General features: G+C 42.6%; 2 protein-coding genes across 2 annotated transcripts; one reads left to right on the plus strand and one right to left on the minus strand.

The window, feature by feature from the left end:
• The first annotated feature begins 8,592 nt into the window (after window positions 1–8,592).
• On the plus strand, window positions 8,593–39,441 carry ESCO1 (establishment of sister chromatid cohesion N-acetyltransferase 1). Its single transcript, XM_084260433.1, has 11 exons — window positions 8,593–8,694; window positions 8,863–9,061; window positions 9,620–10,979; window positions 11,637–11,748; window positions 13,027–13,090; window positions 15,213–15,327; window positions 26,310–26,441; window positions 33,713–33,802; window positions 36,123–36,266; window positions 37,187–37,374; window positions 38,443–39,441. Exons 2-11 carry the CDS (start codon window positions 8,865–8,867, stop codon window positions 38,588–38,590), a joined length of 2,550 nt encoding a protein of 849 aa, XP_084116559.1. The 5' UTR covers window positions 8,593–8,694; window positions 8,863–8,864; the 3' UTR covers window positions 38,591–39,441.
• Window positions 39,442–40,082: 641 nt separating this feature from the next.
• Window positions 40,083–184,595, minus strand: GREB1L (GREB1 like retinoic acid receptor coactivator). The gene is made up of 34 exons (XM_084260386.1): window positions 184,401–184,595; window positions 120,410–120,513; window positions 105,242–105,401; window positions 104,829–105,026; window positions 95,223–95,399; window positions 92,391–92,567; window positions 90,253–90,375; window positions 86,808–86,942; window positions 84,718–84,855; window positions 84,244–84,363; window positions 82,387–82,524; window positions 80,309–80,494; window positions 76,734–77,060; window positions 75,740–75,868; window positions 75,129–75,263; window positions 72,465–72,662; window positions 70,088–70,268; window positions 68,590–68,782; window positions 67,033–67,166; window positions 65,269–65,608; window positions 61,047–61,162; window positions 60,479–60,723; window positions 58,661–59,223; window positions 58,087–58,189; window positions 54,365–54,520; window positions 54,025–54,164; window positions 51,837–51,998; window positions 51,306–51,510; window positions 50,442–50,607; window positions 49,278–49,505; window positions 47,391–47,532; window positions 46,172–46,372; window positions 44,848–44,986; window positions 40,083–42,957 (listed from the first exon to the last, which is right to left on the minus strand). The coding sequence occupies exons 3-34, from the start codon at window positions 105,396–105,398 to the stop codon at window positions 42,794–42,796; spliced, it is 5,916 nt and encodes a 1,971-aa protein (XP_084116512.1). The 5' UTR covers window positions 105,399–105,401; window positions 120,410–120,513; window positions 184,401–184,595; the 3' UTR covers window positions 40,083–42,793.
• Between the last annotated feature and the right edge of the window lie 39,217 nt (window positions 184,596–223,812).

Consider the following 223,812-nt stretch of genomic DNA (forward strand, 5'->3'; position numbering starts at 1 on the left):
ATGAAGTGTTGGAGGTGTGAGAAAAATCACTACTTATCGATGTACTGGGAGGATGGAGTGTAAGGCAAATTAAATTCCCAGTCACAAAGGTTGCAGACACCTCTTAAAAAAGCTCTGTTCTTAGTTAAAAAAAAAAAAAAAAATCACACAGTAGCTGAAGTTGGAGGGGACCTCTAGAGACTGTCTAGTCCAATCCCCCTGCTTCAAACACTGCATATTATGTGGGCTCCAGAACACCCACCTCTTCTCAATTTGCTTTTTGCATCAATGCAAAGTACCATTCTTCTTGTCTATGAAGCTTTCAGTCAACCTGTGACCTTACCTGTCTTGCTACCAGATAAAGACCAAGACTTTAAGGTCCACTCTTGTCAAACGGACTTAGAACACCCAAACATTTCAAACAGAAACAGAATTCTATGAATACAGAGAAACCAACCCGTGGCATATATTTCACACTGGACAGGAGGAGGATTAATGCTCCTTTTAGAAACAACAGCACAGTTTACAAGAATTTGCAGAATGGGCTATGGAGAACAGTCTACAACTCTATACAGGAGTTGGTATCCAGAAGATGTCAGTAAAAACTGGTGATGCCAGGCAGGTCATCACGGTCATGTCAGTATGGCACCAAGTATCATGGTTCAGGCATTAATGTGCTGATTGTTGAAGAGTCCAATCACTCTGACTGACCAGGACAGAGGCTGGAAGAGGGCCCAATTTTCAACAGTCACTCCCCAGTCATGGTTTAGGAAGCTTCTCCTTGCCTTCTCCCTGCTGCAAGTTACCATTTCCAACGGAGATCTGACAGTCAACTGTTTCTGCTCTTCAAGAAAACGGAGCAGCTTGCTTATCTCAGCAGTTCCAAGTGTTCCAGACAACAGCCCCCTTTCTCTGTCATTATCTGGGTCCCTAAACAGCACTCATGTACATACACACCCACTGTCTGTCCAGGCCCCAAATCTCTGCAAACCAAGTCCCAGCCTTCCCTCCAGATGCAGGTATCTGCAGGCCTTTCTATCCCTCCTCCCCTCATCCCCCCAAAAAAATCTCATATTCAGCATGTGAGAAAAACAGAGAAGTCCCATCCTAGGGGTTTTTTTCCCGAAAAAAGAAAAAAAACACCAAAAGACTCAGACATCCCCCCACACACCTTCAATGCTGGCCCCTGCTTTCTTAGCTAGATAGATCCTCTGCAAAGCTCTTTAACTCCAGGAGGGTTCCAATCCCTCTCATCCCACATGAGATCTACACCAGGATTTCAGAGAACCTACAGCCTCTTCCACCCACAGCTCCTCTGGCTACCTGGCTTGGACCTGCCAGGAAGAGGACTTTTAGCCCTGCACTCGTGAGCAAGCACATCCGTGCTCCCCCAGGTCACTTCAGGTCAATGTGCCATTGCCCTGTGGGGAAAAAAAAAGGAAAAAAAAATGTTCACATTCACTCCCTCAAGTTGCCATCCCACACAGGCACCCCTCAGCCCCAAGCTGGGTGCACTGGTACTCAGCCTTGCATGCTAGCTGGTCACAAAGGGCCCAGTAATGCCCAAGGCAAGGAAGAAGAATGAGGAAGGTATAAAAAAAGCCAAGAGAACCTTCCTGGGGGCTTCAGATGCTCTATCATGCATGCTAGACCCCCACCCAACAACAGGATAGCTGTAGGAATTATTCTACTAGCCAGCAAAATAATACCTGTAGCCAGTCTGCTGTGGAATATATTGGGGGTGGGCGGGTGAGGGCTGTTGGGGGTCTTTTGTTGGGTTTTTGTTTAAATTTCATTCCAACAAAAGAAAAGGAAAAATCTGCCAGATACACCAGCAGCCACAACAGCTCTTTGCTGGCAAACGCCTCTTCCTCTGAGAGATCAAATTCTCCTGTCTCTCTCTTCTTACTGGAAACACATAAATCAGCCTCTCCCTTCTTCCTGGATGAGGAACTTCTTGACTCTGCTGAGTGGATGGACATAAGGACCCTGTACTGCCTCAAAGGCTCTTCCAGTCCCTTAAAGAATCTATACATTCAGTGATCAGAAAGCCACTAGTTTAAACCAGCTTCACACGTGCCCTTAGCTAACCTGTCCCAGGCATTCTTCAGACGTACCAGGAGTGCTTGTGGGCTTAATCAGCTGAGAGGTTTTAAGCAGCTGCTGCCTCTTGGTTGTCAGTCACCACATCCTTGATATCTCCATCGGATGAGATGCCTGATAAGCAGTAGGGCAGGTTGGAAGTGTGCTAGCATGTCAAATGGGGCTGAGAGGTCTCAGTGCTAGCAGGACTGCTGGCATCCAGCTTGGGATCAAGAGCTGAGTCCTCTAACTACATAGCCTGTCCTAAGGCTGCAGTTTCACAAGCTGCTGCCAGTGCTAACAGCTCCCTCGTGCCAAAAGAAAGGCTTGCTCTTCCTTCTGCCCTGCCTTTGCTTATCCTCCCCTAATCCAGTCACATGGCCCTCAGCTTTTCTTGCCCTGGCAGAAAATGATCTAGTTTTTCCTCTGTGTCATGGTTTCACTAGTTCACCAAGTTAAATTTGCTTGCTTAGAGTGGTCCCTCACGTGCTACAGGATGGGTGACACGAGGTAATGAGTTGGAGCATGCTGCTGAGAAAGTGGAGAAAACAGTGAGACATGCTTCCCCTTTTTGGTGACACAGCTGTTACACTGGGTCACTGCACGTCCCAAAGCTGTAGCTCAACAGGGCACTCTCTGCAACTAGTGCGATGATCCACGTACCTGCCGAGTTACTGCTCCTGTGAGAAAAGGCATCACCTAAAAGCAAGTCATTGTTCACTTAGTCAGCATTACAGTAGTGGTAAGCAAGGCTAAACAAACACAGAATCCTTTTGGGGTTAAATCTGTCTACCCACATACTCCACCTATGTGAATGCAGTCCCTCCCCCTTTCCCAGGCGCTGTAGATGTACAGTAAATCTCTGCCTGAGCACTCCTGTTCGTATTCACCACGACTTGTGAGTAAGTTTCTGTAGGGTTTGTGTTCTTTCAGCAAAGCGTCTTTTGCCAGCAAGTTCACACTGGCACCATTGCTTCAAAATGCTGCCACCTTCTGTGGAAAGCTGGAAATGTAATCATATTCTTCTAATTGCTTTTTTCCAAGTTTGGGAATTCAATACTTGGTAAGAACGCCTGTTTCTTTTTCTACTTCCCTATGCACAGGAAATTACTATTCCATGGAGTGATGTGAGAAAACTCTAGCTTTACTGGCCAGATTACACCTAAGAGGGGTGGGGAAACATCCTGTTAGATTTACAGAGTTAGTGATAACATAAAGAAATGCTTTTATCAACGTCCAGGAAATTTACAGGCAACACAGTGATTAAAGTATCCTTCATCTGGAAAGCATTCTGCAGGTTACCACAGGAGAGCAGGAGACCACATGTTGCTGTGTTCGTTGTAAAGTCACTGCAGATTATCACACAGTAAAGAGGAGCGATAGTAGAGAGTTACAGTTATTTATAACATCTCCTCCTATCAGCTTTTAAAAAAAGACTGCAGCTGCTAAAAATTTCCATTTGTCTAGGACAAACTGTGCTGCAATTAAGTGTGTCCAGAAAGAGGATTTATCAGGGAAGGCACTAGTTTGCTTCAGTTAACAAAGAGACAAAAAAACCCTTACAGACAGAACAAAAGATCTGCAGGTAATTTCATCTCTATATAAAAATAAAATTTAATGGTATTCAGCAACTTGACTGCAACATCCAGCAGTTAATCTCATCAATGTGATAGCTACGGAAATCAATAACATGCTTAGAAGATTATAAAAAAGGTCTAAAGAGTTTATTATAGAAATAATCACTTTTTAAATACTTCAAACATTAACAAAAGAGTATTTGCAGAACCTTTAAACTGTGTAGCTTCCAAGTACTAAATTAATTGTGTGGTCTCTGTTAGGTCAGCAAACTATTACCAAAAATCTATACAAGAAATCAGAAGCCTCTGGGAGAAACCCTGTCACATGCCACCACTCAAAACCCCCCAATTCTAGCATCTTTCATGGCTGTTTATTGGCTAACCCCAAGGTTCATCGTGCTGTTCCCCAGTTCTTCTCATGTAATGATGTATACCCATCACCATGTAAATCTGCAATCAAATAAACCAAAGCTGTCTCTATGGTAGCAAGTAGGACTCACTGATAGGAGTGGACAGGCACAGCAAAAAGCTTCCTAATGCTGAGATCCTGACACACATATTATATGCATCTCAGTTAGGGCGTATGTCAGGTTAGCTGTAGCCTGGTAAAATGCTTTGAACACACCAGGTGTACACGAGGTAGCTCAACATTAGTATTCTAGTTAGGATCAGGAGCACAGTTTTGAAAGAAACCTTCTGACTGCTCCCACTTGTCATGGCAGGTCTTCAAGTGTGCGCAATGGATTCCTTTTGAAGGAAACCAAACCCACAGAACACACTCAATGTGTTCCAACCTTCGCAGTCGCTGCATCCCCAGGACTAGACCAAAGTTGGTCTAGACCAGCACATCAGCGGTGTGGATGTCAGATCCTCAAGTTCCTTACTCTGAATGCCTCTCATTACCTGTCAAACCAGGAAATACCCTGAGGCAATGAAGCCATGAGGTCAGAATAAATGAGGCACAAATCCATTACATAGTGTGGTAGTGACTAAAACATCCCAGAAGATGGGGAGGGGGAAATCACAACTACATGGTTATGCTACAGAACTAGAAGTAAAACACAGCACAGAATGCAACTTTTAAAACAGCTAGCTGGCATCTGTAGGGTTACTACTCAGGTTGGGAAAGCAAAGCTTTTGGGAACTCACTGCCCAGGACCAGGACAGACAGCAAGGCTCTCTAGTCTCCGAGACACTGACGAGCACCCGTCCTGCTTTTACCCTCACACCACACACACCTGCACAACGCCGCACCGCCGCTTAGGAGCCCTACCCCCTGCCTGCGCACCCGAAGCGAGCTCATCAGCGGGGAACCCCCAGCCACCCCAAAATATACCTCTGCGCCCTCAGAAGCTTCCCAAGGCCGGCGCGCGAGCTGAGATCGCTTCCCGAACAGCACCAAAACCAGTCCTCAGAGGGCCTTCCACACACACCGGCTGTCAGCCGCCCGCTGACACCTCGGAACCGCCGCGGGGAGCGCACGACTCGGGGAGACCTCGCATTGCGTGCCCGGCCGCGCCCGCCGCCAGGCGCCACGGACACGCTGCCGGCCACCGCCTCAGCCACGGCCACCGCCTCAGCCCCCGCCAGCCCCGTCCCGCCGCGCTAACTGCCCCTCGGCTCGGGAAGGGGAGGAGCCCAACGCCGGAGGTTAACGGCCGGCGCGAGCGGGCCGAGCCGCTGGGACAACGCCGCCAAGGCGGGCACGGGCAGCGCCCCGCACCCGCGGCCGTGGGGACCACCCGCCCGCCCCACAAGCGGCCCCTGAGGGCGGGCGGCTGGGCGGGGCGGGGCAGCCGGGGCCCGACCCCCACGGCCCGCAGGTACCGCCCCGCCGGGCGCGCTCGCGGCAGCCCCCTCACGCACCTCCGCGAGACCCGTTGCGCGCACGCGCGCGCGCGCACACACACACCAGCGCCCGCGAAGCCCGCCGGAAGAGTCTCGTCTCCGACGGGGCGGGGCGGGGCGGGGCGTGGCGTGGCCGCCGCGGTGCCCGGATGTGGGCAGTGCTGAGGGTGGGGCTCGCCGCTTGCGCGCGGGGGGGGGGGGGGGGGGCGGGTAGGAAGGGGGCGCGAGCCACATTGACCTGGCCGCCGCAGCGCGCGCGCGCCTCCGCCCACCTACCCGGCTCGGCCCCGCGCGCGCGCGCGCTCCCTCCCTCCCTCTCCCCCCCGCCACCACCCGCCGGCACCCCGTCGCGCGCCTCCGCCCCGCCCCCTCCTCCTCCTCCTCCCCCCCCCCCCTCCCTCCCGCAGCTGGCAAGCCGGGCGAGGAGGGCGGCTCGCGCTGCCGGCACGTCGCTGACACCCGCGCGAGGTAAGCGGCCGCCTTGCGCCCGCGGCGGGGGGGGGGTGGGGGAGGCGGAATGAGGAAGTTTGCCCCCCTCGCCCCGCGTGTCAGCGGCTCCCGCCGGCCTTTCGTTCCCCGCTCCGTGGCTGGTAGCCTTTCCCGGCGCAGAGAGGTGCCGTCTTGCCCTCGCCTCGGGGCCGAAAGGCCGGCATCTCCTCCTCGGGCCTGCCTCGCCGGCCGCGGCTCGGGCCTGCCCGCGGCCGCCTCCGTCTCCGCGCTGGCGGTGGGAGCGAGCGGCCGATACCCGCTCGCCGACTCGTCGCGAGTGGGAGCTTGGGGGAGGGGCGGGAGGGGGCTGCGGCGTACGGCTGCTTCTCCGCAGCCCCCGATGTGCCCCCTCGGTGCCGCTTGCCTTGGCCCGAGGGACGCTCGGCCGGGTTCAGGGGCTCCCTGCCAGGCCGTGCTCCAGAAGGGTTGTCACGGCGGGGCGCTGAGGCGGATGACACCGGGCCACGCTTGGAGGCCTTCCCTTTTCTTCGTTCCTCTTGAGTTTGTCGGGGGGTCTCGGCCGGGAGCGGGGGTCTCAACCTCGTGGCAGTCAGGAAGGGGGCTTGTGCCTGAGCCCCCAGTGCTCTGTCAAGCAGGTGAGCCCCCAGTCTTAGCGGAGACCAAGGCTTCCCCCCTGCTTGAAGGACTCGAGGGTGTGGGAGTTCGTGTTTCTGTTTTTGCTCTACTTCTCTCACCAAAGCCTTTGGCTGTTGTGAAGTCTGTTCTTACTCTTCTGTGTCTTCCCTTCTGCCCATAACCTGGCTTTTTCTAGAGGGGACTTCTTCAGGGGAGAAACTGCCGGTTCTTGAATGACTGGAAAAGTCTTTGCTGTGCAAAGTATCAGTAGGAGAGAAATTGCTCTTAAAGAACCAGTTCTCTTTGTGAGAGGAGAGTGTATTTGTCAGTGTCACAAGAAGCAGTACTGGTGAGGGAAGGATTGTATTTTCCATTTTGTACTTCAAATTGAGTATGTCATGTCATATGGATGAGAGTGACAGTGATGTCTGTGTATGTCTGGGGAAAAAATAAGAAGGTCAAGGTGTATGCAGCATGTGTCACAGTGTTCTCAAATTCTGAGAGTCAGTAGTGTGCTCTAAACCAAGAGAATATAAGACTGAAGACTACAGGAACTAGGGTTGTTATTTTCAGTGTGAGTGGCTGTACAGAAGCTCTGACAGATAATTTTTGACTAGTGGAAACCCGTAGGCTTGTTAAGTGTCATGGAGCTCATAAGCCATTAGAAGTAAGAAATTGTTACCTGCTCCTTAGTAAGATACATGGAAATAGCACTCTGAAAAGTACCGTTAGAGATTTCTTTCCAGGATATGTTCTCTATTTTTATGTCAAGTGAGTTGCTGGTCATGCAGCTTCTTTAAAGGAGAAAGTCAGAAGACAGCACTGGTGTCTGGAGTTTGAGCATTATCAATGTTGTGTGGTTAAAAGTGTCTTCATAAAAGAGCAGATAAATGAAAGTGGGGTTAAGGGCAATATAAAGTCTGAAGGAAAAGAAAAAGTATAGCTCTTGACTTTTTGTTTTTGGATAATGAGTACTTATTAAAAGGAACTTAATTGAAGTATCTTTCAAATTGTTAGAGGAAGACATGCATTTGTTAATACTGGAAGGCTTAATGTAGTTGTAATGAAATTAAAATATCTGGTCTGTGTGTGTAACTGGTAACTTAAAGTTCCCGCTTGACCTCTGAAATCTGTCAGATTTAACATCCAATTAGTTAAGGTTTGAAAAGTAATACAATTTTGTTACAGAAACATTTCTTTGTCAGTCATTGGCAAAAATTAATAGCTAATTCTTGACCTAAAAAGGTGATATGGAAGTTATGAGCACTGAGTCATCCAGTATGTTTATTTTTTAAAAGAGATTAGTGAAACTTTGCTGAATAATTATTTCTTATGGCATAACGCAAAAACCAGTGTCTTCAAATAAGAAAACTTAAGGATTTCAGAAGCCACACATAGATGTGAAAGGTGTGATCACCTGAATCTGTGCAGACTGAGGATCTCTGCTAGTGTTCAGACTCTTGTGCGAATTAACCTCTGCATCGTTAACATCGTTTGGATTCTCATGAAGACATCATTCTTGAACTGCCCAAGGCAAATGTCTCAAATCTTGCTGCTTTCTAGGCTTTCTGACTCTGACCTGAAGCTGAAGGCATATTAGAAGGAACAGTTACAGGCGATTGCTGATGTCTCTGGACTTCTGTAATAGCAGCCACAAAACGTGGTAGAGTCTAATAGGTTTATTTGCTGTTGCTGTGAGGTACAGGCTTGACAGTGGGCCTGCTTTTTTCACTTCTCTTACAAATGAGCACAGCATGCTATTTTCTGGAAAAAATGCAAAAGGCTAAGAAACTTCCTTTGAAATTGTTCTGTACTTGCCACCTTTTGAAAGGTGAAAGGGTAATGTTTAAGACAAGAGAATGCCAAAAATTACTTGGTATCAAAATAAAACTTGTAGGTTTTTTAATTGATTGTTAAAGAAACTTTAAAGGTAAGCATTGTTTGAAGGGATGGAAGAGGGTGGTGGGAGTGTCAAATTCGGACACTGACAAGGAAGTTAGTAAAGTGCTTATCACATAAATGTTTTGTGTTTTTCATAGGTGGCATGAAACATCCTGTTTGCAAGCATATACATAAGGAATGCTTTTGGCACACCTTGATAAGTTACTTTGGCCTAAACATCGATTGCCTGTTGTAAAAACCTGTAAGTAAAATAAAAGCAATTTGGGATTGTTTTGATTATTTGCTTTACAATCACAGTTAGCATGTTACCTTCTTTTGTAAAATGGGCAAATCTTCAGTTATATCAACTGACACTGTAACGACAGCCGCCAGAGACTCTAAATGCTGAATCAATTATTGTGCTTTGCAGAAATGGCAGCTCAGAAAAGGAAGTCTGTGTTAGTAGAGCCTTCTGCTAAGCGTCCAAAGCTGGACAAGAACAGCAAACCATCATCAGTGAAGAAGGAAAAAGAGGTGTCAGATACAAAACATGCCTCGAATAAAGCAAAGCCCAGTCAGTGTGCCGTGCAGGAGAAAACTGTGCTCAAAACCTCTGTCAAATCAAACAGGTCAGTGACAAAAAACAAAAAAAGTAATTGCTCTGTGTTACCTTCCTAGACTAAATTAGTGCAGAAACAGTCTAAGCAGAAAGAATTTGGGTTAAAGATACAGCTAAACAGCTAAATAGTACTAGTAGGATGGTCATGCTTAAATCATTAAGTATGATATCTGCTGCATGATTGTTCTCTGGAACTATATTACTGTCTTGAAATGCAGAAAGACTTCCTCTAAAGAAGTTGCTGAAGTGAAAATAAATCTAATATTATGTAAGCTAGTACTTCATTTGAAAGCCACAAGTGTCTGTGAACGATTAAAAGTTGCTAAATATTCCAAACGTCATTTATCTGTGCGGTTCATAGTTCAGTCTTGCATTAAGTGCTACACTTCAGAGTAACCAGGTGGTTTAAAAACGATTCTAGAGAAAATTCTTCTAAAAGTATTGAGGGTGTGAGGTCTGGTGTTTTAAGAAAGAGGAAAGAGAAGCAGGGGTTATTAGGAATGAGAAGAGTCTTATGACAAATTCTGCTTTCTAGATGCTGTAAAAAATAATTGTTTTAATATTTCAGTGACAACACAAATGAACCTGAACTAGGAACGCGCATGACTACAAGATCATCAGGACTGAACTTGAATAATAAGACAATACATGAGGGAAAGGTCCAGCAGCAACCTAAATCAACAAAAAATAAGGAGGTATGCCAGAAGAAACCTGTGCAAGAAATTCCTAAGTCGAAATGTGCAGCTGCGCCAAGTGAGCCGGTAATGAGGAGATCACAGAGACTGCAGCAGTTAACACATGTACATGTACCAGCAAGATCCCTGCGCAGCAGAGAAGTTAAAGAGGAAAAAGCTTTGGAGGTTAAACAAAGTAGCCAGGCAAAAAGACACGCTCACAGTGTTGCAGCAAAAGTAAAATCTGCTGGAGAGAAAACAGAACAGAAAAAGACAAAAATAAAGCCACAGGATACAAATGTGGATAAAGAAATATGTGTAGAAGTGACCAGCTCTCTGAAAGAGAAAAAATGTAAAGCAGACAATAAAAATGATAATTCCAACAGCTTTCAACACAACCTTCAGGGATCATCATTATGTCATCAGAATCTTGAGGAAGCTAAGAAAGACCAAACAGGCCCTGTGTCTCCTATTCCTAGCAACACAAAGAAAGTGGAAACGGATTCTCCTAAGCCAAATTCTAAGACAGTGACTAAGGAAAAGCAACAAACGCAGCAGAATGTAAAAACCAGCACAAAACCACAAAAGAGTTCACAGCCACCTGTAAGTGAAACAAATGTGGCTGATCAGCCAGAGAACGATGCGAAATCCAAAAGAGTAAGCATCCTTGAACTTTGTGAAGAAATTGCAGGTGAGATTGAGTCAGACACAGTCGAGGTGAAAAAAGATTCCCCTAATGCTGAGTGTGGAAAAACGGAAGAAAAGCAAGCAGACACACAGCTCCAACAAAGTGAAATGCTTACTCAGAAAGAACCTAGTCAAAGTACTCAGTGCAAGCGTTTTTTCCCTAGCAAAAAAGGAATGCCTGTCAAATGCACTCTAAATGGTAGAAATAACTCTTCAAACAAAAACTCTAAATGGACCAAAATTAAGTTACTGAAAGCTAGTAACATGAAGCAAAGTAACTTAAATTCTACAAATACCCCCAAACTTCCTTTGCTAAAGGATTACTCTGAAGTTTCAGAAGCAAGTCCAGTAGCCACAGAAGCAGAGCTTCCGAAGGCACAAGGCAAGCTGTCAGTTACAAGACTGTCTGAGAACGAAAGTGCAACTTGTGTGCAGGAGAAATCAGATCCTTTATCTGAAGGAGCTAAAGAAGTGACATCAGAAATGAAACAGACCACAAAGAGAGGTGCAGAAAATGGTTTGTTGCCTAATTTGACAAAACATTTATGTGAGCCAAAACCAGACGAGGTAAGTCTTTTTAATTATGGTGTGCGGTGGGAGGGTGTTCTAAAGCTGGTCTGTTTTCTGAGGATGCCATGCTCAGAAAGTTTAACAATGACTTCATTTTACAGTAACTTCAAATTTTCAAGTGCATTAAAGATCCTTTACTGTTGTGTTGTCATAGATAGGATGATAGTCAGCTGGAAAATTAATCTGTTCCACTGTCCTAAGTTGTACAGTTGCCCAAATGTTGATCAATGAAGTTTCCTGCTGCAGCCAGAGGTTGCACAGATTCGTATGGGCACTTCTGGATGACTTAAGCTTGCACAACTGTTCTGTTCTGAAAAGGTGTAATACAAGAAATGAGAGGGGGGAAAAGTGTTATCTATCTAAATGAGCTTCTATTAAAATTGAAGATTTTAAGGATAAAGGTGACCTATGGGAAGTATTTTGCAAGTTTATATGTAAACTGAAAAGATGGTGGTTTTTTTTCAAAATTAATACCACAAAATTCAATATTGCCTAGCTTAAATAAATGTAGGAATCAAATGTAGGAAAACTGGTGCTGCATTCAATATGTTAATACTTAGTTAATACTTAGTTTAACTGAGTGGTTTTGTTAATAGGTTAGAGGTATTAAATAGTTTGGGGTTTTTTTTATTTAATGTTTTCTGTTTTGTTTAGAGCTTTCGATTAAGTTTGGAGTCGAGTCCAGAAAGTTCTCCAGTAAAATCTGTTACAGCTCCTAAACCACCAAAACAGTTAAAAAAAGAACCGGGAGAAAGTGAACCTCAAGGTAACTGTTTACTACTAAATTTTCTTCTGGTCAGTTATGGAAAGTGTAAGTCTTCCTTTCAGAAGAGTGTTTTGCAGAATAAGGTATAGTTGGTGCAGAACTAAACTTCTGGGGTTGGAACTGGTTGCCAGGTTTTTGTTTTCCTTTGTGTGTCACTCCCATGGCCACTTTGGCCACTTTAATAGCAGCAAATGTCCTTTTAGTTCCAGGCTCTGTAGTGGGAAAGTGAGGTGTCTGTTTTTCTACCCAACTCTGATTGTAGTGCATCTTTGTACTTCATGCATGAACATTTTAATCCTTAAATATGCTCTATTTGAGTAAAAGTGAACTTTAAAAAATAAAAAAGAGCCATAAAGAAACCCAGAAGAAAACATAACCAGATTCTTTAATTTTCCATGTAACAAAGTCATAAAACCATATTTCAATTGGTTTCTTCTCTTGGATTAGTTTCTGTTTTGGAGTGTCTGTTTGTTACTACTTCCTTTGAATAAGTATCTGTGTTTCTTTCTCCTAAATTGCTCTATTTTATCTGGACCAAATTGAGTATTCGCTCTCCTGTTTTATTGCCCAGCTGTCATTTATCAGCCTGTGAATGATGAGTGTGATGTGAATATTTTGACTTGGGTATATTTGACTAAGAAATACTATTGATGGATCACTAACATATCTCTTCATTAACTTCCCTTTCAATATTTCATCCTTTTGCTTTTAAGTTATTGGTTTGTTGGTTTTTTTTGTTTGGTTTGAGGTTTTGTTTGGGGTTTTTTTGTGGTTTTGTTTCATTTTGGTTTTTTGATCTGAAACTGATTTTGAGTGTTAACGACTTAGCTTTGCTAAATAATTATTTTTCCCTGCCCTGTAGGGTATTTTTTGAAGGGCAAAATACTGTAATAGTGGTGTTAGAGAAGATACAAAATGTTTTTTCCTTCTTTGGTATTCCTGATTGCTTATTTTCCAGCAGACTTCAGGTGGGAGCATCCTGTGTTTCTAATACCATACATAGAGCTATTGGGTGTTGGCGTAAACGGATTTACAGTTTCATTACTGGCCTTGTTTAGCTGCTGGCAAACTGCTCTGCAGAACTGCTTTGAAAACGTTAAAGAGAATTGCATACATTTTTTTAGGAGAAACATCTGAATAGTGTTTCAAGATTGTATCTTCTTTATTGGCACTGAACAAACTGCAACATTGTCTTGAATATGTTATTGCAAATCACTGTTCCTGTAGCTCAAATTAGCTTTGCAATATAATGAAGTTATAATCTTTGGTTAATTGTAGATTTGGCTCCCAAGCAGTTGACACAAACTTCATCTACAAATCAAACTTCAGAAACTGAGAACAGGTACAGTACTTCATACATTATGAATTTACAGTAACCTTCTATAGAACTATGAGAGTGTTTATTCTAAGATGGTTCTGTTGTGTCTGAGCCTCAACTTTCCTTTTCAGTTAAGTGGCTTGTACTTTATTAAAGTATACTTTCATTTCACCCAGTTATTAAGGGATGCTTTTATTTTGTTAAGAAAATTATTAAGCAAGGTATTTAAGGATTGAGAAAACAATTCTCATGCTCTCTTCCTCAAACCAGATGATAACCAGGGAGTATGGGAAGGGTTTACAACGTGACTTTCTCTTACTGAATTATTTCACTCATTTCTGGAAGAGTTTTCTAATCCACAAATGATGGGAGCTTTGTATATATGAATTTTTTTAGGTGGGGAAGAGGGGATTTAATTTTGGATTGTTTTGTTATTGCTGTGAAATGAAGGTGTCAACTGCCATATAAAAAATATTCTTTTTCTTACAACTATCTAAATTGTTCTTGCTATCAACAGTTCAAACTTAATGCTTTATCCTTGATCATGTTGACTGTTGTGGTTTTTGAACAATTCTGACATAGTCCCTGATTTTACCCAATTACAAGTTAAAGATAATAATTTCTTCTTACCTGATACCTTGAACAGCAACATAGCTGGCACAGTGGTTATTATATTGATACTGTTTTCTGTATTTGTAATGGAGACAAGAAGAAATGATGCAGTATATTTTCAGTGCATCTATCTGAGACTAGATTAACAATTCTGACTAACCAGCCCTTTTGTACATGTTGAAAAACTCTACTACTATGGAATTATATGGAAGGTGTGTGGTAAGGTAGATGTAAAATTAGTTACATTAATATTTTTTTATATTTTTCAATAAATACTACAATTACTTGGATTTTTCATATCATCATTCTCAACTGCCAAACAGTTTTATAGTATCTACTCAAATTTATTAACCTAATTAGCTGAACAAGCCCATGTTGCTTTACTGCTACTTGATATAGATTTTTCTTGAGAGAGCCTTCTTACCCTGTGTTCCATATGCTGTCCAAGATTTAAGCTATCATTCTTTCTGTGATACTCCTGTCATAACATGGAGTAACGTGCATATCACCAGTCTAGCTCTCTTTTTTTGTAAGAAACACTGGGAAAAGACAAATCTTGAAGTAGCCACCTAAAGAAAATTTTGGGCCATGTGACACGAATGAAAAAAATCTCTCTGATTTAGCATAGAAAGTGATTTTTTTAAAATGTCCTGCAAGAGGATTTTTTGTTTTGTTTTGTTGTGGGTTTTTTTTTGAATACTCGCTGAATTAGCTTGCTCCAATACTACAGCAGCTGCTGCAATTAAGTGTTTGGACCTATAACCTTTGTTTGCTCAGAAACAGAAAACATATGAACACCTAGTTGAAGTATAAATATTTTTGTGTGTGTTTTGCTTTGGTGATCTCCACAAGTTCTATCCATACCTGGAATTAACATGAATATAGTAGCAAGGACATAGACTAACTTTGATGTTGATGTATTATAGCACTTTCCAGTATTTCTTTCAGTTGTGGTAAGAGGAAACATAAACTGAGTGAGAGAGATTCCAGTGGTATCCATCCACTTAGTCCTTCGGTCTTCTTCCCATCTCCCCTTCATCACCAGACGTTAGAAGAGAATAAGTTTGCATTGAATTTGAGAGATTTATGACCTCTCTTTTATATTGGCCACTTATATTTGTGGGCATATTTACATCTGCTTTAGCAGCCTCATGTATGATACCTAAAACTAGCCTAAAGTGGGAAAAAGAGCATTGGGCACCACCAGTCGTGTTCTGAAAATGTCTCAATTAAATGTTAGTCTTAATGGTTGTGACTAACTTGCCCCACTTGATTCTCAATTTAAATTTTTTTTCATTAAAAAAAATATTGCCATTAGGCTAGACAAAAAATATATTTTTTGTTTAATCCTTTTATTTCCTTATTTTTCCATTTGAATTAGAAATTAAAATATATAGGACTGTGCTTTGGGGTAACAAATGTGGATTTGCATCTTGTTAAAGCTTAGTTATGCTAATCACAACAGCTTTGAGTGTATAGGATGACAAGTATAAGCAGTCGTTTTTTTTAACATGAAATATATTTATATTTCAAGGGTTCCATTGTCAAATCCTTCATTAGCATCAAAATGCAGTAACTTCCTGCCATCTGACGAACATATTCAGAAGCTAAAAGAAGCTGGAAAAGATGGTGATAAGCAGCTGGTTATAGTAAGTAATACCCTTTTAGTAAGCCTTACAGTTTCTCCAAGAAACTACTTTTGAATTTGCATTGCTGTGCTTTTATGAACTTGTCTAAAAATCATTACTTATGCGTACTACTATTATGCTTGTAAATTATTTCTGGAAGTAGAACATGTACTAGATTGTCATTCACTATTGATGGAAAAATGGTGGCAGATTTAATATTTAAAGCTGTTTGTTGTTAAAACAAATTTCTGCATTTTTTTTAAGATAATGGCTAATCAGTAAAAATCCAGTTGTTTTAGGGAGAATGAATTTGCCTTATGTGAAAAACCTAAGTTTCTTAAAATTTCAGAATTATAGGAGGTACATCTGACAGATTGTGTAGAAAATTAGTATCAAGAGATTTATTCCTGCCTGATGCAAATATCCATTGTTTTGAGGCAAACAAAGATTTTCCTGTGGATGCACTCACTTTCCCCCTAATATTTAAGCAGCAGTACTAGCTGGGTTATCTGTTCTTAACCTTTTTTGCTCTTAGATACCAAATGCAGGAATCTCTTTTAAAACAAAAAAACACAAGATGAGAAGGGGGTGACACACAGCTGCTTCCCTATCTTGTAGAACCACACAACTCGATAGTGAAACCACTGGAGGTTTTGGTTGTGTTTTGTTTTGTGTTTTTAATAACTCACATGCCAGATAATCCCTGATAAATGAAATGCTGGAGCTGGGAACCTACAGAGGGAGAGGAATCCAGGCCATTAGGAAGGACTCTCTAGTAAGCTTCTTACGAAATTACCTGTCTCACATATATTGCTGGTGGTCTTTCTAAATTGCAATTTGGATTATACACATGCAAATATTAACTAAAATAGAACCAGGTGAATACTGAACACTCTTACATCTATACTGAACTATTTTAAAATCAGAGTTTCTGAGAACTGGTAAACATACCCTAGATTTACCTAAAGTGATACAAATCTGGGCACTTGAATGCTCAGTCACAGGATGATAAATGAACTGTTACCTTACATTTAAGAAGTACTACAGCCATTGCTTCTTTGAAACTCATTTTACCAACAGAGTAAAAATTCTCAGTTAAATATCTTAACTGTATTAAGAAGACTGTAAGAATATTTCTTTTCCTTTCAGTAAAGCTAACTGATTTTTTTCTCAGACAGTAATAAACTTGACTGAAGAGTTACTAGGACCATTGACAAGAAGGAATACATAGCTTTCTGGTTAGCCACTGAAGAGAGGTCATGTAACTGTCCTCTAAAGCATTAATTCAAAGAGATTTTTGCAATTTATTGACTATTCTGGTAGTATTCTTGTTTTCAGCCCAAATTAGGGGAATAATATTTTTTTTCCCAGGTATTGAACAGTAAAATTTTAAATTACTTATCTAGCAAAATTTTAGAATGTAAAGAATGGGTCAGCAATAAAACACAAAAGGGGAAGTAGGAGAGACCTAGTTTCTTGTTTTCTATGTGCATTTCTGGAAAATACAAGTAAACACTGTATTTAATTTAATTTATAAATGTGAAAGTAACAGATTCATAATACCTAATATATTTCAGCACTCTATACAAATGTAATTCACTTTGATTTCATTGAGTTCAGAGTTGGCTTTTTATTGTGTTGAAAGGGCATTTTGGTAATGCCTGTAGTTCTCCTTGCCAAGAAAGCATTAGGTACAGTATTGCTCTGCTGTTCTTTTACCAGACTGGGGGGGAACTGCTTTTAGCATTGTCAAAACATATAGAGAAACCCAAATATTTGTTAAGCCATTTTATATAATACTATCCTTGACATTAGTTACTGTGGAGACGAGACATAGTTATGTCTAGAATAGTTTGTGCTAGCATCTGTAGGGGAAAAATTGCTAAATTGACTTCTAAGGTATCAGACTTTGCTCCTGCAATTACTCAGAAGTTTGGGAGATTGGGGATTAAGTGCATGTAATAAAATAAGGCACCTGTTGCAATTAATAGTGTTTGTAAACTCCTGATGAATTTTTTTTAATGTTGATTTTTAATAGCTTAATTTTTTTTTAGGAGATATTGGCAAATATGTTTATTTCTGTAGTGATAAAGGTTGTGCTTTGAAAGTTGTTCAGGAGAGTGGTTTTTAGTACACACAGCCAATCACTTCACTTGGCATTTAGAGTTTATGTAAAAAAAATGTAGTTAAGACCTGCAAATATTTTTTTAAATTTATTTCAAGTTTCTGTTACGTCATATTATGTGAAGCAGCTTCATTATTCCTCTTTGCCTTGAGCAAAGTCGGGAAGTCACACTTTTATTCTTAGCATGGAACATTTTTACCTTGCACTTTGTTACAATTTAAAAAAAAATAATTAAATGCTGGAATGTTGGGGTCTCCACTGTTAGACCTGATTCTTCTGGAGATCTGTCAAGCCAGTCCATCTTAGTGTATGTACAGAACCCTTTTTTTTTCCTTTTGTAACCAAAGGGGGAAAATCTAGCTGGGCTTAGTTTGACTCACCACATGATACATTATCTTTGTTTTGCTGGCTTTTTGCTGCTGAATTTTCCTAGTGTTTTTTTATGTAAGTTTGACACCCGTCCTTCAATTTTCTTTACAGTATCTGGGTCTCAGAGGCTGGGATGTTACAGTACTGTTTGTGTATTCTAACCTTTTCATTTCCTGAGCTATATTTAGAGAGCTGTTATGGTAAAAATAGTCTTTGTTTTCCATAGCATTGTTTATTTTTTATATGTATTCCTTTAAGCTGTATCTTACCTTCTTTCTCCCGTATGATTGTTATAATGAACAGATTAAATTTCTGTTTTTCTTAAATAATGTAGTCTTTAACAATCTTTAGGGATGTATGACTGTAACAGAAGTCTGTTTGTAGAAGTAGTATTTAGTAGCTGTACTTGCACCATTCTTTTTCTTGGTATACATCATCTGCTTATCCGATCAGCTTTCAAACAAAATTATCTTCATTTTGTAGAGGTAGAACTAAGACAAAAGATGAGTTGTTTCTGTTTTCTTCAGATTTCCTTGCTGTCACACATCTTAAAAAGCAAGTCTCTTCAGTGTGTAGAACTTCAGCTGAAAACAGCAATTTCCAAAAACAAACAGGAAACAATGGGCTTTGAAGTAATGTGCAAAGATTTCAGTTCAGACCTCGGAAATCATAAATCATAGAATCATAGAATTATAGGGGTTGGAAGGGACCTCAAGAGATCATCGGGTCCAACCCCCCTGCCAAGGCAGCTCCCTAGGACATATCACTCAGACAGGCATCCAGATGGGTCTGGAATATCTCCAGAGAAGGAGACTCCACCACCTCCCTGGGCAGCCTGTCCCAGGGCTCCATCACCCTCACTGTGAAAACGTTTTTCCGCATGTTGGTGCGGAACTTCCTGTGCTCCAACTTGCAGCCATTGCCCCTTGTCCTGTCCCCACAGACCACTGAAAAGGGGCTGGCTAATTCCCCCTGCATCCCCTGCTTAAGATAATTATAGACTTTAATTAGGTCCCCCCTTAGTCTTCTCAAGGCTGAACAGTCCCAACTTACTCAGCCTTTCCTCGTAGGGGAGATGCTCCAGACCCTTAATAATCTTCGTAGCCCTTCTCTGGACTCTCTCCAGGAGATCCCTGTCCTTTTTATACCTCTTACTATTAACGTATCTAAAAAAACTCTTTTTATTATCCTTTATGTCCCTTGCCAGCTTCATTTCCAAGAGGGCTTTAGCCTTCCTAGTTTCATCCCTACAGGCCCTGACCACATTCCTGTATTCTCCCGAGGTGCTCAGACCCTTTTTCCACAATTCATAGATCTTCTGCTTCTCTTTGAGTTTACTCAATAGCTCCGTGTTCATCCATGCAGGCCTTCTGCCTCTCTTTCCCAATTTCTTGCTCAAAGGGATGCACCTATCCTGTGCTTGGAAGAAGTGCTGTTTAAATGCTACCCAGCTCTCACAGGCTCCCATTCCTTCAAACAGTGTAGCCCACGGGATAGCCCATATTAAGTAGCAGAGGAGATCAAAGTTAGCTCTTCCAAAATTCAGGGTAGCTATCCTACTTTTTGGCTTGCTTCTTCCACCCAGGATCTTGAACTCAACCATTTCATGGTCGCTTTGTCCTAAGTTGCCCCCGACCTTCACTTCCCTGACGAGCCCGTCCTTGTTAGAAAGAACAAGGTCCAGCACCCGCCCTCCCCTTGTAGGCTCCTGCACCATCTGCAGCAGGAAATTGTCTTCAACATACTGCAGAAATTGTCTGGACTGCATACGACTGGCCGTGCTGCTTGCCCAGCAAATATCTGGATAGTTGAAGTCCCCCATAAGGATCAGTGCCCGGGATCTTGAGGCTGTTTCAGACTGCTTATAGAATGCATTATCAACCTGCTCCTCTTGATCAGGGGGCCTATAGCACACTCCCACAACAATGTCACACATACCAGTTTGACCCTTGATTTTAACCCACAAGCACTCGACTGATGGTTCATCTTTCCCCAGGTGGAGCTCAATACATTCCAGCTGCTCTCTAACATAAAGAGCAGCTCCTCCACCTCGCCTCCGTAGCCTGTCTTTCCTGAAAAGCACACAGCCATCCATGACAGCGTTACAGTCGTCCAGGCTGTCCCACCACGTCTCTGTGATTGCAATGAGATCGTGGCCCTGCGACCGCACAAAGATCTCTAATTCTTCTTGTTTGTTCCCCATGCTACGTGCATTTGTATAAAGAAAGTATTATCTGCTTTTTTGGAGCAAAGAAACTGAGGCTTAAAATATGTTGCGTTCCAAATTCATGACTTGGTGTTTAGAGAAGTAGTCTGTTCTGAATAGCTGGGAACTGCACCCTCCTACACTTCATTGCAGGGTTCAGTTGGTAGCTTGACAGGTTATGTGAAGCTCTGTATTGGCAGGTTTAGAGGGTAAAATTGTTTGCACTAAAATGGTTTATTGCTTTTCAAGTACATGAATCTTACATGCAAATATGATAACTTGAATATGAAATAATCTTTTCCTTTAACTTCTGAAATGGAAAGAAATACAAATGTGCAAAGCATGTGTTTTCAATTTTCATAAAGAGCTATGCTTTACATCCAATACAAGGAAAGTCAGTTGTTTGCTTCTTGTAAAAATTTGCTTGCCTGACAGATCTAGGACAAAATTTTTTGATCATAAGAATCGGAATTGAAAGAAGCGTTACTGCTACAAAGTAATGTTTGAAATAATGACCTGTGAGGTACAGGGATACTTCTTCCATTTTATGCCACTAAGGAGATGTGTTCCTTTGAAAATTGAGCTAGTCTTTGGAAATGATACTCATCAATTCTAGGAAAGAACATGTAAAAAGAATGCACAGAGAAAGAAAACAAATCACTGAGGTGATAAAAACATGGTATAGAGCTAGAGGGACTTTTCTGCCTTTCTAGGGATCTGAGTTGGTGCCTGGATGCAAGCAAACATGATTAAATGTAGGTGATACTTACAAGTATCAGCAAATGCATGGATCACGATTGCTTGATGGACAGTTTTTTTGATTCAGAAGTTTGAATTGGTGCTATATGTGGAACTGATGTGCACAGTAATTCATTTTACACATTAGGAGACCATACTTGAATTTTTCCCTACATATTTTTTTGGCTAAACTTGAACATATTTTCCTGTTTGACAGAAATAAGTAATACATGAAAGAAATATTTTGATTTAAGATGAAAACACAATCCTCAGTGGAAATAGTAAGTGTCAAAGTCGTTTCTTATGAGCTTGAAGAAAGTTGCATAGGCATCACTTAAAGTTGCTGTTTTCTTAAATTGGTATAGTCCAGTTGGCAATTTCTCTGGAGAAGTGGTGAATGGCTTTTGGGCAATCTTTTGTTGTTCACATAAGTTAAGTGCTCCTCTTTTCTTTCCTGTAATCCCAGTAAAAACAAGGCAGTGGTAGGGAGTCTGGTAGTTAAAAGCATTCACTCCTCCTTTTTTTACCCTCTGGGACAGCCCTGCTCTTAGAGGGACAGGAATGGTCATCCTTTCTTACTACCACTCCTTCCCATGTCTACTTCACCACAGCAGCCCCGCTTTCTCTAGCAAATTCAGGTGGGTTGTGTTTGGTGTCTTTTGTCCTGAAGGTGAGAATGTTTTGTGAGGGTAGCTGGGTGCCTGGTACAGGAATTCAAGCACTAGGGCTACTGACATTGTGTTGTGGGTTAACCTTGGCAGGCAGCTAAGCACCGTGCAGCTGCTCGCTCACTCCACTTCCATAGGGTCTGGGAGAAAACTCCTGGGTTGAGATAAGGACAGTTCAGTAGATAAAGCACAAGCTGTGCATGCAAGCAGATCAAGGCAAGGAATTAGTTCCCTGCTCCCAAAGGCAGGCAGGTGATCAGCCATCCCCAAGAAGTCAGGGCTCCTATCGCATCTAGAAGCTGAGAAAGCAAATGCTGTAACTACAAATGTACACCCCTTCCTCCCTCTTTTCCTCAGCTTTTATTACTCAACATGATATCATATGGTATGGGATATCCCTCTGGTCAGTTGGGGTCAGCTGTCCCAGCTATGTTCCCTTCCAACTTCTTGTGCAGCCCCAGCAAACTCACTGGCCCAGCAGCATGAGAAACAGAAAAGGCCTTGACACTGTGAGCACTGTCCAGCAATAGCTAAAACGCCCCTGTGGTATCAACAGTTTTGGCCACAAATCTAAAACATGGCACCACAGCAATTACTGTGAAGGAAATTAACCTTATCCCAGTTCCAACCAGTACATGTTGGAACACTCTGTAATATACTTGAATTATGTTTTCATACGGGTTGAGAACAGATTAATTGTGCCTTGTAAATATTGTGCAGATTTTTCTTCTTAACTTTGTATTTCTTTCATATTTCATTACCTAAAGATTGGTGAGGACATCACTTTGTGATGGGTAATGACCCTTCATTTTCATTTCCCAAAAAAGTTAAATGAAATCAGATGCATCAGAGTTCTGAAAGGATATAAATTATCTGAAAGCTTTGGCTAAAGTAATTTTTCAGTAAAATGGGTACTGGTGATGGCAGGGTTTTATGTTGATTATTTTTTGTTTGGTGGGATGTTTCTGTGGTTTTGTGGATTTTTTTAAGTTCCACAGTCTTCATTTGGAGTAAAAGTTGTTTCTGACTTGGGTCATGTCTTCTGATCCTCCTGGTCATCTACCCACCAGCTTCAGTCTTGAACGCAGCTTTCGTTGAAATAGCATTCTTTGACCTTTTCATTTTTTTGGAGAGCCCAAAAATCTGTGTTGTTTCTTCCTGCTCTTGTATTTCCTTTCCAGCCTGCCTGTTTCTATGGCTGGGTTTTATTCTTTGTTCTGTGAAAAGACTAGAGGAAAAAATAATCTTCCTCTAACTAACACTAGGTAATCAAGAAGGAGGTGACATAATCTGTGCCTGAAGAGAGACAAAAAATAAAAAAGGGGGCCCCTTTTCATCTCCTACAGAGGCATCAAATGCCTTTTTTGCTTGCAGGGCTCCTTATTCCACATATGGAGGATCAGCAGACATGCACCTTCTCAAAGAAGATATTGGTAAGACTTTTCTTTCTGTCTAACACAGATCTAAGAAAACACTCTGAAGATTAGGACAACATTGTTGCCCTGTTAGCCTTGAAACAGTGGATCTCTTATATCCTGTGCCTGTGTAGTAATGAGGATTGCCTGAGATGTTGGGAGGGCCTAAATGCCTTCTACACATGCAGAATTTGCTTAGGAAATGAACATTTCCTTACTCTTTATTGTTACTGTTTAGAAAAATGAGTTATAAATAGGGTAACACATTTATCTGCCTGCAACCACACGGTTTCTTAAATATTGCTTTGAAAAACATTTCTCAGAGTCAGACCTCTTACATCTTTTTCTGGATGTGGCATGTCAACAGTTTATTCTCAATACCCAGTATGTGATGTTTGCTGAGAAGATCCCCCTCTCCCTCCTGCCCCCATCCCAGTTTTTTGCTTCTTCTCATCTTCTTGGTTGTACTTTTTCCCTTCCCTCCCCATTAGGAAGGGCTAGGAACCCTCAGTTCACTATTATTGTTTGTGAGCACTTTTTTACTGCTGATGCATGACCTTTCTGCTTTTGCTTATGCAGGGACATCAGGTTACAAACAGTCAGATTCTATGGATGTTTTGGTAAATTACAAAAATGCATTCTTCAGAATTCCCAACTTTATTTTGCACGTCCTGTTTCTTGTTTGTTTTTTTTCCTTGTAGTCTGCATTGCATTTTCAAAGCTGCCTTTCCCTCCTCCCTGGCCTGCCTTTGAAATAGCCTTTCTGTGTAACTCCAGTAATACCTTCTCTACTACCCTCAGGATAGTGTAAAATACTGTAAAATACTTGCTAAAAAGTATAGTCAGCACCTGTTGGATGATGAGGTCAAAAGATTGCTTTAGATACTACAGTGTGGGGATGTTTTCCTGATACTCATATAACAAGTTTTTAATATTAACCTGTGTGTGTAGCACACTGATAGAACTGAGTGCATGTAAGGATAACCACATCAGTTAAATCTTTAGAAAACAAAACCAAACAAAAAAATCCCCCAAAACCCCCAAACCAGCAACATCCAAGGAAGTCAAACTGCAAAATATGATACGGCTGCACTATTCCAGGGAGATAATCTCTTCCTGGAGGCTTGAGAAACAGCATATGTATTTACAAGGCAAGAGTGGATGAGCTAAGGAGCCTGACAACTTTGAGCATATCCTTGTCCTAGATTTTTTTATGACCTCCTACAGAGCTAGGCTTTTTTTTTTTTCCCTTGAGATTTTTAGTAGTAAACTAATACATATTTTAGATTAAATACTGTAGCTTCTTCAGAACTTAAACATAAATTGCTTCACGAGACTTACTGCAGTATTGATATGTGTTAAATATGTCAAGAGATGTTTTATGTAGTTGATTTTCTAGTTGACATGTTTTTGGGTTGGGTTTGGGGGTTTTGCTTGTTTGGTTTTTGTTTCTTAGGGGTTTTTTTTAAAGTATATTCCAAGCATCAAAATAGACTTCCTCTTCACTTAGCCTACTCTAGATACAGTGGGTATGTTCTGCATCTTCAAGATAGGAACTACTAAGTTCAGTTTAAGTGGTTGTTCTTAAGATAATTGTCATACATCACCCTTCCTGCTGAACTGTCTTGTTTCATATTTCACATATAAACCCTTGAAATGCAGTATATTTTGGTGGCAAGATGGGGTACCTTGTTTTGAACTATACTGCTGCTTTAAAGGAACTCTGCAGGTAAAATAAAATGTGTTGGATTTAGTTTTTACACCTTTAGAAGCCTCATCTTATTCCGACTTTGCAAATTTAACTTTCCTTTTTCCTTCAGAAAATAAATGTACTCCTGTTTCTCCTTCTGTATACAGTAGGAATGTATAAATTGATGTACCATTAAAGCAGTGACATCTGAGTCAGCTCCTTTCTTTTGGCTGAGTTCCATATATGTGCTCTTAAAGTGAAGTTCAAATCTGAGTTTGCCTGGCTGGTTGTACCTTTAGTCTCTCCTTGGAAAGAATCCACTATCTACCTTTCAGTTTTCACTAATGAGCCCTTGAAATAAATTGCTGTTGTGTAGAAAATTGAGCTGTCATCTAGCTTTTAGATGTAATTAAACGTATTTTAGAAGATGGAAGGAGTAAGAAATTATTTGTAAACACTTCTGCTGTGTCGGAAAATGCTTGCTTTGGAAAAGTAGGCTTTTTTCTATTCGTGTTTTCAGCTCTTAGAAAAAAAATTACTTCCAGGTGATCTATTTTCTTTCAAATTGTGCACTTTGAATTTGCACACAGATCGATTTCCTTTTACAAACACCCTCAAGTCTTCTCTTGCTTATATAGTGTCCTATTTTAGAGTATAAAATAAATTGTTGTTTTTCTGTTCTGCATGATACATGTTAAAATAGATTAAAAGTGACATTTATTGCTGCTTACATAAACTCAATTTCAAAATGTAGTTAAAGAAAAAAGATATGTATTTGAGCATTAAACTGTAACTTAAAACATGCCTTTTGGGCTAATGACTTCAATCCAGGCTGTGCACAACCCTGCCATTTGGATACTTCACTCTATATTAGGCACTGACTCCTTAACCTGACCATAATTTTAAATTAATAACACTGTTTTAATGAATAAAGAGCAAAGCAATAGGTATTGAGTAGCACCCCTAATTTGGCAATGGTTGGTTGTAGGGTAGAAGGATAATGAAAAGCATCCTGAGTAAAATGGTATGATTTTCCATTTGCCTTGTAGCTGCTATCCAGTGTCTGAATGCAGACACTGTGCAGTTAAGATAGCACATCAAACATTATTATTAGCTGCAAGAGTTAAGACTGAAGTCTTTGAGAGTATATTAAAGGAGGCTTTTAATCAATGAAGAGACAGGTAAAAATACTATAATGCTATTTGATTGCCTTGAGATATTTGTTTTTTGTAAAAACTTAAAAGGGGTGATCAGCTTTTGCAGATGTAGTGCTGATCTTCGTAATTACATCCAGAACTTTTGGGTTTTTTAGTATCCTTCCAAACATTCAGGAGAATAACTTGCCTTTGGTTGCCTTTGGCCTGCCTCAAAGCAACTCACAACCAACAGACAGCAGCAGAATTTTAGGAAAAACAAATAGTGTGGGGCTGGATTTGGAAGTTTTCTTTGTGCAAGAGGATTATATTTTCTGCAAATAGGGTAACAAAGGAAGAATTCTCTATCCTTTGTCTTTCATTAAAGAAGTAATTTGTTCAAAACTAATGGGAGGGGAGCTAATTTTAATGTTGGGTAGAGTTTGCTCTGTGATTGATGCCTGTGCCTTTTAAGGGTGTGTGTGGTTTTTCTTCTGTACTTGTTTTCTCCTGTTTAGCTGCATTTTAGCCTCTGTGTTGAGTTTCCAGAAGATAAGTTATACCAGGCATGTCTGATTAGATGAAAGTTCTGTTAAACCCTATTTACTGTGTTTGCAATTGACAAATGCCTTTTCTTTTCCTTTTTTCTTTTTTAATAGGATGCAGGACAGAAGAGATTTGGTGCTATTTCCTGTAATATTTGTGGAATGCTTTACACTGCGTCAAATCCAGAGGATGAAACCCAACATCTGCTCTTTCATAACCAGTTCATAAGTGCTGTAAAATATGTGGTAAGAAAACCTTATCTTTTCTAAAGACATAAGCATTACTTTTCGTTTGCTGTGTATTAGTTACAACTCATAGTACATTAAGTCATGTCTCAGTAGATTAGTATCACAGTAGGCCATGAATAATCCACTTTGGGAAACAAGTATCGTTAAGAGCCATGGTAGACACATTATGTGTGGTGTGTAACAACATTTAGTAGGATCGTGGTGCTTCATTGCCATCCTATAACTTTGTGTTACAGTTCCCTAAGCTTTGGGGGTGGTGGTGAGGGTGGTGATAGGAAGCACAGGTGTCAGTACAACTGGTGTTTGCAATGGTTGGCTTAGTAGTCAGCTACCAATTTTGTAACTGTGTAGTCTTAGGTATCTTCTTAATTACGTGTAATTTGAAGAGAGACTGCCTAGGAATGCAGTTGATGCAACTTCATAGTATATAGCAACTTTAATGAATTTATAATATGGTGATAATCTTTAAATACAAAAATCCAATTTATTATTACATAACTTTTGTATGTGCTGTATCTGAGTCTATCTCATATTAAAGCTCAGATTTGAAAATTTTGTACAATTTAAAGTATATTGTAAAATCAGCTACTTCACACTAACTGGTATGACAAGACTTACAGGAAATAATCTGTTCACATGTCTGAAATCCAGAGTAGAATCCACAGTCTATTTTCTTTATCACACATGTTACCTTCAGTACTCTACACTCGAGTAGGTAAGACCTCCAGGATAACTGAACTGAGGCCACCAATTCATTTCACGTAGGTACCAAATAGCTGTTGGGCTACTCTTAAATCTCAAGCTCAATTTTATCTCACTGTCTACAAATATAAAGATGTTTCTTCAGAGCTAAAGTGTTTGAAACCATCTGGTAAATAGTATTTTGCTCTGTTCTTGGTTAGTTTTTGCTGAATAACCTTGAAAGATCTCTTGATTACACCTTGAAAGATCTCTTCTGATAGGCATTAGGTAGGTTGTAGGGTGCGAGTGGGCAGAAAGCATCATGGAAAGCAGTATGTTCAAATAGCAGCATATGTTTCCTTGTTTCATTTCTCTTTCTCCTTTTTGGGCCCCCCAAGTATTTTCAGATCTTGAATGCTCCCGAAGATGGTGTTATTTCTATTGGATAGAAGCTGGCAGATGAGTTCAGTTGTTACTTACAGTTGCTATGTTCACATAGGTAGAAAGCTGCACTGAAGTTTGAATATCTTGGAAGTTGAAAGAGCTGAAATTTCTCACTTGTGTGTATGTCTAGAGTAACAACATGGTTAACACAAAGTGAAAGATCAGACACGCTTAAACCAGTTGTAAATAACTATGTATAAAGTTATGTATGCTTTTAATTTGAGAAAAACCTTCCCTATTGTTTTCTGAGTTGCCAGGCATCTTTTTAAAGCTTCACACAGTGTGTACTCAAGCCATTTGTATTTGTCAGTTTAGTAAGTAAACAGTTCTACCTGTGAAAACTTCTGCAGCTCTGGCTGTGTTTTGTGACAGTGCAGATGGGTATAGAGCCTTAATTTAGGTGGTTGTTCTAGAACAGAAACTGTAGACTAAGAGGCAAAAGAAGGAGTCTCATGAAACTTTAAATTCCCCTCTGATTTTTGATTGACACTGTTTTCTGCATGGGTAGATAGCTTTTGCCATGCTAAACAGGGAATTCTCTGACCCTAGTCTTTGGGCCAGTGGTGGATTGTATTGTGGATTATAGTCTGTCCATGATAGAAACATCCTCAGCTCTTCTTAGACAATAATCTGAATTTTAGATAAACTTTCTTGCCAGTGAATTAATACACCAAGTCCCTGCTTGTTAATCCCGGATTTGCTAGGCGGTTTCGCTTGGGGATTGTTGGGAGGATGGCTTGGAGATGTGCTATGCTTGGTTTCTAGATACTTGTATGTAGGTGCTGTGCTGAAACTCCATCTGCCTTCCTTTCCCTAACAGAAAGTATTAACTGGACAGTAGCATCATGGGATTAAAAAAGTTGTACTAGAGAAATTCTTGGTAACTTCTTGGTTAGACTTTCTGGTCCAGGAACATCTGGTCTGGGTGACCTTGGTACATTACTTTATTAGCTCTCTAGATACTCAGTTAACATATTTGGCATTATTGTTGATTTGGAGGATGTGATAAGGTATCTTAGAAGCATTTTTCATTCTCTTGTCATTCACATTCTTCAAGCCCTATGATGCAGTCCCAGTCTGACTTGAGACTTTTCTCAGTTTTTTTCCCCTTTTGAGTGTCTCTTGCCATGTGCCTTGTGGTTCTGTTGAGGGTATATTTCATGGAATCACAGCAAAGAAAGCCTACATACAGTGTATGCCAGAGCTTCCTGCTGCACACTGTGAAAATGGACATTGTTGTTAGTGTCTTACCTATTTCCATGCAGCTGCTTTGGGGGGTTTTAAAAGTACTGAGTAGCCAGAAGATAGTTTGCATGCAAATAATGAAATATTTACTGTCTGCAACAAAACATAATTTTTTTTTTTTAAGTAAAAGTAAAAGTTTATTTTTTTAGGTCTCTAGAGCTTCCAATGATGCCCCCAGAAGTAGGACAGGCTAACAAGGAGATGGTATTGGGATACTTGTTTTGTGCTGGATGGCTGATAGAGACAGTAAGGAAGTTGCAGGCCTTGTGTGGAGAGAGAAAGTTTGGCAAGTGTAATGGGATTCTCTGGATTTGGGAACAGAAGATTGGCAAGGGCTGATAACGGGTTTTCTGAAGGGTGCCTTTTGCTGTTAATAGAAGTGTCCAAATTGTATCAGCAAGAAGGTAAGGTGGTCATGGGTAGTACTGGAGCAGGAATAGATTAGTGTGGGGATGTCCCCTGCAGTGGGCAGGCGTAGGAATCTCTCTTGCTGTCCTTCTGGTTTCAGACATCTGAAAGTCTCCAGGAAAAATACACCGTGTGCTCATTGTTTGGGTGATGATTGACACGTCAAGCGTTAACTGCAGTGGGATGGGTAACCTTGTGAGGTGTATGTGTGGATCAGTTTTATGGAATCCTCTGGCTGTGATACCACACAATATCAACTCTGTACCCTCTCTGAGTCTGCAGCATCAGTTCAGCATTTCTGCATTTTTTTTTTTCTAAGAGCAAGACATGATTTTCATTTTTTATAATGATGGGTTTTAAGTTTGCAAACCCAAATGTTTAAATTAGGACATGCTGGTGGATTCAGCTGCCCTATGTGGATGAAATTAATGTGCTTGTATTTCAGGCTCATCCTCTTAGTTAAGAATATCTTGGGCTGCAGAAGGTAGAAGAAGCTGTGATTTGGGCTAATTTCTAATCTGAGAAGTTCAGAATAACTGTTCTGTTGTAAATGCATCCAAGCCCATCTGTGGGGAAACTAGATTTTCAGGTTAACAAAAAATACACCCAACCTCAAACCCAAATATTTGGCTTCTTGGAACCTAAGGTTAATAGAATATTGGTATTGAAGATGGTTATGCACTTTGTGTCATTTTAGAAAGATTTCATGTTTATCTTGATTTGCATTAATTACAGAAGTGATATCATCTGCGCAATATAAACTCAGTATTTTGAATAAAGTTCTTACCACTAGCTATCTTTTAAAAGAGGGTAGTATTTAATAAATGCATCTGATGATCTCAATGTGTTCTACAGTCAAAACCTCATTCTTCAGATTATGTTCATAGGAAAGAGAGGCAGAATATTGGTAATCTGATGAAGGAGTCAGGCAGTAGACTGATTTCTCTGCTACAAGTTATCAGGGAGAAGAGTCCTCAAAATTTTCTGCTGAACTGAGTGATTTAGTGGAAAATTTCATAAATGCCATTCTTAGTAAAGATCAAGAATTACACAATATTAACCATGTTGCCCTCACTACCTCAGTGTTTTTGGGGAAGAAACAGTATAAGAAAAGCACATCTGTTTTCATGTATTTGTGTTCATTTAAGAAATAGGGAGACAAGCCAGAGCTGACGTATATAGAAAAATACCAGGTTTGCTGTCCCATTTCCTACTCTTACATAAGAACTCTTTAAACTATGAGGAAATGCAGGGGAAGCAGTCTATTGTGTCCTCTAACTTGTGCTTGCAAAGGCAAATCTACATCAGATGTTACTTAAACTGTAAGTGGAACATAGTTCATGTGAAATTGAGCACTGAACACTTTGGCTGCAGTGCCATTGGTGTTGGAGCCATCTTTCCAGCTGTGTTCTCAATCATCCATCAGATACATCTGTAATAGCCAGTGAAAGCAGTGCACTGCACAGTGCATTTGTAATTACCATCCATACTACTATTTCATGATGCACTAGTGACTGCTTGTGGGTATCACCCTTTAAAAATTAATTAATTTTTAAAAATCTGGTTGCCTTAAAAAGCAAGCAGCAACAATCTTTAATCTTGCTTGAATTGGGAGAATTTAGAGGCTGATTAAAAATGACTTAGCTGTTCTTCACAGAATTGCCTTATGTTCTCAAAAGATGAGAAATGCTTGTAGGATAAATAGATGTAAAGCAGGGAGGGAGGGTACAGCAAAAATTATTACACACCGTGGGTCTCCTGTACAGCACCAGTCTGCCCAGGTGCAGTGGTGAAGCTATACAGGCCTTGCTGCTGCTGGCTGTGGGTAATGTGTTGTTAGACTTCCAGTATCAGGGAGGGGTGATGTAATTCCACTCTTCTATTCCAGGCTTTGCAGAACATGCATCCTGGTGGGAATACTGCTTTCCTTTTAACTTCTTTCAGTATCACAAGCAGTGTAGATGAGTGTTTGGGCATCTCATTCAACAGTAAATAAATCTTGGTGCCATAAAATAATGTCAATTAGAAGGAAAGGAAAAGGAAATTTTCTGATATTCTGATTTGCTTCTCCCTGTAGTGAGGTGTTCTTGCCATCTGCAGTTCTCAGTGACTGAAACAAAACACAGCAGTCTGCAAGGTGTTTTAATAGTGTTAAAATAGTGGGGGTTTGTTTAAAAATAACCAAACCACATTAATAAGGGAAATCTTTTTCAGACCACATGGCAGATACTGGTCCTGAAGCACATTATGGGTACCACAGGTATCTAACAGGGTCAGTCCCAGCTGAAGCTATAGAACATTTTCCTTAACAGCTTTGATGGAGAGCTGTGACCCATCTTGTGTGTTACTGCCATTTGATGCTTCCTTGCTTACTAAGGCTGGGCAGTAAGGATACTGACAGTGCAGCTGCTTGTGTGAAATGTTAGGGTTTCTTTTAGAAGCTCTTAGAGCTGCTCTGATAGAAAAGGAAGGAATATGACTTTAAAATGTCTGCTCTGATTTAAACCAAATGAATGAAAAATCTTGGATGAATTTAGAGTCTGCAAAAACTTTTTGGAAAGCTTAATCTAAAAGTTGTATTTTGGAATAAATTCCAAAATACTTCAATTTAAACTAGCTCTCCTGTGAATATTATCCACATGAATGTTCCCACATTATACCAACCTTTTAAGAAAATTAATAGGTAGGCAGTAATGAAAATAATGAGATTGAAATATTAGAGAGTCAATTGTTGCATTTTTACAGAATTACTTTTAGTCTTCTGGTAATACTCTGTTCCTTAGAAGTGCATTGGCTGCAAGCTGTTCAGAAATGTTTTTTCCCATCAGATTTCAGTTGGTTCAAAATACCTGGCTGTTAGGTTAGCTGAACACCTTAACCTAAGATTCAGGGTTGGATTTTCTGCAGTGTTCTGGCTGCTGTCGTGGTAGGATTATCAAACACATTGCATTTGTCTGCTGAGTGATGGTCACAGTTGGTTTAAAACAGGCTGTAGGAAGTTTTTGCAGGGCAAACAGGTAGCCAAAAGGCAGCAAAAGACACAAGCCTGAGGGAGGATGGAGTTTGAGATGTAATTCTTGCTTGAATTTTTGGACACCTAAGAGTCTCAAAAGTCATGTCACAAATGGCAGTTTCCTGCAGATGTTGTGACACTGCTGTTTACTGCCCTTGTGTTGAGGCCATACTATGCATAAATGCAACTAGGATCTGCATCTGTGTTGGTACTCAGGGCAACAACTACTGAGAAGAACAGGACACAGGACTGCAGCATGCAGATTGTCTGTGTGGCAACCATTGCCATGCTGAGTGCTAAACTCATACTTGGGTCGTTCCAGGGCTACCAGCAAGTAGATAGATTTCTAAAATTATCATCTTCATGTCTTGTTTGGGGTAAGGGAGTTAAAACCAGTGTGATTAAAATGAGGTACAGATCAAGTATTATAACACCTAAGCTTGTCTCTTTTTTTTTTTGTGGTAGTATATATGGCATTCCTTCAGTGCCAAAGTCCATCATTTGGTCTTTAGTTGAACATTATTTTGTGGGAAGGTACAGATTTCAATGAGTTACTCCATCAATATTGTTTCTTCAAAGGCTTTTTTATTTAAAGTTGCTTTGAGTAAGACTCATAGATCAGCCTTTTTAGTGGCTGAAGTTACCGCTGCATTCAGTATTTTTAGGTCCCATCAAAGCAACTCGAGTTCTAATATCTACCAGTCCCATCTTACTAGATTTAAGTGGCTTTTTTGTTTTGTTTTTTTCCATGCAGGTACTGCTCATTATTCACCACGAGTGTGGATCTGAAGAAGAGTTAATTACCTCTATTTTTTTGAGTATGTTTATACTTCAGATACACACAACGTAGCCTCCTTCCCCATTAGATTCTTAGAAGGTAGTTATAAAATTTTTTCTAGTATCCTTCTTGTGGCTTTAACAGTATGATCAGTAACAAGATAAACTATTCCTTACATTTTGGGCAACTGCATGCCAATCAGTTCACTTAGAACCTCCTGGAGGTCTTTCGCATGCCAGACTTTGCAACTGAGTGTGTATTTGTGGAGGTAACTATGTTAAAAAGAAAGATTTTATTAAAACTCAGGGCTTTTCCCATTCACTGGACCTTGGAAAATAACTATGATACGTAGGTTTGGAAATCAGTTATGTGAGCTGAGTTTGCTGCTTCTATTTGAAAATTCAGTTTGCACTGCAGTCCTGGGGGAAAGAAAAAAAACAAATCTTAGTTGGGAAATTATAAGACACTTTCACAAATTGTTACTAGATATAGTTAGGCTGCTGTAGAAATTACTGTATAAATAAGATCATATTGTATCTGTTGTACTCCTTTTAAGAAGCTAGCTGAAGTTTCCTTCTCTAGCAAAGCAACTGCTACATAGTGTGAAGTCTCTGCCTGAGTCAAGTGTCTAGAAGGATAATATGCAATTTCTGTTTGTACGTCGTGTGTATGGTTTAGATAAGTGTTTCTTTTATTTAGGGCTGGAAAAAGGAGAGGATTTTGGCTGAATATCCTGATGGAAAGATAATAATGGTTCTTCCTGACGACCCGAAGTATGCACTTAAAAAGGTATGGAGAGAAGGACTGGAGCTGCATATCTTACCTGCCTTGATATTTTAACATAAGGGGTGAGAAGAGTCACAGATTCTTGTGTAATTCACGTGTGGGCAGTTGAAGTCAGACCTGCAGAGGTTCTGAGCTTCTGTAGCTTTTTACACAAACGGGGGAGACCCCTCACATCCAGGCTGTGCTGCTCCCTTCATGGGGAGGGTGGGTCTGAGCAGGGGTGGGAGCAGCATCAGCACACTGAGTGTTTTACGGTGATTTTTAATGTACTTGGTTAACGACTGCCAGATATTTTGTGTAATAGAAACTTCTTACTGTACTTTAAAGTTTAAACTGCAGTGTACTGACATGGTTACACAGCACGAATACGGCACCGTTCTCTGAACAGTTCTTGGGTTGGAACAGATTTAGGGGAAGAGTGGCCTCAGAGCCATTCTCAGTCCATTCTCATGTCCAAAGCGGGATCATCTGATGATGCATCCTACAACTTTCTAAAACTTCTCCACTGGAGGTAACCTCTCCAGAAATGTGACCTCACAATGCAAATCGTACTGCCACAGCTGTAGAAAACAGCCCTTGGTCCTCTTTGCAACAGCTTTTTTTGTGCCTGAACCAACTCTGACCTAAACCCCGTAAGAAGATGGACAGGATGTGCTGGTTTTCAGTTTATACTCCTAAACAATGTGTTACAGAGACCTGACTGTTGTCACACTCTCCTCTAGGCTGTTTTCAAAAGAGCTGAGAGACAGGCCACAAGTGGAAAGCAGCGGGGTACTTGGGTGTCCCGCTGGCTCCCCCGTGTTCCTGCACCCTAATAGGGTGATACATTTGTGCTCTCAGGAAGATGGCACTGGGTCTGTGTGTGGCTGGGGATTTGGGGTGACTTAAGTGGTACTTTTTTACAGTATCACTGTTGCAGGATCACGGGGTGGTTGGGTTTGGTTGGGGGGTGCTCTGGAGGCTGAGTTGCTGCCCCAGGCGGCTCTTTCTGATGGTGTGACTGTGGTGGGATCTCTTGAGCCTAACACAGAATTGCTAAGTTACTGAATTGAAAAGAAACCATGTCCTTTTTACAACACTTTATGTGGGTAAGTTTGTTTGTGATGGTTTGTTTCTCTGGCATCACCTTCCTTTTAGTATGTTCCTCACACGTTTCCTTTTCACTGAAGTGGCTGAAGACAAAAATTACTGAAAACACTTAAGCAGGGCAGAGGAAAGGAGGGCTGCAGTAAATGAGGTCATTTAGGACAGAGTTGTCACTAGTTCTGTGTGGTTAAAGTTGAGAGAATCTACAGCTGCCACCACAGTGGGTGACTGGCTTCAGGAGTGGTTAGTTAGGGTTTCAAATTGAACCCGTCGTTAACGGATTGGCACCCGAAGGTGCCATGAGAAGCTGGAGAGTAACTGGCAGCCCTGCCTTTCCAAAGCTCTTTTAATATCTTGTTTTCAATGGCATTTTCATTCACTCAGTACTAACTTCATGTATTCTCAGCACCAGTAATTCTGGTTTTGCTTTACTGGAGTAACCACAATGTGCGTTAATGCACTGCACAGGAAAGGCCACCCTGTTCTGTCTTGCATGAGGTGACAGAGGGATTGGAGGGGCTGTGTCAGTGCCCAGTTGTGGGTACAAGACTCCCCCAGTAAAACCTCAGCTCATGGATAAGCTTTTGTTTACATTCAGCTTAGAATCACATACGGGTCTGGGTTGGAAGGGACCCCAAGGATCATAGAGCTCCAACCCCCCTGCCACAGGCAGGGCCATCAACCTCCAGGCCTGGATCTACACAAGGTTGCCCAGGGCCCCATCCAACCTGGCCTTGGAGTTCATGTTGGAGTTTATGTATTTCTTCTTACTCCTTGAAAGCTAGTGGAAATGCAGAAAGCTCGAGGGCAACAGTCCTTCATTCCTTTACAACAAATACATATGTTTTCTAGCTGTTTTGACACAGTGCTTGCTGTCATCTGCTCAGAACCCTTAATGTATTCATTCTTTCAAGACTTAAAATATAACAGACAGAAAAGCTTCAACTAAGCTCGTTTAACATTTGGCATAGATCTCTCTACTTCTAGAGTATCAGATCCTGGGCTTTGGTTATCAGTTCTCACTACTGGCTTGTGACTAATATGAAGCTGACTTAGAGGTCTCCACTCTTCCTATTTCCGGCCAAGTATTGTGGACTGATGTGTTGTGGGTTACTTGGGCTAATCCTTAGCTTCTGGAATAGCTTTTGGCATTCTCAGGACCTTAGTGCATTGCTGTATTTGTACAAATGTCTATTCCCACATGTTTCTCACCCAGCCTTTGAATTTGTTTTGACAGGTGGAAGAAATAAGAGAAATGGTAGACAATGACTTGGGATTTCAGCAGGCTCCTCTCATGTGTTACTCTCGAACTAAAACTCTCCTCTTTATTTCTAACGACAAAAAGGTTATCGGCTGCTTAATTGCAGAACATATCCAATGGGTAAGTCGATCAAGTTGGAGAAAGGCAGTCTGTGCCAGTGCCTAGAGGCTATGTTCTTCAGACAGCCTGAGATAACAGAATTATCTGGGAGTTTGGGTCTGGGAGTTTGGGTCCTGCCATTTAGCCAGTAAGTACCATGTGTGCCTTCTCCACAGCAGCAGTTTTGGTGGTTGACCATCCTGAAATGGAGTTACTTGTTTTTGCCTAGTTGTCACTGGGCTGACACATGTATGGTGTCATGCTTGGCTCAGACCTGCTCATCTGAGAACCTGGACAGCTGAAGGGTGGGATTTTTCTCCCTCTGCTGTTCTTACACTAGCTCTGGCTCTCCTTGCTTGTTGGCAAGTGGATCCAGCTCCTTGCCCAGCAGAAATCCAGCATGGATGAAAACACGGGCACTCGGTAGGACGGAGCTAAATCACTGCGAGGGCCAAACAGCTCTGCAGCTAACAGAAGCACAGGGGGCAGAGCTGTCCCTGGTAAGCAGGACATGAAGCTGCCTGCCAGCTGCAGTGTTCAACACCTGATATCAGAACTTTGTCACATCTCTGTGTGCTCCCTGGTAAACTGTGGCGTCTCCTCGCCCCTCGGGAGCAGCGCACAAGGGCCAAGGTGATCCCAGACAGTCAGAGAAGTGGTGCAACCACTTTAACACAGGTGTCATAAGGATTGGATTACCTGGTGCTGTTACTTTAAAGCGGGTGAGCTTTAGAGGGGTTTTGGGGTTAATCCTGTATCGCCTGCTCCAATATCGAAACTGTTAAGGGAAGCCCTGTGAGACACAAATAGGCAGCCTTTTTGGTAAGGGGCTTTAACGAGTCAAGTACGTTCAACTGAAATAAAAGGCATAAAGGTTCTTCTGTTCAGGCATTGGTAATGCTTGCGTAAAATGACATGGGGCTTTTTAACATCACCTGCAGGGCTACAGAGTTATAGAAGAGAAGGTTCCAGAAGTCAGCTCAGAAAATGAGAAAGTCATATTTGAAAGGCAGAAGGCTTGGTGCTGTTCGACTTCCCCGGAACCTGCTATCTGTGGGATCAGCCGGATATGGGTGTTCAGCATGATGCGGCGGAAGAAGATTGCTTCTCGGATGATCGAGTGTCTTAGGTAATATCACAAAGGTTCCTCGGCTACACGTGCCTGAGGTAACGCTCAGTCTGAGGCGTTCATGGTTTGTGTGGCTCAAGCCTGTCTTTTCAGTTGCTGGTGGTACTGGGAGGGTAGATTTGAGCACAGCTGACAGTGGAGCTCAGTAACTACCACCAGGACCCTGCAATAGCTCCCCTTTAACAGAAATCTTTCTGCCAAGGGCCTCTGTAACGAGCCCCCCTACCAGTGAGCTTGGGTAAAGCCTCTGTGGTAGGAAGAGCGAAGGAAAAGGGGACTGTCGGTGGTCAATGTGTGAGATTGCTCAACTTTAATGGGTGTTCCTTCTGTTTCTGGGGATAAATGTTGCCTCCTCCTTCCCCTGATTGAGGCCTCAAAGCTTGAGATCACGCTTCCGAATCTGCTCACGTAGCCAGCCAGAAAAGCACAGAGGTGTCCCGTGCTTCTCTCCTCTTTCTTCGAGTGAGAATGAAGCGCGCACAGAGTGTTTTCCTGACAAGTAAATTGGCTCTTCCTTTTCATGCAGTTATTACTGGAAGTGTATCCCTTCAGAACTGCACCTTGAGGCTGTTCTCAGATGCGCTGAAGGAATCCCAGCCGCGCTTTCATCCCAGCGCCAGATTTCTTGTTTTCCTCAAATCGGGAACTTGAAATTCCATCGGGTCCTTTCAGCCCCCCTGTCCCCGCCTGAGCTGGGTCGCAGCTTGTGTTTTCATTCCTGGGGATTACAGTCACTGTCCCAGCGGTCTCTTGGCTGTGAAGAAGTAGTTGGAATGTGTCCAGACTCAAAACTGACGTTGAGGTCCTGAGGCAGCTCACAGGCAGTGCCTCTGGGCGAGCAGTTCTAAAACACCCAAACCTTACGCAAACCCTCCCAGAACACGTGATGCGCCTCGCTCTTTGGGGGGAAGGAGGTAAATTGCTTATGTAGAACTTTCTCCTCCTCCCAGAGCTGCTGCTATTTGAGGGGCCGTGCCACTTAGTGGTTTGTGGCCTAATAGCCTGAATATTCCTGTTTCATTCCCTCAGGGAGATTATTTTAATTCCTTTTTTCTCCCTCTTAAACAGGAGCAACTTCATATACGGCTCATACTTAAGTAAAGAAGAAATCGCTTTCTCTGACCCCACTCCTGATGGGAAGCTCTTTGCCACGCAGTACTGTGGCACCGGCCAGTTCCTGGTATACAACTTCCTCAACGGGCAGCACCAGACTTAACTGCTCCCCAAGGAATTCGGTTCGCGGTGGGAGACTCCTCTGCCAGGAGGCAGCGGGCGGGTGCAGACCTTCAGCAGCAGCCAGGGCCATTTTTCTTACAGTGAACTCAGGACCGGTAACAACCGCAAGGTTGTGCTGTTTTATTAAAATTGTAAACAATGCAGTAATAGGCTAACTTTGTTTTTTTAAAAGAAAGATATTTTATTAACTTTTACAAAAGTTTGATTGTATTTTATCTAGTTAGTCATGTTTACATGCAGCAGGAAATTGTTCATAGTGGACTGTAAGCTAATGCAAAGACTCCGGTCTCGCTGACGAGTACGCGCTGAAGTTCCTAACGCGGTGATATACCAGTGCTGCTCCGTACGCGCACGCTCCTCTCTGGGCGCTGGCCCCACCGCGCTCCGGGCTGCGCTCAGCTGCATTGAGGCTTCTGGTGCAGCCGTCAGGGGTGGTTATGGCCCTTGCAGGCTTTGGGGCAGCTCCTAAGGGGTGAGGGGGGGCCGCAGGATGACGGCAGCATCAGAAGTGTGTTCTGGCTGCTGCCCTCTCCTCCCCTGGGGGAGCTGTGGGGCGAGAGGGAGGATGCAACCCCCAGGGCTGCCATGCTCACCCTGTCTCTTTCAAGTACTGTACTGGGTATATGCCTTTGTTAGCGGACTTTGCTTTACTACTTGTCACTCCTTCGTAACTCTCCTCTTTTAAAGGGTTTGTATGTTGAAAAACTGCTGTGGCCTTTCTCAATCTGTACATACTGTAGATAGGTTAAAAATAAAATACTTGATAGCTTTTCTAAAGTTACTCTGCAGCGCTGCCACGTGTGAGTGAACCTTCAGTGTCTTTCATACTGCTGGGGGGGAGATGGGCCGTGGTGGCCAAGGGCAGGGTGTGTTTTGACACCATCTGCAGAGCACACTTGCAGCTGCGTTTGTACCTGCACTTGTATCACAGCTCCGGGTTGATACCCACCCGATACAGGGTTTACAGCGAGCGCTGATGCCATCAGACTCAAGTAACAGCTTAAGACCCAGATGGAAGGTAGGGAAGATGTCATTAAAGTGGGGTTAATTCTGGAAGCTGCGTGCAGTGGGGACACACATGTTCACCCTGTGCTGGCCTTACCCTGGCAAGAAATGCTGGGGTGCCTTCACTGCTCTTAAATTCGTGCCTGAGCGATACTGAAGCAGCGCCAAACCCAGCCTGTTTTTCAGTTCAGCTTAGCCCCCTCCCACGGAAGGGGGCTGCAAAAAGGTACCTGCAGCACACGTGTGTGTGTGTGTGTGTGTGTGTCCCAGCCCCATCCACCTGCAACACAGCTGCTCTCGCAGGGTGCAAGTGCCCACTCTGAGGGAGCTGCGGGACTGGCTGCACTCATCTGCCCTCCCTGCAAAGCAACAGGCGGGATGGAGGTCAGCAGCAGGCGCTGGGCTCCTCAGGGATAGGTGCTCCTGTCCTGTGCAAGCGCCAGTGAAAAGAGAGGCGGCCTCCAAGGGTAACTTAATATATTCAAATTTAATGAAAGCACATTATAAACGGACCAGAGCCACAACTTCAGACGGTTTCAGTTCATAAACAATAACATGAGGTAGACTGACTAGTGAAGCTAAATTCACCGAGTTCTTGGTTAAGAAAACTTTACACTAGGAAAGCAAACATCTTTTTTTAACCCCTCTTCCAAAAGTCACGAAAAGCAATTACATAAGTTAAGCAAAAAAGCATCTGCATATGATTCTTTAAATCTCAGTTTACATTCAAACGTAGTAACCTGGGAGTAGCCAAGAACATCGACAGGTAAAGGAGAACGCCGGCCGCTTTAATACATTCAGGAGACGGGCCGGGGCTGGCGAGGCTGACACCCGCAATGGGATAGCAATGCTCCAGAGTGACGGTGGACGACTGTCTCCTTCCCGGGAGCGCGCAGGCAGCCAGGTGACGTGGTACAGGCCCACGCTGGCATGCTCAGGCCAGAGCCTGACCGAAGCCCTTTGCTTCCACGTGGCAGGAGAGGTAAGGAACCGGGTTTGCAGTGTTTGGGGAAGGCAGGTGGGTACGCTGACTTTCTAACCTTGGCGGCGCCCTTCGGGGCAGTTTTTCTCACTGCTTCAGCAGAGGGCTAACTCCTCCTAGTAGTCTCAGCACCTGGAATTTTAAGGACTTAGTGCAAACATCAAATACACAAAGAAAAAGGAAACCGGTTGTGAAGAGGTGATGCCTGAAACGCCTACTACCACACTAGGCCCCTACATGGGGGGGTCGCCCTTCAGCCCTTTGGGCAAAACCAGAACCATGGGAACACATCCGGGTGCGCAGCAAAAGCTCCACGAAGTGGCTCTCGTACACCCCTGCTGCTTCTGCACGTTAAGGTAGGTAAAGGTGGGTTGTGTCTGAGGGTGACTAACACACCGCAGCCTTACAGAAATGGGTTGTTCTTCTGGAATGGGCTAAATGTACAGCATCAGTCATGCTACATCAACACAGAGACATGCAAACCATTTCCCTTGAGCCTCCGTCGAATATATTATTATTATTATTACCTTTTTTTTTTTTTATTTACTTTTTTCATCTGTAAACATCTCTCTTCACAAGATTAAAAAAAAAGGAAGTTGCTTATTTAACACTATGTGTATTTAAAAAAAAAAAAAGAAAAAAGAAAAGAAGTTCAGGGCAGCTTTGGCAGGTCCTTCTCCGATGAGCTGAGGGTCAAGTAGAAAGACGTGTTCCTGTCATTGCTTTTGGGGGGGTACGTTATCATCCCTGAATGGCTTTTACACGCGCGCTGTGTTTTGCTTTTCGCGAATGGGGTCACAGTTGTGGGAAGATTTTTATGCTTGTTTATTTTTCTGGAGCCCTCAGTAGGCTTAACCCACTCTAAGGGCAGGAGTAGAGCAGAGTACCACTACGAGTTAGCCCTGACAACCCAAAGCTGCTGCACCGAGTTCATTCCGGAGCAACTTACCCAGGATCAGTAACACGCCTGTAAGGAGAACAACGCGCGACTGCCGCCATGACCAGTATTTACAGAGGTTAATCAAAACAAAGGGCTGATGGCCTGAGGTGACGCACTCAAAGCTCTGCACTGATGCACTGAGTCTCTCCTGAGCAGTCCCAGCTCCCCGGGACATCTCCCCTGCCTCCCACCCCGAAAGCTGCTGTAAGACACCTTCTGTTCCACTTAGCCACGTGGGTTCAGCCTCTCAGATCTGGCTCAGGCATCGGTGCCAGCCTGCAGGCTTTCCAGCCTGTCGTGTCACATGCGGGTCCAACTCGACAGGACTCTGCAGCAAGCGGGAGGCGAGTGAGAAGGACGTGGAGAGCAAGCTGCCCACGGCCACCACGAAGGCACGGGACGGGCAGTCGGCATTTCCATCAGCAGAGGAGGACAGAACCGTGGGGTTTCGGATGCTGACAAGAGTGAGACACTGCAGGTGTTGGGCTGGGAAGTTCCTCTGGCCTCTAGCTGAGGAGACAGCGTCTCCGAGAAGCCGCCCGCTCTGTCCCTGCAGCGGAGGAGGAGGTACCTGATGGGGTGAAGGAGCGGTGCTGGGAGAACCTGGGCACACGGTGCCTGCCGTCCGCGCGCCCCTTTGTTCAGGTTTAAGCAGTAAACTCAGAACACCTGTGGAAATTTTGCCAAAGACAGTTTCGATACGCACACGGCCACAAACGTTAAACTAACACTGCACAGAGAACAAGGCTATTCCTTTTAATACAAATATCTACGCTCTAGTGTAGTTTCAAAGCCCTGAGTATTCCTGTACCGTGGTACAGAGCTGAAGAGACACGCTGGGCTCTCCTCCGCAATAAATTCCACGTGCTGCCTTGCATTTCGTGTGACACATTCGAGAGCAGCTCCTTCCCCGAGCTCAGCTGGGTCTAAAGAAAGGATTCTTCTTCAACCAAATGACGTCCTTGTCCTAGATCCTGCAGCTTCCTTAGCTGTCTGGTTCGTGTCGGCGGGTTGCGACCAATGGGAGAATAACTGGACTCCGGGATGCTTTGAATCAGAACTGATGTGGTCATTTTATCCCTAGAAACCAAGCCTACTTCTGGATTGTGGAGAATCCTTCAGAGCAGTCTAGATAAATATTGGTTGCACTTTGCTCCACAGTGATTGTACTTTTTTTTTTTTTTTAAAAAAAACACCAACAAACCAAAAAGTTCTTTTTCTTTTCCTTGGTTAGTGGTGTCTGAACGGAGCTGATGCTATATGTGGCGCCCGGTGAGGAAATAGAGCGGTTTGTCGTCACTGCTGTTGGCAGTTTGAAATTCATCCCGAAGCCGGAACTGCCACTCATCCTCCAGCTCCAGCCGGACTATCGTCTGCCGTAACGAGCTTCTGTCTTGACATATGACACACAGGGTGGCACCTTCGATTGAAAAGTACGTTAGAGTCTCAGGGTACAACAACAGCTCTGCTTCACTCATTCATTTTCCTAAGATATTGTGAGGAAATCACATTTTTTATATAAAACCAAACACACCGAAGTATTAGCAAAGGTCTACGGACGTCTGGCCAGCCTGGGCTCAGATCAGTCCCAGGAGCCCCAGGACAGAGGCGAAGGTGTCAATGTGCAGGCAGGGAGAAGGAAGTGGGGTCTGGGGTCTGCTCTGTGCCACAGGACGTCCCTGCCTGACTGGTGTCACCAACTGCAGCAGAGAGTGGAGGTTTAAGGATCTTGTATGCAAGATCACTCCTGATAATTATGCCAAAAGAACAAAGCCCACTTCTGGTTTTGGTTTCACGGAACATTTGGGTTTGTACAAGGTCAGTGATGAAACTCCACTAAGCCGAACCAGGCCCAGCACTGACTCCTGAGAAAGTCTGCTATAACCTCCCGAAGAATGAGAGCTTCCCTTGGGAAAGTGCTCTAAGAGGCGCTGCAAACCAGATCCCTCACTTCCCTGGCTCAACAAACTTGCCAAAGCTTCCTTCCACCTGGCGTCACCAGACTGCACCAGGATCTAATGAGCAGGAGAGCTGGACACCTTCAGAGCTCCTTCTGCTCTGTGCTCCCGCCCACAGACCCCTCACACAGCGAGTTCAGGTTCAGATCCCTCCTCTGCTGGATCGTGGCAGGGGAAGGCGCTTCCCCCCTCCCGCTTTTGGGAAGCCATCGCCACTCGCCCAAGAAATGGGCAGCAGTGGCACGGCCCCTCCAGCCGCATTCGGCCCACATCCAGCTGTGGGGCTTGGCGCCGGCAGCCCCCTCCCCAGCACGGTGGCTGCACGGCCATGCCTTCCCGCACTGCCCCTGCCCTGGGGCACCTCAGCAGGTGCAGGCGCAAACTCTGAAACAGGGGTTTTGGGACTGGCTGAGGGTCACCCCCACTGCCGCCCTGTCCACGTGCACCAGCCTTGCTCAGTGCGAGGGGGAAATGGATCGGCAAATCCGCTGGAGCTCCATAAGGCACTGCAGCATCACTGAGTACCTCTGGCTATTTGTTAGTGTTGAGATAAAACAATGAGAGCTTTTAATGAGGCTTACAAAGTTCTCTGAGGGCAGACCCCATCACCCTCCAGCTAAGAGCTGCCCCACCTGCACTGCTGAATGTTTACTGACACCATGGGCAGAGCACTAGAGTGGAATTGCTCATCTGCAGCAGCAGCAGCACCCAGGCTCGAAGCTCACGTGCTGCCTGCACCAGTCACTGACTGTGTTCCACCCATCCCTGCTTCTCCACACCTATTTCCATTTCTTGTCACTTCCAAAAAGTAATTCAATGAATGTCATTTATCAAGGTTTATTTACCTCAGGTAAATACTTACTACCAACACTTACTACCAACAGGGATAGAAGTTTGATGCACCCCCAAAAGAAATACTCCACTCCCATCTACTTATTTTTTTTAAGACAATGGCAGCACTAACTATGCAAATAATGGAGCTGTCTAATGAAGCTGGTAACTCTTCCAGTGTGGTATCAGACAGGGAACGGCATAAAACTGTGACAGGGGAAGTTTAGGATGGATTTTAGGAAAAGGTTCTTTACTCAGAGGGTGGTCAGGCACTGGAAAAGGGTCCCCAGGGAAGTGGTCACAGCACTGAGCATCTGGACGATGCTCTCAGTCACATGCTCTGACTTGGCTGGGCCTGTGTGGAGCCAGGAGTTGGACTCGATGATCCTTATGGGTCCCTCCCAACTCGGGACATTCTATGATTCTATATCAATTCTATGATTCTTCTACCTTTCCCTTTTCCTCCACACTATTAGATGTCAGGACAGCACCTGGGATGCTCGGCAGAGCCAGGAGATTACCTTTCAGGAACCTGAACCTCTTGAGGAGGTCTGCGCCGACGAAGGAGTCGCAGAGATAGAGCAGGAGCCCGCTGAAGAACACCCCCTCGCAGTTGACGTTGACGGAGTGCGGGCGGGAGCTCACGTAGCAGATCGCCACCTGAAACACAAGGGGGAATCCAAGTCCCTGTTAGAACATGCCCATGCCAGACCTCAGGTGGGGTGGGGATGTAACTCGGTGAGAACAGGGGCGTCAGCTGGTGCTGGTAAAGATGTGACCCAACAAAAACGTGGCACTGAGCCATCTCCCCCTAGGAGACAAACCCCTAAATCCAGATGTGGCCACCGAGTCTGCTGCACTGTATCTCAGGGCTGTCTGTATTGCAGCTTGATTTTCGGCTTCTCTGGGCATCACCTGCTTGTAAGGACTGCCAGGGTAATTTAAGATGTTCTAGCAAGGACTCATTAGTCACAGTAAGCAGCTCCATGAGTACCAGAACTGCTGCAGCTTGAGCTCCTCTGCACTGCTGCACGTCTCTTTTTGACCACAAGTATCAACTAAGCAGTTCCCAGCACCCAGGCTGGGTGCCATCACAGCTGTCCTGTATCAACGGGTTTCTTCCCTATCTTGCCACTGACCTCCATGAAATTTGTCCAAACACCCCCCTCATTAAGACTTTCACCCCACTTCAGACCCAGGTCAAACTGCCCAATGGGCTCAAAAATCCCGATCTCCCCATCTACAGACATCTAAGATGTACTTGGGAAAACCCAGCTCCCCATGACACCCACAAGACAGGCTCACAAGAGAAAGGCATCTAAAAGGGGAGCTGGGATATGAGGGATGAGCTTGTCCACCAGTGAAGCAAGACCCCAGACAAGGGTCGTATCAGAAACTCTCTCGACCAAAACAAGTTTGTTGGAAGGACAAATCAGGCAAAAAAGCTGTATGACAGAACAGTGATCTAAAAAATGTATGTGGTGGTAGTTTATGTACAGACTATGCAGCACCCCAGGTTCTGTCAGAGAGTGGCAGTGCTTTGGGGGCTTCATATGAAATATTATTTCAGACTGACATGCCCAACCCCTTTGCAAATCACACCTCTCCATCGCAGACCTCTGGTCTCTACCCACACCAGCCAGCTCAGAGGCTTTTTGTTACCACCAGCTCTTCCAGTGGAATTGGCCCTTTAGATCCAAGAGCAGCGCCTCACTGTTTGAGACCAAAGTCTGCAAACCCTTGACGCTGAGGGTTCACAAAAGAAGTTGTTTTCACCACAAGAAAGATGTTGAAGTAAAATGTTTGTGTTTACCAGACCCCATTACCCCCCCAAATGTTCAGTACCTCAAGCCCAATGTTCAGGTAGCAGTCAACAGCCAGCACCGGGTTCTTGAAGTTATGAATGGCCTTTGGGAAGAGTTTGTAGGTCGCATGTTGAAGGAACTTCTCCAGGAGGAACTGAGACGGGGCTGCCAGCAACGTGTGCTCGCTGTCAGGGGCGCAGACGTACTGAAGAGGCATTATTGGTGCCAGGCTGTCCGAAACCTGCAGTGAAACCAAAAGGAGCCCCTTTTAACCCATCTACTCGGTGTATCTTCTCTGCAGGAGTTCCTCTAGCAGGGGGAAGGATCACCAATGACAGGGCAGGGGGAGAGAGAAAGCTGGGGGAAAGCATCAGATTTCCCCGCTCCGTTTTGTCACAGCATCAGGGCACAGAAATAAATGAATTATTTGCTCTGCAGCTGCTGGGCACTTCTGTGGACATCTGCTCACCTAAAGAGGGGACAGAAAATACGGAGTTCAAACTGTCACAACGCCCTTCATCCTGCCTTACTCCTTGGCAGGGAGGGGAAATTGCATCCTCCTTGTGCAGAGTTGCCCACAGAAAGTACTTTCTGTGGAGCTTTCTCATAGGCCAGTCCATCATCACCACAGGTTTAGAGACTTCATCAAAAGACTCCAAGCCAGGGTTTGGTCAGTTGGATCTGGAAGGCAGGGGTGAGTTTTTTTAAGAGAGGGATGGTGCAGGATTCATCCAAACCCACCAAGAACAGAAAGGAGAAGATTCCTAGAATCAAACCAACTCTTGGAAACACACCTTCACTCAAAGCAGGCACAGGTGTAACATACTCTGTATGAAATGCCTGGTACCTCCCCCACCATTTCCCTGAACAGTCAGAAGGCTGCGATCTTCAGCCCCTCACTTCAGGTCTCTCTTAGTCAGCAAAAGCCACCAGCCATGACAAAGCCATTCAAGCCAGCCCAGCACAACTGGGCCTCTCCTGATCCGAGCGTACAGCTGCCAACTCTTCCTCCATCAGAGGTAACAGGGAGCAGCCAGGACAAACTCTTTCCAACCCCAGTCCACCTCCTAAAGGATCAGGAGTGTTACTGTTAGTTTGCAGTCATAAAAGTATTTTTTATTTTTGGAGGAGGCCACTAATGCCAGATATCAGATAAGCACAAAAAAAAGAGTCTTAAGGGCTGGAGAATTCAGTGTTTCTAGGAGAAAGAGGTCCTGGTTTTATCCTTTGCATATGTCAGAGCATACAGCCACACTCACCATGATTTTTGGCTTAACGACGAAGTCCTTCTGCCCCCCAACCTGAATGTGCTTCTTCATGACGCTGAAGGTGTTGAAGCGGCAGATGAGCAGGCCGCTGCTGTTCGTCCGCAGGTTAAAATCCACATCTTCACAGAAATACCTGGGCAGCAAACACAAGACTGCTGAACCAGCTGAGCTGACGGTCCCACACCCGCTGCTGAAGTGCCCCAGAACGTGGGCATCTCGTAGAATCATTATAGAATGGCTTGGGTTGAAAGGGACCTCAAAGCCCATCTAGTTCCAACCCCCCCTCCCATGGGCAGGGGCACCTCTACTAGACCAGGTTGCCCAAAGCCCCAACCAACCTGGCCTAAAACACTGCCAGGGAGGGGGCAGCCACAGCTTCTCTGGGCAGCCTGTGCCAGGGCCTCACCACCCTCAGAGTACATAATTTCTTTCTAACAGCTAACCTAAACCTGCTCTCTTTCAGCTTGAAGCCATTGCCCCTTGTCCTGTCACTGCACTCCCTGGTGAAGAGCCCCTCTCCCACTTTCCTGTAGGCCCCCTTTAAGTACTGGGAAGCCATAATTAGGTCTCCTCTCAGCAGAGGTTGTTGGAGACCATCTCATACCATGTCTATACAAATTCTCTATGCAGCTCTGAAGACCCTTTCCTTTAATGTGCTCCTGGGTGTAGGAAAGCAACTTCTGGTCTTCTTAAGACCAAAAGGTCTTCACTTTTCAGCACATTGGTATGGCATCAATCATTTCTTCCCCACCCTTTCTTTTTTTTTGTCCTTTTTAGTTCTCCCTTTATACATATTTCAGGACTGAGAGAAGCTCTCAGCAGTGACCAACTTCCACTTCTGAACAAGCCAGTTCTATATGACATAATTTCAATGAACTCGAATCAGGGGCTAAATGTGGCTTTGACAAGTATCTGGCCAGGGGAGACAAAGCAGCTGAGAAGTGATGTTTATCCTGAACTATCTGTGCTGTCATTGCTCACTTCCGTGTGCTGATTCCCATCCATCTCTTGATTCAACCAGCTGGAGAACATGAAATCAAGAGCTCTGGAAGTGACACCAGACCCCAGGCTTGCACCAACAGGCTACATACCATTCCTCACTCAAACACACGGTGCTGCAACCAGCACCAGAAGACCTGGGTGAGATGCCACAGGGCTGGCAGAAACAGGGTTTATTCTGAACATACCTGGCCAGGGTGCTTCAAGTCTGTGATGAAAACCAGGGGTAAAGCCCCAGGGTAACAGTGGTTTATTGCAAATGCTTTAGGATGGAGTTAGGTGAGGAGGAGAGCAAAATAAAAGAAGGAAATACTGAAAAGTCATTAACTCATCTGTTTTTACTGCAAACCCAAGAGGCAACAGAGAGGAAAGCTCACTCCAAAGGAAAGAAAGAATCCCTCCTCCCTCCTCACAGCATTTGATGTAGCAATGGCTCAGCCATTACCTATGCTCTTGCTCTTAGTCATGCAAGAGGCTCCTGCCTCTTCCAGGGGCACTCGGGAAGCGTCACCCTCTTCCTGCAACCGATGCGATTTTGGTTTATTTCTTCTGGTTTTGGTCTCGTGGTTACTTGTTTCTCCTGAATTTTCATCTTCCTCTCCCCTACCTTTTCAGTCCTCTGTAGCCCACTTCCTGCCCTGGCCTTGTGCTCTGTGTCCCCTGGCTCTTCTGGCTGATGCTAAGCTTATTTTGGTGCCTTATTCATTTAGATGCACATCCCTCTGAGTTTTATTTCTGTGATTGCAAGCTCCTTACCTCCGACAGCATCTTCCTATTTATCTCAACAGGATTTTGAGATGCAGTGATAAGATTCTGATCACAACAGCACGTTACTTTACCATGTGTATGTGTGTGTATAGATATATATACATTTCCTACCTGTTTAGATCATATTGCACGTTCTGGGTCAGGTCTATGTTGAGCAGAATGAAATCACGCACGTGGCACCTGGAGAAGGGAGCCTTTGGTTTCCTGGCGTTCAGCTTGCTGTTCCACTTCTGGACACCCAGTATTGCATAATGAACAATCTTGGGGGTGGCTTCGATGTGCTGGAGGACGCTCTTGAGGGACACGTTCTTGCTGGAACACCCAGGCTCCAGGGACTGGCTGCAAAACGCCATCACACACCACAGACAAACGCAGCTCGTTAGCTTTACCTAACGCACGCTGCGTGTACATACGTGTATGTGTACACAAAGGACTGAGCAAATCCACTGACAGCTGAGAGCATACACTCCTGATGTTGTAAAGATGGACTCAGGCTTATAAAGTAACAGCCAACTCATCTTAGCCCATTGATTTTGCTGTTATAAGAGAATGGGCCTTTCAGGAGAATGGCTTCTTGCAGAGCGATTTAGAGAAGGAAAAGGAACAGCCCTACGGTGTGTGGCTGGGTGGCTATTCTCTCTGTAATGGACAGTGTAAGCCCCAAGAAGAGTCAGAGCTTCATACTTGCCCAAAATAAACTGTTTTCACTGAGAAACAGAAGTTGAATCTAAACAAATCAGGGAAGTCCCATATTGAGGAATCACTCGAATAGTCACTGAAAGCAAGAGCGGCTTTAGGCAAAGAACAAGCACAAGCAGAGATCTGTTGGTGGTACTGACTATAGGGCATGGATGTCAGGGTAGAGCCAGGTGGAAGTGTTCAACAGTAGGAGGTTGGGTATTGGTAGTCAGCAAGGCAAACCTACAGCTTTCCTATGGCACCGAGTGAAAGAGCTGGGATTTTTCTGCATTTTACACACTATCCCTAATGTCCAAGATGTCCAGATGCACATTTCCTAGGCTATCTGAACTATAATTGGGTGAATAAGGATCTCTGTGAGGCCCTTTGGACAGGCAGCCTGATGTTATTACATCAAGGCCACAGCCAAAAGCTGGTTTTGCTTAGCAATATTTCGAGTACGTTACCAGCAGCTCCAGCTCTCCAACTTTTCCAGTTGTCTGGTCTTTCACAGCCTGTCAGGTGAGCCTGAGTCACAGGAGTGCTGCTGCCTGTGCTGGATGAACGCAGGGACCCCAGAGCTGGGTGGTTACTTACCTGGACTGTTCATGGACACTGTGCATGTTCCACAAGACGCAGGAGTCGTCCATGACCACGATGAACGGCCAGACGCACTGGCGCTTGACTCCCAGTTCCTCCAAGCGGTTTCGCTCCAGTTCTAGGTTGTGGTAGGAAAGCTCCTTAATAAGAAACCTGGCAGCACCTGAGAAGATACCATAAGGACAACATAGGGAGAGCTTTATTAGACTTTATCACTCTTTCTTCCCAGAGAAAGGCTGTATGGACATCTGCAGCCATTCCCCTTTATGAATCTAGTCTCAAAACGTCTTAGTTTATAAAAAAATCAGTATGACCCTTTTCCAGTGTGAGTAAGTCTGAAAGGCAGATACCAAGAAGACTGGACCTTTTAAGAGACTCTGCAGAAAGTGATTTTGTGGGCATTAGTAAAGTAACTTGAACCATGTAGGGGCTGAGATTCTAGAACTGAAGCTGCTTAAGCTTTTTTGCAGGAGAAAGCATCCAGGAAAAGTCTCAAAGTTCAGGTTCCCCGTGTCTGGCCACAATTAATAATTAGCTTCAGCTAACTAAAAGGGTTGCAATTTGAAAAAATCACGTGCAAAATGTGTAGCATGAGATTTCATACTGCACTGCTGAGTGAAACGAGTAAATGTGGCCTACAAACCACCAGATTTTAAGCTGGGAAGGTGGCGGTCAGTACAAACATACACCCCACATCCCTAACAGTGGTTCTTACACACCACTGGATTTTACACAGGTATCGCTGCTATGACCACAGCGTGAGCATGAGGTGCTGCTGCAAAATCTCCTTCAGCAACACAATCCACATTGTCCAACATGGACTTTGACAGCCTCCTACGGTGCGTGGATGGTGCTTCTTACCAACGCCAGCGTTGTTAAACATGCCTGGCAGGACAAGCATGATGTGGTTGGGCCAGTATTTACGGTAGAGCGGCATTTCGTATTCCTTGACCACAAGGAGGTGAAGGTGGCTGATGCCTTCCATGGCATGGTAGAGGTTCAAGAGGCCATGCTCATGACGTCCACTCGACGGAGTGAAGATAGGACTCTTGACTGCATTCAAATTCTGCTGGAACAGGAGATATTTTGGCAAGATGAGGTAAAAAGAAGGTTATTCGTGACACATATTCTATGTTATTGTTTACACTCAATTTCAATATTATTGATCATTGTAACATGTACAAACTGGAGGCTAGGAATGCAAAGAGGGGTGATTATCCTCAAAAACTCCTGTTCTAAGGATAACCAGGCAAGAATTATGCAAAGGGATTGAAAACAAGAAGAAAACAGGGCAAAAAACCCAGCCAACCAACATTAAGTTGCAAACACATGTCAAGTTGATTGCGTTCAGCACATGTAGCCAGCAGATGGGTAAGGACAGCACACACACACCTTGTCAGAAACCAGTGGGAGCCGCATGCTTTCCAGATGTTTCCCCTGCTTGCTGAAGACAAAATGGTTCTCTTTGGACTTGGGGATTATAAAATGCAGTTGAACCTCTTCTCCTAGCATCGAGGACGAAAACGTGAATGCATGCAGAGTGGAGTCAGATATCTGCATACAACAACAACAACAAAAAAAAAGCAGAAAGATAGATTTGCAAGCAGGGAATCAGGAATACATGGCAACCTGCTTTTCCAGTCATGATACCAGAAGCCATGAGAGAAGAACATCCAAAACATACTCTTTCAGTAACCAAACTTAACTCTATTACATTGTGATTTTCCTCTACCATTTGAGCAGGAAATTATGTACCCATACTTAGAAGAAGTGAGAAATACATGTACTAGGAAACAAACTGTCCAAAGACCTGTTCCCAAAAGATTTGCAAGCAGCACAGTGTGCGGGTGCGCCTCCACAGCACAATGCCCTGCGGGTCTGACACCTCAGCAACAGCACCGCTGTGTTAGCATGGTGTTCTTCCTGTGGCAAGACCCTTCCACCCTTCCAAGCAGCTAGGTAACCAAGGCAGACAATGTCATTAACAAGGCCATGAAGAGTTCGAGTTAAGGTCGCACAGCGCTTCACTGAACCGTGCAAGCGTCAAAGCGCCTACGGATCTGATAAGGTTTTGTCCTACAGTAGCACCTGTCTTGCTACAAGGTCAAATAATTTACTCTTAGCTGTCATCTTTCTATAAACTTTACTAAAGATGTGAAATATTCAGCCGAAGTAAAGATGGAAAATGAAAGGGGCTTTGTTTAGGTTCTGAGAAGGCACTGAAGAATCTCTCTGCCTTCATGCTTGTGGATCCAAGTGGATACACGTATTTATTACTAGTCACAGAATAACAAGGTTGGAAAAGACCTTTGAAGATCATCAAGTCCAACTGTTCCCATCCTATGCTAAACCATATCCCTCAGTACCTCATCTACCCTTTTTTTGAACACATCCAGGGATGGTGACTCAACCCCCTCCCTGGGCAGCCTGTTCCAGGCCCTGACAATTTTCAGTAGAAATTTTTTTCCTAACATCTAATCTGAACCTGCCCTGGCACAGCTTCATGCCATTTCCCCTTGTCCTGTCTCCTGTCACCTGGCTGAAGAGACTGTCACCCACCTCTCTACAACCTCCCTTCAGGTAGTTGTAGGTGGTGATAAGGTCTCCCCTCAGCCTCCTCTTCCCCAGACTAAACATCTGCAGCTCCCTCAGCTGCATCTCATATGACTTTCCCTCCAGCCTCTTCACCAGCCTGGTTGCCCTTCTCTGGACTCGCTCAAGGACCTCAATGTCCTTCTTATGGTGAGCAGCTCAGAACTGGACACAGTCCTTACACCTCACCACATACACAAAGATGAGTGGAGGGACCAGCGATGTCCTTTGGGAGGATCTGATTCTGCCAACATACTCAACGAAGCACAGGGCTTAAATCAGACCTGCTGGTGCTGCTCTGAGGTAACTGACATTGTGCATTGCCAGGGAAGTGTGCCTACACTGTGTTGGGTTAATAGAAGCTGCTGGGAAAGATTGGCATGCAAGGAAAGAACTACCTGAGGTAAGAAACCTTCAAGTAAACTATTGGTGGTGGTGAAGAAATAATGTCTGAGCTATTAACCAGGACTAATCCTACCTACACAGCCTCCTGCAAGCATAACTGTTTTAGAGATCAAAAGTTTTTTAACTCAACAGTTAAAGGTGAGCATTTTTTGTCTAGTCACTCACAAGCTCCTGCAGGCAGAGTTACATAGAAAGGGAGGAAGATGTCAGCCAGCCAGTCTCCCACCACATGTGTGGATGGCCGGCATTAAGGCAAGAGAAGCGTCTCTCTTCATTTTACAGTACTCTCCCGTGAGACACTGTGACCCCTCTGGGCAGGCTGAACACTGCTTTGGCCTGAGACAACCAGCCACAATATTCCCCCTTTGTCAGAGGCAGCTGGAGAGGAGAACCACTCATGCAGCGGTTCTGGAGCATCAACTGTGTTGATGCTCCAGGGCCTGTAGCTCAGTATCTCCCCTGAGAACGGAAGAATTAAACAATTCCATCTCATGGAAGGTGAAAGCATGAGACCAGAGTGGTATACCTGGAGAGACTGCAATAAAATTGAGGATGCAGTTTACCCCTGGACCTTGACACCAACCTGTGTGGCAGGATTAATGTCCATATACTGATGGCACTGCTCACAGTGATGGAACGTATTGTAAGCTGCAAATTTAGTCAACATCATGGACACAGTCTCCCTTTTCTTAGGTTCTTCTGATTTTGTTTCTTTACTTGCTTCTGTGCACAAAGAAAACAGATTTTATGAACGTTAGAAACAAAGACTGTGATCCTAGGAACAATTGCAACGAACACACAGATTGTTTTGTTGCATTTCACTTTGGAGATTAAAGGCTCCTGTGAGCTCCTGTTTGATTGAACAATCAAACCAGTAAGACCTGATTCTTTGTAGGGAACTTGTCCTCAAAAGCTCCACTTACCTTGTTTCACTCTTGACAGCTGTTCTGTGTAAACAGGGCTTATCGTTCTGTACTTGGGGTCGTGCACGTTCAAGTCAAAAGACATTTTGCTGAAGATCTCAATATCCGGCCAGTGGTCATTGCTAGACTGAGTGACCTCACTGCTTTCTGTGTGACCTGCAACAACACACCCCAGGTGAGCAGCGTCAGGCACCCGCGGAAGGGAACGGTGTTGGTGTGACGTCTGATGATCGACAGTTGCGCAGGAACTCACACCGACGTGCACGTGCACACACACACACACACAGAGACATCTTTGAACATCACCAAGACTATAAAAGAATGAAATTATAATCCACACAAAGCCATCCCCCCAATAAAATGGCAGTTCCTTGCAAAGTGTGAGCGGGTGAAGGAGCCAGATGGGTATCTTTCTGCTCTGCTCCTCATCCATTTGCTGAGGTGTAATTCACTCTGGTTTAAGCATTGGATGCTCAAATGCATGAGGCTACCTGTGCAGGAGATTCAGGTGTGGTTGAATGCCCCTCTGTGGTGGAATGAGGAGCCCTGGGTCAGCAAGAAGCAAAAGTATCCAAAGGCAGAAGGATGAAAGCACGGAGAAAGAGGCTGTATACATTTATCAAATAATAGTGGCACATAACAAAGACAGTGAAAGACACGTTCCTGTTACAGAGTGGGATGTGGCCACCAAGGATCAACCAGAGCTTCTTTGCTTTGATCCAACAGAGACAAGTCTAAAGTAGAAAATCAAGTGTAAGTAATGGGATCATTAGAAAGCACCAGCCAAAGAAAACAGCTTTTGACTGCAGCTTGAACATGAGTCAATTCAGTTAAAATGAGATGGAAGAACACGCAGAAGTAGGTGTGTAACTGAGGTTTCTCATTTTAGAAAAGCAAATTCAGATGAAATGAAGGTTGGGTCTGCAGACAAACACATGCTCACCATACCCTGACTGATCCAATAGGATGTGAGTAGCTTCAAGACCAATAACCTCACCATCACCATGCTATGCTCAAAGTAAGATACACTGCTGGGCAGGTGAGGTCTATCTGTTTGTCCACACAGACAAACCCTGAGGAAGCTTGCTCCATAAATCAGCTGGCCTGAGAAAACTAGGGACTTGCCTATGAAGAAGGCTTGGAATTTCTTGGAATCGCAGTTGCCAAACAACTAGTAAGCAGCACACCAACCATAAAAACACCAGGAGGAGGGGGTTCAGAGGGACTACATCAAAAAGGACTCTAAGAATGAAAAAGGTCCATGAAGAATCAAAAAAGCTCACTGGTGAATGAAATTTTGTTTTAAATGTCAGCAAATGTAAGAAAAAAAACCCCACCTTTAACAAAAGTCAAGCTGAGGTCAATCTCAGAAAAGCACATGAAAAAAAAACAATTTTCTTTGCTCTATCTCCTTAAATATAGAAATTACTATTATTTTTAATCTTCTTTTTACTTTTACGATTATGTTTTCAAGGTTTGCTATTAGCCAAGACGGAAACAGGACTCTAAAAGCCTGACACACACTCAAAACAGAGTGACAGAATAATCTCCATGTCCGATTTCAATACAAGCACAGTGAATATTGTTATCACCATTTAGGAAGAGGTACAGCAATCTGTGGAGCTCTGGGCCCATTACTTTGTCCTTGGTAATATTCAAAACTTGGGGAAGGTGAAGGAAGTAACATCGTTGACGAAAGAAATCCTGCATTACTTTCATTATATCTGTTTCATATATCTGTTTCTCTGAACAAAGGAAATGTAACTCATCTGTCTGGACTTAAGTATCTGATAGGATACTCTGACAAATGATTAACACACCTGAAGAAACTGGACACAGTGAACGGTCTGTAAATATAACAAGTTGATTAAACAGAAGATGGCAGCATGTAACATCAGAAGCATCATTAAGGCAGATGGAGATTATAAGTGAAGTTAAAAGATCAGGAGAGGGGCAGAGTGTTTCATATTTTCACTAATGTCACCAACTCAAAAAAAGAAAAGAAAAAGAAGACTTAAGTTTGCTGGTGGCACACTCTTAAGAGTTATTGTCCAGTATGGAGAAGGAATTGAAGATCATCATCCAGAAAAAATTCAATGCACTAAGCAGAGATCATCCAGAAAGAATTCAGCACACTTGAAGATGAACAACAGAAACTGGATGACACTGAACAGAAACAATACGAGTCATATGTAACATCAAGGACTAGGAACAGGCATTTCTACAGCAGGCTGGGAGCACCTGGGTTGGATACGACAGGGTTACAGAGGAACCCACGAGTACAAGCTACGTATTGGTGCCAGTGAAATGGGAGAATAGAAGAGATGAGCATGATCACAGGCTTCAGCAGTCTTTCAGTGGGGGCAGGGGGACACAAGAGCTGCTATTCCTGGGTTGGTTAAACATCCTACAGAACACCATGTTCAATTCTGGTCACTTGTGTACCAGGAGGATAAATTGAAAATAGAGACGTGCAGGCAAGAGCTACTAAGCCAGAAAGGAGACTAAAGAGACTGTAATTGGTGAGATCCTGTAAGAAAATTCAGGCTACCTAGATAAACACTGAGAGAGGTTAAAATTCCTACCTGACCACACCATAGAAACAAACATCAAAGAGGAGAAAAGGTGTTTTAATTTACATTAGCTTTTTCTTTGGTCCCAAAGAGAATGTTTATACCTGGGACAGGTCAGAGAATGAAATAAGACTTTCAATCATCAGAACACTAGAGAAAAGCATTCCAATAGAAGCAGTGGGAGCAAAAAAGCCAGAACAAACCCAAGCAAACCCAAACTGCTCTTGTGATGGAGTTCCATGCATTCCTGGCCAGGGGTGTGACGCATTGCTGTGATCACAGCAGGCCAGACAGCAGAAGAATGCAGAACGTCTCTTACATTCTGATGCATCATCCTAAATTCCTGGGTTACTTTAGTTCAGATGATGAGAGAATAATAGTCCCCAAAGCTCTACATCAAAGGCAAAATATATTGTCCCCATCCCCCCATAATAGCACTTTCTGAGCAGAAACACAAATTAATCTTTTCAAGGGTTTGCCAACGACTACATTTTCAGGATGCCAGTCTGAGGGTCATGAGATTTATGCCCTGTGGAGTTATCACCACTACAAACCCACAGACTTATGTAAAAAAAAGCCCAAAGAGGACTCATTTCTTAAAGGGTTTGTGCATCCCCAGGCAAAGTCCTGCCAGAGCAGTTAATGGATCTGTGAGATCCAATCTCAAATCCAAAGAGGCTCCCCTTTTTCCTCAGCACAAGATTCGGAAACTGTAGACAGTCTTAGTGAAAATTGGTATCTAACTTATAATTAAATAGCAGCAATGTTTTGGCCAGAAACAAAATGTTCTTGAATGTCTTGTCTGCTGAAAAGCGACACTGCTTAAAAACTAGCAAGGAGAGAGAACACAGGCAGATGTTGCCTATTCACAGCTCTGTGTTCACTTTCACTTTAGTGCTATTCAAACCTATCAATCCAAGACCTATTTAATAGTTCTCAGCTAAGTACAACATAAAATTTACACTTTCTATTACTCTATATTTAAATATATGCAGACACCTTCAGTATGTCTAGCTGCACACTAAGGGACAGGACAAATAGGGGGTGTAATTTATACCCATTCCATGAGCTTGAAAATTTGCTGCTGCTGAGTAAGACATAACCGAGGCCCTTTATAATGCATATTAAGAATGACTACTAAATACTTACTGGCGTTAATCTCCTCTTCATCATACACATCTACTTCCAGCAACCGGATTAGCATGCGGAAGAGAATCCTTAGGAACTGCAAGTATGAGCCAGTCTTTCCCACCTGAGCCAGAGATGGAAAAAGCAGTACAAATCCCAACTCAGACTAATGCAAAAGAAGGCTACGTTTCAGATAAATGCCTTTGGGCTTACCCCATCCTACCTCAGCCTGAAAACATGACAAGAGGGAATATTCCCAATTGCAAAACTGATCTGTGAGCAAAATCTGGAGTCTCTATCAGTTCTGTACGCTGGGAGATTGGCAGTGATAACCGCTTATCTGCTGGTATGTTTGTGACAATTTGATGCCCAGCATCATCCACATGTATTTCATTTAGGCTAAACCATTTCCATCACCTTTCCTCTCCTTACCACTCCCAGCATGGACTTAACTTTAAAATTTGACTGATTTCTGACCTCAAAACACATCACTGCATGCGACCTCGCAGGGGGCCTTTACAGTACAACCTGCAGACCTCATCATCGGTCCTCTCATCCTGCTAATAAAGGCAAGAGGAAGCAACTGTTCTCTTACTTGTGGTGGTCCTGTCAAAAGCAGCCTCCTGGGGTGAAAACTCCTCGAGCCAGACGTCTCACCCTGATTGCTGAAGTCTGCGTGTTGCTGCCGGGCCGTCGTCCACTGCCTGTAGTAGAGAGACTGCTCTTCGCTGCTCATGTCCTTGTGAAGTAGAGGCCTGAGGGAGCTCAGCCATGACACGTCAGCATGAGGAAGGAGGGAAGAGGAGGAAGGCAAATTCCCGCTTTTCTGCGAGCTCAGGAGACAGTAGGCAGCTTTGGAGAGGATGACGATGCGCGGCAGCGCAGCGCGGAGGGCCTTGCTGTCCTTGGCCGAGTGGGCGGGCCACCGAAATGTCTGGGAGGCCGAAGACAGGGAGGAGAGCTTCGACGTGGTGCTGCTCGCCATCTGGTTACCCAGGGAGTCGCACTCTTGCTTCAGGGTCTCTCCGGCTGCGAACCCGGGGTACGTGCCTTCATCCACCGAGCTGTGCACCGCAGTCTGAAAGTTAAGCGAGGGCGTTTGCTTCTGAGACTTGTCTGCAGCACTGGAGGAGCTCACGCCGTTGTCTGCCAGGGAACCTGCGCAACCCGAGAGCAGGAAATGAACAGCTACTGGTTGACATCAAAAAGTTTGAAGAAATCATGACCTCATTTGATGTATGGGACAACCCTAACCCCCAAATACTGATGTTCCGTGAGTGCTGCTGGACGAGCTCATCACGCGGCTTAGGTCAGTGTTTCACCACTTAGAAATCAACACCCGTCTGTCCCTCTTGCTGGAAAAGCAACAGCCCTTTTGTTAGGGTTCAGACTCCAAACACTAGTGTCTCAATCCCAAACGAGTGCTATGCTCTGCATATTAACCACCATTCCCCATCTAGGATTCAGAATTTGACCACCGAATCGTTTAGGTTGGAAAAGACCTGTAAGATCATTGATTCCAACCCTCAACATAGCACTGCCAAGTCCACTGCTACAACTTGTCCCTAAGCACCACATCTATTGTCTTTTAAATACCTCCAGGGATGGTGACTCAGCACCTTCCCTGGGCAGCCTGTTCCAGTACTTGACAGCTCTTTCAGTGAAGGATTTTTTCCTAATATCCAATCTAAATCTACCATCCAATGATGGTACAACCTTCTGAAGTTTTAAGACACCACTGTATGCATAGATTTCTTTTACATTCCTTCCAACAGGGAACAGAGCATTCATTTCACTGCAGCCTTAATGTGGACTGGACCATGCTCTCTCCACAATACCTGTCAGGTTTAGTACAGGAAGGTCTGGTGCATGGCAAGGTACAGTTCAGCTGTCTTAATACCTCTAAAATAAAAGGGAACAAAGAGAAGCACCCAGCAGTGCCTGAGGAATTCAAGGAAAGGAAGGCTTGATGGGAGATGAAGCTCCACTGATTCCTAAGAGTTAGGGCAAGACCCAGCCATTCTGTTGGTCTTGGGTAGGAATGAAATACTCTTCCTCACCCATAGCTATCACTTCAGTTGCAGATCATTTTTCTATTCCTAAGATTTTGTGCTGTCCATTTCTACTCTGGTCGTTAAGATCTCTTCAGGATCTGCCAGGCAAAACAAGCAGCAAATGTGGAATATAACTTTAAAAATGAGTATCACAAGGGACCCTTAGCTATGGCATACCATCCTCCCCTTGCAACACCATCCCCTGTTAGCTGCAGACAGGAAACTTGCTCTAACATTTCACTGCCCAGCCTGCAGCAAGAGACAGCTGAGCAACCCACCTTCATCTAAACATCTCACTGTTTGCATTCAACTCCCAGTGACATAGAATTGTTTTTCAGAGCAACAAGGGAGTAACTGACCTGAGGTTCCAGTGACAGCGCTGCTATTGCTCTGGGGTCGGTCCAAGTCTATCAGCAGCTCATCAGAGTCGTTCTCACTACTGTTGGCTTTCTCATGCTCCTTCTCACTAAGGTCAAGAGCCACAATAGGTCCTTGAATTGCCTCCTTGGAGACGTAGCAGCACGCCAGGCCTACTTCTTGCTCTAAGGCAGTTCGAGTTAAGTAGCTTGAGTCAATTAGTCGAAGGTCACAGTATTTCAACGACCTAGAAAACCCCACCCAAGAAAAAAGGGAAGTTTTGTTTTCTCTGACTTTGAAGAATACTCCCTAATTGCTTATTAAATATTCACGAACGATTTTATTGGCCAGAAAATACATAATTATTTTTAAATATTCAGCACATAAGTTATGCTCCTTGGTACTTTGCACAAATACTCACTGACACACACAGTATGGGAGCTTTACTTTTCACAAACAGCACTTTCCAAAATTTTAGACAGTTTCCAAGTTAAGCCAAACCACTTACCCGCCCCCCAATTTATCTAAACATGTTGGAGAATAACCATATTGCAAGAGTAATAACAGTACCTGGGGAAAGTTTCTCCTAGAGGGTCCTTGCCAGTTAGAATAACAATGCAAGGTAGACCTTCCAAATCCTGATAGGTGCGAGGGATCCAGTCATCCTGCTCATTTCCCCTCCAAGCCTGTGAACAGGGAAACCCCTAGTCACATTTAAATTACACCTTCTAAACCCTTAAACCTTTTTTATTGTTTTTTTCTCTTTTTGTTTTTCAATTCCTGCTTGTATACAGAGTTCACTTACTCAGCATCCAACAGGAAGGAGACCTTAGGTATGAGCATGCATTGTTTTCTGGTAGTGAAGTGTAAGCCAAGCATGAAATGCACAGAGGAAGGATGCACAGCATATGCTGTTCAGTGCTGGAAACATACACCTGGTGTGGTATTACTGTGGTTTGTCAAGGGAAAAATGCAGTTGATGCCTTTGATTTCAAGCTGGCACAGATAACATTTCTTTGAAATTCATGTAAAGCTCAAGTAAGACCTTCAAGTGGAGCATGAAAATGATTCCATGGTCCTCAAATATCTGCTTAATTATTCTGTACAAGGAAAGACTATATGAGAGAAAGCTTCCTTTTTACTGGAGCTAACCCCACATGAAAGGGCTCCTTGCTACAGTCTGCCAAGGCCCAAGACCACAAAACTATCATTTTCCCTTCACACTGGTAGTGTCAGTCCCAAGCCCCTACACCCATCAGTCCCCTTGGTTCTGCAGAGCTTACTGAACCTGGCTGAGGTTTGTGATCTCCATGTTGGATGCAGCTTCCTAAAAATATTGCTCTATCTTGAGCAACAGTGTCTCTCTTGCTGTGTTGTAGAGTGCCCAGACCTCCAGATGATACATCCAGTATGTGATCAAGACTGGCATGGGCAGCCTACAGCAGCTCCTGAAAAAGGTGAAAGCCTCAGAGATTGTCCCTTAGAAAGGAAACCAGCCATTCTATCTTTACAAACACTGGAATTGCATTATAAAGCTGAAATGCAAAAATGCAGCCCTTCCTGTCAATACAATATGGGTACTGCCAGGAAAAGTGACCACACAGATCACTGACCAGTGAAGACTGAAAGTTCAGTGCAGAAGCTCTTTCCCTATAACCCAGGAACTTCACATCTCCATGCTAATCGACATTAATGTCTATCCAGGCAGGGAAATTAAACTCTAATGGTTATGGCATCATCAAGCATTTGAACTGCAGCACATCGCCCTGCTGGAGAAAGTTTTTCCTTCTTTATTACTAGTAACAGACAAAAGTCAGTTCTGGAGAAGACTCTTATCTACCTGAGGCACAGAATATACTTTGTTGAGTCATAAGGAAGCCAAATCATTCAAAGTGTCCATTAAAGATAACACATATATATATAATTAAAGTGACAGAGCAGCAAGACTTATGCAAGCTTTGTGGATAACATACCTTGCAGGAAGAACCCTATCTTGAATTCACCCTTGGTTCTTCTAGTCTCAACCTGTACCCTTGATCTGTTCTCTCCTTACCCTTCCTCTTCCCCAGACAGGCCATGTTTTATGAAGCAATCTTCTCATGCAGATGAAGGGGATTGAAAAGGAGGACTCACTAGCAGATCAATGACTCAGCATGCCATTTGACCTTTTGAAAATTTCCCCTGAAAACCCCTATGATTATTTTTTTCTTAGCTTAGGAAGAGCACAGTTTGGAGTAATATTCCCCCTTTCTGCTACAGCTGTAATCTCCCCAGTACTGAACTTCTTTCTCCTGTTAGTCTCAGCATTCTCTGTACAACATGTTCACAGAAAAAAATATTTCTCTAACTACCCAACATCATCTACTGGGCCAGCAAAGCAGCCTTGGCAGCAGAGAAATATGTTCTGGCTCAGCAGGGTTGGTCTGGCCATGCGTTAGGCTGCCTCTCCAACAAGAGAAGTTTCTGTGAAAGCGCGTGGGTAGAAAAAGAAACAGGGGAAGAGAGATACAAAGCTGATTTGTTTTTTTTTTTCTGTTAGACTAGGGACTTAAAAAGAAGCCTGAATGTCTTTGGCCCTGAGCTGTAAACCTGCATAAAGACGTATTTCTTGACCATCTTACACAGGAGGAGCAGCAAGCTGCAGCCCTCTGAGCTCCTCACTTCTAAATGCCTTCCAAACAGTTTGATTCTGGTTACTCTTCAAGGGTATGCCCTGACAGCATGTCTGGTCAACAAAATAGTTTTAAATTATTTTCTATTTCTTCTTTCATTCCATACCCCTGGGTGTGCCATCCCCCTTGAAGCCTGGCTCCCTGATGGAGAGGACTGACCTGTCTGGCTGGCCAGAAGATTTGTCTGACAGAGAGGAGAAGGGTCTGGCGACCAAGACTGCAGAGATGGTCACCCACCCTCCCTGCCCTGCCATGGCACCACAGACACTGCTAACACCCTCTTATGGAGAGGCTAATTTAAGTCAAACTTTTAAATTGGAACCACTAAAAGCTACAGAGTTTCCCTCCCTGCTCCTGAAAAAAAAATAAGGATGAAGCCTTATCCTCTCTGCAACCAAGAGTAGTTATTGGTGGGATGAGCATTTCCAGCCTCACCAGAAAGCACTCAGTAGCTTCATGTTGCTCTCCCCTCAAAAAAAACCCAACCCCCAAAAATGGCTTGGGTGCTCACAGTGGAAGTTTGCAGCAATCAATCAGTTCTCCCACTTGCCCTAGTCCTCCACCTAATCTCAGGAGAAAAGCCAAGCAGCATGGAGTTTAAATAAAAATTGTCAGCAATAAACTAGACTCAGTGGTAGCATGGCTGACAAATTTTATAATGGGAATCAGTTGCTCAAACACATGCTTACACCATTTCAGATACTCCACATTATCCCAGGCACCAGATTGCTCAGTATGGAAGCCCAGCACAAGACTCATGGGGGACCTTCATCATTCTGGAGTGCCACTGGGCTAACACACCTAAAAAGACACTACAGGCTTCTTTTTGGGCAACTGAATTTCTCCCCTCATTCCCTCCATGTGCATGTTTCAGAGTTGAGTGGGTTTTTTTGTCGTGACTTACAATGAAAGAAACAAGTCCATAATCCTACAGATTTGTTTACTCCAAAAAATAGCATCTTATGTTGTGAGGGACAGGGGTAAGAAGAATGATTCAGGAGTTTTTCATTCTCTGCCTGATTGTTATCTTCTGTTCACATCAACGACCACATTGGTATTCAGCTGCAACAGCTCTCACACTTGATCCTGATCTACACCGAAGACCTCAGGGGCTGCTCCAGCAATATTTAAGAGCTGCAGCCCTTTACAGCAAAGGACAATGAAGAAACCCTCATGGGACAGGACTCACACAGCAGAATGATTTAAGGTTGGAAATAATGCCAAGCCAAAATAAACTGCAGGACAGAGCTGCTGCCTCACATGCTGCTTTCCCTCCCTAACCACTCTGTTCCACTCTCCTCCCTCTCCTGCTGCAGACAAGGTTTGAGAAGCAAAAGTTGTAGCTTCTTTAAAGGACATTTTCTCTGCTTTTTGTTGTAGGCAAGCTTTTTAATAAAGGCTCACTAAATGAATTCCTTTTCTGTGTAGTTTTGAACATAGTGTGTATAACTCATAGCACAAAAAGAAAATTAATCTGTCAGTGAGACTTTGAGCATGGATCAGGACAGGTAACCAGAATTACTTTCATGCTGGTACCTGAGGCAGGTTATCCACTTCCCTTTGCTTAATGTAATGAGGTTTCTTCAGCAAGTGGATTTGGCTAGCTGAACCATGCTCTAATACATGCAGAAGTTTAGCTTGGTGCATGTGTGCTGGGCAGAAGAGGCTTTCAGCATGCAGTAGTTTGAGAAAAGAAGTCTGTGACAAACAGCATACTTTACCAGTTATCATCAGAAGGGCAGAAGATGGATGGACAGAGCAGACAACAGATACACTAGACAGACAGATAAGTTGGTGGAAAGAATTAGTTTGTCTGAGGAGATCTGAGCTCTGCTTTCAGAGTTTCAGAGACAAAGCCTAACTGGCTAATGCCATTATTCAACTTTAACAAGCGAGGTAACAGCCAGTGTTGGGAGCAGCAACAATTCGGGCTTTTTCCGAGTTTCTAAATCGCTTTATGCTCATCAGAAGTAGCGTACCCTTCCACAGAGGCAGACACAGAGCACGCACCTGTTTCCTGTGGAACAGTTACACTGGGAGCACGTGGGAATGGACACCAGGTGTGCAGACAGTCAGGTGGCAAGGACGGCCGCGCAGAGAAGTGCTTAGTTTGCGCTCACCTTCAGCCGCGTCACGAAGTGCTTGGCGACGGCGAGCTCCGACGCGGGATTCCCGAGGAGGATCTCGAAACGGTACTGCAGACCTAGCTTGTCCCTGACTTCCTGCAGCCTCTCCTTGGCCAGCATGGCTAGCTGCACGGACGGCACCCTAATGACCAGCATGTGGCCACAGCCATTCTTGTCCTTTCCGGGAGAAGTGATGAGGTCATCCATTATGCTGAGCGTTTCGGGTGTGCTGTGATCTCTGAGGGAGTCCATGGTTGTCAGAGCCATCAGAGCCTGGGAGTACTGCTGAATGAGAAGGTAGCAGCGAATCACCATGCTGTGCAGCCGGGGGTACCTTGGAGGAGACACAGCTCTGCGTTAGCACGTGCAAAACCACAGCAACTTCCGAAAGTTATCAGCGACCATGTGGCAGAGTAGCACCCATCTTTTTCTGCAGCGTCTGAAGAATGAAGCCTTTGGTTTTCCTGGAAATAATTCTGCACAAAAATCTAACTGGGTGTTTTAAGTAAATGCGTATCACAGGCCAGAACATACAGAGCCAAGTCCTGGGCTCAGTAAGTGGAATTATAAACTTCCATTACCTTCATTTGGACCAGAAGTTCAGCTAAAGATCTTTAACTTGATGGAGAGACACATCATCTCAGATCTGGTTCACTTTAAAAGCACAGCTGTCCACAAGTTTTTTCTTCTATGATTCTGGAGGACCATTACTGCTTCGACTGGTTTGTTGTAATTTCGCACCTCTCCACATCTCACCAGAAAGCCAGACTTACCAACAGGGATTGCTGGCTCTGAACCAAATCTGAACACCCATTTCACCTTCTATCTTACGTAGACAGTGTTTATTTCTATCTCTCTCCTTACAGCTGCATGCAGTGACAACAGTTACACACTCACAAAGTAAGATGCTAAGAGGAAAAAATAATTAAAACATAATCGAGCAAAAAAGAACTCCATTCCTAGACATTCTCTGAAAGCTCACTCACTACCATAATACAGAAAAACCCCATACTATGATGCCTTGAGTGCTAGTCTTGTACCACACAAGTCCAAATGGCTAAAACAACTCAAAGTTCCCAACTTCTCTGGTGTCTTATTTAGTAGATGATATAGGATCCATTTCAATAAAATTTTCTGTCTGTCTTTAACCAGTAGGTCCAGTGGCTCGCTCTGTACACCATAACCAAGTCATTAAATCAATTTTTAAACCACTTTTTACTCCTCTCCACTGCACTTCTGCTACTAAAACAAAAGGAGCCTTTCTTACAATACCAAAATGTCTGCAATGTTTTCAGGCTTCTAAACTTGTATGGCTCACCCACCCAGATGGAAGAACCCATTTCCTTGGAAACAGAGGCTAATTCGATAAACTTTGATGGATGAAATAACAAAAACAGGTTTTTGAAAGGACATCACTCACCTGGGCTACCACTAACAAGTCTGTTGACAGCCTCAACAAGGGAGACATCAGAAGTGGTGAGGTATGAAACTTCTGGTACCCTTTTTAGCTTAGTGAGGACTGAGCCAAAAGAAGAAAGGAGCACAGCAAAGCCTGGACTGCTGCTGAATGGGCCTAATCTCTGCTATAAACAAATAAAGGATGGATATCCCCTCCTCCTTCAACAGCACTGGCTTTGTTACAAAAATTAAAATGGCACATCAACATCAAAGGTGTCTTCATCCCCCTGTGATGGGGCTCATAAATGTATCTTAAGACCCCAATGAAGCAGATTCCCAAGCTCCCATGTTACTATTTACCTTTCTAAAAGTGTGTTGACCATTTTTTCAAAGGTTTCATCACATCTCAGAAGGGGACTTGTGACTCCCCATTGGAGGGATTTGCTGTATTCATTTAAACCAAAGTACAGCTTGTCTTCACTTGCTGCATCATCCTGTTACACACAGAGACAGCAAAAACAAAGAAAACTGGAACCAATTTTAATTCCTTTTGTCATTTAAAAGATAAGTGGAAAGTATTTTGCAAAGCAAAATCTCAATCTCCCTCAGTGCTGATATTTGTTTGTTTCAAGGAGTACAATAAAATGTACATTGTTTTTAATTTCACTTTTTATTTGTCTACAGCTAGGAAAGGCAGATGTAGGTCCCTGCAAAATTTTTAATACATCTCCAACCTGTGATTGTAGGGGTTTTCTAGAACCCTGCTAATTATTTTCTGACTCCCTATTTCTGGCTTTATACCTACCGACAACTGGCATGTCTATTTAAAATAGAACCTGAAAACAGAAGGATTATTATTAATTTCCAAAATTCTTCCTGCTTGTCAGATTAGACAGATCTCTGATGGCAATCAGAAACTAATAATTTCTTTGCTGAAACGTAAATCTTCAGACAGCAATCAGAAAGGCAGAGTATTTGCTGCCTCAAATTTCAGGAGGCCTTTGCTGGAAGCACAGCATGGTCTCCATTGCACTTATATCATCAGTAATCACTAGGAAGATAATTAATCACATGTGGTCTCCCCTGGTTTGGTGGGTTATTTTTTCAACTAGAAGACTGAAAGTTGTTGATTTTTTTTTTTAACTTTTGGAAAACAAAAAATTGTCTAGACCATTTTACAGAAGGCCACCACAATGGCTTTTACTACCAGTCCAGCAAAGAAGCAAACTTTGAATATTCATTCACTCACTCATTTCCACTCTTTTCTTTGTTTAGCTATTCTTTACAGCTGGCAATTTAAGACATTTTACAGAAACAAATGGTCCGCTCAACACAGCAAAGTCAAACTTGATATAAATACACCAAAAAAGGAGTAGGAGAAAAGGCTGTTTTTTTAAAGCAGGTTTGGCCAAAACATCCTCAGAACGAGGCTTTAATGATGAAAAAAAAGCTAATGGTCCAGAATGTCCAATATACCTTCTTCTCTGCACAGTGATGGCACCTACTACACCGTAACTTGTTAACCTAGTTCACAACTGTGATTAGTTCCAGAGAAGTAATGAACAGACCTGACAGGCTGTGTGATATACAACTTAAAAGTCAAAAGCCAGACTGTTTGCAAATGGAAAACCAGCTCCAGACCTTTATGGTATGTCTGTGTAGCTTTGTCTGACCAGAGCCTAGAATGCAATTTCTCACATTACATGGCTGGAAAAAGAAATATGTGCAGTTCCTGGGCCTAAATGTCAATACTGCTTCTACCATCAGCAGCATCCCAGGGCTGTATATCTGGGCCCTGAGAGAACAAGCTTCAGAAGAGAAAGAGTTCCCTCTTAACATCTTCCCTTGTAACACAGGCATCTGCTAGGTTCTGTCCACATTAAAATTCAGAGTTGAAATTAACGATTACACACTTACCACAGTGTCAAATTGTATCCAGTGTACCTCATTGCTAGAGCTGATCCTGGACTGCTGCGTTTGCAAGGCATAAGGAAAAGAGCTGACCTGAAGAACAAGGAGGTTGAATGCTTCAAGGACCTCCCTGCAATTAATAACTCTATCAGCCAGACCATGACTAGGCTCACCATGTGACAGGGAACTTGAAATGGCACTGCAGAAATAAGAATGCAAAGAATTGCCTTACTGACATCCTCAGATTCAATGGATTACTCTCTTCCTGAAGAAAAAATCTCCAAATGATCACTGAGAATCACAGTTCAAAACCCTCTTTGGTGAAAGATGTCAAAACCATTGCATGTTCTCTGTGGGTAGACTCAGGCAACACGGGGTGAGGGGGGGAAAAACTAAATAAAGGACCAAAATCTGCTGACAGTGAGAAAGTGAATTAGTGTGCCAATTTAAAAGAGCATGGGATGGAGGAAACTAAAAAAGCCAAAACCTGATTAATTCCCTCTGCAAAACACTGTTACACGAGCTGTGGGATTAGGATACAGTAACAAGTTTATAAAATCCTGTGGATTTTCCTGCCCAAAACACCGTATTCCTAGAAGACTGGGGAACCAGATAGCTTCCCAATGTTCCAGCTTTCAACTCCTGAAATTATCTTCACCTCCAGGATATTCAGGAATTCCAAAATCAGTGTACAGCAAAGACAGTAATAAAACATGGTCATGGGGATAAGGCAGGAAGAACATGGCTTTTGTCTATTTTCACCTGTCCCTCAAGTCAAGTATTTACTTATCACTCTGATATTCAAATGAATCCCACAGCCATACACACCATGTCTAAATCACATTAAGATTTTTCTCCTCAGTTTCCTCATGGAACAAGAGCAGAATAATTAATTTCTGTTATTTCTTTTTCTGTAGTAAAGTTGTTATTCAGTGTGAAGAAGTATTTCTGCATACACATGCACGTGGTGGTGTGCTGAGACCTGATGCTGGCCAAATCCGTCTCAGCTAGTTCTTAAATCTGTTTCTTACAGTAGCTGGGGCATTTTTCAGGTGATGCAGAGAGTTCAATGTCTATAAGCCCCCTTATATTATAAACAACACTATATTCAAGGATAAAAACATGAATTTAAACATGAGTGGCTTATGAACATGGGACAGATTTGGATTTGAGTAGGGAAAAAGAGATGGAATAAGAAAAACACAAGAGGAGCAAAAAACATTGCAGCGTTCAGCCCTTTTCCTGGGCTGTAATTCCACAGCATTTAGTCCTACAGTCTCAGTAGGGATCCAAAAATCTGAAAGCCGTCTCACCTCTCCTCAGCTGAATCAGAATTAGTTAGTAAATACGATGGGCCAGCTAAAAGGTGGTTTCTGATTTTGAGGCACAAAATGCCTTAGACCTAGAGAAAGCATCGGTTGTATAAGATGGTAAGTCCTTTGAAAAAGCTAACTGCAGGATACTGGAAGAGGACGATTTTCCTTTGGTAGATTGAAGCAGTTACCTTGTTAAATCCACGTGGGCATTGTCATGAACCAGCACAAACAGAGTATAGGGATTCTGCTTCACTCGTCTCATAAAGACTTCAAACTTGGTTTGAATCTCATTGTCTAGCCGAACCACATATTTCTCGGCTCTCTGATAAGCTGTTCCATTGTCTTCTAGGCCCAAGTCCACAAGGACACCTGCCAGAAAGAAGAACGTCACAAAAATCTTTTCCTTTGAGTACACCCAAAAAATGAAGTGTCAGCAGTAGGTTGCCACTTGCCCACCAATATCAGGACTTAGCCAAATCACTGATACACCCTAGTAAGAACAGGATTATCTCATAGAATCATCGTGGTTGGAAAAGGCCTTCAAGATCATCAAGTCCAACTGTCCAACACATTTTCTCTCACAATGGGGACCGAAATGCGCTTCTTGGCTTCCAGATTTCCTCCAAAAATTGCCTGAACACCTTTCAAGGACTTCTCACACTATCAAAAAGGTAAAAGAAAGATTAAAAAAAAACAGATGTCCACAAAAAATTTCCAGAGCAGTGCTCGGTTGGCTATGCTCAATGATCCTAGGCCAAACTTCCCCACATTTACCTATTAATCTTGCTTGAGTCAGTAAAAGTTATCCTGACCTTTCCTTTGCAAAAATCAAAAATGTATGGAAAACTGACTCAGTATATAATTTTTTTTCATGCCCTGCTTCAATGTTTTGTCAATACAGCTACTCTCTAGCAGTCTTTGTAATGACAGATTGCCATCATATTCATCAAGTAGGCATGATGGCTATCATAGTATATGGCTTTGAATACCATTTAAATTAAAGAAGAAGCAACAAACTACTGTGAAATATGGGTCAACTATGTATTTGCCAGGGTCTTAATGATTAAAAAAAATACTTTAGAAAGTAAAGTAAAAAACACATTCTATTAAAAAAAAATGTGAAACACTGTTAACAGATACCAGGAAACTTCTGGTTAGAGTGTAGTAGTAAATCAAGAAAATACAATGTCTAAATAAACAAGGAATGGAACAAAACCACCATGAAGTTATGCCTGAAAGGAAAAGAAACTTCAAGTAATCTATTTTATGCTCTTCATGTAACTAGTATAATAAAACCAAGCAGAGAAAAAAAAAATACAAAGTTGGACCACAATACTGAGCAATATCAAGACATATCTACACAATCAAAGTGTGGAATTGTTTAGTTCAGAAGAGGGGGAAAAAGGCAACAGCTACCCAAAACCACACATTATACCAAAAGCTCATATTCATGTTTTTTGTCAAATGTAAATGCAAAGTATTATTAGATAAAGCTGAAGGCCTAAAATAAAATGTTCAGCTGATAAAAAAAAATTAAAATCCTAAATACACAACTCTTCTAAGGACTTCATTACTCCCAGGTATTAGAGATCAAGAGCTAAAAAGGACCAAAGATTTACACAGATAGTCCTTAGTTCAATAGATAGTAATTCTCCCCACGGAGAAACTCTTAGGCTTTTCTGGATACGTGTCAGTCACAAACAGAGCAGGTTACAGAGGTCATTCTCAAGATGGGCACATTTCATAACCTGTCCACTAAACCTTCTTGTTCCTCCTGAATCATTTGGCACCAGCTACGGTCAGACACAGAACCCCCGACAAGCAAACTCACCACCCGAATCAGCATGGCCATTATTGTGTGCCAACACGCATGTACTACTCAGGAGTTTGCCAACATAATGAGAGAGGCTTCCTGCACATGTGTCTGTGTTAATACATGTGTGAGCACACACACAGACATGTACTCAGAACAAATGGCACCAACAGCTCTCAGGGGTGAAAGATCTGAGCAGCCGTGTCTGTTCATGCCTTCCCTCTCTTGACAGCTGAATGTTTACTCAGATCATACCTTTCTCAGACCTGCATGAATATGGACATTTCTATAGCCACTTCTGTGGTGCAGCTTGGGCCCACACTGTCATAAAGGAATCATAGAATATACTGAGTTGGAAGGGACCTGTAAGGATCATAGAGTCCAACTTCCCCCAAGCAAGGTGAGCAAGGCAGATGAGTGATGGGACCAAATCTGTGGAGAGCATGACCCGTGTCCCTGTTTGGCTGGCAGCAATACCACTGCCCTGCCCCTGAGATGTTGGGGCAGTGTCCACACCTGGGGACCACCAGCCTTCCTGAGTGCACCAACAGGCAGGCAAGTCTTGGCATCAGAGGCTGCTTTAGAGAAGGTAGGAAGCTGGAAAAACGTGTACTGATAATTCATCTATGATACCAGCCAATGGAGCAGGACACGCAAACTGTATGTTGGAACAACTTGCTTCTCTGTTTGTACCAGATACAATTTAATAGCAGTCAAATACTTCAGTTTGATTTCCCTCCCCTCCCTTTTACCTGATTGTCGAATCCGTTGAAGGGTCTGCTGCACCAGGACTTCTGATCGGGGAACTATAACGATGAAGTCCACTTTGCTGAAGTGGCCCAGATCCAGGGTCTGATTGCCACTGTCTGCAATAGCACAAACCTGGGACAAGAGCTTTCTGGCAACTGTGAGCTGTGGCTGGTAAATTTGGAAGGTATCAACATCCAAATCTAGAGTGTGTGTGTTTGAAAAAGAAAACAAAACACAACAAGAAACATGTTTACTTTCCCACCCCCCCAATAAACATGGCCCTCCAAACAGCCTACCCACTATTATTAGGAAAAAAATTAAAATTAAAAAAAAAAAAAAAACCCAAGTCAATCATCAGAATAAATCTCAATGCTCTGGAGAGCTGGGTCCAGATCACAAACATGAACTTTCTTTTTTTGATCAAACTATGACAATGTATCAGATGACCACAAGTACAGCACTGCCCATTTCTTAAATGCCCTAAGCATTTTGAGGATTTTTAACAGTGCAACCCAAGGGAAACCTCAACACCAACTGAGTGAAATGCATTCCATGAAGTGAACCAACACAGACATAAATGCATGTTTATATACATATTTTTAAATAGATATGCATATACATATATATATATATATGTATTTCACCAGCTCAGGTGCTGAGGTGGTTGTGCTCAGAGCACGACAGGATGAGAGCCAGCATGGCTATTAATCTAAGGAAACTGAGCCTGCACTGGTAATCCTGCCAAAACCACTCTTAACAGGACAGTAGGTCAGCTGGGAATTCATTTGTAGATCAGCTCTGTTCTGAAGTACCAAGCCCCACTCTAAGTCATGAGTGAAGCAGCCATACGGTCACACACTCACGGACAGTAATACATGCTGTGAAGGAAAGATGAGCAATACACCTAGGCAATAAAGTTCAATTACTGGAGGGGGAGAGGGGGGGGAAATTAGTTCTTTGGAGGTTTCTTGATTTTTAACAAAATTTTAGTACTTAATTTATCTGAATTTGATAAACGTCAACATAACACTAGCTGCAGAGAACCAAGAGGCCAGAGTTTTACTCTCTATACAGAGGCATCATCCATGTTTCCTCAAAGAAAAAGCATGTTCCTGCATTTCAGTATTTCCTGTAAGTAAATTCTATGCCCAACAAACAATCTGTGTTTCACTAGCCTCTGAATATTTTCAACTTGCAGGTTGCCAAATTAAATCCTATAATGCCATCACATTTTTATTTAAGTTTTTATATTTCAAATTAAATCCTGATCAATGGACTGCTTAACATAAAAATGAGGTAGGGCAACTTTCTTTAAAAAAACCCCCAAAAGACCCAAAGAAAAAAATTCAAAACTCTTGCAAGCTCAATACACAAGAACTGTTGTTGCTTTTTTAAGTCATAAGACACTTTATACAATCTGGCAATTTACACAAGAATTCGGGCTTGTTTGGGGAGAAAACCTGGAATGTTAGTTTGATGTAGACGTGTGTGTGTGTGTGTGTGTGCACTTACCTCCTGCTCAAACCTGCCTCAGTGTTCATTTCAGGAGATCTACTCTGGGAGAAAGTTCCCTCTCACTCAATCATTGTGCAGCCATATTTTAAAGACAAAACTAGCTCAGAATCATGGTTCAAGAAAACACAAAGATGTAAAAAAGCACTGCTGCACATCATTACACAGAAAGAACAACAACAACAAACTCCAGAATCCAATGATCGTTCTCCCTCCAAATTAATCCTGTGAGGAAGCTCAAGATTTGTCCTTCTGGGGGTGCCAGAACAAAGTACTTCCTGACTGGCTCTTCTGATGCATGTGGAGACTATAAACCACCTTACTTTCACTCTGATTTAACAGTGAGCAGACTAATTTAAGCTAACTAATGTGAGTCGAGAGCATACCTTTCTTTCACAGGGAAAAAGTTTGATCTGAGGTTGAATTTGCTTTGATACTAGACCTAAAAGAATCTCAGCAGTCATGACAGCTCAATGTATCTTTTACAAGACTGTCACATGAAGGAAAGTATCGTTCAAACTCTAATGAAAGAATTCCAAAGTGAGGAAAAATGGTAATTTTCAGACAGACAATCATGGCTCTTCTTTGGCACCTAAGTATCCCAGCACATAACACTGAAAAAGACACATCTCAATTAAGCAAATTGTAGACTCCATTTGCCTTGTGTTTTCAGGCCAAGATCTTAAAAAGCTTTCTCTAAAAGTTTAAGCCTCAGGGCACAAGTGTGTAGTCTCCCTATTATTACCATTTTACATGTGGAAAGTGAGGAATGTCAAAAGTTCAGATACACATGGACACCTGGGGAAATCAGACCAAGAAAACAGCTCCCCTCTGCCTTAAGCTCAAGGTTTTCTAGGTGCAAGAGGGAGAGATGAGTCCACCCTGCCAGTGTTACAAAGCAACTTCTTCTGTATTCTGCTTAGTGCTAAATGGAAGACCACATGGTTTATCTGAGGAATTATAAAACGAAGGGGAAAATCACTGCTGAAGATTTTCTGTCTGCGAGAGACGCTTCTGTATTGCTACATTCAGCTGGCAGTATTAATATTTGAATTCTGGCACTCTGACTGCAGCTGTGTCCCCAGACTCTTCTGGTTTTAACAGTTTAACAAAATGCTCATTTATTTCACATCTTGCAGGTCAAAAAAATTTACCTGGTTCTTGTGTAGAAACCATGGCAATTGCCTCCTGAGACGACACACACTCGCTAACATCTCCATTGAAAGGGATAATGACACTTTCCCCTCGCTGCTGCAGCATTTTCTCCAGCAGCTTGTCCAAATCATCACCTAGATAACAATTAGCAACATCAAATTACCTGTGAAGGGGCAAGGGGCTGAAGATACAGGCATGAGAGGGAAGGAGAATATTTTTCTCTTTTGTTCACTGATTTGCCAGTTGAATACATTTTTTTTTTAAATAGAACCCCAGCTGCATAATTCAATGTCTGTGTCTTTAGAGCCAGCTGTGACATCTGATGATTACAAAGAAAGGCACACTACAAAACAACCTCTAAAACAAGGAAAGACTCATGCACTTACAAGTGCTCTGCCACCACACTCAGCAGTACAGTGTTAAAAACATTTTGTCTCAGGGTGAGGAGATGAGCACTCCTTTATACCCAGTGAATGGAGAGAAGGCAGGAATGCCTCGGTGGGGAGGGAACTGCTGAATTCATCAGTGCTTTAACTGTTGAACAGAAGACACACCAATGCTTAAGGAAGTACTGTCTCAGCTAGAGCTTCAGTTTCTTTGGATGACTTACCTAGAGAGGTATTTTTGAAATGAGATGCCAGGAAACTGACTTTCCCGGTGATGAGCTCATAACTGATCTCTTTTAAGAACTCACTGGTGGTGAGCATGCTTTCTGCAAGTGCCCTAGATTGATATTGACCTGGAGAAGAGGAAGGAGAAAAAAAGCTAGAGCAATTTTTAACTCAGTGCACAATCAGCAAAACCTTTTCATCCTAGAGGGGTGGGGCACACTGACATTCAGTCATGGATCTCTGCTGACTCTACTCAGTGGACTGGGAGAGGAGTCTCAAGTCTATTTTGGTAGTGACAGAAGGATTAATTGTATCGCTTTAGCACATCTGTTGCAAGCTGTTGCCTGTAGCTTTGCAAAATTGGGTGACAAACAGCATACAAAATAAGCATTTGTACCATAGATGGAATAGAGGATTCTGGTTAAGTATGAAAATGTAATTATCCTTAGCTTGCAAAACAAGTAACAAACCAGTAATGTCAATTTTTCTGCCTACAAAGGGAAGATGACTAGTCTAAACTCACTTCCACCCAGGCACGCTCGTGCACACAGAAACATCACAGCCAGTCACCAATGTGGAATTTGTACATAAACACAGTAAAAAGGATAAAAAAGCATGTTCTGTTTTACAGTGGTCTGCAGAAGACCGTGGTCGATCCAGTACTGCCATGGGAAACAGCACAGCTGGCACACAAACCAGAGAAAGACAAAATGACTCTTGTCACTGGGTCACTTCAAGGTATTTTCTAATAAACAGCAAGTTTCAGGCCTCTTGAGGAGTGGCAAAGACTAGCATGCAGGCGTTCTTCTGGATTCTCATGGACATCAGTATTCCAGGTCTTGATGGAGAAATAGTAAACTGTGACACTGCAGTGTCACAATACAAAGGGGAATCAAAAGAACAAAAGGGATTTAAAGGCTTGAACAACAACTCAAGCAGCTTAATTCAGCAAACCTGCATCGATAACCTGAAGCGCATTGCAAATATACTCACCCAGGACGACCACGCAGAATTCATTTCCTCTTATCTTTGATGCACAAATGGCAACAACATAATCTGGTAGCTTCTGCTGATGTTTCATTTCATTGAGAGACCTCAAGGTCTCTGAGATGCCCTCTGCCAGTGAATTCTGGGTCACAACCACGTGCACGAGGTCCCGGGACACGCTAGCGATTAACCTAGCAAGCCAAGGGAGCTGACCCGGTGACACAGAGATACACTGAGCACTCATTTGCAAGGATCGCTCTCTCAGAGTGAACTCCTGCATAGCTTTCAACATGATCTGCTCAAATTCTTCCCTCAGGGGTATCTGGTCAGGACCTACATTGAAAACAAACAAACAGAGGAGTATCTCGTATCAAAATGTTATTGAACCCCGAATAATCACGTCTGCCTTGATCTGAGAAGCTCCTTCACCATATTATTTTTTATACTCACAAAACTCATTCAATACTCAGTGGATATCTGCCCAGATGGCATATTCTCGTTTTTTTTTCATATTAGAAACCTCTCTCTCTCCCACCATATCCATTTTTTTTTGGTTTTATTTAAAGGAGGTATTCCACCTCACTCCTAGCTTTTCTACCTTCAGAAACTGGGGGGGGGGGGGGGGGGGGGAAGGTGTGGAAAAATATGTGCCTTTTGCCTGAAACAGAAGGCTTACTCATGTAGCCGCAATATGTTCTTACAGCAGAACACCCAATGCTTATTCTTGCAATCTACTTGCAGACAGGCAGTATGACAAAGACTGTCAAGTGGTCTTCATTTTGTTTTTTCTCATCATGTATGCTGGTAAACTAAGCATGAATGTGAACTAGCATATTTAATCTCCTCTTTAATTTATTTAAATTAGTTCAGCAAATCCTCAACCTTCTGATGGTACGTTCCCCAGACATTGTGAACTGTACTGTGAACTTGAATTGGAAAACAGAAATACAAGCCATCCTATCTTAGCATCGTGTGGTTGGCTTGCAGCCCAGAAAGCCAACCAGATCCTGGGCTGCATCAAAAGAAGCATGACCAGCAGGTCAAGGGAGGTGATTCTCCCCTCTCCTCTGCTCTGGTGAGACCCCACCTGGAGTACTGCATCCACCTCTAGGGTCCCCAGTACAAGAAGGACATGGAGCTCTTGGAGTGAGTCCAGAGAAGGGCCACAAATATGACCAGGGGGCTGGAGCACCTCTCCTATGAAGACAGGCTGAGAGAATTGGACTTGTTCAGTCTGGAGAAGGATCCCGGGAGATCTTACAACAGCCTTCCAGTATGTAAAGTGGGCCTACAAGAAAGCTGGAGAGGGACTGTCTATAAGGACATGTAGTGACAGGACAAGGGATAATGGCTTTAAGCTGAAGGAGGGCAGGTTTAGATTAGATGTTTCAAAGAAATTCTTCACTGTGAGGGTGGTGAGGCCCTGGCACAGGCTGCCCAGAGAAGCTGTGGCTGCCCCCTCCCTGGCAGTGTTCAAGGCCAGGTTGGATGCGGCTTTGGGCACCCTGGTTCTGGTGAAGGGTGTCCCAGACAATTTCTGAAAACACAACAGCATTATCCTACAATTACTAACGTCATAAACTTATAGGAAAACTGAAAGGAATTCTCAGACATAGGATGGTTTTTCAAAAAAGGAGCAATTTCATAAATAATATTCTTATGATCTGCGATCAGTCATCTGCAAACCTATTATGTACCAGTAGCGAGATCTGAAAAAAAATTAGGTAAGTGTATTTCATTCTTCTGGCTGCTTTTTGTCTTTGCCTTTATTTAACTCTTTCACAAGATTCTTTGGAAGCCAGAATAACTTTTCACCCTATTTTCTCAAGAAAAAAAAGAGGCTTGCATCAATAAAGTGTTAATTTATATGTGTATTCTTCTCTTCTCCTCAAAGCCTTTTGAAGCTGGCTGGCCTCCAGTCACCTTTAATCTTCTTTAGAGAATGGGATGAAGGCTACAGTTCAGCACAACTGTCAGAATTCCAACAGTTTTAAATTTGTAGCAATATTCAAACCAGCAACACGTTTTGATGCTCATGATCTGAAGAATGTTTTTACTCTTCCCCTCTCTTGGTTCTTTCATCTTTCCGTGCTGGCGCCCATCTCCACATTAGGCCAAATGGAGAAGTATCCAGCTTTGCAGAGCTAAGAACAAAAGCCAAACCAAACACCTGCTAGTTAAGGGAACTTCTTCATGCTGAGGGCATGGCTCTCACTACACACAGCTCAGCTCAGCTCCAGAAGCTTTACAAAAAGCCTCCTCCAGTTTGCAGCAAGGACAGACTTGTTGCATCCATCTAAGGTTGGATTTGCTTCTGGAGTGAGGGTTCACAGACTCAGTAAGTTTCAATAAATCATTTATTTTTCATCAGAAATGTTATATCAGCTAGCTGCATGGCTCTTTAAAGGAAATTCACAAGCTACCCAATAAGAACACAGAACTCTGCAAAGCAGTTGGTTTTAACAAGCAGACTCTACAAACTTTCCAGTGAAGATGAAAAGCTCAAATAACAAATCTAAGCCCGCAGGGGGAAGGATAAGAGAAAACCAGAAAAAAAAACCCAACAAAAAACCATCTTTAACATGGCATCCAATGGACTACTGAGGGAGAAAACGATAAACAAAGTGAACGGGGCACTTAGAGAGTCTTACAAAAGGGAAGATGGCCACCTTCCTGTCTGCAACAGCACTACACCGAGGGAGAAGAGCAAAGAATAAGGACCCATGGGAGAAACCTGCACAGAACACGTTTGCTCCCCAAATTACAGGGTTATCACCAGTTGTGCTGCTTTTGAAGTGTCTGCACATTTCCCACCATTATGTGTAACAGATTCCCTAGCAGCAACTCAGCAGAAGCAAAGCAGCACACTCTTCCCAAAAGTCCTTTCACACTCCTCTCTGACAAGCTGCCTCACTTCAAATACAGAAGTCAAAACCGAGGCTGCTGTGAGAATTTTCCCAACCCTCTCCTGCATTATTCTTTTACTTCTAAACCCTGAGTGTTAACACTGCTGCTTGCTTTTTTCACTGTGAGGTAGGGAAAAATGTCTGGACCCCAATAAAAGAAAGAAAATGTGACTTGTGGGTTTGCTCTCAAACCTGCAAAGTCCATTTCAAAAACATTTATAAGAATGAGATAGTCACTGAATCCCTTGCCTTAGTCTGAATAACAAATGTGGTTTTCATGTTAACGGTGCTGTCACCAAAACAATGATGACCATCACACATCTGCCAGCATTTGTCAGAAAACTGAATAAAACAGACCGAGCGCCCTTAGAAAGAGCCGTGATAACGGATGGTTTGATACCCTAAGCAAATGAGTTATCTGCATTGCAAATCCATTTGCACAAAGGTGACCTGGTCAATCCCCATATGGAGAGCAGAAGCAGGATCGGCCTTCTTCAGTCCGATGAGCAAAGCAGCGAGGGCGCACACACTAGGTGGAGCCACTTACCTCTTCCAAGCGCAAAAACAGCCAGAAAATCGGCTCCGAAATGAATGTCAGGAGGGTGGGGAGAGAAAAAATAAGGCAGTCACAAATGAAACAAATCATAAACGAAACATCTATGACAAACAGCTTACCTAGCTGTACAAGATACTGAATAGTTAGAAGTATCATATTCTCCACACTTAGCAGCTGACTGCTGCTCAAACCCAAGAGGTCCAAATCTTTGTTTTCCAGCTGTGGAATCTTGTAGCAATTCACCAGCAAGGGACTTACAACAATATCACCAACATTTCCATAGAAATAAGGTAAAGTGCCATAACCTTTGACAAAAGAAACAAAAATCCCCTTCAGAAATTCACAAAATAGGCCACTACATGAAATATTACCACGGTTTATACATGACCAAACTTCTTAATGTTATCTTGCAAAATATTCTGCATCAGTAACTGCTCTTGGCATTACAACTGCTTGCCAAATAAACAAGATAGCCCAGCGATCCTTTGCTGTATTGTACAAGTGATCACATAGATTTGGAAAAAAAAGTAACAATAATCACATACCAGCAGGAGAGTAATTATTGTTATCCAAATACAAATGAGAATATTATCTATTTGGGTCTTACCCTGACCTTTAAATACAGATTCTCCATACTATAGCACACAAAAAAGAAAAATCAATGGAAGCAAAAGTACATTGATCTTAACATCATGAAAGCTGCCTAAGTCACATTAGCATTGATTTGGGCACCGCGGTATTGCTGGGATTGATCCCACTGGTTTTGCCACGTTTCCGTCCTGTTTTCATAAACAGGTTAAACAAACATCAACAACTAAATGTGACGTTCTGTAAGGTAAAACCCACGAGCACAGGTTAAGTCATTTTTGCCTTGAGAATGTTTTAATTTATTAAAAAAAAACCTACCATAAAAATGTTTCACAGAGTTTTTGCCAAACCCACCCGGTTGGGTACATCTGGTTCTGTACTATTAATAGGACTCTGCTTCTCAGGGCCACTAACATCTAGCCTAACTGAGGACTTCACTGGCAACTCTCCAAGAGCCTAAGGGCTGCATTCAATTTGCACTTAAGCTGATGACTGTAGCCACCCTCATCTTTAATAAGGAAGCATTTATCTGAAAGCCGTTAAAGCACCGTGCTAGAGCTTTAGAATCAGCTTCCAGAAAACACCACTGAGCCAAACAAACCCAAAGAGGCGTAACCCTGTCCTGGATGGTTTTACTAGCACATGGCCCTGTTCATTCTCTGAGAGTTGTGTGTATTAGGATTATCTGTGCAAGTGAGGACTTGGAGGACTTCTCCATTTCTTCAGGAATTATGAATTATTCCATGGACTGCATTCACAGGCACACTCTGCTAACACTAAAGCTACTTTATGCAACCATCTGTATGATGCTGGACTAAGAGTTTTAAAGAGTCCAAAAATCACTCATCAAAATTTTGGCAGTACTACCCAATTCATCTTTGTTACATAATATACTCAAGTAGCTCAGTTTGAAAGGGATAGTCACATCATGAGTCATACTTTTAAAGTAAAAGCAACGTGATTTAGTCTAGGTGATCCTGCTCTGGCAGGGGGTTTGGACTAGATGATTTTCAAGGTCCCTTCCAACTCCTAACATTCTGTGATTCTGTGCTGCTGTGACTCTTCCTAACGGTTACCAACGTACTTTATACAGCTAACAGATTTTAAAAGCCTGATCTGTTATGTTAGCTGCTTACAAGCAGCATGGACTATAAAAGACAAAAAGTTAGTATGATTCACTGCTAATTAGTCATTTCAAATTAATTTTCTGGTTCCCATACAGAATCCCCTGGCTTCAAGATCTGGACTACAAATGCTGCAGGACAGATTTGCTTGTTGTGTAAGTTGTTTACACTGGAAACTTCTTTTCTTTACAGGGAAATATTTCTATTCTTGGATTTTACAAAGATCTTACTTGCACGAAGCTTCAGTTTGGCTAGAGTTTTTGTTTAAATTTGACCCAGTTGTGACCCATTTGCAAATCAGGTTCTCCAGAAATCACTTAGCTTCCAATTTTAAGCATTGAGCAACTAAAGCAAACTATCCATGACACACTGACTGGTAGTGTACTGAATCCCAGAACCAACAGAAAGAAATCAAAAATCCCTTTCTCCAGGGGAGGGCACATTAATTCAAAACACAGCATTTGATTCCTCAGCATAAGACTTACCTATCAGAATCACTGGTCTGACTCCGGAGTTATTCAGCAGGTTTTCAGGAACTATTACAGTCTCCCCTGCTGGGATGGGTTGAGGCTGTAAAATTCCAGTTAACATGGATTGAGGAACTGGGACTGACAAAAGAGGCTCTATAAAATAAAGAAAAGAGAAGCTTCCATTACTAAAAGGCTCATACTGTGATTTGACCGTATGAACAAATAAAAAAAAAAATTACTGCAGATCACTAACTGTAATAAAATTCAAAAGGTCTCTGCATTTCCTGCTATAGTTTTAAGTAATTTAAATTAAGAGCCCATATCCTCCTGTAGCCCCACCCCTAAAATAAAACTTCTTCTGACCACTGTATTGTTGGTGGGAATGACAGAGGAAAACACAGGTTTGAATATGCATCTTTAAACAAAGCCAAGTACTAAGCCAAAAGGCCACCTCTATGAAGGAGGCTACAGCTCAATACTGCCTCTCAATACAAGGGAAGAGACTGCTCCAACTTCTGACCTCGAATATACCTAGATAAGAAAAACAAATACAGGCCAAAATCTCAAAGCTGTCCTTAGATAGTTGCTAGAAGCATGAAAATTAGGCTTTACTCACGAAAGAGCAAGAGCAGCTTTCGCAAGGAACAAGAAACAAAGTGCAAGAATTTTGTAACCTGTAATCAGGCTTCAGCCCAGGTTCTGCTACAGCAGCTTTCCAGGCTTCGTTTGGTGGTTCATAACTGACTTTTCAAACAATGCCACCAACCAAAAAGCACCCTAGGCAGTATGACTGAATGCATGCACACACAGGTTTTGGCTGTGGAATCTGTTTCTCCAATAGAGAAAAATACTACAGAAGACTCATGGAAAACAGGAGCACAAGCAGAGGTAGTAGGTTAGCAGAGACAGACTCAACAAAAAAGAAATTGTCTTATGATACATAACCTCAGCAGGTATCTGAAACTGGAAATCTGTAAAAGCTGTGATTGATCTGAGGTACTCAAGTAGGCAGGCCTGCATTATCATGTAACCCTTCTATCCATGATAAATATCTCTGAAAACCAATTCCAAAATATCTCAAAACCAGGACCTCTAACACATGTTGACAATTTTTTGTTCTTCCTTTTACGTTTATTCTCCCACTCCACAGAGCCAGGAATAAGGAATTGAATATTCCCCTTTACAAAGTATTCTGAACCCCTCAAGTGCAAACAATCAACAACTTTGTTGTTCATACAGCTACTACCTATATGCATACTGATGAGTATTCACAGAAACTCACATTTAATCCTATTTCCTATTTCATATCATGATGTTACATACTACTCTTACATCTTTTCCATGTACAACAGATATTTCACCTCAAAAACTTTATGCTTTTCACTGAAGATGACCTACTGGACATTAGTGTGCTTTGTTAGGCCAAAATTATATAAAACCCTCTTTCCTGTGCAGGAGCAGAGTGTACTGTTACTGTAGCATGCTACACCAGACTGAGACACAACACTCAAGGTCAAGGCTAACAGAAATCCTTCAAATATGTTCATATTTCCATGCATCTGCACAAATTTAGAAGAATTGAGTTACATCAGGGGATTAAGATAGTTTTGGATTCCTATTAATATTATTCACATCTTCCTTTCTTCTTTCTCTCCCAGTAGTTTTGCTCTCCCCTTGTCTCATCTTAGATTATAGCAACAAGGACGAGGCAATCGTGTGCTTTTCTGGGGCATATGAAAAACCCCCCATGGTGTCCTTAACAAGTAAGCTCAGTTACCTTTTCTGCTCAACACTTAAGAGAAGCAGCACAGGGCTAGCTGTCTGGCTCAGTACCACTTTTTACAAATGAAATCAGTGTGATTCAAGCTTTACCTGTTCTTGCTGAAGGCCGAATCGTTGGAACAGATACTGATAAACCAGAAGGAGGGACTGGGGACCCAGGAGACCATCCCCGGTGACGTTTCTTTGGTGGTCCGGAACTGGACATTGATGCTAGGAAAGAAAGCCAAAAAACCAGTTCTAAATCCCATCCTCCCAAATGATCAGATTCCAGCCCACATTTCCATTTCTCATTGTTTTTGAGCTGGTATCATGCCACTGAGAGCCAGAGGTTTAACACCTAAATTTACACGAAGCCAGACAATGATGTGAAAGATGTTGTTACCTGTGTCAAAAAGTACAGCATCGTTATTAATAGTCATGCCAAAAAACAAATGGATCTGTAAAGTCTGAACTGCACATACAGCTACGATGGGAACAACAGAATAATGAATTTCAGACTCTACAGCCAGTGCAGCTTAAAAAAAAAAAAAAAAGAAAAAAAAATCACAGAGAGGTTTTCTTTACCTTGGTCTCCAGCTGCAGAGCCAGGGCTTGGAGATGTCAAGTGAGGCATTGGCCGAGAGACTGTAGAACTCAATACATTATTTCTTCCTCCATTAGCGTTTCCATTAGCAACATCAGTGGCACGCAGTGAAAGAGGAGCTGGGTATAATAAAATACAGAGTGTGTGGCTTGAGACAATCTTCAAAACAAACACACAAAATAATATGGCCCATGCAGACACAAAAGAACAGGGCAAGATGTGTGACCGTAAGAAACATACTCCAGGGAATGCATGAAGTGTGCTTGGCAGAGAATAATTTGGGCACAGGCTGCAAAATCCTAACTTTGAAACAGAGTCTCCAGATCTCAGGGTGGGGAGGATAGGTGGAAGAAAAAACCCACAAACACCCCCAACAAAATAAAATAGAAAATTATACACCAAAAGAAAAAAGCTATTGGGACGTTAGTGTCATGGTTTTTTTCAGACACTGAAAAATTAAAAAAAATGCACATCATGAACTCAGTTTGCAAAGATTTCTAAGTCAATTTGGTGTGTATCTATCTTCTACCCTAAGTGATCCACGTGCCATACCAGTAACTCACTCAGGGTTCTCATCTAAAGCTGTAGCAAAGGAGATAGGGCAGGGATGGTTTGCTGTAAAGTATACACAATCTGAGCATTACTGAGGCAAACTGTGCTTAATTTTGGTACCACTGCCTAAGACAGTCCTCTGTTCGCAGCAAGCCTGACACCCTGGCAGGACCCCACTATATCCCAATCATGAAATGAAACTACTACAACAAGAAATTATCCTCACACTTCTGGGCTCCTTCTCATTCTATTTCAGAGCCTAATTTGTTTTTTTTTTTTGGGGGGGGGGGGGAATGGCATAACCTGCACAGAGCAGACATGGAGCCCAGTGCAGACTACTGCTCCTTGCCATATCTGCCAACTCCACAAGGATTTAGCTCCTAGAAGCATATTCCAGGAACAAGAGTGGGACATGGTGCTGCAGCTTGATGATGTCAGTTGCAACAGAAAGAGTTTGAGATCACAGAATTGTAGGGGTTGGAAGGGACCTCAAGAGATCATCAAGTCCAACCCCCAATGTGAGTATTAACAATGGAAAGGGTTGCTCTCCAGCTGCAGTCATCCAAATAAATTCAGGCACAATATTCTCAGGTTGCCAATTAGCAAAATGTGAATGACATCACTTGCCCATCATGAGCTTCCCTCTTTGCACTGTGAGCCAACACTTTGTTACACACAGACATGGTGTACACAGGTCAGTTACAGAAGTGGCTGAAATGGTGGAAAGTCATTTCAGTGCATGATAAATTCTCTCTCATACACAAGTATGGAGGGAAAAAGAGTATTTTACACAAAAAGTTGTTAATGATTCATTAGATATAAGATAATATGTATATATAACAATATATTATAAAATAGGAGGTATAATACATCATGCATGTTCATATGCACATATAAACCAAATAAAACTATGCTTTTTCTTATTAAAGCATACTTACCTGTAATAAATGTGATTTTGGGGTTGGATTTTTTTTTCATTGCTGTCCCAGGTTAAAGGACTAACTAGCTAAATTAATAAACAATCAGAATATCACAACCAAGTACCAGTAAGGGAACTGAGATGCCACAGTTTACGGTGGTTCTAATTTATTAAACACACAGTCCTTTAAATGAGACTAAATGCTATTAAATTTATCTTACAAAAATGAGCTCTGAAGGAACTATACCTGTTACAAATGCAGAACCACACACACAGCTCTCAGTTACTCAGGTAAAAATCAGTGTCTCATGAAGAGGTGCTCTATGCTTTCTCAGAGATCTTAGGAAGTCCAAAGAGGGATACAACATGCACTTTTACTAGAATGTCAAATCTGAAAGCCAAGGTTTCAAGCTCAATTTGGGGCTAGTAATGGCCATGAAAAACATCTGTGCAGACAACTGCAAGGATATGAGAATTCAGGAGAATGGTAGTGAATGTTTCCCTTTCCTTTTTTCCAATGAAAAGATTATTCCCTTATTTCTTGGCTGTTAAGCTGATGATTCTCCTGTCTCTCAGCTATCCTGGGAAGCAGAGCCATACCTGCAGCAAATGCCTTTCCTACGAGCTGTACCGACAGCGCCAGAGGTTTCACAACACTCTTGTTCCGGGATGGGTCTTGAGTTCCACTTAAGTTAACAGCAGAAGATGATTTTGCTGGGCTGAATACTGAAGAATCTGAGAAAATAAGTTGTTTCCTTAACTAATGATTAAAAAATCATATATTTATGATTTCTGTACTATTTATACATAAATAGTCCTATACATTTATCTAAACTTATCTCTGCATAACATGCAAATAATTTTTTCACACTTCTAAGAAATCACCATGTACTGGTATCTTTTAGGAGTTGTATAAAACATTTAACTGGGCATTAAATGATGTTTTATAAGTCTGGGAAAGAAATTAAGAGTATCAAAATACCCCTGTGGGATAGATAAGTAAACACAGCTATCCCACATTACAGATAAGAAAACTAAGGCAAAGATCTTATATGACCTGACCCCAGAAAGCACAGGGAACAAGCGCTGTAATAAGTTGCCCAAAAAGGTTGTGGAATCTCCATCACCTGAGATTTTCAAGAACAGGTTACTGAACCTTTGTCAGACACAGCTGAACTTGACTCAGGGCAGGAAAAAACATCAAATACATAATCTCCTCAGGGTTCTACTGTCCATACATCTATGGAAAGTGTACGTCTAATTGTAAGTTTGGGTAAGAAATTAAAAGTATCTGTGCCCAAACTCTTTGCATGAATTCACAACCAGCTCCTCCTTAGAACACATTAGCAAGGCTGAAAAATATTAGCCCTATTTTAGAGATGGATAAGCTGAAGACCAAATACTTGCCGAGTATAAAACTATAAAATCAGAACTGTCCCCAAACCTCTGAGCCCCTCGTTTAACATCTGACATTCAATACCTGCAATTTACTTTAAGAAAAATTCAACATTCTGATGCTAATACACTGACAAATCCAAGCTCTAATAACTGGGGTGAAAGATTATTCATGTTTGTCCTCAAAGTAGTTTGCAACAAGTAGGCTAAGTTCACCGACAGATGTCCTAGCAAAACAACCAGGGAAAGAAAACAGAAGGCAAAGACCAACTTGCTCTGCCAAATACATTCACCCCCAGGCCCCACACCATTTGGCAAAAAAGTCTCTTTTGGCCAGACAGAGTAATTGGGGTGGGGAACAAACACAGAAGCCTCTGCTGACGCTGCTCCAGCAGAAAACCTTGTCCACGTTCACAGAAAATGTGCTGAATGGCTAACAAAACAGACCACCAGGTCAGGGGATTTGGAGGAGAATGTTGGTCTCCCACTATAAATGATGTAGGAAACACGTAGCCTTAAAGTTTTCCTCACAGAAAACTGTCCAAAAACTACGTTTGTGGGGAGGGGGCTTGTGGGGTTTTTTTCCTTCTCTGTAGTTCTAATATATTTTCTTGACATTTTATCTATGAACACAGATGTGGCTGTTATATATTAAAAACATCACACTAGTACCTAAGCAGAACTTGTAATACTACCAGTTACTAAAATAGTTCATCTTATTGTAAACCCCTGTTTGTAGCTGTCTTTTAACACCTGAATTTCCCTCTTTTGTATCTGGCTAAACTGATTTGTTTATTCTGCTCAAGGTTTCAGGCATTTTTGTACTGCCAGTCGCCTCTCCTCTGCAACAAGACTGCACATTCCCATGCCGTTTTGAGAAGAGGACCAGACATCTGACTGCCTTGTAATGCCCACACCATAGGGTCAGCTTTAACTACAGCATTTCAAAAGCCTCTTCTGCTCTAACATCTATCACAAAATTACCATTTCAGGGCAGTGCTCTTGAGTGTACGTGTGCCTTTTAGAACTTGCCTGTTCAGAACAGAGCCATTTACACAACTTCAAAAAGAAAAAATGGGTACAAGTTGACAATAAACAGAAAACAATTTCAGAAAGCAACTTGCTAGTAAGTACCCCCATTTTAAAACAACTGAGAATTCAACTGGAAGTACAGTTAGGCAAAGCCCAGGAGAGGCTAAGTCAGATCTCCATCACAGGCGACACATGTCAGAATTCACGCCACCAAAAAAAAGGTGCCCTCCCTTTTTCTCCCCCTCGCAGGGGATTCATATGTATGCATGTGACATTATCTCCACTAGAAGATAAAGCAGAAGGAGATGAAAAGGTTTTGACAGCCATGACCTAAGAGTACAAACAGTCACACACAGAAACACGGAGCAGACTGAAAATTGCAGCGAGTGATAAGGAGAAAGCAGTATATAAAAGGTGTATCTATTAACTTGGCAGGTACAATAGGAGACAAAGCTGTGTAAATATTGGATCACTTGTCATTTCAAATAAATAGGTTCTCATGCATCTGCACAGTTCTCATGCCATGATCTGGAAGCCGAGGGATCACATGCAATGAAATGCAGATGCCTAAATAACACTGTGATTTCATTTTCATCAAAGCCGAAAGCGTCCGGCTTCCTAACCAGAGACAGGGGTGACCAACTGGGGGAACTGTCTCTGAACATACTGATCAGCGATTACAATTCCATAAGAATGCATATGTTCAGCTTTTGTTTGCTATTCCTTTTTAACATACTTTGTAAGCAGAAGTAGTATTTTTAAAATCTTGGGGTTTCATCTGCATTTCATACTCGTCCAGAAAAATACGTATGTTCTGGGACATACATATCAATCAATTACACTGACTAACAGGAAGCATTCTCCTGTTCTCAGTGCTTCAAGAAATAGCACAGACAGACAGACACAAAAACACAACAGCACAGATGAAGCTGCAAAGCAACAAGAAAAAAGGTCACAGAAAAGCACACTGGCTTTTTGCAAAAAATAAATTAAAAAATGAAATAAAGATGCTGCTTCTTTGTCAGTCAACGTCCATTTTATTTTTATAGCTTCTCCTTGTTTAAGTATGCCGTTAATGGCTTTCAAGAACAGTTATGAGATGCCTGCTAGCTCACATAACACAAAACCACTGGATGCGTAGGGGGAAATTGCTATTCTAAGTACACCCTTGTGTGAAATAAAATTTAAAAAAATAAATAAGCAAGCAAATAAATAAAAGCTGTCCCCTTAACCCCAAAAGGAGATTATTTTTCTTTTCAAGACAAATAATGTAGTCCATATTCTAAGTAAACACCTCCCTATAAATGCGTAATTCAAGTTTTTAAGAACCACAAAAAATGAAACAAAACAAACATAAGGAGACACAGAATCAAATAAATGAATCCAAAGAACTTTTAATACTTTTTAATTGACTTAGTTCTTATGAGGACTAAGCTAACCTTCAACCTCACACAGCTCTTAATCTTTCACAAAGCAAATTTTGCAAGGCATCCTCCCTGCTGTAACCTATACACAGCTTGAGGGCAATACCCAGTTGTTTACAGCATCCCTGAACCAACAGCATCTGAGGTAACTTACCACCCCCAATGGTTATCTTTATAGCACTTTCAGCTCCTACCTGTCTGAGTGAACCCTGATTTGTATCCATTAGCTGATCCACCCTCTGGGGTCGTGGACGGTGACACCGAAGAATTTGGCTTAGCAGAGAGGCTAGCAGCAGATGATTGCCTGCTTCTACATTCTGCAAACGAAGCAGCTACAGTACATATCAACAAGGCCTGCCTTCCAGCAGAGAAAGTTCAGCAACACGGTGGCGAAAGGTGGCAAAATGTGCAAAGCATACATACAGCACGTACAGCAAACAGAGGCAAACGGCAGTGCTCAATGGAAACAGAGCTCTCACAGTTTAGTCAACTTTGTCTTCTAATTAGGAAAAAAAAAAATTCCCTGGGGGCCACTCAGAGGGCCAGGCAAATACAGACCAGATGCTGCAAAATGGCAAGAGCCCTCAGCTTGCAGCTTCCAAGAGATCTGAAGGGATTGGACAGATCCCAGGAAACACTCAGCGACTTCTGTGGCACAACCTTTATACAAACCGTCGTATGTCGCCCTTTAAAAGGAGAAATCGTGCTGAAACCCAGATTCTTAGTATGCCTCCACAAAACCTTCAAGGAGATCTCAGTGCTGTGAGTGTCTCTTTGGATGAAAACTGAGTTGAGGGAGGAGAAAGTGACCTTAAAAATCACACATTCATCTATTTTTTAAACTGAGATCTAATCAGGTTTTGTTTGAAGAGAAAGGGGTGTTTAACAGCATTTCTCTTCTTCTAATTACAACTTTAATGTAAGTAAAGGGTGAAGGGTTACCAGATGGAAGGTTATCAGTGTGTGGATAGTTCCTATAAAATAATGCCCATGAGGTCAATTCTTAGCCAATTTTCTAAACTTTCATGGGTGCTCAAAACACTTGCATTCAGCATATAACCAAAAGTGACCCAAATAACTCTCTTCTGCACCTTTACATTTGTGATCAGTAGGTTTAAAATAGTTTCTCACGTGCATTACCCTGACAGTGTTTACAGGGCACACCCCAGCCTCAACTCCATAAGCATCAGGCAGAGGGTTCAGAACAAAGATTCTAAAATTAAAATAAGGTTCTCTACTTCTGTATTTGGAACTTCAAAAAAGAGACTACCAAATTAAATCTTTCTCTAGTTTTTTTGTGAAAAAATGCAGCTGAAAATCACATCCACTCTAAAGCAGTAGTTAATTGTAACTGAGAAAAACAGCTGAAACCAGGATCCCTTTGAACCACAAACTGATACAGTACTATAATCACTCATACAGCTTGGTGATAACCATCTCTCTCTGGTGTCATGCTGCCATTCGCATGAGGATGTGACTCTTCAGATGCGTGTCAGTCCTCCTGTGGAGCTTCTCCTCTCCTCACATCACCCTCTTTGGGACAACAGGCACCAGATCAAACTCAGTCTTTACTGAGTGAGACCACAGCCTGCATATACACCAGCTTAGCAGACAGCAAAGTAGGTAAACCATTCTCAAGGATCCTGGAGTCTTTGCATGGGTCTAGCCCCAAAAAACTGCATCCTCACACAACAGACCCCATGACCACCTTGCCTTGCAGTCACAAATGCCATCTCTTTAGCACACAACAGTATTGCAGAGGCAGCACTGGCAGAGGGTAAACCCAGTGTGAAACACACCTTAAACAGCAAGAGAATACAGAATTTCTCTTCTTTCCCTGAGACCAGTGACCTAAGCTTTCTTAATCTTACGGTGTGCTAGCTATCCTCAGGCATTGGACAGATTGAATTGCACCTGCTAAGATGAGTATCGGTGGAAAGTCAGTGTTGGAGCCCTGGCTGTGAGTCATCTTGCTTCAGGCACAAAGAGAATCAGCAGGCTGAGCAACCTTATTACACCAACCAAGATGACTGCACAGCCTAAGAAGGGCAGATTTAGGACACCCACTGAAGGATTGGGGGGACAGAGGACAACTGTTTCTGAGTGTGTCATTACTGTTAACAAATAAACCTCTTTGGCAAAATCCAGACTTCAGTGAAACCAGCAGGAATTTTTCCTTCAAGCAGTAAAGAAAATCATCTTCTACAGTTCCTTCTGAGTGCATGCATTTCCTACAGCAACTTTCATTTTCTACAGCAACTTTCATTTTCTCATTCAACATCACACTAGATTAATAAAACAGAAAGGCTAAGTGAGTATACACCTTTATTACCTTTCCAGCAAATAAGGGGTCCCTTTGACAGTACACCTTGGGAGCTTCTTACTAGGTAGTACTTTAAGTGCTTCTGCTTCTTTGGCTGAGTGGTTAATTTCAGGTTGATATGATTGGAAAACTCTGTGAAGTACCGAAATCCTCTTTCTCCACAGCCTATACAATTCCCAGAAAATCCTGGAAGAATTAAGCAGAAGATATACATACAGATCAAATTACTTGTTCTATCTCCTGGGAACAAGGGTGTTTTAACCTACATGCACACCCAGTTCTGAGCATCTGGAGGCCTGCAGACAGACAGCTTCTGTAGATGTCCTGCTCAGCACACGTGTGTCAAGAAGCAGCCAAACACAGGCAGATTTTAGTCTTAACTTTTCTGAAATTCTTCCTTCTTTCTAGGTCATACTAATTTATGCCAAAATCCTACCACCATTTTCCACTCTGCACAGAACAGAGAGGACTAAGTACTTGGCAGGGCAAGAGCTCTGATGCCAAGCTAGGAAATTTCCATAAAGAAAAAAAAAATTAAATCTTTTTCTACATTAAAAAACCACGGGTTCCAGTCTGCACACACCTCTCTCCCAAAACACTGCCTAATCCATAGTAGCCACTGTAACTTCTTGTCACTAAAATTCACCTTAATATCTACAATTTTTCTCCAAGACTTTTTATATAAAGTACTTTCTAAGTAAGCTGGACCTTACAGTTTATTAAAATCTTAAAAGCAATCATTTGATGACAAGATTTCATGGCAGTGCTTCAGAATGCTTGCAAGAACCTACAACCTCTCATGAAAGTAACAGGAAGACTTCTTTTCTGCAGTGTTCAACATGGCTTCACAGAAGGGGATGAAACGCTGAGCTGAGCTCTAGAGGAGAAGGTCTAGACTGAGGATTATAAGAACCCTTGATTTCCAGTGCCATTTACAACTGTGCTAATGGGAATATTACATAGAGATGACACTGGTCTAACATCTCCCTGAACAAAGCACATAGGGCATATTGTGAAATGGGCCTGTGCCTTAAAGTCCTCCTTGGTTGAATAAGCCCTCTATCATCTAATGCTGAACAGTTAAACTCCTCTGGCTTACTTGCTACTCCACTCACCTCTGCATTGCTTTAAATCCTTAATGAAGAAATGCTTTCTATTCTTTCTGGACCATCAATAACAATTTTTAATAGTGCTGGGGAGATTAATACCTAGTAGAAATGCCTTTCCCCCCCCCCCCCCCATTTATTAGTTCTGTATTTATCAGACCTGTAACAGAAACAATTTTTTATCTTTACTACTATTATTTTCCACAATTTTATGGAAAAGATACCCATTCTTTTTGAGAAAATTCATTTTCCATAAAACTCTTATTAGTAAGGCCATTGTCTTTAGCCTTACTGTGCCTCATTATGATCTTTTACCACCATGTTACTGAGGATGCCAAGAGGTAGATTTCTTCATCCTGTTACTCCTGGCACTGAAACAGTCCTTCTCCTTTGCAACCCACAGGAGCTATCGGTGCATCTCAACAGTTGTCAGAAACAGTCATCAGGGTGACACAGAGCCTCTGAGTCAACCCCTTCCTCACAGGTACCAGTTACCCAGGCCTAGATCCATTTAAATATGTGACATCAGCAATGCCAAAGCAGAGCTGTGAGTCACCAAGCTCACTATCAAATTATATCAGAGATGATGGCTACAAAGCTGGGGGGGGGTGGCTTACCAACAAAGACAAGTACCACATTTAATCAGTCTAACCACCACCTAGCTTTTACTGATCCACTCTTGACGTTTCCCCTGCTCAGTGGTGGAGCAGCTCCTCAGAGGATGGCAATATACACCAGAGGACCCCACAAACCCACATCCTCAATCATACCCAGCAAGGGCTCATCGCACAACAGCTCCCATCTTACTCAGGCCAGCAGGATTTCTGACCTAGGTCCAAAAGTTTACGGTGTGTTTAGCATATTAAGTGGGTTTAAAGGGAAAATAATATTAAGGCACATAAGTACCAAACCGAGGTGTTTTCAACAGTTATGCAAAACGTTACTGGTCTGGACCAGAATTTGAGCAGTGCGGTTAAATAAGGGTATTTATGCTTTATTGTAATTTCTTCCCTGTTGAAAGGTCTTTCTGAATATATTCTGGGCAGCACAATGACTGGAGGGAGAAATGAGAGAGTAAATTCAAAACAGGCTGAAGGAGCCAAAATACATTAAATCACTTTTACTGGCCTGTTAAAATGTGTACCAGTTACGAGCCAGGCAGGAAATCTAAGTGCACATATGCCTGTCTTCAATCACCAAGAAGCATTCTTGTATTAAAATTTTAAAGCTCATAAACATAACCAATTATGATGTAAGTGTTTGGGTTTGCTTCCCCTATATATTACATTTTTAAGAAACAAACTGCCTGCAGCGCTGCTATTGAGAACAATGGTCCTGGTGGAGCCAAGGGTAGAATTTATCCCTCAAGCCCCAGGAAAATAGATAGCTCATCTTCTACAGTTGCATGAGCATATTTCTTCTTCAATGAAAACGCTGGAAGCATCAGTAGAGATAAAGAGTATGTGGAAAGTTAATATTTAGAATGTCAGGGCTGCAATTGACTTCTGCCCACACAGAAATGGCCAAGCTTTGATTGTGGTTAATTGTGGAATCAGGGACTTGTTTCAAAATGGGCTTTTAAGGCAGGTTTAGCTATGGATTTAATTTAATTAAAACAACCCTCTCCGCAACGTATTTCCAATAGAAGGTCATTAGCTGAAATGACTTCGGATAATTTTGAACTGACCTTTTTTCTCTGAATTACTATGGCACAAGTAAAAATTAAAAATCTTACCTAAAAGTGCATTTTTTCCATGATCATCTGGCAAAAACCTCTTGTCAACAGCGCAGACTAGAATGTGCTCAGGAAGGTTAGGAGATTTGGCTCCTACTAACAGGAAGCCTGCTGGGATATCAATTTGCTCCATGCACAGAGATACCAACCGTAAATCCTTGCCTGCTTGACAAAAACCTAAAAAACAAACCAAAACAAGTGATAAAACTTCACAAAGATTTCATTTCATTCTCTTCTTTTTATCAGTTACAAAAGCAGATGGGGCTTCACAACTTGATGCTGTAACCGTGGGTTTTAATATATCCTTTGCAAGGGAAAGAGAGGAAATGGAGATAGCATCTCATCAGACTCACTAGCTGAGGGTTTCAGAGAACAGAGATAAACATTATTTTAAAAACATCCCTAACACATTCAGGCAGAGAAGAGACCTAAGTCACTGAAGACTAAACACCAAATGGCTCAGAAACTCAATGTTTCAAAAGCATTCAAAATAAGGAGGAAAGTTTCTGATAAGAGGGAAAAAAAGCTCTTAAAATATGCCAAAGAATATTTCTTTTCCTTTGCCAAATTTTAGTCTACGGTATTTTCAAGGGAAACAATTTTGTCCTTGTTGCTTGGAACACGCTGGCATTGGTACATAAACATTACTGAATAATACAAAGGAATGATAATAATTGATAGCTGAACTTTAGTACCAACTACTAAAGGAAAACTATTTTTAAATCTAATTTTTAACTTGTCTATACATTTTAGGAATTCCAGCAAGTGTAATTCACTGGTTTTAGAGTTGTATACCATGTTTTCTGTAAGTCTCCAGTTGACTTCTTCAAGTCTCAATGGACTGCACAACTTCAAGTCTCCAACTGGCTTTTCTTTTCCCACCCAAATGCATATATGTACACAAAACAAGAACATAACCTTGGTTCCTTGTTCATTAACCTACTGGTCAATGTAGGGCTACAGCCAGTGGCTGGAGCGAGCTTCTGCAGCTCCATGTCCTGCAGTGAGCAGGTAGCAGGCTGGGACACACAAAAAAGAGGGACAGGATAGCACAGAGCTCTGGCCAGCCACTGCAACAGGCCTTGAGGAGCTCAGGATTCCGGGTGAGTGTGGCTGCCACACACCAAGCAGCCACAGTAGGGATTTTTGAAAGGTTGGATAGGACAGCTTACAGCAATTATTGGACCTCTGCAGGTCAAATAAAATCACAGAATCTCCTGAGTTGGGAGGGACCCATAAGGATCACTGAGGTCAACACCTGGCTTCACACAGGGCCAGCCAAGTGAGTGCATGTGACTGAGAGCATCATCCAGATGCTTCATAAACTCAGTCCAGCTCAGTGCTGTGACCACTTCCCTGGGGAGCCTGTGCCAGTGCCCGGCCACCCCCTCAGTAAAGAACCTCTTCCTAATATCCAACCTCAACTTTCCCTGTCTCAGCTTCATGCCATTCCCTCAGGTTCTATTGCTGTTCACCAAAAAGAGGAGATCAGCACCTGCCCCTTCGCTCCCCCTCGTCAGGCAACCATAGACCTCCTTTTCTCCAGGCTGAACAAACCAAGGGACTTCAGCCTCTCCTCAGAAGACTTCTCCAGACCCTTCACCATCCTCATTGCCCTCCTCTGGACACTCTCCAATACTTTTATGTCCCTCTTGTACTGTGATGCCCAGAACTGCACACAGTACTTGAGGTGAGGCCACACCAGTGCAGTGAAGCATCAGTGCATCGGAGCACATTTTGCTCACATCAAAGCCAACTTCAAAGTTAGATTCTTTTGACTAAGTAAATTAACAACAGCACTCAAAGACCATTTCATTAGCTTCAGCACTGGACTTACAAGAGATCAAAATCACTGTCACTTTTTTTGTACAGCTCCATCATATTATTTTTGTTGGGGAAACTTCTACCTTCAAGCAAGGAAATGACAGGTGTGAGAGACAGCACAGGTCATGTGGCTTCCTCCGCAGGAAAAGATCCATCACACAGGGTTTCTGATTTCCCTTAGGCAGAAGTTGAGGAAGGTTTTATGAAGAACAAAGCTCGTGCATGGAGTTCCTCTACAATTCTCACTCCTCCAGCAGCAAGATCAGTGCTATAGTCTGGCCTCACAACTCTCCCAGGAGCAGATGGCAGCAAAGAAACTACTTCAAGATGTCCAAATACATCTCATATTCATCCACTGACTATCTCTCTCCCACTACAACCATAGAAATACCAAAACATACTCAAGATAGCCATGCATCTGTATGAATCAGTATTTCAAAATAAAGAAAATTAAAATAATAATGTGTTTTCTTTCAATATTGTTAAAAACAAACATAGGAAACTAGATGTTAAATTACTTTAATAACTAGTGAGACTTCAGCTCTTAACATATATTACTTAAACTTAATTTAAAACATTATTCAAGTAGTCCATAGTTGTAAAAGAAATTGTAAGGAAAGCTCAAACCACTGGAGAAGCACACTAAGCACCTGGAAACACAATGGGACCACAGCTTAACCACGTGTCGCCTCAGCCATTACCAACCACCGTGCCTGCACTCTTACTCACTGCACTAAACCCCATCACTTAAAACCTCAGCAAATATGAAGAAAGCTAATGTTGGTGGGGTTATTTTGTTTTATCTCAGAACTGCACCAGGCAATGAGCACACACAAGATGGAAGGCAGGACTCGGTGAGCGAGCGCTTCCTGGAGGGCAGCAGCCTGCTGACAACAGGGTCCCACACAGGTTCAGTCTTGTGCCTACACCCACAATCTGCCCAACTCGTTCTTGGCTGAATAGTTTCTTCAGTTATTCAATCAGCTCGGTTCCAGCAGCAGCTCATTCGAGCTGAAAGCTAGCTTGGACTTGCCCCTCACACATGCCTTTTTCCAGACAGGGAATTAAAATGAGGTGCCTATAGTTTTAATTTACAAATTAATGGATCATATCAATAATTTACCAACAAGAAATCACATATGTTTAAGGGGAAAAGCATTAAGTCCACAAATATAAAGCAAAATGTATTATTTTCTGATTAGATGCCATTTGATTTTAGTATGTTAAACTCTTTTTAAGGTGTATTTCTTAGAAACATCCTGATCCTAATGAAATGTAAGGCTAGGTACCAGGCTAAGTATCATCTACACTTTTCAATGCGATTTAGCAATGAACAGTTGCAGATAAATTCAGGAACAGAACTCCTTTAGATTTAAAATAGAATGTGTGTATTCAAATGTTTATGCCATATGGGTGGTATGCTCAGAATTTTCAAAACTACCCTTCAATATTTAGGCATTCAGTGAAATCTGAGTAGCTGACATGGTTAGAAAATACCACTCTACATCTAGATTTAAAACAGAAGAATACCCACTGCTGACAATGTGGGCAAACAGGAAATCTGTAGATAAGGATTATGAAACAGCAAGTGCTCTAAGATTTCAAGGCAGATTTAAACAATTACTCTTTATCCTTGCCTCTACCTAAAAATTTTCAGGAAACGCCCAGAAGCACATACACTGACTAAAAAGAGGCTTTTGAATGACTTGTTGGCTCTCCTAGAATGCCAAAGAAAGCAGGATTTTGGTTGTCAGCCTTAACAGTTATGTTTCAATACAGACTTGCTTTCAGAAAGAACACACAACACTGAGGGGCTGAACATCATACAAGAAACTTAGAGCCTCTTTTGATGCTTAGCATCACAGAATCACCTGGGTTGGAAGAGACCCTTTACATCATCGAGTCCAGCCACAGCCTAACCCTGACTAGTCCACCTGTAGACAAATCCTTAAGGACTTCATCTACACACCTTTTAAATACCTCCGGGGATGGTGACTCCACCACCTCCCTGGGCAGCCTGTTCCAATGTTTGAGGGTTTTGATGTCCCAGTGAGGTGAAGCAATGTTCCAGCACTCCGCAACTTCTGAGATAGAAGCAAAGACCCTACAATCGTCCAGGCTAGGAGAAAAATAACTTCAGCTACACATCACCATTCTGCAGGAGTCCCCCGAGGAGAAGGTGTAGGGAAACCCCAAGAATCCCATCACAACACCTTAACAAGTTTTTAAGCATTACTTGGTGACAACTTGGCACTACCCACTGAAACAAACTGATGCACCTCAGTCTGCCATCACAGGCAACAGCAATCTCTTACCTGAGAGATTGTCGATCCCAATATAGTTAATATTTCCCACCATTTAGGATATGAGGACTGTACTGGAGAAATGCTGTGTCCTACCTTATCTGCAAACAATACCTACCATTTGCCCCCTGTATTGTCTCTTACTCCACCCAAAGTGCTCTCAGATCCCTTCCATGTTCTCCTTCATCCTCCTTGCACAATCTCCTCCATCATCTTTCTCTGATTAGTGGCATCTCTGGATCAGAGGTATGTATGTGAAGACTGGCTGGCCAGCACATGCCTCTGCAATGTTCAGGATGTGTAACAGAAGAGCTATAATTACTTTTCTGCCCCAGGGGACGCTGGTTTTGTGACACCAATGTCATTCAACCAGCTCCTGAACTTCCCAAATCCTGCTGCAGTTAATTTCCTTGGGATCATCTACCTCTGCCAAAGCAGCAGAAAGCAGCTACGAGCTTCCTTCAACTTTTCAAAAGGGCAGACAATGGGAGGACAAGGGGGAATGGATTAAAGCTAAAGGAGGGAAGGTTTAAATTGGATATTAGGGAAAAGTTTTTTATAGAGAGAGTAGTGAGCTGCTGAAACAGGCTGCCCAGAGAGGTGGTGGATGCCCCGTCCTTGGAGGCGTTCAGGGCCAGGCTGGATGGGGCCCTGGGCAACCTTGTGTAGGTCCAGGCCTGGAGGTTGGTGGCCCTGCCTGTGGCAGGGGGATTGGAGCTCTTTGATCCTTGGGGTCCCTTCCATTCTATGATTCCTCAAAGGCAGCAGAGCAACTGCTGAAACCCCATGTTCTGAGGGAGTGAGACAAGTAACAGGGCTGGCAGTAAAAGTAGTTTCAGCTGGTTACCCTTTCTGCAGAGAATAAAGGGATCTTGGTGGGCAAGCAGCACAAACAGACCAACCCTCAGAGCCTCTGGCAGCTCTTCTCTTGTTTATTCAACAGCTGCAGCAAGAGAGCCAGAGAGGGCTGCAGAACATGGTCTGGTACAGCTGGGGCTCACTTTCACCAGGAGATATGGAGAGAATGCAAATCTTCTTCTGTGCAGTAAAAGTCTTGAGTATGTTCAAGAGCCCTTCATTATCCCTCTTCCCCTTGGCCTTTGGGCCGCAAATCACTAAGTTTTAGGTTCCTGCTGCTTTTTTTATTTTTTAACTGAATGAAAAAATTCCACATAAGAACCATTAATTTGGAAGCAAGTAATTGATTGTAGGGAGAGGAAGGAGGGATTAACCCCTTTCTCAGCTATATTTATATATATAGAATTGTATTTTTCTAACTTGCAAGCAACAGAGACCCTCAACTAATTTTTTTTCCCATTTGACATGATTTTCCACTGATATTTTATTATCTGTGAAAGATAACCATTTCCACATTAGGAAACACAAGAGATGTCTCTGTACAAGCAAAACTTGTGCTGCCCATGATTAAAGAACTGGAATATGCAAAATCCATTTACATTTCATAGCCACTAACTTATGACCTACATTTCTATGTCAAGCAGTGCTAACTTACATGCTCTTGAGAAAAAAGAATGCCACTTCAGTGTACATTTTACAGGCATCTAAGTTTGAAAACTTATGAGACACTAAACCAAACTATATTGTCTTTATGGAATTGGTTATCAATGTGTTAATTACAAAAATAAAAGCATACAGCTGAGCCGTTGGATTAAAAATAATCATCTTCCCACAGGATCTCAGCTTTGTTTTAAATAAAGAACAGGCATTTATATTCTGATTAGAGATTTGCAAATACCAAGAGCAGTCACAAAAAGAAGAATGATGAATAGCTTTTACAGACATTATCTGCATTTCTTTGAAAGAAAACTCATTTGGTTTTACTTCAGAGAAGCACATTTGCATTCTCCAACATCACTTCATTTAAACGAAGCCAGTCCCACCTTCCTGAAAATATCCACAGCGGTCAACACCTGGAAGCGCTTGAATCTTTTAAAAATGAAATCTGTTTATATTTTCCCTTTCCCCACCAGTAGAAGTAGTTTCAACATGGGGTACCGGCCCTTTGCTGTACTGCAGTAAGTGGGGGTTATTTGCATAAGGAATTAGCTTCCAGGAATTACATATGAATTACTGGTCACTGTCACTTGCTATTGTAACTTCACAGTAACTGATCAGGTGTTAAGTACCTGCTTACCTAATTGCTTCTGAAACTACCTCGGCCCTTCTTTAAGCGTCAGGTAAATTGAGGATTTACTAACAAAAGGAAGGTGCTACTATTGTGTTTCCCACAGCTTGCATAAAACGCTATTCCACAAATTAGAAAGGCCCTCTTTTAAAGCTACAGCTGACCCGGTTCAGGACACCTTCTGGTATGATTTGGTTACCTATTTGAGATACCTGTTGGAAAGCAAAGACCTTTTCACAGAGTGGGTATGTTAGTTACAACGGTTTGTGCTGAGCAGAAACAGCCACAACAATAAAAGCCCTTGCAAACAAGACAACCCCACAAACACCATCACTCTTCTCGACTACAAAGTCTTCACGTTTATGACTAACAGTAAGGAGCAATGGGAATGCATTTCCTCTCTGCAATAGGCTAACTAGAGGGAGCTCAGGGTTCTAATAGTATGGCCAGCTAAGGAGGAACATCCAACAAACTGTCACTTAGGAGGCACTGATTTTTTAAACCAATGAGTAAGTAAGATCTACTTTCTGCACCCATGTGACTGACAAGCAGGCGAATTAAAGAACAAGTCGCCACAGAAAACAGTGGTGTTTTCATAAATCCTGAATTCTGGAAAACCAGGTAGCACAAACACCTTAAACCAGAAACAGTTTTCATCCTATCTGTGCTAAACCACGGGAGATGGGGTTTCCAGCAAGCAGAGCTATGAACTGCAGGTTCAACTACCAATATTTTGCTCTTGGATAAGCATTTAAATACATGCTTTGTTTAAAGCATCCAAACACTTACAGAGACTTCAATTACTCTATCAGTATTATTTAACATTTTCCTAATGTCATTTATCTTTGTAATTAAATAACTAAGATAAGGGATGTAAACAATGGCAGCAATCCTGTCTTACCTCTCTGGAAGGGCATATTCATGAGATGAAAGATGACCTATCAGATTAATACCTTGCTGAGATACCATCTACAGCATGAAGGTTGGGAACCTGGCTGTTTCAAACACTTACTGAAACTGTCCTAACAGATCATTAGTACTAAATAGTACTAAGAAATTTATTTTCCTTTCCTTTTCCAGATAGAAGCCCACTGCTCTCTTACATTAGCTTCTTGAAACCAAAATAGAAGAGTGAGACAGATTTTGTAAATTCAGAGTGGTAAACTTGACAATGACTAACAAACAATCCTGCAGTTCTGCAGGTGTAACATATGAAACCTTTTTCTAGGGTGTTCTGATCATAAAAAGATTTCTAGATAAAAATCAAAAGACAGAGCAGCTCCTGGAAGGTCATCTTTTCCCAGGACGTACTAAAAAGCATAGTATTGCATATCTACATGAACACAGAATTACATATACTATGTACCTATGGCATAACTAGGCATAACCTCGTGGCAGTATGCAGCTGCAGCACAGAGGTCTGCATCCCAGCGAGCGCTGGGCAGCCGAGCACATCCTTGCAGTGCCACATGGTCAGGCTGGGCAGCCTTAGGAAGCATTCCTGAGCAGAGGCAGCAAAAGCCCCTGGCAAACACGGAACTGTGCACGTGAACGAAAGGTGATCTCTCAAGTGAAGGCACAGACAGCTAACTGGAGACTCACAACTGACATTTTTGCCTGGGAATGAAAGCATAACCAGGGATCACCAGAGCATGAGTGACACTGCGAAAGATCTTGTGGTGTCATATAAAAAAAGCTCTTTCACAATCAAATGAAGGATGGTATTGAAGGCAGGTAAGGTTTTGAGCTCTACTGCCACTACTGGCAGGCTGGTCCAGAAACCTGTCACCGACAGCTGAAGAATCCTAAGTCTTTAGCCTGAATACATTCACAACTGCCTTATGCATCCACTACTCTTCCACAGAGCCCTGTGGGCTCGACCGGCACTTCTCCCTCCTTCAGTGTTTCTCCTTGGTATATTTAGAAGGTGTAAGCACACACCATCTCTTTTGTCCTGGGAGGCAAAGTGCCTTGTTAGACAGAGCTTCTTCCTCTTACTATCCTGCTGGTTCTCCTCTGGCATCCCACACAATTTATTCTACATTTCTTTTAACAGAAGTGATCAGAACTGTTCCTGCTCTCCACAGGTGGTTCTGCAGCCTTTACTGATACTTGTCCTCAACTCAGAGCCCCTTCTCAGGAATACATCATTTAATGCTTTCTCCTTCTCTGCTCTTACCAATTCACAAGTCTCCAAAGCATAGCAAACACAATTCTGTGTGAATAACAAATTCTCCTAAGAATATTCCCTAGCTTCCCATAGCAGCCAGCCTTTGTTCACTTTGTATTACAGGAAAGTGAAGGCACATTGTTACAGAGAGGAAACATGTTTTTGTAAGCTGCATTCAGAAGGGGTAAAGGCAAAACCATCAACATTTGCCACCAATTACCCTCCTAAAATGTCAACAGATTACCAGTCACTAGTGCTTCCTTCTGGCACCGCATATAACCGTACGCTGCGACAAGGTACAAAACCGCTCCACAAATGACAACTTTTTATGACCTCTGCACAAGGAAACCTGTAATTCAGGAACATACTTTAAAAAATCTCAAGAATGGATTTTGGACCTGTTTGCTTCCAAGGGTTTGAGGGGGGTGGGAGCTGTTTTGAAGAGAAGTGTATCTAGTACGAATAGATCTTCCGTCTTTTAGGAAGTTAAAAATTCAGAATAACACACTTATGACATAAGGTGAATCAACTAGATCCAGTTTACTTGGCCCAATAGGTACAGTCATAATGATCTGACCCTTTCTTTAACACATTTAAAACCAAACAAAAATAGTACTGTTAACAACTCTGCTTATCTAGAACAGCATCGGGACAGCTCAGGGTAAACTAGCAATGGCCCGCAGGCAGATGGCAAAGACAAAACAGAGAAGCTTCCACTGTCTTCCCTTTTGTCCCCTTGGTAGCAGAAGGAACACCAAGTCTCTGCTCCATTCTCTCTCTCCAAACTCTTCCTTCTGCCCGTGGAAGCAATAAAGTCCAGCTTTGCCAGTGCTTCTGCCTATAATTTAGGGATAGATCAAGAACCAGACATACTGATATTGACTTATGCAACTTCTTTGAGGACAGTAAACCAATGATGACCAAAGAAAACAAGGGGCTTTCAGAAAGTAATAAAGTGCCACAGTGAGTTATAGACCCTGCTTTCAAATGGTACATTACATTTTATGTCCTGAAACAAGTCCTCTTATTCCCTCAGATTTAAGGTTTTGGCTATATTAACTTTATTTCCCGACTTCTAGCTCCAGAGTTTCTAGCTGTAGAGACTATGCATTATACTGAGAATTAGTTGCAAGAATCACCCATGTAAAATAATGGAAACCAACCATCAGTAGTGCAAGACCCTTCTGGGGCAGGTTTTTGTGAATATGGGATTGGTGGACTACTTGAATCTGACATGTCTTCATCCTCCTCTTCATCTTCCATTTCATTAACAGTTTGATTGGTAGAAAAATCCACATTTCCATTTTGTGAATAGCGATGTACTAACTCTTTATCCAACTCTTCTACCTTTGGCTTCACATCTGAGCAAGAATAAAAACACAGAATAGACATTTCATCAGTACTTGCATTTAGCAGCTTTTAAAATATCCAGCACACCAATCTTTTTCCATAAAGAGGCTCAAGATTCAGATTTTGTGTCACACAATGAACTGTGTGACTTTTTTTTTTTTAAATTAAACATATCCCACCCTTTTCTCATACAGAAAATTGAAATGTGCCATACTTTCATGGTTACCTTCCGGCAAGAAAGGAGGCTGGTCAGGATCCAGGTACAGCTGTGAGAAGATCGGCCGTGGGACAACACTGCTACATCTCAGAGAAGCTTCTATAGAGTTATGAAGAGCTTCTTCAAAGCGGGCAGATTTTAGTTGCCCTGCATATGAATTCCCCATGATCTAAAAAACACAAAGGAAACACCTGATAAGAGGGTGGGAAAATGCATATGCAGACCAATTACAGAGGATGAGTGAGGTCTTATTAACGTCCACCATGTCAGTGATATAAAGTTAGTAAGAAAGTATGCTACGAAAATAACACCTCTAACTAGTACGACATGTTCACATTTCTCAATCTGGTAGACTGTGTCCTCTTGTTTCAATAATGGCTTTTAGCACATTTCCAAGACACTGCTTTGTGTCTCCTGCATACACGGCCCCTCAACAGCCTCAAGAACCTGCCAGGGGTAGAATTTAATGAAGGGTAGATAAAATCATTATCCCTGCGTACTTTAGGATTTTCAGAGTAGACTACAGAAGGGTATGTAACACAGAAAATTAAAACTGTCAAGTTTAGTTTCACCATTAGTTGTCTGTTAACAGAATTTTACTTGTCAATATGCCATCATTTACAAAGAAGTAATATACATAGACATCCAATAATACTAGCAAGAGCAAAAGTTCCAATTAACTAGATTACGTGGAAGGTGAGTCCTCTTACCTTTTCAGTATGTTTTAAATATAGTGTGATACATGTAATTCACATTGCCTAATCATACTCTTACAACAGAAGATATACATAAAAAATGAGAGATATAAATAACATCCAAACCATACAGAGCAAATCTCGTTAAACATTTTATCTTAAACTATGGTTTACACCAGTCTAGTGACAACAGTAATTTAAATATCTATTTTGACAATTAACACCCATGTTTGTAACAATGATGGATTTATCAATTTCATTAAACATTCAAGCAGAAACAGACCATTCCTTCTCCCTGTTCTGACATTATATAGCCCACAGCCTGTTATATTTGTGACCCCACATTAGGATATAAGCTCTCAAATATAAACATTTAATAGCAGGATGGCCATGGAGGTTTTACAATGACCTGAGCAAAAAAAAAAAAGCAATCTAACGTTTTCTAATGTTCTGAATACAAGACTGCATTTTCAGAGAATTTTATTTCAACAGAGATACCTTTTCCCCAGTTAAATCAGTAGATCAAACCTTATAACGTTATCTTTGTACTTCCCTTCACTAGATGTCACCTAGCCCTATGACCAGGAAGAGACCTTGGCCAAGAAGATAAGTTGGCATTTAGAAAACCTACAATTCCACTCCTGATTTATCACTGGGTTGCTCAAGGTCCTCAGGGCCACCTGTAAAAGAGCAGTAACAATGATAGCCACTTATAGCAGCTTTTGAGATCTGCTGGTATAGACAAGTATCTAAAAGCTAAATACTACTATACTACTGGAAGACGTAGGCATGAAGCTTATCCAACTACACAAGGCTCAGTTCCCTGTTCAGTTAGAGACTGTATACAACTTTGGGCAAAGAATTCCACACCTCTGACTTAGGCCTACTTGTAATAAATTTCGAGGCAACAGCATTTCCCCACCCCAACCAGAAACTAAACACATTTAGGTATTTCAGTAATAATCTATTTAAAAAAAATATATTTTCATTTTTGTTCTGTAGATGTGGAATGGCACAGAGCATGTCTGAATGCACAACCACAAAGCACGTTAGGGAAAAAGTTATCCTGAGGCATGATTAAGGCTCCAAGACACTAAATCCTGTCAGGCACCTTTGAACAAAGAATTGATGAAAAATAGCTAAGTAACTCAAATCTTCATTTTACTGAGACCAGTGATGATAAGTGTTGGTGGAATCACATGACAAACTATTACATCATTAAATTGCATGGCATAAAATTTCATTTCTGTGCTGTGAAACTTATGTCAGGTGTGACGTGCTTGAGGTAGGATTTCAGGAATGTGTCCAAACAGTAAGACTTCAGTAAAAATATTGTAATAAAGAGGAATCAAACTTCAAGAACCAGAAAATTTGTGATTCCCGCAGCACATCATCTGCCCCAAGTCTGCTCATCCTTCATGCTTTCTACAATCTTTATGTTGTATACAATCTATGCCAATTATCTTAATTTTGAGGGGAAACTCTTAGGAATACATAGTATGCACACAGCAAAAAATACTGGCGAGCCAAGCTTACTTCATTTGCTTGAAACGTAGAAAAGTCTTCTAATTTTGCTAGAATCCATACTAAGAGACTTGTAATTGTTGGTATAACTGAGCAGGTTGGTATTACTGGAGGATATTTTTAGCGCTTTGAGAGATGTGCAGCTGGAAACACGAAGTACAGGAGAGCCTAGGAACCCCAATTTCTGTGAGCACTGCCACAGGGAAGAGGGGCAGGAGGCAGGCCTGTCAGATACGCCTTGCTGCAAAACAGGGCGGATGGGGGTACCGGGGGCGGGCTGAGGGGCCGGGGGTTCTGCTGGGCTCTGGCAGGGAGAGCTGGGCACCCCGGAGACCAGCGCCAGAGAGCCAGCGCCGGGCAGCTGATTTCCTAACACCGCCCGAGGCCATTAGGGCAGCTGGGCCTCATTTGGAGTTCAAGGGAGCTGGTGAGGCGGGGAGGGAGAGAGAGCAGAGGCGGGAAGAGCCGGAGGTTTTGCCTCTGCAGGGGAGAGGAGCTGGCAGGACCCTCTTGACAGCGAGCTGCGGGCTGGTTTGGCTTTTGCCCTCCTGAACCAGGCTGCCCAAAAGCCAGGGGCGCCAATTCTCTTTCTCCTTTTTGATTCTGCCCCTAAACGCCTGGTGCAAATTAGGAAGCACTTTGTTTTCCTCCTCCCAGTGCAAATGGGAGGCAGCTCACGGTGAGAGGAGGCAGCAGGAGCGTGAGGTGATGGAAATGTGCTCGGGGGTGGAGGGGGTCAGGAGGTAGCCAGGAGGCTGCAGGAAAAAGAAATCGGTGGAAGCCAAAGGGATGGGGAAAAAAGGGGGGAGGAGGGGGAATTCCTTTATTAAGACATGTTTCTGACAAAGCTGCATTTAAATGCAACCATAACCAGTAGTTTAATGTAACTAAATTAATGCTTGTTGTTAAAAAAACCCAAACCTTACCCAAATAGTATGTCTATCCTACATTCCTGTAAGAGGCTATTTATTAAAAGTAAAACACATACACACACAAGTTGCTTTCTAGAGTGAAATTAAGGCATGTTTTCCCTAAAATCCTGCTCATCTGCCAGTGAGCTCAAGGGGGACATGGGAAAGACGGTCCCAGGTTGAGCACAGTTGAGACTATCTGACACAGAGCCTGAGAGAAAATGGAGCTAGACTTTGCTAAGGAGTTCCTCTCACTGATCTCACAGACCTGTTTTTCTCCTGTCAACACCAATACATCAGTGCTCACCCACACACCCAACTGTCCTACACCCAGCCATACTGCACCGAACTACGCCAGAGCCTACTTGGGTGCACTGAGAGGTTTCTAATGGGCAGGAGGTTTGATTCAGGAGTAAATACTTCTATATCTACACACACACTGATCGTGGCTAGCTCAGCACACAGCTGGTTAGATTCCTAGTGATGCACAATCTGCACATCCGTCATACAGTTTTCCAACCCTCACCCTTCCCTTTTACCCACATCACAGGATACCAGTGTAACTTACCCTACTTTTCTGAGCAACCTTTTGAGCTCTGCTTTGAATTGGACTCTGCAGGATGTTAAAATGGCACTATGCAGAGTATATATGTGTAGTAAAATTTGCTGCTATACGTTCTCCTCCCCGTCAAACCAAGAAAGGTTTAGTTTGACAACAGCCACTCTCCAGGCTTTCCCTCTTTACTTCACCAACTTTACCACTCAGAAAATTTTTATTTCATGTCCTTAAAACTCACTATAGAGAAACTAGAGGACAATTAAAATTGAGTCATTTCAAAATGAACTCTGCAGCAAAACATGAAATAAAGAGGGGAATTTCCTAACATTCAGACCACTTGCACCTCCAGGCTCTGTCACTCTTTCTCTGCCAAGATCCAGACACCAAGGCATCACAATTACTACCCAATATGTCTCCACTGCTGCTGTGCTTCTTCAAAGCAGATTTCCCAAGGCTTCTTCAAGTCATCTTTGCAGTAGCCCATCACTGAGCTGGAGGATTAACTGTGAGATTTGCTGAAGTTTGAGAGCTGCCTCACAACAGAGCTGGAAGACAGCCCTTGCATCTGCCTGGCTCCTTGCAAAAACACATGAACAAGGCAATCATAGTTCCAATAACCTGGCACAACTGAAGGAGTATTAATGTTACAGGGTTTAATAAAAAAAGTAAATATGGGCATTCACTACAAAAAGTAAAACTACAATTACTGAGCTTCCATCACAGCAGACAGAAATGGGAGTAAAAAAAAAAAACCCAATAAAAGAGAACTGATTTTAGCATCACTTAACTGTGCAGTGAAAGAATAAGGAAAAAAAATCTGATCACTCTTTCAAGCTCAGAAGCTGAATTTACAAGAAAGCCGTGTCAATTCAAGCACATAGTCTTGTCCTATGCAGCCATCCAGGTTTCTAAAGATCTGTGCAGAAACATGACGCTGGATGTTTGAGAACCACCAGAGCCCAGGTCCAGCAGACTTGCAGTGTTTAAGTACAGTAAATGCTACCCAGTTTTAGTTAGAAACATAGGTGACTATGCTCCTTCACATTACCAAAAAAAACCCCCAAACAACTTAGCCTCTGGAAAGTAGATTGTTACCCAATAGCTCTTGGGAGCTAGAACTCCAGGTTGAGTTGAAGGCACTGATAGTATATTTTTACAGATCATTCAGTACACCAGATACCACATATTTGGCCTCCAGGTGGGTCATGACCCCAGAGACTTTAAAGGAGAGGAACTGAACTGGAGGATGAGGGAGGGGGTGAGTGTTGTTGTTATGGCTTAAAGCAATTTCACAATTACCTGATAGCGAATGATGAATCTGATGCAAACACCCTCCATTAAGTCGGCTCTATCAAGTCCTTACTTTGTGTTTAACCTAATGATGTAATTGTGTTCTCCAAAACACATAATCTGGCTTCTGATCTGGCCTAACCCCACAGGAAAGTTTCTCTTCAAAGGAAAAGAAAGCAAGTTCCTTCACAAAGGCACTGCCAGGCCCAGCACAGCTTCTGTATCTCAAAGGGTTATCTCAGGCAAAGAGAGACCAGGCATGTATTTATGCTGTAGAAGAGTTTGGGAACTGGTTGTTTCAGGTACAGCTAGCATTTTCTGTTACTTACGTCATTCTTATTGATGCTCTGTCAACAGTATTTTTTTCCCACTAGAGCACCATTAGGATGTAATCATGAGCATGCACACAGCAGAAAGAATGACAGTTAATAATGACAATAACAAATATATCTGCTAAATAAAAGCGCAGACTTCCAAGTCAAAAAAGTACATATCCAGTGTTAACTGTGGCATTCAGTGGGGAAAGACATGTGTGAGCCAGTACAAGAGGGCAAGGTGGAGTACAGTCTCATTAGCAGCTCTCTTATCTCATAAGCTTTGTAAGATCCCTTTTCTTTCCCACAGCCCTTTCAGGGTCCTGAGATTCTCACTCTGCTTTTGTCTTGGTTAGAGATATTCCAACTCAACTGCAAAAAGAGTTTACAATCTTATGGAGCAGGTGGTAGGTTCACAAAGTCTTTCAGGAAAAAAGGAATTATCAGTTTGTATTGACTGTTTACAGTGGAGTTTCATTTTCATTTTATTTTGAAGAAAATACTGATATAGCTTCCAGTACCATTTAGAATCCACTCTTTCAGTCTGATGTTGCCACTACTGCATCAGAGGAATGGGAAAGATCAAGACTGCCTATTTTTTCCTAACAAGGTACATTTCTTACTACTCAATTAATAGTAACTGTACTTGGAACGTTACATCAGATTTCCTTGGGTTTAGACAATTCCTTGGACAGAGAGAAACAAATGGATATACAACAGAGGTACACACAGGATGGTGGAACAGGGCAGCTGTTCCCCTACAACGTGAAACAGAAAGCAAATCACAAGTAGTGCTAATATAGAGGCTGCTATGCCCTTACTGCTCCCATCCCTTCCACCCCAAAACTATCCTCACATTCATCAGGCAGAGTCCACAAAATAATAAACATACTAAAAGTAAAGCTCACACCTGAATTCAGGACGGTATTAGTAAGCTGAACTTAACTTGCATGAAGCTGTCAACCTCAAATCACCCCCAAATACTGAAAAAAATAATCCTGAGTTGTGTTTTTAAAAATTCAGTGATTTGAGAGTTTTCACCTTCATAGTATAAACCAGTGTGATGTAACACTGAGGCTGAAAAAGGAAAAACCACAAAGAAATAGAAACTGAAACTCAATCTCCTGCTTTACTTCAAATCTTAACCGTCTCTGTAGTTCTCTGGAACAGCACTATTTGCTGAGCTGTATCATAATGAGGAGTTTACAACTGCAATCAGAAATAGAATATACTGCGAGGTGCAGTGCTAGAGAAGTCACTGCATGTTAAGCTCAAGTCAAGTTTCCCAAAATGGTAGTTCAGTACTTTTAGGTTACTAGTTCAAGGCCATGTGTTTATTGCCTAACACCCCACATTTTCCTTCATCTTTCAAATGTTCTGATAAAACTCTCCCAGAACCTTTGGATGCAATCTTCTCATAGTGCGAAATTTTGAAACCCTATTTTAGAATTAAGCCTGTGCAGTTAAGAGTTGAACTATGTAAATTGAACAACAGTCAGTTCTTATCCCCAAACTGGAGCTGGAAGTAATTCTGTAAGATTTCTCTGGGTGAAGCTTTGTGACAACCTTGCATCAGCTTTACTTTTCTCCAGGTTATGGCTCCCACTCAGAGAAGAAATGTCACATTTCAGGTAGGCAAAAATCTTACGACACAGTGAGAATAAAACTGGTGGAGTCAGTGCACTGGGGATGCTCAACACATTCCTCCAGCTAGGACTGGAATGATTTAGGGATTAAGCATGCACCAAACTTCTTTTGATGCCACTTCCTCAGTAAAAAGATGCAACAAACATCTGATCTCACTAATGTCTGTGAACTCACCCACAGTGACTACACAATAGCAAAAATTATGGAGGATTAGTTCATGTGAATAAATGACACTGTGCTAGAAACATTTAAAGCAGTATATGCCTTCCTGAATATGGAAGAATACAGGAAAACCTGCGGTACAGAGGCTGGACCATGGAGCAAAACTGACAGATACCATTTGGTGGAGCACTTGGAATCAAGGAGCGTTGTTTGACGCATGTTGTAAATGCAGAGCTTGTTTCCATGGGCAAAAACTGTCCTGTGCAAACAAACTCTCATATGCAAGTAGGCACTGTATGTTCTGTCACCCATTGTGTGCACCCATACACTTCTACTGTCTCATCTACTGTCTCTTCTACACTTCTCATCTACCCCCCGCACAGCTGTTCACACAAACCACCCACCCCAGGCTTTTACCGATAACACCATTTCTCTAATTATTCCTCCTCTGTCTCCCTACTGTGGAAAAAGGAACTTAATTAGAAGCCACAAAAAAACCCATATTTTGTGTTTGTACTATTAAAAACATACATATCCTTTTCAGTTATCTCCCATTGCATCCCCTGGTGTTGCATGGAAAGGCTGATGATACAGGGTTGTAGACAACGACAGGAAGTCAGATGAAACCAAATTTAAGCATAAAGACTATAAAAGAGTAGAAAAGAGAATACAAAATCAGTCCCCAGTAATACAAAAATAAATGCTCAGTAGTATATAGCCAGGAATGAGAAGGTTATATAGTGGAGCACGAACATGGATAGGCCTATATGTTTCATGATATAGAAGCTTTCAGGAGTTGTGTTGATTTAGCCTACTCTGGCTGCAAGACTTTTAGAGCTCTTTTAAATGATGCTATGCAACAAGCAGAGAAGTTACTCCAAAGGTTTTCTAGGGTTTTTAGAATTAATTTGTAGAAGATAGAGCAAATCCTTTTATGCTACCGAGATCTTTCCAAATGTGCTTAGGGAATAGAACACAACTATGCACCCTCAGCAGAAGAGGGACATTTTCAACAGAAAAACCTTCAAGTAAATAAAACCAAGCAACAAAGGTTATCACCCTACAAACCTAGCTTTTCATTTTGATATTTTGGTAATGTTAAAAAACTTGTTATTTTAAAAGGAGTATATGCTCACACACTCATTGCAGAGGCAGCACAAATCATTGAGGAGCACTTTTGAATATCTTGGCCTGTTTCTTTAAAACAAACGTGCTCATACATAGCTTTTCCTATTTACGTTCTCTGCTCTAAATCAATAGGACAATTAACCACATTATTAATGCCGGTGCAATGCAGCCAAATCAGTAATGCTGCTTAATCCCAGCTCTAGGATTGAAGTGTATTTTTGCTGTTTAATTTTGATTTTGCAATTAGTTGTAGACATGAATTATAATTTATTCTCCTTAACAACTTAGCATGTTAGCAGAGTCAGGCAAGTTACATGTTTGAATCCTTTCAGCCACCACTGCTATAATCACATAGCAGATAAAACTAATGTGGTATCTGAGTAATTAATGTAATAACTATTTAAATAGCTCTAACCACATTCAGCATTTTGCTCCTTACTGATTTGTTTTTCCAAGCCCAAATTTGTTCCCCAAATCATGTAGCCAAAATTGGTACCTGTTCCCAAACCTTACAACTTTTTACTGAAACTGGGTTTTTATATACTTTTCACGTATGTAAGTGTACAGTCATTCACTAACAACACATATTCTGCTAGTAATACACAGTTCTTACTGTAAGTTATTAGCTAACTACTGTATGTAGTAATTACTAAGAAAAACAAACTATTCAGAACCATTAGAGACAAAATTTATGTAGTTTACAATAATATATAATGTAAACTGTTTATTCTCAGATGCATCAGTTAATTTAAAGCTGTGTTTTTAATAGATATATAATACTTGTTTCAATGGAACACTGTGTTAATATTGCACTATTTTAAAAAAAAATTGTATGTGGACTTCTTTCATATCCATGGCTGGGAAGCTCAGCTGACAGTCTTATTGCATCTTTCTAAATAGAAAACACAAATCTGTATTTGTCAACAATTTTAATGCTGATAACTATCACTAATTGCTTTCTTTCATGAATTATGTATTTTTTCCTCTCTGGGGAGTTGCTTCTATCCTGAGAAAGTGAAAGTTACTATAGTTTCAAAAGATCCATATAATGACATAAAAAGGAGCATTAATAATGGCATCTCGACTTGCACTGCTTGTGAAAACCAAAACGATGCTGATCGAGGAAGCGTATGTGGGCTGGTTATGTAGAAGGTGAGCACTTCACCTACAATACCAAGCATCCTTTAAATGGCTTATCAACTCTTCAACACAACTGGACTAACAAAGGCCACCATATGAAGCTAATGATATTAATATAAATTCCAACTGTCAAAGTTTGCTCAAACCCATTTGTAATTCTTCCTGCTTTTTTCCCTGTACATCCCACCTACACCACTCCTCATGACCTGCCTTCAGACCTCAGTACTGCAAGTCCAAATTCACCTGCCTGCTGGGGTGTTACTGTCTTCAACAGGGCTATGGAGTAGGGCTGTGCACTACGGCTTAGTGAGCCACACACGTAAATTCCTGCAAATCTTTAGGCCACTAGGCTGCAAAAATCTAAGCTTTAAACATCATAGCTTATGCTATTTATTTATTGTATGCCCGCTACCATTTATATAGGGACTTAACGTATACACCCTACTTGACAGTTTTCAAGACTGGTAACCAAGATGATGCTATTTGATAGAAAAGTGGCATAAAAATTCACCACTAAAATGCAGAAAATAGAAGCTAAAATGTAATCCATCCTGACATAATCTCAACACCAGACTGTACGGTACAAACATTAAAGAGGGAAACTGTTAATAAAAATCATCCTAGGTATCTACATCTGCGGGAAAAGTGTTTTTCCCCATGCTCTTTTCTTCCTTTTTAAAAAAGCTTTCTCATGTGAAAGTGCTACTAAATAAGGGAGACAAAGAAATGTTTATTGCTGAGCAATATAAACTAATTGCTGTTCATCTTGTAGAGACGTTCCTCAGTCTGAAAACTCTTAATTCTACCAACACGTACTGACACCAGTAAAAAATACCCGAGCGGAAAGCATAAGGGTAACACAGATTACATTGGCTCTTAAAACCTTCAAAACAGAGATGACACAATTCTTCAGGAACATTCACTCGGTATTTTTCCACAGTATGCACCTCATCTGGTGCATGTTCTGCTTTGTGACAGCTGTAGCAGACTAAAAATGAAACACTGGAATAGGCCTTTGTAAACTTCAACCTTTCTTTTGCTGTAAGCAGTCCTTTGCCCCCGCCCCGAAGCTGGCAGAGTTGGAGATGGACTGTGGCAGTTCTTCAGATATGCAACGTGAAAGCAATGGCAGGGTTACCAACTCAAAAAAGAGACGGTCTCAGCAGACAGAGATTGTCTGTGACACTGTACAAACCAGCACCCAAGAGTCTCACGTGGCATTTCCAACATCTTCAGCTGCAAAGCGCATAATGCTGCCAAAAACACCATCAAGTTTTATTCCTTTCCCTCTTCAGGAAGATTATTAAACAAATCTCTAACACATACTTTTAAATTAAAAAGCAAAATTAAATCAAGGAGTAATAAAGAAAGACTTTAGTAAAAAACTTGCTTTCAATAACACACTTGGATAGAAGGTTAAGTGGACTGCTGGTTCCTCACCTCCTCCAAAAAATCAACTGTTTTCCTCATGCAGCCCTGTCTGAAAACGCAGCAAGTCTGAAAAACACTCCTTGTTTTTTACAGGGCTTGGAAACCATCATCCCTAAAAAGAAACCACCAAAGCTGGACACAAGCCTCTCTTCTCTTGCAGAGGGGTTGTATCATGTCTCCTCACAGCACGTTCCTGTGCAGTTCTTCCGAAAACATCATTTTCAAATAGGTCAAAACGATCACATTTCTGCTCACCTGAAGTCAGAACATGTTTCAGAAAGGCACAAATAACTCTTCTTATCTGAAGTCCCCATGCGGTCCCTAGATAGAGAGGCATATCTAACATCATCATTCTTCTGCAGCCATGTTTAGCCGGTGATGCGGAGACAAAACCACCCCAGCAAGCCAGCTGCTTCCCTCACCATTCCTATGCTAAAAGCAATGCAGTGCTTGGGCAAGGAAACCCTGCGTAGGTCAAAACCGTATCAATCAGCCTAAGCCTACAAGTAATGTCAAGTTTAATACCATTCATACATTATTTGCAACTTCTCTGCTGTGGGGAAACAGTGTCTAAATTGCTCATAGAATTTCTATTTAAAAACCCAGTAAGTTTCTTGCATTGAATTTTAGTGGAAATGAACTTCAGGGTGCAGAGGGCATTGTGGAGTCCTTCCTTTTCCTTTTGTGCAACATGTGTTTGTCATGTGTCAGAGCTGCCTCTACTTTCTCCCCTCCCCAGAATGCCACAAATTCTTCTGTAAAATAAACAAAGCTCTATCCAGAATCTCTGAAATTACCAGAGGCAACCCCTGTTTGAGATCAAAGATGCACATCACTACTGGGACTTCTGCAACATCCCAGATGAAATTTACAACAAAAGGACCATTGACAGAACAAAAACCATTAACATCACATCCAGGAATATATCTAAAAAGAAGAGCTGTGACATTCAAGCTACCTTCTATAGATACTTCAGAATCCCAATAGGTATTTGCAGGATAAATGTTCACAAATAGTATTTTTAAAATGCCATTTAGGTCTGGCAAAGAAAAACCTTTATCTTTACTTAAAGCAGAAATGCAAAAATTGAAAATTATGTACTACTAACAATGGAGAAGAAAATAATCTATTTTTAATGCCTGTATTTGTTCCATGATGCAACTTGTTGCCCAATGCGACAAGCTGTGTATGGGATCTTTATATGTTGGAAGAAGAAAACATAGTAATAAAGTACATTATTTGTTGGAGACACCAGATGTGCTTCTCTACTTGTTTTTCTCCCAAATGGAAAAGTCTTAATGATGTTTGCTGGGTAGACTTAATTTACCTGTGAGGTAAACATGCTTAGCTGAGGCAATCTGATTACCAAAGCTGCTATTATGGTTTAGTGAGTGAATACCACAGAAAATTCACAGGTTCTATGCATTCTTGAAGGCATGCACATTAAAACTCCCAGTAAATACTGACGCTCAAGAAACTAATGCTTGTGATACTTTGCTGTGACTGCTGCTACAGTAGGATACTGTGTGTGAAATTCTCATTGTGAGAATTTGAATTGAATTGAAAAAAACCCTACCTGATAAATAAACACTTTATAGCAACAAAACTATTTTCTCCAGTAGATGAGGAAATAAAAAATCTTAATAAGCCATATACTTCCCTTTTACATACTCTGAATAATGAAATTTTAAGGTTACAAAATCAACCATTATAGTTCAATTACCTATTTCTCTAAGCAGTTTTATTGTTCAGTTTAATTTATAGAGCCTTTCATATCATATAGAGATACACTTATTGTTATATTAATTGTTTGTCAAGATAAAGCTGAAAACAGATTCAAAGAGGAACCTCATCCAGTTCCTACAGCAAAAGCCAGTCCAATCTCATTGATCAATAAATCACCTTAATCCTTTCTTCATTCATTACTGCCTTATTGCAAAAGCATGAAGCCGAAGCCTAGAAAGTCAAAGTTAAGGCCTGACCTTCCATCTCCCTGCTATCTGGCCGCTCCCTTGTGTACCCCTCAAACACACATGCTATCATTTCCTGATGAGTTTAGAAGGGGTTATCAGGAGAGTTTCAAGACATGTGTCAGTTTTGCAGCAACCTGAATGCTATACAAACATCTTCTGTGTTTAATAGGCGATTTGTATTTTAGTAGGTTTATCCATTCCCAACTTTATTTGTTTAAAGGTGCCTTAACCTTGACATAAATCAATGCTAAGCATCTCTATAGAGTACTTCTAAAGAGTTTAAAAATTAAGCTCTTTGGAGAGCTCTATTTTGCAAGCATGTTCCTTTAAAAAAAAAAAAAAGACACAAACTTTTCAAATTTTTAATCTTATTCCCCCTTGAAAATTAGGCTGTTTATTAATTTTTACTCTTCTTTTAAAGATCACAATGAAACACCAAGTTAGTCACTATAAAAATGCCACCACCGCTGGCTCCCGAGTATCTTTTTCTTCCTAATTCGACAATGAGTGTTTGTGTAAAACAGTAGGGCCAAAGAGTCGGAGGCCCCGGGTTGTATCTCGCAGCAACCCCCCCCTTCCAAAGGAAAACAAAAAGCACTGAACCTTTTCTGCCACATGCCCTGTCCTTCCCCCACCACCTCTCTGGTGAAGACAGCCATTATTACATTTCCTTTCGGGTTATTTACAAGGTCTTGGCTCTGACATTGATTTCTTATCTGTTTCTATGACAAATGTTAGGTGTTAATAAGCTGTCGCTTTAAGGAAAGATAATGCTAAACAAATTATAGGAATTAATTACTCAAAAATATTCTTTTGGAGTTTTTGGTGAGAGTTGGTTTGGTTTTGGTTGGGGTTTTTTTGTGAGCATTGAAAGAACAACAGCAAAAATTGCTCAGGACCAGAAAAAACCCCATATTTTTCCCAACCAATTAATGAACAACAGCAAAAATTGCTCAGGACCAGAAAAAAACCCCATATTTTTCCCAACCAATTAATAAGTGGCATATTAAAAGAAGTTCCAGTTCAGACTAGGCAGTACCCTGATACTCTAAGGCGAATTTGCCCGGGGATAGAGAGTAACCGCGCAGGAGCAGCGCTCTAAGGAGCAAAGTATTTTAATTTTCTAAGGGAAGGTTTCTCCTTTTTCAAATATTTTGCTCACGGTATAAATTTTAGGATCAAAGGTGAAAGTTCAGAAATCTTTTCAGTTACAGAACCATTAAAATGATAAACATTTGGGATCCCAAAGTACACTTCTACTCTAACTGTCCTTTCAGCCCTGCATTGACTGCACTATAATAGCTGCCAACATTTGGTAAGGATTAGCCTTTCATTTAGACAAAAGCAAGCATTCCTTAGCTAAATCAGCACTTTTTGCCATCAGACTCATAAAACCTTTTCACAACACAGATTTTCAAGAGAATCCTTTAGGGTTTTAGGATGCTGCTCCTTTTACTAAGTAACAAAATACACCCCAGGGTGTCTCATTGACCGCACTCAGCTGTCCTTTGACCTCCTCAATTGTTTAGCCCTAACTTCAGGGCCACAGAATCTGCCTCCCCCCCATCAAAAAGGTTAATGTTGCTTCCCCCTAGCACCTGGCAAAGCAAAATCCTAGAGGTTCCCCGCTCTTCCACACTTCTACCATGTTCCTGATGTTACCAAGCAAAATGTTCTTGCTGGCAGGTTTCTGGAACCTGCTCTGAACACTGCTCAGAACCTGGGCTGTGGCCGTGACCCCTTTGCTCTGCTCGGGGCTGCCCTTGCCCCAGGGATACAACAGGTCATAAAGCAGGAATAGATCTTCAGCCTTCTGGGTACACTGGCTATTTAAATGCAACAAGAAACTATGCGAGCTCAATATTGTATACTGGGACAAACCTTCCCCCTTTAAGAAGTCAGGAGAAAAAGAAAAAAAAAAAGATGTGTGAGAATCTCAGTTGGAAGCACAAATCCATCCCAATCATTACAAAGATCTGCATTCTTCTTCCCATTTGTTTTAAACCCTTTGAGAGAGCAAACAAACATCCACCCTGCAAATGCATAAAACATATATTATGCTAGTTGCTTAGGTATTTGCAGTGCTTTAAGTAACACAGCAAAGGCAAACTCTTACAGCTTCAAAAGAACTGTCACTAAATAACGAAGTTGACCTCACTGTGTTTATATAGGGAAAAAAAATGGAAGCACAAAAAATAGCCCTCTTTGGTGAAGGCTGTTTAATTCTATCAATTGGATTTCAAGATTTTTGAAGAACTCAGACACTGAACATGCCCAAAAGAAAAATGAAATTGTTAATTTGCAGTCCCCACTGTATCTAAAATGCAGTTCATGGAAATGAAAGCACAGGTGCTGGACACAAACATACAACATATTGTCTATTAGGAAAGGCAAGTACGGTACCTTCTCAGATTCCTTCTAACCTATTTGAAATGCAGTCATGATTAAAGGGTGCAGCTAAGAGTTTGTGAAGCCTTGCTGCAAAGTTGTTTAAAACTCCTGAATACCTGAAAAGTAAGAAGGGAGAAAAAAAGAAATAAATTAGAACGACTCACACCACCACACAGAGTTCATAACAAGCCAACAAAACCTGCCTGTCTAAACCTGGTCTAGGGCAAAAGCTGAACTGGGGTGTGGAAAGGAGGGTTGCCTGCTTAAAAAGGCATCTTTTTTTTTTTAGATGACTATTTGGTTGAAGGTGCATGGCAGCTTCTCTGCATTCTACCAGAAGTTTGTCACAGAATTGGCACATTTGTGGCACTGAAGTTGCTGTATGAAATATTAGGAACTCTGCACACTCAATGTGAGAATTTACTGTCACAGAAACATAAAAAACATGATAGTGTAGAAGTAATTGTTTTACTATTGCTTTAAAGAGAAACAAACTGAATAGGTGAGTGGTTATCTACACTAAACTGAAGATCAGTGTTCAAAATGAAGGCAGAATTAGCTGGTTGCTTTCCTACCTGACTTTAATAAAGGTATTTAGGTGAAAACATTTCTAACAGAAATTACGGTTTATAAAAGAGAATACACAACAATGGTGTAACAAGCAGCAGGCAGAAGAATAACTCCTAAAACACGGCTGTACAGAGCAGTAATTAACATCAAGAGAAGCTCTAAATTAAGTTACCGTTGACTGGACTTTGACAAGACCTTCTTAGGCACACAAGCTGGTTTGGTTTCTCAATGGAAATGGACAATATTTTGCCAAAAGATTTAAAGGAATTCTCCCTGTTCTTCACAAATGGGATTTTAGGCTTAAAGCTGGGACCTTGGGCCTGCTGTCAAAACCAGAATGAACACGACTGTTCCAGCGGTACGCCTAGAATTCACAACCCAGGCTTTAAAATTAAGAGCAATATAGCTTTAATTTTCCTCCTCCCCCTCCCGTTTAAGAGGGCAGCTATAACCCTCTCACTCAGGAAGGGGTTTGGGTAGGGCTGCTTCGTTCTGAGGAGCGACATGGAACGACTCTATTGCCTGGGACCACCGATGCGACCCTGCGCCGTGCATCCCCCGCCATGCCGAGAGCGAACCCATCCCAGATGGCCAACAAGGTTAACGCAACGCACGCAGCCCCAGACCAAACTGTAGGGCTCTGCAGAGGCTCCGGTGATTGCAGAATGTCAGTAATCCAATTCCAACAGCTCCTGGCTCTGAAATTGCTATTTTTCGGACACGTGCTGAACATTTCACCTGCTAGTAATGACATTTTTGTATTTTCTTCTAATTACACTCAAAGCTAAGACCTTTGGCCCTAGGCCACAGACCTCTATTCAGGCTGCACACATTCTCTTAAACGCCCTGATCCTTTGTTGTCACTCTCGGTCTTTCATCTATTATTTACATCCATTGAGAAGAGAGATACTCTACCATTTGTGAAGCTTTAAAGCTTCTAATCATCTTAATTTCTTCGCCTTTCAACCAGTGCTTCCCCTTATGGACCAATGCCAATAGTGTGACAAAATAATTTTTCAAGCCAAGATCCTCCTGGACCCTTCCCAAACCTTGACACACACTGGGCTGTTTTGTCCTTAGCCGCTGCTTTTGCAAACACAGACCTTTGCTCAGCTTGGGGCAGAGATGGGGGGAGGAGGGGTACGGATTTGCTTGTCAGTGGCTTGGGCGGGGGGGGAACTTTTCTTAGGGGTTTGGGGTGTGGGTTTTTGACATCACTTTCTTTCTGTTAAAATGTCTAAATCAATTAGTCCAGCTGATTCAGAGATACTGTAGTGAATTTTCCCTCTTAAAAAAAAATAGTAGTACCTTCTGAAATACAAATAGCCATGAATATCAAGTTGACTGTGTTTTCCAAAAGCTAAACTGCTGATACTCTCGTTTGGTTTTACACTGTTACGTGGCCACTCAGTACTTAAAGATTCTCACACAAATATTTTAGACACACAACATATCACTAACCCTTTTTCTGATTAATGACAGCATTAATTTGTCCTAAGCTTACAACATAATGTGACAAAAAAAACCCCAATGTCGCCATCTGATCCTCAAATCATCTCCTTCAGATCATCTCCTTCTGATCCTCCCTTATTTGCAGATGAAGCAGGAGACAATTCAGCAGCATTTTTTTGTAGAGACGCTGACCATCTCTACAGAATTTATCACCCACCAATCTTCGTTTCCAAAACCTGCAGGATGTGCTAAAGTGTGATCCATCTTGGCTCTTTCTTCCACTACTGCCTGGCTTACTTTTGATTTCTAACAGTGCTTCCTTGTTGTCTGTCCCCTCTAAAGACCCCCAACCCCCTTGTCTTTTCTTATTTTCACCATTTGCTTCAACCAGCAGTTCACTTGAGACTCATCCATCTTACAATGCCTGAAGTGACAGATGCTCTTAGGAATGACCATACTGCTGAGTGAACAAAAGATAACATCACCTCTAGGAACTTGGGGAGAAATACAACTTCAACCCTAAGACAGGGTTATCCTGACGGACACAGCACCATAAACCTCTCTCAAGTGAAAAAAAAAAACAACAAAACATTGCGGAGAAAAGGAATCTGACACAATTAAGGGCCAGAAAGAGTATTCTTTCTGTTGTAGCTGTAGTTAGTGGTGTTGATGACCTTTTTCTTTTCTTTTTTTTTTTTTTTCCTAGCACCCCATGGAAGAATTTTGTGGAATTTACCTCTGATTAACCCAAGTGGCAGAGAGAGAGCAGCGAAATTTCACACGAAAACTGTCTGGGGATCCCTGCGGACTCGAATGGAGGAAGAAGGCACTTTGGAGCAGCTTCAGCAGCGTGTTACCCAAGTCCTTCGCCATAACACAAACATTACCTTGTTAAAATCTACACATCCTACAGACCAGCTGTTGCTCAGTTAAATTCTACAGGAATTCAGAATCGTGGTGGAAGCCTGTGCCCTTGACGAGCGCAGACTGTAACCACAGGAAGATTAAATTAATGTCGCGGCTGCTTGGTAAATCCGTAACTGGCAAGTAACAGTCCCTCGGTGTTTTGACATTTGAGCACATACCATTTAGAAAAAAAACAATTTAAATTAGAATGATAAGATTTTCCAGCCCACACCCACATACCCATCTACAGAACAAAGTCTGTTTCTAAGCAAAGATCAGCACTCTATGCCTAGTAAGACTGAAGAGAAGATTTCTGATTTGAAATATGCCCACAATTCTCTACCTAATCGGTGGAACAGGACTTACTGAAGAGAGGAAAGTCCTGGGAGGCTCTAGAAATCTTTTACTTAACAAAAAAAAGGTTGTATTGGCATCTACCAGTGACACACTTGCAGAAGTGATGTTGGGAATCCCTTCTCTGCAGTGAGATAGAAAGAATTCCCTTCGCTCTCAGCACAGCTTCAAAGAGCATCTCATGTTCACTTTTCAAACACTACAGGAAATAACCATCATTACAGTACATGAGATTGACAGCATGTGAGTTTAATGGACATAAAAACTAGAGCTGTAAAACAAAGACCAAGATAGGGAGCCTGTTAACAAAACGCCTTCTGTTCAGCGTAAAACAGAAGAAAAATCACAGTATGCACTTCCTTAGCCTTCGTTATTAAGTACATTTAGCCATATGTATTCATTTGTGATAAGCTACGATTTTAGGTCTCTATCCTGATCTGGAATCTTTCTATTGCATTCTCATAGCATGGCCAACATCAAAGGACCTGACTAAATACAGAAGCATCTCTTGTATGAGGAAGTTCTGGGAGAGCTTGGTCTGTTTAGCTTGGAGAAGAGCAGACTGAGAGGGGATCTCATCAATGTTTATAAATATCTAAAGAGTGGATGTCAAGAGGATGGAGCCAGACTCTTTTTAGTGGTGCCCAGTGACAGGACAAGGGGCAAGGGGCACAAACTGGAATACAGAAGTTCCACCTAAGAGGAAAAACTTCACTCTGAAGGTGACAGAGCACTGGGACAGGATGTCCAGTCAGGCTGTGGAGTCTCCTTCTCTGAAGATGCTCAAACCCCATCTGGACATGATTCTGTGCAACATGCTCTAGGTGATCTTGCAGGATTAGACAATCTCCAGAGGTCCCTTCCAACCCCTACCAGTCTGGGATTCTGTGAAGTAAGGTGTAAATACACCATTTTTTAAATAGAGGTGATTTTCCCCATAGCATGCCATAGGCATCCAATATATGGATATTAAAGTAACAACCAGTCAAGTCTGGTCCTTCCTAAAGGGGATCCCAATGCCAACTCTGGACCCCACTCTACCTTTACATTTCCTCTCCCCATTCTTAGCCACCAAGTGATCTGACACTAAAATATTTAATAAAATCCCATCCAAAACACTTAAGTGTCAGAAACTCTACAGAAGACAATTATCAGTAGATGACTGAAAGAGTTGTATGCAAGACTCTGCTTTACACATCACATTCCAGCCCACTCAGCCCACATTGCTCTGGAACCCCAGTCCTTAGCAAGTGGCAGGGCTCAAGGAATACCACAGCTACCAGGAAGAAAAACAATGAGAAAACAGAGTTCGGAAGATTTACAAGCACATTCAGATAAATCCAATTTTCACCACCTACTTTATTGTACCTTGAGTGTCACCAAGCCCAGGATAACTTTCTGAAGCTCCTTCCAACCCAGTCAGATCAAAGAAGCAAATAACAGAGTCTGCAGTTAACATCCTCATAGGAAAAATCTTGAAGATATGTAATGCTTTCATCTGAATTACTTGAATACTGGCATCAGATATGGATCAAAAAGTAGTAAACTGTATCCTGCCTTAGAAAAATCTATACTCTGCACTCCATTTTTGGAATATCTTACTATATGGGCATCTTACCATACGGGCAGTGCTTGCATGCTGTATCTCCAAATATTTATCACAGCAGAGAGAAGTGTTTATAGTTAATATCCAATCCATCTCCTGCATGCTGCTGCTTTTAAACAAGACAAAGTGTGAGGTAAAAGGTCAAAACTACTAGAAAGAGCCCTGCATAAAAACTCAGGCATTACGCCCTTTTAGCTAGAAGAGACAAGTTGTAAAAGAGGTTCTTGGAGTCAAAGTCCCTGTGCAGTGGGGGCAGACCAAGGATACCCAGCCAGCCAGCCAGCAGTGAACAGTCACACAGCTGTTGGTGTTCATATGTTTAGTAACACCAGACTGCTTTGAAAAATCTCTCATTTATTGGAAGTAACATTTTCCAATCGAAACCAAACATTTCTATGCACACACATGTAAATTCTGTTCTTGTTCAACGATATTTTAACACGGAATGACTGAAAAACTGATTCTAAACTTACAGGTAACTTTTGTCATTACCATTAAGTTATTGACACTGAAACATGACCTTGAAATGACAGCTCCATTAATGCAAGTCTTACCAGCGAAGGTTTTCAAAAAGCCCCGATTAAATTAACTACTTTTAAACACAATAGGATCAATATGTATGCAGAGAATGTACACCCCCATGGCAAGTTCTGCTTGCTTGATTGATCAAAAACAAAAAAATCCTGTGGCCTTCCAGATCTCAGCTGGTGCCAGAAATCCACATAGAAAAAAAAAAATCCATCTAAATGAAACTCTGAAAAGGTTTACCCTTCACCAGTCTATTTGCACTTCAAAAACTCCTTAAGTCCTTCAGCTAAACCCCAGGGTTGAACCATTTCAAAAATGAGAGGGGGATGGCCATGATTTATCTTCCTTCTGGGCTCTGGACAGAGCTGTAAAATCTGCCTGCTGCTGTGGGTGTGTGTTAGAGGCTCGTTTTCAGGGCCCTTGGATAGTTACCATTTTAGAAATAACTCAACCCGATTCCTCAGCCATCTCCTAAACTCAGATGCAAATACCATTTCTAAAGCAAAACTTTGATTTCTGCTCCCTGGCATCCAAGCTGAAGCTGAATCAGCAAAATCACCGCCTGAAATCAGCATTTAAAAGAAAATCATGGCAGATCTTCTTCGTAACTCTCAGTATCCAGCTGTTGCTTTAGAGGATTCGTGCTGAGGGAACATTTGTTCAAGAACATAACTTAGGGCCATCCTTTACATTAACTGTTATCAGACACATTTCCAGCAGCAAGGCCAAAATAATTTTCCCTTTGCAGATAATCAATCTGTTAGGTGGCACAGGATGCATTTTTCAGTCCTCTGTACTTGAAGATACATTACCAATGGAAGGAAAATGGAGATTTCATGGGTCACAAACTCCTGGGTCACAAGGACCTTCAGTGTGGCTGTCAGCCTAATAAAACTTAATCGATATACTCGTGCTTTCTATGTCCACTATTAAAAACCCTGCACCTGAATTTCTACATGATTCTTCCTCAAGTAGAAATACCGACTCAACAACTTTATTGGCATTTTTTGCACAGAAATTAATGCTCTGCTATTCAATTAAAATGTTAAAAATATAAACACATACGTGTGTGTGTGTATATATATATATAAAAATATATCACAAATAAATCCTATGCATTAATGTTGCAGAATAGCCAAAAAGCGAGAGCACTGAACATACCTGTGCACTTCAGTTTTTGTAAAGCTTCCTTCTACTCTTAAGACCCAACTCTACAAACCACCTATCAGTGCCACAGCTCTTATCAGTCTAAATTCTTCAGACTTGGATAAAGAGATAGACTTGCTCTCAAGGTAAACAATAATAAGAATAGATTCAGTATTATCTATTTTTGTGAGAAAGGGAGCATTTATTTCCAAAGTCATTTTCAGATTTCTGCTTTTACCACTGATTTAGTATTTTCCATTCAAAAACAACAGAAACAGATGGAAAAACATTTTACTAAAAGATAAAAATATGCAGATCCTGCTACTGAAGGTCGAGTCCTAATTAGACTAGTGGGAAGCTTTAAAAACATTGACATTGTGCTTGTTTTTGTGCAAGCCAAATACCGGCCCTAACAAAACTGCAGGGCTAATCTGAAAAAAAAAAAACCCAAAACCAAACCCTAATCACTCTATTAGTCCCCACTCAAATCCACAAGGATACTTAAGTAAGAGGTTGTGGATATAAGGAGGAATGGCATCTTACTCAGCATCTGACATTCTACTCAACTCCTCAGAGCCTGAAACTCTTCTCTACTTCAGAAATAGGACAAGATGTTTTGAGCATATATCCTCTTTTGAGTATACTCTTTTCATGTATGTGTGTGTATATATATATAAAAAAATTTACAGTGTAACTACCGATCTGTGTGCTTTTGCACTGTAATATAATATTTACTTGTCCTTCAGCAGCTCAAAATTTTAAGACTGGACTGAGGATGTTTCTAAACTTGCATTTACTTCTGGTGCGCTTGCAAAAGTTGATTCCAGCTGCAGCCTCACTAGCAAAACACTTTGCCTTCCTTATGTATGCCAACATTTGCTGTTTTAATTAAAAGAATTTTTGCAAAGGTGAATGTTTGTCTCTCCTTACTACATCCAGTAGTACTAGGAACATTTTTTGTATACTATTTATTGTAATAAAGAAGCTGTGAGAAATTGTGTAGCCATCTGTTGTTCTGTATTTATTTACAGATCCTGAGAAAATCCCAAATGCACATTCTGATCAATGGGGTTTAGTACTTCCATTTAAAGCAAAATGAACATCACCACAGGCAGGTAAAGGGACTCTGGAAACTGAACTCCGAGCAGGGCAGTGAAAACAAAATTCCATAAAACTGCGAACAGATCATGGTCGGTTGTTTTCTGTTTGTTTGTTTTGTTGGGGGTTTTGGTGTTGTTTTTGTTTTTTTTTTTAAGCAAGGAAAAAAAGCTGGAAAAACAAAACACAAACAAGAAATACCCTGTGGATTCATTAGCAACCAGGGTGGCAGGCCTTCCTCTAATTCCCTTATAAAAGCCCATGACTACCTGCAGAGCCTGGGAGTGCAAATCACATTAGTGGAGCCACCAGATGACCAAAGAAAGCACTGGAGGCCTGGTGAAACCAGTAAACAAAAGGCAGCATTCCAACTGAATGCCACTGCTAGAGTCAGCATTGTAAGATGCTTGGATCTGATAACCCAAAAAGCAGATTAGCTGCAGGCAACAAAAGAGTAAAATGAGAAACAAAGGGGTCATTTTGACACATGAAGAAATCATTTCCATTAAGCCATCTCGAGTTTACTGTGTGGTTATGAAAACTGCTCCTACTTGAGGCGACATTTGAAGCAATGAAGCTGTGACAGCGCCGGCGACTCGGACAAGCTCCTGAAATAGCGCACCCCTGAACACAATATAATTTAAAGAGGCAAACTGGCCTCTTTGCCATTGAATCTTTGGGACATTTTGAAGGCCTAATAACGACTTCTTTAAATCTGTTGTGTAGGTTTCAGTCAGAAGGCTTAGCACACGTTGCTAGGCTTGACAAACAGAAGAATCATTAGTTTTATCTGTATTTAAAAGTCTCCTGTGGAGAATATACACACTGCAAATACTCTCATGTGATTACACAAGAAGGTTGCCTTCTCTTCCCCAGTCCCCATCTCCTCCCATATGTGTCTCACTCGCTCACTCTCAACACAGGAAAGATTCATATTTTATTCCTTACCAGAATCTTTAAGAAAGGATTTTTATCCTGAAACAAGCCTAGGCATACTTTAATCATGAGATCCAAACCAAAAAATGGAGACACAGGTCCATAAGAATAGACAGACATTGGAGAGAGAGAGAGAAGTCACCACTTTCCAGGCTAAAACTGGAAAATTTCCCACAAATTAATCTTACACAATAAAGACTTATATATACTCAAAGCCAAAACTGGTCTTTCTTCACAAGACAGCAAATTGCCCTGCTATGAAATATCCACGAGCTAAAAGAAATTTCTGAGGAACTTTGTGGCAGGGAGAGAACATTTCAGGTTGCTAGGTGTGCCATCTGCATCTCCTGTTGCTAGCGTGAAGTGCGGAAACGTGACGCAGAGGTGGAATCAGGCCTTCCTTCAGCACAGCAACGTGTCTTACCTGGCTTTTGCACACATACAGTGCCTAAAGCTGCTAGCTTCCCTAGGGATGGGGTTTCGCAGGCATATGCAGCCACAGCCAACTGATTCTTCTCGGCAACAAGTGCAGAGAAAATACAATCTGGAAAACAACTCAGCAGTGTCTTAAGAGGGATGGCATAGAAGGGCAACTTATAGCTGTGTCTAGAGACAAATACATGGTATGGAAGGACATGGAAATCCTGCTATCAAGGGTCAGTAAAAGGTTTCCCATAAAATGTTCTCCTGCTACCTTTGAGAGTAGAGGCAGCCCAATGGTATGGAGCAGATATTGCACATGTGTGTTTTTCCCTGGTTCCAAACCATTCTGATCTGGAATATCACCATGGCATCCACGCTGCATCTAGTATTTATGCTGCGTACATTACCTGGGAGACAAAGAAAGTGGATGGACAGATAACAGACAGAACAGAAGCCCCTCTTCTACTATTGTTCTTTCAAAGGTATCTTCTTACCCAAAATAGCATGCAGGTGCATACCTCCATAAATTCACAGGAGGAAAAATGCAGTCAAAGGTGTGCAGAACATAGTCAAGAAGGAAACAGATTTCAAAAAGAAAAAATATTTGTGGCCATAATATGCATGCAGATGTGTTATGTACATACACGTGGAAGGAAAGCACAAGATGTTGCTGTACATCAGGTTCATCTCAAACCTTGATACTGAGGAGAAGGAAAAATAAATCAAATTTAGAGATTCAGCCTACTGCCATTCAGAGAAACACTTAAGTGTTTGTATTTATAGCCATCAGCCAGTCTGAATATGAAGATGGATGCAGCTAGTAATCACATAAAATGATCCACTTCAATGCAGTTGGCCTTTATACTGCAGAGAGAAAACAACATCATCTCCGCTTGGTAGTCATGGGCAGCAGATTGCCATTAGTAATTTTTCACAGTATCTTTCCAATAAAAATGTTAGAACACTCTAAACAAGAGGGCAAGCCGATCAGAATATTAAAAGAAGTCTTGAAATACTTAATCCAAGCAGATGCAGTCTGCTAGTTACAAAGAGCTTTTCTAGACAAGGCTATTTCAAGTTGTGGTGCCCTGGGTTTCCTCATCACTAAGATATTCCAGCAAAACAGAAACCCTGTCAGGACTTGCTGCTTAATGCTGTTGCTTGTGCAGAAAGACACAGTGGGGCCAGACCCTCCTAAAAATGCTAATGTTAAAAGCCTTTATCTCTTTGAGGAATTCTAGTTATTTTTACATAGAGGCAAGCACCTGACTCCCAAGCCTTCCCTCAGCTGGAATTGCCATGGACCCAGTTCTGGGCAGCCGACTGAACACCTGGGAGGTAGAGGAAATTGGTTTCTTGTCCCTAAGGTCACTCAGCAGAGCTGGCAGACGGTCCCTGGAATGAAGACCCCCACATATACCGGAAAATTCATGGGCTCCTTACAGACCTGATAGGAAAACCTCAAACAGATCAGGGCATCTTCACTACTGGTGCCAGTGTACATCCTCTGTGATTGCAGTTTGGGTCTGCACCCTCTCTCACATTAAAAACGCTTTTGTTGAAAATCCCTCCAAGTAAAAACATCTGCAGTGCCCACAGAGCTCCCTGAAGCATGATACAAATAACCAGAATTTTGGGCTGCAAATACTAGACATTAAAAGTAGTTATCCCAGTAGAGCAGAAACCATTCATAGAGAAAATATGCCCAATCCAGGCGTTATTTGGCCTGCTAGAAGTCCAGGAACATTTGTTAAAGTGGATATTTAAGTATTTTACTTATAGGCTGGTGGAGAAACTAAGCTGTTCTTTGAACAATTAAAAAGAAACCTAGAGTAGACAAAGTGCCAGGTGAAAGACAGAGGAGTGGGAAAGAATACTCCTCAGGGTTCACAGGCATAAACCAGTCAGTTGCTAGAGCTTTTGAGCAGTTCTTCTTCCATGTCTCCAGTGCTCTGGTATGGAGAGAAAAAAATCTAATTGGACAAGGAAAGAGAAGGCCTTTCAAAAATAAGAATTTCATAAGAAAAGTAAACAGGAAGAGAACACCTTGTTCTCTTTCACACACACTGAAGGAGAGAGGAGATCTCACAAAGACTCAGGAATAAGGAAAAGATCACTCTACTTGGAGCACAGGAAGGGGGCAACAGATGGAAATGCTGGTAAGGAGCTCTCTGCTGTGACTGTGATCCTGAGAGTCTAGTAAAGGTGGGCTAAGGAGGATACCAGCATTTTTTTCTCCCGACATCTTAACTAACTTACACTGAGCTCCTCAAGACAGAGCTCACCTTCCTATAAACCAATACAGACCTCTCTGTTCTTGCAGGGCTTCTTTAGAAGCTATGGCAAAATGCATACACTGAAAAAACTCATACAGAGAGATCCTGAAAGAAAAGGCATTCGTATTCCCAGCTGTTAATTATACCATAGCAATCAGGAGTGTATACAAAGACATATATTAAAATAACCTAATCCTCTCTATGGGCCTATTAAGTCTGGCTTGCTCTGAAATGGAAGTCCCCCATCCACCCGCCTCGTCTTTCCAGGGAAATGTCTCCATTGCTGCTGAATGTGTTGGTTTTCAAGGCCATACCCATACACTGATCTATAAAGAAAATAACACGCTTTGATTGAGTAGGAACCTTTCCACAGAATTCAAAAGGAAGACAATTTTTTGTTCCCCACTTAAGTCTATTGTTATTGTACAGGCAGTTTCAGAGGACGGGATGTGTAAAAGCTAAATAGGCAGAAAAAATACTGGCTTCACCGCCTGTCACCCTTGAAATCCCTAATGTGACAATAAGCAGTACTTCCCCACCATATGCTATACGCTTCTGGTGCCTTCCAGAGAGCCTTTTTATCTGATGCCGGGAACAGACTCTGCAGATCTGAACACAGAGGACTGAAAGTACTGCACAGATGAGAGATGGAGTTGGGGAAAATGAGTGGTTGAGTATAGAAAGAAACAGGAAATCAATTCTCAAAGATGCTATCTTCGCTTCAGTGCTTCTGTTCCACCTCCTCCTCCCACGCTTGCTCTCCGTCCCTCGCCAGCTTCCTACTGTACCAGCTCTTTCCTAGTTACCGGCTAACCAAGGGAGGAAATTTTACCAAGATATTTTTTCCTCTGCTGATGCAGTATGTCTCTGTCTTAAGGGTACTGTCTGGTTTACCCTGGCCTATTTTTGGCTGTCATCTAAACACAGCAATCTTCTCTTCCAGCCTTTTCTGCTTTCCCAAGCATTGATCCAGATCCCATCTAATGACAGGGTTTGAGATCATGTGGAAACTCTGAGAAATCAACAGAAAGATGAAAATTGCAGTGTATGAAGAATAAACTTTTTTCTTTTTTTTTTTTTTTTAAGCAGGGGGGCCAGCAGGATAACGATTCCAGATAAGATTTAAATAAACATATGTGGGAGGTAGCAGGAAAAGGCAGTTGGTTCCTCATGCTCAGGCGCACACAGGTAATGACCTCTGTCTCTTGCTTTCCCAAAGCTAACAATGCTGGTTATTGCACTCCTCCAGTGTGATCTGGAAAGGATCCAGCGCACTACTGATTACATTTCATCCACAGTTAGTTTAACCTTTGAAACATGACAGTCAGCGGCAGGGAACAGGCCAGCACATAAGGTCAGCTCAACCTTGTTGGTCCCAGCATTCTCCCAGTGTTTGCACAGAAAACAACCCGGCGACCAGGGATTCCTCCCCCATAAATACAAAAGACCCAACAGGGACACGCTGCAATGCTGATTTTATAGCAAGGTGCCATTCACAGGCGACAGCCGTTAATCTGCCAAAACAGAAAAAATACTGGTTCTTTTTTTAAAAAAAAAAAAAATCCTATGAGAAATGGTATTACACAGAAACAGCCTCACTTAGGAAGGCAGCAATGTGACTGGTCTCACGTCAGGCAGCAGGCAAATGTTGCACATTATTCCTTCTCCGAGAGTACAGAAAGGAAAGAAAAGAAAAAAATCAAAGAGAAAATAAGTACAGTCTGAAGTCACGGTGAAACAACTGGGTCAGCAAACGTAGCAAGAACACTTTGTGCTAAGGGAAGGCTAAAATAATATTCCTGTGAAGTTGCCCATTTTTCTCAAGTTCACTTCCTTTCCAGAACAGCCTCTTTTGAAGCTCCCATTTTATCTGTTGTGCACCCAATTTTAAAATGAAAAAACCAGCATCTTCAATCACCTTCTATTTCTACAGAAAAGTATAGGACTTCACAGGATCAGACACTTGCTCTTTTTCTAAGTATTAGTTTTAAGTTTCAACAAAATCTTTAGTCACAGGAAAGCATATGCAAAAGGAGAGCAACAGAGATATTGCTGGCTTCAAAAAGCATCTATTGGTTATTTAGGAGTTATCACATTTTCCTTCTGGATAGATTGAGAGCATTCTGAAGGGTTTTTTTTCCATTTTAATAAAGATACCAATTTTCCTTAAAAACCACTGCCCTGTAACATAATAGCAGCAATGAGAATTTTTTTTAGTGATGCTTAACTATCCCTTGGAGCATGTGCACTTGGATTTTTCATTATTTGGGTAAGTGTTTGTGTGGATGGCTCAGGGAGCACAGGCTTTTCGAGAGCCAGTAAGAGGTGAAAAAAAGGTCACTTCAGCAGAATTCATTTTCTCTTAAATTCTCAAAGAAATGCTGCTAAAAACTGGCAACAACAAACCTTTCATCTTTGCCTCTCGCTATTAGCATTCCCTACGGCTCCCTCATTCAGTTATAATACAACAATATCTTTGGTTACACCCTATCACTATTTTGTTCCTCCTCTAACATGAATTTAGTGCTGGCAACAGTCCCAGTTAAGAGCAGGAGCTGGACCAGACCTCCAGGTGCCTCTTCCAACCAGCATGAGTAATCTGCTCACCCAGGAGCCGCATCTGCTCCTGGAGCATCCCGGAGGGAAGGGCTCCCCCAGTTTCAGCCCACAGCCCTGCAAATCCACAACGCAGGGAGCAAGCTGGAAACCTTGCCTCTGGATTTTCCTGGAGGCAAACCCAATGTCCTTCAAACTAAGCTGAAAGCGAAGTGGACTTCAACGACCGTGCATCACGGTTTACTGTGCTGAAGTAACATTAATTCTTGTATTTAGAGTGGAAAGAGGGTGCTGTTTTAAAGACTCTCAAACAGACAAACGAACAACAACAAAGCCTTGGGAAAAGCAGAGTCTTAACTCACTCCCTGCTCTTCACACCTCCCCACTCCCCTGAGGCTCTAAAAGGGTCAGCTGCCTGTACCAAAGCAGGCATGTAAAGCACAATAGTTTTTTAATGCTGTATATTACCTTGGAGCTGGCAGCCTATATACCGGGCAAAATGCTACTCTGACCTACAGTTTTGTTCCTTTCCAAAGTGCCCACACCAGACAACATGGAAATACAGCCACTCCCCTTACCCAAAGAAGCAGGCACTGGCATACACTGGGTAACAGAAAAATCCAACTCAGGAGAGTGGGACCAGAGAGCAGAGACATTTAAATGTCTCTGCCTGAAAGCAGCAAGGCCAGGACTGAGCCAGGGTGTAAAAAAGACCACCCAGAGCAGAGCTGCCTGCAGAACCACCGGCCCCTCTCGCTCGGAGAAGGCTCATCCAGTGGCTCCACAGCTGGCTAGGCTGGCTCTGTGCAATTACAGTCCTGACCCCGGAGCCAAAACACCTCAGCAGATGAGAAAGCACCACACAAACAAGACCAGGCAAGCAAGCTGGGACCCAGCGGGGCTCGCCGGTGCTGGCCTGGCCCTCGATCAAGGTCGGATGTGTCTGCCCCATTAGGCACCGAGGGCTGAATGGGTCCCGAGGCTGACATCTCAATAACAAGGAGAGACAAGGGGCACATAATAGAGAGAAAAAACCCTCGGGGATTTCAGGGCCTTGAAGAGAGAAGATAAAGAGCTTAGGTCCAATGCTATAAAGACAAGAAAACTCCAGCAGAGGAATGCAAAGAAGAAAGGTAACACAATCAAGGTGACAGGCTCAGAAAACAGTTTTCCACACAGCCCAGGCGCAAGGCTACGTTTGTCCAGGCCTGCAAACATGGTCTTGACACAGTAAAGATGGGAGGTGAAAGCCGGGACAATGACTTTTTCCCCCCCTCTGAATGAATGCTCAAAACCTCCAGGTCAGATGTTAGGCGGGAAGGACCCACAAGAGACAGGCCTGACCTAGGCAGGCTAGTGCGGCGGTGGGCCTGCGGGGACAGAGCTGGCCCAGGCATAGGGACAGAGAGGAGATGTGAGAGGGAGGACCGGGAGTTAAGCACCCCAGAGGAGACAGGGAGACAGGGTGAGATGTCAGCTCCAGCCCAGGGAGACTGATGATTCACTTTATGGCCTGCAAGCATTTCCCACCAAAGTTCACACAGGAAGATAATGTCCCCTTCAAATGAATTTATGCAGACGGTGCTTCGTCTCTCAGAGGATAAAAAGACGAAAACACCCGAGGTCGGCAGCAGACAAGAACAAGGCAAAGTGAGTATCTGTATGCGAGCAGTTTCTGCTCATGCCTGCTCTCCGTGGGAGTTTGCACCACCAGTTACACAAGCCCACTGGAGCAGAGAGGCACACAATTACATCCCATCAAATCCCACACAGAATCTGTACTTCTCAAAAGATGCAAATGAAAACCCCATGGTTTGCACAGGCAGATGCTCCTGCTGTGGAACTTCTGCATTGAAAACAAACAGAGGAGTACCAAGCATGCTCCTAAATGACCAACTGCTAAAGAGTATTAACCTGGATGCTTCAGGAAAAAAAAGCATTTGTGAGCAAGCAACATTTTTTCTCTTGATTTAGATTAAAACCTATCTTTATGATGCTAAGCCTCGATAAGACTTTAAAAAACCCAACTGCTTCACAAAGTTTTCCCTTGCTCAGTCCATTATCCAGTTTCCTATGCCTTTCTCACATGAACTTGTAATCCTTGATAAGGTTTTTACACATGTGAAAATAAAGATTTAAGCTGAAAATCAGTACTACCTCTACGCCAAAGCACTCCATCATGTCAGGCATTTGATACAGTAGACAAAGCACAGTGGTAGAAGGACACAAAAGAAAACATTTCATTTTACTGCTGCTGAAATCAGGCACTGAAACTTGTCCATTGATTTTCTTTCATTAAAAAATAACTGATTGTAAAAGAAGTGTTGCTTGGTAGGATCAAAGCCTATCCTACAGGAAATGCACACACAAAGCATTTGGAAATGAGGGTTAATTTGGCATGCAATTTAACAGCATTAGCTTTTATCAGCAGCATTTCAAGGTCAGGCACATCCATGTTTAAAATGTTTGGGTTTGTTACAATTTCAGCTATAAGGTATTAGAGTTCAGCACATCTTAAAGTTATATTAATAGGAAGGAAGCCTGCACAGAAGAAAAAAAAAAACCCCAACAACCCAATACCACACCACTGATAATCGTTTAGCAGTGCAAACATTAAAGCCAAGAAAACTATTCCAGAAAAGCCAAACTAAAAAAGCGATGTGGCTCCTTAACTCTCCAATTCCCTTCTGTTAACTCAGGACTTTGACCTTTTAAGGAAAAAAAAAATTGTATCAAATCAGCAGATTACAAAAAATTTGCTCCTTCCTCTGAGCACAGGACTGAGTCACAGATCAGGCCAAATGGTAGGAGTCCTTTTATCAACATAGTTCCTGTAAGATTTACAGAGCTTTTAAAGAGACTTGCTTAATATATCAAGTGACATTGTCAAAATAGTCTCATATCTTAATTAGTGTTTTTTCTTCAAATCTCTGATTTTTTTTTAAAAAAAACCACTTTTTTTTACTTAAACCTGTTAAAGATTGAAGTTAGTACATTTTATTTATTCCCCAAAAGATTACCTCAAAATATAAGAACATTAACTTTTAAAATTATACTCTATACTTACTTTATTCAAATTGTACAGAAGGACAATGGACAACAGAAAATACTTAGCAGAGTTGCACAGGTTCAACAAAACCCCAAACAACTTCATGAACACGTATTGGATATTTTCCCTTTTACAGATTTTTAAACTTCAAGACCTAATGAATAGTTGCATGTTTTCATGTCCAGGGTTATGCTGTGGAAGGTCTTCCTCATCTCTTTTCACTGAAAGCTCAATCTTTATATACGCTAACTGCCCACAACGCTGATGGGCTTGTAACAGCCGTCAGCACCCAGCGTTTCATGGGATCGAGTCCATAATGCGCTAGAAGTGAAGACTTCAGTTACTGGCAGAGGATCCCAGTATCATGGATGTATGCCTAAGAGCTTTACAAACACTTACAGGACAGTAAGTTTAGGGGACTGGAATCTCTTAAGCCTCCTTCTTTGCAGTCCTCTGCCACAGTTCAGAAGAATGCCCTCCCATTACACCAAAACCAGGGGGGAAACGAGTTGCTCTCGCCTCTCGCATGAGGATAATTAATCTTCTGACGCCCTGACAAAGCGGTTTGTTGATAGTCAAAGAAAGGATTTTTCTGATTTCCTCTCAAGACAGGAGATGGTCTTTATCCATCATCCCTTCTTCCTGATCTCTTCTTCCAGAGTCCCCACATCAGCAGAACTGTCTATCAGAGCAGACAGCAGGAGGGAAAGGTCTGACTGATTGATAGGGCACCAGTGCTCCACACTGCTATTTAAGTGTAGGAACCTATTGTTAGAAACTTACTTTACAGCAGTTAAACAAATATAATGGCAACCAATTCAACCATTGTAGCACTAGAGCCAGCTCCAGCTAATAAGTAAAGTTAGCTAATTACGCTGATCTGATTTCAAATCCAGACAAATTGCAGAGACAGAGTCAGAATTACTGTGCACTGCAAGAGTAGACTTAAAGGAGAAAGTTTTGCTTATACTGAATTGAATTATTCCATTTTTACTCTCCCTTGCGAGCAGGATCATACACCCAGGTCTCCTTTCCTTCTCTCCCAATCATGGGCCTGCTTGGCATGCCTAATTAATTGAAATATAACTATTTTTCATATAATGCAGTTGAAATTTCCTTCACTTCCCCTACCTTTCCAAGTTCAAACATACTTGTGAAGACTGCAAGGCTTTTCAGTTTTTAAGGAGAAAACATTTCAAAATGCCTTCTGAAAAGAGGTTACTATCTATTACAAACCCACCCAGGCTCCAGCCTAGTAAAACTATCTTTATGGGTACTGATTTGATGTAACTCAGCATAGATGTCCTGATGTAAAGAAGATTCTGCACAGCCTTCAAAACCATACATTTAATACGCAAAATGCTGTTTTCTCATCTATAGATAGATATTTTTATTGTGCACGTTATATCTATTTACATGTATCTTGCAGTTTGTCTGCACTCACCTCTCACCTCAAAACAGGGTAAGAAAAAGGTCTGAGCATAATTATATGTCCAAATAATTCTTTTCTGCACTCACAGAGAAAGGGAAAATTGTGAAAATCACTCCTTTTAAAGCACTGGTTTTGTGATAACGGTTGGTCATGAAGGAAAACAGTCCAGATCAGAGAGGACCAGGCCATGTGGACTGCTTCCAAGCCACAGCAAGTCTGACTCAATTTTTGGTGACCTATTTCAAATATAAATCAGGCCACAACCTGTACAGACTTATGTCTCACTGATGTTACAACCGAAGTGAGATCATACAAGAGTCTGTGCATTCTCTTACTGAGGTTTCCAAGAAAAGCAGCTTCATCCAAGTCATCGGAACCCAAGAATCCCTGGGTTTAGCTACACCACTCTGACCTTGGCTGTTTCATTTGTTTTCATAAAAATAACTGCCCATGCTGCCTCTGGCCTGGACCAGTCATCCAAGCAGGGTTGTTTTTTTTTTTCATTCAGTTACACCAGAAAATCTATCAGTATCTATTTTATCATATATAAAATCAATTCAGCAAAATGAGGTGTTCAAGGAGAAATGAGGAGGTCTCTGCTGCATGTTGCTAAAGAGGAAAGGGGACTTTCTAAGCTGGGAGGGACTAGGTCAGGTTGATGAGACACAGGACAGCAAGGCTGGGCAGTTTGTTCATGCTCACCCTTCCTCCAGACTCAAAGTGCTCAGGAATGCAAGATTATGGGGACCCTTTGGGTACAAAATTTGAGGTTATTTTGTAATCGTAATAGCAGATCTGAGTTTAAGAAATGTGAAAATAAATGCAAGATTGGTCTGTCTGTCTTCCCCTTCACCCCAGTATGGGCTAGCAAAGAAGCTTCCTGCCTTCATGCTCAAGCCACCTGGTTTGCTGTGAGAAATAATAGCATTTGTTTCTAGATTGCAGTCCCGAATTGTTGGCATGAGATTTTCTTGAGACTGGAAATGCTGAGTCAAAACTATGGAGAAAAAAAAATAAGCAGCCCAGTAGATGCTAAGCTGTAACCCTGCAAATGTGCAGGCCAGACAAAGGTGAGTTCCCCAGAGTGATCACAGAGCTTTCTGTCCATAAAAGCTCTCTACTCCTCAGCTGAGCACTGCCTCTCTGTTGTCAAGTCAGCAGCAAGAATTTATCAAGTGTTTACAGCCACGAAATAGGGGGATTACTAGACCACATTAACTGCAAAGTGCATTAAAGATCACTGGAGGGCTGCAAAGAATTGTTTGCAGTGAGCTTGCAACTACACAAGAATCGCTACCATTGTTCACCTGACAGGTCTGTGTTCCCCTTCCAGCTTGCGAAGACCAAAAGCAAGCTGGAGGTCTGTCACTCAGAGGGGAAGTCTATCAATTAATATGACAACTTCAGTATCTGACTGCTGAATTTCACCTTACATGCCTGAAAGGAAAGTACTTTCCCACCAGTGGTAGAACGGGAGAGCACTGGGACTTGGCACCAGCTTCTGCAAAGATAAGATGTGCCTTTCAAATGCTTTCATTTGTTAACACGGCACACAGCTGACCTACAGCCCAAACTAGGCTGTATCTTCTTACCAGCACATGCAGAGCAAAGACACCTGGAGCCAGGAGGCAGCTTGAGAAAGAGCCCACTGGCAGCTCCACAGGCAGCGAATTCCCAGCAGTGAACTGGATAGCAGTGCACGTGGAGCTTTGTGCTAGATTGGGTCTTCCAAACTCCAGGCTTGGGTACCTCGGCGCTGCACAAGATGCACTCAGGAAATACGACATCCACGCTTTTTGTGCTCGATGGTTGGATGGATCAGGACATTAAATTCCTTACAGTTAACTGCTCCCTTAAAATAGGGCAATACATTTGTTACTGATGTTTTCCCCCTGTATATATTAAACAGAAGATAGTTGGCATATGCTCATTCATTTAGAGCAAATTCACGGAGCACAGAACTGTGGATGTTTTTTTGCTGGCACTAATTGTCACAACAGCGAGTACAAAACATTCTCCTCTCCATGCCAAGTACCTCTTGGGCACTTACTTACTCATCAGCTACCAGAATTTGGGTGCAAGGTGTTCTTCACTAGAAATGACAAATCTCTTTGGAAAGATGAGGCTCATTTGGCTTGTAAACAAGTGCCATGATATCTGATATGAGAATAATTTCAGGGCCATCCTAGGGATGTACGCGGAATAGTTAATCTATGGGACTGATAGAAAGCATTCCACAGTGAGCATAGTATTATTTGCTAATCTGCTAGAAAATAGGCAAGATGACTAATGCCAGTGCTCCCAGTCTACACTGGCTCAGCAGCAGTTTGACTCCCCCAGTACAAGCTCATCTAAAGCATGGTACAATCATTTTTAATCAGCAGAAGCATTTAGGTATGGCATGAGGTGTGCCTATGCCTCACGACAGGGTACTGAATGAATGGTAGATGCTACTGGCTGGAGATGTCTACAACACATAGCCCAACAAAACAACAGTTATCATACTGCAGCAGTGCACCATGACCACCAAAGTAATGAGGTCCAGCAGGACACCACTCCACAACAGCTGTACAACTGTCTACAGAGACAGCCTGGCCAGGTCCAGCCAGAGCATGTCCATATAACTCAGTGAGGTGTATTCTTCATGTATTAAAGCATGTAAGAAGAGATCAGAGGGCAGTTGGGCAATTAAGTCATTTCAGTGAAGAAGAAAAAAAAGCCTAGACAGAAAATTTGTCTACCTCTTTACTAACAACCTCCACTAGTAAGCAAGCCAGAAAGTAAGGTTCTATGTCATTACTTACACTGCCATGGTAAGTTCTAACCAGATCAAGTGCTTCTTCCCCTCCTGATGTCCAAGTAACATCTCCACTAGGAGCTATAGGTGCCCCTTAACACAGCAGTGCATCAGTCTCTGGAATAGCATGAGCTGGCTCCAGCAGAGAAACTCAAGCTCAAAGTTGCATGACTACTTAGAGCACTGACAGTCTTTTGACTGTTATCTTTTCTATGCTGACACTCTCTTGAGAGGGGTTTCACCTATCAGTTGTTTGTAGACTCCTGAGTTGGAAGGGACCCGTGAAGGCCAACTCCTGGCTCTGCACAGGGCCAGCCAAGACAGAGCAGGTGACTGAGAGCATCGTCCAGATGCTTCCTGAACTCAGTCAGGCTCAGTGCTGTTACCAATTCCCTGGGGAGCCTGCTCCAGTACCTGATCACCCTTTCAGTAAAGAACTTCTTCCTAATACCCAACCTAAACCTCCTCTGTCTCAGCTTCATACCCTTCCATTGGGTTCTATCACTAGTCACCAAAGAGAGGAGATTCGTACGTTCCCCTTCACTCCGCCTTGTCAGAAAGCCATACACCGTGATGAGGTATCCCCTCAGCCTCCTCTTCTTCAAGCTGAACAACCCAAGGGAATTCAGCCTCTCCTTATAAGACTTCCCCTCCAGTCCCTTCACCATCCTTGTTGCCCTCCTCTGGACACTTTCCAATATTTTCGTATCCCTCTTGTAGTGCAGCACCCAAAAATGCACTTAATTCCTGTGTAATAAAAAAGGAAACAACTTTCCATTGCTACACTGATGATCAAGAAAGGAGCTGCTATGAACATTATCCAAGCAGAGAATTTTACAGAGTGTATGATTGCAGTTCTGATGCACAGGAAGATGTCATGATTCCGAGCACTAAACACATGGGGACGTGCTAGCTTGCATTTCTGGAAAGGGCATGTGTTTCTGTGCTGGAGGTGAGTGAGAAGTGAGGAAAGAGTGTCATGACAGGTTGTACACCATGATCTTTTTCTTTGCCAACTCATGGACATACCTGTTTCAACATATGACAAAAACTATCAGGACTCTAGAAGTTACTAAACAACAACCAACTAACACTTGCTTCAGATACAGCTGAAAACTATGAAGAAAGAAAACACATGTGAGACAAACAGGTAAAAATCCAGGACACGCAACAGATTTATTCAATATTTAGTAGCACTAGTTAGCAAGGAGCAAACTGGAGGGCAGCACTCTGTACTGTAGTGCCTCCAACTTGTTGGGCACAGGCACAGCTGCACTGTCCAGCGATGCAAGTCTTGACTCCTGCCAAAGGCAGCCCTGTGGAGAGCTCTTGTTGGCAATACACAACTAGCATGGATTGAATGAAATCTGCCTTCATGGAACTCCAAGCAACGAGCAATTCTCATTTACAACAGTAACCTCTGCTCAGACATTCAGCTTCAATGAAAAAACCCCAATGCTTTTTAGACTACAGTAACGTAAGACTTTCAGCCATGACCAGTAGTAAAGTGTAATGATATTTAGAGCTAACACTGCCTTGTTAAATCACCCATTTAATTCTCCCCCCCAAAAGAACCCACAAAAAACCAAAACTAAAACAAAGCAACCATGAATTAAAAAAAACCCTAGTACAATTACTGATGATGGAAACATAATTCCTCTCACTTTCAAGAGCCTCTCTTATCTATGCTCTAAAAGACAAACAGCAAAACAATACAAATGTTCCTTAAAGCTACTGATTTATAATTTGAGACGATTCCTATAAATTATTTGAATAAAGAAAAGGGTCCATCATATCCAAAGCTCCCATAAGAATTTTTCCACTACTCTTAGTCACACATAGTTTTAATCATTCAGGTAGATATTTTTCAGTGAGGTCTACAGTTCCATGAAGCTCTGTCAACGTTACTGCAAAGGTAATGAAAGAACTTGGTAGCATCACTGAAGTACTCTAAGAACCTACATCACATCTTTCGTAATCAATTCTGGTGTTCAAATACTAACAGCGTGAGGCAGATAATAAAGAGGTAAAGATGTAAGTAAGATAGGTATGAATGTTTATGTAGTAATTCTAACTTGTCTAAAATTCTGTTGAAGTTTTATTGCAGTTATGCTTGGTTTGAAACTTCCTGACAGAATCCAGCAACACACACGACTCAAAGCCAACACTTTTCTGACCTTACAACCATGCCCATCACACTTCTATGACTATCAGGATTTATATGCTTTTCTCTGGCTTCAATACAATGTCAGGATCTCCAGACCTGAGATTTTCAGTGCAAGCCATGCCATCAGCAAGAGCAAAAGCCAAGGCTGTTTCTATCATTGTCAGAGACAAGGCTGGTTTAGAAGAGCAAAGACTGGGCATGGTTCATCCCAAAATACTATTAAACTCAGATTTAGGCCAGTCACTTAGAAACCAGTCATCAACAGCTGTTTGATGTACAATAAGAACAGAAATTCTAAGAGCTGGATTTAGAAAAAAAGGTTCTGTGTATTTTTATATTATTACCTCAGCTCAATTTTAAGTCACTTAAATTCAACATCTAAAATTTAAAGAAGCGTCTGAATGATTTGTGTGTGTTCAGTGCATGCTGTTCTCATCATGAACATTTAAAACATTTCTTATCTTCAAAAAGTACATTTTGTTCTCTGCCACTCAAGCATGTACGCCAAACACTAAGTTACAAAGAAAAGCAGATATGTTGACATGAATTATGGTTGTTTTTCACGGAGATGAAGTACAGCAGAGAAAACAAACTGTATTTTTTCATTTGCTTCCTCCACCCATAACCTCACACATACCCAAGGTAAAAATAACTAGCTTATTCCTTGCCTTCCCCAAGTCAGGTAATATTTTAGGGTTCTGAAGGTGTGTTTTCAGTATATTAGACAGGTCGAACGCTGCAACTGCTTTTCCCCACAGTTACCCATTACTCAGCGTCTGCCCAATTAACACCCCTTTCCAAAGTGATCACAGATTAGTCACTCACTGGCTCTACTTGAACACTACAGGGATGGAGGCAACCCCTTTATAGGGCAACATGTACCACAGTACATGAATTAAACACACAATCCAGTGCTCTGAGACATTGGAAACTGTTTTTATCGTTGTTCTTTTATGTGAGGCATCTCACACAAATCTGAGTCCTTCTTTTGAAAGTAACGGCAGCTGGATGGGGGAAAGCAGGAGAAGTAAAGTATGGAACACTTGATAATACTAATTGTGGAAAGGACAGTTAGAAGAGATGGTTTTACAGAAAAGTGCTTCTTTGTTTAGAAAGAATTTGTGCTTTATAGGAAGCCATTTCAGAGCAAATATGAGCAGAGAGGTATGATAGTATTTGGTTGGTTTTTTTTCATTTGGCATCCAGCATGTTTACACTAGAGACATTTGAAGACCAATTCTATAATGCTTAGCAATGGAAGTAGACAATATGAAGCATATTTTCCAGTCATCTGTAGGCAGCGTGATAGACTAATCACAGGTTTATGCAAAATGGTTTTCAGAAAGAGAGCAAGATAGAGACTTGAAAGCCTGCAGACTTTATTCTTGACTTGCGTTGTTTGCATCATGGTTTGAAACTGAAAATCTGTAAGCACATAACAGTAAGAGAGAAAACTGCAAAGTTATAATCACCAACCTCAAGATAAATAATGCAAGAAAATGACTGACAGCTGGGCTATTGCATTGTGAAAGTTAAACCAAAATTATTACGAGTTCTCTGAAACATTTTCTCTCAATGGTTTCACATTGTTCATTTAAAACAAAATAAATCTGATTACATCCATTTAAATGTAAATCTAATTGCAGAAGCAGCTATCAAAGGGACTTCAAAAGTCCATGATTTTTTAGCCTCCTTTTTGCAGGGAGCTTTGCTAATACTGGACTCTGTGAAAAATGGAGAATGCAAACAAATTTTAACACCACCATTTAAAAGAAAAGAAACAATTTTCAGTGCAGAGCTGCAACTGTGTGAAGTATTCAAAGACTGTCAAGCCAATGACATTTAAGCCAGTCTTAAAAGCCACATTCTAAATTGATATGAGCTGTCCTCCTTGGCAAGGGCATGTCTCAGTTTTCTACAACAGTTAATTTACAAAGAACTATGTTTTGAAGGACTGTACCTGCCCCTGATCTACCTTGCTGATTTGCAATTTTGCCCAGCAATTCACATAGCAACACACCAGGAAACAGAGTGTATGGACACTGCAGAAACTAAAGGGGCAGTTTCCATTTTGTAGTCAATCCAGCCCAACGAGAGAGAAACTGAGGTGGTTAAGAAGGGGGATTCTTCTCATACATCATGTATTGCCTCACAGCAAAATAAAACCTCTATCACAGAAATACAATTATTTGAGTCACGTGCTAAATAGCATACAGAATTCACCTCCATATAAGATTTTTCTGTGAATTAAATGTAGATATCCCAAAGAGCTTGACAATGTAGACAAAGCGACTAATGACAGGTGAATGTCACATGTACTCGTTTCAAGAACATGGCAACACATAGGCAGAGCGTGACCAAAGCCTCTACAGGGAGTAAGCCTTTCACTCCCTTGACCAAAGAACAGGCAAGGAAGCTACTGCAGTGTAACAAGGAGTGGGGTTAGAGATACCTAATCTCAAAAGCTATCTAAAGAACTGGCTTCATGTCTTTTGCTCCTCTACTACCGAAAATGCTATATTGCCATGAATTCACACCGCAGTGAAAAGATGCCATCTTCAAAATCAACTTCATGTTTAAATGCTGTTCTTCCTGCTCTGTCGTTTCTGGGTGATGAATAGTAGGAAATCAATGAGGAAACATCATTTGAAGTCAGCCATTCATCATGTACCCAAAAGGGTAAGTACCCCATAAATTGCGGTGATCCGTTTCCTATTGGAATCACACAACAGAAGGCAACAGCGTTTCCATTAGCAATTTTTATGACCTCCGTAGATAGAGGATAAGGTTAGGAAATGGCTTATTTTTGTCAGCTATAAAGCAGTTGTTGGGTGGGGAAGGAAGAAAACTTTCAAGAGAATCAGTTATTACTAAAGCAGAGGTGGGGAAGGGAAGACAACAAGTAACAACCCCTTCAATGACATTTCTTCATGCTTAAGACATTTGTGGATTGGCAGTTCTCCTAAGCAGTGCTGAATATTTTAGTAAACTTTACAAGCAGTGGAACCCTGTTACACTGCAGCGTGGGTGGAGGCACAAGATTCACCACCATTGCCTATGACTGCTTCCTAACAAACAGCACTGTTCTGCAATCTAGGGAATAGAGGAACACTCAACAAAACATAAAACATGAAATAGAAATTTGAGCTTTAAAATGAAAAAGCAAATTTTATGAAGTCAAAAGGTATCCCGGGCTTCATCACAAAGGGGTGGCCAGCAGGGACAGGATGGTGATTGTCCCTCTACTGTGGCTTCGTGAGGCCCCATCTGGAGTCCTGTGTCCAGATTGTGGCCCTGCTCTGAACCCTCTCCAACAGTTCCACATCTTTCTTGTATTGGGGGACCCAAAGATGATTAGAGGGCTGGAGCACCTCCCCTACGAAGAGAGGCTGAGGGAGCTGGGCTTGTTCAGCCTGGAGAAGAGAAGGCTGCGGGGGGACCTCATTGCAGCCTTCCAGTACCTGAAGGGAGCTTACAAACAGGAGGGGAATCAACTTTTTAAAAGGGTAGATAATAGCAGGACAAGGGTTAATGGACTGAAGCTAAAGGAGGGAAGGTTTAAATTAGATACTAGGGGGAAGTTCTTTACAGAGAGAGTGGTAAGGTGGCCTGGAACAGGCTGCCCAGAGAGGTGGTGGATGCCCCGTCCCTGGAGGTGTTCAAGGCCAGGCCGGATGGGGCCCTGGGCAGCCTTGTGTAGATCCAGGCCTGGAGGTTGGTGTCCCTGCCTGTGGCAGGGGGTTGGAACTCTATGATCCTTGGGGTCCCTTCCAACCCATGCCATTCTATGATTCTATGAAATGCTGTGTTTTCCCTTAGCCCTGTTTCCCTTCATATCCCATCCTGTGTAACGCATTGTTCTCTCCACCAAAAAACAGGCAGGTCAAACACACTGGGTAGAACAAAGCTTAAAAAAACCTACAACTTTTTATGTGCCCCATCAGAACTCGACGACATCATATATAAGGATATGACTATACACCAGTCCTGAAAGAAGAACGAAGCTTTATACATGAATAGGCTAGTCCCAATGTGCTGAGAGTGTGGTTGCATAAAGGCAGGAGAGAAGAAAGGAAGAAATGGTTTTATTTTCAAATATTCCTTTAATTATTTTTACTGTATTTAATACAGAAGGCCTTCTCAGGTTAAATTTGACATGTCATTGAGAGATCACACTTTTGACATGATCCTCCCCTAAACCCACAAGATTTTAAAGTCCATACACCAAAACATAACCTAGTCTTGTCAGACAAATTGAAGGAAAGCACCTTGTATGTCTCTCAAAATTAAAGACAACAGGCAAAAACCCACCAAATGACAGCATCTAAGTCTAAGGAAAAGCAAGTTAAATCCAGTGAAATGATTATGCATCTCCTGTGACTCAAGGTCCTGCGTGCAAACCACTGGAAAAACCCTCTGACCTGTCTTAGATGTTAAGACAGTCTAAAGGGACATCGAGCCACTTCTGTTGCCACTTCCTCCCATCCCAGACACCCACCACAAGTTAACACCTAATACTTCAACAAAATTCACCACAAGTCAAGAACTGTAGAGCAGCATTTATTTCTATAAGTTTGTGAGCTTAATTCTTCCTGAGTTTCCACCTTACAAGGTGACAGCCTAAGTCACTTGACTCCTTGGAGCCAAAGTCCCATAGAAATCCAGATTCAAAATCCTATACTCACTGCTTCACTGCTAAGCTGGAGCTACAGGTGCATCTAGCAGCCAAGGTGCTGGTTCACTCACAGTCCTAGCAGTGGTAAAAATATGACAGCCCAGATACCTAGGTATGAATTTTCCCCTCAGTGATGCCTGGTGTCGCCCTACCTGCCACCCACAGATGAGCCCGTGCCAGACTAATTATTAAGCTACTCTCTGTTGCCGGCAGTCATGATTAAATGAATGTTATTACAGCCAGGAAAGTGAAGGGCTAGTTAGCCTTCCTAAGTGAAATTGGTTTCACCCACACGAAAGCTCGTTAATTCGTTAACATTTCAGACCAGCTTTCACACACACTTTCTTCTTTTCCTCAATGAGAAGTTAAGAATTTTAATTTTCTGAAATAGCAGACTGCACAATTGTAATAATTTAGGGCTTTAGCTGTTTACCAGAGACCTGATTTACTTTCCTAACAGTGCTATCAGGATCTTCTTCATGAAACTTGACCAAAATCAGAGCTTCAGCCTAATGACATTCCCCAAACCCCGTGTTATGTGGCAGTTTCTAGCCTTAATCCCTGATCCTATTTTCTGGCATGTGGGGACTCATTTCCAACCATCCTGCTTCATCAGGCTCCTTTCCCAGCATTCCTGTGTTCTGGTGCAGAGTTTGAGACCAGCCTGGGCTCAAATTCTAGGCTTTGATGCTTACTTACTCTGGCACGCTGGCACTTCCCACGTTCCACATCACAGCCTGGCACCCACACCCCTGCCTTGCCTCCAAAATTAATGCATTTGTACTTTTATGGTCTCTGACCTTGGGTTTTCCTGACCCAGCCCATGACCTGCTTCTATCCCAGCAGCAGCCTGACCCAACCTCTAAGCCAAACCCACCAATGTCCTAGCCACAGCAGTGATCACAGAGTACTTGTGGGGGTATTTAAGCCCCAGAAGGAGGAAAGGGAAGGGGGGGTTGGTTGGCTGTCTATTTTCATGAAGACAAGCAGAAGTCAAGCAGTACTGCCAGTCAGTGAGAGCACTGTGGTGCTCACTTCTCCTATGTCCATTTTGCAAATGAAAGTGGCAAAGGACTTTGGAGTTTCTCCCTTCAAAACATAATGCTCCATAGCTTTAAGAGATTTACTGACAGCGGAACAAGAAGTCTGAAAACCCCCTTTTCATTCCATTTAGGTATCACAATGGGCAAACTGCTGTGGAAACATACTGTTCTGATCTAACCCTCCTGCATTCTCTCCCAATCAATTTGCCCACCTCCAGTCCGGTCTCTTTCACTAGCCAGTAGTAATCATCCCATAGGATCTTCACCCCAGTCCTAAAGTTTACCCCAGCACAGCAGCTCTGTCCCATCATCCAAAGGCTCCTTACAAACCAGGTCCCATGCTTGTATCTGTATTTGTCACAAGATTTGGTTCATTACATGTTTTTTACTCTAAACTCAACAGTTCTCAGGCTGCTTGCCAACATACTCGTAGTGTTGTCAACATATTCTCAGTCCAGCTTTGCCTCCAACAGCCCCATCACTTCTGTTTCTTATTCTGATTCCCATACCCTTCCTCTTTATCAATCCAATCTTGATTTCTACTAGCATATGCTTCCCCTTTAGTTTCCAAGCCCTTAGATTATTGCATGGCCAGTCCAATCTCCTCATTTTTTTCTACATTCTTCACTCCAAGCTTCCCTATCTTTCCCAGCCTCCTTCTTTACTCCCTCCATGATTATTTCCATTTTCTTACCATCTAAGCCAAGTAGCTTCCACCTGCACACTGCCTAAATTCAACCAGTAAAGTCACAGTCACAAAACCACCCCTAAAACTTGCCTCAGTTTCAGTGCCTGACCTTCTGATGGGTTGTAGGGACCAGGGGTACAACTGAAGGTTGTATAGCTGCAGGTCATAAAGAAGTTGTAGGACAGGCAGAATTTAAGCAGTGCAGCACTAGCAAGTTTCACAGCATGAATAAACTGGAAGTTTTGGCTTTTTAGTGGGGGAGCTTTGACTGAATTCTGAAAGGACAGCAAAGATTTAAACTGAAGATTAAGCCTACTCCTGCCAAGCGCGAAGTAATTACAGAGCAAGGATGGTTTAAAAAAAAGGCAAGAACAATGTTTTTTTCCCAGTATTTTCCCTTCTGCAAACAAAGCAATTGCTCCATCTGTGTGCCTGATGCCTAAACCTGCCAGCTACTTTGATTGAAGTAAGGGGACTGAGGAGCTTGCAACAGCTGTTCAGCAAGTTTTACACAAATGACTGAAGTCTGGTAAGGCATTGAATCATAAAGTGCATTAGGTTGGAAGGGACATTTAAAGGTCATCTAGTCCAACCCCCCTGCAGTAAGCAGGGACACCTTTAACTAGATCAGATTGCTCAGAGCTCCATCAAGGCTGACCTTGAACATCTCCAAGGATGGGGCCTCCATCACCCCTCTGGACAGCCTGTGCCAGTGTCTCACCACCCTCACAGTGAAAAACTTCTTCCTGTCTAATCTAAACCTACCCTGCTGTAGTTGAAAGCCATCATCCCTTGAAGCACTGGAACACTCAATCATGTAACAGAAACTACTTGCAAATCTCAGCCAGTTACATCACCAGTTTCATCTAGAGTTACTTAAAAAAAAAAAAAACCAACAAAAAACCCACTTTGTTCAAAAGTATTTGTTGTTTCCTCTCATCTGTTTCTAAAAGTTACTCTTCATTGACAGTTTTCATCTTGGTAAGAATCTCAACCTTCATCTTGCCACCAGACCCCCCAGCTCCCAAGAGAACTGAAACAAGAGCTCAGGAGCTTATGCTTAACCATTGCATTGATACAATTGGTTTTAGACAAACTCCTTTAACTTAAGACAAAGTTCACATGAATTTGCTATTACCAAACACAAAGTCATTCACTGCATAATTTCCAGTCTCTTTTGAGACAAAGATTCTTATCATAAAGCAAAGTTCATCTTTTTAGTAATAAGTCAACAGTTTTGACAGCTGATAAAACGCAGCTCTACCTACCAAGCCCACACAGAAGGCCAGAGATTCAGGCGGGTTCCAACTAACCAGCTTTGCACTCAAACTCTCTTGCATAAAAGAAAGCAAAAAGATGGGCTCCGCCATCAAATCTCAGCAACCAGGAAAACAGTCACAAGAGCAAACATTTCAGATGAAAAAGATTAGGTCATCTAATGCCTCTTGTCTTCTTAGGCTATTAAGAATGATATTTCCTAGTTCTGTATCCATTCCAGCTGTGACTCAGCTTCCTGATGCTGATGTGTGGGTGACCTTCGCTCCCTCTCTCAAATACTAGTCTAGTATTTTACTACTCCAGAAATTGCCCAGTGCAGTAATTGTAAACTGTGGTTTCCAAAGAGCCAAATAATGGTTCTCTTTTCCATCTCCAATTTTTAATCTTTGTAAGCAGTGGCTAAAACACACCGAAGTGCAGACTTCCAAAATCAACCCCTGTCCAGCACACACACACTTGCACACAGATGCAAAACCTCTGTACTATGCAAGAACCAGTTCAGAACCAATTCAAAGTTCACAGAGATGCAATTTTGAACACTTGAGCTGGGGGAGAGAAGCTACAACCCATGACCACACTTCCTACAGCTAACACACCATGCCTGAGCAAGATCCAAACCATGCATTCACATATGTCAGCCAAAAGGTGACTAAAGATTTTGAGTAGCCAAGTCTTGCCTCAAGAGGTCTTTACTCAAAGTTGCTAAGTTTCTCTGTGGAAAATACACTACTGTCATCATTCACAGGTATGGTCTGGAAGTACAAACCCAGTAACTTTTGCTCCACTGAAGTTTAAACTACAGGTTAAGAAGAAAAGCACAAAATTTGTTCTAAGGAGTTGATTTGGTTTCCTCTTTGAAAGATGGTAATAGCATTGCTAATCTAGTAGCACCTCACAAAAGAAAAAAAAAAGAAAGCTAGTGAACCAGGTGCTTCTGTTTTTCATGGAAATATGAAGAAAAACTCTCCAAGGCCAAACTCACTTACGCTGGCACAGCACAAAAGTCAGATGGTGGCATTGACTCCATCGCCGCTCACAAAGCAAGGGGAGGCAAGTCAATAAACTGACCCTTTAAGATCTGTCTAGCGCCGTAATTGTCATCAGTGTCCAGTTGGCATTAAAAAAAATGTAGTCATGATCATGACCTTTGCATTTCTACAAACAGTAGCCATTGTCACAAGGAAGACCTTTTTGGCCTCATAATTCACATGCTGTTAACAACCAGCAAGAACACAGCATGTGTGTCAGTTACTAAATAATGTAAGAAAAATTGCACGTCACACTCATACCCCACTGTTCCTGTGCACAGCCATGCACACTGAAGCTAACCTGCATTACACTCAAAAGTCTAGAAAGTTGGAAATAAATCCATTCTTAACATTCACAGTCCTTTTTTTGACTATATTAGTAGTATTTTGGGGCAAGATGAAGGACTGTTTGGCTTATTTTATTTGTTTTACTTACATTTATTTTGTAGCACTTGTTTTTGCCTCGTTTCTGACGGAAACATGACTCGTGTTACCATGTTTTCTGTCAAGTATCTTTTAAACTCACAATTCCATACAAATGAGACATAGATGGAGAGGTCTGAAAGGTATTTCATCCCCTCAATATTCCATGAAGAAATGCAGCCAGTTTGGCGGGACATTTGACTGTGTGTCAGCTACAGATAAACACAGTGCAAAAAGAAATCATCAGAGGGACTGATTCTAACCACATCCTAAATACATAAAACATTTTAAATCAGAGTTTATCAACCAAGAAAGCCAACTCTTTTGGTTACTGAGCTTTTTTGTTACTGGTACTCTTGGAATTGCTTGCAATACGTAATTTTATGACCTATAAACCCAACATGATGCAGAAAAGAAAACTGTATGCTGCTTTCTTCTGGCTCACTGCCTCCGGAAAACCTCTGAACAAGGTACTGACCAGGAACACTTTACACAGCCCACCTCACCCAGCCCAGTGACATGCACAATCAAAAAGAACAACAGGGTGGTCAGAACAACCTAAAACCAGAAATGGCATGCCAGAGCACAAGCCTCCTGCCCTAAGTCACCCAGTGGCCAACAGCAGATACTCCGAGAATACAAACCCCGTGGCATTCCTGTAGTAGTAATTATCCAAAATATTCTCCCAGCCTCCACTGATCTGCAGCTCAAGGCTCATTTAACAGCAACCATAAATTGATCCGGCTGCTTCAGAAACCACCTAAGCTTTCAGCACGCCTGCATCCTGAGAAAGAAGTGCCCCAACACACCTCATGCTTGCAGTTACCACCTTTGGTTTGCATTCAGCATGGCCCCTGCTCATTTCATTTGATGCTCCTCAGTTCTTTTTCCACAGAAGACATGAACAGCTACCACCTTCTGCCCCAAACTATTTCATGGGCCTTAGCTGTCTTATTCCCAGGCTGAAATCTAGACAACCTATTTGTTTTTTAGTTGTTCTGTATCTTTGATCACCCTTATTGCTTTCTCTGTATTTTTTCCAATTTTAATATCTGTTATTGCATTAAAAAAAAAAGGAAGGAGAAACTGCACATGACCTTCAACACAGAGATACATGTGTACAAGAAGCATGTGCATGGCAGAAGCATTTTTTTTTGCTTTGGTCTCCTTTTTTGGGTCCTAATGACTCTTAACATTTGCTTTTATTTGTCTTTTCCCCCACCATTATGGGCCATTGACTAGCATGTTAATGGCACGCTCCATTACAACCTTAAGACACTGTTTCTAAGCAATAGCCCAAAACTGACACACACTTTTTAGGACATGTAATGAGGAATTTCCAAAAAAGAACAATGTATATTCCTTGTATTACTAAGCCAGTCCACCACCAGGACAGAAAAACTGTAGGACAACTGGAGCTAAGCTCTACCCTTCCTCTGGTTATTACGGCATGTGATTAATTCTATTGCTGTGCTTTGCAATGAGAAGGAAGATATTGCATGTGAAAGAGACATTATAAATCATAGGTCAACTTAAGCAGACTAGAAATCAGCATATGGTGGCCAAACAGCCCAGGAATGCCAGCAGACCTTTTTGTCAACCCATCCTGAAATTTAATACAATGTTGCACTTCACTATGTATTATCTTCATCCCATACTAGAAAATTTGTACTAGCAAGCAGGTTTAATTAGAGAAATTTTAGTACAAAATAAAATTAAATAATAAAATATAATTATTGATTTGTATAGATATCTGCAAGTAAAGAATTAAGCAGTTGAGTTCTTTTTCAGAAAGAACAAGTTACAAGCAAAGATGATGTGAATATAATTTATCTGTCTGCTCAGTTCCTGAGATCTTCAGCAGCAAGAAACTTAAGTTCAAAAATAAATTAGCAAGCAAATAAAAAAAACCAACAACCTGGTCTGATGGATTGTGAGGAAGTAAATTACATTTTTTGTATGTGGAAAATCAGATGCACACGTTGCTCTATACTGAGAAATCATAAAAGATCACAGAAGAAGTAGAGCGCACACCGTGTGAAAACCAGAAGATAAGGTGGATTTTTCCTCTCCCTTCTCCTGAAGGCTGGCAAAGATCAGTGAAATTAAACACTGCCCAAGGCAATTGTTAAAAGCAGTTTGGCCATTAAAGTCATGTCATCTGGTGACCCAACTGACCTACATTAAACCCAGGCTAAAGGGCAATGTCATCTTTCTTTTCCTTTCGATAGCATGACTTCGCATCTTCAGCACAGATGGACAACCACCCCTTTGCCCTTCTGGTTTCCACTGTACCCCTTGCTACAAACCAAAGTTAACTGCAGCCAGTCTTTTGTACTTGTTTGGCCTTTGTTTCATGTTACTATAACTCTACTGAACTAAAAATGAGCAAATTTTTTCTCTTGAGGATATTCAACCGATATCTTTCTAACCAGAGGCTGTAGCACTCCATATACGTAAATATGAGAAAGGTTCATAGGCTAATGCAAATATTACAAAATTTGCCTATTCATCATTAGATACATTCAGTTTGGGTAGTTTGAATAAATGAGATGTTATAATCACTTCTCTATTAAAGCACTAAATGTCAAAGAAGAGGTTACTCAACAAATAATTCACTTTAGATCTCCTGCAGATTAGATTCTCCTCCCAGATTTGAGAGCTGACATGTAAATAAAAAGGGCATTCTTTAAGATTTTTTCTAAAACTTTAATAACTCACAAAGATCATTCACAATCCACAGAAATGTTGCCCCATTCCAACTCTCTAATCTTCTTTGGCATAACTATGCTGAAGATCCAAGAGCACTGCTTCCAGAACTGCAACAGAAGTGACTCCCTCCAAGCACAATTTACCATGCAGCTGTCTTACATACATAGACAAATCAAGAGTAGAAGCAGCTCAGGTAGGAGCACATACACTAATTGGGTCCGTGAAGCCAGATATGATGGAACAGGATTTTGTTCTTGTTGAACCCGTACAGAAAACTGCCTTTTACATTGGAAGATTTCATAGAAATCTACATTTAATTATGCCAACCAGATTTAACTGTTGCTTATAAGAATCACAGAGTAATTCAGGTTGGGATGGGCACTGGAAGGTCTGTATTCCAACCTCCTACTAACAGCAGGGTCAGCCATCAGAGGAGACCTGGCTGCTCAAGTCTTTGCCCAGTCAAGCCTTGAAAACCTCCAAGGAGGCAGACGGCATAGCCACCCTGGGCAACCCCTGCCTCCACTTGAGTGTGTTTAGGGTGAGATGGAAGGATGCTCCCCAGTTTGTCAGAGCCCAGTCTGTATCATTACAAGGGCTGTGGGTAGAAAGGACATGAGAGCAGTTTATAGGAAAGAAAGAGCATGATGTGCAATAGAACAGGTTAGTGCTGTTTATTGTCAGTCCCTCATTTATGCACTGGTTGAGGAGAAACCCCCATCTTACTCAATTGCTGTTTCTATTAGGAAATGGTGTTCAGTGCAGGCTGCTTTAAGAAGATATAAAGTGAATAAAATCTTGCGGTCTCAAAAGGGTTCTTGAATCATTTCTATGTTTTGCTCACCCGTTAGAGAAACCACTTCATCAAAACCAAAGAATATTCTTACATTTCGGTCCATCTTTGTTCAGTGTGGGCTGCAACACGCAGCACTTATTTATGCTGCAAGAGCTTTCTTGTTAGTCAACAACAGACAATTTTGAAGAGCTGCCAGTGTGCCAGGAGTGAAATTTATAGCTTGATCCTGCAATGTCCGTGCCTCTTCATTAGCCATCTTTGTTGACAGGAATAAATTGCTAGGCGGCCTGACAGCTCAGGTAAACAGCCTTTCCCCAGTGAACAGTTCTTTCATCAACATATCACAAACGGGAATTTACTAGAATTTATATCTATGCAAATTTATAATCCATGTATGTTTCATACTGTGTTATTTCTTGAAAATCATGTATCTGCTAAAGAATTAGGTTGGTTTTACCCACAAAGAATAAAAATCATTCTCTTGTTTGAACCAGAAATGCGTTAAAGAGTTCAGCAATTAAATCATCTGGCTGGTTTTATCCATACTTACAGTTTTCAAAGTCTTCTAAGAGAACTACAGAAACGTATGCAATGCTTGAAAATAGAAATTGTTAAATTTAAAAAAAAAAAAGGTTAAAACTTGTTAACAGCCAAACAACACGTAGAACAGTCAAGCACAATTCGAGAGCGTTGGCATCTGAACTACAACTGTTTTTTCTGGTGCTCAACCATACTCAGCTCTTACTGTGGTAAGTAAGTTCTAACCCACAGTATCTTACTGTTAAAAGATCTAAAGAGACACATAATAAGTTCTCTGACTTTAAAAAGAGCTAACATCTTCCATTAAAAAAAAAGAAAAAAAAGAGAGAGAGCTTTAACACATCCCCTCCCTGCCCCAAAACAAAAGTTGCAGAATTCTGTTCTCAAATTCACTGTCAACAATGGCACCCTTGCTTACCTTGCTCCAGACAGATACATATGGGAACATTACACACACATTTCTAAAGATACACACACACGAAGCACCTAGTAGAATCTCCTATGATCTGATCACTGAGCAGCATGTTGAAGAGAAGAACATGTACTTAATGCCTCACAGGAAAGCATAAGTTCCTGTGAGGTGTAAGTTCCTCATGAACGTATTAACGTCTTTCAGTTTATTTAAAACACTTATTTGCAAGAGAAAAGGTTTCCATCGGATAGACCCCCTTTTTAAGGCTATAATGAAAAAGAGTTTTTTCAGAAGGAATTTAAAACAGAATCTACAAAGTTGAGACAAAAGCTGTATTCCACACAGGCTAGTCAGGTAATTCCTGTACAGAAAGCAGAGCAGAACAAGCTCTTTAGCTAGCACACTTCGACTCTGCATTAAACATGCTGGTGGATGGTTTCTTGCAACTGCATCTTAAGACCCACATCTGGAATACTTGCAGGCACTACACAACCCAATCAGTCTAATATGGAATGAAACCAGAAGCCTTAGCTTAGCAAAGAAAAATCTCAAACAAATTTTGTTTGTTAAACAGACATTTTCAGCATAACTATCCCTTCTCCTTCTTTTTCCAGAGGCAACTAAGTGGCTGAAGTACCAGTTTTTGTGTGTAACTGCTTAGAAACTAGGCAAGGAGTACCTTAACAGAAGATACTGGCACCATTTTAAAATGTAACAAGAGATACAGTCTGGGAGTAGCAGGGCAGCATGAAGTAGTCAAGAATTCTGTCTACGGGATTTCCCAGTCCAAAACGCATTGTGTTGAATTTAGTGTTGTGTCCTAATTAAATATATATTACTGAAGCTTATCTGATGTATTAGAAGATGCTTATCACATGTATAACATTTGGCTACCCCAACATACTGATTTTCCTTGCCTCTTGTTGAAATTAAGTACCATATTTGTTATGATGGCAAGGTCACACTTGCTTTAAGCACAGACCACAGATTTCTAAACAAAGAGAAGTTCTTCCATTTGACTGCACATAAGATCTGCTGTGAATTTATGCTAAACCAAATAGGGTTTCAATTGTTATTTTTTTTTTAAATTCTCACTATGACTTCCACGTAATAAATAGATCATAACTTGTCAACTTCTGTACCTGGCAGAAGGAAGCCTAACAAGCAAAATCCTTAGCCCAAACCTAGCTCCATATTCCAAATCAAAGAGCAGGGGCAGCAGCAAAAGTGTGCTGGGCACCACAAAAACATGGCACAGACACAGGGTGTCTGTGTGCTGCAGGGAGGCCTAGTTAAACTCACAGCCATGGGGTTCCTTCTACCTTTCACCAACCAACTTTTTCCTTACAAAACAGGGTAAAACATACAACAGTAAAAATCCAGGGTGATGGCTGCTCCTTGTTTTTCCCCTCAGAACTAAAACCAGTATTTTTGTCAACCTAATTTAACTTGCACACACTCACTGTGTACCTATTTTCCTTTAAACACAGGTTCTCTATACTAATAGAGAGGAGTTTCTCTCTCTGCTGCCAGAGATTTTCTTTTTTTTTTTTTTTATAGCTATTGCAAGCCATTGGGTAAACTTCTTTTCCCCAAGTGTTAAACAGGGGGTATCTGCCTTCACTGGACATGCTCATAGAATCAAAGAATGCGTTAGGTTGGAAGTGACACTTAAAGGTCATCCAGTCCAACCCCCCTGCAGTAAGCAGGGACATCTTCACTAGATCAGGTTGCTCAGAGCCAGAGCAAGCCTGACCTTGAAGGGGCCTCCACTACCTCTCTGGGCAACCTGTTCCAGTGATCTACCACCCTCATATTGAAGATTTTTTTTCCTAATATCCAACCTAAATCTTCCCTTTTCTAGTTTAAAACCATTACCCCTCATCCTGTTGTACCATACCCTTGTGTACAGTTCTTCCCCAGCTTTCCCATAGGCACCTTTCAGGTACAGGAAGGTGCTACAAGGTCCCCCTGGAGGCTTCTCTTCTCCAGGCTGAACAAGCCTAACTCTCTCAGCCTGTCTTCATAGGAGAGCTGCTCCAGCCCTTTGATCATTTTTGTGGCCCTTCTCTGGATGTGCTCCAACAGGTCCGTGTCCTTTTTGTGTTGAGGGCTCCAACACGAAAAAGATCTAAGTTGATCTAAGCCTGTGAGCCTGCAGTACCTACTGAGATGCAGTAAGAAACAGCTTCTGATTTTGGTTCAAATACAGCTTTGTGCTTCCAGTTCTCTGCCTGACAAGTGATTACAATGCAGTTTGATTAGAACAGAGTTACTGTTAAACAAAGAAAGTAATTTAAAGGTAAATTAAGTCTACTATTAAAACAAACAAACAAAAAAAACTTGCTTAAAAAACACAAAAGAGGTAGAGTTGAAGAAAAGATGCATGTAAAAATATCCATTTTTGTGCAAGGCTTGGTCCTGCCTTCTGGACAGGGAAGCAGAAGAGAGAAGGAAAGAGGACGGGTTTCATTTGCAAAGCACAAGGATTGCTTGCAGTCCCCAGAAATACCTTGGTATTATATTTGGTTATATTTGGAATGCCAGACTGTAACAAAGCACCCAGACATCCTCCCCACTCCCTGTGGCAGAGGGACACTTCAGTCTCCTCTGCACACTGGACATGGGTGCGTGTTCATCTCTTCTCCAGCATGGGAGGTACTTATTACAGAATGGAAAAGTTCTGCCAGGGAAGTTTACTACAGTCTCCTGCCAGATTAACTTTCCATGATAGTTTCAAATTTGTAAAAAATAGCATGAATTTTTCTATTTAAAAAAGAAGCAAACCCACATTCCTGCAGACCCTTCATTCAAGTCTGTCCTTAAAATCTTAACACTTTGGTGACTTGTTTTTTTCCCAGCTAAGGAATTTACAAGCGCTCATAGTAAGGTTACAACTGCCACATGTTGAATGCCAGCAGCTTTGGATCTCCAAAGCTTCACAAGGTATAAGGAATTTGTTTTCCCCTCTCGTTACAAAACTTTCAGGATATCTAAATAAAAAGAAGCCCTGAAAGTACGTCAGCAGATTTCAATGAAAATTTTAATACATTTTTCTAATGCTGTGGTGCACAGCATAAATTATTTTTAGTTGTATACCTTATTTCTTACACACTGTCCATACCTTCAAATGAGATGGAAGATAACCATTTCATCTGGAACCTCACAGAAGTATATGTATTTCCATATGTACACATACATAAGCATTCCTGCGTTCAGCTTTTTGTATTTACTAGAAAGACTTAATTCTTGTTATAAACAGCTTATGATAAGCTAACTGTTCACAGAGATTTTGACGTCAAATCACACCTTTGTCTGGGGCAGTGTGACAACCAAGTGTTGAGCTATTAAGGAAATGAGCTAATTAAATTAAAGGCTTCCCTACAAACACTTAAAAATTATATATTTGTGAGATGCGCCCTAAGCACCTTCTGTCCTTCACTGCAGGGAATAATTTAGTCTGCATTCGGCTTCACCCCTCTGGTGTCAGCCACCCATCTGTCACCTCCCTTTTTCTGGGATAATCTGATCTGTAGTTAAGAGTACCTGCACACTAGCCTCCTAAATCTCATCTGCCTCCAGAAAGTTGCCTCTTGTTGATAGTAGGGGTAGTGATGTCTGTAACCAAACATGGGTAACTATTTGCCTAGCTAATGCTGTCAGCAACATCTGCGAAACTGTAACAAAATGGCGCTTGGCAGGGCCTCTCCAGTTCATGCTCCAAAGAAACAGTATTTATCCACAAGTAAGTGACAAGAACATTATTTTCTATAGCCTGCCTTTATTAAAAATGTAACCTAAGTGTATACTCTGAGTCAGAGTCTTGCCTAGATGAAGACAGCATCGTGGTGGTGATTTATTTCAGCAGTATGGGGATCTTGCTCACAGTTAGTGCCTCTGCGTGGGTTTGCCCAGTCAAGGGCTCCAGATGATACGTCCATGGACTCACTTCAAGGACACACAGAGAGAACAATAACTGTATCTTCGCCAGTCTGATAGGATTCTTCTCAACTGGAAACATTTCATTTCTGCCAGGCAAAGACGTCTCATCACACACCATCCCTCAGCTGCATACTTTCTGCTTCAGGCCGTGAGCAACAGCCAGAGTTAAAACCACTGCTGTGTCCCAGCATGGAGATGCTACAAACCAAACTGCTTCCTGGACTCAGACCCAAGCCCACTTCACACATTCAGCCTCAAAGAAATTCATTATTTAAGCAACTGCTCTGATGCAGCTTTACAGTAAAGGGAGAATAGACAGCAAATGATAAACGCTGTTGCAGTCACAGGACAAGTGTTCCCCATTCCTGGAAAATTAATTTGTAGGATTACTTATCCCAAAATTCTGGCACGTAGGTCATAGTTTGAAAGGAGACTTTGTTTTAATGAAGTTTAGTTTAAACAAGGGCTTTTAAGTAGGGTCAGAAATGCTTCTGCTAGCTGTAGAGTTGAAGAAAAGCACAGGTTGCAAAAATGAATACATAATAAGCTGCTCAGCTTGTTAAAAGATGCAACAAGTTTAGTTACCAACAGTGACAAAATTGGAAATGCGAATTATTTACTATGTACAAAGCAATTATTTTTTATTCTGAAAGAGCTTTAACACCAGTTTTAGTTCCCCCTGCCTCTGCCAGCTCTGTTCACACTATCTTTCTAGCAACATCAGCCTTAAGCAGCTCTACAGCAAGGTGCTAACAAACTCTGCTGCTTTTAAAGCTTTTCAACTGCAGCAGGCAAAGAGAAAAAAAAAACCCACCAAAATGTTTAGGAGGCAAAGGGAGTGGAGGGGGTAAAAAAAAAAAAAGAAATCCCACTGAAAACCACCAACAAAACAAGCTTAAACTTCCAAATTCTTACAAAAATAGCAATTATTTAACCTATGTTGTAAATATACAATCATAACACTAGTTAGCTTGCATGAGGTAAACAGATTCTATGGTTTTGTTAACTAAGGCACATATATAATTTAAACTATTATTTTTATTAAACTAATTAATTATATAACTAACTGTACCTTAACCAAAACATTGGGAATTCACTAAAAGAAAGAGTTCCAACCTTGTATTTTGCATGTCATGATCTGAGCGTGTAATCTTACATGTACAGCATCAAAATCTCCCATAACGCTTAATCTGTGTGTATGAAGATCTACAGTTTTCCTTCCAAACTCATATCTGGGCTTTATGTGTATTTTACAGAAGGAAGACCATGACCCAGGAAGTTTAAACACTACTCACCTAACAGTCAACCCATAAATCAGTTTGACATGAAGTCCTCACTAGTTTCAGGAGTTAACATTTGCACAGATTTTTTAAAAAAATAGCTCTCCTACCACAGATGAAGACGATGCTGCTGCAGCAATGCACAGACTTTCAAGGAACCAGCAGAAACAATTAAAAAAAAAAAATTGTCTTCTTACAGATACATTTCTAAGCCTGATCATCTCCTCCAAAATCCAGTTTTCCAGGGAAAATGTGAAGAAGAGTACTTCTGCTTGAGCTAAATAGATGCAGGGGAGCTCCAGAGTTCTGCATGTAGTTATACTTCTCTAGAAAAAGCCTTTTCCTGTTTATCGTTGGCTGCTTGATTTTTAAATACAGCAATACAAAAGTAACACAGCTTACAAGATTCAGGTAACTGTCTCAGATGTATTATAAGTGGAGAAGGATCACCACGATGCAAATTTGAACTTAAGTTTCTTCACGACAATTCCATTGGTTGGACAAGGCACTAAGTCACATGTGGCACAATTCACATCTGTCTCCAAAGCATCCTGTAATGAACATTGCCTTAAAAAAGGCATTTCTCCATGCCTAAAATCCCTACACTAAACCAGTGTGACATTTTGTATGTAGCTTCTGAGAAGTAGCACCAAAAATTTAAAAAAGAAGGTAATTGATTCATTACATCTATTTCTACTATATTTCTTTTTGTATTTTTCGGTCCCCATTTCAAAAGGCATTGTTTAAATTGCCCTAATCTGCAAACAGCAACAATAAGTGTAGCAAATACTTGACAATGAAGATGTAAAGCCTCTAAAAACCTGTTACCTTAGTAACCATGGGAATGCAGGAGAATAAGAATACACGGAGTGTCAGGACATCATTTTGGATTCCTCAGGGTTTGGGTTGAAATACAGTCAGCTTTCATTAGCTTTTTGTTTTTCCCAGTAGGTCCTTGGACTTTGAAACAAAACCTGAATGACAGCTATGAGCAATTCCAGCCTCACTCCTGATTAGCCACACCAAACAAAACAGCTCTCTTCACTGTGAAGCCCCCCCCAGCCTTTGCACCCAACAAACCTTGAAACAAACATTATTTATGCTGCTGACCTCTCTGGATATCACTAATAAATCCACTGAAAGAGAAAAAAAAAAAAGAAAAAAAAAAAAGAGTAAAATGGAGAGTCACTTTCCTGGGACTTAACAGATAATTTGCTTCAAACAAACATATTGCAAGAAAAATAAAAAGCCAATATATCCACCCAGGACATTTCTGTGACCCCACAGTTTATTTACCAGCTTTAGAGGTTATGTTAATTCATTAGCAACACCAAGAAGAATTTAGCTGCTCATCCAAGTAAGTCTGTATTTCCATTTTACTGAGGGAGGGGGAAAGAAAAAAAGAAGAGGGGAAAATAAAGACTTGAGATCCATGCCCCCACCCCCACCAAGTTGGGAAGTTTGTGGTCAAGACAGATGAGAACAAAGATCTCCCAACCGCTGGCAGCAGCCGGCTTAATTCCAGGTCCATCCCCTTGTTCTTTGCCACTATCTGGTCTCTTGTGAAAACAAACTGGAAAAAAAAACCCACCTCCAGGCAAAAATGTTGCAAAAACGAGCAAGAGACTCAACCATTTGGATTATGTTAGACCCAGACCCTATAACAGCTAAATACTCCTTGAATTTTACACATGCAGCTTTATGGCCTCAGTTTCCTCCCTCTGACTTTAAGGCACTCCATAGGCCTGGTTTGCAGTCAGCTACTCTCCCCACCTGCAAATCCAGCGGTCAACTATGGATTACAAATATACAGCAATAGAGCCAACCACACCCCCTGTCCATTTATCAAAACTAAATTTTCCCAAATTGATCAACCGATCAGCTTTCTATATACAACGATAAAGCACAGCAGTGGACACTGAGAAGGGAGGGGGAAGGAAGGAAGGAAGGAATGTATTTTTGCTCAGCAAGAGGGGAAAAAAAAAATGTAGAAATAATGGACTACTTGGTCATCATGTGATCACAAAAATCTTTGCATAAAAAGCCTGGAAGGTAACAGTTCACAGACACTGGTCTTGTCTTGTCTTACATTTGCTTACTTCTCTTCCAACTGATAAGGTATTTCTTTTCTGTACACAGAAATTGTCATTTCAGGACACCACTGATAAAGGGAGGCTATGGGTCTTATACGTATTTGCAGCCTTCTGCCACCATCTACATATATATATATAAAGCAGGACCACAGAGTGGCAACATGACAACAACCATTTTACATGCAACAATCCAGATTCTTTGTGGGTTTTTTTTTTTTTTTTTAAACACTACAGTATATGAATGTCTGGGTCATGTCAAACATCATTAACACTGAAGTTACACCCTTAAAGCACTGTTCATAGGGCAAAACAGCAATATATCTCTAAGGAACTGCAACTTCCAAATTAAATAAAAATTAATGTCTAGATTAAATCAAATTAGTCATTATTTATGGAAGAACAGTTCTTGCATGATCCATTCACACATTTTGTAGCTATGCATAGAAAAGACTTGCTATTCCCTACTCCTGAGAGGAATCAAGTGTCTAGAAACAGGCTCATCTCTACAATGGCAAGTACATCCACAGCAGCAATGAGCCAGCCGGTTAGAAAAGAGCACATTTTACCCATCCATATGGAGGAGGAAGGCCAGCTCAGATGTGAGACATTATCTTAGGCCTCAGAAGCCCAATTTTCAGGTCAATCAGTCCCTCCTTTTTTGGTCACTAAGTTCTGAGACAATGAGGAAAAATAAGCCTAATCACAAGGTATTTTTTTTAGGAGAAAAGGATGTTAGAAAAAAATCACAAGTTTTGAGAAAAAAACAAACCCTTCCTATTTATTTATATTAATTTCTTTAGCAGAATCATATTATTAAGACCAGGTATGAGCATAAATCACCAGAAATTCTCTCTTTCCAACCTTGTATCTAATCTAACATGTTGCTTCACATCTTCAGACTGGTTTCACACACAGTTTCTGCCTGACCTGGTGTAGCCTTGACTGTTGCCCTGAGCAGAGTTGGCTTGTTTGACACTGCTTGGCCAGCCCTCGAAAAAGGACTCCTCCAGCAAGGAAGAGGGCAGATTCTTTCCCAGCAGTACATACACCCAGAATCAGCCTACTGTGAGGAAGCAGAAATGCAACTGAAGTTAACTTAAATAGTTTGTTTCATCTAACCCCCATGAAGCTTCTCTATGGATCTCGCTCCCTCACTGTAAAAGAGGGAAAAAAACATCTAAAGCAGCAGGTACAAGCATTCCTGGGAATTTCAATCTCTTATAGAGACTACTAAGCAGTCCCACCACTCACAGCTGTCGCCCAAGAGGGATGTTAGATGACCAGGAGACTGCAGGGCAGAAATTAATCATAATGACTGTTCCCCTGCAATGCACTTTCAGAGTGCTAAAAATAAAGCTGCCAGAACTGGTCTAAATGGAGCACCCTGGTCAGTAGCCAAGCCAACAAAAAGCAAAGATTAGAGGATAGGCACAGTCCAGTATGCCCAAGGCATGGAGCTCTTCTGAAGACAATCGTTTACCTGGAGAATAGCTTCTAACACTGAAGAGGGGTATGATGGACTATGAAGTAGTTTTCCACATACCTCTATTGAGGACATGGTGGGTTTTTTCTTTCCAAAATTAGTCTTCAATTTAGTGGCTTCAGAAAGCCATTTCTTGGAAACAAACGGTTCCCTTATAAACCTTTGTTTTGTTGCTTCCTCCCTGGAAAGCCTGTCAGTGATACTGACCTTCACACCTTTTGTGGTGGTTTCACCCTTGCTGGAGGCCAGATGCCCACCAAAGTCACTATCACTCCTCTTTACAGCTGGACAGGGGAGAAAACATGTATTGAGAGGCTCAGGAGTTGAGATAAGGACAGGGAGAGATCATTCTGTAATTAGTGTCATGGGCAAAACAGATTCAACATGGACAAAAAAACCCCAAACCATCTGATTTATTACACTACACATACAGAGTGAAACCAGAGTAGGATAGCGAGAAGTGCAACGAGATCTTAAAACACCTCCCCCCCACCCCTCCCTTCTTAGCCGATTTCAGTTTAGTCATGGTTTCTCTCCCTTCTTCCACTCCAGGTGTCACAGAGTCACAAGGGGAAATGGAGAGTGAGGCTTTTGGTCAGTTCCTCATGAGCTGTTTTCCTTCTAGGTGGAGGGGTGAGGGGGCATTCCTCATACTCTTCCCCTGCTCCAGCACTGGGTCCCACCCACAGTAGACAGTTCTCCACGAACTTCTACAACCTTAGTGTCGTGGTTTCACCCGGCTGAGGGCCAAGATCCACGCAGCTGCCTGCTCCTTAAAGGAAAAGAGCAGGTTAAAGGGAAGGGGAAGGGGGGTGAGAAGTAAGGGAAGGGAAAAGGAAGAGAAAGGGGCAAATAACCCCAAAATCAAGAAATTAAGAGGCCCGTGGGTTGGGATAAGGATAGTTTACTAAGATAACAGAAAGATACAATGTAACAATACTAACAGGACTTCAAAGCAAAATATATGAAGCTGTTGATACACAATGCAGTTTCTCACCAAACCACACAACTCAGGCCGTGCCAACCAGAGCCGTCCCAGAACCCGACCGTCCCCCACGAACCGCGCGTCCCGGAGCCGCCCCAGGCCTTCCTCCCATCAGCCCCCCGATATCCTGGGCAGGACGTAATTGGCATGGAATACTCTCTTTGGCCAGTTCGGTCACCTGTCCTGGCTTCGCCCCTCCTTTCTCATGAAGAGCTGAGAAAGTCCTTGACTGTCTGACAGCAACTAGAAACATCAGGGTGTTATCAGCAGTACTCCCATTTTACTCTCAAATACAGCATTCATCTGCTGTTACAAATGAAATTAACTCCATCCTGACCAAAACCAGGACACTTAGTCCTTGAACCACAGGACTTCAGCTCCTCACCAACTGCCCCAGTGTAGGTCACTTCTATGGGGTGCAGTCTCTCAGGATTGCAGCCTGGTCCCACACACAATCACAAGATCCCCCAGCAAACCTGCTCTGGCATAGGCCTCTCTCTCTACGGGCTGTAGGTCCTGCCTGGGCTCTTGCTCCAACATGGGTCACAGCATCTTCCATATGCCCCCACCCGCTGCGGCCTGGGACATCTCCACAGGCTGCAGGTGGGGTCTCTGCTCCTCATCCTCTTCCATGGTTTGCGGGGGACACCCACACCATGATGATCTTCTCCATGGGCTGCAGGGGAATCTTTCTCTCTGGTGCCTCCTCCCTCGCCCTTCCCTAGCGTTGGTGTCTGCACAGTTTCTTACATCTTCTCCCTCCCTTCTCTGGGGGCAAAAAGTGGCTGCTTGCAGGGTTTTTTTTTCCCTTCTAAATGTAATTCCCAGAGGCGCTGTAACTGTCACTGATGGACTTGGCCTTGGTCAGCGGCAGGTCTGGCCTTGATCCCGGCTGGTATTTACTGTTAGGCCTAAGCGAAGCTTCTAGCTGCTTCTTACAGAAGTCACCCCTACAGCCCCCCTTTTCCACCAGAACCCAGCCAGCAAAACCACAGTACCTTCCCATAAGGGAAGCTAAGCACTTTCACCTTTGATACACGTGGTGCAGGCTGGGGAGGAAAAGCTAGAATCATCCTTCTTACAACAGGAAGCCGTTGCCACAGTGTCCAAATTCTCTCCTGCAAACCCAAAACAGGCGTTTGTATGACACATGAGAAACAAGTTTGAAAAAAATCTATTCAGGACACCATGCTATCATCTCCATAAGTGGAGGCTGAGTCAGAGCTGCAATAGGAGCTGTAATAATGTCATGTAACAGCTCCTCATCTACGCCCTATGTGAGGACTACACATGAACTCAGCCAGTATGGAAAAGCAGCTGATTGTGACCATACCTCTGTGCTCCCCCTTCCAAAAGAAAACCCATATAGAACAACCTGACATTGAACAGCATTGCTTAGAATCTGGTTGACTGCATTCAAGAGAAGGCAAAAAGAAATATACATAAATAATTACATCCTAGCAACAGCAACACGAGAAGGCGAGTACAAGCAGCTGCCAGTCTTCTATCTATTTCCCTTTCTAGAATTACTGCCCTCCTGCATGTAAGGTAAGCCACAGGCACTGTGCCTTCTGACTGGCAGAGCTGTAGCTGCATTTATTCAGGAACAAAGGACACATTAGATCTGTTTTAATGGGAGAAGTGCAGTACAACCCGACCCAAAAAAGGCACAAAGATAAGTGCAGGCCTGTATTCTAAGTGCTCTGTCATTTGCACAGGCTGTGGATTCAACTGCTCACCCCAGATACTGAGAGAACTGGACTTTTTGTCAATTCCCTGTGATTCCAGCTGTACAGCTTAGTAACACTCTCTTCATGGAACAGCAAAAATCTGGATGAGAACAACCACTCATCACTTCCTCTCTGTCAGACACAAAATTGTGTTCCAAATATCTGGGACAGGGTTTTCAAGCCTGAAATAAAAATCTCCAGTTCTTTTTTTTAAACTTACAGAAACTCAGTTCTGCGGAAAGGAAATAAAAAAGGAGTTCTCAAAGCAGTTCAGAACAGGTCCCCCACTGCCAAGTTTAAAGTCTCCCCAGCCCTCAAACATCAACCTAGTTGTCACTAGTTCTACAAATTTTATTTTTATTTTTTTAATCTCAGTGTAATTTCAAGACAGTCTGAGAATACCCGAAAGGCATGTTGGTGGCACCTACTGCTTTCTACCATAAGGGCAAAAAGCAGCATGTTCAGTTTAAGGTCTGTATACCCATCCTTTATATTTACAAAATTTACAAAATGTCCATACTAATTCAAAAGTAGGATTTCTCTACTTGAAGACAGAGGCTGCATATTTAAATACATCTCACGGGCATTAATAGTTGTTAATAAAAAGAAAAAACCCAAAAGATTCTGTTCAGTACCCCACTGCACCACCCAAGTTCAGAGTGTCACTGGTGAACTGGATGAAGGAACTGATTCACCTAAAAAGTAACCTGAATTAAGAGGTTGCTTTTCAAGTGTATCAGTCCCTCTGCCAGATCCCAGCATACACCAAAGAAACAGCAGCAAAATATGGGGAAAGGCAGAGGTTGAGGTAAGGAAATGGGCAATCAACAACAGGCCCAATGGCCTGTTGACCAATAAGCCACATGCTGTCACACAGGCTTTTTCATGTGGTTTGATATGAACTTTTCTTAAGACAAACCACAGATTTTAAATAACCATATATGACTTTAAAAAGAAAGTAATCTCATAAGTACCCCTGACTCAGCATTCACCAAAACAGTGTTCAGTAGGCACCTTGCCACCAGCTTCAAGAAGAGCTGAATCTGACATACATTGAAGACCATGTTGAAAAGCTGCAGACTACAACTCTTCTACCTGTGGAAAGCAATCTGGAGACCATGTAGGAAAAACAGAAGAGGAAGAGAAAAATCACTCTTCTAGCACCTTCCACTCTGTGCAGTGACTTTTAGGAATTACCTCCAAATTCCATCTGCTGAGTGCTAAGTAGGATAAACTCAAATAAGCAAAGACCTGTAAGATGCTAAGACAGTTGTGTTGAAGCTCTTTCCTTCTCGCCCTCCCGTTACACGGTATCATGGACTATGCTATCCTATTGCACTGGGGGACTGCACTCTGGTTTTGCAGATATTACCCATCTCTGCTAGACACACAGGCCTTTTTCTTCAGCAGATACCTGGATCTAGAAATCTTTTCTCTGCATGCTGAAATTGACAGAGGGGAAGGAAATAGTATTGGAAATATTGGCATTTACAGGACACACACTTATTTGCCTGTGAATGCCCCTTGTACCCTGCATGCATAAAACTAAGGGGAAAAATACAGGCCTCTGCAATATAAATAAAGTAGATGACTTAAAAATAATCTAACTTGAGTTCAACTCTATCCAGCACCCTACTACTAAGCAAACATCAGGAGGTACTCAAACAGAGAATGATTTTCTGACAATTAAGCAAGAACAATAGCAAATATTCCATTTGCAGTTAAGAATCTTGGCTTTGTTTTCACAGAAACAGTGGGGATTTCTTCAATAGTAACTTCAATTAACTTCTGCTCTCCCAGCCCCCCTCCCCAAAAGGCTTAATGTGCCCAAAAATCATGGCTGCTTTTTCCCAAGGATCTCACACTAAACAGGGGTATTTCTGCATCCTCTTTAAAGAAAAACAAAAATCAATTCTGTTTATTACACTTGCCTACAGTACTGATGGGCAGTCCCCAAGATTGAAAAGAAAGAAAACAAAAAAACCAAAACCACAACACAGATAAACAAACCCCAGCAAACCCACATTCAGTGGCCTCAGAAAAACCAAAACCCCTTAAACGTTGAAAAAAAAAATCTAAAATTAGTAGGTCTGGTTTGTGGTTGCCACAAGCCAACCTGCTGATTCAGGGCAATGTCACCAACAGTAGTCTTATCTGCAAAGGGTAACAATCAATTGTTTGACAGAAACAAAGGAGAGCTCAACAGGAAATCAACCAGCTCGGGACAGATGGTCACTGAATCAAGTTTCACCCCTCCCCTCTCCAAAAATAGGCTTAAGAGGCATTTTCGGTTACCAAGCAACAGCCCAAAGGAAGGCATAAATCTTTTCCTACATGTTACTCCCCTCCTCCCCGACACACTAACATTTCAATCTACCAGGGCGGTATGATTGGGGGCTTGTTGATGTTTTTTAAATAGCAGGTACCAGGGTTTATTCCCTGCAGCAACAAGGTGTTTCTGCGTGTCGGCTGGCCACGTCTGTTCTTCAGCGAGAAGGTGGCTAACTGTACCCCAGCTGAGAGAGCTACCATGACGGTGGGTTACAAGCCCCGGGGTCCAACGGCAGTTAGTGGCCCCAGCGTGTTCGGCCAAGGTTCACTGGAGACCTGAGAAATTACTCCCCTGAGGAGGGCAACCCCTGACAATTGTTTTATATAAAACCAACATGACCCTGATCGCATCCCGACAAGAGAGGTGACCTTTAAGTTGTCATCAACCCTTGTACCTGCTTCAGCTCATACAAATCCATAAAAATTTGTTTCCCCAAAAGTACCACAGTATCTTTAATGTGTACATAACCAGGAAACTTTCAAATCATTTGATTATTTGGAGCATTAATTCTCTAGTTCAGCAGTCATTCTAAATGAGAATTGGCTACTCCAGGTACGGGATGTGTAGGAAAATTTAATTAACATTTACTTCTCTGTTGGGCGAGGGGAGGAAAGAAGGGGAGAGAGGGGGGTGGATGGGAGAAAGAGACCTGATGTGGCTAGTGGTGGAGAGGAGGGGGAGGGGAGCTGAGAGCCAGGGGGTAAAGGACAGCGGCTCTGAAATTCAGATTAGCATCCAAAGAACAAACCGGTTTGTTTGACCCCCTATCATACAAACGGGTAACAGGCCGGCAGGCCACAAAGATGTAGTTAAGTTTAGTCATACAAACAATAATCTGCAATAAAATTTAAAAATAAATTTTAAAAAAGGTTTACAGTTATCACCCCTCAACGGAGATTAAGTGGGGAAGAAAAAAAGCCTGGCTTTGGCAACAAACTGGGTAATCATCCTTTAAAAGCCAGGAGCCAGGATTACCATTGACACATACTTAGACTACTAAAACATATGGCCAAATAAAAAAAAAAAAAAGAAAGAAAAAAGAAAAGAGGGGGTATGGGGGAGGGGAAAGGTTGTGACAGCATGTGGCCTGCAAACGCTTTTATTTACTCCCTCCTCAGCTACCACTTGCTTTAGCCAGCCGAAGCCCTCCTGTGAGACACAGCCTAGCCTATTTCCACTGGCTGTTTCATACACCCCTTTCATACCGACGCAGATGCCAGTTAGCATCACTAGGGTGGGCACACAGAGCACTGGCCGGGGCTGCTTCACAGATGAAAGGCCTTGGCTTTTCAAATCTATTTCACCACAAAGCCGTCTTGGTGGAGACGCTGCCCAGGCTCTCCGCACACTGCCAACAGGCCTCACAGAGAAACCGGACACTGAGACGTTTAAATTCAATTCATTAAAATTAAGTCAATTGACGTTAAAACAGAAGGTTTGAGCACAATTAATAACTGTTTGTATGTATGTGTGAAGCTCAGCAGCCCAAGGTTGTGACGGGAGACTCCAGGCTCAGCTAGAGAAGACTGTAACAGTGAAACCTTACTGTATATATACAGTGCTTAAAATCATGGGCCTTGTTTCAGAGAGAAGGGAAACTGAGGCAGGAGACATTCTCTTGGTGCAGAATTCGGAAGTAAACCAGATCTTTTGTGGGCCCAAGTCCACACTGTAGCATCACCTTGAGCATTCAAATGAAAGCAAAATGTTATTTCTCTAAATTCATGGCCGACATCAACATTTTTACAGCTGTTTTTCCTTGCCTCTTCAGAGCTTAGCAAGAGCCCCATAGCTCAAATCCACAAAGCAGCCTCTCTGATCAGACAGGCAATGATAGTTACCCCAGAGTTATTCAGGAACAGATACAGCTGGTTTTCCAACACATTGAGAATTTGGCTAAATAAGAAATGAAAAACCTACAATTTTTCTCTAATGCATGTCAGTAATTTGGCCATAGCATATTAAATTAACTATGGACCTGTGCCAGTTTCTTCTGAACATCAGTGTAAATGGTATGAAATACTCTTTATGTCCTAATATGTAATCCATCACAAAGGGGAAAAAACCCTACACTGTAGTTTTGCATAGACATTTTTCATAGTTTTAGAAGAGGCATATTCTACTTCACTCACAAATACACATTCTTTACACTTACGTCACGATAAGAGAAAGATAACCTCCTAAGTGAGGAAAGAAAAATTGTTTCCTTTTCCCCTCTTAAGTACACCATCATGCTTTTTTCAGTGACCAAAGAAACTTCCGTATTCAAAACACATTGCACATTTTTGGTCAAAATGTAAAAAGATGCAAGTTTACCTCAAAATTCCTTCAATAATTCCATGATTCTATGAAATAAGATCTGAGGAACCTGCTTTCCAGTATCTTTTTCATTAAAAGAAATGCACAACAGATATTCTTTGGATTCTCGAGCTCTCACGCTGCTACTTTAGAATTCTAGATCTTCCAACTCAAATCTATTATTATATTAAGCTTCACATGACTATTTACCTTGAACTAAGCCATTCTCCTGCAAAATAAAACTTAGATGTGTAAAGAATCCAAACAAAGGATCCATCTTTTTTGCTTAAGCTAAAGTTACAAAAACACGTTTTCTCAGTAGCAAGTAATTCAGTAATAGCAGAAGTGAAATCCAGAGATCAACTGAATACAAAAATCTTATTAAAATCATAATAGTGCCTCTCTCCAGCAAAGGGTGGGAAGAGGAACAGAATGGTAAGAGCGATCATCAGTTAAAATCTCTTAGGTAAAAATCAGTCTAGCCGTAGAAACAGAAAAAGCATTGCAAAACATCAGGGGCAGGTAAACCAGTAATGACTGCAAGATAGATCATTGCAAGCCTGATTTCCAAAACAAAACAAAAAACCAACCAAACAAAAAAATCGCAATTTGAATATTATCTTTCATAGGCATATAAGGTGACATCGCATGTAACTGTTTACTCACCAGTTTGACATGAACTCAAACTATTTTTTCCTGAATTCATAATTTGGGGCTATTCCTGGCACACATAAAACAGTATGGATACAAGGAGATTCACCAGCATATTCTCTTATCTCTGCATGCTGGCTGAAAGAAACAGAGTTTGTGTGATTTATTCCAGATCAGAAAGACAACACACAGAATAGAACTCATTTTCAACAAGCATCTTTTAATGAGAAATTTATCAGTCCCTCTCAGCATGAACTGCGCTTTGGAACAGGGACAACAGGATTGTTTTAATGAATTCATCCTGAGGCCAGCCTCCTTCCAGGCACTGGCCTCAAATACGCTCATTTTCCGTCCTTGGGGCAAAGGATTAGTTATGAATCATAAAAACAGTTCTGCTCTCTGTCCCTTGTTAACTTGCCAGTCAACTTCTTCATAAAACCAAGCTTCTCAAAGAACATTCAATCTCTAGTGGCCAATTTCTACTTATTCTTTCCTTTCCCCCTTGCTGTGTTTTTTATATAGTAAATTTCAGCTTCCCACGGTTTATTCAGATAATCATTCGGAGCAGGAAAAGGTATGTTGTCTTCCAGCCTCCATTCCTCTTTTCGTAATTATAACTGAAAAGCACAATTCCCTTCTTTCCACATTTGGCTGGTTTTCTTCTACATATTGAATATGTTCAGCTGGAGTATGGCAACCAAAGGGAAACTGCAACCCACATACTGAATCATCAGTGAATCATCAGTTTGCCCAGAAAAATAAAACATATGGACAGACATACAACTCAGTTATCAAAAAGACACTCAAGGGCATGTTACTGAGAACAGCAATTCCCAAACCTCACCAATTAACAAAACAATAAGTAGAAGTGATTGAGTGAAATAACATAAATATCTCTTTTATGCACAGTCTCTTTCAGTCCAAAAAGGTTTAAAATTAATAGTACTGGGCTTATTTTAAGTTTTCTTAGAGCAATGTTCAATTATGACCCTTAATCTAGACAGACTGATTTAGACAACGCATCAAGTCAATCCATCAGGTATCATTACTGTCTTTTGGTGCTCAATCTTCCATCCCAGACAGGCCAAACAACCTCTTATGGAGTCACTTAAGCTTTGCAGCCTCCCTGCTAGCATATGCCTAGCCATGCCTCCATCACCACACCATTTCTGGTTGCCATGCAGTACCATGACAAGACCTCCAGGCAGCTGCCAGTAACCTCGCCGTGTCTCTCTATTAATGTATGTGACTGCACATACAATCAGCACATGTCTGATGACACACAGAAAGCACATGCAGCACACAGCAGAAAAATGGCCAGAAAGATGACAGCGGAAAGCAGGTTACCAAACAGTTTGTGCTCTTAGTAGCCTGTTCCTGGAGTATGTTTACAAAGCCCTTAGGACAGATAAATTGTTTCAGGAGGCTGTATCTTACCAACAGGTGATACTGCCTAGTTTTACAGGTTTTGTACTGCCCCACTTTACAACAAACAGCAGAATCACAGAACAATTTGGGTTTGAAGGGACCTCTGAAGGTCAACTAGTCCAACCTTACACTCAAGGCAGGGCCACATTGGAAATCCTGTGAAAACAAAACACTGTTCTGATGTATTTTGGTTCGTGGCTGATACAGATCAATATGTTTGACTTAAGAATCAGTCAAATTTTAATGTCAGGTTCTTAGTATCACTCAAGCAGACCGCAATGAAACAAGAACTGAAGGCCTGTTTCCCAAAAATAAAGAGTCTGAGGCACAAAATACAGTTTTTCTCAAATAAAAATAAATGTTTCATCAATGTGAATACTTTATCTGTTTCCCAACACACAGTTTTTCCAATTTGGACAAGCTACTAATGAACTACAAAGATCCAGTTATGTGTCAAGGTTATACAGTGAGGTTCATGCTGTACTTGTTTATACAGTGAATCAGAATGCAGAACACAAAGTTTAGAGATATCAGTATCATCAGACATCAGAAGTATCAAAACTATGCAGCATCTGTTGCATTCCTCTCTCTTTCGGCCCTCAGACCCTGAACTGCACATAACTGAATTCAAAAGTTGAGCCCATTTTCACAGGACAAATCAATTAAAAAGCATCTGGAAGAATACTGTCTTTTACTGAAAGTAAGTCCCAGATCCAGTTCTCATTTATTACGCTGCTGGGACAGCATCCTTTAAGCACGGTGATCAAAAGCAAACCTTTTTATTTTTTTTTCCCCTTCTGTAAACAGACATCAAAGCAACAATGTTAGGATGAATTTTCAACTGTTCTAAAACCACAGGTTATGTAAGGTTATGTAGATTTGCCTTTTTCATGAGGAGGAACTCTGGCAACACACACATGCAACTTCACAAGCTCAACATGGCAGTTAATCTGTGCAGCCTTAGCACATAATCAGAAATGGATTTACTACAGTGACAGCAAATGGAGCTGAAAACCTACACTGCACTGTCTCGGGGAGTGCTTAACCCCTGTCACAGGCACAGCCTCCCTCTTTCTACACTAAAGCCATATCACAACTGGAATCACCCCAAAGCCGAGCTTGGCAGAAAGCCAGCCAGCTGCGCTGCACATGAAAACTGAGCATCCATCTCCATAGCCACCAGGCATCTCCCAGCTAAAGCAACCACGCTGGACAGTCAGCAAGTAAACACTGTTCATCATGGTAGCTGAGAGCAGCCAGAAGAATGTTGGGCTTTTTTGGTTTTGTTGGTTCCTCCCACCTTCCCCCCCACCCTCAGGCTTTTCTGCCATAAGGTCACATCCACTGTTCATAATTAAAGTTTTTCTTTGGTGGTGGCTTTTGTGTAAGAGCTGCCATGGCATAGCAGAACTCCTGGTCTGGTCATACATACACATAAAGGCAAACTGTGAACACAATGTGAGGAGTTCAGGCCAGTATAAGCCATTTCAGCCAAACAATCATTAAGGAAAGAAATCCTAGGACCCATTAAGACATTGGACCATTATGGTATTAGTCCTCAGCATTTCTAAATAATTTCCTTTTCACTTTCATATATATACACACACACACATATATGTACACATACATATGTACCACTATCTTCCCCAGTCGGACCCATCTACAGCTTAGATGATTTTGGGAGGCAGCAACTATGTGTTCCTTTTCCATGCAGCACCCAAAACACTTTCACACACATAGTGATCAAGAACAGTATTACTAAATTAATGCTATACAACACGAACATCTGCATGTTTAGATGCCCAGTTGTTTCACAGGAAAGATTCCATAGCTCTTAACAGAAGAGTTTGCGACAGCTGATGTTTTAATCTTGATGCCCTTGAAATCCAGCTTGCCTCCCACATCTGCTAAAATCACAATTGCAGACCTGAAGGAAAAAAGTGAAATAACAATCTGGCAGGCGACTCATTTTCTCTCTCCTCAAGAGGCTTGGAAACTGAGAGCCAACTCTCCTAATAAAAAAAAAAAGAAAAACCTGGGAAGAACTAACCTTCAAAATTTGCTGAAAATGCTGTAATTGGGACTGTGAGAACATGCATGCTCTTCACTCTGTATTTCTGCTTCTAAATGCCCTGTCAGTAGGTCTGTGCACTTCTTTTTGAGGCATTAAAGTCTTCTTGGATGGCTTTGCCTTTTCCCTCCCTTCCTCTTAGGTGTCCTTTCAAAACTGCCCCTCAGTAAGCTGGTACTGAAGATTTACCTAATCCACCTAATTTCTTATTGTTCTCACAGCCAGAATTTTCCCTCTAAGAGATTAAGATTAGAAAGAGTAACCATGGTGCCTTAATATTTCGTTTATACAAACAAATTTGAGAGGTTTTTTTTTTACAATACTAGGGAACCACAATGTTCTTAAATGTCACGTAGAAGATCATCGGCAGGAAGCAGTTTTCCTTTTTCTTGATGCAGTGAAGGACATTGTAGCTGTAAAAGTCAAGACCTAATTTCCAGTCTTCTCAAAGGAATCACCTAGTTGCACTAAGAATTTGATTCTATGAGTGGTTTAAAGAAATGACAAGATTAAGCTTCCTTCATGAAACAGCTGTTCTCAAAGTGGACTGAAAGTGTGAAAGAGCAGGAGAATAAAGCCACCTAAAGCTCTAAAGGACACAGAATTTGGAGGACTCCTTGAGAAGGGAGAGGGAGATGGTCAGTGAGGCAGGAACAAAAGCAGTAAAAGTAGGTGGCATGATCGCCTGAATGGCAAGACTGAGATGCAATTGTGCACTGTGAAACACCGTATTACAACCAACACCTTATCACCAAGGAGACAGTAAGCAGAGAACCAATAGCAACAAAGGACACAAGGTTTAGGACAGGGAATAGAGCACTTGGCTCTCTGCAAATCCCAAGTTTACAGCCATGGAGACAAGGTTTTGCCTCATGCCTTCCATCCTGAGACATCAGTAACATTGGTAGTAACATTTCTAAAACTGCTGTGAACATCCCTGTTTCACCAGTGGCTCCAGTGTAAAGAGGCAGCTGCCCAGATTCATCACAGCCTTGGAAGCAGCTGAACTCAGTTACTGGGGACTGTTCTTGCTTGCTTACTTACCCTCTGAAGTGGGTACTATAGAGAAAGCTCCAAAGAGCTGAGAACTCAATAAGCCAAGGCTGCTGTGCTTGTTTTTATAAAGTGGTCTTTTCCTCTTTATTAGGAAGATAGTGGAGGATCAGGCACCCAGCAATTTCCAAACACTCTAACTACTCTCAACAGATAAGAAAGGGAACATACAACACAGTCTCACTGAGCATTAAAATTATATATGAATTATCTCTAACTTTTAAAAGGCAGCTGGAATTTAACAGGGATGGAAAATCCCACCAAGTGAAAAGCATAATTTAAATATCAAACTCCCAGAAAAGGTCTCCTTAGATTTCCCGTCATGTAGAGTCACGAGAGCCTACAAGAAACCAAGTTCTGAAGTTGGAGGTAACATAATAATAAAAGGGGTAGCATTATAAAAAAAAAAAGGGGGGGGGGGGGGGAGGAGAAGCCTCACCTCTCAAACATGTAAAACATCAGAGGGAAAATATTTCATGTGATACTTCTTTACAAAGGCAAATTTAAGTGCTGTATTGTTACAGAGAAAAACAGTGGCCTAACTCCAAGAAAGATAATGAAACTCTGGTGGTGCACACTCTGCCATTGAACAGAGAAATCAGTGCTGTGGAGGGAGATGCAGCAGAAATCAGTGCAAAAAGACAGAGGCACTAGCAAAACGTTCAGTTCCATTAGCCACCCTAAATGCATCACTTAAAAACAGCTGCCCATCTAAGTAACCTTAACAACTTCACACTGTAAATTTCAGGGAAGTCCTTTTACTTTTGGTGATATGCACAGATGAGTCTTCATTTTAAGAAAAGAAAAAAAGAAAAGAAGAATGACCAGTATTAATGGTATGCATTTAAGACCTCAGTTACATTCAGGAACCAACTTCTTTGCTTGCCTGGAAGTGGTCTGCTCACATCATGCCAACGGTCCTGAAAAGAGTTCGTTACAGACTGCAATGGAGAGAGAGAACCAGAAGACCTTTGCCCAACATTTTATAAAACTAGTTACTCCAGGCTTGTTCATGGAACCACTACAACAGATGTCTGCTAATCTCTTAAGTAACAGTATCTTAAGTCTGCCCACACTGTTTTGCTGTTCATAGCTCCATCAGTTCGAAAAAACATCTCAAAATAACCTCTCTAAAACCTGACATGGGGAATATTAATTGAAGGTTTCTATCAGATCTTGATATACTGATTCAGGCTACTCCCTACTGTCTCACTCTTCTGGTGATTTTATGTCACAACATACAGTTCTTCCCCTCTTATATTTTAGGAACATTGTATTAGTTACTGTACTATAACTGCAATTGAAAAAGTATTAAACATTGATTAAATGCAAATTAGCCAAAGCATTTGACAATACGTGCTGTAAGATTTTCAGAACGGGTATGCAGGTGGAAGGGTGTGTGTTTATTAAACCTCTGAAGTGCCATGGAACTTAAAATGCTAACTCAATGAGAATTAAATACATTTCAATTAATGTAGTCATTTACACAATTATCTATGGCCTCTCACATTGCAGTAGTATTTCACAGAAGCTGTGATGTTACTATATGACATAATGAGACAACAGGAATCAGCTGACATGGCTTCAGGAATCACCCAAACAGAAAGAATTACACCTTAAGACCATTTCTATAAGGATCTCCATACTTCTACTTGATACTTCCAAGCCAACCACACCTGTGTACAAACTCTGACAGTTCCCATTGGGAATAAATACTGTTCCAAATTTTTGTCATCCACAAATTCCTCCTGCACTTTTTCTCATGGATTATAAAAGCATTAATTACTCTATTAAAACATTAAGACCCTAATGCTACTAGATAGTTTACCACTAAAAGCATGTTCACAGCGTGGCTTACTATTTTGGGTCATCTTCATGACCTACCTGCAAGTTCGAATCCATTAACAAAGGCCATAGCAGCCATGCTCAGGGCTGCAAATGAACCTCTCTAATGACTCACTGAAAATTCATTTACTGGTTCTCTCCTTATTATATGAGGGTTATTTCCAGAGTTCTTAGAAACGAGATGTGTTCAGGATATAACAAGACATAAAATTGGTCCATGAATACATCTCCACATAGAATACAGCATGAAACAAAATTATTAGGTTTGGATTTTTTTTTCCAATGAAACTATATTAGGCAAAAGTGTTTTGAACAAATATTCTTACAAGCAACACTTTCCATGACACTTTAAGGAATGGCATGAGAAAACAGGATTTGAAGAAAGTTAACAATTCTTAAGAGAAAATAACCAAATTGCAAAAAATTAGTGTTGTTTTATGACTGACACTGTAATCTGTTTCAGAATATTAGAGATATCTTAATCACTTACTACACCTAATGAACTCTAGTTTGCAGGGCTAATTCTCTAAAAGACATCATTGTCAAAATGTCAAGGCTTATTACTCCTTCATTTGTCAGTCTTCTCAACAGTACTCCTTTTCACTATTCCGTTTAGGAAGCAAAAAGGAGAATGTGTCATCTGCATTATGTGCAAGAAATTATGATGCCAGAATAGGCAAAACACACACGTCTCAAAGAGGCCACCCATCCAGGGTATAAACAAAAAAAAAAAAATCTGAAATGTTTGTTACATCAATGATTTCACAATCCTTTTTAGAAGAGTAAAGATGTGATGCCTTAATATCATGTCCAAGCTCCAGGTTTTGTTAATTACATCCTACCTACCTAAATGCCCCCCGTAGTTTCAATTAGACATGGTATTCTTCTTCACTTCCCGTCCTGATTATTGTGCACTGTTGCTAAGCGCTAGTTAACAGTTGCCACATTCACCCCAAGTTGGCTGCACTTCAGTGGTCATTCAAAGAATTAAATACAAAACATATGGTACAGAACCATACAAAGCATAAAAGCACTTTAAAAAACCACTCTAAAATGCTTAATATGAAAGATACTACAAAAGGTTACACCACTGAAAGTAAAATCCCTACAGTTCTGTCCCCACTTAAAATTACAGAGAAATGCACTTTTTCTTAGCTATAATTAATAAGATTTCTTAGAGTATATTTTTGACATTATACTGAGTTTAGTTTTACACTGAATGAAGAGCCAGCATTCATAATATATTAGGCTTTACGGTACAGAGATTTTTCCAGATTTGCCTTTAAAAAAAAAGTTTCATTCTCTATATCCCATAGCAACTAATTAGTCTCTCTGAAGTTACGCTACCAAGTTTTCTTCTTCCTTGTATCTGCAAAATACTTTGGACATGACTTGCTGAACTGCCAAATATCAATGCCAATAGTAATGTGTTTAAGAAGACCTTGAACCAAATGTGCTTTTTCAAATTCTAGACAAACTTTTCACACAGTCAGCTCACCCCTCCTTTCATCTGTGATGTCCTCATGAGATCTTAAGAAACTTCACATATTTTAATTATCCCAGTAAAAGCTCAGTATCAGGTTGCCTACTACTTACTGCTTATTTCCTTTAGTATTAATTACATCCTGGGCTTAAAAACTGCCTTACCAAAGAATCATCACTATTTCTGATTGTTACAGCCAAACCCAACTAATCAGAATTCCCGATACCTACATATTGCTTTTTATAATTAAAATATTTTTCTGTTAAACACCTAAGCAAAAATCTCATTTGGCACAAACGTTACCAATAATAAACAAAAACATACACTGTATTTGCTATCTCTATTAACAGATGCATGATTAAGCCTCCAGAGTTCAGAGCTCAACCCTTTAAATAAGTTAGGCATCTACTGAACATTATTCATTGACTTCCTGGAGCATTTTGTTGGAAATACATGAGGAAAAGCATGCCTGTGTTCAAAATCCTCAAGTGTTAAAATGAGGAATAAATAAACATTTCCCAACAGCTCAGAGAATCCTCACAAAATCCTTATTCCTTTGCAAAGAGGCATTAAAAAAAGTTAATCACCAGCCCCATAAGTGCTTTTTGTCTTACTCAGAAGCAAATCCTTCAGGGTAAGATTTAATACTTTCAAATATTTTTTTTTTTTAATCCCACTACCGCATATGTAATAAACTTTTCAATCGATAGAAGACCCTTGTTTTTCTTAGAGGGCATATCCCTTAACGAAAGCAAACCAAAATGTGCATTACAGTATTTAAAAGTGCAGAAGGCTTTAGCTGCCCTCTCAGAGGTCACATATAGAACCCTATCTATCTACAGCTGAAATAGGCACCTACTCACTTCACTCTCGGCTCTGAACAGGAGTAACTGGAAATAAAAAATAAACAAATTCTGCTTCAGTTATTCCTAGTCGGGAAATAAAAGACAGCACTTCCTTCCTCAGCAGCTTCTTTTTTTTAATTCCATCTTTCAAAAAGCTCTTCCTAACAACGGGTCACTTAAGCACGAAGGATATGAAATACTATTTCAATACTACTTAAAACATCATTCAGCAGAAGAGTCCTAAATGTCACCAATTCAAAGAAAACCAAATAAAATTACATAAAAAAAACCCCAAAAAAGCCTCACACCCCCAGGGTATTTCAAACAAACATACCGGCAAGCATTAGACACGGGAAGTATTTTTCCACCAGGTAACTTACAAAGTCTCCTGCGCTTTAAGCACATCTGATCACTTCTTAAATTGCTGGGCACGGGTAAATTAGGCTTGGGGCCTAAACAAACAGCAGCCCCCGGCCCAACCTCTCTGGGTTAGCCGAAATCCTGTGCTTCAAACTAAAAGTTTCCGTCTTTCACAGACTTGGGGAAAGCCGGGGAAGCGCTGGGGAGGGAAGAGCCGAATCCCGGCGGTACCCAACGGCTGCCGAGGGCGGCGGGGCGCCCCTTCACGCATCTGTCAGCTGCCTCCGAGAGCCGGCGCCAGGTCCCCCGGAGCGGGCCGGGTCTTTTACCCTCCTCTACCTTTACTTCCCAGCAGCAAACAGGTCCTGTCGATCGGCCGTCACCGCGGTGAGGGGAGTCAGCGAACAGCCGTCTGTGACAGGGCCCGCGACGGTCGCCTGCCCTCGGCGCCCGCCTGCGCGACTGTTGCTGCCCGTTGGGCTGCCGCGTCTCCAGGGGACGCGGCCACCCCTCCGCACCAAGGGCGCACCCCACCCCCCCCCCCTCCCCGCCCGGCGCCCTGTCCTATCCCCCTCAAAACCAACCTGCACATGCCAAGAAATGCCCCTCAAACAACACCCCCCCAGCCCCCCGGGCCGCTACCGCCGGCTCTTTTACCCCTCAGGCGAAGGCTCCCCGGGGCGCGGAGGGCGAGGCAGCCGAGCCCCCTGCCGGCGGCCGCCCGCATGGCAGCGCGGGGCGGGGGAGCTCGCCGTCCGCCCTCCCGCCCGCTCACCAACAGAACCACCTGCACCCCCCCGCGCCAACCCCGCTCACCTCCCCCCCCCCCACACCTTTCCCGGGGCTTTGCTGCCTGTCGCCCGCCCGCAGGGACGGCTCTTCTGCAGCCGCCCGGCCAGGGCTCTCCCGCCCCCGCCTTGCCCCGTTGGAGCACTGTCATCCCCCCCACTCCCGGTCCAAAACGACGGTAACAAAGGGCTGGAGCCCACCCCGGGGGAGGGCACCGGCAGCCCGCCCGTGACACCGTCCGCAGCCAGCCGCGCCGCTGGCAGCCCGTAGCCCCTCACCATCCCCCGTGCTGCGCTCTGCGGGATGACTGACACCGAGCGTGACCCGGCGAGCGGAGCGCCGCTACCGCTCCGCCGCCGCCGCCCCGACCGGCCACCTTTGTGCCCTCCCCAGAAACCGGCGAGAAGGCGAAGTGAAGCCCCCCGCCCGCCGCCGTTCCCTTACCTTACTAAGCAGAGAGAGAAGTTGAAGCGCTCTCCTTCCACCCGTCCCTCACTTGCTTTTTTTTTTTTTAATTTTTTAAATTTAATTTTTAATCACTTTTTTTATTTGCCTCCTCACGCCGAGCAACTGCGCTCGGCAGTCCGGCCCGGCGCCCTCGATGCCACCGTCTCCCTCCGGGTCTCGGTCTTCTCTCTCTCTCTCCGGCGGGAGGAGAGGAGGGGAGGGGAGACGAGGCGAGGGGAGGGGAGGAGAATGGGGCGGACCCGCAGGTGCCGCCCCTCCTGCTCTGACAGCGGGGAGGGAGAGGGGTCGGGGGGGGCGGCGGGTGAGGGGACCGGAGCGGTGGCGGCGGGGAAGCCGCGCTCAGGTGAGGGGGTTGTCCCGCAGGACTGAGGGACAGCCTCCCCGGCCCGGGCCAGGCCCAAGGACGGCGGGGTTGGGAAGGGAGGGCGGTAGCGTCGTGCCGAGGACTGAAGTGATGGGTCGAGAACAGGCGCTGGGGTGGACACAGATTACTGGAGGAGGCAGGCGGAGGGCGGTGAGGCGAGGCCTGGGACATGGCCGCCGAGGTTCAGGGAGCTGGGGTGCTTCCAGTTGTGAGGCAAGAGGTGAGGCCCTACACGGAAGGGGACCCAAGGAGGGAGCTGGGAAGCGTCAAAACCCTGACAGAAATCCAGCGTGGTTCCGTGGCAGGGGGAGGCAGAAGTAGCCATCTGCACTACCCTGTGTGAGGCGGTCCTGCAGACTGGGACGGTCAGGGCTGTGGGCAGTCCCAAGTTAGAGGGGTCACCTCATGTTTTGTTTGGGGTTTAGTTAGCAACGGAGCTAGTTCAAGAGCGGTAAAGTAGAAGCTGAGGGGGTGTAGCGTGCTAGGAGGACACTGGAGATGAACTAGAGAAGGGCACTGTGAGAGTAATTGTGTCAAAGATTAAATTGAGCAGGGCTCAAGGAGAGGTGGGTAGACATGAGGGGATCTGAGTGCGTTGGAGGGCATGGAAACAGAAGTATCTGGAACATTTAAAGCTGTAAATGGAGCCTGAGTCTGCGTGGGGAAGCAGCGAGTTTGGATTCTTAGTGTGTGTAAAGATGAAGGTCGGACTAAGCAGGAGCGTGGGAAGGAGGCTGGAAATACAGCAGTGTGCTGAGGGTAAATATCCACTGAACGGGGGAAAAATGATTCTGCATTTTCTTCCTTTCACTGTTGATTGATTAAGCTACCATATGAACCATCTCTTTTTCACATTTTGCTCTTCAAAGGGCATATTTCTTGAGATCCTTTCAAAAGGTCTTTTTCTTCTCTTGTGACCATAAGGCTCAATCATCTGCAGTGTCCTATCTTTCTGCCTCAACAGCTGAGAAAAAAAGTGATAGTGACAAAAAAAAGTGTTAGTCTTTGTTTTCTTTGACAGGAACCTGCTGCTGTGTGACACTGAGATGTCCAGTACTTTTCTCATGTCCTGTTCTTTTGTATTTGCTGGTTAAAATATTAAGTTCCAGCATACTAGTGAGTGCTCTTATTACCACAGATAATGAGACTTTCCATTAAAAAGTGGGAAGGAAAAAAACTGTCCTTACCTCTTGGAAAAAAAATAGAAATGGCACAGCACTACTGCTGCTCAGTCCAGAAATGAGAAACAGAGGTCTGTCTAATAGGTAATGTAGGTGCTGTAATGTAAAGGTGCTGAATGTTCAACAAAGTTGGACTTTTTCTGCATTGATCACACTCTTTCTCATAGGCACTATGGAGGTTTTCACTGTTGCTTCTGTTTTGGTTTACTTCAATTTTAGCAGTGCTTTTCTACAACATGCTGATCTACGCTTAATTTCATTAAACAGGATGCAAAAGTGTAGTAATAGGTGTGTATATCTGTGTAGGTAAGTTAGAGACCAAAGACTGGGGCATGTCATTAGGCAGTCTTCATAGCAAACTTGCCAGGAAAGAATCTGGAAGCCATCTTAGATTATGCAACATGTAATATACACAAAATATACACATCACTGCCTTTTATTCATCCATAGCAGTTTGCATTTCTGAATACGTTGGGGTTTTTTTCCCAACAACTTCTTTGGTAGGAAATACTGAAGGAAGTAGTTTTCCTACTGAATTCTTTGGCACTTCTTTGTAGTACTTTGGTATTTCTCAGCCATGAGCTCCAGAACTTTCTTACACGTATTCTTATGTCATGGTTGTTCTCAAAAGTAAGGTGCCTCCTAAATAAAGCTTTCCAACTATTTTGTTCATTGGCTACTTTGATTCTGAGATTATGTAATTTTTATGTGAATAACTAAATCATTTGGCTTGAACTGCTTAGAGCTGGGCTTTGGCTGTGGCTTAGCTGAAGACAGGCTACTTCCATTAGCCTAGCTATCTTGGTATCTGTGTATGTGTAGAGCTGCCAATAATATGACCCTTAACGATAGATAGATAAAAATTTAGCTGGAACAGAATTTAAGAGACTTTGCCAAGTCAGATCAGGTTTCAGGTTCAAGTCCTTACAGCTTTGCCACTTTGCCAGTTCTAAATTGAACACTTTATTTTTCTGGAAACCTGGAAGTAGATAGCTGTAAAAGAATTTAGGCTGCTGTTCTAGCATATCCCTGTTATGCCCTATGTATCAACTGTGCTGTTGATACTCTGCAAAATATAATGGAATTAAACACTATCAGTGTCAGTCCCTTGAGATAACGGTGCCATGTGACCCTGGACAGATTTAGACAGTGAATTTATTATTACTGTTTAACGTGGGAGCTTTGAAAGCACATCAAGGCGCCTGTAAAATACCTGATGTAGCATATGATCATTCTAACTTAGATTACTTAATTATATATCAATTGATCTCAGTAATAGCAGTCTAGATTTCCCTTGACATTTCAAATTGTTAAATTTTACTTAGAGGTACCTACTGAATGGATGAGAATTATTCAGGCAGCTTTAATGCAGTAACTCTTCTTATTTGGACTTATTTTTGTTTTGCTTTTTTGAAATAGAAGAAATGTTCATTATATATTTTCTTCTAACTTTCTCTTTCACTATCAACATTTACAGCCTGTAGGATGGTTTAATCTGTACCATCTGTGGGCCATATTGCACATCAGATGGCAGGATAAAATCTGTAACAAGAACATTTTGGGACATAAAAGTCTTTTAGGGTTTGAAGCCATGATACTCACAACACAAATGTGTGGAGCCACTCAAGTATCTGAAACAGAAGACGCAAAATGCCAAGGCAGCTGCTGGAGGGAAATAAAGGAGAGACCACACAGTTTGGGGAGCATACAGGCAATGAGAACAAAAGAGCGTCTGAGGAAACAAGAAAGTGCAACTTCAAGCAGTGAGAAATTGGAGTCAATCATTAGGAATTATTGACAGCAGACATGCAGGCACACAGCAATTAGAGGCTCGCTTTGGGAGGCAAGGTCAATTAATACCAAGGTAAAGAGGCATCATCAAAAAAGCACCTGGTTTAGCAAGCAGCATTTTCTGATCCCTGACTAGACAACATAGAATAAAATTGCCTTTCATGGGCTGGGTTTTGGCCATTGTCGTATTCATAAGGCAAGATACCATCATTTACCTCATCTTCTGCTACAGAGGACTCTCTAAGAACATAACATGACATACCAGTGTGTGCTAAGATTGATGGGGCCCCAGTGCAACTACAGAGGTTGATAGGTATCCCTCAGTCCTGAGCCTTTGTAAGGGATTGCAGTTTCCCCTGCCTCTAGGTTATCTCTTCACTTTCTTCATATTTTCTGGTTTTCAGAACAGCAGGAATAAGATCCTTTTGGATATAGTGTTCTGAACTAGGGATAGTAGGAATTGTCAGTTCTCCCCCTTCCTAGCCACCAGGGTGAACTTCCCAACAGATTTCAAGCTTTTTTTTTTATTCCTTGCAAGTGAAGGTCATCAGTTCATCTTAGATCATCCTCTGAACTAGAGCTTGTATTTATATGTTATGCCTGTTACATATAAATATTCACTGATAACTTGAGGCATCTAACCTCAGAAAGTAGGTTGCAAAAAATGTAAACAAATAAATAAATAGCCACACAAGGGAACTCTCTAATTTCTTCTTGTGTGTGAACTACTGATTTCATACACGCTGAACACAGTGATTTCTACCCCAGATACACTGCTATGCATGTTTTATTTGATTGAACTTACCAAATCCTTGATATTAAACTTTGCCTGAATGAAGTGTCTGAATTCCACAGACCTGGGCCTTGTCATTGTTATAAGCTGATTGCAAAATTGGCTTTGACTTTCTTGGGGGTGGGTTTTTTTTATTTTACTGAAATGTTTTTAATATATATATATATATATTGGCATCAGGTTTTTTAGCATTACTATTTAGCACTCCTACCAACAAAAATGATAGGGCACAGTAAGATGAAAGTGAGACAGTGTTTCTTAGAACTAATAAGAACATGTTTGCTTTATCTGTTACTCAGTCTACACAAATTAAGCAACTAATCAGCAGGCTTTCCTGGAAGTTCAGCAGTAGCACATAGCCACTGGCACACATGTACTATCAATTCCTTCTCCATTTTTTACTGGATTTTGCAGAATGACCAGCATTAGGAGATAATAATTGCACAACAAATGGTTGTATATAAAAGTCCTGGAGCTAATCACTAGAATCTCAGATCACCCTGACTGTAGAACCTATAGCCAGATTCTCATCTCTTTTTTTAACTGTTTGTAAAATACTTGGCATTGCAATGTCAGCTCTTGTTTACAGGTTGGCAGCTGTACCCCATCTATCATGCAAGATACAGTAGGATGCCCTTTCCTTGGCTAAGAAGCATGTCTGTAACAGCAAAAGGGGAAAAAATTCATTACCCTGCCTAAATCAAAGGTATTCTTTGAACAGGAAGAACTTTTGGCATCTGTATAGCTGTGCTGCATGACAGAGGCTGTAACAGCGTTTCTAATTCCCTAAATTTTGAAATTCAATTTTGTTTCAGGTAAGACAGTGCAGCAAGACTACCCCTTTTGAGTAGTATTGGAGCTACTGTGAAAAAGTAAGTTCTGTGTTAAGGAAAACTGTAAGCTAGTATTTGTCAAAACGGAGCCTCTACCTAGTTGTAATGGTTTTTTTCCTTGTATAAAGTTTAATTTCATAAAAAATTTTCAAAACTCACTAATTTTTCAGTGGAATCCTGTTGAGTTATTAATCTGTGTATGACTTCAGACCGTGGCTGATTGAATCATGTGGTGTGAACTCGGTGTTTTAGGAGTGAGCCTGGGTTTTATACACCATGGAACCAGCACAGTCCATTGAATCTGACGTCTTTGAATGGGAAGATATGTTCTGATATTTTGCTAGACAACAAAATGCTATCAATACTCCATTTTTAAAAGGAAAAGGAAAACCTGATTGCTTTAAATGATTTAAGAAGCGTTTTCTGATTGTAATTGGATTTGTTCACTTTAACTAGATTACGAAGAATTTTGCAGGACATACATGAAGTCTGTAGACCTGAGGACTGTGTTTTTTCCCCTCCAGGGATATCTAGATAGAGATTAAGTCTTTTTCTCATCAGGAAGTATTATGAAGAAGAGTTTTTCCACAGCTGTTTAATTGTGTCTGACAAAAGGGAACACTACCTTCTGTTTAAATGTTTCCAAAGTGCAAAACCATATGAAAAGCAACCTCAACTAAACAGAAAAGTGTATGTGGTACTGACTGTTCTATGAAATACTCAGCTATACTCTGACTCTTTCACCAACCCCTGGGCTGCCTCCTCAGAGACACCACTGAAACCAAGATTCATTACCCCTAAATGACAGGTCTCCATCGCCAAACACATGATCTAATCAAATTATTTTATAGCCTAGAGTGAAATAATCCTTTTAAACAGGCCTTACTTACAGAGGTAAGTCTTGCCTAACTAAGCTGTCTAAAACTTGAGCTCTAATCTATCTTTATTTATAGACAGTGAAATTAACTTGGCAGCTCCAGTGGGCAGTTTCATCCCATTCTTAAATGAACACCTTCAAAAGGCAACCCCTCTCCCCTCGTTCTCCTCCTGGACTTTTGAAGGAGCTTAGAAACCTAGATTAGAATGTACACCTATACACCACCAATACTGGGTGAATGCAGTCCTTCTCCTGATCATCTGATCACTTACCACAGGGATACAAAAAAATTCCCCCTGCTGTTCCCCAGGTGACATGCACAACAGAACCACTCCCAGGCACTGCAGTTCCCCTGGTTATCTAGCTATACACAGGAAAAGGACAAGTGGCAGTTTCATATAAGCAATTAAAAATAGTGCTTACAAAGCTGGGTTGGGTTTTTTTCACAGCACTTACATGGTTTGACGAGTGAAGCACTATGGTAAAGGCTTCTTAGATTCCATATTTGCTGTGGTTCCTGTAACCATTATCAGTGAGAGCAGCAAATCTCATCAAAGTCAGTATGTCAGCGCTGGCTGATGGTTTTTTGGATATTCTTTCTGAACCCAGCTAGGAAATCTCACTTGCTCTGTTATTTTTGCTGCCTTTTTATTAAACAGTTACTTGCTCTCCACAACACGTGCTACACGTACACGAACAAGAATGTTGACAGTAACAGAGAAGATGGCCCTGAATCCATACGGGAGGCAAGCCATGGAAACTGGGCATTTTAAAGGTGAAAAATATACATCTCACAACTACAGTATAGTACAGTACAAGTACAGTACTACTTGTTTGCAATACAAGGCGTTTTTAGTGTTTTAAAAATTGCTCTACATTTTTCATTACCGAGTCTCCACGGAGGTTTATCTATCTAGGGTATCAAACTTTCATCTTGGTTTCTGACTTTGTTTTTGTTTTGCCAGAAAGTCATAGATGTGTTTGAGCTTTTGGGGATTTTACAGACGGAAAATATTTTTGAGGTGAGGTGGATAAGACTGCACAAGCCCTAACCATTCTTGGTTTTGTCACTGTTCCCTTTACACAGACAAAATTCCTACTTAAAAGCAGCTTATGGTAAATTCCCCAGACTTGTGTAGCTGCCAGAACTAACAGTCAGTCAATCCCCTCCCAGTTCCCCTACCAGGTCCACAAACAGCATGGTAGACCAGACTATATCCTAATGCAAAAATTAGCTGCCAAGTGAAGTTAGTCCAGCATTCACTGTACCGCAATGGGCTCAAGTGCTGTCAACAGCAGATCTCTTTCTTGGTCTTGTGGAGGCAAATCTCTGACCCTACAGAGCTATATCCCCCCCCCCCCAGGTATAAATTTCCCATCTTCCCAAAAAGAATTTAGGGATATCTGTGAATGCAGAAGTGGCTTGGCTCAGTTCTCTCGAAGCATCGAAAGAAAGGTAGGTGTGTGCTGAGGGGTGTGTGACCTGCCAGCAGGCTTTTCGACAGCACAGGTTTCCCACAGAGCTTCAGAAACATGTCCAAGAGCTGCCACACCTCTCCTGGGCAGCTTCTAGGGTCTTGGCATCATGCTGTCTTAACCTTCACTCCACCAGGTGTGCAGATACAGAGTATTTTAGTTACCATCTCCCCGCTGTTTCTTTTGGTTCTCACAGAAAAAAAAAGAAAAAGTTACATGCTGCAGTATCTGTCTGCCTACAAACCCCCTTGAAGAATAAATTTGCAAATGAGTTATAATATATTAATATATATAATCCTTATTCTTTCTCTCGTGTGTAAGTTTCCTGGGAGATTAAGTTAATGTCTTGTAAAGCTACAGATTTTAGTGCTGAGTTGCATTCATCTGGGGGGCAGGAAAGTCAGTTGTTTTGTCATCATTAGTATCATTTGCTGTCTTTCTCTGTATTACCATCTCCCAAGCACATGGTGCTACCAAATACACAATCAGTTAATGTTTGCTAGCAACTTGCTGTACAGCTTTTGCACTCCTTCTGCTGACATCAATGAAAGGGACTCACTGGAGGGTCCCTGCCTGCATTCTGAGAGCAATCTGGGATGAGATTCAGACTTGGGTCGGTCAGCAGGGAAGGCTGCTGCGCTAACCCCCTGCATCACTTCGCCTTGGAATCCACAACAGCCCCCAGTCCCAGCTCAGACTGGGTTTTATCCTCATGACTGCAAAGTGGGGTTTCATGTCAAGTTTTATTTACATGTTGGGGTTTTTGTACCGGTTTTTCAGCACCTCCTGCCAGTTAGATGAGATTGTGATTGCTGTCAGGAGGGAAGGAAACCTACCTGCTTTGCTGCTTGTTAGAAACAGTTCCAAAACCAGTTGCTGTCCAGTCAAGCCAAAAAGAGGAAGACAATCCCAAGGGCTGCAAAAACTGGACTTATTAGTACAGTGCTTTATTTTTAACATAAAAATAGCTAATCTCTGTTCATTTGCAGGATTAGGGGTTTATTGTATGGAACGGTCTGTGTCCCAGCAGCTCCAGAGGAAGGTTGGGGCCAGGTTTTGCAAAACAAATCCCTTTTGAGTTTTCTAGTTTGCTTACAATAGTTTTTGTTCATCTGAGGTAATAAACAGCCAGCTAATTCTCTTACTATGTTCACTTTTGATGCTTAGCAGTGTGTGAACTTGATGTAAAATATCAGACCACATAAACTGGACTTCTGCTTCCAGAGCATTAAGTGTTTTCAGATCAGTAATTCTGCATGTATGGTATCTCCCTCCTCTTTTGCTTGCTTTTCTGTTTGTTTGTTTGTTTGTTTTGTTTTCCCTTTGCCCCTGAGGAATGATTATCCTTCTAGGTAAATTCAGTTTTACCTAACATTCCGTAGCTGATTTGGCACCCCAATATTAAAATAAGGCACACTGCTGTCTGCCTCAGCAGGAACCCCTTCAAGGGACTGCGTGAGAGTAACACTTCCTGAAGGGCCAAATGTGCTGTGTGGTGTCTCACAGATGGTGGCTCCAGCTGTTGTGGGAACTTCTTGTGTTCATGAGACACCTACACTCCTGGTGCTTGGGTCCTGTCCACATCTGCCGTGATCATCGGCATCAGGAACCTGAACATTAGGCAAAAGGAAACTTGAAAATAACAAGACTTGGAGCCTTTCACTTCCAAATGAAGTTGATAGTAGAAGGAAAAGCATATCACTTTTGAGATTTAAGGATGGAGTCCAGTCCTACCAGCAAGTCAGAGCTGAAAGCAGGGAGATATTAGGAGTGGTTTACAAAGTCTTTCAAGAGAAACTACTAGACCTGAAACCAGAAATTACTAAAACTGTCATGAGGAGATGGACATGAAATGGAGACAGGTAAACACAATGATCATTGAAGTACTGGTTGAAACACAGTCTACTTTGACTTCATCAAACACTTTGGTCAACTACCTGGTTGTTTAACTGCCTGCTGACTGGGAGAACAATGTTGCTACTCAAATCTTATCTGGTTTCACTGGAGACAAGTTGCTGAGCAACCACATAGACCAAGAACATGCTGAAGAATGTAAATGCCACCTCTCTGCAAAGAAGTTTGTCCTTCATCACATGGCCATCAAACATACTGCCTTCTCCTGTAAACACCAGTTGACACTTGCCTATTGGGGAACAAGGAGGGAAATTCCACCACAACATAAGGGAAAAAAAAGCCTTTCAAGCACTGGTTGCCCAGAGGGACTGAGGAATCCCCGTCCTAGGGCATATTTACAACTTGACTGGAAAAGACCCTGAGCAGCATGTGCTAACTTGGCCCTGTTCTGAGCAGGGGGCTGCAGCAGGTGCTTTCCAGAGGTCCCTTCTTTCTATTTTCAGTAAACAACTGTGTACCAGCTCAGTAGAAAACAATGGCCATTTTTAGGTACTGTAACTTCCCAGTAATACAGGCTATGCTGCTGGAGCTAACATGAAGAAAACAATACAGTGGTGGGGTGTTATGATGCAGGTAACGTGCACACAGACAAACCCTCACGCAGGAGCTCATGCAAGCATTGGCGTTAGCTGCTCTGTGAGAAAGCAGTCCAACAGCAAAATGTGAGGCTGGAGGGGAGGGGTGCTGTGCTTGAGGTTGAAAAAACCCTTGCATAAAGCACAAATTCATGTTCTTGCTGTATTTTTTTTTCCCAGATGCTTGAATTGAATGTCTTTAGGAAACTGAGCAAAAGCTCAGGTAATACAGCCAGCATTGAAAGCTGGTTGCACAACTCATGTGCATGCTAAATCCTTCCTTTCTGCACCTCCTTTCCAAGAAGTGCCAGAGGGATGAAATAAATTCTCTCTCCTGAAGGGGGGAAACTCCATCAAGTCATTTAGTCTGGTATTTTCAGAAGTCTAGTAAAGGAAATTGTCTTGCATTTATCCTCAGAAACTATGATAACTATAAGTCTGCTAGGGGACATCGTTTTGTCCCCAGTCACAGGAGAGAAGCACACAAACCTTGACCTCAAAGGTACTCCCTTCATCTATGAGAAAAATTCAGCTGCATTGAATGGTTTCAGTTCCAAGAAAGCAATTCCTGAAAATAATCAGAAATCAGTATGAAGAGCTCTGATTTCACAAATTTAATCATTCTGATTGCTATATGACATCATTTTCTTGTCTAGAAGTGAAGTCCCTGGAGCATTCGGAGCTCCTTCTCACGCACTCTGGGTCTAACACAGCAAAATGACACTGACCTCTCCTCACACTAATGTGGCAGCAGCCTCCCTGTCCCAAGCCTAGGAGAGCCAGACCCAGCATTAACACAACGCTGAGATTAGTGCCAAATCCCAACATACTGCAACTTCATTACCTCAAATCGAAACTCCCCTGCCTGTATGTCTAAAGATGACGTCATCCCTTTCGGTCTCCTTTCTGTTCAGCTGTTATGTGTCTCTTTTCTGAGGCCTTTCCAGGGCTGCAGCTTCAAAGAATAGCTTCCCATTTTACTGCTGTGGCCTTCATGCTGTTCTTCGATATATAGCTTCATGTTTATCTGTAATGAAGTCATATATGCTTGCTTTCTGTTAGCCAACTGATTACAGCAGTGACCTATTTTGTTTCTGTTCCTCTGGTCTTCACGCCTGTTGCAATACGAAGAGTTTATGTTTCTTTCTGTATCACAGATCAAAATGAAAAGGAGACAATCCAGGTGGAGCTCCACCAGTCAACACCCCCACTGAACAGTGATTCATTGTCTGGCATGGACACCCAAAATTGAGTTAGCCACTGAATTTTAAACCATCTGGTATATTTATCTGTGATAACTTCATGATCAAAGAACTGTGCAAAACTAAAGCCTTCTGCTTTATAGCTGTCTTCATAGCTATCTTTATGAATTAAGCTCTTACTCCTCTGGCAAAGGTACCAGATTATCTCAGCAAAAATCTACTTTCTGTAAGTCCACGTCAGCTGGCATAAATAATGTACTTTATTTTGGTGTTTATTAGCATAGTCATTTGGGGCAGCACGCATTTCAGGCTACAGGCTGCCATCAGGCCTGCAGCCAGGAGAATCCAGGCAATTTCAGGCTAGGGAAAGTTCAGAGCCTGAGTTGCTCTGTCTGTCTTAAAATACTGTTGCAGCATGAACTTCTTTCCCACCCCCAGAGATCCCCTGTGCTCCCAGTTATTCTGAAGGTGAGCTTTGGTGACTCAAAGCACTCCTCTGTCAGGAAGTTCTGGGATGCCAACACCACACTGTCTGTGATGTTCAGACGCCTGGTATCAGCAGCTGCTGTTCAGAGCCCGTTGGGGCAACAACTACCTTTTCCTCTGCAGCAGTGGCACCACTTGCTTTTTCTCCCCAAATGCAGAGCTGGGTTATTTATTTAAATTCCTCAAATAAGCCCACTGCCATCCTTTGTTCATCTTATGGGTTGTACTGTGCACAGGCAAAAATTCCCCCTTGGGAAGTGTTTCCTAATAGGAGCACGGTTGAAGCTTCCCACCTGCCTGGTGGCATTGCTGATGCTGGTACATCCATTTAAACGATTTAGCTCCTGTGACTTCAGAGCTGCGCCCTTCCGAAGCGGTTGGTACCCGTATTTCTGCGGCGTCCGTGGGCTTCTCTGGTTCTGCTCCTGCGTGCCGCTCGTCACTGCCTCCTCTCCATGGAAATACATCTCGGGATGTGCCCTCCGGAGGGTACCTGGGCTGGCTGATGCGCGCAGTCTTGCCCGCTGCGCTGCGCTTTACCGCGCTCCCAGGGGCGGCCCTTAGAAGGCGGACGGGAGGGGGAAGCATCCCCCGGCCATGCCTCCCGGCCCTGCGACCCCGGCGGTGTCCCCGCTGCCGGCATCCCGGGGGAAAGGGCCGGGGTTATCGGGGATTCGCTTCCACGCGTAAGCAGCGCCGCGGACGTCATCCTCCCACGCAGCCTTTTCTCTGCGCCTGAAACCACGATTTTTTACATTATTATATTTGCAATTCTGAATAACGTCGCCTTAACATGTCTCCCCCACGCGCCGGCGCCTCACGGGGAAACCAAGCGACCCCCCCCCAACGAGTGACAGCTCTGCTGACGCACCCCCCTCCCGCGCCGCGCCGGGCCGGGCGGCGGGACCCGCGCAGCCGCAGTGCCGCCTAGCGGCGCCCGCGCTGCCTCTCCGCGCCCGCCCTGCGCGGCTGGGCCCGGGAGCCGAGGTCGGGGCGGGGGGCGGCGTTTCCCCCCGGTGCAGAGAGTTTCTCGCCGGTCCCTTCTTCTAGGGGCCCGGCAACCGCTTCTGCTGGGGACGAGGCGATCCGTGGCGTTGAGGGGAGCGCAGTTCAGGCCGCTGGACGAGCCGGTTGCGCTGAGGCGGCGGGGCGCACGCAGCGCGTGTGCGGGCAGCGGGGCTGCGGCAGGGAGCTGGCCGCTGGTGATGGCTGCGCGGGACGGAGCAGAGCGCCGCGCTGGGGGAGGGCGCGTCGGCTGAGCTCAGACCCCGCGGCCCCAGCCGCCTTCTCCTGCCCCCCCGCTTCCACTGCTGCAAATTTACCGTCTTTACTCTGCATTGCACGTCCCTGACCAGTTGTTAAATTTACGCGGCCCTTATTTTCTCCCCTGCTACGCAGAGAAGTAACTGTTGGCCTTTCTGTTCACACCCTTCCATCACTATTCTTCTTCCCTGCCCCAACCAGCCCTGGTGACAGAAAATGTCTGCGGGCAGTGGTCCAGAGGCGAAACCTCTGCCCTGCTGGAGAACGGGACAGCGATACAAGTCATATCTAATGGGCTGAAGTCCCTTGTCACCCCAGTCACAGCGTCCCAATGCCGCACCAGCAAATGCCACCTGAGGAGATACTATTGACCTGGCGGTGGGAAGAACCGGTGCCTGTCTGGTGGAGCACCTTTTCTCCTGGGACCTGTCCAAAGGGTACAGCACTGCTCTGTCAAGCTACAGCTTGTAGGTCCCGGTACGCTAAGGACAGTTCATGGCAGAAACGCAGGCTTCGCCTGGCTTCTCTTCCCTCTGTCTGAAACAAAAGTGTGCTTGACGGTACATGCGTGTGTGAGAGCACACCCCGTCCAGGATAGGGTGGAACCAGGATGTTGCCTGCCCAAGAATGCGAGGCTGCCGCTTGGCAAAGCACACAGCCCCTGGCAAGGTGCCCAGAAAACCAGAGTACCCCACAAAAGAAGTAAAACAAACAAACAAACAGAAATGCAAGCAGAAAAGAGCTCTCCGACAGGCTTCCTTACTTGAGCCAGAGGCAGATTCTATTTTACTTTTTTTTACCTTAAAGTCCTCCTGTAAGCACCCCCCAAGGACAGAGAAGGCACTGCCTCCCTTTCTCCCCTGTGGCTGCATCTCCTAGCACAACCCACTCACTGGCCCCAAGTCCTGTCCTCCCGTCCCCACCTCCCCCTTTTTTTTCCCCCATGAAAGATTTAGGCTGATGCAAGGGGAACTCTGCCCTCAAGTTGCCAGTGCACCCAGTTCAGATGCAGGTGGCCTCCTCAGGAGCCATCAGCATGTTACTGCATCAGGCCATCTGTTCCTGTCACTAGCTTTCTTGCAGTCCTACTTCAAAGATTTGCCCCTGCACCACCCATCTCTCTGGTGCCCACCCTGTGATACCCGCGTGGAAACGGCACTGTGAACTCCATCATGACATGCGCTGCCAACGTGTGTCCAGCTCCTCAGCTGGATCCGGGCTGCAAGACATCCCAGGCAAAGCAAAGTAGGTAACTGGGAAGGGCTGCAGGACAGAGATAAAAGAGGCCCTGGCTTGAATCTCCAGTTAAGGGAACAGGAACCTAGAGATGATAAACTGACAAGAAGTCAAGAACTGGCTGATGAACCTTGTTTTGACAGTGTCAGAACCAGCCCAAGATCCAGCTGCACAAAGTTAATGTTGTTTCAAACAGAATTCAGCTATAATAATGATATTTTACTAAAATGTTTCACAGTATTTGATTGTGAACTTCTGATCTGATGCTGGAAGTCCTAAAACTGAATTTACCATGTCCCCAAGCTACAGCTCCTTAAAATATCTTCATATTTTTTCTTTGCATATTTCTCATCTGACTGGTGGTCTGGCGCTATTTAGGTTATTCAAAATAGCCCTCGCCTGAGGTGACTCGGTTGTCAGGGTTGTGTTTCATGTAGGATCTAGCTGCAGCCTTTGAACATGACAGACAATCTGCATTGAGCTACTTGATCACACTAGTTACGGTCATTCACAAATTCAATTGTTGGCACAGTATTTAAGCTGCTTTTTCAGAAACAAAATCCAAAAATGAAAATTTAGAAATACTTGAACTGTATTAAAGGAAGAAAAAAAGAAGTGCCTTCTTTTTGTTTCCTTTAGCAGGGGAGCTTTTCCAGTAGTGGACCCAAACCAAACAATTAACCCTTCTATTGCAGTTTTCAACCACAGATTTGAAGGTATTTTACTGAAGTGCTCAGGTATCACTGGCAGAAAAACTGAATCAAACCCAGTGGAATTACTTGCTGCAGCTCTGCCAATGAGGCAAAAACCAGAATGAAAGGCTACTAACTGTCTTGTCTCTTAACTCTCTCCCCTGACTCTCACTGCTGTAAACTGCATTATATATACTGAGACAGAAAGCTGAAAATATATATATATGTTTTAGACCCCAGTGAGGATCAAAACATATTACTGCACTAATGAAATGGCACTGCATAAATCAAACACACCATTCTGATTTAAAAGCTATCTTTAGCATTTTTAACCCATGTAATAAATTTATATTTGAGCCTTGAAAAATTATTATTTATGATAGTTTATATGCCACAAACATTTGTTTATTAAGTAGAAGATATTTTTGTTCAAAGATTCTGTGTGTTCTCACCAACTCGTGGGACTCTCAGAAACATTGGAGAAGGCTCCCTTTGGTTTTGTCAGCACCAACATGAGCAGCTACTGTAAGCTGGAGCTACTGGGTATTTCTTCTTGCTATACACTTCCAGCCCACCAAGGTTTTTTTTTTTACTTCAGTTTTTCCTGGGTTGCTTTCATAGAAACAATGCATGCTCAGTGAGTCTGTGAGTTAAAACACCATTACACATTTAGGTGACTTAGAAAGGCAACTTTCTGACAACTGAGGAACTGTGGGTGTTTCAGAGGTCACAGACGAACTGTTCAGATGTCCCAAGACTTGCAATGATTAATTACTGGTGTCCAGTCTACCCACTGATCAGGCTCTGCAATTACAGCAGGAAGCTCCTTTCTCAGGGGCTCTGCCACATCCTTGCAGTGTACCCAAATAATTTCTATTCCATTATCAACAGGACAAAAATGCTCTAACTAGACAACATTTGTAACATTTCCTACATCGTCTAATGCAAATAGCAGATCTCTGAAGTGTCAAGTTGGCTTAGTTGGAAGAAGTTTAAGCCTCAGGAGTTGGTCTCACGTCCGCTGTTGATACTAGCAAATGCTTTGAAGGTAGGGAAAGGAGTGCCTTATTGTTATAATTGCTGTCCTTTGGCTGAAATACTTAAATGAGTTGCATTTTCTTCTGCTGAGAACTGTTTATCCCAACGTAAATGTAGATACAAACAAACAGAAGATAGCCGGTGTTTTCGAAGCCTGAATGTCTATCCCAGCTACCCCAGTTCGGCTCTCAAACTGCAGAGGCCACGCCTTTCCACTTCCAAACTATCATTACTTCACCCAGTTGGAAGCCACTTGGGATTTGTTTGGGGTTTTTTTAATGCCATTCCCATGCTTGAAATGCATTCGGGGGAAAAAGTCATCGACTGCTTGACTTACCAGGAGGATGGGCAGTAACTGTTATATAAATGTGAACTGAGTCCCCACTGAAATCAGCAAACCTGAGCTGCAGGTGACAGGTCAAGTAAGGACAAAGTTTTGTTCCAAGGGACTTTATCTGTGGGATGCCCAATACTCAAAGGTGTGAATTTAGGCCAGGAGTCCATCATTCAGTTAATGCCTTGCCATCCTCATGGCAAGGACAGCCAACCTACCGGTGCTTGGGTTTTTCAGTGTTTTGGGGTTATTTGGATATTGGTATAAAATGTGCGATCTAAAAATCACCTAACACACTACCTCATGAAGGATTAGTTTTATGAAATGTGTCTAGCTGCCCAATACAAAACAGTGATGAAAAAAAGATCTATGGTATTCATGTTAAGTATTCAAGAGGGTCAGGTCATGCTGCTGGAACGTGGCTTTCATCCTCTTAAATCTGAACACTTTCAGCTGTACGTTACTAGGGAAAGGCTTTGGAGCTCTCAGCGTTGATGGGAATGTCAGGAAGAGCTTGCACACTGCTGTGGCTGCTGAAAGGTTCAGCATAGCCTTCTGCTGCTGAAAGGTTCTCGTAGCTCCTTGCAGTCTCCTGTTGTCACCAGCTATCTAGTGACAGTCATTGTTTGGCAAAACATAGTCCTGTGCTAGTACTGAGCAAATGCATAGCTGAATTGCCCTTGGCATTTCTCTTTCTTCATTAATGTTCTTGGACACCTCTGAGACTTCTACTGCTAGGTATGTTTTTGAGTTTGTTCTTGCTTGCAAGGGAAAGCTTACCTTTTCATTTATAAGCTTCCTCTTTTCCACAATAATAACAAGATGACAGCCAGCCTTTACTGGAAATGAACAAAGAGTTAATTTTTTTTTCTTCTGGCTGGCCCCAAGTGACCCCTTGTTCCCACTGCCTTTGAAATTACTGGAGTTTGCTTAGCCTGAAAAATTACAGCTATAGGAAAAGTTATGTTGCACTGTTCTATTTTAAAAAGGAACAGCAGAATTTTAAAAATAGAATCCCCCCACCCCCTTTTTTTTTTTTCTTACTGACTGTGGCATCTCCAACCCAAGCATGTTGATGCAATTTCCAAAGCACTAAGAAATGTCTTAGGTCACATTTAAGTCAGGTCAGCCAAATCCAGGATCAGTGAAAAAATGAGTTGTTCATCTGGTCTGGAATGAGATCTTTCTTCCCATCATTCTTAGTTATAAAGATATCTTTTGTGTGGTTGAAGCTAAATTTAAGCCCAGGCTGAGTGTATTTGTGTACTATCTCTGCATGTTTTATGCATCAGCAGCGCACTGCATTGCTAGTAGTCTCCATACACAATTAGGGCTTTATGATCTTTGAAGTCAGTTAATACAAAGATTTATATATTTGCAGCAATAAAACTCTGGGAAGTATCAGGGATAGATGTTTCTTAGAGCTACAGATTCTCCTTTGACATGTGCTGCTTTGGCTCCACCGACTTTGGTGGAGTTGATCCTCACCCTGACTCGAGCACCAGAAGAAGAGAAGACGAAAATCCCGCCCTGAGTGTATGTGTGCAGAGGTCCTGCTTTTATAGGGCTTTCAGACCACAGCCCTGCGCAGGGGAAAGCACCAGAAGAGAAAGCAGACCCTACTATGGAAATTAACTGCGCAGCACGTTTCTTCCAGCGAACAACTCGCAGCAGCATCTTCAAGATCCGCACTGAGCCTGGCTCTGGGGACCGATGCCCGGCGGGGAAAGCCTGGCCCTGATCCGCAGCTCCCGGAGGGACCGGTTTGCCAGGGGGAGGGGGGACTCCTGCTTGCTCCCTGGTGATGCTCCTCGGGGCAGGAGGGAGGGAGGGAAGGTCAGGCACGGGCACGGGAGTGAAAGTCACCTTCAGAGAAGTGTGGATTGAGTGAAGGAGGCGGTAAGGTGAAAACGTATTGATTTAATATGTGCGCTGGTGTTTGGTAAAGAACCGTCTTACAGGCTTCTGCTTTCTTTGCCAAGGCATTCAGCTACTGCAATAGGATTTAAAAGTAAAATGAGTTGAACTTTAACAGATCTATAGTAGCAGTTAACTAGAAAAGGAAAGTCCACGTCCAGCTATTTCCTGCTGCTATAATGTTTTGATAACAGGGGTACACAAAGACTTGTTTTGTTTAGCGTGCGCCATATCGTTGCGTTTCAGACAAAGTCCTGATTCATTAAGGCCGAGACAAAGTCTCAGTTCTCTCCATCTGAGACAAAACCCCAGGATGAAAATCATGGATTTGAAACATCCCAAACTACAGAGGAGTGAGGAATCAGATTAGCGTCAATTTCTGCTGCTAGCACACAATGGAAACACAGATAAGGCAAATACATACTTTTCAACTGGAAGGACAAATTTAGGAAAGATTTTGCTCCTCATCATTCCCTCTCTCATTATGAAATCAGAAAAATGAAAAGGCTCTCTTCCCATTCTCTGCACACACACCCTACCCCAACCAGACCTGTCCTTTCTGAGCTGAGATTTGCTCTGGTGCAGCAGCAAGTTTCCCCTCAAGAGCTCACAGGCATGGAGAGCAGCTTTGTTTACCACCCCCAGGTGCAAACCTCATTAACTGATGTTTACTTCTTTTGTGTTTTCAGTTTTGTGCAACGAGCTTGGTTAATGGATAGTGAAGATGGTGGTGGTGGGAAAAATGGTAAGGAAAGGTTCAGGAGCTGGTTTTGCATCTTTCAGTTTTACAGGCTCATGGGCAAAATGGCTATCAGCCATTTAACTATACCTGAAAGGAAAAAAACCCCAACCCAGCCCTTGGTGATGATGAACCTTCTACACAGGTTTTGGTTCATTTGGGTTTTTTTCGGAATGGTGGGAAACAAAGCACATCCAAACCCCTGACTCTTTGCAAGTTATAAATACTGTACAGAATTCTTCTTCTGACACCGGAAAATGCTCTCTCCTGTTGTTCAAAGTGAGTCCAGATGCTGATGTACTTAGTAGACAGCGCAAATAACCCGCCTGGAATGAAGAAGCAAGGTAATTGAGTTTACATTCATCTGTCAATATTCCTAAGGGACAGGCTGTCCAGCCTGCCAAGTTTGGTCTGCTTATGCACACATAAGGAGAGCGTGAACTTAAACAGACTGGAGATTCCCACAGTAGATCCTCCCCGGTGAATAGGGGATCTCTGCTGCTGTGATAGGGTGGAGGTGACGCGATCACCCCTACCCGAGTCAGCCTCCCATGTCCCACAGCATCAGGAGGTGGGCTGAACGTCTGGCACAAAAAGAAAGAACAGGTTGTGGTAGGACTGAGTTTTTCTGCATCAGATTTTCCCCTGACCCAAGCCCCATTTTCTGCGTGCAAAACATTAGCTTCTTCCTACGCTTGTCTGTGCCTCTCACTATTTTAATATCTGAGAGCTTCACATACGGACATATTTATCTTTCTATCAGACTAGTGAAGTGGAGGATTGTCATCCCTGTTTGTGAAACACAACAGGGGGACCAAAGTCAAAAGTTTAACTTTGGGTGAGCAGTCTGGGACAGTTAGGAACTGACTTCTTCAAAGAACTTGGGTATTTTGTACTTCAAACAGTTATGTATTTGACTAACCACTGTCCCTTGTTTAAGATAGCTCCATGAAAAGGAGTCTCCATGTCCATACAATCAGTAGCAATTTCCATCCCAAACACCAGAGCATGTCAGTGCCCATAGCAGAGCAGACACAAAAGACACCTCTGAGAGAAGAAGCTACTGTGGCCAGTGTTCAGTCCGTGCTGGAAATATAGGAAAGAAAAGTGGACAAGACAGGAGAATGTGAGAGATGAAGCAACAAGAGAATATTTGTTTCTGTGATCTGGGAGGGAAACAGGGAGAATGGCTCTGAGGAAAACTGAAAGGAAGAGCCTCTTCAGGTGAGCTCTGGTTGGCATGAGATGGTGAGGACAAGCAAAGGAACTGCCTCCTGCTCTTTGGCTTCTGCTGCATCCAAGGAAGCAGAGTTGTAACTGTCTCAGGGAAAAAGTGAATCCACTACCAATTTCTTCTTGCAGTAGAAACAGCCCTCAGCACATCGGCTCCAACACAAGTCCACAGACAGAAGCTTCAGAAAGGCAAGCCTTGACAGCCACAGCCAGTGCACAACAGGTCTGATGCCAGGTGCTTTGGATCCACTGTGTATATGCTATGAAGCTGGCTGGTCCAGAAAAATTTATATGTCAGATATAAAGCCAGGAGGACTCAACACAAGCAAGGGGAGGCAGGATCCTTTGTGTGTGCAGGTCAGAGTTACCTTCACAAGTATGTGCGATGCCCAGAGTTCCCTTTCCTGAGCTCTCCTGCTCTCACTTGCATCAAGTGTCTTGCTGAGGAATCTGGCCTGGCCAGTGGCAAGCTGTAGTTTCCATCATGGTCCACTGTAAGGACTTGGGGTTTCACCATGGATGGTGGTGCCTATGATGAGTAAGGAACCCTGCAGCTATGCAGAAACCAGTCCTGATGAAACAGAGCCCAAGCCACATCACCCAGTGTAAGCAGGAAAAGTTGGCCCAAGCCTCCTGGTCTCCTCTGAAAGACAGAAAAAGAGATGTGGTCAAGCAGGAGGGGGAAGACACCCAGAGAAAGGCAAGCCTGAGTGTCCCTGACACTTTCTGAGGATGGGCTGGGGTATTTTGGACATGGTAACAGGAGCAGGAAGCAGAGAGAAGCTTTCCAAGGGTTCTGGGTGTGCGCTGTCCATTCTGTGGAGCTCGGTGTGCCCTTCCTGGTCCAACAGCTGTAGCAGCTGCGGGATCTGCAGGTACTCCCAAGCTTTGGGCAGCCATCGCCTGCAGTGAGAACCAGGGAAGTGGGAGAGGCAAACAAGTGAGAAAGGGGTAAACAGTATTTTGCTCAAACTTAGGTGGTGAATGTTCTTTGCTCAGCAGTTGTTCTCAGATACCCCACTGTCCCAGGCTAAACTCGCTTCAGAAGAAGCTTGTCTACCCAGAAACTGACCCAAGCCTGACTCTTCTGTAAGAGACAGGAGAGGAGGCCAGGATGGGAGAGCAAACTCACCTATTTGCAGGCTGTGTCCCTCAAATTTCATTGCCCATCCTCAGTTCTGCCCAAGGGAATAATCACCAGTGGCCTTTTCCTCACTTCGTACCATGTGGGAGGACAGCAATTTGGGTCTCAAGCGTTTGGTGATCCCTCTGAGGGTGGATGTATACTTTCCCAAAACAAGGCTTCTTCCTCCCTAGGAAAGCAAAGCCAACAGTCCAGATCAGAGTTAGAAGATCAAATATATTTATGCAATCTACGTAATGTCTTACAGTAATAACATAAATAACAAATGCAACATACAATTGAGTAAGTTATAAGAACAGAATATGAACTATTTATGCAAACCAAAATTCTCCACCTCCCAGAGGCAAGTATTCAGTGTACAGAGAAACTCTTTTGAGGTGCAGGGCTGGGCTGACAGCAAGCAGCAGCTCTACACCTTTCCCCAGGGAGGTGGAGAAAGATAGGCTGGAAAGCCTGGAAGCACACCAAGTGTTTTCCTAGCTGCTGGTGTGGGTTTCCATGCCCTGGCTGTTACCCCTGGCTCCTGGCAGAGCTGCTGGTCACCATGCCCCAGCGTTCCCAGTTTCTGTTGTGCGTGGCCATGCTCTGCTGCCGCAGTCACTTCTTCTCCCTCCCACAAGAACTGCTGCAGTGGAAGGGGCAAGTGGGCAGAGTAAAAGTCAGCAAGGAGCCTTATGGCCTACCTGGTTGCTGCTGCTTCCCTGTCCGAGCCAGTAAGTTCCTCAGTATGAGCCAGCCAAAATGTAACTCGGCACCAGCGCCAAAGATAAATGTCAGTATTTTCCCTGGCAGTTAGAAACAAAATGTTTCCAAGTGTCCAAGGAGATTTTTCTCTTAGAGGATGGCTTCCCCTGCTGCGTAGGTTCCTCACCAGTGACCCCTCTGCTGGCTGTGCATCTCCCACAAAGGCAGGTGGGCTGGGTTTTCCTCCCCTGCTTTTGCAACAGGGGAGCCCTGAGAGTTTCTCTGGCGCTGGGGATAAAGCTGCTCCCTTTACACCCTCGGTGAGGTGTGCTGCACACGGGAAGGGACAGGTACAGCAACACTGCCTGCCCAATAAAGCCACCCCAGGATCCTTGGTCACTCTGGGGTACTCTCACACAAAATACGGCAGGGGAACGCGATTCAGGGAGAAAACAGTTTACACTCCTTCCTCTTCCGAATGCTGCTGAAAGAAAAGCCTCGTGGCAAGCTAGAGCAGCCTGTGAAGTGTGGTGGGATAAACACCTCCTTGCGAGCAGCGGTCGAAACAAAAACAGCATCAGCAGCTGCTCTCCCCACCTCTCAACTGGTTGAGCTCCAGGCTTCTGTGAGGCTCTCTTGCTTTGGAGGAAAACACTGAACAGTTGGATCTACTGAGATCACTGGACAGCACCCTTTGGAGACACGGGAGGATTTCAGGAACCGGTAGGAATTATTGAAGGGCCACAACATGACTCTTAACTGCTCCTGCTTTACACAGATGCACAGAGCTTTGAAGCACACACTATTTTCAGGCATCTGTATATATTCCTGATGGTGATTCAGCTTTTGGCTGCTGCAGTTCAGTAATTCTTCTGGTTTGGTATCTTTTTATTTTTTCTCAACATTATTTATTGTTATTTGAACTTACATTTGTTTCCAAGATCTCTGTCTAGGTATATCACAGCCAAGATAACTGCATCTTTGGTAAAGGAAGCAATTCATCGGGCTCATTCTGGATCTTTTTTTCCCCTGTGTAGTTTTATACAGAGAGGAAACTGAAACAACTGTAGATACAAACTGTGGATGAACATCAGCTACCACATTATATTTCACAAGAATATTGATAGGAAAATAAGAATACCACAGGAAAAGGTCTTGATATTTTATTGGTGCCTGTGGGAAATGCTGATCACCTACATAGAATCACAGAGTCATAGTGTGGGTTGGGTAGGAAGGGACCTCAAAGGTCACCTTGTTCCAATCCCCGTGCCCCTAGACCAGGTTGCCCAAAGCCCCATCCAACCTGGCTTTGAACACTGCCAGGGAGGGGAAAGCCACGGACTCTCTGGGCAACCTGTGCCAGGGCCTCACCTCCCTCAGAGTGAATAATTTCTTCCTAATGTCTAATCTAAATCTCCCCTCCTTCAGTTTAAACCCATTACTCCTTGTTCTATGACATGCTTCAGTAACCCAGCATATGCGTGATAACTACTGGATAATTCCCAGTATTCCCTCTGCAGTCTAGCCTTCTTCACCAAAAGGAGAATCCAAGTGCATGAGTACAATTTCCATAATAATGTATACAACAAATCAGATGTTTTAACATGTGCCTAGAAGGATTCTTCTCAGTCTAGTGGAAAGGAGAAGTATCAGACAGAAAGGCCCTATCATTGACCAACTGGGCAATGTTTATTTGGCTAGTATGAGGCTATTGATCCCTCCATGAGCAGCAGATATATGCAGATAGTGTGGTCAGAGTTTTCTTAGTATTTGGGATGAAATCCTAGCTAGCAAAGTGAGGTATTTTCTGTCCTGTGTGGAGAAATATTTCTTCTCAATATTTCAGACTTGCTTAGCAGAAGTCAGATGAGAAGAGTCTTCTGTGCTTAGGAATATTTTATTCGACATAAGTCTTTTTAATGGACCGCTGACTGACCTCTTTGCTTTAGGCAGCAGTAAGCAAAGTAGCCTCTCCTTCTGTTGGCTCTCATGTCTGGAGATGAGAGGTGGCAAACAACATCTCCAAATTTGCAGGATGCAAGGTTTGAGGCCACAGACTTTCATGCAAAGACCAGGAAATGTGGCTTCGAATTGTTTTACACAAGGAGGACTTCTCTGTGCCATGTGAGACTGTCTCCATGGTACAACCTGACACCTGCGATAGTGGAAAGAGCTATACAGAATTACATGCTACTCTAGAGTCTGAGCTAATTTCACATCATGAAGTTAACCTTGGAGCCTTGTACTGACTCCACATACTGAAGCTATGGAGTTACAGTTCCTGTCTTTGCAGGAACCCCACCAATGGCTACTGTTTGCAAGCAGCGATTTTCAGATAAGATCAGGTTTTCTCTCAGCACTGCTCCCCAGTGCACATTCACCTAAGAGAAGCAGTCTTTGCAGCTGCCATAACTTTCCTTCCCAGCAAAACCAAGGAGGTGTTTGCTAACCATTGATCTCCGGTCCTTGGGACAGTTAACGTCTTGGTGAGTCTCCTGCAGTGGAATCTGGTGGACGTTAGGCATTAGGACATCAAATTATGCATGCTTGCAATTTGATCTTGACCAATGCAATTTCCTTCCCTTCTTTAGGAATTCTTTCACTGCCTTTATGCCCAAGGGATAGATGGAGAAGATATCTGCGCACAAACTGCTTCAGCTGTGAAGCTAACACTGAAAAGAGATTCCGCTTCTGTTCACAGGGATACTCTGCTCCACAAAGCCTGTCGTAACAATCTCTGACATTCAGTGTCAAAAAAAAACCCCACCCAGGAAAATGTATTTCCATTTATCCAAACTAACCCTTTTTGTAGTTTATTAAGGTCATAGGTTAGGCCTATATGAGAGACAATGGATTGTTTGTGGCAGAGAGGCAAGATGGCGCGCAGAGAGTTGTCCTTTTGCAGGATCTGCATTCCATAAGTGAGCATTATTTAAGCATTTAAGAAAGCAGATTTGAATTAGCTGGCTCTGGAAATTAACTGTATATGCACTGGCCAGGGGCAGGAGGGGCATGGACAGGTTTGCCTCTATCCCAAGTCACAGAGCCCCTCAAAGTTCAAATTGTACAGGCCAGGGTAATATTAATGAATCAGCAAAAAGAAAACTTTTAAGGAAGCAAGTAGAGCTTCATTTTCAATAAACCCGCTCCAGTTTAGATAACTATTCATACTTGTATGGTATCTGTAGATTTTTATATTTTTTTTTTAGGAATTTGGGAGATTTAACATCTTTTGGGAACTTGAACGTCTTTATCGTTTTGGGCAGGCTTTTGGAAGTCAGTGTGATTCATTTAGAGACAGAAATGTTCCTGTGTTCTGTGAATGTCTGTGTGAGATTAATTGAAATGGCAACTGTTAGGAACTACCATGGCTTTTCTCTCCTTGGTTTCTCCAGGAAAGGTCAAGGCAGTTTGCCAATATAGTAACCGTTACAAAGACCCCAGTTCTCACTGAGCTAAACCAGCAATAGGCGATGAAGCATTAGGAGAAACGCCACAGTGAAAGCAGGAGGAAATTTCTGGAGCGGATTTAATAGAGGTGAGGGTTAGGAAGGTTTACTAAGGTAGAGGAAACAAAACCTTATCTCTGGTAATTGGCCACCCAGCTTCTGGATCAGGACGGTAATGACTCCGACTTACACCCGACATCACACCTTGCACTCCAAAGTCGAGGAAATAAACGCCTGCAATGACAGCTCCTGCTACTGAACACAGGCAGGAATCTGTGTTTCTCTATCCATGTCGCAGGGGGCTGCCCTCCTCTAGCTTTTTTTCTCCCTAAAAAACAAGCTAGGACATCCGATTCCCTATGCCCCAGTCATTAGTGTCATTTAAGCTGCAGCGTCAGTTCCTGATACCCTAGAAAACGGAGGATTTAAGACTCTGGGTAATCTTTTTTTGTCCCTCCCCATGTGCCTATGTTTTCTTACAAATCCTTCCATGACACAGTCATATTTTAGACTTTCCCACAGGATGCGTGCCTCATTCTGTACAACACAGGATAATCACACCCAGTGGCAGAAATAAATTAGCATAGCAATCTTAATCTGGTATTTCCTAATTTTCCTAATTTCCTTACCCTTCAATGTTGGGCTGCACTAATCTAAACAATATTCTTTTAGTGTGATTTTTTTTTGTTGTTGTTTAAATGTTGTCATTTAAATGTATGTATGTGCCTTTAGGTATCTCTCCTTCTATCTGGATCTGTTAATGTATTGGTAAACACAAAAGAAAAAGATAAAAGTTGTTTGTTTTTAATTCTTTGGGAACCGTTTGATCTCCCCTTGCTTGTTTTAGCAGCTGCCTGACTGTTTTTCCTCATATGTAAACTTCAAAGTCAATCAGAGGTCAAAACTCTGGACAAAGACAGAATAAGGAAAACAGCGGTGACTGGCATATGTGATGGGAAGCAGCAGAGGAGCTTGATTGTAGAATATTGTTCTGTTCCTGGACACAGCAGGGGGGGAAATTATCTACCTCTTGGATTTAGTGTTTCTTGATCTGAACATCTGATGTCGTTGCTGAGGCCTGTACACTTGCCTGGTAGCGTCTCACAGAGAAATGAAGGGTTCAGCCACGTACCCGAGGACTTGACATTCTCTGGCTGCTCTCGCCAGAGAAGCAGTCTGGAAATAGCTTTACAGATTACCGTAAGAGCGCTGGAGAAAAACAACCTTTGACTGGGTTCTGTTGACTGTGGAGGGTCTCCAGGGCTGGGTACAGGTTGTGATTCCCAATTTATTTGCTATTTCTGGTCGAAGGAAAATCAAAGGAGAAGCAAGCCCTGGAGAGGCAGCTTCTGTAGCAGAGCAACGTGGAGCATTCTCTGTCAGCATGTGCAGTCATGGTACAGGATGTGTCTTGAGGTTTGGGTTTTTTTTTTTTTGGGTTGTTTTTTTTTTCCTCCTTCGGGAGAACATCTGCCTTTCCCTCCTTCACCCGCCTGAGGAATCAGGCCCCTGCTTGCACAGAGCCCGGCAGAAGGCCACGAGCAAGAGCCAGTCCCCGAGGCGGGGGGGTTGTAGCACTGCAGCTTGCCTGGCAGCTGGTAAAACCGCCTGCAGAAACTGGGAACACCTTCGTGATTCACACATCCTCACGGCAGCTCCTGCCAGCAGAGCTGCTGGAGAGGCCCCTGACAGCAGAGGCAGAGGTGGATTCAACCCTATATGCCTAAATATATGTATATATGTGTATGGCCACAGCGAGTCCTTGGATATTGTGCAAAGATTACGGGAATCTGTGTAATGACCTATGAGCATAATCTGTTCTGACAAAACTGGTCTTTTCCAGTTTAGCCAACAGGGAGGATGGAAACGGGACCAGTGCCACCCTGCCCAAGGGAGTGCATCTCCCCCAGTATTCCTTGCATTCAGAAGTTGTGGGCACCTTCTGCTTTTCCTACAGAAGGCTTCAAAATATGTGATCTGTACCACATGGGCCAGAACCAGGCATCCCAGAAGCCATAAATGTAGGAGGTCTCTCAGCACCATAAATCATGAGCAACATTATGGGGAGGTCTGAAAATGCCAAGGCCAACCTGGTGATCTTTCTGCAGGGTACTGGTAGCAAAAACATCAGTTACAGTATCATTGACATTATTTCAGGTATTTCACAGAATCACAGAATGTTAGGGGTTGGAAGGGACCTTGAAAGATCATCTAGTCCAACCCCCCTGCTAGAGCAGGATCACCTAGACTAAATCACACAGGAACACCTCCAGGCAGGTTTTGAATGTCTCCTGAGAAGGAGACTCCACAACCTCTCTGGGCAGCCTGTTCCAGTGGTCCATCGTCCTCACAGTGAAAAAGTTCCTCCTTATATTCACATGGAGCTTCCTACACTCCAGCTTGCACCCGTTGCCCCTTGTCCTGTCGCTGGCCGTCACTGAGAAGAGCCTGGCTCCATCCTCCTGACTCTCACCCTTTACATATTTACAAACATTGATAAGGTCACCCCCCAGTCTCCTCCAAGACAAACAGACCCAGCTCCCTCAAATATATTAGAAAAAAGAAAAGCCCAGGTTCTAGTTAAGCTAAAAGCCAGGCTGTGAGTCCTGGGGCTGCAAGCTGTGCCAAGCAACCCTGCTCTAGGAGACAGGAGAAAGACCCATTTTTGCTGAAGGTGGACAACGAGCTTTCTCCAGCTACACAAATAGTAAGGAGAGGTGTAGCCCAACGCTGGGTGGGAAAGAAGCTAAGGCTGGGTTTCCTTGCAGCTTGTGGGACTGTAAATGACTGGTGAGTAACAGGAGGAAATGTTACAGGGTCTGGCAGGCTGGCGGGTAGGAAGAGCACACCTTTCTCCTACTGTGGGCCTCCCTGCAAGGGCTAAGAAGCATTCCAGAGTTGAAACCGCTCCTAGTTCAAGTAATGTATTTAGTGCATGGCTTACTGTCCCTTGCTAACGTGACCAGAAGCAAAATTATCCTCTGTAGGTTCTCATTCTGTGACCTTCCTCTGCACAGCTGAAGGCCACCGAGCACCATGCTTTCCCTTTCTTAGCTTTCCACCAGTTTTCATTGCAGCCAAGCCTGTTCATTTTCAGGTGTGCTTTGATGACTTCTGCAAGAACTACAATTTTTCTCACTTTTTGTTTAGTGACTGTTCATCACAAATACACCTCATCCCTGCTGTTGATGACAAAGTGAAGAAGAAGAAAACAAGAGGCACCCAAACCCCCCTTCCCCCCCCATCAAGAAGCTGATTTGAAAAAAGAGAGGGAAAGAGTGAGGTATCTCTGCGAAAAGGCAGGGAGGAAAGGGAGGAAAGTGGCGTAAGGAGCAGCTGAAGGGATGTGGGAGAGAGGCTGGGAAACAAAAGCTGAGGAGCTGCTGGAGCGCAGCAGGCTGTGGGCGGCCCTGCTGGGAGGAAGGGGAAGCAGGAGCAGAAATGGGAGCGGGTGGATGATGTTTGGTCTTTAAGCAGAGGGTGAGGAGCTTGATGTGAGGAGCTAAGGGACAGGAAGGAAGCCAGGGAAAGGAAATAAAGAGTGGAGGGTGATACAGTTTATGCAGTGAGGAGATTACTTGAGCGGTAGCACTGGCATGACGCGGTGGTGGGCTGCGCACTGGATGAATCGGCTCGAAGCAGTGGCCGTGTGATTTTTCAGGAGGCGACCTGGAAAAGAATACCGTGGCTTAATTTGAATTCTTTTTTAACCCAGGGTCTCTCCCTATAAAGCATGAGCTTTGTGTTGTGCTGAGCACTAAGTGGAGTGCGTTGTGTTTTGTGCATTGTCACTGATTCTAAATGCCTTTTGTGTTCTGGGGCTCTGGAAACAAAGGTCAAGTACTAGCAAATTCTGTTTTCTGTGAGAGATTTAATTAAATCCTGAGGACAAAGGCAGAGTACTAGAAACAGCTATTGAGTGTGAGAGATCTGTAAATTTGCATTACCATTTCTCAATATAACTTTGTACATAGCTATGTCATTTTTAATTTATTTTTTTACCATTGACAGGAGAATAAACATTTAAAATCAAGATAAGTCTTACAGATGTTATTTTCTGCACATAAAGAAATTGTCCCATACAGGCTGGGAAAGAGATGGTAGGGAACAGAGTGAAGAAGAACATGGAGTAGGATGGCACAATTTCTGAATATAATTTTGGTCTTAGTAATTCAGTGACTGTAAATTAGAGAGCCTGAAACAGACCTGGCTGCAAAAGATTCCTTATCCTTTACAGACAATGGCAGCAAACCAGAGGGTTTCAGGAATTAAAACCATGGAGCTAATTGCAACTTCCTCATGAATAACCTGAGTAAATAGCCCAGGACACTCCGCTGTGGAAGGCTCAGGAGTCATCAAGTGGAAAGTATTTTTTCACTTGTTCAATATCGACACATTATTGTATTAGCTAACTGTGCTTTACAGGGTTTAAATATTGCCATACTTACCCTTTTTTTTCAGGTGTTGTGTGTGTGGGGGGGGTTTTTTTGTTGTTTTTTTTTTTTTTTTTTTTTTATATAGCAAGCACATTAAGAAAAGTCAGGTTATTGAAACTAAATGCAGCTAACTTATTGACAGGTACAAACTAAGATACCCCATAGCTTCTCCACTTCAACACACACTGATCCTTCCACTTCACAGGTGATAAGGAAGGAATTCTTGCTCAGCTAGTGATAAGGCAGTGGATCTGCCTCTGGAGCAGGGAGGATCATCTTATAAATCTAGCCATGCTCGTGCATGAAGTTGGAAAGATAGAGAGGATGAAGTCATACGTCCATGGGAGCAAGAAACCATCTAGTTTACCCACAGTTTTGAAACTATGCATGAGTAATGTAGCTCCTTCTCCCAGTGTAGGATTTGATGCACAAGAAAAGCCTCACAGGCAGTGGGTCCAAAACCAGACAAAGCAGAGTATGTCACAAGTGAGGAAAGGCTGGGGACCTGGAGGTGCAGAGCAGACCACGATCCAGTGCCCCCAGTCCCTCTGGGGGATTATGCTTCCAGGGCACAGCTTCGAACTCTCTGCAGACACACAAGTGGATGTATTTCACAGAGGGGTGGCCCCTGTGGCAGCCAGACTGGCATGTAGGGCTCCGGGGATCACAATGAACCCCTTAAATTCAACCTGGAATGTAACTGACAGCTGGTGCAGGCCCACTAGCCCCTCTCCTTTCCTCTAAGGCATTCCCTTTAATGAATACGTTGTTGTGCCTTGCCAGGGTGGTCTCTTCCCTGGCTTCCTGCATGGCTCTGCATCTCTGTGCAGGGAGAGGCAGCTTGCAGATATCCATGCTGGCAGACATGACTCATTTCGGGGCGTCTGCATACAGGGTTTTGCAATAGTCTGATCAGGACATGAGAAAGACAGTAACAAGTGTGAGCTCAGAAGTACGAGGCATCCCACCATGTTCACACAGACACTGTAAAAGATGATCGCTGTGAAATGATCTGCTGGCTGCTGGGGGTGGGGAGGGGGATTAAAATCTCCACCCATCTGAGAAGGACAACAGATCACAGCTGATTGTCTCACCAATGTTTCCTTCCTCATTTTCCTGTGGTGCGGTGTCGCCTGCAGCACAGACGGCTCAGCTTCGGTCTCAAGCAGTCGGAGTGAAACGCTGGATCGCACGGCTCACGTCAAGCCAAGGCGGGGGCTTGGAGGCTGACAAGACGCAGAGCACACGCTCTTCTGCTAGGAGATGCTCTGCATTCCGGGTTACAAAACCAATTTAAAGATGGTTGCAGTGACTGGTGTCTGAATGATAGGACTGGTGTCTCAGTGCCTTTTAGGAATGAGTCAAGAAGGAAATAGTAACAGCTAACCAAAAGCTAATCATGTGGTCATCAAAGAGTAGAAATATTGGCCATGAGACATTCTTGCCATATCTACCCAGAGTGCAGATGCCATCAGTGACCACCGACTGTTATAGCTGCGTGCATTTTTATAAATGGATGGATTTCTATTTGCAATTACTATATTCAAACTACTAAAACTACGAGCACCGTATCCAAACCGTTCGAGCCTGGGTTTGCTTTAGCAAAAAAAGCCTTGTGCTTACCCAAGATGAAATAGTCCCCAGCACTTCTTCACCATAACTTTGTACGTATACGAAGGTAGCAGCATAATGCTGCTTGTGCCATAAAATGCCCACAGCGATTCAGACCATGTCCACGCTGCACTCAGCAGATGTGATGGCGTAATTCAGCTGGCTGAAGTACAGCTGCACGACCAGAGCTTCAGGGCCCCAGGGCAAGTAACGTGATGGTTAGTTGGTTAGCGATGTTGCCACTCTGGGTACCTCAGCTGGCAGCCAGAAACTAGCTCAGGTAAGTCTGGAGGTGCAGAATTTTATGTCCCCTTTTCTGCAGGCACATTTACAGGTGAAAGGACAAACTTTGGGTCTTACAACGTGGGGCTAGCAGGCTACTCAGGTCTGGGGTAAGAGGGTGCAACAGCTGTGACTTCACCCAGCTGGATTACACCATCCTGTCTGCCGGCACGCTGCGGACGGGGTCTGAATTGCTGTGGGTGCTTTACGGCACAGGCAGCACAATGCTGCATGTGTGTAAAAGGATGGCACAGCCACCACAAAGGAGGGCTTGGAACTGAGTAAAAAACTAGGTTAAAAACCCTTGACTTTCATTAAAACAAACCCCAACTCTATGACAATTTTAACACAGTACTTGGAGTTTCAATAGTTTGTTTAAAAGCACTTACTCGTTAATTGTTCTTACTCTCTAGTCTCACTGAAGTTTGGCACGCCGAGGAGTAGGTGACTGCAGATGTTTAATAGCGTCACTCCTTACCCACACGGCTTTGTGTATGCCTTCCTACAGCTATGTTTCCATTTCAGGAGACTCCAGAGGGACAGCTTCCCTTGCAACGCTACCGTGTGTTTCTCTGGTGAAGGTGCTAGAACATCCGCTGGGAAGCAATTCTGGGAGGTTTTGTCTGGCCACAGGCCATGAATGTGCCAATCACCTTGTCCTGTTTTTTTGTTAATCCAGTGCTTCACAGCACAACTTCATCTATCCTTACCGCACACTGGGACATGTCAGGAGTGTCATGACACATCTAATTTGGAGAAAAGGGCACACATGAATTTTCAGAAGACTGCAGCACACGGGTTGGACAGAGGAATTTAAATGAAATTATCATAGAATGGTCTGGGTTGGAAGGGACCCCAAGGATCATAGAGCTCCAACCCCCTGCCACAGGCAGGGACACCAACCTCCAGGCCTGGATCTACACAAGGTTGCCCAGGGCCCCATCCAGCCTGTCCCTGAACACCTCCAGGGACGGGGCATCCACCACCTCTCTGGGTAGCCTGTTCCAGCAGGTCACTACTCTCTAAAAAAACTTCCCCCCCAATATCTAATCTAAACCTTCCCTCCTTTAGCTTTTAGTCCATTCTCCTTTCTCCTGCCAAGGGGGAATGCCCTTTAAAAAAAGAATAAAAATCTCTCTTGACACAGCCACACTGGAAAGCAGAGATTACAGATGAAATGTAAAATGCATAAAAACAAGCTCATATAAATATTTCAGAGTGTTTCTAAGCAATTTTTTTTTCCATTTCTACTTGTTTCCTCCCTATTTCCAAGCTGATAATAATGCCTTTTACCCATGCACTCCTCCACCCCCCATATCCAAAGCAGAGTTACACCTGGAGGGAAATCCCACAGTTCATATCAGGACTAGTAACCCCCCTCACAGAGTCTACTGTGGATTTTGTGCTATGTGCAGACTGTGCTGGGTTTGCAAGGCTGGAATCAGCGCTGGGCTGAAACCCCACTCGATGCTGGAGAGAGTTTGTTGCACCGCCAGCTATGCTGGAAGCTCTCCCAACCTGTGCCCGGCACCGCAGCTTGCTCAGATGCTGCTTAGGACAGGCTCTGTTTCACTTAGTGGAAGAAGTCGGCTGAGTTGTCTCTTCTTCCCTCCTCTGCCCCCCGCCATCAAAAAGGTGTTGCTTTGGCTGTACCACACTTTTAAATGGATCTCATTGAGAGGCCTGTTCCTGATTCCTTGGTTTGCCCCTTTGTCAAGTTATTTTTGCTCTGGTTGAATTGGAGTCTACGGGCTCCCTTCTCCATTTCAGACCAGTTTAAGGCAGTTCCACTGACTTGAATAAGTGGTAACAGTAGTAGTGATAATGATAATAATGATAATACTGATAATAAAGAAGCATCACAATACTGAGATAGGACTGATCTAAAATCGCCACCTTCCAAGTTGGGTTAATTACCCAACAGACTTGCATGCTGTTTTGCAACAAGAAGTAAGAAGTTTGGTGCCTTATCTTCCAGGAGGGGAAGGAGAGAGTAAGAAAGAGATTAACCCTTTGATTCTAGACCTGAGAAAGACTTTGCTCACACTTCGGTACACATAGTTTTCTGTCTATAACATCTATAAAACTTCTGTTTATGAGTTTTGGGTTTCTATGGCTGAGTGAAAACAGAATTGTAGTATGAATCAAATTTAAATCCTCTCTGCCCTTTAAGACAAGACTGCTTCAAAGCACACAGGTGTGCTCTAAGAGTTGTAACAACAACAGTGGCAGTGATGGCATAAAATAACTGTTAGATGATTGTCTAGTGGCACGAGATTAACAGAATTCAACCTTGAGTGTGAACAAAATCAGCAGTTCAGCTTCTGTGATTTTAGTTATTAAAAACCAACAGAAATTACCAAGTTGACTCATTTATAATTCCTGTGGTTACAATGAATTTTGAATTCTTTGTTGGTGATTAAACTTTTTAAAATATATCTTTAATATCTGGAAGGCAGTCATATGGAACACACATATGGATTTTTAAAAACTGCACAATTTGTGCCATCTGAGTGCCTGGAATTTAAGACACAAGCCATACAGAAAGCCATGATACTTTGTGATATAAAAGACACTCTCTATAACTGGCGTTGCAAAACGACACTGTGAGAGTGAAGAACTGCAACTTCCGTTCAGCCCAGAGAAGGATCATACCAAGACTGTTTCTTCCAGCAGAGTTATGAAATGTGTCATTTAGAAGTTAAGTATCTGTTAGTCTGAAACTGTTAAGTATTTCCCAGGCCCAAGATAAAAACACGGAGTTTAGGGATTTGACATAAGTCTTCAGCAGAGCAAAGCATTACAGGGAGCGTAGATTTTTTAGGACAACGTATATAAAACCAAGCCCAGGAGCATCAAAGCTAGTTTACTTTTAAACTCAGCCCAATTTACTTTTAACTTTTGTCTCCATAAAAAAAACCCAACTGTTTTGAGTAAGGGCTGCAAAACGAATCCAACCACAGGAAACGTGGTATGTGTATGTGAGGGAAGTAGGAGTACAGGTGGGGTGGGAGAAACTTGTTCTGGGAGGGAGTGCTTAGGGTTAAGGCCTGGAGAAAGAAAAGAAATTCTTAAATCTTGTAGGTGATTCACAGCTAACAAATTAATAGCTGAGCAGAAAGTCAGATTCGTGACAGCTTAATCTGGAAAGGTCTATGATGATGGCAGTAATTATACTTATGATGGAAATAAAAAGACACAAATAATATATGCTTTATATACTGCTGGGTGATACTATCAGATTAATTTTTAGCTCCCATTTTAATATACTCCTAACTTTCTGAAACATTCATTTTTTTCCAGGCAAATCTTTTTCCATGCCTTTTCTTTGACTTGAGTTTGTTTGAGTTTTCAAATGTTTCAAGTAAGAAGCACTTGGGCCATTTTTAAGCTCTGGGATAGTGAAAATAAAAAAGCTTTTTCCCAGGGTAAAAGAAGAATTTCTGGCATCTTAACGTTTTTCTGTACCCACCAAGTGGCTTCAGTGGGAAAACAGTATTTGCCACGGAAATTGTCCTTACTGAGGTATGAAGCTTTCAACATTCCAGTGCAATTCTGTTTTGATTTGATTTAAAATCACTTTGTGAGCTTTTGCCATACATTGGTCACAGGTTCCCCCCCCACCCCCGCCCTGTGCTTTTAAAGCATAAAAGCATAAAGGACTGTGTATGCGTTCGTGGCTGATACCGGCCCGAGCCATATGGTGACCAGATATTTATCCCATGGATTGCTATCTCTGGCCTCACATCTCCCCTCCTTTCCAGATACAGCAAAAGTTACTTCGTGAGTGCCTGCACTGCGCTGTTTATACAACTATGGACTTGTCTGCTGGCAGCAAATGCATCTGTGTTTGCACTGGAGCAGACAGTCCCATCCAGTTTACTTCCTCCCTTCCAAGAGTTTGTTTTCAGACCTGACCCTCTCCATCAAACCAGGACACAGCAAAAGTTCCAAAAGGTGATTTATTTTTTTATTCCTATTTCTGGCTCGTTCAAGAAAAATGAAACAAAGATCCGGGTGCCCCATTTCTTATTCATCACTCACCACATGCAGGGAGCAGCAGCAGTTTCTCCCTAGGGTTCCAGTGCTAGATGCAAAGGGGAAAAAAATGTACTGCAGTGCCTGGAAATGTGCTGGGCTGGAAGAGGAAACAGCAACTGCTCTTTTTCAAGAAGCTGGGATGCACTAGGATACGCAAGGTCATATGCTGTGAGCCTGACATCTTAGCGACATGACAGAAAATCACACGCATGTATATATGTGTATGTTGCAGATGCTTGAGAGATACCACTTCTGTTGAGTCTATCCATGCAAAATTCTCTTTTGATTGATTATAACCTAGTTTGTCTTCTCTCACTAACAATTTGTATTGCCTAGGTCATTTCTGCTCTATTCTATTTCTGTTCTAGCTCCTACGTTTTGCCTCGTCCTGGAAGAACTGAGACACCTTTTCTCCGTGTACTAAATGACAGGACTACTGTTGCTTTGCTTGCTTTCTCCTGTTGGCAGCACATTTTCATGTGCCAAAGGCTCAGTGCTCCTTCCACCTCAAGCTTACGGTCTGTCATTCCAGGAGGAGCTTTCTTGGTGCGGTGTGTAGCTGAGCCCCCAGGGGAGGTGAGGGGGGCTGCACTGTGGTCCCCACTGTGACTGCAGCTCTACATCAGCTACTTAGGAGCCAGCAGCATTTGTCACCTCACGCAGCCTTTCTTTTGGTTGTGCAAGCACACCAAGATCAGCGTTGGTGCAACTCAGCTGTTACCTGAAGTCAGTTCAGATACATCTGTGTGGGCAGCCATCGTTCCTTGCCTGAAGTAGAGAGCTCCTGCAAAGGGCCTTTCTGTTGCACAGATGAGCAACACTGACCTGCACTATTAAGTGTCTGTCGGACTGGAGCTGAGGCAGACCTGAGCCAGTTTTGTACGGCAAACAAGGAGAGAGGGTGGTGGACCCACGGCGGGCTTGGCGTAATGTGATTTAACTGCTGTGGGTTTCATGTTGACTAAATAGGAAGTTGGTGTGAAGGTAGATCACACGTTACTAACTTGGCCTGATATGGTGAACAGGATATACAGCCTCATTTCTGCCTTGTGTAACTCTTCTGAAGTCAGTAGTTACATCAGAAGCACATGCATCCTAGCCTTTTCTCTCATTCTGAGAGCGTATGCCTGTTAAAGATGCACACCCAGTGACCTCAAAAAAATATTGAAGATTACCTTTGGCTTTATTACAAGCTCTTTCACTGACTTTTCCTTGGCTTTTTCACAAGAGGATGGGGGTAACAGTAGCTACTCAGTGAGGGCACAGCTAATACCCAATTCTCCTGCTCTTGTGTTCTTGCTGATTGCTCACTTCCTGAAATGGCCAGTACCGAAACCTCTTGAGATGCACGGCCTCAGTGCTTTAACTGAGCACACAAGAAACATTATTACACCTACTTTAGAGTAATTCTATAGGTCACTGCTTTTCTGTGTTTAATAGGAAATGGCAATCTCTGCCAAATAATCAGCTCTTAAGTCAGTGTCGGTTTGTCATCCATGTATCACACTAAAAGCAAGAGCATTTCAGTCTCTTGTAAAATAGGCGAGACAACACAGGTACAAGACTACGATTGCTGTTTTATTAAGGATTATGGGTTGGCTTGTTTACTAAGCAGGGACATGAGCTTCCACAGAGACACTTCTGAGAATTAAGAGACGAGATGCTTTTGAAGAGAAAAAAGAAATCTTTCAGGTTTGCGTGCCCTGATGGTGCTCCATGGTATCGGGTCACAGGTATGCTGAGCAATTTCCCTTTCCATCAATGAAAGTTAGCTCAGTTCCACAAGTTGTGACACAACAAATGCAGGAAGAAGAGATTACCCGGGTTTAGTTTATTTCTATCAAGTGGCCCATGCTAGGGATACACGAGTTCCTAATCACACAGATACAAGCAGTCTGACTGAAGTTCATGAGAATGTGCTTCAAGATCCAAGCATGTGAATGAGCATTCACTGGCTAAGAAACTCTAACTTTACGCTCTCGAGTTACAACGCAAGCGCTCTACTACACCAGGCACTTAACCCATACCTGCTTTTAAAATTGGAATCTATTTTCCTTTTTGCTCTTTGCAGCCAAAGCCTCCCTTTTACGTTTTCAAAGCGGTGCTCAGACGTTTCCTAGACAGCCGGGTGAAGTACCTCCCACACAAATTCTGTTCTATTCGAGGCAGACAGACAAGCCCTTTTACTCCACATAGTCATGAGAAAAGCCCAGTCTCACAGAAGCACAGCACCCAGCTGAACAGAAACACAGCAGCTTCCCTCTCACCACAAACACTGGAAGAGGTACTCGGGTGTGCTGTTGCAGTGGTAACATCATTCACTAGCAAATAAAGGTGTGAGTCTGGGCCTGCCTGATGCCCAGCTCTCATGCCTCAGCGGATTCTCCAAGCCGCTGAGCAAAGGGGACGGTGCTTCTCTCCACTTACTGCATTGAAGATGCAAAGGGCAAGTGAGCAAGACTTCATTGCAGGGATGCCCGGAGAGGATGGAACAAGTCTGGCCTTTCCAAGACTACCTGTATGTTTTCCTACAGCCACTGGCTAAAACACACAAGCAGCAGCTGGAGCACAGCTCGGGACTTGTGTCGCTACAGGGCGATCCTGCCCACCGAGCTGCAGGTTCAGGCTCCCTTTTCCTTACACTATTACCGGCCTCATGAATTTTGCATTCGTTATTCGAATCACCCTGTGTGGCGTCATCCCCCTGTACGTTTGAATGCCCAGCAGCACTGCGAATTAGGCCCTGGATCTCTAACGGTGATTTTCATCTGGTTTAATATGGAGGACTGTAAGAGTCTTCTTTGTATTTTAAGAATTACTTGCTGCATCATCTATGAAATGATCCCAAGCCTACACCCTGCAGCTGGTGGGGCACACCAGATGTTCTCTTTGGACTGTGGTTGTTGAAATGGAACATCTGCATTTCCAAGAGCGACCAAACCCTCTGAATCAAAGGGCTGTGGTAATAGCCAGCACAGAACCAGTGAAAGTAAACACGAGCGTAATGTTGTAGCATGTATTTCTAACTGTACATATTTCTCCTCAGAAAACAAAAACAAAGATGCGGGCAGCTGAGGACAAGAAAAAGCAAAACGTGTGACGACAGTTCTTTTTTTTCCCTCTGAATAAATCAAGGTAACAAATAGTGAATATCCAGGATCAAATGGCTCAGTCGAGCTAACACTCAGCTATAGATCATTTGCTTCTCAGCCATGACTTTGAAAATAACTCATAGCGCTAGTGATTCAGGTTTACTACTGGCAACTGTTCAGCGACCAGAGATTAATGACTCGACATTCTCCACATAATTTTTAGTCATGTTTGTAAAAATGCCATTTCCATTTCGGGAACTGCAGTGTAAAGCAAAGAACTGAATCGGTACAGCATCCTCCCTCTGGAATTATTTGAATTATTACTTTACTGGCATTTCCTTATTGGAAGAAACAGTCCCTGCTGGGGCCTGAGAATAAAGGTTCAATAAAAGTTTCAATAAAGTTTCTTGGAAGCACCAAAGCATGCTGCACAGGTTTGCAGGGTTAATGCTGTATCTCTCCATTCTTTCCAAGTTAGCAGAGCCACTTGCACACAGGTCCTGTCGGGACATAAACTGGAATGCTCTGGATGGACTTCTGGTGTTGGGGAAGGGGTCCCCTCCTTCCCTGGGATGGCAGTTGGAAGGGGCCTCCGGAGGTCAGCTTCTCCAGCCCTGCTAATGAGGCAAGACCACGTACAGCCGGCTGCCCATAGCTGTGTCCAGATCTCAAGAGGGAGACCCCAGAAGCTCCCTGAGTCGAGTG

The sequence above is a fragment of the Gallinula chloropus genome (genome assembly GCF_964237585.1).
Source record: "Gallinula chloropus genome assembly, chromosome: 2".
Classification (NCBI taxonomy): domain Eukaryota; kingdom Metazoa; phylum Chordata; class Aves; order Gruiformes; family Rallidae; genus Gallinula; species Gallinula chloropus.

Bases quoted from the DNA above. Each gene is read 5' to 3' on its own strand.
- ESCO1 (XM_084260433.1), top strand. From the start codon at position 8,865: ATGGCAGCTCAGAAAAGGAAGTCTGTGTTAGTAGAGCCTTCTGCTAAG. The intron at 9,062-9,619 runs GTCAGTGACAAA...TTAATATTTCAG, and splicing joins ACCTCTGTCAAATCAAACAG to TGACAACACAAATGAACCTG. The intron at 33,803-36,122 runs GTATGGAGAGAA...TTGTTTTGACAG, and splicing joins CGAAGTATGCACTTAAAAAG to GTGGAAGAAATAAGAGAAAT.
- GREB1L (XM_084260386.1), bottom strand. From the start codon at position 105,398: ATGGGGAATTCATATGCAGGGCAACTAAAATCTGCCCGCTTTGAAGAA. The intron at 60,724-61,046 runs GTACTGTTATTA...GGGGTTTTCTAG, and splicing joins CTAGGAGAAACTTTCCCCAG to GTCGTTGAAATACTGTGACC. The intron at 59,224-60,478 runs GTCAGTTACTCC...CGGGTTGCGCAG, and splicing joins CGCTGTCACTGGAACCTCAG to GTTCCCTGGCAGACAACGGC.